The sequence below is a fragment of the Diadema setosum genome, chromosome 3, assembly GCF_964275005.1.
Source record: "Diadema setosum chromosome 3, eeDiaSeto1, whole genome shotgun sequence".
In the NCBI taxonomy this organism is placed as follows: Eukaryota; Metazoa; Echinodermata; class Echinoidea; order Diadematoida; family Diadematidae; genus Diadema; species Diadema setosum.
Genome location: NC_092687.1, coordinates 17,931,333 through 18,179,685, shown reverse-complemented (window position 1 = coordinate 18,179,685; position 248,353 = coordinate 17,931,333). Strand labels below are relative to the sequence as shown.

At 38.0% G+C, this 248,353-nt stretch overlaps 2 protein-coding genes across 2 annotated transcripts; one reads left to right on the top strand and one right to left on the bottom strand.

Annotated features, from left to right (window-relative positions):
* The first annotated feature begins 5,726 nt into the window (after window positions 1–5,726).
* Window positions 5,727–195,348, top strand: LOC140246659 (uncharacterized). Its single transcript, XM_072325997.1, has 14 exons — window positions 5,727–5,790; window positions 21,225–21,487; window positions 55,616–56,834; window positions 60,092–64,450; window positions 67,023–67,097; window positions 115,925–116,205; window positions 143,941–144,065; window positions 147,801–147,931; window positions 186,325–186,370; window positions 187,106–187,791; window positions 189,379–189,695; window positions 190,723–190,807; window positions 192,989–193,203; window positions 194,331–195,348. The coding sequence occupies exons 1-14, from the start codon at window positions 5,727–5,729 to the stop codon at window positions 194,391–194,393; spliced, it is 7,929 nt and encodes a 2,642-aa protein (XP_072182098.1). The 3' UTR covers window positions 194,394–195,348.
* A 6,741-nt stretch (window positions 195,349–202,089) lies between these two features.
* LOC140226234 (uncharacterized) lies at window positions 202,090–214,766 on the bottom strand. The gene is made up of 8 exons (XM_072306723.1): window positions 214,726–214,766; window positions 210,355–210,537; window positions 209,440–209,510; window positions 208,663–208,751; window positions 207,584–207,690; window positions 206,224–206,327; window positions 204,078–205,124; window positions 202,090–203,468 (listed from the first exon to the last, which is right to left on the bottom strand). The coding sequence occupies exons 2-8, from the start codon at window positions 210,403–210,405 to the stop codon at window positions 203,384–203,386; spliced, it is 1,554 nt and encodes a 517-aa protein (XP_072162824.1). The 5' UTR covers window positions 210,406–210,537; window positions 214,726–214,766; the 3' UTR covers window positions 202,090–203,383.
* Between the last annotated feature and the right edge of the window lie 33,587 nt (window positions 214,767–248,353).

The window sequence follows — 248,353 nt, the reverse complement described above, 5'->3', positions numbered from 1 at the left end:
GGGCAGGTGTCTGTGGGAAACTTATGTTCAAGCAAAATCAGTTCGTCCTCAATGGGTTAAGACATCAATTACTTTAGGAGCAGAAAGAAGGAAGTGCCATGTGTTATAAATTGAACCAATTCTTCTTCAGGGTGATTGTACTTAACTCCTTGTGTGCTTTGAGTGCTGATTAACCCATTTAAGACTAGTCCCGGGAATACTTGGAAAAGGTGTCTATGGGAAATGCGTGTAATTGTAGCAACAATTAGCCCATCCTCAATAGGTTAATACAAGTAGCTTTATTATACATTCAAGTTGTACAAGAAAATGCTCATATTTTTCTCTTTTCAAATTCAAGAAGAACAGTATACAGGAGAAGAATGTATAAATATGATAATACTGGTTGGTGGACATGTATATAATCAGTTTGATGAAACCCTTGGGGAGATATGTATACACACACTTGCTCACATATGTTTAGAGCACATACAGACATACAGTGTACACATACCTACACACCAGCATGTGTAATTGTCTAGGTGTAAAAGGGAGACAGGGATAGATAGAAGGAAGGAATTAGAAAGAAGAAAACAAGATAGAAGAGAGATGTCTAGCTGTCAAACATTCAAGTGCTTTCTCTCTCTCTCAGTGGTTTTCATTTGTAATCTACACCTGATGTGAACACAGTTTGAATGGGGTAGTGGGAGGAGGGGGAGGAGGAGGTGATAGATGGAAGGACCAGGCAAGGGGGGGGGGGGCAACATGGGGGAAGGAGGAAGGAGGGGGGGGGGGGAGAGGTGAGGGGAGATGAGGGTGGTATATACACTGTTAATACTTCTGACTGTGTGTGTCATCCAGTTGTACTTCCATTTCACGTAATCATGGAGGTTGCGGACAAAATCAGTGATAGGTTGTACAAGAACTGATCACATGGATATGACAGGATGAAGAAAAACATCAGCATCATGCTTGTTTGTGTTGTTTTTGTTATTGAGAAACAACTGTAAAGTTTTAGGCATGAAACTGTTTGCCGAGGGCAACCAAAACTCATTGTGGGGTGAGTAGTGTGAATAGGGTGAGTAGTGTGAATGGGGCGAGTAGTATGAATGGGGCAAGTAGTGTGAATGGGGCCCTTACTAAAATGACTCCTCTGTCATGTATATTTTTAGCTATAAGTGAGCATTTTACATCATATCAGGTTTGTAGATTTTATGATACTAACCACAATTTTCTAATGTTTCTTCTTTTACATGTCCCCTGGATATTTGTCTGGAATTTTCTTGTCAATACATCAACATAAAGGTAAGAATTGTTTTGTAGAAGAACAAAAAGATGGAAAGTAAAATGAAAAAGAATAAGATCAAAGTTGGAAAGATTGCTAGAGAACCAGTATATCCTGTAAATATGGGCATACACTATGTGTAAGTGTGCACATTTAGCAGCAGGAAAAATGAGTAGTTTCTGAATAGATCATGGATGATTTATGTATAATATTTATATTTATGGTGTGAATGTGTGTGCCCTGTATGAAACACATGTTTGCGTATATCCAAGCATGTGTTTTCTGTGTGAGTAATGTAATAAAACTAGAAAACAAACAAAGACAATGTGTTGTGATGATAGTGGAAGATATGTTGTTTAGGACAAGGCTTATACTTTACAAGTGAGAGTGAAATGAGACAGAAACAGAGGCTACGTATATCTGATGCAAGAGAGAGAATCATGTTTCAAAACTTGTTTTGAAAGGGTGTGAAACGGTGATTCTCGGGATGCCACGTTTATCTAAACATCATGTAACCATGATTCGAGAACTTTCACTGCGCAGCTGCTTGGTGCTGTTCGACCAGGGAAGTATAGGTCAACTGAGCCGCGCGCTCTTTTGTAAGCGATAGTGTGTATACTGGTAGTTGACCTTGGCAGGTTGAATTTCAGTCGGCAATGCGTATCTACGTGCAGAAAGGTGATCAAACATAGTTTAAATTGCCTTTGAATGGCATTGCAAATCAGTGTTTTTAAATGAGTTTGAAAGCTAGGTTGCATTCATATCTATCTTCCAAAAATGCCTCAAATGTGTTTAGGATCGTGATTCTGCCAAGGAGAATTTTTTGGATAAATGCACGAAGAGAGAGATGAATATGACTAGAATATTGCAAAGGTGTGACGACAGAGAGACAGAGACAGAGAGAGAGAGAAGAAGTAGATGAGTACAGGGAGTAAGTAGAAAAGCACTCAGAGAGTATAGACCTCTGCCAATCAGCTCCAATCCACCCATATACACATATAATGCTAAAAATGGCCCTATTTCTCTAAGATGAAGAATCCTTTTGAGTGTGTCTACCTTTACAGCTTCCTGCTGCACCTTGAGCATATGACAGGAATTGATACCTCAAATATGTGCAGCATGATTTCCCTCATTCGTGAACCTTATTTCCCGATGATGAAGAATCCTTCAAAATATGCATAAAAAAAAATCCTGGATCCAGATGGTGATGTGAATCTCTACCAAAATTTATTCACCTGTTCCATGAATCATCATCAACTTTTAGATATGTAAATTCATCCAAATCCGTTCTTAACTTTTTGAGCTATTTTGCAAACAGACAGACAGAAAGAGGGGCGCTGGAAGAATAATGTCTGAAGACAGGGGCAAGGGGGGGGGGGGGGATGAACGGAGGTAGTAATAAGGTCCGAAGACAAGGATGGGGTGGGGAGAGGTGGAGAGATGAACAAAGGTAGTAATAAGGTTCAATGAAGACGAGGAGAGACGTGGTAGGGGGTGATATCATACCATTGCCTTCTGATATATATCCCTCCATCTCTTTCTCCCTGACCTGACCAATCTGTCCTCCGGCAGCGGCAGTGGCTGGCCAGTATGCAGTCCTCTAGGCAGGCAGCAATTTTAAATTCATTTCGCCTTCATCAACATCAATCTGGCCTGTTTACATGACTAGCCCAAGAGCTAGTCTAGGGATACAGACAGTGCAAGGCCATTTTCATTGATTACATTTCCCCTTTTTCCTCAGACATAAAAGTATCTTCCTCCAATTTGCTTGTGTGCTGGAGTAGAGTTGTAATTTCTTTACAATTTGAAAAAAATTTTAACACTGTGTGTTTGTATGGAAAGGCACGTCCCCCCCTCCCCTTGAAAAGGACCTTCCTCCATTTGTAGTATGCCCTAAAAGTGAGATGTATTATCTGAACAATTTGAAAATACTTAACTGCGTGTGTTTGTGTGGAAGATGCATATTGAGGTCACAATACCAGTCACACAATGGCCAACACATTGTTTGCATACTGGACACCAAATGAATGCTGTGGATTGTTAGATATTTCTTTGTAAACCAGATGTGATTGTCCCTGAAATATAGATGCAGTGGAGGTATTAACATACTTTAACAAATTACTCGGTTATCTATTGAATTTGATTCATTTTGTGTGTTTGTGTTGGGAAGGGGATGGTAGAATGGGAACAGGGTCATTCTACATTGGAAGGCACTTATAATCAAATGATTGATCGTAGAGCCATTTCCCGTATATATTGTCCTGCTTCTGTGTTGTCCAGGAGCACTCCACCATTCACAAATTATAGCAAACAGGGAATGCTTATTTAGGGAATATATGAGGGTATGATTCATTATAATCATTTTTAATCTCGAGATTGCAACCCTCTATGATACAGGAGGAGATCTACATGTATCAATAGTCATAAAACATTTATCTGCTGCCCTCTTGCCCCATTTTAGAGATCTGCCTGATTTCAGTCATATTTGTGAGGTATTTAAAGGGACTGTACAGTACATGGTTGAGGTGGGGATTCAGGTTTTTAACATTCCTATGTGAGAAAATGAGAAACCTCTTATGAAATATGAAAGAGCATGTCATTTTAAGAAAGATTCAATGTTTATTTGATGTAAATTGGTTTTGAAATGGCTGAGATATCCAAAAAAGTGATAATAATAAAAGGCGACAGGCCACGCCTTTTATTAGGATCTCATTGTTTCACCTTGTTTTTGGATATCTCAGCCATTTCAAAACCGATTTTCATCAAATAAACTTTTGATACCCCTTAGAATTGCATGCTCTATGACATCTCTGAATATCTCGCAAAATGTTAAAAGCTAAATCCTCACCTTGACCAGAACTGTACAGTCCCTTTAATGTCATCAGTAACAAGATTATTTATCCATATTAGAAACCTGGTGCCTTTGTTATGCATTAAAGAGATGAATCAGTGAATGAAGTCACTCCTATTTGAAATGAAGATAAATGCTTCGAGGATGAGCTTATTTCAAAATTCACAAGAATAAAATACTCTGAAATATTATGCAGTGTACAATTCACTCATAGAATGCAAATGTCATGGCAAGAACTGAAATACATGTCATAAGAACAGGTGAATTGAATGCCTCCTTTATACTGAGTCCTCATGAATTGACTCCATAAATTTTAGTGCAATAGTAATCTGAGCCCTCTTTTTTTCCAGCTTGGTAATAATATTTGCATTTTGTTTGAAATAGAAATGTGTATTCGTATTCAAGTCCCAGCCTTGAAAAAGTGCCCTTTGGTATTTAACGTCACTTTATCCTCATCACTAAGTCTTTTGGGGGAAACTTCAAGCTGTTGATCCCTTGTGTAGTGTAGGAGAATCATACCCAAAGCTTGTGAAGGAACCCATTTTACTTCTTTCATAAAGAGCAGGGGGAAATCCAGATGAAGTGGTGAGAAACACACAATTAACCCATTCCATGTACTGAATTCTGAAATGCCCATAGACTTAATACGCAGGCTACAGGTTCCCGTACGGAATGGGTTAAAAAAACCTGCTGATATCTTATACTGAGCTGGTGGGGCCTGGAAGTCACAGTTACTTTATAGCCGACATTTTTTTTTTTCTACACTGGAAGATTTGGGGTATGCTAAGGAATTCATAATTATAATGATTGTAATGATGATGATTATGATGATGATGATGATGATGATAATGATAATGATAATGATGGTGGTGGTGATAATGATGATGATAATGATGGTGGTGATGATGATGATGAGTTTAAAGAAATGATAACAAATGCTAATAGGATACATGTATCATACTTGCTGGCGATAAGGCCACCTTGGTCTCCGTATAAGCCGCATCCCGACTCTGCCCACAAAAAAAAAGAAGAAAACTAAATGTGGGAGGATTTTATTCCAATCACAACTTTTGTCACCTTTGTGAATTTAGACTGTCACAGCAAACTTTATATGTATATTGTTCTTCCTGGTTTGCATTTTCCTATTTGTTTTTGTTACATTTGTATTATCAAATCTCAATGTTTTGGAGGTACAAACTGAATGACACAAGCTCTGTGTAATGATTTTGATGAACAATCTTGCACACTATTATTTTCTAGACTAATTGAATGTATGTTGGGCCACTTCAAAGGTTAGGAGCTGATTTTTTGTTCTTGTGTTGAAGTGTTTTTATGAACATTTCCCCCTGTTGGTCCTGTCCATTGATGTGAGAGGTGAGAACCTTTAACTGAAACGATTCCCTCGTTGGTAATCACATAGCGCTATCTGGCAGGTAGGTGATACAAACAATCCTTGGCATGGACAAGTATGACGGCCAGGGTGCTATTTTCGTCGCTGCTCTTTAGTTTCTTTTTTTTTTTTTTTTAGTCAGCCGACAATGAAGTGAGTCATTCGGGACTCATTATATGTGATACATTCTGCTCCGTCACACTGATTTTAAAGGTGACATCGGGATGCCAAAAATAGACTCCAGTGGAACCGCAGCGTTCAACCGAGGAGCTGGTAGTGATGATGCAGGTACGAAGATGACGCAAATTCTGTGCCACTCGGCCGTGTCATACGTGACAGGTTGAGGCGTGGTAGAGCTGTCTTTGATATTGCGGTCAGGCCATGACACACACACAAGAAAAGCTAATCCTAACCCCCCTGCCCCGTAAGGGAAGCTCCCCTGTCACCCTTGACCCCTACAAGTTTGACCATGGCTATTTCTGACAATGTCAAAGCACATGTTACTTGTAGAACCATTAGTTTCAGTACAAAAGGGGAGCATATTCTTGAGTGACCTGGGGTAAAAGTTTTTTATTTCTTTTTCAAAAACTCGAGAGATGTATTACTGTAAGATTTCATAAACAATGTTGGGAGATATAATTCACACATGTGAAATTTTATGTATAACATTTTAGAACTTTTTTTTTTTTTTTTTTTTTTTTTTTAGCCAGTCTTTGTGTTTCAAAGCAAACCTACTATACGGTGCATTCCGACATGCTTTGAAGAAGGATTTTTGGTAGCTTGTGTGATTCTTGTTTCCACCCCTGAAAACCCCCTGAAAAAAACACAGCACAAGATTTCACCTGTCAGATCAGCGTCTTGACTGGTGGAGTTTTGTGTCCTCCTTTGCAATGAGGCGAAGAGTGGTGAAAATTGGCTCGCAAATCACTCGTGTGCAAGGAAACTCAGTCCTAAGTGCTAAAGCATGTCCCCATCCCCCCAACACCTTTTCTTCTCACCCTCCCCCCCCCAAAAAAAATCCCTCAAATGAGTAAAAATGAAATCATATTGTTGCTAAAGCCTCATAGCATACCTCTACAAACATTCAAAGTTTGTGCAGAAACAGATCTGCATGCATGCTTTGCGTGAAAAATTAGTCATGTGTGTATTCTATGTAATGATAGTTACTTTTTGCAACTGTTGATCAAAATTGAGGGAATTCACTACAGTAGTTGTAAAATTTGGAGCAAGGTAACCTGAATGGAAAAGAAACGTGCTGCCAAAATAGAATTTCATATCCAAAGTATGATAAAGGCGGCCCATGATACTACAGAAAAAGCATTTACATAAAAGAAACTCATCCAGGCAAGTTATCATTCTAGTGGGGCTTTTATTGAGAAATATTCTGTTTGAAGTGAAATAATTGGTTTGAACTTGAAAGGGAGCCCAGCTCAAGTTTGTCCAAAAGGGAAATATGCATTCAATATGAAGGAACTGTTGAAATGTGCAACGTGGCGATCAGTCAATCAAAAGAAGAAAATTTAGTGTCCTTACCCCGATTTTCATTTTCGGAGCAGCGTACGTAGTACAGTTCAGAGAATCAATTGGCTTTGAGTCTATAGGGTTACTAGCTGTAAAGTGAGTACATTGCATGGCAGGTTCCAGCAACTGCTCAAAACTCCCTGAAAGTTGTTTTGATACCTTAATTCTGTTCTGGAAGTGAGTTGATAAATGCACTGTGAGTGTGCTGGCGAACGTACAATTAGGTCAGGTTTGGATGATTTATTGGAATGCTAATGAAAAAGTTGTAGCTGGATGTATAAAGTATTAATTGTTACATTTGAACTGGCATGCAGATAATAGAGGGATTCACACTGAGTGCAAATTAGTGTGATGCAAACCTTGAGATTTATAAAGATCCAAATCTCCTAATTTTTGCCTGTGTGGACATAAAAATCCAGCTAAATAACATGATCACCATTGCAATCCAAATCCCAAGAAATCTTGCATTTATTTTTATCACAGTGATTGAAGGAATAGCTGGATAATTCACATCATAGCGAGTATGTGAATGCTTAAGCAAAAACTCTTGAGATTTTTAATCCTGTCATTAAAAATACTTGTGATCGAACAGTGTACAAACACAATGGCAAGGGTCACTATTTTAGTAGGTTTCAGGAATACATAGTTTGGTTGAGAAATTGCCGCAATTTTCAACTGGCTAGATATTTTTCTCTGTCTGAACAGGTGCAAAAAATCATGGTATTTGGATCGTGATCATGGTCCCACTATTTTGTCTGTCTGAATGTGACTAATGACTGTTCCACTCATGTCTGCAAAATATAATGCACATCACAGTTGGATTCACTCCAGGAGAAGGCACAGACTCGAGGTCGAACAGTTGACAAAAAACAAAAGGGGGGACACATTTTCCCTCGACAAGATGATTTTACCCCCACTTTGCACATCTTCGCCCAGGTATCACGAGGCTCACAGGGCCGGGTTACGTGGAACTAATTATAGGCAATTTTAAGGGGTGTTTGAGGTAATTGGAACTGACAGGGTAGATGTGGGCTAAGGAATGATCAACCTTGCGGGGTTATAGAGCCATTTTATATTTAGCTTGAGTTCATACGAGGTAAGATTGTATGTGTATCAATGTTTATAGCACGCATAGAGGGAAAATTCTACCACAGAGGCCCGAATTCACGAAGGTGGTACAAATGAAACCATGGTTTAAACCATGGACAAAATCTATGGAGCGCCAAGTGTCGCATGGAATATTTCGTTACGAAATCAGTCATTTCGTCAATGAAATGATTATTTTGTAACGAAATGACAATGTTTGATAACTAAATGAACACTTCGTTCACGAAATGGTAATTTCGTTAACGAAACGGTCATTTTGTCGACGAAATGACCAATTTCGTAACGAAATATTCCGTGCGACACTTGGCACTCCACAGTTTTTGTCCATGGTTTAAACCATGGTTTCATTTGTACCACCTTCGTGAATTCGTTCCATAGAGGAAGAGTAGCATGGAATGAAAATTTGACGAAATGGGACGGATCATGCAGTGAAAGCCAGAGTGATTGCAATTATGAAAGAATTAGGAAAGTTACTATCATTTGGAATCTTTGTTATCATTTCATGTGATCCTAACCATGAACACCTTGAGTATTTTTCCTTGGGCATCGTTTGCTGGAAGAGACACCAGCATGACACATATATGGCCACGCTCTGGAGGTGGTCTTGCCTGCGACCGAGCCGCGGCCGAGCCCGGCCTTTTCTCAGTGTAAACGCAAACTGGGCCAAATGCGCGGCCAATTTTAGTCTGGCTGCCATACCCTCTGCCTGTACTATTTCGCTATTCAGGATATTAACCCCCTCAACGTCAAAAACAAGTATAGTTTAAGGTGGTTTTGTCCTGCAAACGATTTTTTTTCTTCGGCAAAGGCCTTTGCCCGAATGGCGACTTCGTCGCCACGGAATCCAGTTGGCAAAGAGTCTGAAAACCAGACTATACCAAATTGCGTTTGTTTACAAGCAGAGCGCCACTACGACAAAATATTGAAAGGTTTGAATCAAAAGCGCGGCCGAGCCCAGCAGTGTAAACGGACAAAATTGCAGGGCTCGGCCCCGCAATTGACGCTGGGCTCGGCCGTGGCTCGGCCCAGCCCCGCACTGTAAACGGGGTCTAAGGAACTCTCAGAATCGCGTTTCAAATGACGTTCCTAAACACCATACAAAATGCCATTCAAAAGGCACTTTGAAAGGTGATTTTCTCTCTCGAGTTAGATTAATGCAACCAGAATGAGATGCACGTAACACAAATCAATCCCCCTGATTGCTGTGTCACAACATTGACAGCCCAGTTCAACCTGTCATTACTGCCAAAAACCTACTTGCTCGCAAAGTCAATGGCTTTTAAAGTTGTGGGATGTTGCACGTAGGTCTCATTGTAAGTTTTAAGTTAGTGGTTGTGGCATATGATGCAGTAGTCTTAATGTAGAAGTTTGTAAGACCATGGTGTGTTTTTTTCAGTGATTTTTCAGTGTCACCTGGAAGTTGGAATAGTGTTGTTTATCCTCATTGACAAAGCTATCCGTGAACTTGCACGTAGCTCAAAAGTGCAGAAACCGGCCGGGAACATACGGTGGAAACATGTGTGCATGAATAACATGTGGACGTGTGCTAGAAATCATGAATCATCAGTACAGCATGATTCAACGTGCAACTTGATTTTTTTTCTTTAATTTGCTTCTCCTGTACCTTTTAAAGGGAAATTTACCCCTAAATTGATGTGTGGATTTTAATGAATGCGGATGTGTTCAGAAGTTAACATCAGTGAAGTATGGAGAAGATGATATCTTCAAAAGTTAGTGAAGAAAGTATAGAGAGAATTCAACACATTTTTGTTTTGCTGGTGGCATGATGAAAGAGCACTCAACCCATTAAAGGATGGACTGATTTTGCTACAACACGCATTTCCCATAGACGCCTGCCTGAGTATACTCGGGACTCGTCCTCAACGGGTTAAAGGACAAGTCCACCTTCATGGACATGTGGATTGAGTGAATGCAGCAATATTAGTAGAACATATCAGTGAAAGTTTGGGGAAAATCGGACAATTCGTTCAAAAGTTATGAATTTTTAAAGTATCTGCGTAGTCAGTGCTGGATGAGAAGACTGCTACACTGCATGATGTCATATGCGTACAACCATATATATAAAGAAAATAAAAAGAGAATTTCAACTTTACATTTTGAATAAAGTGCACATTTCTTCGACTTGTTACTGACACATGTTAAGGGTAATATTATTCCCCCTGCCTTCTGAAAGAGAGAAGTCAAGTGTTCTTTTGTTATGCGAGAAAAGTGAAAATATGTTGAATTTTCTTTATTCTTTCTTTATACTGTTGTACTCATGTGACATCACAAGCTATAGTAGTCTTCTCATCCAGCCTTGAGTGAGCAGAAACTTCAAAAATTCATAACTTTTGAACGGATTGTCCGATTTTCCTCAAACTCTCAATGATGAACTCTACTAATATTGCTGCATTCACTCAACCCACATGTCTATGAAGGTGAATTTGTCCTTTAAGGATGGACTGATTTTGCTACAACACGCATTTCCCATAGACACCTGCCCGAGTATACTCGGGACTCGTCCTCTACGGGTAACATACCTCTCTCAGAAGGTAGGGAGAATAATGTTATGCCTGTCATGTCAGAAAGTTAAATTTTCTTGAATTCTCTTTATATATTCTGTAAGTCATTGCTGTGCACTAATTTCACAAATTATTGTTTTATTATTCAGTGATGACACCACATGGTTTTATTCAAAATTTTAAAAATGCATAATTTACTGAACAGATTGTCAGATGTTGTTTCTGGTAGAAGACTTGATGTATACAGTGCGACTTGCCAAAACATAATCTTCTTTATCATGGGCATTCATTAGGCTTTCTAATCGTCAGAACATAAAACATATGTCAGACCTTGATCAGAATGTGCCTTCACAGCGTTGTGTCACACCCATCCCATGTTGTCCATGGCTGCCTGACATGTGATTGCCATGGCTGCCGGGAAGCTTAAAGGAATGGTATAGTACTGGTGGAGGTGAGGATTGGGCTTTTAACATTTTGCGAGGTATCAAGAAACCACTTATAAGATAGTACAGAGCATACCATTCTAAGAGGAATTCAAAGTTTATTTTATAAAAATTGGTTTTGGAATGGCTGAGACATCTAAAAACAAAGTAAAGCAAAGCAATCCTAACAAAAGATGGGTCCCACCTTTTATTAGGATTGCTCTATTTTGGATATTTTAGCCATTCCAAGACCAAATTTCATCAAATAAATGATGATTTCCTATTGGAATTATATGTTCTTTCATATCTTATGAGCATGAAAAAATAAGCATTGAACGAAGGCTAGGTAGTTGACTAGCTCAACTTGGGATTGCATCACTAACAAGATCAATGGGATAATTGTACCAGGAAATGAAGGTTACACAATGGTATGTAGTAATCCGTAGTTAATTGTCCCAATAGATACTTTCAATTAATCAGTGTTAGTGTATGTAGTCTACATATTCAGACCTTGATAGTATCTGACAAAGTATATCATTGTGCCTATTGTTGTTTTTGATATTAAGTCAAACTAATGAATGGCACTTTAACGGTTTAAAAAGCAGTGCTCGGAATTTCACAAAATTTGCATTCTGTTTCATTTTGGAAAGCCATCGTCCTGTTTGAGGAACTAATAGAAACATTTTATTGATTGTATTTGTCTCTCTACATAAATGAGTGCTATATAAATATGGAAAATGCATGTTGAATACCTTTGTGGCATATTTTACGAGGATTAGGTAGTCTGCGAGCCTCTGTTAAATGTTCTTTCGTTTTTCTCAATATCAATGTCAGTTTTGCATAAATGGAACCATGGTGTACATGACTAAAATATTTTGTGTTTTTGAAAGAGTCTCACAAGTGCCTACCAAGACAGGTGGAAAAGCAAAGATAGTTGAAGGATAGGATTAGATATAGAGCATTGCGCAAGAATGACATATTAAGACTAGAAAGTTGTAGAACCCCCTATTATATTTATATCTCTAGCTCTGACCAAAGAATCATGACAATAATCAACTTTTCTTTAATAGAACTTTGCTAAGTTATGGAACTAGATAATATGCTTTTTACTCAGATCAATTTAGATGTTCGTAATTATCTCAAGATGAAAGTGGAAAACAATGAAGATGACTGTGGGAACTATATCTAAAAGATTATGGGATGATATACTGGTGTATGTTGCATTTAGGAGTTTGTTTGTGAAGTAATAATATGATGATGATTCACTGCATTTGTATGATGCAGACTCTTCCAAGAGAGTTAGTAATTGAATATCTGGCAAAAAATGTGATTATATACCTGAGCAGCTATATGTGGCATTACAATGTATAAACCTATATCCCATTTCATTTATGTGCCCTTACTGCAATATGAAATGACAATGAGGTAGTTATGCAAACTGTCCAGACTTCTACTAATTTGGGTCACTGTTGGCTAATTGTTCTATTGTGGGTTGATGCTATTGACGTTGTCTGGTAGACTCACACATGGTTGGGTGAATGGTACAGCTCCATCTAATTGAATGTGAGGATGGGTGCCATTGATTCAGATACGAAGGGGATTAATGAGTCGGATTAGCTAATCAGCTGAGCTTTCATGACTGGTCTCTGATCAATACCTTTATATCACGCATGGTCTCTATGATCCAGGTATACAGTGATAAATTGAGGGACATTTTGAAACAGGAGGGGTACTAATAATCTATGCATTTTAGCAAAGGAAACTTTTGTTTTACCTTGCTTAAACCGTTGAGGACGAGTCCCGAGTATACTCCGGCATGTGTCTATGGGAAATGCGTGTTGTAGCAAAATCAGTCTGACCTCAAAGGCTTGATTTGTAAAGTGTGATGGACCATGAATGTGTGACCATTTAAACCAAGGCACATAGTTCATAGGATGGAATGGTTTTGGTTGATGTATGGCTTCTGGTAGTTTCCATCATTTTTTGGTGAGATAATTAGAAATCACATAAGAAATATGAAAGAGTGCTCACACAATTCTAAGAGGAACTCAAAGTTTACTTGATGAATATTGGTTTTGAAATGGCTGGCCTATCCAAAAACAAAGAGGTCCTTATAAAAGGTGGGACCTACCTTTTATAATCACAACTTTGTTTTTACTTTTTGTAAATATCTAATCCATTTCAAAACCAATTTTCATCAAATAAACTTTGATGAATTCCTCTTAAAATTGTATACTCTTTTAAAATTTCATATGTTGTTTCTCAGTATTTCACAAAAAAGCTAAATCCTGAATCCCCCATCTCAGTTAAAACTGATCTATCCCTTTAACAGTAGATAGTCAGAAATAAACCTTTTTGGTATATGGTACTAAAGAGGGCAAAATTCACTTAACTCTTACTGTGTTTCCTTTAGTAATTTGCACAGATATCAGAAGACTACTAGTAATTGTCAGTGATATGGAGATTACATAATCCCTCTACTTCCTATTGTATTACCATGGTTCCTGTTGGACTGATGCACAATGCTGCACCGAGTGGACTTGCTAACTTTACAACTAGGTCAAGTTTGGATGAAATTGGAAGTACTGATGAAAAAGGGTTGAAGTAAAAAGTAAAAAAACAAAACAAGACAAAAACAAGCATACAATTTTCAGTGCCTTGGCACGTAAAGGATTAAACTGTGGAACATAGAGTGCAGATTTCATGTTCTCTTGACCACATTCAATGTCATGGTCATTGCAGCCAGCAGATCGTTGTTTGTCTTCCTTTTGTGCTTATACGGGGCAACATTGTACAAACATAGATAGTTCCCTGTACGTATCCCCCCCCCCCCCCCCCACACACACACACACACACCTTGCTAGGGCTTTGACCCCCTTTAAGGAAATCTCTCATGGTCCATCCTAAATAACAGGAACCCAAGTTTTGCTTCCAGAAATGAATCCCTTTGCACACTTGTTGGGTAAACATTGTAACACATTAAAAGGTTAAAGGTCCAGTTTACCTTTGGGAGCAGTGATTTCAAAAATGTTCAAAATATCATATTTGATGCATATATGTAGGTCTGTTATATCACAAAACATCCTACCATATAACATTTTTGCAATAAAGCCTAAAATATAAGGAGATATCAGTTTTTTTCTCAATAAACTGTAACTGTAGACGGTTTAGTCCGGAAACATTTTTATTATAACTATTGCTCACATTTTGTGTATTTAACAACACTTAACATCCATTATACGGATTCAAATTTTTACAGTGGTTGTTTTCATCCCTAACTCACATTTTAGAACTATTTCAAAGCACTAATGCCGGGTTTTTATTTCATCTGCAAATGGTAAATTATGCCTTTAAAACGAGACTTGCCAACTTTCTCTGCTTCTACAAAGTTTTACAATGAAAATCCAGTGTTTCTTCAAGCTGTGACATATGAATGTGAAAGCCGCCCTTTATTTGGGAGGAGCCATCACCTATTGAGATGCATGCAACACAAAAATGTACCACCTGAGAAATTTTTGAAATATAATCCTTTCTTCCCCTTTCTTTATCACAGCATATCAAGTTCAAATTCCGGATAATTTATTTCACATTTCTTAAAAAAAAAAAACAACCCACCAAACAAATGAAAATATACAAATTCAAAACTGGTACAGAAGGAATCACTGAATAGGTGCAAAGGTAATAAACATAGTTGAAACAGATACTTGGTAGTAGAAAAAAAATAGACAGAATAATATCAGATGTGGGGGACAGTCAGTGGTCAAAGGCTGATCAATGGCTTATCCCAAGCACAAACTATGTCACTGTTCTTCTCGTGTACAATGTGTATGTTTCTTTCTTTTTATTTTCTCGTTCTCTCTCATACACTAAGAATCTGGCTGTGGTATATTTCTCTTCTGTACATAACACCTCTATCTCTATGTCCACTTCCAGTGGAATGTTCCCAATTTAAAGGTCCTGTTTACCTTTGGGAGCAGTGATTTAAAAAATGTTCATGATATCACATTTGATGCATCACTGTGCAGCTCTGTTGTATCACAAAACATCCTACCTTATAAAATTTTAGCAATAAAGCCTAAAATATAAGGAGATATCAGTATTTTTCTTATTAAACCATACGTGTAGACAGTTTAGTCTGGAAACATTTTTAAATGCTCACATTTTGTTTAGCAATACCTAACATTGATTATACTGATTAACATGTTTACATTGGTTGTTTCTATCCCTAACTCACATTTTAGAACTGTTTAAAGCACTAATACTATGGTTTTGTTTCCACTGCAAATGGTAAAGTATGCCTTTAATCAATCTCCATGCATCTCCTGATGAGATTTTGCATTTCTAACAGAAGTTGATCGCTGTACTCACCAAGTTTCCTGTAGTCAGTGGATAAAATGTTAAAGATACACTGACAGGCATATAGATTTATATGCCCATATACCATCAAGAGAAAGCTTATGAATGAAAAAAGAAAAGAAAAGAAAAGAAACCGGCAACACCCATCACTTGACAAACTGGTGTTACATGCACTTTCAATCGGCAAGTTTCACATTACTTGGGTAGTCTTTTGTTATGTTTTGTTTTGTTTTTGAAATAGGCTTTCTCTCATTCAGACAACATAGACATATAGATCACGATTTTAAGAGATAGAAGAAGATATGTGTCATAATGATAGATGCTGCCAAAGAAAGAGAAAGAGAGAGAGAGAGAGAGGGAGACAAAGCAGTAGATAAGGAGATGAAAAGAGATAGATACTTTAGCACTAAAAAGAGACTGACACATTTAGATAACATGGACTTATAGATCAAGATTTAAAGAGAAAGAAGGAGATATGTGTCATAATGATAGATACTGCCAAAGAAAGAGAGAGAGAGAGACAGAGAGAGAGAGAGAAGTAGATAAGGAGATGAAAGAAGGTAGATACTTTAGCACTGAAAAGAGAATGAGAGAGAGAGAGAGAGAAAGAGATAGGGTGAGAGATGGAGATAATACAATATAGAAAGAGAAAGCAGTAGGCAATAGATTTATGGCAAAGTTAACTGGAAAACAAAACAAAATATTCATCCAGAGAGAAGAGGGGCTGATAAAAGTATTGAAACAGAAAGTTTTCAGCGTGACTTACCATATCCTTTTATAGAATGGGTAGCGAGAATCCTGCAATCTGATTGGTCGAGAGCTATGTGTTCATTTTTACTGGCTGCACGCTGAGTCACAGTGGTAAACATGTTATCGCGCACTTAGCAAGAGTACGCGTACTTGTAACAAAGGTTCGCGCACTAAAGCAAGCGTTCGCGCACTCAGCTTGGCCATGCATCCAGTAAAAACTTATGCATGGCTGGCCATGCATCCAGTAAAAACGGTAAGTACGGGTATGCATGCCCTTTACGGAAAGCCAAAAGGAAATGCATCCAGTAATTTTGTCATCGGGTAACACGATAGAAAACTGGGTTTTTGACAAGAAAATTACCCATTCTATAAATCAAATGACGCACATGTCTTTTCGTGCGTCAGTCGGAATATAGTGTGCATGCAGTAACTATGGAATTTAGCCTAAACCCACTCGGCTTCGCCTTGTGGGTTAAGCATTCCATAGTTACCTTATGCACACAATTCCGACTGACGCACTCAGACCTGTGCGTCATTTGTATACTACCAACCCGTCGAGGACGGGCTGATTTTGCTATGATACGCATACAGTTGAACCTCTATTATCCGGCCTCCCTTTATCCGGATCTCTCTATTATACGGACGCAATATCGCCGAGATTTTTTTTTTTTTTGAATTATAATTACGGGAGGAAAGGGGGATTCCCAACTCCATGAGAACTCCTACACAAACACACATGAATTACATATACTTGATACATTTCTTAATAATTATTTAGGTAAATCATCCCAAGAATTTATAAAAGAAAATGATTTCATTCTTGCAAACACAAACCTCTATTTTGGGGTCTGTCACTGAGTGTAACAATGAAAAGGTTGCAGTATACACATTACTACATGTGGTACTACAATGGGCTACATCAGTACATGTGTATGTACAGTGTATATGTACATGTATAAAGCACATGTGTATGTACAGTATGTACATGTATAAAGCATACAGAGTCTCCCATATCCGGCCAAATCCCTTATGCGGATGAGCCCCGGTCCCGACTTGTCCGGATACGAGAGGTTCAACTGTAATTCCCATTGACCCCTGCCCGAGTATACTCGGGACTCATCCTCAGGGAGTTATGAACAGTAATTAGCCCTTTACTGTATTACTATTTTTTTTTAATTTATTTTTTGCATGGCATGCATGCTTGAGTACTGTCTTCACCAAGTGGCACGGGTATCTGGCAGCTAATTGTCGATGAATAGAGATTATCCAATCCTCCTAATCACTATTGCATCACCAAGGCCTACATGTTGGATGGAGACACACTGCTACACTTAACCCGTTGAGGACGAGTCCCGAATATACTCGGGCAGGTGTCTATGGGAAATGCATGTTGTAGCAAAATCAGTCCGTCCAACGGGTTAAGTGGACTTGCTGACTGTATACAAATAGGTCAAGTTTGAATGGATTACTGAATGTTGGTGAAAATGCTTTGCTAGTTGAAGTTCTTGAACACATAGGCCCGAATTCACGAAGGTGGTACAAATGAAACCATGGTTTAAACCATGGACAAAAACCATGGAGCGCCAAGTGTCGCACGGAATATTTCGTCGACAAAATGACCGTTTCGTTAACGAAACGAAATTATCATTTTGTGGGCGAAATGTTCATTTAGTTACAAAATGTCATTTCGTTACAAAAATTAATAATCATTTCATCGACGAAATGACTGATTTCGTAACGAAATATTCCATCCCTATGCGACACTAATTGGCGCTCCATGGTTTTTGTCCATGATTTAAACCATGGTTTCATTTGTACCACCTTCGTGAATTCGGGCCATAGAGAGTTAACCCTATCTGTGCCAATAAGTCAATCGTGCACAAATTTCACACACATACACCTAAGGACAAAAACTGAACGTGGTATGCAGAGAGTTAGGGAAGAAATACTCTTTGCACGGTACCAAAGTACCACACCCATGCCCAGAGCTACACGTACAGTATGTCCCCCCAAAAAATTACAATAGGATTTTTGCATTGATAACTTCCATTACATGAGTAAACTGTCTGAATGCTATTTCAGGGTCTAAAAAAAAAAGAAGAAACATCTTACCTATATTTTGCAGAAAACCTCATTTAATTTGGTTAAGTGGTCACAGAGAAATGTGAATCGTTGTGAAGCATGTCATGGATGTGATTCTTTCAAGTTTAGCACTTCTTATGCTCTGGGAACTGCATATTAATATGTGAACACAGTGGACAGAACTTGGAGGGAAGGGATTCCTGACATGCTCTACAAAAATTCTCAGTTCTCTTTTTGACCACTGAAGCAAAATCGGATGGGGTTTTCAGCAAGATGTGGGTAATAAGTTATAGTTTCACACCCTTAAATTGTATTTGGATTGATTCACTGTTCTTAAAGTTATCATTGCAGAGGGTCCCATTGTAACTTTTTTTTTTTTTGAAATATGGTATGGTAATGTACCAAGAGGAGTTTTGCCTACACTTTCAATTTTTTGTTGTTGGTATAATTATCTATCACAGGTATCCCTCTCATGGCTTGTCGTGTACACTGAATTACTGCTATGACTAGAAAGAGTCCAGAAGCTAACCTAGGTCCCATAGGGTGAAACGTGTGTGGTAGATTTTGACTGGTATCGTCACGAATTTGGGGAGCCCAATTGTTCGACTGTCCTTGGTTATTATACTCCAATCTTTAAGGAGGGATAACTGTGAACTGCAAACACCTTTTACTTGTTCCTTGAAGCCGGCCTGTCAGAAGGCAGACAGAATGTGTTCACAGAAGCATCTATCCATCATTGTTCGGATTATTTAGCAAACATCGCCACAGCAGCAATAGTGTGAGGACAACACTCTTTATAACAGTGAAGTCAGCTGTAGATGATATTTGACTTTTTTTTTTTTTTTTTTAAAGCACCCCGCTGGTTTATTAGGGATACGTTATTTTGTGTTTCAGTATACTCAGCGTGATGCGTGGTTGGTGTGTTTGCATGGATGTGTAAGGTTGTGTTAGCATGGATGTGTAAGTGCGTGTGTGCATGCTTGTGCAATTCTGTTTTTTTTATTCTTGTATGTATGTGTGTGTGTGTGTGTGTACGTGTGTATGTGTGTGTGTTTGTGTGTACAATTGTTGTCCTTTTTGTTTATGGACTTATGTGGGTGATATTATATATTTCCTTTTCTTCTTCTTCTTCTTCTTTCTTTTTTTCTATTCCTAACCTTAAGATTAAAAGTGCCATGAGCATCTTTTTGATAGACTGTTGTGATATAGAAGTTTTCACTATTATTATTATTATTATTATTATTTTGTTCCTGTGTAGGTATAATTATGTACATGTGTGGCTTTGGCTCAATATGTGAGTGCAATCGTGGTTTGCAATCGTGGTTTTTTTTTGTGTGTGTTCATTTGTTTGTGTAGGTGTGTAGGTAGTGTCGGGAGAATCATCTCCCCCCCCCCCCCCCCCCCCACAACAATTACCCTGGCTAAATACTGGTTAATGATGGGGTTAGAGTAAAGATTAGGGTTATGGTTAATACAGAGCACAGAATGCATACAATGTCTGAACACATAATAAGGCCGCAGTGAAGTTTATTGCAAACTATTCAAAAAAGGGAAAATTGTTTTTTTTTTTTTTATATTTGTGATTATATGAGACTAAGTCTTGTTCAAATGAAATCAGCAAGGGTGCAAAGTTTAATGCTCCAAATCTCTGACCTAGTATCTTTCCAAGCAAAACGCAAATAAAAAACAAAGAATAATACATATCCCACACCCATATACGTATGTATTGTGTTGATATTTCATGCACATTCTCTTCTGATTGAATTTATTTGACTCTGATAGAAAATATCAATGCTACCTGGGACACAACAATCAATGGGGCAAGTTTTGAAAGAGGGCTTCTTCTAAAGTGTTTTGATGATATTTGATTGCCGTCCCTAAAAGGGAGACTTTTCTTTGAAAAATTTTAAATGGAAAAAAAAAATACAAAAGGGAGAGAAAGAAGGAGGGATACAGAAAGATATAAAGAGGGAAATAGAGGGATAGAGAGAGAGAGAGAGAGAGAGATAAAGAGAGATATAAAAGAGAGGGAGAGATAGAGAAAGATATAAAGAGGGAAATAGAGGGATAGAGATAAAGAGAGATGTAAAAGAGAGGGAGAGATAGAGAAAGATATAAAGAGGGAAATAGAGGGATAGAGAGAGAGAGAGAGATAAAGAGAGATATAAAAGAGAGGGAGAGATAGATAAAGATATAAAGAGAGAAATAGAGGGACACAGAGAGATAGAGAGATAAAGAGAGATATACAAAAAGATGGAGAGGGAAGAGAGACGGGGAGAGGGAGGGGGAAAGGGAGAAGACAGCATGAAAGGGTAGAATTGGGGAGAATTTGTATTCTGTTAAGGTAGAATTGGGGAGAATTTGTATTCTGTTAAGGTAGAGAAGAACTAAAACATGAAAGCGAAGTAGATGGAGAATGTAAAGTTTGCTCACTCGTTTGTCATAAGGTTGCTCTTTGGTCCACACATGAATGAACTGTACACCACCAGTTTAGGACTTGTCTTATTGAATTCGTCATTGGTGTCACGGTTCCACCCACTTCAATCTAAATGCCATTACAAAGCAAATACCAGCCTTTACCCGTGTCAAACAAAATAGCCATGCTACTTGTTGAACTCTCCCATTTTTTTTTTTGTTGTTGAAAGAATCTTCGGCCCACTGGTTCGGGACAAAAGAGAAAACTCCATAGCTGGTGCTCGCTGAGGTTCAGCGTGTATTTGATTTCGTCTAGCTGCTCGATTAGTTCTTGGCTCACGTCTTTGCTCAAGAAGACTCATGAGCATTGTGCGTAGCAGGGGGAGTGGTGTCAGAACCGATTTGCAGAGTCTGTTAACGAGAAGGGGTCCAGAGTCACTTTGCTCCCAGAGGACCAGGGCTGTGGGGTACAGAGACCCCCCTTTGTCTAAATTGTGTGTTCTGTCGTAGTAATTGCACCTAGACATCTGCGCCGCTTGGGCATCAGGTGTTTCGTTCTTAGGAGTTCCCGCAGACTTTTATGTTGCTCGCCACGAACAACTGGAACACGACATTCCAGAGCCCCACCGGCTGCTAGACAAGGCAGCTGTGTCACCTGTAGCTGGTAGGAGCAGTTCGTCGAGGTGCAGTGACGGTAGAAGTGAATCACTGTGCGCTTCAAAGCTCGTCGCTCGCAGAAAGTCTGAACAAGACGCCCTGCAGACAGCTGAAGAGTACATCACGGGAAATGTTGTCTTCACTCAAGAACATGTCCCCTCCAAGAGATGGTGCTCAGTGTATTCCCATCTAATGAGGAGGAAATGAAGTTAGAACGAAGCCAGACTTTGTTCGCTACTAATTAGAGGCATTAATAGCTCATACCTGTTGGCTGATCCATGCTCGCAAGTTCACCCTCATTAGAAGCAGTGACATCATCGTATTGACTGTTTCTCCATTTGCTACCTTGCCGACCTGGTGATGGTGTTGACAACCTGTTCTGTTCTCACTGTTGTGACTGGATATAGGTTAGACACCTTAATAAAACTGAACAGACAGGGGAAATAGAACGTTCCAGAAAATAAATAAGGGCACTGTCTTGTTTAGTTTCTCTTGATGCTCTCATTGAAGAGACAGACATACTTTTGCCAGGTACCTTCGACATCAGACTGAGACCTTTTCGTCAAAGGATGAAACTCATGTCTGGATGAAAGATGATAGGTGCATAGAATTGCCTACTTCTGAGACTATGCAAGGCTGAAGTGTCTTTTTCTTTCCGCATGTGGTCCTGTGGAATCATTGACTGTCCAGTACCTCAAGTCAGAATCCCCTTTTGCATAGAGACCAAGAAAGAGGATCCAAGCTCCCAGATCCCTAGCAGTGGTGACAGCGTGTAATCCTACACATCAGATCAGCAAATCTCCATGGAAATCTGTGAATAGGGACCTTTCAGATTCCCCAATTGTTTGCCCAGTGTACTCTTCGTAGAACTCTTTTGTTTCCAAAGAGGATTACTTGACGTGTGACTTACCAGGGTCTAGAGACTGCTGAATGAAAGAAACTATTCTGAGAACACTTGCACCATTTTTTCAACCTGACCTTCATAGTCCGTGTAGGGACATCTTTTGGACAACTCCTTTCTTCGTTATCCTGGTTTTATCTCTCTAGTGAATTTTTGAATAGAAACATTGCCTTCTCAAGAACCTTTACATGTCCCCAGGAGTTCTTATCACACCAGATTTTGTTGCCTAGGCAGGTGGACAATTGCCGGAATAATTAACTGGTCAGACCGCTTGATTCTTCAAGAGAAACGTGCCCTCCGCTATTCAAAGTTTATCCTACGCTGTGAAGAGCATTTGCCCATAAGTGGTACAGTGAGATCAGTTTGTGGTTCCTGGAAAGACATACCATTTTTGCATGTATTTCATGTTTTTATTCAGCACCAAGAATCTTACCCACTTGATGTTTTAAGTGCTTGAAGTTCTTTTCTTTATGTTTTAGTGGAGACAAAAAGGAGAAATACGATACCCTTTGCGATCACGGCAGTTGAAAATTGAAAGCAAACTGAAGAGCTCCCAGAAGTGTTTTCAACCGCAGTGGGTTGTGTTTGTGAATATCTGGAGAACACTCATTACAATCTCGGGTTAATACTTGGAATAAATTCAAAAGCATCCTGGTCGTCATGGCAACCTCTCCGTCTGGTGTGCTTTCCTCCGTAAGTGGTGTAAGTATTTGAATGATGTCATTTACTATTTGTGAGTAACTTGCCAGGCCTTTTCTGGCTTAGTGACTTTTATGCCGAGATGATCATCATGATCAGTGGGCCATTTACACTACTCAGGAGAAATCAAGACATTACAAAATGTGCAACTTTTGTAATGTTGTTGTAACACTCATTCTGGTAAAGAATGTAAAGCTGCTAGGGAACTGTTCCCTATGTTACTTGTGTACTTGTGACAATGTCAGGAAAAAGGAAACTGCAGGTTGCTGTGTGATTTTTCCCCATCTTCATGTGAACTGTCCTTGATGTTTTTTTGTATGGCAATGTAGATTCGTGGGTACAACAACTTGTATGCCGAGGATGTGCTGGATAGGATTTGAACCCAAGACTTCTTGTGTAAGAGCCCAGGGCCATGATCCACTGAACCATTGTGTGTATCCACTGTTTAGTGGTCATTGACATTAAAGGGAACCCAAACCCAAAGAGCAATGTGGATTGAGTGGAAGCAGCAACATTTTAGTAGAACACATCAGTGAAAGTTTGAGGAAAATCGGACAATCGATGCAAAAGTTATGCATTTTTAAAGTTTTGGTGTTGGAACTGCTGGATGAGGAGACTACTAGAGGTTATGACATAAACTGTATGTGTGGACAAGACAACAGTATAAGGAAAATATAAAGAAAATGTCAAAAAAATTAACTTTTCTAGTACAATGGAAGAGCACTTAACTAACTGCCTTCAGAAAGCAGAGGGAATAATTACTGAAGACTGACATATATGTCAGTATCAAGTTGATGGAATGTATAATTTTCATGGAAAATTTTTCATTTTTTTTTTGAATAAAAGTTTTAAACTGTTATGATTGGCTTGCAGTTTAGAAATGTTGTGTGAGCATAACTATTGCATATGAAGAAAACCATATCTGTGCATGTTGTCAGGTCTACTTTTCAATGCTCGAGGATGTTTCACCCTGAAAATCTCAAAAAGTTGACTCTGTTTTGTTTAAAAGGATATACCACTATGTCATGAAAAGGGCAAGTGCTATTATCACTTCTTCAGAAATACAGGCACCCTTCCTTTGTTAGTTTTCACAGCAGGCATTCATGTTTGGGGTGTGGGATCTTCTATCTTATTCCTTGTCACTTTTTTCCTTCCTATGTAGTGTAATTTACACCATAGAATTTCTGGCATGTTCACAGAATGTGAAATGTACCGTCTGATATCCTGGGGCGTTGTGTCCAACCCTCATGTGAATGTTGCATAGACATTTTCGAGCATTCTCACAGTAGAGTATTACTGTAGGAGCAAGTTTCGTGTAGATTTAGTTTTGTTTTGGTGAATTTCATGTCTTGTTGTTTTACTGTATGAGCTGAAATTTTCGCGGTGGTTTTATTTTCGCGAATTTCGCGAATCGCCTTTGAACCGCGAAAATAACAACACGCGAAAATAACAACGTGCGAACAGATAAGCACAGTTAGACCTCGCAACCGCGAAATTAACAACACGTGAAAATGTTCTCCTAGTAGCAATTAGCGAAAATATCTGTACGCGAAAATTTCAGCTCGTACAGTATTCAAATATACTATGCTGTTATGGGAGATGTTAACTGTAACATTGGATTATATTGTGCATCTACTTTTTAGTTTTCTCCATGTATCTCAGACAAAATAAAGGTATATGAAATGATAATTTTCATGGCATGGTTTTGTGGGCATAGGTGAAGGAAGGGAGTAATGAAAATATCATCCTCTTCAAAATCTTATTTCTCTTGCCTTTGAAGGGGCCCTGAAATCCAAATGCATGTTGATTTGTGTTGATTTATGGTACCCTCAACATCACTTTTGCGGTGAAACGAATATCTAGAAACATTCCATATATTTTTAACGATTTTTTTTCTTCTATTTTTCTTCAGATTACTTGGGAATGCCCACAAAAAATCCTTCCAAACCAATATTCTTGAGATGAGCTCATCCGTCAATCATTGCTAAAGTACTGAAATGTTTAACAAAAGACATTGGAATGCACCTTCCTCTCGACTCAGCATAACTTGCATGTTTCTGTGATATTAATTTGACTAACAAAAGACATTACAAAAGATATTACATTTGAGAATGTTTAGCGACAGACAGAAAGGCTATGCCTTATATATAGAAGCCTTGTCCCCGTGCAATTTCATTTTATAGAATATCAAAATATTAAAATATTGTTGATTTAGAATCATTACTGCTGGAAGGAGTACACATTTGGTGTGACACGTAAACGGAATGAGGGAGATCTTCCATTGACCTTTGACCTGTGACCGACGCAATCTCCAGATGCAGCATGTTACAGAGGAAGTCTATGTTCATGGCACACCAAAAAACAGTTCAAATCCACAATGTCACACTCGCTGCCACAGTGAACTTGTGAGGGCTGCGTTAATGGCATTACCAGGTATCCTATCGTTTGTCTCTGGTGAAATCTTGAAAAGAGATTAAGCGCACACACTCCGTCTTCTGTGAGAATAGCCTGATGATATTTTGCTTGGAACAGGAACCATTAGGACTGACTCTGATCTTTATCAGATTTTATCAGATTGGCATGAAATAGTGAGCAAAAGAGATAAATAGATAGAAAGAGAAAGAGAGAGATAGAGAGAGAGGGAGAGAGAGAGAAAGATAGAGATGGAGATAGAGATTATAAGATAGAGAAAGAGAAAGAGACAGACAGAGGTGGAAATAGATAGAGAAAGGAAGAACAAAAAAAATGGAAATAACGAGAGGAAGAGGAGGAAGAAATTACAAATAGATAAATTGTATTAAAAAGAGAGAAAAAGGGGATATATATATATATATATATATATATATATATATATATGGAGATAGATATAAATAAAGATAGATGACAAGAGAGTGAAAGAAATGGATTGATATATATAAAGAGGGGGAATAAAAGCAGATAAAAGAAAATTAAATATGTATAGAGAGAGAAAGGGAAGAAAATTAAAAAAAGCTCCCCCATTGATGATTAGGATGCACCCTCAGGTAAAATTCTGGGGGTATATAATGTAAACGCTGGCAAATTGTCTTAAAGAGACTGAAAAAATAAAAACACATTTTGAAGTGAAGAATCCATCTCGAATGAGCAAAATCCATTTGTGTCACTGTGACCCATATGTAAGGTTGGGACGATGTTGACTTTTGAGGTCAACGCACTGTCGGCAGACCCTTCGGAAGGCGCTGCAAGTCGGGACAATTGCACGGAAGTTATCAGAGAGGTCCTCAAAGCAAAGAAATCATGCGCTCCATTTCTTTTGCCTGCGGAATCAAGATTTGAGTGATCTGGAACTAGAGTGAATTCATTCACAGATGATTTAAAGGGAAAGTCCACCCTAGTATTGTATTGCTTGGTATGGAAGCAAATAGAGAAACATCTTTGCCTACTTTGAAATAAGTGTGTTCATTCATATGTATTCCCATTTCCTTTGATGCTTAACCCGTTAAAGGCTAGTCCTGAGTATACTCAGGCAGGTGTCCATGGGAAATGTGTGTTGTTGCAATTAATCAGCCCACCCTTGATGGGTTAAAGGAAAAGTCCATCCTGATGCTATAATATGAAAGTTGTAAGGATGAGTCCCGAGAATACTCGGGCAGGTGTCTATGGGAAATGTGTGTTATAGCAAAATCAGCGTGTCCTCAGCGGGTTAAATTATAGAGAGTAAGCTAAGTTTGCACCTCTAAATATTTCTGCTGCTGAGGAGCTCTCCATCTGTTTCATAAACAAAATTTCACCAATTTTCATTTCCTCAAATATTTGTGCATGGCCAGATATTATCTGCAGAGGAGAGCACACAGAAATGTATTAATTACTCTAACCAGGGTCTGCAGAAAATGTTAGCGACAAATCAGTGCTGAGTTGCGACCCATTACAGTGAAAATGTGATAAAGATAGGGCCATATATTTTCTGAAACTGAAGTGTTTATGTTGAGCTTTTCCAGATTCTAAACCAAGTTGCTGCGTACATCATTTATCTGTTCTTGTTTTTTTTCTAGAATCCTACCTTGTAAAAGTAAGAAATCTGGTCACCATGAAAACACAATTTTGAGTTAAAGAGCATATATGGTTAAGTATGAGACAACTGCCACTCAACTGTACAAATCCTGGGCCATGTCTTATAAAACTTGTGATAGAAATCAATCAATCACAAATCTCTTGAAAGCTGCAATCAGTTGCAACCTGTGATTGATTGATTGCAGTTCTCCGTCTTAATTTCAATCATAACTTTTTTATAAGATGGATTTGCATTCAATCGTAACGTTGTGATTGATTTTAATCAATCCCAAGTCTTTATAAGAGGGGGCCCTGGTGTCCACTTTGTTTTGGTGAATATCTTTTGATTTAGGTTATGTACTGAATGCATTAATTAATGCATTAAGATGGATTATATCATGCGGAAAAGAAACATTTTGTGGAAGAGGGTCACTGTCTAAGGGGTTGCTCCAGAGGTTATCGACATGGAATCCAGCGACCCATTGACTCTTTCTTAATTAGTCATTGTCTGCCGTCATTGGCATGTCTGCCAGCTGAGCAGGAAAGATGAGAAGTAGGCCGAAGAGCGCCCCCGATCCACTTGAAAAATGCTTTTGATACTGACCATTCTATAAGACACTTGATGTGCTTGTGACCTAGCCTTGTTTCCAGGCACACACACAAAAAAATGAAGAAAAGAAAAAGAAGAGAAAGTTATCACTTCAGCTATTGATACTGCTGGTAGTATGTCAATTATGAAGATGATGATGAAGATGATGATTGTAACAGTAATGATAATAATGATTATTATAGATGCAATGATATTGATTATCATGTGACTAGTGTCGTGTGTGTGTGTGTTTTGTGTGTATTGAAATTATTTGGTAATGGCCATTATCGATTCTTGAAAAATTATAACCTTAGCTACTAATACCATACTACGAATGTTACTACTACTACTAATACTACTACTACCATTACTACTGCTACTATTACTACTACTACTACTACTACTACTACTACTACTACTACTAATAATAACAATACTACCACTATGACCATTATGAAAACTTTCCCCCAATTTTGGACACAAGCCTTCCGAGCAACAACGTGTGTGCACGTTCAGGTCACCGGGTCACGTTGTTTACTCATCTCACGCTTGAACGGAGATAGCAAAGAGACGGGGCGTTTCCATTATCAAAATAGGGGTTCGCTGCATTGCATGGAGGCATTTCATGAAGCATAATTTCTGACACACTGTTACAAGCTACAGAAATCCTTGCATCTGACTGCCTGAGAGAAAATTTGTCTGACAGCTTTGTCGGACAAAAATGCTTCCTGAAATGCCTCAGGATTACATAGACAGCCACAGCTCCAGTATGAAAGCAGGGACTCCCCACCTCCCTGATGGAAGCCAGTATACATACAGTACTGTAATTAACCATACGCAACTTTGTACCTGTGGGACTCATTGCAACGAACCGATCGTTCATTGTTTGGCTGCCTAAGGACCTCATTCATTACCTCATTTTCTGGCTATGTAGACATTTTTTTCATGAAATTATGTACGCTTCCACCAATCTTCAAGCATACTTGATAATTTTAACCACCTTCATGGCCATTGTAATAAGTTTTTTTTCGGACAAAACAGGAGGATTCCTCTTTAAAATACCTTGGGAAAGATCACCGTTGTCACATTCGGGCTTCTCGCGTGAGTGACAATGGACTGTACGTACGTACGATACCACGTACATCCGGTCATCTCCCTTTGCGATGAATAGTATCGCCCATTACGTCATCGCTACATTTTCTACTTTTGAGACAGTTTTTCCAATTGATCAGTAGTTTTAGCCTAAGAAAGCAGCGGAGTTAAATAACCAATAGCAATGAGTTTTATATAGTCATGTAGATTACAGCCTGCTCTATCCAAAACACTTCGCCCCAAGTTGATACGATATGTGGTTCTGATTTGATTGATGTTGAAAACCAGCGAGTACGTACGAAATCGTGGAAATGTCTTCATTTTCCATAGACTTTTTACAAAAAGTGAACATGCTTAGCCAAATTAAAACTTGAAAAGCAGCGAAGATAAATACTCTCTGGAAAAAATCATAACATGAAAAGAAAGTAAATTTTGTCTTCTTTTCAAATCGCTTCGCCCCCTTCCGTGCCGTCAACAAGAAATATGACATATTTCAACATATAGCATCAAGATACGTTTTTTGATGCGAGAAATTACACGTTATAGTTAATCCGCGCGTGTGCGCACCGCTCGCGCAATCCTTATGTCCACGAAGTTTCACAATGACTACTACTATTATTATTATTACTACTACTACTACTACTACTACTAATAATAATAACAATACTACCACTTTGACTACTACTACTATTATTATTATTATTATTATTATTATTATTACTACTACTACTACTACTACTACTATACTACTACTACTATTACTACTTAGGCCTACTGATACATACTACTGCTGATGCTGCTGTTGCTGCAATAAAATTGAGAAAAGTTTTTGTAGCATTAGCAAAAAAAATATATATATATATTTCTGTCAATTGTATCATCACTAAAATTTTGAGCAATATCACACAGATAGCAAGAAAGAGATGACTATTTGGATTTTGGTTGGTGGTTTGACTTCCGTGTCACTTGGAAATAATTCCTCATTGGTTTTGGACAGGCGGTGTCACTGATTATCATTGATAGTTATCGAAAGGATGATGTTTGTTTTGACTCAACTCTGGATTCATCGAGGCTGTCATGCTTCTTAAATATCCTCTTTAAAGGCATAATTTACCATTTGCAGATGAAACAAAAACCCAGCATTAGTGCTTAAAAATAGTTCTAAAATGTGAGTTAGGGATAGAAACAACCACTGTAAAAATTTGAATCCCTATAATCGATGTTAAGTATTGTTAAATATGCAAAATGTCAACAATAGTTATAATAGAATTGTTTCCAGACTAAACCCTCTACAGTTATGGTTTATTGAGAAAAGTACTGATATCTCCTCATATTTTAGGCTTTATTACAAAAATTTTTATGGTAGGGTGTTTTGTGATACAACAGACCTACACATACGCATCAAATGTGATATCTTGAACATTTTCAAATCACTACTCCCAAAGATAAACTATACCTTGGAGGAGAGGAAGTCAGTATTTGCTAGGAAATGTGGACAAGATGTTAGGAAATCATAACAAAAAAAAAAAATTGAATATGTTTTCTTGTTCTTTGACTTATTAGTTTGTGTGGAAACCAAGGTGGCATTTTTTTCCCCTTCATCTCATGTTGGAACTGTCTAAGTAGGTAGTAGAAGCATTCAAGCTGTGAAAACTTTCTCTTTTTATTAGTGATGCTTTTAAGTTTGTATTGTTGCATGTAAAACAAACAAACCAACAAAGAAAGAAAGAAAGAAAGAAAGAAAGAAAGAAAGAAAGAAAGAAAGAAAGAAAGAAACAACTGCAGATTAACATTGCATCATTTACATCACATGATATGTTTTTTGTACAGTGTGTAATGCAAATTGTCTATCAAAAACTCAGGTGTGCCTTGGAAAGCTAAATTTGACGAAATCACTCTCTCTCGATCCAATGTGATGCATCCAAACCCGAAAGGGAAGCAGTGACCCTAAATGAGAATTATGTCTTCCAGAAGAGATTCATTGCCGAAATTAGGAAAAGAAGCAACAATTATGCCCAATACTAGTTGATGTACAAGTAATCTTCATACTAAATCATTGAATAGTTATTTTTTCCCAGGATCGCATATAAGTTTGTGAAGACTGCAAGGTTGTAGTGAACTTTGGCTCATTGGCAAGGGTAGTGCTTATTAATGGACATCCATGATGAATGCGGTTTTCCGAGCAAAGTCCTTAATGTCTTCCTTATTTTCATTGCCAACTAATATGACTTGTTACTGTCCTCACCCACTATTTCTGAATTGTGTGGGAGTAGTTTAAATGTCCAGACCTTATAATCTACATGCCTAGGTCCAATTTTATAAGAAATACAGAATGAACAAAACAAATTTCATGCATCATTTATCGTCTTTGAGTCCTTAAAGGTACAGTTTACCTTTGGGAGCAGTGATTTAAAAATGTTTGAGATGTCACATTTGATGCATATGTGTTGGTCAGTTGTGTCACAAAACATCCTACCATGTTAAAATTTTGCAATAAAGCCTAAAATATAAGGAGATATCACTGTTTTTCTCAATAAACCATAACTGTATATGGTTTAGTCTAGAAACATTTTTATTATAACTATTGTTCACATTTCGTATATTTACCAATACTTAACATTAATTATACTGATTCAAATTTCTACATTGGTTGTTTCTATCCCTAACTGACATTTCAGAACTATTTTGAAGCACTAAAGCTGGGTTTTTGTTTTATCTACAAAGGGTAAATTATGCCTTTAAGCATTGAATTCCAGGATGTCATAGAGCTAGTTTTCTATTGTTGCAAGATATGTTTCAGTTCATCATGCATAATTAGTGTGCTTCGTCACCATTTTCATGCACACATTGTAACATTTTTTTTGTACAGTCTATTTCATTGTAGACTAAATGATGCTGTGCACTATGTTGTATTGTGTTGAGGAAAACATAGACTTTCTATTGTCTAGATGATCAAGAGTGTTCCAGACTGTGTTTATTCAGTCATTGAAAACACTGTCATATTGGTTCATATACAAAATGAAAACAAAACAAAACAAAACAAAACAAAACCAAACCAAAAAGGAAAACAAAGAAAAAAATTTGCAAATCTCTTCTAACCTGTCTCAGGCATTGATGACCTATACAAATTTAAGGGGATCCTATAGTTTAGGTTGAGACCTAACTTCCCTTTTCTAACATTCTTAGGTGAAATAATGAAAAACTTGTTGTGAAATATGAAAGAGCATATAATTCTAAAAGGAAGTAAATGTTTGTTTGATAAAAATTGGTTTTGAAATGACTGAGATATCCAATACAGAGTGATGGTAATGAAAGGTTGGACCCACCTTTTATTACAATCGCTATGTTTTACTTTGTTTTTGGAAGTCTCAGCAATTCGAAAAAATACTTTTTATCAAATGAACCTTGAATCCCTCTTAGAATGGTATGCCCTATACTATTTCATATTAGTTTCTTGTTATCTCGCGAAAAGTTGAAAGCCCAATCCTCATCTCTACCAATGCTATACCATCCTTTTAAGATGATTCTGTGCTCACTTTATGTGTAAAAAAACAACAACAAACAAACATGTAATGCTTTCACCTGAGGCTTGGACAGATGCTGATCTATTTCACCTTGGCAAATAACTTGTTTGTATAGATGTTTAGAAATATGTCATATGCTTGTGTCATATATATATATATATTTTTTTTTTCTCATTAGTTTGAAAGCAGTGATGAATAACTCTTCTCCCAAACATGTTTGTCGAAAAAAAAAATGAGACAGTTGTGGTCTTGAGGTGTTCTACAAATGAGTTTTGCTGAATTTCTGAGGTCATGTTCTGAAATCTGACTGGTTGGACAGTCTGTGAAACATGGTAAAAAAGGTGGAACATATAAGCCTGACCTTAATCACTTCCTCATAGGTGCGTGCATATTGGTGCGTACTCATTCAAGTTTCCATGACTTTAAGTTGTATTTAAGGAAGGTGTCGCACTAGTAGAGGTTAAAATTCTTCAGCTAGAGAGCTTTGAATTCTTGGAATAGACTTTGATGCTGATACTGTTGAGGCAAGATCAGAAGCGTTTTAAATTCAATCCAGATTGCATAAACTGACCACCCTGTGTATACATCACATTGAACTCCTCAGGCTCGGGACTGGATCCTTCGAATGGCCCTCTGCAAGTCTGCAACTTACTGGGCGTTATCATAGCTAATTCAGGTAATTAAGGTAATATCCAGATTTGCTTGACTGGACTAGGGACTGTTTGTGATGCAGCTCTCTGTTGTTTTGTGGAACCTTGTCTGCAGTCAGCAGTCGTCCTGGCAACTCTTTGAGTGTCTGTATGTTCATTATCTTTGAACACAGTGAGAAAAGTGTAAATTTAGTGATATGATTCAAGATGAGTTTTGGTGTAGTGAAGTGTGATCTAAGACTATCTAAGACTATATTAGGCTATATAGAGACTGTGATGGTGAGAGAAGTGTTAACACACCTGTATTCTAGAGATACTGAAGATCGTACATTGTTGCAGCAGTCAGCAATCGTAATGGCAACTCACTGAGTGTCCTTATGTTCATTATCTCTGAATATGGTGAGAAAAGCGTCATTTCTGGGATGCCATCGCATGTCTTTGCCTCATGCGACATTTCCTGATATTGCATCCCGTGCTAATATACAGTGTAATGTGAATATGAATTCAATACTCCTTCTTCCGCAACCGTCATAGATACCTTTTTTCGACAGCAGAGAGAATGAGATGGCTTTGTCTGCGTGGGTGTTACAGAGCAGTGGGCAATATTAAAGGCATAATCTACCATTTGCAGAAGAAACAGAAACCCAGCATTAGTGCTTTAAAATAGTTCTAAAATGTGAGTTAGGGATAGAAATACCCAGCGTAAAAATTTGACTCCGTTTTGTTTAATTGATATTAAGTATTGTTAAATACACAAAATGTGAACAATAGTCATAATAACAATGTTTCCAGACTAAACCATCTATGGTTACAGTTTAATGAGAAAAATACTGATATCTCCTTATATTTTAGGCTTTATTGCAAAAATTTTATATGGTAGGATGTTTTGTGATACAACAGACCTACACATATGTATCACATGTGATTGAAAGTTTTTTAAATCACTGCTCCCAAAGGTAAACAAGACCTTTAATATCAATAAGTCTGACTATAAGTGGAATTTCAAGAGGGGAGGCTGAGTAATGCAACCGGTTTGGTTTCTCGTGCTGCTGAAAGAAAATATGAGAACACTTTTGGTAGCACAGCTCACACGCTCCTTTGTTACCACATTACGGGCTAAGTAACAGTCGACTTTCTTTTTATGGACTGGCAGAGAAGTTATCTGGTGCATTGCGATTAGGCCTACAGTAAAGTTTACTAAAGGAAATTGCTGTTTTTGTGAGTGCTTTTTGTAGCATTTGGTAAACGGGCACAATGTTTTTATGATAGGTATATCATTATCTACGTTCTTTTCTTCTTCTTTTTTGAAAGGTAAAGTGAAAAGAGTGGATGGTACATGGATTGTGTTGATATGGCTTCACACGCACATTCAGAAACCATTATCGGTGAACATCTGTCTTTGAATGTTGAAATGACAGTTACAGTTTACTTATAGGGTCATTCTTATTGCGACATTTAAAATCCTGATTAGTTATACCGCCGTTCACACTGCAGGTAACAATCACAAAGTTAGAAAGCGTTGTATCATGATGGTATTGGAACAAATCTTATTCACCTGAGATTAATATGTACTGTTTGAGGTAAATTGTGGAGCGGGAATGTACTTTTTCAACAAGCAAATTACGTCACTGGCGACCTGTCCTTGTGTGCAGTCACACAGGTGTCATGGAGTGTGACTGGCGGGCAGACTATCCCCGACTTGGCTGGGCTTAGCCTTGGTTTCAGACAGTACATGCTCATTGTCACGTATACCGCCACATACATTTCCGCCCCTTTCCTCTTTGTATTTTGTTTTCTGTTGTTTTCCGAACATTCAAAGGAAGACTTGTGTGAATGAACTGTGTTTCCTGTTCCTGCAAATAGTTTTGTTTCTTTTTGGTACTCCTCTTCCCCCCTGTATCCACCAAATTGGTTTTGGACCAATTTGTGTGGTTTGGATTAGTGACTTTTGTTGTTTGTAATATATCTCAAAGTGGACAAAAAGAGAATGCAGGGCTTGACACCACCTTTTTTTCCTCTATTGGCCAATTCGAGCCACTAAGATCATCAAATTGTAAACTTTTGTGGCCCAAAAAAATAAATGTAGTGACCTGAAATAAAGGGACGCATAACAATCTATTATGAAATTTAAGTACCCGATTGGGCCACTGTAAGATAGCTTTTGTGGAAATTTGGTGGACCGACATCAATATCTATAGTAACTCTGGGCCACTAGACCACTGCTGATGTCGGGCCCTGGAATGATAGAGGCAAAACAAGAATTGATCATTTAACCCCCTCTGTGCCGGTGAGTCAAATGTTCACAAATTTCACACATGTGCCTATGGACAGGGGATTAATGGAACACAGTGGGTTAACCCATTCAGGACTGACTGATTTTACTACAACACGCTTTTCTCATAGACACTTGCCCGAGTATACTTGGGACTCGTCCTCAACGGGTTAAAGGATCATGGACAGATGACACAGAGAAAGAGAAAGTTAGAGGGATGAATGTGTGGTTGTGTATGTGTGAGGAAGATGGAGGGGAGAGAGTAAGAGATTGTGAAAGTGAGAGATAGAGAAAGAGAAAAAAAAAAGAGAGAAAGAGATAGATGGAGGGACATAAAAGTAGATTAAGATATTGTATCATTGTAATTGAATATATATTATTTATATATATATATATGTATATATATATATCTATCTCAGAGATTCAGTTACCGCTTAGACTAATGTGGCAGATACAGTCAACCTTGCCAAAGTCCAATCTATTTGGACTGAAGAAATAACTTCGTCTTCGAGAAAATTTGACTTATTAAATCAGGAGTTGAAATATCAATAGAATATAACGAGAAGAGGCCTTCAAAATACTTTTGACTTACACGATAATTCAACTTACGCGAGGTTGATTTAAGCAGAGTTGACTGTAGTATTGAATCAAGGCTACTTCTGATTTCTTTGTTTCTTCTACAAATTTGACAGTGATATATCCCCTGCGTGCTTTCTTGTATTATCTCTCACAAAGTTTACACAATTTAGCAAACCTGAGACACTCCAGGTTTCAGCTTTGTAGTCCATTGTTTCTTGAAGTACAACATGTAGAAATGGTTTCTATACACATTTATGGCTTGGTTAATTGAAATTGTTTATACATTTATGGCTAGGTTCATTAAAATGGTTTCATATGCACATTTATGGCTAGGTTTGACATTGAATGTTGCTTTGGCTTTATACATTAATAATAATAAGCACAGATTTCATTTAGAAGCCTTTTTCATGATAGTTATTAATGTCTTGCACTTGTGGTTTGTTTTGACTCGTGAGCAGTGTCACCATAATTCATTAAGATGTCTTTATTCCATGGTGTTTCATCAGAATTTTTTTGTCTATTTGATCATTCCCCAGGTTTCTTAGAGATATTTCCTTACTTGCATCATAATGCAGGGTTTGACAGTGTTTTGTTTGTGTTGTTGTTGTTTTTTGTTGTGGCCCTTTTGGGCAAATAAAACAATTGAATTTGAAGTGTTGGTGACCCGAATAAGAAGTATAGTGGCACTACAAAGGGAAATATAGAAATCTGTTTTGAATCTTGGCTGCTCAGTTGGGCTACCAGAAGATTTATACTTTATGGAAGTTCTTGTGCCCAAAATAATTTTTAGTGGTCCTGGGCCACCGAGCCACCATTAATTTCCAGCCATGTGTAATGCCATAACTTGCAGCTTGCACTCTTTTGTTTCACATTATATACCATATATGGCATTATAAATGCACCATGCGGAGTCCACAGTATCAACACAACATGTTGTATTTCCTCATATTTTCAAGAGTGCAATGAGCTGTGTCATTATGTTCACTTTTGTCATGGTCTATGAAACAAAAATTGTGCTGGAAGAAAATTGTGAAAGTTGGTGATTTAAGTCTTATCTAGTTTGGAAATATATGGAAAATAACACTCCTGTGCATGGTAGTAGATAAGATATCTATTGTACCATACATTGTTTTGACAGTTTTCCTTATTGGTTTGTTCAGAGAGTCTTTGTATTGTTTTAACCACGCCTCTACTACCATATACTCTCTCTCCCTCTCTCTCTCCTTTTCTTTGTCTCTATCTCTTTCTCTATCCCCCTCTGTCCTTTCACTTTCTGTCGGGTTTTTAAAACAAATGCATCCACTTTTTCCTCATGTTGATTCTGCCGCAGTTGGTGCTTATCGCTCTTGTCGACTTCTCTTCCTCGGCTTCCTCTACAAGTAGTCCCAGGCATTCGTTCCTGCGTAGCTTCCTCACATTATACATTATATATCTGCCCCGTGTCGTACCCCGACCGGCTTCACTCTGACAAAATCTGTCTCTCAGGACAGTTGTGTCGCGTTGCTCCTTTCTCTCTCTCTTTCGTGAGCACTTTTGGAGTTCCTCTCTGGGATTCTGGTTCTGTCGCGACCTGTCTTTGATTCTATTGGATATTTTTCCTCTCAAGTCGCACTCTGACTCTTGTCCTTTGGAGACAGAAAGGTAGTTCATCTCTTTTCCAGTTGTGTAAGTGTTTTTAATCATTCTTTCCCGTTTCTTCCTACCTTCCTTATATCGGCTGCCCTGTTCTATGTTAGTAATATTTTATTGTAAATCCAAGCTGGATATCGTGTCTTATGTTTTGTTATATTTCATGCATTTTTTATTGAGAAATATGAAAATAAATTGAAATTGAATTCTATCAACCCTTTGAGTATCAAGGCATCATAATGCCATTGACTTTGTGTATAGTCTGGTTGCCTTGGTGATTACAGGGTTAGTCATCACTGTCATACACCTCATCCTTGATGGGGGACTGGTAGTTATTTTCTATGAGTTAATGAGAAATCTGTTATAAAATGTGAAAGAGGATGTAATTCCAAGAGAAATTCAACATTTATTTGATGAAAATTAATTTTGAAATGCCTGAGTTATCCAAAATACAACAAGCCTAGTAAATGGTGGGACCCACCTTTTATTACAATCGCTTTGTTTTCCTTTATTTTTGGATGTCTCAGCCATTCCAAAACCAAATTTTGTCATATAAACTTTGAATTCCTCTTAGAATGGTATTCTCCATACTATTTTATATGTGGTTTTTTTGTACCTTGCAAAAAGTTTAAAGCCCAATCCTCACCTCCACCAATACTATACTTTCTCTTTCACATTCATTCAGTAATCCGTCCAAACTTGACTGGGTTGTAAAAATTTAGCAAGCCCTTTCAGGCATAGCAAAGTACATGTATCTCAATCTGCGACAAAGGCTGGTGATACAAAAGGGATAAGGGGGATTAGATCATCTCTATTCATTGAGGATTAGCTTCCAGACATCCGTAGCAATTGGTGAAGAAAGCGCCCCAGCATGTGTGCCAATGGGCGAACAAAGCGCAGTGAGAGGTTTATAGGAACTTTTAGCAGGAAGTATGCCCCAGTTTACATATACCAGGTACACTTGAGCTGCCCGGAAATATCTTCTTCATGTGGTCATGGTACATTCCAAGTATGTCTGAACAGTTCCCCAGGGTGTAATGTGTGCATTGCATGAAATTGTTACAGATGAATAGATTTCACTGAGAAACCAAATGTGATATCATCAGCTATACAAATCGTTACCAATCCCCCCGCCCCCACTGCTGTGTTTCCGCAAATTGAGAGTTCATCTAACTTGTACATTTGATATCACCTGGATTGCATAAAATTATTGAAACAAAATTTAGGGAATGGCTTATTGACTGTTGTTTTGATTCATTTAGTATTTAACTCTTGTGCAAAAGCCTTGTCTGCTTTGTGGCCTAACCCTCAATTTGAAACCATTAGAACTATTGATGGCTGAATTGCTGACATTGCAACATTGCCAGTGCAAGGTTGGGTATGAAGCAAAAGATAATCAGCTTTTGATTGTTTAGACCATCAAATCCTTACTGAGCTTTATTTCCCAAATTTGCAAGGATATCTTGAAACTAACTGTCAATGAGTAGAGATTACCTACAAAAACTGTAATCTACACTAGTCACCATGGTCTTCCTGTTGGACTGTGGTATTGTTACACCTGAATAGACTGTGTGAAACTTGCAATAAGGTCAAGTTACTTGCCAAGGTTAAGGTGATTGTTATTGAAAAAAAAAATTGCAAGTGTGTAGTTAACCCGTTGAAGACGAGCTCCGAGTAACTCGGGCAGGTGTCTATGGGAGATGTGCACTAAAGAAAAATCAGCTCGTCCTCAATGGGTTAAATGTCCAGGCAAATACAAGGTTAAATATCTCTACTTCAAGATAATGTAGTCCCAACTAATAAAGGTTGATTGAATGGTTAAGATGTAATTAAATCAAACAGTGAAACAAGCGAGTTAAACCATCTTGCTATGTTTCCCAGTATATTACTGCATACTGTTACAGCTGCTTAAACATGGTGCTCCATTGTAAATGACCAGACACTGCAGACTTATTCTGAAAGGTCAATAGAGCTGAATGTTTTGCATAGGGTGTCAGTTGAATATAACTGTACCTTGCTGCTAGAGAGTGTCTGCAACAAATGTTTGCAATTTAGGTCTAGATGATTGTAATTTCTGGGACTTTTAAGACGTTTAGGCCTATTCCAAGGGTTTGGTTTGTCTGGCACAGGAGGTTTCATGTTAAAAGACAGAAGTATCACCCTTACTGAAAGTATCACTGAATTAGAATGGATGATGATTAATGATTTACAGATATGGTTAGGAAGATTTATAGAAGTGAAAGCTCAAGTTAATGTGAGCTGTAATGGAAGGAACATGATATGTACAGGAAAAGAAGTGAATGTTATTCATTTGTCATTTTTTTATTTTGCCCTTTCAGTTTCTATGGAAATGATGTGAGACCATTCTTTAGTCTTCTTTATAGAGGCTAGTGTACACAGGGGATATCATATGTGCTTTGATAGGACTTGTATAACATCGGGAAACAAGGAAATGAAATCCGAACACATGAGGCTATTCTTGATGTAAGAAATCGAGCTCTTCTGTATTTTCTAGAGTGAAACAGAAAGCGGTGTATGGAAAGCCACTTATGTAAACATATATTAATTACATAATTGAAAAGATGGTACATTCCTACTGTAATAGAACTGCTTAAGCACAAACCACACAGTATTGAGGGAAGTACATCCTTCTCAATGGAAAAAAAAAAAAAGAATATTAGTAAGCCATAATACAGTACCTCTCAATGAAAAATACTTGGTGTTGCAGGGGCAGTCTGGGATAGAATACCCCAGTTACTAAAAAATTGGACTGCATTATTTGCACTGCAAATGTTGGCTAACTTTATCATCACCAATGGTGCTGTGTTTCCATACAACCACAATGGCATTTGAAGATAGTGATCCTTGGAAAGGTTAATGTAGAGCTATCCATACATTGAGATTAGCAGGGTCTGAACAATGATCTAGTACAGTTCCTGATTTTTTTTTCTTTTTGTTCTTGTCTTTGCTGTCCATTTAATGCTCCTCCAAAAAGGAAATATCTCTTTTGTGTGATATCAAAATTATTTTTAGAAAGGATATGGTTCTCAGTCTCAAAGTATTATTTGTAGATATTAAAGGGGATGGCTAGTAACTGATCAGTGGGAATCAGTGGGAATGCTGGGGATGATTGTTCCAATTCTTGTGGGATTCATTTAAGAGTACATTATGTATCTATTGTTATGTGAAAATCATTTGCTTCAGAATAGTCTCATATTCAAGTAATGTGCAGTTGAATGTTTCCAGGTTAGCATGCCTGTACAGTGATGGGACGATCTTTAACAGGCCGTTAACAATTACTATCCATCCCCTTTAACCTGTTGAGGACGGGCAGATTTTTCTATAACATGCATCCTATAGACGCCTGCCTGAGTATACTCGGGACTAGTCTTTAAAGGTAGGGAATCCCATTTGCATGCCTCAAATGAAGAGTTGTATAAATACAGTGGTATGTTGAAGAGAGTATCATTTTAGAAACTCCCATAAAGTATTGAAATTGGAAGGTAACATTTAGTACATTTTTATTGACCGTTAGATTTTGAAATGAATTTTTTTCGGGGCTCACCGTAAATTCCAGTACATTACTAGGCTACCTTTGCAGACCCATGCACTGCATGTGTGTCCATCATGTATATTTTGTGAAGAAAGTTCATCAAAACTTACAAACATTTCTATATACATTCTTGCCACACACTCTATATGTTATTACATCAGCTCTTATACTTTTAGATTTGTGTTTATAGATAAAAAATCCGGAAGACTTCAACAAAAAGGCTTAAGTGTGGCTGACACACAGAACTATTGAGTAGTTGAGTTTTGTGCATTATTCAACTTCTAGATAACTGTTGACTTCCAAATTTCTCAGCAGTGGCCTAAACAAGTCCCCTGAGGTTCATATTTAATGTTTTGCTGCATTTTGGGAGGTCTGTAAAAGGTATCCCCTACCTTTAAACCATAGACCATATCGGAGGACATACTTTATGATGTAGTCAGCTTATGTTTCTAATGATAAACTTACCGTACATCATCAAAACTGTAAATTTCAATAATTGACATTGAGAGAAGGATTTAAGTCTTTCTGCGAATTCATGAGACGTTTACTTTGATTTTGCATAATGGAAAGCATAATCATTTCATCAGTTCTGAATTTTGTGTCACCTCATTCCTGTGAATGGGTCAGAATAAAAGTTTCTTCCACACATTGCTTCTCATACTCCATGTTACAAATGGTTTGAAAGTGAAAGTAGTGAAACAAGATATGGCATTTACATCTTTGATAGAGTGGCTGGTCATGAAGTGCCATCTTTGTCATTGAACTGCTCATGTGTCGTTGAGACTATTACTGTATTTGTCATATACATTGATAGTTAAAGGACAAGTTCACCTTCATATACACGTGGATTGAGTGAATGCAGCAATATTAGTAGAACACATCAGTGAGAGTTTGAGGAAAATCGGACAATCCGTTGAAAAGTTATGAATTTTTGAAGTGTCTGCTCAGTCACTGCTGGATGAGAAGACTACTACAGCTGATGATGTCACATGCGTACAACAGTATAAGGAAAATATAAAGAGATTTTCACAAAATGTTACTTTTTGAAAAAAAACAGTGCAAATTTCCTCGACTTGTCACTGACATATGTTAAGGGTAATATTATTCCCCCTGCCTTCTGAAAGAGGGAAGTCAAGCATTCTCTTATTATGCGAGAAAAGTGAAAATATGTTGAATTTCCTTTGTAATTTCTTTATATCATTGTACGCATGTGACATCATCAGCTGTAGTAGTCTTCTCATCCAGCAGTGACTGAGCAGAAACTTCAAAAATTCATAACTTTTAAACGGATTGTCCTATTTTCCTGAAACTCTCACTGATGTGTTCTACTAATATTGCTGCATTCACTCAATCCACATGTCTATGAAGGTGAACCTGTCCTTAAACATTTTTTTGACAATTTTGCAAACTGCGGTGCTTAAATTGGCAATCATCATGACCAGCAATCAATGGTGAAATGGATATTATTCACTTATTTTCAGGAAAGCTCACATCCATTCACACAGTAGATGGGCCAAGACTTGGGCCTCTAAACTGTATCACTAAGTGCCTTATATGTACCTGTATTGTACATGTATGCAAGCATATCACATTCATGCTGGATACTGTATATGCCATATATGTAGCAAGTCTATTTTTTCATTTTTTCATTTTTATTTATTTATTTATTTTTTTTTTTGCGAATCAGGACTTCCTGACAATTTTGCGAGTGGTTAAATTCACAATTGTGGAGTACAGTTCTGAACGGATAAATGTATGTGTGCATATCACATTCATATCGAGATCAGAGTTAATATTTTCACTTATTTTTAAATTTCTAAATAGCACCTGACTTGCAAATTTTATGAAAATAAAACCTCACAAAATATTTGTCATATGCAGTATTGCATGTTTTTATTTTCTATTTTTTTATTTTAATTTTTTAATTTGCAAATAGCACCAAACTTGCAAAACAAATGACATTTTCAGTTAGCACATCCAGTATGGGGTAAAAGTACAACATCTTGAAACTTGTTCTTGTAAACACGAGTCAGTTTTGAGGGCGAACATCTCCATTTGTATTTCAATCAATTGTAAATAGGTGAGCAGAAACCCGTTTTTTCCCTCCACTGTCAATATCTTTGTGTTGCTACATAGAAACGGAGGAATTTGTTACCCGAGAAATAATTTGGTTAGCCACTCAGAACAAACAATCTGGAAGCAGGAATGAGGAGCCAACAAGTTTGCTTGGCATAAAAATAATCCTCTTGAAGAAGTTCAGAGGTTCAGTAGAAATGTCATTTGGCAATGCAATGAAGTGGTGATTTAGACTTTCAATACTGGGGCTTAACCTTGTGTGTGTCCAGACTCTTACTTGGATTACTTACTTGGATGTACGAACGTGAAGCAAGGCTTATTTGCTCCTCCACAGGTATCACTCTTCCTATGACATGGGTGGTATTTTTAGGGAATCCCTCTTTCAGTATTTCTTGAGGATAGTTTTGAACCGATTAACGCTTGGTCTGTCTGGTGATTAGTTCCAGTTGTTGAAACTTCAAACAGAGAAAGACTTAATCACGTTGCATAGATTAAGATGTAGCTTTCCTCTTTGTCATACTAGCTGTACCTTCAGGTTCTGGAGCTGCCTACCAAGTGGGAACATTTATCTACATTTCATAGATCAAGGTGCTCTTAGCTGTAACTTGCAATGCTCTTTATCAGCATTCAGATAATTCTTCTAAATTTGAATTAATTGTGACCTGGCCGGCCAACCTGAGACATAAAAAGATGCTTTAGCTCAAAAGGACTGTGCAAATAATGACATGGTATTTAGGTAGGGGTTAGGGGGATTAGCTAATCTCTATTCATCTGCAATTACTGGTCTCCAGGCTTCTGTGCCACTCAGTGAAGAAGGCACATCAGCAGATGTTCCAATCTGCAAAAGAAGCACAGCAAGGGTAGAGAAAACTGTGTTTACCAGTTCCTCTCATCCAGAGTGCTTGTGGGAATTGTCAAATTTTTTTTTTGGTCAAAAGGAATATGATAAAAAGGTACCGCTCTTTTGACATTAACAATGCTGCTACTTGTACAATTGTGGAATGTTTGAAGGGTGGGTAAATTCTTCATATTGAGGAACTCGGATCCTTCAAATTATTTGCTGATGGTGGTAGCTTCTCTTTGTGAAGTGGAGGTGTTGACATTGCTCTGTCTTCACAAGATTTTTTTTATTGTCAAAATATCCAATGCCACTGCATTCCTTCACTCACAATGCAATTACAATTAGTGGAGTGAATCCATTCTGAGACTGCAATGTATATATTTCTTTCAAACTATTGCACATCTACTTTTCTGCTCTCTGCCCCTCTAACAATTGTACAGTAACATTTGCTTTTTTTGTATGTTTGTTTTTATTGTTCCACATTCCACATCAAAGTAAACTAGACTCGGAATTTGTCAAGACTGACAAATTAGGTGATCCGATTTTTTTTTTTTTAATCAATGATTCGAGTTTTCACCTAAGATTAGGGACATTGGTCGTGTGATGTTTGGATTCTCATTTTGAAAAGGGAGTCAGACCTGCCATATTGGGTACCGAATTCCGTATACACTATCAAAGATGCAGAATGAAGTATATTTGACCTTTGACCCCACTTTGCACCCCCAAGATGGCATCTGAGCAAAAAGTGGTTATTTTGTGAAATGATTCTTGTAACATGGTCTTTGCGTGTGCAACATATGGGAAAGATAAGACATGTATTCACCAAGATACAGGATGAAACATTTATGACCTTTGACCCTAATTTACATACCCAAGATGGTGTCTGATCAAGTAGTTGTTATTTCATGAAATAATGTACGTAACATTAACTAAACATGTGCAAAATATGGGGTTGATAGGGGCTATTTTTCTTGAGTTATTGCAAAGAAAATTGGAAAAAGAAAGAAATATGAAAATACATCGAAGATAATCTTTAATTTCAACCACTTTTTTGGACGTGATCCCGACATTATATAAAAAAACAAAGGGGACACGTACGATAGCGCAAAGTCTCAGCTACAACATATTAAAATCTGGGAGAAATTCACCGAAGGATAAGTGAGCTAGTGCTCGATAAAGACAATCATGTCAATTTTCACATCTAGAAAAATTCCCTCCCATAGAGATAACACGTCATAACGAAGATAAAGAAAGAAGTACATAATATTATGACCTTTGACCCCGATCTGCACAGACAAGATGGCATCTGAGGAAAAAGTGGTTATTTTGTGAAATGATCCTTGTAACACGGTCTTTACGTGTGCAAAATATGGGGAAGATAGAACATGTATTCACCAAGATACAGGATGAAACATTTATGACCTTTGACCCTAATTTACATACCCAAGATGGCGTCTGATGAAGTAGTTGTTATTTTATGAAATAATGTACGTGACATGAACTAAACATGTGCAAAATATGGTGGTGATAGAGTATGTTTTTCTTGAGTTATTGCAAAGAAAGTTGGAAAAAGAAAGAAATATGAAAATATATCGAAGATAGGCTTTGATTTCAACCAAGTTTTTGGACGTGATCCCGATACCGTATGAAAAAATGAAGGGCACAGAGACGATAGCCCAAAGTCTCAGCTACAACATATTAAAATCTTAGAGAAATTCACCGAAGCATAGGTGAGCTAGTGCTCGAAAAAGAAAGTCATGTCAATTTTCATTTCCAGAAAAACTGCACTCCCATTAAGATAACACGTAAACTGGTCAAATTTGACAAGATTACTTTCAATCCAATATTACGAGGTGATGCCGTCATCTAATCAAAATGTTGTTATTATATTAATGAAAGAGCATTAAGTAAGCTGCAACATACTGAAATCTGGGTGAAAATTGGCCAAGGATAAGTGAGATACGCTCGAGTGAACTTGTAATTTGATGACGTCATTTTGAAAATTTGCTCTTTTTATTTTATTAAGAAATTTGATATCTTTTAATCATTTTTCCAGCATCGCCAACCCATGAAATGACATGTACAACTCATCAGCTTTCAGAATATGTAAAGAAAATAGGGGGTCACCGTCCATCCTGACGAGTAAAATCGGATTTAAAATTGGCGGTTTTTTGGCATTGTTGCACTGTATATCGCCATTGACGCGCGCGCGGAATTTCAACTTTGACGGGCCCGTATGACGTCATATTGAGTCGGATTGACTTGAAACTTGGTAGACATATTCCCTGACATTTCAGGCAGGCGATAAGTGTAAAAAAACGGGAAATTTCTATTGCATATGAGCTGTGCGTGCGTATATGCGCGTGCGCGTACGCGTCCGTAAAATTTTTTTAATTTTTCAAAAAATGCTCTAAATGGTCTGAAACGTGTGCAAAAACAATTTGAGCTCGATCTGAGCATACAAATATTTCAACGCGCGCGTACGCGCGCGTTTTAAAATGAATATGAATTCTGAGAATACGAGTAGAATCCGCTTGACTTAAAATATATGTCACGTAAATTTCATTGAAGAATTCTATTCTATCAATGAGATATGCATGAAAATGTGTTTTCATATAATGACGTCATAGTGACGTCACGGTCGACTGATCACTATGATTTTACTTGCGCTGTCGTCTTTGGGACACGATACATATATGGTATAAGTTTGAAATTGATAGGAAGAGGACTTTCTGAGCTAATCGATGCACAACTTTTGGGGAGAAAGAAGAAGAAAAAGAAGAAGAAGAAGAAAGAATCCGTACAAAAACAGAAGGTGATCCGAGAGGATACTCGGATCACCTAATAAACCATGCACATGACAAGAAATTGAACGAGTGAATTGTGGAATACAACAAACATGGTTAAAGAGAATTTAGATGCGAAATATGAGGAATTTGCGTAAAAGAATGTGGGTATGCCACTATATGATATGATGAGAGCCACTTTAGCTGTAATATAGCACAAAGTGTTCTATCTTTACCTAACCCTCTGAAGCTCAGTCAGCTGACAATGTAGAAGTCAGATTATCATCCATTCGAAACATATAAATTCTTCATTAGTTGATACCTTTTTTTGTTCATACATGATTGTCTGTTTAGGATGGTATTTTTTTTTTGGTTTTGTTGTTGTTGTTGTTTTTTTAAAGAGGTACATTAGAAAAATAGCCAGTGCATCTGTTGGGTGCTTTTAGATAAAAATGAGAAATAAAAGGCAATGAAAATTGCACGAGTATTGCGATATTCAAGGAAAAGCTATCATAAAATCCAGCCAGACAATTTGTACATTGGACCAGAATTAGGGAAGTAGTTGTAGGAGTAGCTCCATGTTTAGTAGGCTTGCTAAGGGCGAAAAAAGGGGTGATCGCTGCATTTTGTAGTACAAATGTCCTATTTGGCACACATGTTCCTCGGTACAAATGGATTTTTTCCATCTAAAGAGACGATCTGTATCTATGCAAATAAGCCTTAATTTGCATAAGTTATGCAAAAATACATATAAAAATTGTTAAAAAATATATGTGCATCCTGCAGAAATACCTAATTTGGTAGAAGTATTCTATAGAGTATGTGGAAACAATTCCTGCAAAAATTGATTTCATACCTATGTAAATAAACATAAGATTTGCATAATTATGCGATTTATTCAACTTGATTCGTAGCAATGAAACCCCCCTTAAATCTCTTCCTAGATAGATATAACCCTTTAGAAACACTCTATGAAACAAAATGAGAAAAGAATTTGAATAATTGAACCATCATTACCAGCTAATTTACATAATTACTAAAGAAAGTAAAGTTAAAACATTTAGTTTTTCTTACAGTATAAAAATATTTTATGATATAAACTACCAAAGTATTATGAATATCCTTTAGTCAAAAGGAAATGATTTGTAATGTCAAAACATTCTCGTTTGTAGTATCAAAACACTATTTCTCTATGCAAATACCACCTAATTAGCATATTGTGCATATTAATACCCGAATGTACCTGAAGTCAATGGTCAAGGTCGACTTGTTTCAGTTTACGTGATAACTCAAGACGGGATAAAGCAAATTTCACCAAACTTGGTCCAAAGATGACGTATGATGGGGCAATTAATTAAGCAGTTTTTAAGTAAAATCGGCAAGAAGTCAAAGGTCAAAAAGTTCAAGTTCAATGCTAAAATTTCATTATTTCCCCCATATCTATGCAATGGCTGAAGGTATTTTCTTGAAACTTAGTGACTGCATACATGTACTATGTATTATATATATATATACACATACCAAAATAAGATTCTTCAGAGTTTCAGGTCAAGAGGTCAAAGGTCAAAGGTCAGGTGAAAATGTTAAAATTTCACTTTTGTCTCTGTATCTCGCAAATGGTTCAAGGTGTCTTCATGAAACTTGGTACTGGCAGGGATTTTCTAGGGAATTTAGAGGTCATTTGTCAAGGGTCAAAGATCAAGGTCAATTGAGCCCTCAAAATTTCACTATTTCCCTGATATTTTTGTGATGCTTGTAGGATTTTTCTTGAAACTTAATATATGTGACCCTGCACCTCAAAACAAACAAAAAGTCGCCAGACATGAATTTTTAGTTAAGAGCATATTCTGAAAGAGCAGACTTTAAGCTTTAAAATGATGTATAACTCAAATCAATTGGACTCTCCTAACCTATCTAAATATTGGAAAGAAAGCACAAACTCAGGAAAAGTGTGAACTGAGAAAAGAGGCTCTGAAGTACAGTGTCTATTCAAGCGCTTAATCTTTACCAAACCGTGCTGGCTGTGCGATGAATGGGACAAAAACAGGAAGTAAACCACCAGAGTAACAACAATGAAGGGATTATCAGATTAAACTGAAATTAAGCATGCCTCATTAACACATTCTGTTCATAATTAATGTCAACTTTCAAAGCAGTAGCACTATCCTTTCAAAAGTTATTAGAGTTGAAAGTGAAGAGTGTGGACAAGGTTTTTCAGAAATGAAAAAGGGATTCTAAAGACACACCTAATCACACTATTCGACCAAAAATGTTCGAGATAAACTGCTAAAAAACACACTTTCCTGCCCGTTTTATGATACCAAATTTTAGCATAATGTCAAAGAAGACCCGCTCTTTCAGAAAATATGAAAAAGTCAAGTTCGGCTGGGTTGACCCATTTCACTTATTTTCAGTCCTCACGCAAAATCAGTGTGTGCGACTTTATGTTCTTTTTGAGGTGCACGGTCACATATATATGTATTACCTAATGGAGATTCTCTGGGAAATTTCCTGCCAAAAGGTCAAAACTCTGATGAAAGTGCTATATTTCACTTTTTCTTCCATATCTTGAATGTGAATCAAGGTATCATGAAACTTAGTACATTATTTGTGCTTGTTCTTTCCTGACAGTGATACCCTTGTTAATTATCAAAAAAATGTTAAGCCCTCCCCTCTCAAGTGTTTTTGTTTCCTCTTGATAAGCAGGAAAGGACATGGAATTCAGTGACATGGTATAGTCATCACCGTCATTGCATTTAATGTATGAAAGTTGATTTTGATGTATACACATGTGTAACCTCTGACATTCTTACCTTTTACACTTTTACCTGTGTATTTTTTTATTCAACCTTTGACATCTATACACAAAATCAGTTAATATAACTATGTTTTTTTTTTTTTTTTTGGAAAAAGCTTCAAGATCATGTAGGTCATAATCATCTATACAGGTATTAGCTGGTATGTGGTGGAATATAACATTCTTTGGACCGCCAGGGAGTTACATTACCCAAGGAAAAACGATCTCAACCAGGGAGAATATGATATTTACGATCCTCGTAAACAATATGTGACGATCTATTGACAAATCACATCCTAATTGTGAACACCATCTAATATACACTTTAATGGCTATGAACATATTATTTCTGCTTTGATTTATTGTTGAAATTTACTGATTTTCAGTCAGAGACTAAGATTATTGTTCCCATGACAATTTTTGCATAAATTATTGCCTTATCAAATGTTATTGTGTATAAATTTCCTAGCATAGTTTCCATGCCATAGCAGCTCATAGTATACTGAGGGAACGGTTTGTGTGGTTTTTTTTTTTCCAGAAACATACTTTGTTTCTAAACTCAAGCTTCTAAGTTCTTAATGTGTGCAGATACCCTTAATCCACATAATCCACAGAATTTACGCAAGTTTATAATCAGTTTGATATAAAAAGCCCCTTATTCGCTTGGGTACCTACAAACACAATGAAAATCAGAATATACACTTTCACTTTTGTAGTGATTTTTTGTAATGATTTCTAACCATGACCTCAGTTGTGTACTCTTTGCAAGGGAAAAACAATCCTTTTGTAAGCAATATTGTTCCGATTTGCATCTGTTCCTATGTAGACCCAACTTTTAAATTTGCATAATCATATTTAAAGAGTGTCACTATCAATTGCTATTTTTCCCACCCTGCAAAGCATTTATGCAATGAGGGAAAATTGATAGTAAAAATCATTTCAAAGATCAATATGTTTGGAAATTTCACGTCTTGTATACTTATTAATATAATTCATGCATAAAATACCTAAGTTGATTAAATAATATGGAAACAACTTTAAGCTACTGAAAAGTGTTGTTGTGAGAATATTGTCTTATTCTATTAGCTTTTTGGATGTTAAGTTCAAAGCGACTTAAGACATTGTCACATAATTGCTTTTTGTTAGTTCTCATTATCTACGTGTAGATTTTGATATGCATATTATGCAAATAACAGGTTGTTTGCATAGAGACAGTTTGTCTCTTTAGATGAATCACTTGGTTTTGACCCAAGGAACATCCATCCCAGGTTCAAACTTTGTTCTACAAGATCCAGTGCTTAATAGATTAGAAATTCTTTCAAAAATGCAGATTTTTGCACAATAACTTGCATAATTATGCAAATTGTATGTTTATTTAAATAGGTATGAAATCAATTTTTGCAGGAATGTTTCCACTTACTCTATAGAATACTTTTACCAAATTAGGTACTTCTGCTGGATGCACATGTATTTTTAAATAATTTTTATATGTATTTCTGCATAAATTATGCAAATTAAGGCTTATTTGCATGGATACAGATTGTCTCTTTAGATGAAAATTTTTCATTTGCCCTAGGGAACATCTGTGCCAAGTAGGATATTTGTACTAAAAAATGCAGCGTTTACTCCCTTAGCAAGTCTACTAGTTAGGATCATGTTGATGGTGGCCTACTACTGTAATTTGTGAGCATGTGTGGATATGCTATTGTTTGGTGTGTGTGTATGTGTGTGTGTGTGTGTGTGTATGTGTGTGTGTGTGTGTGTGTGTGTGTGTGTGTGTGTGTGTGATTCTTTTTTCCCATTATGAACTTTTTTTTACTTGGTGTGTGTATTTGGTTTTTTTTTAGTGCAGGATGAAAGACCAGGAAATGATATATACTGTGCTGAAATGTCAAATAACTGCTTGGTGCATGTGTGTGCGTTTCTTTTTTGCCATTATTAATTTTTTTTTTTATGTGTGTGTATTCAGTGCAGCATGAAAGAGCAAAAAGGATGACTACCGGACGGAAATGTCACCTTTAACTACTCCAAACAGGATTATACCAGATTTCTCTTTTGATGGAATAATGCCAAAAAAAAGAGAAAAAAAAAAATAAGAAGCACCTGCATTGTATAAAGAAAAGCATTGTCATAGTAGAGGCATTCATTTATGAAGAACTTACCTGGTATTTCAGTCATCTGTATAGCTATTTATCCGTATTGACTCTTACACCGAGGGTAAATTTCCTGCAAACACGATCATCTTCTTATCATTAGATTTTAAAACAACTCTGTATGTCACTGCATATCTTTTGGTGGAGAAAAATTTGATGGAAATGGTTGCATCTCTTAAAGGGGATGGCTAGTAACTGATCAGTGGGAATCAGTGGGAATGGTGGGGGATGATTGTTCCAATCCTTTTGGGATTCATTCAAGAGTACATTATATGTCTATTGCTGTTTGAAAATGATTTGCTTCAGAATGGTCTCATATTCAAGTAATGTGCAGTCTAATGTTTCCAGGTTAGCATGCCTGTACAGTGATGGGACAATTGATTTTTAGCAAATACTATTTGAATTTCTCTTAGAATTGTATGTGTACTCTCTAATTTTTCACTGATAAATTGTTTGAACCAATAATATTGAAGAGCATTAAAATCTGAAATTTCCTTCTCAATCAAAACTTCTCAATCAAAACTATAGCATACCTTTAATCATCTATGCTGCATTGCAATTTTAAGTATCAACAACAAATAATTGGGCATTAAGGTCTTTTATCATGAAAGTCAAATGTAGAGATAATAACTGCCAGTAGTGACTTTGCGTGAGACATTACAATGAAGCGATATGGAATCTTTCTTGCATTTTGTCATAAATTTGATAATCAGAGGGCAGACATTCAACGTACAGACGTAAAAGCAAGGCCTCAGGGGAAATACAAGACATAATGAAAAGATAAAGCTCAAGAAGCAAACACACTTATGAACAAAACTGATCATGAGTGAAACGTGTAGTCTTAGGCCTATCACTGGGATGATGTCCCCGTCTTGCATTCTCACCTTTGTTTATGTCCACATTGATTTCCCCAAATTGATCAATATTTAATTCTTCCTTCTCTTTGTCCCCCCCCCCCCACCCCCTCCCCTTTCTGACTGGTCTATAACCTACCATTTTATTAGCATTCCGATGTGCAGCAGTGATTGATGTGGAGCTGACTGGCATGGACACAATGCCGTTTCGAAAACTATAAAAAGAGATATCACGCACAACAGGGAAGAATAGTAGCCCGGGAGGATGTAGTAATTGGTTTTGGCTTTCGTGGTAGAGGAAGTAGTTTCTGAAAATCCACCTGTTACGCTCTCTTCTATCCATCTCTCTTTCTCTCTGTGCCAAGTTTACAATCCGTTATTCCAAAAGTTTGTTTCGAAGGTTTGTTAATCCAAAAATGAACTAAAAAAATGAAATAAGGTTCCTTATTGCAAAGGATCGTTATCCTGAAAGTCTGTTATTCCAAAAATTAGATAATATTCATAGTACCGAATGTTTGTTAATCCAAACATGAAATAAGGTTTGTTATTCCAAAGGTTCATTTTCCTTTAGATGAAATAAGGTTTGCAATTCAAACAGTTTGCTTGTACTCACCTTCTTTCCATTGTGGGGTTAATGAACCTTATCTCAGCTTTGGACCGACAAGCCTTCGGAATAATGGAATCTTATTTCTTTTTCAGATTTATGAACCTTTGGAGTAACGAAGCTTATTTGATTTTTGGCTAAACGAACCTTCAGAATAACAGACATTATTTCACTTTGGGATAAATGAATCTTCGGAATAATTTCTCAGTTTAATAAGCCAGTTAGCTCATGGGCACATGGGTACAAATGACCTTTCTTCTTTCTCAGTTGATTAGGCACTCCACTAGTTTCAAGCGACAGAAGGCATGAGCTTGTCCAACGTAACAATTTATGGAATTCATCAGTCTTGTTCAAACAAAGGATGAACTTGCATAGACCAGGTGACCAGAATGATCCTTCCATTGGCATTTTGGAAAGCATCCATTTCATTATTTTGCATTGAATGTATTAACAATCTTTTTCTATTGATATTGTCAGACACCGCTTTTGCTGTCAGGTGGATGTGCTGGCAAGCACCACTTATAGGGATCACTTGAATAATCATTACATTACAGATGCTTATCTCAGTGAATTTAAAAACCACCATGCTCTGCTGGTACAGATGACCTTTTTCTGCTCATGCTCAAAGTGGAACCCCGAACTGGCTTATTGAATGACAGCAAAGCCAGCTTGAACATGGCACAAAATTGTCCTACTTAAATGATTGAAAAGTGATAAATCTGGCAATGACCTTGGTGTGAGTAACAGAATTGTGAGCATGAGTCCCGACAGTTCCAGGTAGAAGCATGATCAGCATGGGCACACGCGGGGTAATTCCTGATTGACTGGTGGAACATTGTAGGAATGATAGTTCTCGGGGGGGGGGGGGGGGGTGGGGGGGCGGTGAAGAGTGGGGAATAGGATGAAATGTTACACTGTGGGGGCATTATTTGTGAATTCTTGTAGTAGGATATTAGTGATCACAGCTAGCTTTGATTTTTACAATATTTGATTTGAAAGATTGTGCAGAAGTGTATTATTGTTACTATTTTTTTTTTAAGTTTTAGTGTGTGATACGAAAATAACCAGTGATGTGTGACTGTAAAGCATTTACCTGTCTTACTGAATCTAGACCACTGGATTTTGAGTAAGAGGGAGAATGAGAAAGAGAGAGAATGTGTAAGTATGAGTAGAGATTTTGAATTCATTTTAAGGGTGTGAAAGTTTTTTCTATTTTTCTGTGAGTATGTTGATCGAAAATGACCATTTCACAAAGTTGTACTATATGTATATTAACCATTTCGCTTATGTAACTGTTTAATATCGAGTTCAGAGAAAACAAGAGATAGAGGGAGAGAGAATTTAGGAAATCTTTTTGAACACATGTTTAAAGCAGGAAGTTAAGATAAGCTAGATAAAGATATAATGGTATTTGATGATATATCTGTATCTCCTTTAGGTATCTTTCTGCATGTCCTGATAATGATATGTTTCAATAGCCATCGGTAGTTCAGCAAGCATATGTGAGTTGAACAGACATGTGGAACTGTCTTCATATGCATCCAAAATTTTTAACCACATCAATTTCGTTAAGGTATTTATGGGAGAATAAATTGATTTACCACGCTGAAGCTGGTTTCTGGTGGTTTTGCTAACACAGATGATGATAAAACTGTCCCAGGCATCACAATTTGTCCATGTTGTAAAGGAAATGAAAGATATGGGGTAAAAATGGACTTTCATGCTCATACAGACTAATTCTCAGAGTAAGATGGCATTAAAACAAGTGTACAAAGGCTGTTTGTGCACATGATTAGTATATCTTGTCTCTCTGTTTCTGACAAGGACTCCCAGAAACCATGAACATCTCTTAACCCATTGAGGATGAGTCCCAAGTATATTTGGGCAAGTGTCTATGGGAAATGCATGTTGTAGCAAAATCAGGCCATCCTCAATGGGTTAATGTCCTGAGGAGAAGTGTTGTTGTCTATTATTACAAGCTTCCCCTAATGAGGAGTTAGCGTCACCCCTGAGGCGTGTGTGATGCATATGTGTAACTCCCTTATTGCTCTATGGAATCTTTCCGACTGTGATTGATGGAAGAAGGCACCTTGATAAAGATTTGGGTTGCCTTGTCCTACACATTGCAATGTATCTAATAATACTTGCCAATACAACTGGCAATTTATCTATAGAGGATGTCAATATAAATACTTTTTAAAACAAAATATTGGTTCTGAAGGAGTCAAGTTATTATCCATAAATCTTTAAAATGATACATCAGAGCATGTCTGAAGCGGTCACTCCATGTTGCAATTGCACCCACATAGTCCACTCCCTGTTGGACTCTGAATCCCTGTAGATTCTGATGAAGATCCACCTGTTCATCAGTACAAATCAGTCTTGACAAGAATTATCAGTAGTAGAATGCAGAGACACTTCTGTTTGTGAAGATCAGGTTTTGCCTAAATATGCATACATGTATGTATTTATTTGATAGAGTGTGCACTTTGAAACGTAATGAGATTGTCATATTCTACTTGGATGATGTTTAGGTCACACCATCTTTTTTCCTCTCCTCTTACACACTCCTCATTTGCTCGTAGTGTTGTAGGCGCCTACTTTTACAAAGGGATGCTTACACTGAAATGCCTTTGTTTCTCTTTCTTTGTAGATTTTCAAGGAATACTTGATGATGGATGGTGATATAGCAAGAGAGTCAAGCGGGAATGATGATTTTGACATCATTGGCGATGATGCAGAGTGTTCCACATCTGGCGAAGGAGGGATAGTGGTTTCAGTCGAGACGAGTGTGGTTGTCACAAACGGAGATGACCCATCCGTCTCCAAGCAACCGGTCGAGGAAGAGTTCTCGATATCAGCGGTAAAAGAGGACCATGCGAGTCCACCTCAAAGCCTGGGAGATGGAGACCATGAAGAAGAAGACCTCATAGAACACAGCAGGGTTGGAAATGGGGACGAAGGAGAAGACAAACCAAAAGCATCTGCGGAGGACCTGATGAACGAGTTTGGTATCTCCCTGGATAGTGGCGAGCAGAACCAACCGGATGAGGAGGAGTCCAAGGAAGGTGGGGTGGCTGGAGAAGTTGTTGAGGAGGATCACGTAGCAGTCACCACCACCAAAGTGGAGGAAGCTAGTGTCAATCTTGACTTCCTTGGAAAGGAAGAGGAAGAAAAGGAAGCAGCACCTGAATCAAAGGATGCTGAGGAGGCAGTAGAGGCTGCAGGGGAGGATGAAGTCAAAGAGTCCACAGAAGTGGAAACCAGTGACGATCCCCAAGACACTGCTGAAGACACTCAGGAAGAACCGCCTAAAGACATTCCAGAAGATGCACCCAAAGATGTTGTGGAAGATGTGCCCAAAGATGATGTGGAAGATGCACCCAAAGATGTTGTGGAAGATGCGCCCAAAAATGAGGTGGAAGATGCGCCCAAAGATGATGTGGAAGATGCGCCCAAAGATGATGTGGAAGATGCACCCAGAGATGTTGGGGAAGATCTGTCCGAAGATGTTGTGGAAGAGCCACCCAAAGATGTTCTGGAAGAGTCACCCAAAGACATTCCAGAAGACACCCCCAAAGACATTCCTGAACAGATTATCACTGATGCTACCGAGGATGCTCCCAAGGAGGTTCCTTCACCCGAGGAGGACGGGCAGCAGGACTCGGCCGTGGACGTGACACTTGACACCTCACAGGATCAGGACACCAGCCTGGATATCTCGCAGGACCTTAGCCTGGATGTGTCACTGGACAAACCCCAGGATGTGAGCGAAGAGCTCGAGGTTCCTGCAGCTGAGGAGAAGGTGGAGGAACAGGCACCTGCAGAGCAAAGTCTGAATGAATCAGGAGAGGTACCAACCAGTGATAAAGGTATGTGTCATTTCAGTCTCTTTGTTTTGTCTGTATGATCCAATTATTGAGTGTTTGAGATCTCTCCACATACAGCAGTGTGTGCTTTGTGAATGTGTCTTCAGGTGAGGTGTATGAAGTGTTTGTCTGGTTGCGTGCCTTACTTGGTATTTTGGTGGTTCGTTTTATGATTTTGGCCCAAACCCCATACAGGGATATCAATTCATGGCAAACAGCTGTAATTGCAGATACCATGGCAACATTCGAAATCTTTTGCTCCTAGCCGTGGTAATTGCAGTATCAAAGATTTGCAGTCTTTATGTGTATGGGTAACTTGTAACAGGGGATAATAGCTCATCCCCCTACTGAAAAAATGAACAATGCCAAATCTCAGAGCGATCTTCTGGTTGAATGAACAAATCTGGTTGAATGGACAAATACATTATATTTGCATTTGATTTTAAATATTCAGGTATTCTTCTGTACTTGTGCATGCATAATGTGCACCAATAAAAGGCCAGAATGATGAAATGAACAGCAACCTGTCTGTGGGCACAAATTGAGTGACAAAATCCTTTATGAAATGTTAATGATGTGAATGAACTGTAAGCTGGAATGAGCTGTAATATGTTTGCATGAGGTTGTACTTTTGTGTTGTGTATATATACAGCAATATCTTGATATAAGCAATAAAGAAATTGGAGATACAAAAATTTTATGAATATCATGTGATAGCCTGGTTAACTAACATATTCAAATTTACATGAATGCAAAGTTTTCTGAGAACTTGTACGTATGAACCATTCAATTTACAAGCTCATTTTTGAAGCACACCTGTACTCAGAAAACTGTTTGCTAGCAGAACACTCTAATAAATAAGTTTCAACTTTGCACCTTTTGTGCGCACTGGGATCACCTTTATGGGTGTAACTTTGCACCTTTCGAACCAGTTTAGGTGACACTGGTTGAGGTGTAGTGTTACACCTGTAAAGATGCTCCTGGTGTGACACTGGTGAAAGTGCAAAGTTGAACCCATTTTTCATAAGAGTGTAGTTGCAATGTCTTGTATGCCTCTTGCAAGCTTTTTCTATTGTGAGCTACAACCTCCAAAGGCATGGTGTGCAGTAGAATTTGAATATCATTGTTAACCAGTCTATTACATCTCTACAGTTTGTGGTTAGAGAACTGCACTTGTTACTACAATTGCACTGACAGGTACAGCTGTAGTAGTCTACTGACATAATCGCTTTTTCTGTGTGCAGTGCTGTATGCTTAAAATGTATTTAAATGTTGTCTTTGTCATTTTTAGTTCTGTGAGTTCAGTGTTCAAATGTCTCCTCTATGTCTTCTAACTGTTCCCTTCCAAATGTCTGCACCTGCACATTCAAACTACTTTGCAGGGGCTAGATGGCCTCACATCAAATCAGAAGTCTTGTAATCCTATAAAATACTGAGCTGATGAAACCTAGTCTAATTTCAAGGCTGGTAGTGCCTTATATAAAACCTTGCATATTCTTTTGTACTTCAATATCTATGAATGTCGTATAAGTGACACCCTTTTTTATCGGTTCAAGTGAAGACAGGTATATGTTTGAGTATTATACAACAATTAACCAAGGTTGAGGTAAGCAGCATATGCTTGTAAAAGAAAGAAATGCTCAAATGACAAAAGTTTCCAAGTTCTATTTCATATATGATTTGTTGTAGCCCTTTCAGAAAAAAGGAAAGTGAATATAGCATAGAGATCTATTGAGTAGTGAACAACAATCTACATTTGTGTTGATGTATATCACATTAACCTAGTGCAAAGGTACACAGTGCCTTTGAATTAAGCACATTCATGAATCCTCTTGTTTCGATATAAGGTGTAATTCCTAATAGTTTCAAAACATTACAAACAATTCCTATACACAGTGGGTGAACAAGCACAAGCTGAATTGGTGTCTTGTATTTTCTGTGCGGGAACACCCAAAGAAAATTAAGATGTTACAATAAATTGGGTCATTTTCTGTAGGTCGAAGATGCAGTAGCCTCTGCTTGAATGGGCAATAGGTAAATTGACCAGTGACTTTTGTAACAAAATATTTCCTGGGAGCATTCCTCATTTCCAGTGAGGTTTGTCGGTGAATGAATTTTTACTCATACTCCACCTGCAGAATCTCCATGGCTGAGTAATTCTTAAAGAGTTCTTTCACACAAGTTGAATGGGAGGTTAGTGTGCTTTTCAAATGGACCCCATAGAGCAATTACCAATAACCTGTCCTGATACTGTGCTATTTGTGCTTAGCATTTGCACCAACTGCTGTTGTCAGGTTCCTCAACATACTGCCTTTCCAGCAATGCTGACAAAAATATGGAGAAACCATAAAAGACGAATTGGTTAGTGTGAAGCATGGACCTACAACGAAGTTTCTGCTTAGAGACACTATGTGAAATGGATGTTACAGTATTGGTGGAGATGAGAATTGGGATTGTAAGTTTTTGTAGGATACCAAGAAAACACTTATGAAATAGTACAGAGCATACCATTTTAAGAGGAAATCAAAGTTTATTTGATGAAAATCGGGTTTGGAATGACTGAAACATCCAAAAACAAAGTAAAACAAAGCGATCGTAATGAAATGTGGGTCCCACACTATATTAGAATTGCTCTGTTTTGGATATCTCAGCCATTTCAAAACCAATTTTCATCAAATTAACATTGAATTCCTCATGGAATTTAATGCTCTTTCATATTTCATAAGAGGTTTCTCATTATCTCACCAAAAAATGTTAGAAACCTGAAATTAGGTCTCAACCAAAACTATACGATCCCTTTAAGAGTAAGATATGTGGAAAATCATGCATTCTTAGGCTATGGGTTAATAACATTTCAAAGACTTCTGATATGGATGTGGGGTCATCTATTGCCTCACCATTCTTTGCCACCTAACATTCTGAGAAATAGTTTCCTTTCCCTTTTCTTGCAAAGGGCGCCATGTTGATATTTGATTCACATTTATTTCTTTTTTTTGCAAGGTTTGATTTAACTTAGTGGAAAGTGAACAGCTTACTAACTTTGCTTTGTGTTCTGTCTTGCTGGTATTTTGGTTTTTCTAGAATAGCACTAGTAGTTCATACTCACTTTCTTTTCCTTGAGAAGGCACAGCATGTGTAAAATAGAATCATTATTGTTGTTTGTATTTTGAAGTAGAGTTCTCACTGAACGAGGGGTTTTTCCATAATTTGGGAAGGGATTAGTTTGCTAGTTATGAGTTAACATGGCATTATTGTTGCAGCGGAAACTAAGGAGCAGGATAGCCAGGATTCTCAACTGGCTGTGGAGGAAAAGGAGATGGAGAAAGAGGTTGTGGAGGGAGATGTTGCTCCAGATGTGAGTGAGGAACCTGCTGGTGAGGTGGAGGGTAAGGAGAAAGAAGATGTGGAGGATGAAAACCAAAAGGAGAGTGGGGAACCAGAGAGTGAGGCTGCTGCAGGTGATGTGGAAAAAGAAGGGGAAGGGGAGGTGATGGACGAACAGTCGACAGAAGAAATTCCCCCTGAGGAACAGGCAACAGAGCCAGCTGCAGATGAGTCCAAGGATGATGTCAAGGAAGAAGTCACACCAGAGGAAGCTGAACCTGGAGAGGAAAAGGAGAGCAAGACTGAGGACGAGCAGCAAAGTGATGCTCAGGAGGAGACAAAAGAGACTGAAGGAGATGGTAGTGGTGGGGATGAAAGTGTTAAAGAGGGGGAGAAGGAAGAGGTACCTTCTCCCCTCGTGGAAGGAGAGGGTGATCAAAAAGAGGATGAAGAGAAAGAAGCAGAAGCTACACCAGATGCTGCAGAAGACAGTGAAGTAAAAGAAGCACAAGTCGACCCAGAGGAGCCAGCTGACAGCACAGATGCTGTTGAAGTTGAAGAAGAGGTCAAAGGTGTGGAAGCACAGGAGGAGAGTGAATGCTTAGAAGCTGAAGGAAAAATCACAGAGGAGTCAGAAGGGACAAAAGCTGGCAAGGAGAATGTAGAAGAAGATAAGGCTGATGAAATGAAAGCTGAGGAAGAGGACCAAGCTGCGGAAGCAGTCAGCATTGAAAAAACACAAGTTGAAGAACAACAGGTTGAAGGTGAGGAAAAATTAGACAAAGTCAGCGAAGAACCAGTGCAAGATGAAGACAAACCTGAAAATGAAGCAGGAGATAGTCAGCCAGAAGAGCATCCACAAGAGTTGGAATCTGCAGACACAGCAGGAGATGCAGATGAAGAAAAGAAGGAAACTCCTTTGGAGTCAGTGGTCCAACCAACAGAGCAGGAAGATGCCCAACGAGTTGATGCAGATGAAAAGGAAGCTGAGGAGGAACAGGTCATGGCTGAGGACACGGGAGATGCTGCAGAGGAGAAGACAGAAGAGAGCACCCAGAAGGAAGCAGCTCAGCAGGAAATGGAGACAGATGAAGCAGCTCCAGCTGATGAGAAACCAGAAGACCAAGACGATCAAACAAATGAACAAAATGAAGAAACTGCTGATGAATATGATGACAGATCAAAGAGATTATCTGCTGCTGACCTGGTAGAAGAATTCGGCCTCACTTTAGATGATGAAGGTGAAGTTGATGTGAGTGATTCCAATGTTGCTGGTGGTGATCCAGTCGTGGAAGAAACAGTAGTGCCAACAAAACTCAAATCAGAGCATGCTTCTATCAAACTTGATTTTCTTGCAGAAGCAGATCAAAAAGACGCGGTAGAAGAAAATGCAAAAGAAGATGAGACATGTGATGTAGTTGATGGCATAAATCCCAAACAAGACAGCCCAGATGATGACATTTCAGTCGCTGCAAATGTCGAAAAGACAGTAGCTAGTGAAGTTGTGCCTAAAGATGCTCCAGGAGAGGTTGAAGAGTCAGTTGATGAAGATGATGATTCAAAAGCAGAGCAGCTTTCAAACCAAGACATGGTTACAACTATTGTGGAAGAAAAAGCAGCAGATGGTGAAGAATTGTCACAAGACATCCCATCTGAACAAGCAGAAGAGGTATGTAAAGATGAACCAACAGGTGACAAAGTGCAGGAGGAACCCAAAGAGGAATCTGTTGAAGTAAAAGAGGAAAACGAGGAGTTGTCAAAAGACAGTCCATCAGAAAGTGTAGAAGCAGCACAAGAAAATGATAAGGACACAAATGCAGATGAACCATCAAGCCAGGAAGTGGTCGAAGATGTAACAGAAGATTCCACAGAAAAAGTATCAGTTGAAACAGAAGAAGTGCCAGAGACCCCCAAAATTGAGGTCGAAGAAGTCATTGAGGAATCCACAGAAGTAGCTACAGAAAGTGAGCCATCCAAAGACAGCTCAATAGAAGAAGCAGCAATAGACACAACTGAGGCGGAAGAACCAGTCAACCAGGAAGTGATAGAAGATGTCAAAGAAGAAGCAACAGAAGATGTATCAGTATCAGCTGAAACAGAAGAAGCACCAGAGGAGAGCCCCAAAATTGAAGTCGAAGAAGTTATTGAGGAGTCCACAGAAGTGGTTACAGAAAGTGAGCCATCCAAAGACAGTCCCCAAGAAGAAGCAGCAGTAGACACAACTGAAGCGGAAGAACCAATCAGCCAGGAAGTGGTGGGAGATGTCAAAGAAGAAGCAACAGAAGAAGTAATGGTTGAAACAGTAGAAGCATCAGAGGAGAGCCCCAAAATTGAGGTTGAAGAAGTTGTTGAGGAATCCACAGAAGTACCTACAGAAAGTGAGCCATGCAAAGAGAGTTCAATAGAAGAAGCAGCAGTAGACACTGGAACTGAGGCAGAAGAACCAATCATCCAGGAAGTGGTGGGAGATGTCAAAGAAGAAGCAACAGAAGAAGTAATGGTTGAAACAGTAGAAGCATCAGAGGAGAGCCCCAAAATTGAGGTTGAAGAAGTTGTTGAGGAATCCACAGAAGTACCTATAGAAAGTGAGCCATGCAAAGAGAGTTCAATAGAAGAAGCAGCAGTAGACACTGGAACTGAGGCAGAAGAACCAGCCAGCCAAGAAGTGGTGGAAGATGTCAAAGAACAAGCAACAGAAGAAGTAGCAGTTGGAACAGAAGAAGCGCCAGAGGAGAGCCCCAAAATTGAGGTTGAAGAAGTCGTTGAGGAATCCACAGAAGTGGTTACAGAAAGTGAGCCACCCAAAGACAGTCCGATAGAAGAAGCAGCAATAGATACAACTGAGGCAGAAGAGCCAGCAAGCCAGGAAGTGGTTGAAGATGTCAAAGAAGAAGCAACAGCAGAAGAAGCAGTTGAAACAGAAGAAGTGCCAGAGGAGAGCCCCAAAATTGAAACTGAAGAAGTTATTGAGGAATCCACAGAAGTGGTTACAGAAAGTGAGCCACCCAAAGACAGTCCAATAGAAGAAGCAGCAGTAGACACTGGAACTGAGGCAGAAGAACCAATCATCCAGGAAGTGGTGGGAGATGTCAAAGAAGAAGCAACAGAAGAAGTAATGGTTGAAACAGTAGAAGCATCAGAGGAGAGCCCCAAAATTGAGGTTGAAGAAGTTGTTGAGGAATCCACAGAAGTACCTACAGAAAGTGAGCCATGCAAAGAGAGTTCAATAGAAGAAGCAGCAGTAGACACTGGAACTGAGGCAGAAGAACCAGCCAGCCAAGAAGTGGTGGAAGATGTCAAAGAACAAGCAACAGAAGAAGTAGCAGTTGGAACAGAAGAAGCGCCAGAGGAGAGCCCCAAAATTGAGGTTGAAGAAGTCGTTGAGGAATCCACAGAAGTGGTTACAGAAAGTGAGCCATCCAAAGACAGCTTGATAGAAGAAGCAGCAATTGACACAACTGAGGCGGAAGAACCAATCAGCCAGGAAGTGGTTGAAGATGTCAAAGAAGAAGCAACAGCAGAAGAAGCAGTTGAAACAGAAGAAGTGCCAGAGGAGAGCCCCAAAATTGAAATTGAAGAAGTTATTGAGGAATCCACAGAAGTGGTTACAGAAAGTGAGCCACCCAAAGACAGTCCGATAGAAGAAGCAGCAATAGATACAACTGAGGCAGAAGAGCCAGCAAGCCAGGAAGTGGTGGGAGATGTCAAAGAAGAAGCAACAGAAGAAGTAATGGTTGAAACAGTAGAAGCATCAGAGGAGAGCCCCAAAATTGAGGTTGAAGAAGTTGTTGAGGAATCCGCAGAAGTGGCTACAGAAAGTGCACCATCTAAAGACAGTCCAGCAGAAGAGGACCAGGCAGAGACTGAAGAACCCAAAGATGTTGAAGACACTCAATATGTCAAGGAAGATGTTTCAGCCGAGGAAGCATCACCAGTTCGGGAGGAAACCAGGGAACCCAAAGAAGATGTGATAGAAGAAGTAAAGGGGCAAAGAGAAGAGGTAGCCATGGTTGCCCCTGCTGCAGAGGTTGCTGAAGTTGTGGAAGGAACTGAAGATAAACCAAAGGTGGAAGAATCGCCAGTCCAGGAGGAGCCTTCAGCAGAACCGCTTAGGAAAGATGAAGCCTTGGCTGATAATGTTTTCAGTGCAGAAGTGACAAATGGAGTGCACATGAATGGGCATGACAAATTGCCCTTGATGAATGGACACCATGAACCTTCCAATGAGAGTGCAACGCCCACCACTAATGGAGTGGACACACACATGGATGATACATCAGCACATGAGGAATCAGGTGAGTGTGGGGTTAATGTCTAAGGAACAGACAAGGAATTGACAAATGAAATATATAAACACAAAGGCAATGTAGATTGGTATTCATTCTCAAAAAGAGTTTCCTATTTCTTGACAAATGTGTATGTTCTCAAAGGAAGCACATAGATGTGAAAATGAATTTGGCATGTTGTCAAACTGCTAAGAAGGAAGGAGGAGAAAGTCATTTGTAGGCAATGAATATAGTTGGTATTTTTTGAGGTTGGATGAGAGAGGGGTAGTTTAGAAACTTCAGTGTTGCTCTGAAAAAAAAAAACCCCTGCTTTCTATCGCTGTCTGCTTCCAGTCTTGTCTTGATCCATGTTCCCTGCATCCCTCAGTCTTGAATGCTTTTGTGTGTTTAGAAGTCTGTTAGTGAAAGTACACGTAATGATCAGACACCAGTATTGCCTTGCTTGAAGTGTCATTAGAATTCCGTACATGATCCATGTCACATTAATAAGAGTAGTGTAATGAGTGTAGACGATGCATTTGCATTGTAGAAAGCATTGAGTCGTAGAAGGGACCACCAGTCAGAAGTGTGTTTTACACAAAGAGTAAAATGTCGTTGCCTCTCTACTCCCTCCCCCAAACAACACACCAAAACCACTCAAAAGTAAAGCAGATCCAGAACCTACTTTCAGCATTGATACAGTGGTGGAGAGAGACCTCAGTATTTCATACAACCAATGATTTTAAAATGCAAGTAATGTGCAGTCAAGAATATATTCCGACTGATCATTGCTGGATTCAAAGAAAGGATGAGATGGAATTTCCTTAATGCAGAAAAGCAAAGTGGCACACAACAGACACTTGTAAAGGATTTGGTTAACTGCAAACACCAATGTCAGGAGAGCACTCATACTGTACATGAATACTGCTAAAAGGAAAATAAACATTTCTGATATCAGTAGCCATGGCAACTGCCATGTTCTGAAATATGGCAGGAGTTCACTGCCCCACCATCATTTGTATCTGAGGGGAAAATTGGTGTCCTTGATGTCTTTTGCTACACAAAGACATGACATGCTAAGGACTCATGTAAGGCGGAACAGCACCACCAACAATAACACAAAGAATCTGCACTTGTAACACCCGTGTCCTTTTCATCTCTGGGGGATTTGGAGTATAGGGGAGAGAGAGATAGTCAACTTTGGCAAGAATATCGTGATTGTTTGGTGGTCCCTTGTCTCCTGAATGTGCCTGCTGTAGCTTAGAAACAGTTCCGTCGCTGATGTGCATCCAGGATGCAACATGTAACATCCACCAAATAGGTCTAGACCATGTTACCGTGGCAACAGGGCATGTAGGGAGGAGGAGTGGTGAGACTGGAACCACCTTGGAGAGTTCCTGATCCCAGAGGCCCGGTCCTCCAACCCCCTTCCTCCTCTACCCCCCTTCCCCCATTCCCCATTGTTTTAAGTAACCTAGCTCCATCCTGCTTCTTAACATGGCACTACTGGGGTGATACAGCTTTTCTTTCCAGCAGTTTCATACAAAGTTTGTTTGTTTGTTTGTTTGTTTGTTTGTTTTTTTAAGTCAACATGTTTTGTAGGAAAGAGCAGAGTAAACAAAAGTGGTAGCTGTTTATGTCCTGGCCATTTTTTGTCTTTTACAACATTTTGTAATTTAGTTAATTGTTCTTACTTCAGTGATAAATTTGGCAAACTATTGATTGTTTGAAACTTTAGAGGCAATCAAAGATTTTCAAGAAGAACAACTCTAATCTCTGCAGATTATTTAGATACAAGTCCCATGATTAGTAGGTTTTTCATGATTTGGTTTGCAGCACAGTTTTCAAGTGAAATCAATGATTCTGTTTAAAGTGGAAGTTGGAAATGGTGATTATTTATGTTGATGAAGGGCAATTTGCAAGTTTAAAAGTGTCATGAAAATGAAAGAAAGAGGCCTTAATGCCCAAAGGATGCACAAAGCTGAATTATTTGTTCCCTTGTTGGAGAATTAGTGAATGCTGAGCAGGTGGAATAGGTTAGATGGATATTACCCACCTTTGCAATGTGACTCATTAACCACGAGAGCGTGATGATGCTCGATCAAGATGCAAGATATACTCTTACCCCCTACCCCGCCCCGCCCCTGCCCTTCCCCTCCCAGGTACGTGACAGGTATCCATGTGACATGATGGCATGTACGCACACACGCTCCTTTATTCCTTCCTCCTAGCATCCCAAGTGGGTTCAGTCTCACCGATCTCCCATCCAAGTTTGCCACAAATCATCAGGTGAATCATGCCCTCCGTGTTTGAGATAATGACCCTATCTATGTCTCCAAGGTGCTGTTCAGTACACCTCATATTATCTTTCGTGAATTATGTATGTTAGAAGTAGAGAGTAGAGTTGGTGTAGTGTGCTGTGCTTGTAGATCAAATATCATGAACTAACCGAGTGGTCTGATCTCTAACATTTGCTTTGTGTTTTGTTCTACTCCCCTGTGCCATAACACTGTGCCTCCTCTTCCGCCTTCGCGTGTGGTGGTGCATACTGCGTCCTCTTTTATTACCTTTTTTTTTGCCACCGCCGCTGCCACTGCTGCAGGGCCACCGGTCTTGAGTCCGACGAGTCCGAAGCCCATTCTGGCTCGGCTCCGGTCGTGGGAACAGATGGCAAAAGGTAGCAAGACCATTACCCATCGTGCCATTTACTCCCCCTGAATGCATACCCATGCCTCACCGTGCATGGGCTCTAACTGGCATCCCGCTTAACAACAAACACCATCCTTATAAATGAGCATGCTCAGTGCAAAGCTAATGCATCTGCTGTAGAAAAAAAAAAAGCAACAACTGCAAAATTAAACTAAAAACTAACTTGTAGTCAGCTGCAGTAGCAAAGCATGCTAACGTCTAATCCAGATATATAGCAAATAACTCCAGTACTCCACTCTCAATTATCAATTTGTATCTTTATTGTTTTTCCTCATCCTATTGGCTGAGCTTCTGTGAAGATTTGAAACATGAATCTAACAGCAGTAGCAATAAATGGACATTGTACATTTGTATGTTGATGCAGACTGTTTTTATGCACAAGTGAGTTGTGTCCTGGAGCTCACCTCAAAGAAAATCTCTTCTCTCGGTATAAGTTGACCTTTGACCCTTTCAAAGTAAAGTGAAGTCAGACAGAACAGTGAAAGGTTTCATCAAAATCAGACAGAAAGTAGGAAAGTTGTGATGTTGTGACAATCAACAGATTAACCCCCCAACATACCCACAGTAAAATTGATTACGATTAAAATTAAAATTGATTAAAATTATGCAAATTAGACAAGGGTATGATGTCATCATCTCCCACAGATTTAAACTTAAAAAAAGATATTACCACTCCATTGACTGCTCAAAAGTTTTCATTCAGAAAAAAAAACCCAAACTCCAAAATATCAGTAACCAGATCATAATGCCCTCTTGGAAATGAATTCCTCAATATTACAGTAACTGTATGAATTCCTCAATATTACAGTAACTGTACATTCTTTATGGAAGTCAGCCTCACTTTAAATGGCCATCACAACTTTTATCCCAGGCTTCAATATCATACCAGGCATCCAAGATATTCATTTTCCAGGTACCAAAAGAAAAAGTATCAAATAGTAATTAAGGTTTCACACAGGAAGTTGAGGGTGGAGTAAAAAATGTAAAAAGAAAAAGGAAAAGAAAAAGAAAAAGAAAATGCAAAAGAACACCAAACAAAGCAGTAAGTTTTGCTTTCGGCAGTAGTAAATCAATAACATTTTTTTCTCGCTCTCACATTTTTCGCTTGATAGGCTGCCAGTAGCATTTTCACTTCAGTTTCTTGCCTGCGTAGTTGAGCAGTACACACAGACAGACCGAAAGACTTTCACATGCCTTCTTTGCTGTGTGACCCTCAAGTGTGAAGTAGAAGAGCGCCCTCTATGGTCTCCCTGAGAAAGGATCAGTATTGTTATGAGGGCAGTCCATGTGTCACAAGGATATTCGCTATTGGGGCAACAAAATTAAACCTCGAATCTCAATCAAAAATGTCAAATGTTCATGAGCAAATCTGTCTAGACTCTTTCTTTTTCAATTCTTTGGATTGTGCCATTAGTTGACTTCATGGATATGTGTGAAGCAGCTTGAAATAAAGATGTTATGTATAAGAGTCCAAGATCTGGACTACAGTGACAGTACTTAACAGTTTAAAGTGATTAATCTATGAACACCTTGTTCTACGCATTCACTGAGCACTGTGTCTGTCACAAGCTCCTTGCACCACTTCATCAGAAAGGAAGAAAAGTTGTGGTGCCATGCAGTGGCAACACTCAAAAGAACAGTTGTGTTAGCCCCACATGCTCGTTTTCATGTCATCACTTTTTACCATTCCCATCCATAAGCAATTACACTTTTGATGCAGTTTTGTCAGTAAATTTACTGCATTAGAGTGCCATATGGATAGGAATTACCATTTTTCAGTCCTTTGTAACAAAATATAGGTGGCTTCTGTGGAGGCGAAGTTTCTCAGCCGAAATTCTGTCTTGAAATCACGAACAAAGGGAATGCTGCCTACAGTAATACAAATATTTAACAAATCTCAAAAGTCCACTGCCAGTAAGATTTGGCAGTTTCCCACAATTTTGAAAGATGAAGCACCTGCTTCCAGAATTCAAATACGATTCATTTAAGGAGAAGAAACTTCTCAGCCAACGATACCTCGGCAATGATCCATGCATGTAGCTTATTTGAAAAAACAAAAACAAAACAAAAGGCCAGTCCTTGACTGTGATACATTGTTTTTTACATGCATGTACCCAAGTGTATTTATTGTGATAGCATGTGTACCAAATATTAAACCTCTTTAGCCGAAGAAGCAAAAAGGCACCGATTGCTTGCTGCACTAATGCCCTTCTAGCTCCACAAAACTTAAGATTATTTGTTTGTGGAGAGAGCATCTATCCTGCACTTATGCCTGTGTGTAGCCAACTCTAAGTAAATGTACCTTTCTATGATATGCATGTTGCACTTTGTATTGTACTATATATTCATGTACAAAGACTGTTTACTAATTTTTATGTATACAGTATATACTGACAACTATTGATACCTCAAAAGGCATGAAAAGAAGCATGCAAACATTGTTTTGATGAACTATTTATCTTCTTTTTTTTTCATTTTTTTTGACACATGATAAAAGTGAATCTCCTTTCAAAGTTTTTCTTGGACAATTTTCTGCAATTTTTTAGCTTTCACCTTACTCAGTAAAATTATTTGCTTTATGGCCAAAAAAGTAAAAACAAAAATGAAAACAAAATCATAAACAAGCAAAAACTACTAAAATACCAACAAAAAGTAATGCATGTATGATGTATATGCCAGAATTGTGTCATTGATTAGAAAATTCTCACATTGTAAAAGTGTTTCCAATTCAATCACTGCACAAGAAGTATTGCTCAAACAATTAACATTCACATATCGTTCTTTTATATTTTTAGAGAGATTTGACATCATAAATGTTGTTATGCTCATATTCAAAATTGTAAATCATATAAGAAAGACTGACATTGGCCAATTAAAAGAAAATACTGTAAAAGTAGAAATTTTTCACCGTTTGGAAATTTTCATGACCAAGAGCTAGCGCGAAAATAAAAGCACACAAATATTTTTGCTTGTTATATGAAGTGTTACGTAATATCTTACTTCCATGGAAGTAAAAACAAGCAAAATTTGTCTTGCTGGGCAGAGCGTGAAACATTTCTTGTGCAAAAACTATCCACTTTTGCAGTACCAGTATTGTGTGGGAATATTTGTCACATTTCCATTTACATTGCTGTTGTAATTATTGAGCACCAGATACTTTGCTCCTTAACTCTTTATGTGCCACGTTCGCACGTCCGACTCAGTCGAAGGCGTGCCAACTTTGCATATTCTGCTCAACAAACAAAGCCGCCAAAACCGATCGATAAATCGCTAATCCCGCGGTACAATCAAAGCGTTTCTCGCGCTTTTGTTCCTCTCACATACGGCTTGCATTCTTTGTGGTGAATGACTATCAAGCGGTGTTCCCAACTAGATTTTGCATGTGCACTTTAAGTTTCTGTCACTATTTTATGTGCAACAGTCATTCCTTTACAGTAATGTAGCAACTGGTAATTCAAAAGAAAAATTGAAAATAGAATTGTTATACATTGTATATGGAAGCAAAGTTTGGCATTCCTCTTTAACTTTGCTCACTATTATGTCCAGCTTAACAGAAATTTGTAGAAGTTATACAGATTGGAAAAACAGAATTCTTTCTCTAAGCATGACTATCTTCGTGTCTCAAAATAACGTGGCACATAAAGAGTTAACCATCGCTGTAAGTGCAAAGATCCATAAAACAGGTACATAGTCCTCTTAATGCAGACATTGCAATGTGAAATTGAAATGCATTATTCTGAATGGCATAATGTACATGTTATTAGCCTTGAGCAATGGCTAATCAGAAAGAGAAATTGAGAAGAGAAAGAGAAAGAGAAATTTGCATCAAACAGCTGTTCATGTTTTGCCCTACTAAGTGGAGCGTGCCTGTGGGCTCCTTCTATATAACTGTTATCTCTTGACAGTTTGACTGAAAGAAAGAGAGAAAATTTTCTGAAGTGCTGCGCTTTGCATCAGTTTGTTGTGAGGACATATCATGCAAGCAGTAATTGTCATGAAAAATAGCCAAAGAATTCACATTTGAAACCTTTGCTCCGTGCAAGGAGTGCGGCATGTGTCTGTGTGTATGTATGTAAGTTGCTGTCTGTGTGTATGTATGTGGCTGTGTGCATATACGTGTTTCAATGTGTATGTAATGACAATATTGCTTCAGTTTGTGACCATCAGTGGCATTTGGCAAACATTCACAGGTGATTAGTGATCTGAAACATTCCAAACTTTTGTTCAGATGGCTTACACGTGTGTTTGTGCACTTTTTTTTTGAATAGTAATCTGCTGAAAGTATTCTCCCCCCCATCTTTGTTACATCATCTCCATTTTTTCCCCCATGGATAATCATTTTGGTTGTTGTTGTTCTTTGCTCTCTAATGATTTCATCAGTGTTTTTTACAGCTTATGAAGTGGACTTGCTCCATGACGGTTAATATGTGTGCTTGTCTGTGTGTGTGTGTGTGTATCAGGAAAATACGCACAGGTAGCTGTATCAGACATGCCCTGTTCTGCATCTGCGTCTGCATAGAGAAACCTGTCATCCATGCAACATGTTTTGCTTGAAAGCTTTGATTGAAAAAGCAGCCCATGAAATTGAACTCTGTTCATGTATCATTTACCCTGATTGATTTGTTCTTTGTCCCTAGTTTTTTGTTTGTTTTTGTTTTCAATGTTTTGTGGTGATTATTAGGAGGGAGAGAGAGATCATGAGGGGAATTAGTCTTGGTAACTCAGACTTTGTGCTTGATAAAGGTGATACATAGAGGTTGTTTTCACATGTGCCACGAGTGCATGTGAACAGTGATTTTAGTGACGCATTACTAGAATCATAATTCAAATGGCGCATTTTAGCCGTGTGCATTGAAACTAGAATCGCAGAGGGTGATTTGAATCATAATTTAAATCCCAATTTAAAATGAAGGTCTGGTGGTTTCTACAGGGACAATTCTCCAGAATTACAAAACGAAATAGTCGTGTACAGGGGGGTGTTTCATCAACGTTTGTCAGCGCTGACAAGTTGTCATCGCTGACAATTTCAGCAAAATCCTTGGTTTTGATTGGCTGAGATTCCCTGGTCACTGACTGTTACTATGGTGATTGTCAGCGATGACAACTTGTCAGCGCTGACAAACGTTGATGAAACAACCCCCTGATTGACCTTCAGATCATATTCTAGGGGGCGGAGCTTACGGTGACCTTTCAACCACTTCTGCAGGAAAACCGTGCTCCTTACTGCTCAAGAGGGACTGAGGGGAACCTGTGATGTGCTTTTGATTTTCTCATCAGTGATAGTTACGAGGTTTTAGCTCCAGAAGGCTATGGGATGGTGAGGCCTTTGTCTTCTCATTACATTCATCAGATTTGTCAAATTTATGACCTTTCTTCGCCTGACTGGTAACCAACCACCTGTCAAAGTTTTATTTTTCCCTCTCTGAAATATGGAGGACACCCATCTGCCAAAACCTTCAGGCCCAATGCCCCCTGAATGACCAAGTTCACCTTCTGTAATAGCTGATTAGATTCAATGTATCCTTAAAGGCATTGTTTAATAATGTTTGATTCCTGTATGACAACATAAACAGAAATAGCTAAATGGTCCAATATCTCTTATACTATGTAAATATACAGCAAAAACAACAATAGCAGCAGCACAAGCAACAACAAAAACAAGGACAAAAACAAGAACAACAGTGATTACAGCAACAATAATAACAACAAAAAGAACATCAACAACAAAACGCCTGCAGTTGAAATTGTCCTAAAGAGCTTCTATACTGCTATTGACCCCATACACTGCAGTTCAACTCTGTGGGGTTTCTATTCCTCTACATTGCTTCAGCCATCTCATACCCATCTTGATGGAATATTTCAAACAGTGATACCATATTTGTTTGGATTTCCCACCTCCCATCACTAAAACCCCAATTAGTGTCACATAGGAGCTTCTCCTCCCCTTCAGAGGGTGTTCATTTTACTGGAGGGTGCAAATAGATGCAGTGAGCGAACAAGCCAGCAGGCAAGCAAGCAAACAAACAAACAAACAGACAAACAAACAGACAGACAAAAACTGAATCATGCCCTTGACCTGTAAAGCAGCTCAGAGCCAGCTATAAAAAAGTCTTTTATTAGGACAAGGATATTTCTTGTGTTCAGGTCAGCAAAACATTCACAGCTGACTGAGAACAAATATGATATTTCTTCATCCACAGTGAACCCCTGAAGAGGAATAAGGTCTGTCTCAGTGTGTTTCACCTCCAATAGAGTTGATAGTCTAGATTTCAGGCTCTGGGCATTTATTTATGTGCTTGTGTCATACTTTGCTGTGTTGTGTGTATGGTTCAATACATCACTATGCTTTCTAGACTGACATGCCAAACATGAAGAATGCATGTATTATGTTCATTTTAATACAAAGATGTAAACTCTATCGATTCCAAGTTCTTCTTGGAAAATTGGACACCAAGAGCTTCTTTGGAGGGATAATACATGTATAGACTCTGTGCTAGTTTTCATTATACAATGTGTTATATAGTATATATCAATAATGATATCAAATTGTTCTGTGAATTCATTTTTTCTTTTTCTTTTTTTAAGAAAGGAGTAAGGGGAAATGTTGACCGCACCGCTGAAGAAATTAAAAGAGATATACTGCAGCAAGTTCCAGTGATTTTTTTTTTTAATTTTTTTTTTTAATACTGGTAATTTGATTTGTCGTAATATTGATTTGATAACTAGAATGTAAACATTATAATGTAGAGAAGGGAGTCTTTGCCCGGTCCTTACATTTGGATCAAATTATGAACGGAACTTTAGTCACAACTATTACAACATCCCCATCTGCCTTGCAGTGTATGAGGAAGGGTTGTTACCTGTCACACCCATGTTCATTTTGAGATATTTTCCCTCTGAACTTCTCTGGAGAAATACTCAATTATTTGTTTCAAAAAACTTTATCATTCGAAGTCCATGACATATTTTTCAAAGTTAGATTTTTTTTTTTCATCTTCGTTCACTTTCAATTATGAATCCCTCACATTATGTGCAGGCTGGATTTAGTGTATTACAAGGTTTTAAAGGTTTTCACTGATATTTTTTCCTATTCTCAAATGATATTTAATTCTGCTGATGATTTCCAATTTCAACATCTTTGTCTCAAATATTCTTGCTCACAAAAGCAAAGAAATATTTGTGGCAGTACTGTGCTTGATATTTTGTTTTAAAGGGCAAGTTCACCTTCATTAACATAAGGATTGAGAGAATGTAGCAATATTAGTAGAACACATCATTGAAAGTTTGAGGAAAATCGGACAATCCGTTCAAAAGTTATGAATTTTTGAAGTTTTTGTGCAGTCACCGCTGGATGAGAAGACTACTGCAGTGTATTATGTCACATGCGTATAACAATATAAGGAAAATATAAAGAGAATTTCACAAAATTTCATTTTTTGAAAAAAGTACACATTCCCTTGACTCGTTGCTGATGTATGTTATGAGTAATATTATTCCAATTGCCTTTAGAAAGAGGCAAGTCAAGTGCTCTTTTATTATGCTAAAAAAGTGAAAATATGTTGAATTTTCTTAACATTTTCTTTATACTGTTGTACTCATATGACATCACGATCCTTAGTAGTCTCCTCATCCAGCGGTTCCAACACAGAATTTTTAAAAATTCATAACTTTTGCATCGATTGTCCAATTTTCCTCAAACTTTCACTGACGTGTTCTACTAATATTGCTGCATTCTCTCAATCCTTATGTTTATGAAGGTGAACTTGTCCTTTAAAATGATTACCAAAAGCAGTATATTTTCCAGTGTATTTTTGGCTTTGATTTTTTGTTTCTTAGTAATTTTTGTTTTTGTTGTACTTGTGGCTTCCGCGTAAGATATTCGCAGTCTTTAATTACTCCCAATTAGTTCTGTATTGGCAGTCTGCTCGCTAATGATGGATATGATGTCGGGACCAGATTATAAGTAGCAGACTGCCAAAGAACCTTGCGTCTGGTTAGGTCGTCAGTGAAAATTAATTTGTTGGCTCCCCACCCGATTCTCATGGTAACCCCACCCCTCCCCACTCATCATTCCCACCCCCTCCCCCCACTGGTAAATTTGGAACCTGCTAGTGATTAACCCGTTGAGGACGAGTCCCAAGTATACTCAGGCAGGTGTCTATGGGAAATGCATGTTGTAGCAAAATCAGTCCGTCCTCAATGGGTAAGTGATCTTCCTACCTTGGCTTAACTCTTTACATGCTTTGAGTGCTAATTGGCTATGAAAACCCCATAGCATTGTACACACTGTACAAAGTTCCTGGCACAGAATGAGTTAAAGGGAAACTTCAAACCATCACCAAGTTGACTCTATCAAGAAGAAATGAAGTCACATACACAGACTGGTAATTTTTTTGTCCCAGCTGGACAGTCACCATTATGATGTTTATTGATTGCAAAATTAGCCATTTCATTTTCAGAACCAATTCTTGTCAAATAAAATTTGTACTCCTCCTTGATTTGTATACTCTTTAATATTCATAAGAGGTTTTTCATAGCCTCACAAAGTAGTTGGAAAACTGAAGCCTCCTCTCAACCAAAACTATGCCATCCCTTTAAGCTCTAGGCTGGTGGAGTTGAGTGGCTGGACCTCCCTTGGAAAATGATGAGTCTTATCCACTATAACTCATATCTTGGGCAGGCATATTTGGATGCATAAAGGCATTACAAAAGATTTAGCTTAATACCGTACGAGGTACAATTGTAACATGTGTAGATTACTCTCTTTTTTGTGTGTGTGTGTATGGTGTGCTACATCAGGGAATTCCACTCCTATGAACTGGAACTACAGAGTAATTTCATCCTGTCAATCCGCATACTCTGCCTTATTTTCACCTAGCTACTTTGCTCCTGCTTTTAATCTTTGTAATGCATATTCATCCATTTTTGCTGAAAAAGAAAACAAAATACAAACAAAGAAAAGAAAACAAATTAACAAAAAAACAGAAGAAAACCAACCAAACAAACATACAGGTTATAAGCAGGAATAACATCTGTAATGTGTTTGCATCAGTGATAATGCAGATGCTGGCTGGTAGCTGAATTGACGTATTACACACAGAACTACAAACCCCAGACTCAACTTTGCTGTGAAGGGATAGACTGATTGCTGCCCTCTTGTGGTGAAATTCTAGACAGTGTTTCACGCTTTGGGGTTCAAGACTTGTACAAAAGCATGTGTTCTCGGTGAATAGTTTGGAATGACTTATGAAATGTCTGTGACTTTATATGAAAGATAAATGTGAAAGCCCCTCTCTGGATAATAAGAATGATTGAAAGTTGCAATCTACAAATGTATATTACACCAAACCCAATCGATAAAAAGCTCAAGCCACACTCAATAATGGAAGGATAAAAATAAGGTAGAGAAACAGAAAAAGTACAATATTAAGTTTTCATCTCTTTTATTTAAAATGAGTACTTACCTTAATAGTTGCAAACTTAGAGAAAAAAAAAAGTCTCAAAGGCATGCTTACTCCATAAGTCTCATTTAGAAACATTTTGTTCCATGACAAAAATAGCTTTGACCCGAGTCCAAATAAATGTGAACATTGTGGTAGCTTTTTATAAAAGGCTCTTTAACATGAAATCCAGTCATCAGCCCCTGTCTGGCACATAAATGTTTGGAAAGTTTTTCACCCATTTTGCCCCCTCTTTGATCCAGGTGTCTGAGTTAGTACCTACCAATCTTGAGATTAATAATGACAGCAGGGCCCTCTGGAAGAGCAGTGCTGACATTGCTAAGGCTACCCTGGATTGATTAAACCCCATTCTGAATTTGGAGGAGAGAATCTGAGTTTTTACCATTCCTGGCACTTGTTTCAGTAGGAGATTCCTAGATTTTTCTTGATAACTACACACTTCTACTCTTCTATTGGAAGTGCTCTTTCTTTCCTACTTTTTGAGCCAAATCAACCTTATTTTTCAGTTTAGAGAGATAGCTTAAATTGTGCAACTTCCTGGAAGTTGGTTGAGAAATGCATATATAGAATATTCTTATGGTTTAACCTTCATAGTAAAACTTTTTAATTTTGCTAGCAAAAGATACCAAATTCTGGAATTGTCCTTGATTTGCTTCTTCATTAACCCTTTCAGTGTCAGGGACAGTGTGTACTATGCTATGGGGTTTTCTGTGTCAATCAGTACTCAAAGCACACAAAGGGATAATTAGATTTGCAGTAAGATGAGAAAGTGTAGGTTTTCTTGTGGCTGTTTCCGCAAAAAGTTTATTTCTAAGGTCATCCTGGTAAACTGTTGGTTTGCACACACTGAGTTTTCTACAAAATTTTCAAAAGTAATTTTTTTAAAAACAAAATCAATAATTTGTACACTATAACCCTTTCCCATTTGAAGTCATTGTTGTGAGATTATTCTGATAGGAAAACAAATCATAATTGGATTCTTTTTCATCTCATATATCAAAACAAAAAGAAGAAAATTTGTTTACATATTGAAGCACCTTGCTAACACTTGGAGATATATATATATCAGGGATCTCGCCAGCGTATATCACCCTTGTCGGTGCCGACAAGCGTGCGGTTTGAAGAAACAATTGCCGACAAGGGTAAAACTTGCCGACAAGGGTAACACCACGCGTGAACTTGCCGACAAGGGTAACACCACGCGTGAACTGCTTGCTTGACGAGCTAAGTTCTGACCAATTTCTCGCCTTTTTCAGTCTTTATTATCTGGCTAGAAAAGAAACTAGATGTTGAAAGGAGCAGCAGTTTACAAGCGCTAAAAGTTATCACGCACCGATCACAACAACTCGGCTCAACCAGGGAGGTGAGTCTCACCTCCCTGGCTCAACATAGCGACGTACTAGCTAGCTGCACATACACGTACACACGACCACCATGTCACACACTTGCTCACTCACAATGCGCTCTGATTCGGGATCCACACACACACAATAGTCCTGCACCACCCAGCCGGCCACGCAGTGGCCTGCTAGTGTGTACGACGGTATTGTGAGAGGGAGAGAGAGGACGGAAAGAGAGGGTTGGAGGCCGAGGGAGGCTGAGGAAGGCTGACACGTGCTCGCTTGTTGTCACGCTTGTTGTCGGGTTACGCAAAAACAAACGATGTGAAATGCATGCCCCCCTCCGTCAAAGGTTGTATTTTTTTTTTTTTTTTTGCTGCTTTAGTTTGTTTGTTCGTTTGTCTGCCTGTCTGACTCTCTATTCGCAAAATAAGTCACAATTTGGGAACAGATTAGGATGAAAATTTCAGGAACAGTTGGTTGGTAAAATGGCGCAAGGAACAGATGATTAAATTTTGATAGCGAGCAGGATTTATAATACCACCGGAATTCACCGCCAGGATCAAGGATTTTTAGACTTTGTTTCGTATATTTGAAAGGATTTGTATCAATTCTTTAGGAAGCTGGCCATCGGCAATGACGCAAAATTAGATGCGTTCAAAGCATTGCCGCAGAGAGAAAATGAACTCCATCTTTCGTTTAAAAAAGAAAAAAGAACGTGCGATGGAGTAAGCAAATGCAAATTGTTATTTTGGTTTTGGTAGTTTCCGCGGGTTATTTTTATTTATTTTAATTAAAAAAAGCCATGCGTTCCATTTGAGCCTTTTCACTTTCCATGGATTTGTAAACGTCATTCGTGAATATTCCATTTTCCTTCTCCGGGCCGAAATTTATGGTAATTCTGTCATGATAGTCTTTCAAGTTCAACGTACGTAATGCTCCACGTGCTTCTGGCTTGGTGGGTTACGGGGCCTTCATGGGCAGAACATAAATGGATAATCATTCATCAAGTTCCCAGTTGGTTTACATGCTATGTACACGCTGTTTACGACCACTGTTCAAGCAAGGTGGCAGTACACGCGGCATTCCTTTATCTGACACCTGGCTTTCGTGGAAATTTCGTGGAAATTTCCACAAGCCATGATATCAAGTTTCCCCACTGCTTGTGGTCGTGTTTGTTTTTTTTTTTTTATTATTATTCTTCATTACGAACATAAATTTGTTTAACTTGAAAAGTGTAGATAATTTGCTCCGAGCACGTGTTTCTTTCTTCTTCTTTTTTTTTTTTTTTCCATTGCAGCGTCGGTAATATTTTGTTTTGTTCATCGTCCGTGCATGGCAGGGGTTCATGGGAGGAGAACGATAGGAATGACTGGGGAGAAAATAAACTGAAGAAGGAAGCATCTTTTGAGCAAGCTGTCTTTGTTTTTCTCTACACCAGCATCAGTTAATATCACCACCAAGGTTCATTTTTTTTTTTTCGTTACTCCGACAGATTAACGATAAAATAATGCTAGATTCTTTATTCTGAAGGTTCGTTAATCCAAAAATGATTAAGAAAAAATGTCTGTTCATTTCACAACGAAATAAGTTTTGTTATTTCGAACGTTCTGCCAGTGAAATTTCTGAATAAAACAGCGTGTTTTCGTACTCTAAGGGTACGAAACGAACATTTCTGTCTGTTACTCCGACAGAAATAGTAATGATAAAATGATAAATTGTAGATTCTTTCTTCTGAAGGTTTTCTAACCGAAAATTAAATAAAGAAAAATGTCCGTAAATTTCAAAACGAAATCAGTGCGTCATTTCGAACGTTTTGCCAGTGAAATTTCGGAATAAAACGACTGCCCAAAAACAGTTGCAGTTTTCTTACTCTGGGGGTTCGTTACTCCGACAGATTAATGATAAAATAATGCTAGATTCTTTATTCTGAAGGTTCGTTAATCCAAAAATGATTAAGAAAAAATGTCCGTTCATTTCACAACGAAATCAGTTTTGTTATTTTGAACGTTCTGCCAGTGAAATTTCAGAATAAAACGACGGCACAAAACAGCGTGTTTTCGTACTCTAAGGGTCTGTTACTCCGACAGAAATAGTGATGATAAAATAATAAATTGTAGATTCTTTATTCTGAAGGTTTGTTAACCGAAAATTAAAGAAAGAAAAATGTCCGTAAATTTCAAAACGAAATCAGTGTGTCATTTCGAACGTTGCCTTGAAATTTCGGAATAAACAGTTGCAGTTTTCTTACTCTGGGGGTTCGTTACGCCGACAGATTAATGATAAAATAAGATTCTTTATTCTAAAGGTTCGTTAATCCAAAAATGATTAAGAAAAAATGTCCGTTCATTTCACAACGAAATCAGTTGCGTTATTTCGAACGTTTCTGCCTGTTAAATTTCGGAATAAAACGACGGCCCCAAAACGGTTACAGTTTCCTTTTACTCTGAAGGTTCGTTACTCCAAAGAATAATGATGATAAAATGCTTTAGATTCTTAGTTCTGAACGATCGTTAGTCGGAAAACGATAAAGAAGAAATGTTCGTTTATTTCCAAACGAAATCAGTTATGTTATTTCGAACGTTCTCCCAGTATAATTTCGGAATAAAACGACGGCCCCAAAACGGTTACAGTTTTCGTACTCTGAGGGTTCGTTACTCCGAAAGAATAATGGTAAAATAACACTCCACATTCTTAATTCTGAATGATCGTTAATCGAAAAATGATAAAGGAGAAATATTCGTTTATATCCAAACGAAATCAGTTAGTTATTTCGAACGTTCTGCCAGTATAATTTCGGAATACAACAACGGCCCCAACTGAACGATGTTTTCTTACTCTGAAGGTTTGTTATTCCGAAACAATAACGATGATAGATGATAGATTCCTTTCTGAAGGTTCGTTGATCGGAAAATAATAAAGAAAAAAATGTTTGTTCATCTTCGAACGAAATCAGTTTTGTTTATTTTGAACATTCATCTATAGTACAGTACCGACCTTTGGTGTTGTTGTTGTTTCCGATTACAAACCTTCGAAGTACTCGATAATGAATCGTTTCATTTTATGATTAAACAAACCTTCGGAATAATGACCATCATTACATGTATGATTTGTATGATGTCTCTTTGATGTCACGGCCAAATTGGCAAACTACCGCAGTATACCCAGAAAGGAAAGTGCAACGATGTCCCGAAAGTTCTCGATCGCTTCTCGCGCATCTGCATGCAGTAGGCCTACCACGTGGTCGAGCCTGTCAGACGGCGAGAAAGCAAAAACACACGGCGCGTACCGCGTGTTGTTGCGATGCAGAGACGGCTAATCATTGTAACAGTGAAACAGGAAAGGCCTAAAAGAAATCGGAACCTTCACCATCGGCACCTACTTCTCTTTCATTTATTATTTAGGAACTGCCGCCAACAAAAGGTATGGAGTTTCTGCATTGTTTCTGTGAGAATATGCCCCTCACAACGTTCATTATATCTCCGTGAAAATGTCGCATTTAGCGGTATTTTAGCGGCGATTTATACGTGTTGTATTGAGCATTAGCGAAGGCTTCCGCGCTTCGCGAGGGAGGGGGAACCCCCCTCCCGTACCCACCCCCAGAAAAACGCGTACAACTGCCGACAAGCGTGAAGAAATTCCTGGCGAGAACCCTGTATATATATATATATGTATATATATATATATATATATATATATATGTATATATATATGTATATATAAAGCCCACACAACTTTTAATAGTGCTTTGAAATAGTTTTAGAATGTGAGTCAGGGATAAAAGTAACTAACATGAAAATGTTAATCAGTGTAATCAATGTTAAGTTTTGTTAGATATACAAAATGTGAATAAAAGTTTAACAAAAAATCTGTGTCTAGAGTAAACCTTTGCTGTGATAGTTTATTGAGAAAATTAGTGATATCTCCATATATTTGTGACTTCATGCAAAATTTTGGTACATTAGGGTGAATTGCGATACAACTAAACTATACATATGCAACGTTTGTTTTATCACTGCTCCCAATATCAAATTGCGGCTTTAAGTGAGAATCTTGAAGAATGCACAAACTGTTTTACCCATGATGTTCCTCTGTAGGGCTACATGGTTGTTAAAGAAACAAGTAATTGGTACCTTGTAATGCCTCGATGAAAACAATGGCAGGGCCCCTTGGGTGAGCATGGCTAACACTAGTGAGATACCCTGGATAAATGAAATCATTTCATTATGAGGTAATATCATGAAGAGTATTGTGTCATGCTCAGGGTAACCTTCTTGCTATCAGGGCCAGTGTCAGGGATTGAAAACTCATGCAGTTTTAAGAAAACTCACAAAATTAGGGAGAAGGTTGTCTATAGCAATCTTACCAACTTGCCGAGGAAACTTTGCTCAAAAATTTAGAAATCAGACTGCAAAGTTTCTCCCTTCCCTTTGAAACTTAACAAAATGTTTTGTGATGAGATTGAGAATACATCACATAGCAGAAAAATTACGAAGTTGCACACACAAATGGCTTGATCCTCAATCAAGCATACAGCTCTGGATTTGCATTTATTACTCTCAAGAATAAGTGTGTACATTATGCATGCACTGTACATACACATAGCCGCGTGGTTTGTTGCAGAAGTGGATAAGTATACAGAGACAAGCATTGAAGCATGACTTGAAAACATGGTCTGGAGCTATCCAACTGCTCAGAAGACCCTGAACTAAGCAAATCCTCCACTGGATGAAGTTTAGTGTAGAAAAGAATATTCAGTGTTTAGTTTAATGTACTTTTGTAGTACAGTTACTTCAAAAGAGTAGACCTTGCAATAAGCAGCTTAAATATACATGTAGCTATAATGGGAGAACCATTCTCGACTAGCACTTGTGCTAACTTTTGGTTCCCCCTCTAACAACATTATCTTCTGTTTTTCTATTTTTTTTTTCAGAACCTTTGTCTATGCGTATTTCTACATTACATACTTATTCATACTCTTTGCCTTTTCAGTGATGAATGTATCACAACGAAACTAAATCTATTATACCACATGTATTCTGATGTAAGATAAATATAAGTATGTAAAATATATGCTTGCATAGCTGTAAGAAAAGTGTAAAATCATTGTATTCTCATAAAAATTTTTCATGTTATTGTATCTTACCCTATGGAATTTCATGTTATCATGTTATCATATTCACATGTATGTTGTTAATAAACTCAACTCAACTCAACTCATCCCAACATCTTTGTTTGGACCATAATTGGCCCCATGCGACAAGAGAAACATGGGTCTAGTTTGCTTCAGATAGGCAAATCTTTCATGATTACTTGCAAAATGCATGTACTACATAAACAGTTTACAGACGGGTTTCATTTTGGTCATAATAATAATAATAATAAAAGGACATTTATATTGCGCAGCTAACTATAAAAATATGAAGAGTTTGTTCGCAAAAACCGATAAGTCCATATTTGCCAAATGGAGATATTTGCGATTAAAGGTCAAGAAAAATAAAGAGAATAATAAGAAAGTTTTTGCTTCTTTTGACCATAGCTTCAGAAATGTACCTTTATTATTATGTAGTGACCAATATATCATTGAAAAGGTATTATTTTGTACTTTATGTCAGAGACCGTACTTCAAAATCTCTAAAAATGGACTTATCGGTTTTTGCGAACAAACTCTTCATATACTCTACTGCGCATTACAAAATGACTTGCATGTGACACAGGTATAGCTAGCTCTTGAGTTTTATTGTCTGTTTACGACAGTCAGTGCGGAACAGTGTGTGTACACTGATTGTTCTTCTGTGTTCAGTTGAATGACCTTGGTTTATTTAGCATGGAGTTCACTGGAGCCTGTCAAACTCTACTGAGGCTCCTGCATTCATATGCAAATTTTCTTTTTATGGATTGATACTTGGTTCTTCGGCATTTACATTGGTATAGGAAGAGGAAACATACAGTGTAGATCTCTACGTGTTGATACTCTGTGCAGTTGTCTTGTCTAATTCCATGATAAGAGTATTATTTTATGTCTGTGACTCTGTTCCAGTCTAGGGATTGGAATGTATACAGTAGGCCCTACAAAATTGTGATACTCGCAAGCTTATTCTACTTTATTTTTCTTCTTTTAGCTTCAGGTATTTTCTGAATATCTTTGTTTCCTTTCTTAGCTCACTGAAGACTTATAGTTCCATACTATGAGAAATGCAAATTGGTCCTCAATGAGTGAATAGGCCTACTTCTTTATGGATACTTTATTCTTTCCCTTTTATGTGTGTGTGTGTGTGTGTTTTCAAATTCATTCCTAGTATCTAATATTTTTTCTGACTTTTTGTAAATTTCTCTTTTTTCTTCTCATGCCAATCTTTCTTTCCTTCCCACTTCTTGTTTTATGATTCATTTCTCTTTATGTAGAGTGTATGAAGGCCTATATATAGCAGTTGTGCTATAGACAATGTGCTGTAAAGCACTGTGAAACAGCTATGAAATAGATGAGTGCTTTGTGAATGTAATTATTGTATTGTAATATATGTGACTTTCCTTCTCCTAACATGTGCTGTTCTTGTATCCTCCTGGTGTTTTCTTTTTCCCCTTTTTCTTTCTTTAATCAATATTCCTTGAAAATTCCTCCTTTGTTCGTAGAATTTATGACCCTTTATCTGCTCATCTTAGGGTACCGTACCCATCTATTTTGTCATGAGTGGCCTCTTCTTTAACCCCCTTTATACCCCTTCATCCAAGTTACCCCACTTGGGCACTAAACTGCTCATCCCCACAATTTGGCTCAATAGCATCTCTTGTACCATAAGATAAGCTTTCTACAACAAGACAGTTGAGGTTGCCTTCAAAAGCACTAATGTACATCAGAAAAACACACCAGTTCATGCTTCAGTATAGATAAGTGGATCAAAGGGGACAAAACATATACCTTTCCCAAGATTACTTGCAGGGATTGTACTATGACTTGTATTGGAGAAACTTAGAAGCTATTCAATGTCAGATTGAAAGAACACAAAAAGAGCAATTAGACTGCACTGCCTCAGCCTTTGATCTGTTGCTGGACATGCCTCTGACACTGGCCATCACATTTGGTGGGACGAAGCCAACACAATTGACTTCCGAATCCCACTTTTTGGCCCAGGAAGGTCAAAAGAAGCGATCTGAATCAGAAAGGCCAACCCTGCTCATGAATAGGGACACTGGATTTGCATTGTCACCTTTCTATGCTCCATTGATCCCAAAGCATCACCAGACAGGCAGCAAAGCTGTGACAAGAATCATTCAACCTATCCAAAGAAAGTCCACTGTGGTTGATGAAAGCTGGCCAGAGAATGACTATAGATGAAGCTCTCTTATTTTTTTGTTTTTGCAGGGCTGCACACTAACCCATTCTTCCACTTGTCCTACCTGTCTGTCAAACCTAGGTACCCAGTTTTTCAAATTTTTACTAGTCTATTCCTGAAAAAACTTTTCTGGTCCTGCAGTGATTTTTACTAGTCAGGGACCATCAGACCTGTGCCAGTGTGCAGTGTTGGTTATATCTTTCCCCAACCAACTGAAATTTTCTGGATCATCCCTATACTGACTGTCCCGGCTGTATGTGCCAAACAAGATTTTACATGTGCAATTTTCTTGTGCTAGATCGTATGCAAGTAAGAACTGGTTCTCCGTGAATGTCAAATATGGATCCAAACGAGTTTGTAGATGATATTCTATTGCATGTGAAAATCCCCTATTCGACATAAGGGAGCCATGACTACCTCCCCCCTTCCACTGTACCCTAAGCTTGATCTCCCCTGAATACAGAAATAGCACACCTCCCTTTTACCAGGGAGGTGGGAAGAGAACTCTTTCCACCTCCCTGCTTTTACCCCTGATCCTGTGCCTACTTCCTAAACATGCTGACCCTTTTTGACAACTAGGAAGTCCTTCTATCCCCCCTTCTTGTTGCCAGTAATACCCTAAATGCTCCCCTCCTTTACATAATACTTCCTTTCCATATACCCTTCTGAATGCTATGACTGAATGTTGTTATCCCCTTTTGATTTTCCGCGGCTGTCAATAACAGCTCTGCCTCTCCAGTACTAGTATCTTTCTTACCTAACTCGGAGTTTGCACGTGAATTTTTACTTAACCCAATGAGGATGAGCTAAGTTTGTTATTTTGTTTCCCATAGACACCTGCCAAAGTATACTGGGAATAGTCTTCAGTGGGTTTTAAGGAACCCATCAAGTCCATGGAAACATGTGACATTAATTTGATGGTATAGTTTGATATGATTTTCGCCATCCAGTGGTTCTATGTTTTTAAAACTTTGGTAGAATGTCATTCTCTTGAACAATAATTTGTTCATTGTAATTTTCCATTGTGCATTCTCAGTTTGCTAAATCCACAAACTGACCTACAAAAAAGCAATACAATAAAGTTTTGTAAAGACAAGTTCTTCTTTTGTGGGGAGTCATGAATATAACCAATTCCATGTAATCATTCCTTCAATTCTTCTTTTCTTCCAAATGCACACACCCACACACAATTATAACTTGAACCTTGAGTACAAACAACATTCAGACATGGGGAACAATGCAAAGGGGATTGACAGGGTGTTCAGACGCAAAAATAAAAAAAAATTATACTAGAACGGTATAGCTATACCAAAACGGTATAGCGATTTTTAATGAATTTACACGTCTGAACGCTGACTAACGAAACAACGTATAGTCGTGTCCATTGTGCATCTGAACGTTTGATGACAATAGAACGGTATAACTGGGCGGGGCTTAATGGGAACGAGCATGAAGGGTGACCTTGTACCTGTCACTCATGACCATAACAGCATGCGTCGTGAGAAACTGCACATCTATATGACGTTTTTCCAGAATGGGCGAAATTTAGTGTCTGAACGGTCTGTCGGCTGTACAATGATTCTGAACACGTCGTCTCTTTATCGAGTTTTGGTATAAACTGGCTTGCGTCTGAACAGGGGGATAGTTAGAGACGAATACCAAGGGACATACACACTGTAGAATTCAGGCTAGCAGATGGAGATGTCCTTGCATGTGTGTTTGCTGTGTACACAGAATTGCCAAACTTTAATTATAGTTGTCCCAATGTCTGACTTCCCCTACCCGTGCACATGTAATATCAGCAGATTATGCTGTCCTGATTCTTTTGAGAGTCATGCTGTGATCTCTATATGCCTCGTAGTAGGCAATATTAGATTTTTGACATTTCATACACAGAACACAAGCAGATCTGGTGAAATAGTGTAGTAAGATATTTCTAAGAGTGTTTCTGTGAGTTCCAAAAAATAGTGATGATGTTTATATAGATAAAAGATAATAATAGTATCAATAATAGCAATAGCAATGTAAATAGTGATAGCAATAATGGTAATGAAAATGATGATAGTAAAGATAATAGAGAGAAAAGTGATCATGATAACGATATTGTTATTAGCATTGTTGCACGATAATTTGAATAAATCAAAGTATCATGAGCTAAGTAATTCTACCCTTATAGTGTCATTTTACGTGACATTCCTATCAGATATTTTCACAGATTTATGTGTAATGTTATCTACTTAAAATTTCCAACAATTAAAAAGAAAAATTCTTTTCTTTCTACTATCAAATCAGCTGTCTGGCCTTGAAGTGCAGTTCTTAATGAATATACACACATAGGCCTTCCTAAACGTCTTCTGCATATAAGGGCCCTAATTGTACCCCTTTGACTTTCCTGTTAGTTTCTACTTCCAAAATGCTCCCTTCTTTTCCCCTACTTATGGCCCTACCGTACCGTGACCCCTCTTCCTCCCCCACCCCCTTCCTACCTGGATCAGCCTTTCAATGTCCCTATACGGAAGTATTGATCAGAGGTTTGACTAGAATGTGCCCATAATAGGCTAAGCATTTAATCATTACACCTTGTTTAAGCAGCACTTTGGTCTGTCACCCATTCTCAGCTGTTCCGCGGGGATGGCGAAGCCATTGAAAAGCATTGTGAAAGGACACCGAGAAACTAGTGATCCCAGTCTTGTCCTAAGAGTTATACAAAGGGGGAGTTTCCAATTCAATGCACAGACATTTCATGACTCTCTGTACCCCTCCCCCCTCTCATGCTTGTTGGTAGTCTTTAAAAATAGACTCAGCTCAATAAATTCAATCTGAATGTCATATTCTACTCTATGTCATCTCAATAATATGATGCATAGTGTCCCCAATTCTGCAGGAGGCTGCATGAAATCTTCAATATCTCGTCATGTCTGAACATAAGAATATCAGAGTTTTTCTGACTTTGGAATTATTTTCTCCTGAGATGCATATTAACCTGTAGAGGACGAGTCCTGAGTATACTTAGGCAGGTGTCTATTGGAAATGCATGTTGCAGTGAAATCAAACCGTCCTCAACGGGTTAAATATCAGCTTCTATCTGATTCGCTCTTTGGACCATTCTTAATTTGGATGTGTTAAAGGGACTGTACAGTACTGGTTGAGGTGGGGATTCATGTTTTGAACATTCCTAAGTGAGATAATGAGAAACGTTTTATGAATTAATATGAAAGAGCATGTAATTTCAAGAAGGATTTAACAGTAGGTATTCCTTAAATCACAGAGAATTAAAAAAAAATTGTCCTTTTGGTTTACATCTTCTTCCTAGTGTTTACTAAGCTACTGTACTTAATGATAAAAGGTAAACAGTGGTTCACATGACTCGTACAAACACTTATGATTAATGAGTTTGCTTTTTTTTTTTTTTTTTTTGGATATTTCAATGATTGCTATGTTTGGGGCTGAATGCTTAGGCTCAAGGAACCACTTAAGTATGATTTCTAACCCCAGCCTAGTGGCTCTGCGGTTTTGTCATTTTTGTGTAAAACATAAAGGGATGGTATTGTTTTGGTTGAGACCTAACTTCAGGTTTTTAACAGTTTGAGGTGAGATAATGAGAAACCTCCTATGAAGTATGAAATATCATGTAATTCCAAGAGGCATTCAGCTTTTCTTTGATGAAAATTGGTTTTGAAATGGCTATATCCAAAACAGAGTAATCCTAATAAAAGGTTGGACCCAGCTTTTATAACAATTGCTTTATTTTAATTTGTTTTTGGATGTCTCAGCCATTCCAAAACCGATTTTCATTAAAGTGAAGTTTGAACTTGTCCTAGAATGATGTGCTCTGCACTATGTCTTAATTGGTTTCTTGGTATATTGCAAAAAGTTAAAGCCCAATCCTCACCTCCACCAATACTGTACCCATCCCTTTAAACGTCTGTTGTTATCCACCAAGTGCTTGAGAATATAGCGACTCAGAGACAGACCTAGTCTGTCGGTCCACATACTTATCTGCTGTGTAAATGTCTTGTGTGCCTATGCTTTTAATGTCAATAATTACTCATCATTTTTTTTTTCTGATACTCAACTTCACCATGTTTGCTGGTTTAGAGAAGAATAGAGTGACTGCTACTGTGACTTTGGGTCTGAATGTTCAGACTAGCTGGAGCACAGTTCTCTGTGTATTGTGAAATCAGACCCAGGCGATCGTGTGTATGCCATGGTTTGGTGTTTGTATGCCTTTTTGTGCCTCGGTGAATGAGTACAAGGGCTTCTCTAGCCTCGGCCGAACGCTACATTAGTCCAGCACAATTCCCGGTCACAAAGTGTTCGTACAAACTGCAGGGATTTTGGCTGTGTCAGATACTTGAAGGCAGAACAGAATAAGGAGAAGAGAAACATTGTACAGCAAATTGTTCACCTGTCCAGATCAAATTCCCCCAAGAGTCTCTCTCTTACCAAAGACTACAACCAGGGGGGCGGGGATATCACCCACCCACAGGGGGCGAGGTTTCACCCCTGTCAAGATTCCGTGCGCCGGTGCATTCGTTCTTCTGGCAGTCCTACAAGTGCTACCCCCTTTTCTTTGATCGGGGGCAGGTTAGGTACTGGATTTCATTCAACAAGTGGTGTTTCACGGCATACATGTGTGTTGTGTGTATGTGTGCAACAACCTGTTCTTTCGTCACTGGTAGGCATTCATTAAATGTGCAGCTTCTTCTTCCGACTTGGCTTGGAAGCGTGAAAAGCGGAAGTGAGCATCCTCGTCGAGTGATACTCACATGCAGGTGACTGAAGCATCCCAGTGTATCATTGTGCATTGAGGAAACTTGTGACTGTGTGGAGACAGTGATTTTATTGTGCCCACTATGCATGTGTTCACCATCTTTGAATTGACACCATAGACCTTCCTTCTGTGCAACTTGGGAGTATAGAAAGAGGACACTCTCTGCGCCGGTGCAATAAATTTTCAAAAATTTGACGACAGTGCGCTTTGTTTATTCTATCCAGTGGGCATTGCATCGCCTCTCCGGCCATAAATCATTACAGCAGCCCCAGCAGAAGTCTGAACTTGATCAGAAAACACTGGTGAGGTACCTTTCGTTACTGTCAGAGTTACTTCTCGGCTGTGATCTGGATCACAGTGATTTCTGTTGGAAGCTGCCTTTACCGGAAGTTCAAACTCATGTGAACGAACCCTCTGTACAACTCATCAGCAAGAAATATTCGTGGAGACTGCAACAAACTCAGTGACAAATCCAGGTTATAATATAGTGGAGCACATTAGTTTTCAGCAAAAGAACCCTTTTGGTATAAAAGGATTATGTCTGTAGATACAGTAATTGCTTGATCATATAGCATTTGGTGCCAAAGTCTAAACTTTGAATTGTTAGTATTCAGACTCTTCTGTCTGTGAGTGCAATACTATCTACAATAGTGTATGAACTAGACCTCCAGAGTAGGACATTGTGGTTGTCTTTTCATAGACATTCAGTGTACAGCTCATCTTGCGTCGGTCACTGCTTAGAGGTCGTCTTTGGTGGATGTGAATGTCTTGTGGTATCGATTCAAATTCCAACTCCCGTTCATCATTCCCTTTGTTCCTGCAAAACGGTTTACTCATCTCTTGACAGTCACAGTGGCAAAATTATCGTCTGGAGAATAGTCACCCCGCAATATTCCAGCCCTGATTTACTCTCATCTATACGGAGCAGGAGCAGAGAACTTTTTGAGATTGGTTGGTGGACTCCAGTGGTGGATATCCCCTCCTACTTCTGATCCCAATCTGGACTACAAGTTGTTTCATTGCAACCCCCTATGAGAGCTAAATGCTCATCTCCGACCTATTTGCACCGGAACGTGAGGAACAAACAAGATAACGGGATCAACGTGTAACGCTAATAGCATACTTGGCTGCCGAGTCACCTCATTTGGCAGGTTGTCACTGCTGAATAGACACCCAACACACACACGCACACATACTCACTCATAACCACAAAAAAAAAGAAAAAAAAAAGGGGGAGGTGATTCCTTGACTGTACGTCAATTCGTTCTTCCTACGCGAATCCGACGAGCCACTGACACCTGCTCCGACGGATAGCTGCACAGAGCATTTGTGGGTGTCACTGATCGGTTTGGTTTGATTTTTGGATTATACTCGCTGTGTGAGGGATTTATAATCGACCATGGCCACCATGCAAACATATAGAAGAGGTAAGAACTCTGATATTGGTTTGATTTTTATTTCTTGGACATGTACAATGTGTCAAGTCTTATGTTGTTGCTGTTTTGCGAGCTCAAATTATCGACCGTGCCAGATTTCCTCATTTGGATTTACATGGAGATTAAACTCGGGATTAAACTGTTTGTATTATACAGGAATATTTGCAAGTTGCAACCTCTTGTCATTACTATAATAGGCAATGTGTCTTTTTCTTTGAGTACAGTCATTTTTTGTTTTTATTTCTTTGTACTTCTCAGTATTACCGCACAAAATTGATTTTACCCAGGCTACACATCCATATGCGCAAAAAGCTCTAATTGTGTTCCACACATTTTCCAGATATTGAAAAGTTTGATTGCAAAATGAAGTATCTCCATTCTTGGCAAATTCAGGTATTTGCTCTTAAACCTTCTAAAAGCAAAGAAAATGAAATGAAAGATGACAAAGAAAATGAAAAGAAAGCATTTGATAATTTTTAATCATAACTTCAAAAATATTTCTTGATATGCAAAAAGTGAAGCATCATTTTATAGGATTTATTTTGCTCTATCTGGCGATGGACTTACTTTTGAATTTCTGAAATGGCGCCTATCCTGTTTTATGTTCAAGCTCGTCAATGCCTGCATATTCTGCAATGCTGACCAAATGACAAACCCTTTGAGAACGCTGAATACACGAGTACGCTGATACATTGTACGGTGGCCTGTACTTTTTGAAAGAAGAAGAAGGAGATAAATGATTGCAAAAGAGAAATTCATGCAGTCTACGTAAAAGCAGACAGCACTGTGTACCAACTGGTGAAGTCCACTACTCAGGTTGTGCCAATTTCTCTAAACTCTTAAAAAAAGGGTGTGTTACTCAGACACTGCCAAATATAGCTCTAGAAAATGTCCCGTTGGCCAAGATTTTGTCCCCGATCGTGACTACGTAGATTTTTGATAAGGGTAAGGTTTGACAATGATGTCACGGTTTGGAGTTTTGTGCTGTGGAGTATGAGTAGAACAGGTGCTTTCATTTTGCAGCTGTCATCCATGGGTGTGTACGTTCTCTTCAGGTTTCTCAAATTTCTCTGTTTTGAGCAGAGTCTACAGTCTGCTATTTTCTACACAGGTATCACTGTATGACCCCGTTTACAGTGCGGGGCTCGGCCGCGGCCAAGCCGCGGCCGAGCCCGCCTTCATTTCAGTGTAAACACGGAAAAGGCCAAATGCGGGGCCAAAATTGGCTGCACATTTGGCCACGCTCTGGAGGTGGTCTCGGCCTTTTCTCAGTGTAAACGCAAACTGGGCCAAATGCGCGGCCAATTTTAGTCTGGCTTCCAAACCCTCTGCCCGTACTATTTCGCTATTCAGGATTTTAACCCCCTCAACGTCAAAAACTAGTATAGTTTAAGGAGGTTTTGTCCTGCAAAGGATTTTTCCTTCAGCAAAGGCCTTTGCCCGAACTGCGACTTTGTCGCCACTGAATCCAGTTGGCAAAGGGTCTGAAAACCAGACTATACCAAATTGCGTTTGTTTACAAGCAGAGCGCCACTACGACAAAATGTTGAAAGGTATGAATAAAAAGCGCTGCGGAGCCCGGCAGTGTAAATGGACAAAATTTCGGGGCTCGGCCCCGCAATTGAGGCTGGGCTCGGCCCCGGTTTGGCCGCGGCTCGGCCCAGCCCTGCACTGTAAAAGGGTCTATGTACGTCTCCCCAAGGCATTCAACCTGTTGAGGACGAGTCCCGAGTATACTCGGGCAAGTGTCTGTGGGAAATGCGTGTTCCAGCAAAATCAGCCTGTCCTCTACGGGTTAAGAACACAGGACTATACTTTTCAACTTTTCCAATCTCTGTTCAATTATTTCATATAGCAGAAAATCGTATTTGATTTGAATTGAAAAAGGAATAACTTTACCTTTGCTTGTGTTTTATTATCTTTGACAACGACGTGTAAGCAGCCCCAATACATTTTAAAATCATTTTACTTCATTTTGACTTGCATGCACTCATTTTGTGACCTGCTTAGCCAGTGCTTTAGCAGTCTTAAGATGTTTGAGTTGGTATGCTGCTCATACAAAGTGACGATAATTAATTGGCATTGATTTTGAATCATTTCCCACTGTATCTATTTGTGAAGCTGGTCACCTGATCACACAGGCGAGACCGATCATTTTTCTTTTCAATCGTTTTGTTTTTCAGCCCCACAGCCAATCAGTCAATGTCAGAACCAGTACGAGTCTTGTCAGCGTTATTAGATTACGCATGCGCTCAAAGATTTATTTAATATCGTCGTACCCGGCAGGACATGGGAATCATATTTTCCCCGTGAATGTCACTCACTGACAATGCGCATGACTTCTTCTGTCCGAGCTGAGATTCATTAAGACCAGTTAGTCTTTTTCCTGTTTTCGCCGGATTTGCAGACACCATAGCGCTGTACTCTAGCTTGCCGGCAATGGGTAATCAAAAATTTCCGGGCCCCTCATGGTTTCAAGTGTACAATTATTGTTTTCCTCCCTGCCATATTCCATTTGGTTATCTTTCTTCTTCTTTTTTTTTTCAGTTTTTTTTTTGTTGAGATTTTGATTCTGTAAAGGAGATAGTCAAAAAGAAAATACCCTAAAAGGGTTGTTGACTTTCACCTTAGTTCCATATATTGATATATGGTTATGTGTAATATCTGAAGAAAACATTATGGTCAAAATGTTGTTTGACTTAAATACACAATCAAATAATCACCTAATTTTTTTTATTTCTATTTGTGAACTATAATTTTGATAAAGATACCATGACTCTTTAGAGTTATTCTGCAACAAAGGTAACCACCACGAGTACCTCCTAAATAGATCATGAAATATTAATGCTGACCAGCATACAAAAGAAATTGTGACTTTACAATAGTTCAGGTAGTCAGTAGAAAAAAGGGAACAATTCATGAGAGAGTTAAAGATAAAAGAGATTATCATTCTTCAAAACTGAATTCACTGGGTGACTAGAATGAGAGGCATACCAGCAACCTGGTGCCATGTGGAATGCTTTGAAAAACAAATCAGTTGTGCATGCACCAGCAGAGTTCTAATGTGATACCAGCATAAATATCAATATGTGGGCATGTGGTGATTTTATACAATCAGATACAATGGAAGGTGATTTTATATTAAAATGCACTTTGTATCATTATGACTGCACTGTAACACAATAACCTAAAACATACAACCAATTTTATGAATCATATCCAGATGAATTAAGTACAGTTGAACCTCTATTATCCGGCCTCCCTTTATCCGGATCTCTCTATTATCCGGACGCAATCTCGCCGTGATTTTTTTTATCTTTTTAAAATAATTACGGGAGGAAACACACATGAATTACATATACTTGATACATTTCTTAATAATTATTTAGGTAAATCATCCCAAGAATTTATAAAGGAAAATGATTTCCGCTTGCAAACACGAACCTCTACTTTGGGGTCTGTTACTGAGTGTAACAATGAAAAGGTCGCAGTATACACATTACTACATGTGGTACTACAATGCGCTACATCAGTACATGTGTATGTGTATGTACCATAGAGCTCTATTATACGGTATGTACATGTATAAAGCATTGAGTCTCCCATATCCGGCCAAATCCCTTATCCGGATGAGCCCCGGTCCCGACTTGTCCGGATACGAGAGGTTCAACTGTAATGCATTTTCAATTCAGATCACTGAAAGAACAATTAAAATCAAAATGTCATACCTTATCATATTAATAATAATGACAGCATCAAGGGGGATTTCTGAATTCTTTCCATTACACCTGTGATAGTTCCCACATTCTTACCTTGTTAAAAGTATTGGTGGACCATATTCCATGAATAACATGATAATAGTGATTATCATTACTTTTCCATTCATTGAGATTGTAATAATGAGGATAGCAAAAATGATCATATTAATGACATAATCATAAGGATAATAATAAGTATTCTACAATGACTTACATTGGAATCATTGTAAGGAGGGTAGTGCATATTATGATTGAAGTGATGACATGTGACCTATTACTGGGTATAACCTCATAAATATCAATACTGGTCTTGCAGAAATCTCTTACATTCAGTACGTACCTTTGTTCTCTTTCCTTTGTTTTTTTTTCCCTCTCATATCTCTCTTCAATCATTCAAGTGACTTACCTCATTACTAAATATGGTCCCTGACAACTCATCAGTCACCCACTTTGCTACAGTGTACATAAACTCTGAATATATTGTATGCAGAGGTAATGTTAACTGCAGACTTTGAGCATGTATTTGATTAGCTTTAAAGGTCTCTCCCTTTAGAACTGTTGCTATATTTTTGATAGAATCAGTTTTGGGGGATTTTTTTCCCCCCGTCTTTATCTTGTGTTCTTGAGTGGTTTTATTATACTGTAAATATTAACTTCAGTGTCATTTTGAGTCACGTACACCAGCGGTAATGTTAACTGCAGACTTTGAGCATGTATTTGATTAGCTTTAAAGGTCTCTCCCTTTAGAACTGTTGCTATATTTTTGATAGAATCAGTTTTGGGGGATTTTTTTCCCCCCGTCTTTATCTTGTGTTCTTGAGTGGTTTTATTATACTGTAAATATTAACTTCAGTGTCATTTTGAGTCACGTACACCAGCGTGAAATGAAAATGATATGAATAATATGACTTATTTCAGGTTGGGATCTTACACATTGAATTTGTAAAAGACAGCTTTTGATATATTTATAAATGCAGCTCTGTGCAAGTTTCATACTAATTTCAGCATGGGATCTTACACACTGAACTTGTAAAAGACATCTTTCATTATATTTATAAATGCAGCTCCGTTCAAGTTTCATACTCATTTCAGGTTAGGATCTTACACACTGAATTTGTAAAAGACAGCTTTTGATAAATTTATAAATGCAGCTCTGTGCGAGTTTCATACTAATTTCAGGTTAGGATCTTACACACTGAATTTGTAAAAGACAGCTTTTGATATAAGTAGTTGTGTGCAAGTTTCATACTAATTTCCGGTTAGGATCTTACACACTGAATTTGTATGTGCAAGTTTCAATTTCTCTTTTTGATCTCTTTGGTGCAAAAGATCAGAAACAGCAGAGGGTTGAAAGTAAAAGAGTCAGCTAACACTTTTTTTTTCTTGTCAATTGAGTCTCTTATGAATTGATAATATATTGTGAGTCAATATCTGTTTCTATGGAATGAAAGAAAAAAAGTACATATTAACACCACCTACCAACCACCCTGTGAGAAAGGGAGCTGGGAAATAATTTCTTTTGGGAAGATTTCCCCGAGCTTATGTAGAATTTGAAAACTGTTTTTATACCGAGGTCATGAATGGTCACGTCTCAGTGTTTTGTGATTTTTTTTTCCCCTCATGCTATAATCCCTTCTGCGGTCAATATAATGTTCCGGGTTATGTAACGATAGCAAACAATTCCTTTTTGCTTTGTAATGGTTACTCTGCCTAGTTTTACAGGCTTGTTTGCTTCACACTGGCCTTATTCTATTAAAAGTTCTGGTAACCTTTACACTGGCTTCCAGTCCAAAGTCGAATTATACAAAATACAATTTAGTGGAGAAATCATTTTGATTTCTGTTGATTAATGATCAACTTATTATAGTGTTTCAAATGGAAAGCTGTTTTTCATATGAGATGGATTAAATAATTTTTTGAATTGATTTGGCATTGGATGGAATGATGTCTGAAAGAGATTACTATGGAAAAAAATTGCATATTAGCGCAATCTCATCTGTAAAAAATCCACATGGGTGTACCAAACACCCAAGGTTAAACATTGTTTTTGCCTCGTATGCTGAGCTTTTTAGAAACTCATTATCTCTCGGAGTATTAGTCATAATTTTGGACTTGATTCAAGCGCACATTATAATCTATAAAGCTATGTTCATCGGGCTTAAATAGCCTTGGATAAAGGCTTAGGCTACTTTATGCCAAATTGCAGAGCTGTACTGTATGCATGACTTCTTTTGATCCAACACAAATGGGGTGGGCCTGCCATTCCCAAGGATTTTGCCAGTGCTGGAGATGAAGTAGTAATACTCAGGGCCTTGAATGGAGGCCAACAAGGTAGCATGGAGTCAAAACAAGAAATGACAACAACAAATCTTCAGACCGATTTCAGGAAAGTGGTCTCCTTATCTGGGTGGGGTACAATGTATGTTCAGAAACCTAGCTGCTGTTCTGTATTTGCACCTATCTATGTACATGTAGGATCTGATGTATCAGGTTATGATCTTTCTATAGGTAAATGGTTAGTTGTGAGTGTTGATATTGTTATTATTGTTATTATTATTATTATTATTATTATTATTATTATTATTGTTATTATAATCATCATTATTATTATGATGATGATTATTATTATTAAAATTATTATAGTCATTATTATCTGTATCATTATTTTTATAATTATTATAATCATTATCATTATTATTATTATTATCATTATTATTATTAATAATAATAAAATTATTATTATTATCATTATCAATTTATCATCATTGTTCTTATTGATAATAAATGATAGGATTATTACTTTTTGCTTCAAAATATCAATATATATATATTTTTTTTTTTCACGGAGCATCGATATATATTTCTTTTTTTGATATATAATTTGCAGAAGTCTTGAGCATTTATTAGTCATTCATATCTGTTGCAGTCACATCACAGCCATGAAAGGAATGACTGAGTATGGCTATGTGTGTCAGAGATGGAAAGAAGGACAGAGTTAGATACTGAATACGCGGAATATTTTACGAGGTTTTTATTTTTGCGAATTTCGCGAGTCGTCTGCTGTTCGCGAAATTAAAAACACGCGAAAATATTGACTCTGATCCTGATATAAATGTGACGTACGTGTGCACATTTCTCCGTTCAGTACGGGACTCCACGATTGCGGATTTAACCACTCGCGAAATCGTCGGGAAGTCTCGATTCGCGAAAATTTAGACTCGCGAAATATATGGCGTATACAGTAGATATAGATAGATATATAGATAGGAAGAAAGAGAGAGACTTATGATGTAGGGCATGAGGTACACTCACCCTTTTCCCTCTCCCTGTAATGTAATTGATTAATATCCTCATACACAATCATTAATCTAATTGTGTGTGGACTGAAGCAATTAAATGCCGAGAGAAAGAGACAGAGAGTGAGGGAGGGAGTGAATCTACATTCACGCAGAGGTATTAATGTTGTTTTCATCACACACGTGGCGATGCAAAAACGTATGTTTATTTCTCGCCGTTCGCATACGCTGCGCATGACAAATTACGGTGAGAGTTTAATGTTTCATGTATCGTAATCACTGAAGTCCTCGGTTTGTATCGTCAGCAAGAAAGAAAGAATGAAAGAAAGAAAGAAGATGAAACAAAAGCAACAAAAGTTTGGAACCACCAGCGGGCAGTAGCCAGTCATCAGGAAATTGAAATTTAGGATGTCAGTCAGGATTTTATTATTTTTTTTTAAAATGAGTCCTTCGTAAGGAAGATTGTCATCCTGTGATAGTCAATTGTAGACAAGTTGCCGTTCATGATGCTCGAAACTCTGTGAACTCAGCTGCGTCATATTGACTGAACCACTTTACTCTAAAGAGATTGTATAGTTAGGGTTAAGATGTGGATTAAGATTTTAATTTTTTTTTAATGAAATAATTAGAAACCACCTATATGAAATATTAAAGAGCATACAATTTTAAGAGGAATTAAAAATTCATTTGATCAAAATTGGTTTTGAAATGCCCGAGATGTCCAAAAACACAGAGGCCCTTATGAAAGGTGGGTCCCACCTTTGATTAGAAATACTTTGTTTTACTTCGCTTTTTGGTATCTCAGCCATTTCAAGACCGATTTTCATCGAATAAACTTTAATTCCTTTGAGAATATTGATGCTTTTTAATATTTCATATAAGTGGTTTCTAATTATCTCACAAAAAATTGGAACCTGAATAACCATCTCAACCAAAACTATACCATCTTTTTAAAATATATATATCACATATATATATATATATATATTTTTTTTTTTTGGGGGGGGGGAGAAGGGGGCTGGAAGTAGGGCTATTGGTTAGTGATGGGGTGAGAAAAAGGTCAGACAGTAAGAGGAAACTCATGTTAACCTCAAAATTCCAATGTGTGGCTGAAGTCCGCACACCTCTCAATCACCAAAAGCTGCATTCACACACACCTGATAGATCAACATTTAAAAAAAAAAAAAAATCCATTTTTGCAAAGTGATACAATAACTGTTAGCTTGTGTGATACACATCACAATGCAAAATCAATCCAGCTAGAGCTCCATTGGAACTGTTTTGATAATTTGTCCTCCGCGATGTATGTGTGTGTGTGTGAATAGCACATGAAGAGAAAAATCAGTTTTTAATCCAACAATTCAACTCGCTACACTGAATATGCGCGCTAAAGTGTTAGGGGTCATAATCCGGTCAATGTTTAAGCATGCACTGTCTGAAGACATTAATTGCTTCATTTTCAGTGGAGTGATTTTGTTTTTGCCATGTGTGAATGATGGCAGATTAACCCATTGAGGACGAGTCCCAAGTATACTCTGGCAGGTGTCTATGGGAAATGTGTGTCGTAGCAAAATCAAACCGTCCTCAACGGGTTAAGGCAATTTTCGTATTGCGATGCAAAAACCTGATAACTCCCGTGTGTGAATGCGGCTAGTGTGTGGTTGCAGTCATCAACCATCCTGATCGCCAGTGTTGGACAGCTCAGAGCGTGAACCACCCACGCTTCCCCTTTGGGTTAATTGGATTATATTTTGAAGTAAACCGGTGAGTTACGACCATGGGACTCACAAGAAGACACCCCACCCCAACCTCCCTTCTTCAACTAAGTTCCCACCCCCCCCCCCCCCGAAGAAATGTAGGGTGCATATGTATGCAAAGTGTGTTTATATGCATGCATATAGCGGCAGACATTACACCTAGAATACTGCAAAATATAGGATGATGTCATCATTCAAGGTCATCCAAATTATTTAAAAAAAAGATTAGTGAGGAAATTCGATACTTTTTCAAAATATTGAAATTGTTACTTTGTGTCTAACTTTAAAAATCTTTAACTGGTTTGAAGTTTAAAACTGTTATTGTCTTTTTTGATATTAGGATTTATCTATTCATTTATGTACACATTAATTATTACAGCCACAACTGGCTGTAGAAGCTGTATTGCTTCAAGTTTTCCATCAAAATATTGTCATGTCATTGTGTATCAATAACAATATGATATACGGTAGGATGATGTTTTGTGAACATTTAACTGGAAGTTAATGAGATGAAAAAATAACTTCAGTAGAGTGGGGGGGGGGGGGAGAGGATGAAGGGGGCTCTTTCACTGTTAACAGAAGCAATGTCCTTTTGGATCATACCTGACAAGTTGTTGCAGGCTGATTAGAATAATGTATTAAAGGCAGTACAATTTTAGCTCCCAGTTTGCTGATGAGTCTATGCATTGAGGCTATTCTTCACAGTAGAGAAGGAAGTGTGTTTATAAATGTTTGTTGTCTAACCAAGACTCTACTTGGCTACTGTAATGGAGGAATTCCTGTACTTTCTCAACCAGGAGTTTGATGTGAATTGTTGCCAGATACAGGTGCATAAGGCCTTCTGTGTGTAGAGTGCATCATTAGGTCATCAAATAAGGGGCTGGATCTCAAGACTAGAAGCCTTCCAGGGGTAATGAGGGGATTTCCCCTTGTCTAAATATAGGTTCCTCCTAGGAGAGTTGGTCTGCATCAAGCCATGATTCCATCAATTGAAGCTAATGCTGCTGAGAAGCTAAAAATCCTGCTTGCCGGAACTGTCAGGATAAACATTGAGCTATTTCGGCCATCGCAGGATATTCTGTGCATGAAGCAGGGATCTTGAGCATGGCTGGAGTGTGATTTAGGGTGTAGGCAGGCCCAAACCCGAGGTATGATCCTGTGTGTTGGATACATCCTTTGCACCTAATTTGGGTAATCCAAAACGGGTGCCGTGTGACCCAATTTAGCGTCTTTTGGTACAAATGTCTACCTCACACCGTATGTATCAAAGGACCCATACATGAACTCAGGGGCAGCATATACTTTTAAAACAACCTTAGCAGGTCCGTGCCCCAAAAATGTAATCATGATTTTGCTATATCTTGTAAACAAAAGTTGCAAGTATTCATGTTGAAAGCATGTGAACAGTTTTAAGGAAATGCAATCTATGTATTACTGTAGTTTTTTCACTATATGTCTCAAGTGTCTTGAAGCTCAGCAGGTTTATTGAGTTCAGTGTTGAAAATCAGAATTGGATGAAAATCTTTCAAAAGTTTATCCATCATGATTTAGTAGGCCCACAAACCTACGTCAAAGCTTGAACCATGCAGTGCATCAAAGTATTTGTCGTTAGTGCTTGTTTCTTTGCTTAAGATATTACTCATCCACATTGTTCATGATATTTAATTATGGAACAGTTGGCTGTCGACCCTGCAAACAAGTGTTCCCCATTTAAGTCAAAATGTTACGTCACTAGGGCCATAAATGGACTTCAACACACACCCCTCACAACTAATACAATGATATCGGAGTATCAAAAAGGGGATTCTGCCTGATCAGAACAGGAAGCTGCCTATTTTGTCAGATAGGGTGTTTTTTTTTTTATAATTTTAATCTTTAGGGAAAAAAAATCTGAATAGTTGAGTGTCAATTTTTCAGGGAGTCAGGTTGCTGATGTCACATGAAACCTGAAATATCTATGAGCCAGGGATGGGCTTGGAAAGTTAACCCATTCCATACTCAATTCTAAAATGCCCATAGACTTAATACGCAGGGCACCAGGTTCCTGTACGGAACAGGTTAAAGGTGCAGTTTACCATTGGGAGCAGTGATTTTAAAAATGTTCGAGTTATTACAGTTGATGTATAGGTCAGTTGTATCACAAAATATCCTACCATATAAAAATTTGCGATAAAACCTAAAATATAAGGAGATATCACTTATTTTCTCAATAAACCATAACTGTAGATGGTTTAGTCTAGAGACAATTTTGTTATAACTATTGTTCACATTTTGTATATTAAACAGTACATGACATTGATTATCATGATGAAGATTTTTACATTGGTTCTTTGTATCCCTACCTCACATTTTAGAACAATTTTAAGCGCTATTAAGGCTGGGTTTTTGTTTCATCTGCAAATGGGAAATAATGCCTTTAACAGATAAGGTGTAACAGGCAGCTGTGTGGGTGGAAAGCAATAGATCATAGAGATCCTCTATAGTAATATTAGTATAATGATGTTACAATCTTTTGTTAAGCTGGGGTTGGAACCAGGTGCATGCGTAAATACTATGGCCATTGCTTCAAACTAGTTTCCATGGCAATGACTAGCTATGACATCACACTTTTAGTACTCTATGGCCCGAATTCACGAAGGTGGTACAAATGAAACCATGGTTTAAACCATGGACAAAAACCATGGAGTGCCAAGTGTTGCACTGAATATTTTGTTACGAAATTTGTCATTTCGTCGACAAAATGACCTTTCGTTGACGAAATTATTTCGTGGACGAAATGTTCATTTAGTTACAAAATAATCATTTCATCGACGAAATGACTGATTTCGTTACGAAATATTCCATGCGACACTTCGCACTCCATGGTTTTTGTGCATGGTTTAAACCATGGTTTCATTTGTACCACCTTCGTGAATTCAGGCCTATATGTTACTGATGATAGCACATGATATGCACACAATGCTATTAAAAGGGATATGCTAACAATGTTCAAGTGAAAAATCCATTCTGCATCTATCGATATGTGATAATATGAAAAGCAACAGACTGAAACTTTCTTCAAAATAGATAACCACAGTTTGGGAATGATGTATATGTAGGATTTGTAAAAGTTATAGGGAATGAAACACTTTTACAAAGATGGTGACATGGAGTACAGTCATTTATACACTCAAAGTTATTTTTTGGTTATTTGTGTGCCATTTTGTGCGCACTGCACAGAACAAATTATTGCAAGGATTCCAAATCTATTTATCATAAAGATAACAAAACCTGCCCTCTTATTTGTTTTTCTTATAAGGATAAAACTCAAGAGGGCAGGTTTTGTTGTTGTTCTTTGTGCTGGGATGTGTTGTGAATCATACTGATTAGGGAATTTATGTGTGTGTGTGTGTGTGTGTGTGTGTGTGTGTGTGTTTCCACACACAAGACCTGCCCGCTTGGCATTTTGTTTGGAAAATACCAACTTGTTTAAGAACCTTTTTTTTTGGGGGGGGGGGAGGGGCGGTGTGCAAATGGGCCTAATGAGTAAAAAAAGATAGAAGAAGAAAGTGACTGAAAAGGATTAATGAATGAATAGGTTGATATACTCAAGCCAGACAGAGATAAGGGTTTAATTGGCAGAATTAGAACTTATAAATCCGCTGAATAGTAGGGCGGTAAACCGATCTGGTGTGAGTACAAGTCACACGATATAGCTGTCATGGGTACCCATGTGCTCTTTTGGTGAACTTCTGCACAAGCGTTCGTATGAAGACGATGCAATTTTGGAAGACGGCAAGTGATTTTAGAGACAGAGATTACCGCAATCAGAATGATGCAAAGTGCCTGTCAGGTTTGCTTTAGTCTTAGCCTTGTTTCAATGCTCAGGAGTTTTTGCTTTATAATACAGACCTGGGCCCTGTTTTATGAAGAGTTAAAATTGATTATATAGTTGATTTCAACTGTAAGTCTATGGCAGTCTGTGTGATAAGGAAATTTAAAATCGATTTTATCTTTTGATAAAACGGGGCCCTGGTAGCCGTAGGAGGGAAGGTTGCCCTCCATGGTTGAATCAATCTTTATTCACAGCCTGCCACCGGGATATGTAAAAAAACAAACATGACTAGTGCACATTTGCTTGAATAGAATTGCCTATCAGCCAATTATAATGTGCATCGAAGCATACGCTCATCAGTAATATGTTTGACTTCAGTTTAGATTCTTTGGCTATTTGAGTACTTGTGTACATAGAAATCAGTAATGAAGCTGTACACAATTTATTAAGGGGAATCCCGAATTTATCGGAGTGGAGTCGGCCTTTTCTTTGCCTGGTATGCCCACACAGCTGGGTCTTCAAAAGAGCTTTCACAATTAGCCCTACAGCGCTTTGTTTGCATCATTTACTGAAAAGAACAACAGAATGTGTCTCTAATGGAAAAAGGGAAGTATTGAAAGAAAAATCTGAATTTAGAAGAAGAAGGTGTTAACTCTATCACCATTCATGTAGAAAATGAATTAGAATTAATGTCCTTCTCCTTCTACTGGTTCTTAGCTTACAGTATGACCTGCAAGTCATGTAAATTGCTACAATCTCACAGGTTGTGCGCCAGATTTTTTTTTTTTTTTTTTTTTTTTTTTGGGGGGGGGTCATCTTCCATTCTTCCTTTCCACAAGCTTCAAAAGAAAACACTCACCAATGATGGTTTCCACGAAAGGAAACAAATTATCCCCTCTCTAGGGTTTTAGTCCATATTTGGTAAAACCCCCCAGAGGGAGCAATGCACATTAGTGTTTCCTTGAGAGGAGGCTAGACGCATGGACCAGCTGATTGTCGGGGCACAAGCGTCAAAGTCTGCTGAGCGGGGTGACTCAGCCGCATCAATTTCCTGACGTTGCTCTCGGAGACCGTCTCCGAGATGAATGTTGGCTGGCTTTTTATTGTCCGCTCCAAGATGCATCTCAAGAGGCAACTGAGGCAAGAATGGGAGAGGGGTATGGGATAGAGGAGGGAGAGGGAGAGGTAGAGGAGGAGGGCAGGAGGATGGAGGTTGAAGGGGGAGGTTGTAGGGGAGGCTGATTGGTAGGAGTGGTAGGAGGGGGGTAAAGTTGATAAAGAGACTTGGACGGATACTTTACTTAACTCTGGTAGTACCGCTTGCAATTTGTTGATAAAGCAACATCAGTGGCATTTTTGAGATGATGGGCCTGGGAGGGTTACTGTTACCCCTGGAAACCATTGCCCATGGAAACCAGTCTCCAAGATTTGTATATCAGGTGGGATTATTGTCAACTTCATGATAGAGTTGCAGAGGCAGCTCAAGGGAGTTTGGGGGATTGGAACCAAGGGGGGGGGGGGTAGGATGATGGGGGAATTTTATGTTTAAGTAATGAATGGATAAAGTAAATGAAGAAACATAGAAGGTGATATCACTCCTAAACCAAGTTCCCAAGATTGTTTTTGCATTTTTTAGTTGTTTTGTTTTGTTTTGTTTTAGCTGGGGTTATTGCTTGCCGCGAGATGTATTGGTGTGCAGGATTGTTGGTGATGGGTAGCTGGAGAGGGGAAGATGGTTTGAAGGGGGGGGGGCTTTAAAATGGAAGGGTAGAATTGAGGAGGAGGATAAGAGAAGAGAAAAGATGTGAAGTGGGTACAGTCAGTGGAAGACCAGGGAAGTGCATATTGTCTGTTATTGCTCCTGGAAGTGGTATAAACCAAGAAGATTTTGAGTTTGGTGTATTGTTTGCTCTGAAACATACTGCAGCTGCAGATTGTTAACCCGTTGAGGACGGGCTGATTTTGCTGTAGCACGCATTTGCCATAGACACCTGCCCGAGTATTCTCGGGGGACTCGTCCTCAAAGGGTTAATGGGTAGAAGGACAGGGAGGGATGGATGGGGAAGAGGGGATGTTGAGGGGGATGGAGTGTGCAGATGAAGGAGGGATGACTGGGTTTAAGTTAATTGAGAGACGTGATGGCAAATGTTACCTGACATTTCTCCTGACGATTTATCAAAGACGATTGTTAGCAGGGATTATTGCTTTGCTTCAAGATATATTGCTGAAGCTTCTCAGGAGCAGATGGGAGAAGGGAGAGGGACCGAGTATCACAGAAAGATGTAATTGCTTTTATTTCAAGTTTTCTAGCACACTGGGGTCAACATATTGACTTCTGGGAAGAAACGGCAGCATGGAAAGACATGGAAAGCAAAGGGATGATTTGTAACTCAGCAGAGAATGAAGGAATAGACAAGGTATAATGGAACACTCTTTTCAAACAGAGCAAACAAATTACAGGTGGTTGTTGCAATGTAACTTAACTCATCCCGTGCTAGGTTCTAAAATCCTCATACACTTAGCGCAGGTTCATCTAATTCCTGGACAGAATGGGTTATGGGATGGTGCAGCAGGTGGGTCATGGAATGAGTTCTATGACAAGAGAAAAAGAAAAGAAATATTTCAAGCATTCTGCATGCTTCATATAAGTACAGTGCACCCCCATTTTAATGAACATTGTTATAACGAAATTTCAGTACAACGAAATAGAAATTCAGGTCTAGATGTTATTGCTTAGTCATCTTCATATTCTTTATTTGTTCAGGTGTAATGAAAGTGCGATATAACAAAAGAAAACTGCCGGTCCTGTGGACGTTGGTATAATGGGAGTAGCCTGTATCTGTGTCTACTGCATTTGAAACAAAATATCACTGACAGATACCTTGTCTTTGTGATTGAGAATGCTGTAATTTAGGGTCTAAATTCTACAAGACTAGGTTGCCAAGTGTCGGGTTATGGGTTTGTGAATCACCGCACTTTGAGTCGTGGTTTGCCGCGATATGGCTCTCTTGAAACAATAAATGTCAGCACATTCGAGATGCACCTTGTCCCCTCTGCGTGCTCCGAGCTTTGCAGACTTCGATGGTATCGGAGCCCCGCGAGCCAGCTTGGTCCCCTCCCCCCCGTATAAACTCTTTGACTCATGGACAATACGCACCCTTGCGCACCATGAGCACTCCATGCTTAAATTCATTGCTGGTCGCGTGCACAATAATCGCAGCCATACATCTTGATATGCCGGTTGTTGAGTGCTGCGACGCCACCAACCCCCCCCCCCCCCCAATCCCACGAAACTCGCATGAGTCAATGACAATGTGCGCTGTTGGATAATACACTCTTGGTGCTTATTCATCATCTGTGCGTTCATGATTTACGCACACCATTTATCTCTGTCGCCATCTGGCGTGGAAACAGAAATGAAGACGCTGACTGCTTTTTCCCTCATTTTGAAAGACGTTAAGACATACAATGCGAGCTTTGTAAATCATATTCCCGATACCTCTAGGTCCGATATCGAGGCAGTTTCACCAGAGAATAAAATGCTGTGCATGTTGTTGTCTTCATTCCTATATCATCATCACAGACGTTATAGTGATTGGGATGAGGAATAGGAATGTTTTCAGAATTTTTGGCAAGTCACAACAAACAAGGATGATGACGTGGCAGCTTCATCATAAGAATGCATGAGTTGGGGCTCAAGGGAGCAGAACAAAAGAAGAAAGCATGCAGGGATTCTACACAGGTGAACTTGTTAGGCAAGTGGTACTGAGATGACATTCTGAAATATATGTGAGGCTCCTATGCCATCATCCTTGTTCAGTGTAAGTTGTTTTGGATTTTTGAGAGTATCAGGGCAATTCCCTGCCCCCCCTCCCCCGGCAAAATACTGGTTAGTGATAAGGTTAGAGTAAAGATTAGGATTAGGGTTATGTTTAGGGTTAGAGTTTGGGTTTGGTTAGGTTCAGGATTAGGATTAGGATTAGGGTTAGGGTCAGGGGAAGGGTCTGGAGTAATTGCCCAGGGGGTAATTGCCTTAGACCCATAGTAGGGCCCTCCATGACATGAAACTATGAAAATTGTCTGGACTTTCCCTTTAAGGAAAATGCACACTTGCCTATAGTTCCTCTCATTCTGCAGGAGGGCTCCCGGATAGTCAAGTGTCTCTACTCGTCCTATTAACAGAAAGGCTCCCTGATTGAGGAACATTCTTTTGCCTAGTAAAGTGCATGCGTAGCTGATGTATATCTCTGTGATTACCGAATGGAACCTCCTCAATTTTGAGTCATTAATGTTGGAAGCCTTAGGGATTCTGGAAGCCTTGGGGATTCTGGGGATGAGGGGGTGGGGGGTTGGGTTAAATTTTAGGAGGAACACTGACTTGAAATGTTAGGCCCGTTCACACACAAGGGAAAAAGTGAGATTTAAAAATTGATTTTCTTATCGCGATCAAGATTTTGAAATTTTTTCCTGTGTGGACAGAAAAATTTCACTAATTTTCGCGATCCTAATCGCGATCCAACTCGCACTATTAGTGCGATTTTTCAGAATAATCGCGATTATTTTGCCAAGCGTCGTGTGTGTGAGCGCGATCGAGATTCGGAAATTGGTATTTTTAATCCCATAGTTCGTAGCGCGTGAACGTCAACATTATTGGGAACGCAGGGTCAGTCTTCGGTCATGCAAGTTTCGCGCATGCGCAATTTGGCCACTGATCGTTTTTTCCTTGCTGCGAAGTGCGATTTTTCCTTGTGTATGAACGGTCGAAAAAAAAAAATCGAAATTTGGATCGCGATTGTAATTTCAATTTTCATTGTGTGTGCACGGGCCTATTATCTTTCTCTCTCTTCTTTCTTGAACCTTTCTTGAAAAAGCTGGATGCTTTGTGATGGAATGCTCTCTTTGCCAACTGGCACAAATATCTGGAAACCAATTGTCTTTGAATAGAGATTACCTAATACCTGCTGTGTCAATACGGCCTTCCTGTTGGACCCGTATAAGGCACAGTGCTGCACCTGAGTGGACTTTTCCAATCTACAACTAAGTCAAGTTTGGATGGCTTACTGAATGCTGATGATTAAGTTAAGTGCCTTGCCACATAAAGGCCCGAATTCACAAAGGTGGTACAAATGAAACCATGGTTTAAACCATGGACAAAAACCATGGAACGCCAAGTGTCGCATGGAATATTTCGTTACGAAATCAGTCATTTCGTTGATGAAATGATTATTTTGTAACGAAATGACAACATTTTGTAGCTAAATGAACATTTCGTCCACGAAATTATAATTTCATTAACGAAATGGTCATTTTGTCGACGAAATGACCAATTTCGTAACGAAATATTCCGTGCGACACTTGGCGCTCCATGGTTTTTGTCCATGGTTTAAACCATGGTTTCATTTGTACCACCTTCGTGAATTCGGGCCAAAGGGTTACTCAAGACTCTTTCAATGAGGTGGTCTAGGTTGGTTTGGGTGGGTGAGGGATTGAGGAGAGGGGGAGGGGGGAGGGGGAAGGGGGAGGGGATGGGTAGGATTAAAACTTCAAACTTTGAAGTTAACAGGAAGCAGGTCACCAAAGGGAGAAAAAGTAATCTGTTGCCGATGTTAATTTTCTTCTTGATTTATTGACCCGAACACATGCCGCGATTGTTCACATCCTGGTAATGTGCGAACTGTAGTAGACGGGGGAGAGAGTCGTTTTGGGGCCCGGCTGCGAGTGCCGCCGGAGGGGAAGGGAAAGAGTTCACAGCGGCTATAAATACGAACTCGTTGGAGCCGAGGGTCCACTCGCAGGACTGTTCAGAGAACGATTATCGCCAACATTCGTGTCATTTGCGCGTGAGTCAGACATATGTGGTTGCCTGTGTTGAGGGTGTGGGGGAAGTAGTCTCAATCCCAGAGGTGTGAAAAACTGCGGGGGAACATTTCACCTTCTATCTTGCCTTCATTGCGTGGGCTATACCTCTCCAGAGAAAAATCATTAAAGAGCCTGGAAAAGAGTCTATCTTAGTAATGGATTGACCTGTGGCCATCCAGTCATAAAGCTGTTGTCATCCTCTGGAGACTACAACAGCGACCTTCTTGCATGACTCCAACAAAGTCTTGTGCATTTATGTTGGCAATTGTCTCTGTCATTCTCATTCAACAAGACACTATTTGCTTCCTAATTATGCTTTTATTTTCAACCAACAGTATCATATTGATGTTCAGATTTTTAACCCGTTGAGGACGTATCTCGGGCAAGTGTCTACCGGTATAGGAAATGCGTGTTGTAGCAAAATCAGTCCATCCTCAATGTGTTAATAGCTTGTTTATCTCTGATGTCAGGCATTTCAAGGTAGCAACAAGGCTGTGAGAGCCAGACCAAAGTTTATTGTAGTCATACAATTTGGCTGCTCACAGGTTCTGAGAACTACCAAAATTCACTTTGAAATCTTCTTTTTGTGTATGTGGTAGGTTTCATTATTTGATGTAAATACACGCTTGCTGCAGTTTGGTGAAGACATTTTTTACGATGTAAGACTTCAAAAGAGAAAGAAAGATTAAAAAAAAACCCTGAGTGAATGGGGGAGTGAGCCTAATAATGAGCAATTTTGAGAGGTTCGTGCCAGATTGAATCAAAATGAATTTTCACCACCAGATCTGTGACGCTCTAAACCTCATATGAGCGTCACTGCTGTTGGAAGAATTTGGATTCATGACGGAGTTGATTAACTTTGACTTTCTCTCTCTCCCTCTCTCTCTCCTCTTTCTTTTTCTTTCTCTCTACTTCGACAGTTTTTTTTTTCTCTTTTCAGCTTGATGACCCTTAATATTTCTGTAGAAATTTGAATCTTCACAGGATATTGATACTGTGAAACCAGAAATATTCTTGAATTGGAGTTAACAGCCTTTTTTGTGGCATGAAACTTTCACAAATTCCCACTGGCATTCAGTGCATTGCGTAGAAAGACAAATCTTGGCTCCTCACAAAATTTGCAAAAACTTTCATGCACATAATAATTTCTGGTTTGACAATATGCTAGAACAAAAGGCTACTTATTCACATCATTTTTTTTTTAATTGAGTAGAGAAAAAAAAAACACACTGAAAAAAAGGGGGGATGATAGGGAAGAATATGTGTAGGATACATTGACGCACAGGAAACGCAAAGAGAAGGAGTGAAAATAGATTGAAATGCATCATTCCGTGGCTTGGCAATTCTAGGACTTTGTGGCTGGCTGTGTTCCACGTTGACAGGAAGATGACAGTGTTTCATTCAAAGTCTAGCCAGATTGATTTTTTTTTCTCTTTTTTTTTTCCTCATGTGTGTGTAAGAACTTTCAGACCTATCAAAGATCTTGATTATTTCTGACTTCTGTACAAGGATTTTTGATTTGTGAATGCTAAATTACAGCTATTTATCAATACTATGTAAAAAAACCCACCAAACAAACTATTCATTCATACATTTAAAGGGTGTGTACAGTTCTGGTTGAGGTGAGGATTTAGCTTTTAACTTTTTGCAAGATATTCAGAAACCACTCTATGAGATGTCAAAGAGCATGCAATTTCAAGGGGCATCAAAAGTTTATTTGATGAAAATCAGTTTTGAAATGACTGAGATATCCAAAAACAAGGTAAAACAAAGAGATCCTAATAAAAGGCGTGGCCTGTCGCCTTTTATTATTATCACATTTTTGGAAATTTCAGCCATTTGAAAACCAATTTTTATCAAATAAACGTTGAATCCTTCTTAAAATTACATGCTCTTTCATATTTCATAAGAGGTTTCTCATTATCTCACTTACGAATGTTCAAAACATGAATCCCCACCTCAACCAGTACTGAACAACATGAAAGCCTTCTCAAGATTTGCTTGACATAGCCACAGTTGATGTCATGCGATGACTTTATTCTGGAGCAACTGGTTAATAGCAGTGCTGCTCCTTGCTGGTTCAAGAAACGAACTTCCATTGAACCGCTGAAGACGAGTCCCGAGTATACTTGGGCAGGTGTCTATGGGAAATGCGTGTTGTAGCAAAATCAGCGTTAAATACAACGCAACAATGTTTTCATATCTTGGAAATCATACCTCAGGAAGCTGGAACTCTATCTCCCTGGTTATACCAAACTTATTTGCCCCTCTGCACTTTAATATAAAGATGATTTAAGTTCTGTGTGAAAAGCTCTGTGCAGCTGGAGTGCATGGATAGTTGAAAACTTCATCCCTGTTAAATTCATCTATCTTGATTGCCCAAAATTTCTTTTCCTCCCCCCCCCCCCTTTTTTTGGCAAAGCAGACAAGAAAATACCTCCTTTTGAAGTCCTGTGGGGAAAAAGGAAACACACGTTGAGTGATAAACTTGGCACTGAACGGTCTGGCGTAGTAATGAGTATCCTGAATGAGTTCATGGTTGAATGATATGGGCTAGTGATGAAAAGTCCTGCGTGTTTGGCTGGGTAGACTTTGTTCCAGGATTACTACACCATTCAGTCAATACCTGTTGGAGGTAGAATGGGACATACTGCCCTCTATTGTGAGAAGCTATGCAGTTTGCTATATCCAGTAGTGGTTACTCCCCTCAGACAAAGCAGACCACTGGATTTGTGTGTGTCTCTACGCTTTGTTATGGTTGGATATCCCTCACTGTTTAGTTGGTAGTGATATAATGTTTATCAGCTTTTCTTCCCAATATTACCCCAAAATATCCCTTTTTGTTTGTTTGTAGTTGTCAAAATCAAACATTCTTGTTAGACTTGCAACATTACAGTGCCAACAATGAGAAATGCTACCAGTTTGTTCGGTATTGTTGTAGTCACTGTTAGTTGTTTCTGTTGCAAGTCTTTTGATTGGTAGTGGGATTGGAATTTAACACATTGCTAACTGCAACCTGATGCAAACTGCACAGCTGAAAGGGCTACTGCATTTGGATTAAAAAGAAAAGAAAAAATCTATTAAAAACTATGGTGTAGATGCTCTTGGTAACAGTCATTCTGAAAACCCTTTCCCACTTTGCTTACACAATCAAACCTGTCTTAGCGGTTGCTTGCTGTATACAGCTACTTAAAAAAAAAAAAAATGATGATGATGATGATGATGATGATGATGATAATAATAATAATAAAAAATCCCCCAACCCCTGAGAGAAAAGCCATGTTAAAGATCCTGTTCCTAATGGCCACCTGTCTATAATGACCACTTGTTTTTTTCTCCCTTGGGTGGCAGATATAGTCAGGTTTGTCTGTATTTTCTCACTTTTATCAGGGACTGGTTGCAACCAAACTGTTGTGTTTGCTTGCCCAAGGCAAATACTTTACAGCAAGAAATGTTGGCGGCATGAAATTTTCGCAAATTGAAGCCAATGGCCTTTTTGGTGGCATGAAATTTTCGCGAATTGCCATTGGCATTCAATGCATACACTGTAGACACTAACCGTCCTGAAGTTTAAAAGCATGCAAACTCTCCTGGTTTCACAGTGTTTTTTTTTTTCTTTTTTTTTTGGTTATTTTGTTATTTGCTTGTTTGTTGATTTGTGTGCATTTTCTTTTTTTTTTTTGTTTTGCTGTTGGGCTACTAGCTGTTGGGCTTCTACTAGCCCATGGAGCAGACAATCTTGTGTGCAAGGCAAGAAAGAGAAGAGGGGCAGAATGTGACTTTGTTGAAAATAATGAATGTTTGTTGCAAAGAATAGAAATAGAAAACATTTCAATGAGTATGATACTTGCATTTTATGTAATTCTTTTGTTGTTGTTATCTCTGTTTTTCACCGTCCTTCCTGAGGACAGATGATATGTCGTCCAGCCATTTTTTTTTAAAATTCATTTTGGCCATTTCGGTATGTGGCCAAAATATATCTCAGCGCATGATGTAACAGTTGCACATTTATAACAGTTGTATATTTATAACAGATGTACATTTATAACAGATGTACACTCAAATTTATGAAAGTTGTACATGTATAACAGTTGTACATTTATAACAGTTGCACATTTATAACAGCGTTATTTATAACAGTTGCACATTTATAACAGTGTTATATCTAATAACCATGCATGTGTTGTGTTGCTTGTCTATTTATCTAAAAAAAAGAAAATATCTTGATTGATAACATACAAGTATTGAAGTAGTAATTGCACATGTGTGTGTGAGTTTATGTGTGTGTGTGTGTGTATATATACCTGCTTATTTTATGTGGTGATACTGATGAAGTGAAAACGCGTATTTGCGAGGAGGGCATTTCAATGTACTTTTAATGTTGTTACTTCAAATGGGATTTGTTGTTGCGTGAGTTGTATTGTTGCTGCCATACAGGTAATGATGATTGTTGTAAGCTGCAGTGTGTTGTTGTCTTCTGTTGCTGGAGGTAGTTGTTGTTATTCTCATGTTTAGATAACACTCGTCCACAAAAAATCACCTATGGTATATACTATATCTACTTCATTAACTGATGGTACATTCTTCACATGTTCTAATTCCTTTTCCTCCACAGATAAAGAATGAATGCATGTGCTGTCCAACGTGTGTTATGTAGCTATGGATGTTTATATAATTACATAAAATATAAAAAAAAACTTGTCAGTGCTAACAATGTGCATACTCTCTAAAAAAAAATGAGTGAATACAAAAAAAGAGTGAATTTAGAGTGAAATTGGAGTGAATTTTGAATGAAAATGTTCATTTTCACTCATTTTAGAGTGACCTCAGAGATCATTCCAAAATCTTTGTCACTCCAAAATGAGTGAAAATGAACATTTTTACTCAAAATTCACTCAAATTTCACTCTAAATTCACTCTTTTTTGTATTCACTCCTTTAAGAGTGAATATTTTCACTCGATTTTGTTCAGAGAGCACATACTCTGTGATAAATTATTCTTGAAGATGTAAAGAGCATTGTAATCACTTGCTCATTTTCTGTTTTCTTTCATCCAGCATTGTTTGTTAAAGGACAATTGATACTGCGGCAATATATTTTTATTCATTTCATCAGAACTCCATCAAGCCATTGCTGATCAAACAACAATGCATATTGTGTATTTTTATCAAAACATCAACAGTGCATTCCAGTATAAATGCATTCATATTGTTGAACAAATGCTTTTACAGTTTTTTTTTTTGTTTGTTTTAGAAATGACAAATATGTCATAGACTCTTGATTAATTACAATGCATGCTGTTTTTTTTTTTTTTTTTTTTACTAGCAATATATAGTTTAGTGTGCGGAGTCATTCCAGTTACTCCCTTGTTTAGCTTTATGTTTATGATTAGAGTTCATTCAGGCAATGAAAACAGAAGAAGTAAAATCATATTCAAACTCAAAATGAGAAAGATCTTGAGAATGTAAGGTTTCATGTTTCCGTATTCAAAAATGTGCTTTGTGGTTAGGAATTTGATTAAAAATTACTCTGTGGTAGGAAACAACAACAACCCTGTAATATGTGAAAAAAAAAAAACACATCTAGGGACACAGAACTGTCTAAACATGTATGGTATTAATTTTTGGAGTTAATCTGCATCTTTGGTCTGCTCACTATCCATAAACACATCTGACATATCTTGCAGAAGGTCTTCAAATTTTTTACAAAAATCCAGACCACTTAATTGTCATTTATATTCACCTTTTGCATATTTATCTTTTCGTGGGACAGTCATCACAGCTATGTTAGGAATTGTTCACTGCATAACCTTTATAAAAAATAAACAGTTTTAATAGAATACCTTTTCTTTTTTGTAGTATTGTCTTTATCAACATTTCTGAAATAATCCATGACGTAGTTGTTACCATAGAAACGACAAATCAATAGTCGATTCTAAATATTCTCCTCACATTTTTCCCTCTGCAGCAGAAAATGAGGGTTACCGCCCCGGCCTCACGAGGACCAGGTCCAGCCGTCTGGACTCTTCCAAGTTTTCCAAATTCGAGACCTCTTCCAATGCCTCCGCCCAGTCGTCCGACAGTGAGGGCTCCTCCACGGCCTCCAAGCGGCACACCTATACGGGCCGCCTCAACATGTCGCGCTTCTCGCAGTTCGAGCAGAGCTCCTCTGACAGCATAGATAACGCAGCCAAGCCGATCAAGCGCAACTCGGCGACGCGCTCCAAGAGTCTCAAGTTTGGCTCAGCGGTGAGTTTCTGAAAAATGCATCCCCCCCCCCCCCCCGAAAAAAAAGAAAACAAAATTGACAACAGGTTCATTCATAATGTTAGTGAAATATCACAGCAAAGGAAACAGAAAATTGCAATGATACATGAACAGTGTGATTATGCTCTTTAACAGTCACTGTGACAAAAAGCCATGTAAGATATTGCTAGAAATTTATCATGAACCAGAATGTGAGTGTTTTTGTTGTTATTGTGTTATTGTTACTATGTGTGAAGTTTTTTTTTTTTTTCCATTTCATAATTGACAATTGGCAAAAACTCCTGATATTTCTCTTGCGCCATACAATCAAGAGTTTTCTTTGCCTTGTGAATGGAAAAGGTCTAACAATGTATTTTTTTAAAGGTGTGGTATTTGTAAGAAAAATATGTTATAGGCCCTATAGGTGTATTTCATTTATATTCTCAATGAATAGTATGCCTATGAGTAGTTTATCTATTGTAATGATCCACCTTGTGAAGTTGGGAAACATTCATGAAATTGATTTGATGGAAACAAGTCAGAAATGGTCATCAAAGCCCCTAGTTTTTGTTTTCTGTAACTGTCTTTGTTTGGGAGGAGAACCTAAGGGCCCACTGCACTCTTTGTAAAATTGTTGTTACTCTGTTGCACTGTTCAGCTGGAAAAATAGTTTCTTGAATTGCAGGGAAGTACATGTATACTTTCTTTGCACAATCCAGTTGACTTTTACTGATGGGAGAGTGAAACATTCTCATAGACTTTTTTTGTGTGTGTGCATGTGTCAGGTCTGAAAAGCAAGACTACTTCTATCTCCCGAACCACATGTAGTCTACCATGGAAGACCTCTTTGTGTCTTGTTGCAACAAGCGGTGTTCTGAACTGTACTCTTGGTAATGCCATGATGTAGAAGCTGTGGATTATGGGGAAAAATTGAATAATCCTTTTAAAAGTTCAGAATTTTTGTAGTTTCTGTATTCTGATCACTGGATAAAAAGGAAATAACCATTTTTTATGTCATAGTGGCACAATTTATGATCATTAAAAAAGAACATAAAGAGAATTCAAATTATTTTCATTTTTCCAGCATAATGAAAGAACACTTGGCTTATCTCATTAAGGAGGCAGGAAGAATAATATCACCCCAAACAGATTATGTTTAATAAAAATAAATTGAAAAGGAATGTGTAATATTCTCAATCAAAAAAAATAATTTTCTGGAATCCCGATTTGCATGATTCACAATATAGTGCCTGCATGAGTAGAAACTGATGGCACTAAATGTGACCGCCAGCAAAATGTATCCAACTGCCAAACTGCAAATTGCAAATGACTGTCCAGTCAGCAGAACCTAAACTATCTGGGATTGGTTAGAAAATCACCCTTTTGCATGGTAAGGAAATGAAATCCCTGTGATTATTTCTTGGGATTTAACTAGTTATCATTTTTTTTAGGCATTAATCAAGGACAATGGAAATGTTTCAGCCAAGCCATGTCCTGATAATCAGGTTGTGGTGCTGTTTAGGCAGTTAAATTTACACATAAAAAAGATTAACACTAAATTTAGTTGCACTTGAGTCACATTCCCTGTTAAAAGAGCTGTATAATTTCCTTAGAATTTCGCCTGTCCTTCATAGATTCTTGAGAAATCACTCCCCAAACTGGCGCTGTGATTGTTTGTGTAAAAACACTTCATTACCATGTCAAATCTCTGTTCATGATAGTGTAGGCCTGATTAAAACGCAGTTTCAAAACAGATCTGACGCAAGGTTTATTTTTGTATACCCACAGGGGGCTGGCCTCCCCCCTCCTTTATCTCATTAATGGAATAATCCGGTGATATGATTGGCAGATGGTAGAGATTAGTCTCCTTTTCACATTCCCTAAAATAAAACAGTTTCTATTCTCAGACGATGAGATACATTCATTGGTTACCTAGTCAACGGATGGATTAGTTGCAAAGAGGAGTTGGAAAGTTTAGACAACCATTGTGGTTATTATGAGGAAATCGTTGATAATTGGGTCCGGGAAATCATGACATATTAATTTACAGAAGGAAATTAGACTGGAAATGTAGCCTAGAGTTGAGGAAGTAGGAAATAGTGAAAGTTGAATGGGTTCACAATGGACATGAGTGTGTTCTGTCTGTGTGTGTCCCTAATTTATGAGTGTGTGTGTTCTGTGTGTTAATGTGTGTGTGTGTATTGGTAACCAGTGATTGGGCATAGGGTTACAGCCATCTCCTGGTAGTGAGTGCTCACACACACTTTACAGTTTATACGAAATTTATGCAGGGTGCATGCTAGTCTAGTGTTTCAGAGCAGTTTGTTGTTCTACATATTGAAAGGTCAAGAAAGATTAGTTCGTAGGAAGCAGTCTGCAGCACATGTAACTTATTCCCTGTTCTCGTAACAGTGGGTGTTTTCTGACAATGGCTAGATAACACAGGGTGCTGTTTTGATGGATACTTACTGTACGGAGCAGGAAGCGAGCCGGGTATGTATCGCTTCCGGACTGACACTAGTAGACTACTCAACCCTGCCCCACTGTGTATGGTTACTCCAATGTGTGCTGTAAGCATTGCTCACTGGGTGCTGCAGCTATTTGTGCCTTGAAGCAGACGACAACTCAATCTCTCTATTCATACCGCAACCAGCAGGCTGCTACCACCGAAAAAGGGGCAGTCACATTTTTCCTTTCTCCTGGCGGACTCGCTCCCACATCGACTGACTAAAATTGTGCAGATATCCATCTCTCCCTTATAACGACCATGTCTGGAGACTGATATAGAAAGGACGTACGGACTACATACGGCACATGACCTAAGTGCATAGGCTCGCACATGCCTCTGACATCCCCCCCCCCTCCAAAAGTTCCACACGTGAAACTCATCATCAACGCAGCCAAACCCGGCCATCGTCTCTCACGATCGCTGTAGCCGCGACGACGTCGTCTCACACACACATGACCAGCCCGATGCTACTGACGTCTCAGCTACACACCCTCCCACGTGTTCTCGACCCGACCACGGCATAACGACTCACCCGCCAAATTTGACCCCCCCCCTTTTCAATTCCCAACTCTTGTTTTCTCACTAACAACGTTGACTCATTTATCCAAGCCCAATGCTGCTCTATAAGCACCACTGACCGCTAGACTACCTTCCCTCCCGGCTTGACAGTACTAGTAACTCGATACTGTGGCACAAACACCAACATCAGGCCCAGTTCCGACTTCTCTATAGACTCTATATTTCCATCTCGACGACTCCAGCGAAGCAGATCAAGATGTCCGCAGAGAGCGAGAAGAAGCCTCGATTTGTGAGTAGACGCTGGACGCCATCAGGGAGTACTAACTCTTTCGTATATTTCGGATTTTCCATACTTTCGTTCTTTGTTAGTTTGACGATTATCAATCGTTGGTCCGTTTGAACAGGAAACTGAGACTGGTAGTCTTATATGTTTGCTGTGAGCAAGAGAGAGAGAAAGTATAGATTATGTTGTGATATATCGTGTAAGGACATTTCCGCATCAATGAATCTGTGGAAGATAGTGAGAAGATGTAGTAATAGTGTAATCCTCAAGGGTGTAGGAGGCCTATTGTTTACTACCAGCAAAAAGATCCAGTGACCGTGTTTATATTCCAGGCATGTCACGTTGAACACGGAACCGACTCCCCCCGTATTGCTGTATCTGCTGTATAAGCTGGGTTTGGGATTGATCTGCGACAAATAATGGGTGAAGTGGAATAGATCGGAGAGCATGCACCCCGCTGGGCTTCCTGTAAGCTGTGTGTCAATCCTATTCCTACTCAACAGTGACTGCGGTTTCGGAATCAAGTCTGTCGTTACCATTTGGAACTTACTTGTGTACACATGCTGGCAAATGCAATTATCAGACTTGGTAGTCACAACTGTATACTGTATATGCCATATATTTTAAATAGCGAGTCTAGATTTTTGCTAATCGGGATTTCCCATGATTTCGCGAGTGCTTTAATTCGCGATCGTGGAGTACTGAACTGAACGGAGAAATGTATACATGTACGTCACATTCATATCGGGATCGGAGTCAATATTTTCGCGTGTCTTTAATTTCGCGAATGGAACCTGACTTCATGAAATTTGCAAAACTAGAAACCTCACGAAATATTTGGCATATAGGCCTACAGTATATCTTATGTTCAATCTTGAAGGAGATATTGTGTGACTTCAAAACAAGAAGAGCAGACAATAATTCTTGTATATTCTACTTTTTGTGCCCCTTTTTCTTGTTATCTTGTGATGTGACTTCTGACCTGGTTTTTGAGAAGTTTGTGATTTGATCATCTGTAGCATGTTTTATTGGCTTGGAAAATGTACCAGCAAATTGCAGATATATACCCCTCTTGCTATCTCTCCTTTAAAAAAAAAATAGAAAGCAACAATCAAGAACCAAAATTTCTTGTCTAAAAGAGATGTGCTCCAGTGTCATAGCACCATGTAGTTCAGCAACAGCAACAAAATTGTAGAGAGTTGAAATGAAATAGATACTACTCCCACCCCTTCCACCCTCCCCCCCCTTCCACCCTCCCCCCCCCCCCCTCCATAGGTGGGAGACAATACAGAAGAACCAACAGGGCATTATTCTGGGGGATAATCATTCTCTTCTGAGGCAGTTAATATGGCATTACTCTATGGAACATCAGTTTAGAGTACTTTTTCATCTTCTCTGTTTTTTTTTAGATCGCAGGACACCATAGCATCTCACTGCTCCATACAAAAAGGCACCAGGTGCTCTGAGCGCCCCTTTATCAGCAAAATGACCCTCTTCATTGTGCCAGTAAAATTATCCCCTTGAGCCACGATTCTCCCATTCTAAGGAGCTACTGTGTGAAAATGATAGCTTGGCAAGCCTGCCATCCGCCCTCGTCACTCCGAGAGGAGTATGATCGTATATGGTAGGATATTTTTGACAAGCAAGTTTTGTGTGTGTGATTTCAACCCCCCCCCCCCCCCCTTTGTGGAACATAAACAATGGAAAGCAATCATATTTTGTACTAGTAGTTGTTGATTGACGGTAGGGGCAGCTCATATTCGCTCATTGTTTTGTTGACGTAATGTGGTTGCTCAACAACATACAGTGAATCAACATCCAGGAAATGAAGGTTATAGATATATGCAGCCACATTATAGTCTCCCCTCTATATCTATGGCCCTTCATGCAATTTTTTTTTTGCTCAGCTGACTTGTCTTGTAGACAAGGGATCATTCCTTTCACTAGTCTCAATTCAGACTTTGACTGTGAGAAAATTTCTGCTGGCACACTGGCACAGAATATACTAAGAAAGTAATTCATTCAATTGAGTTGTAGGATGGATTTAAATGATAAAAGATGTATGGGGCACATTTCAATTTTAGTTAAGATGGGGGGGGGGGGGGGAGGTGGCATAGAAAAATAAATTTGCCAGGCAATTTCTTATTGATTTAATGTAAGCTCTGTACCAGTACATCGTAGGTAATTTGTGAGTATGACTGCGTGTGTGAGATAGATAGATAGATAGATAGATAGATAGATAGATAAAGAGAGGAAGAGAAAAAATACTGTTCAGAGCCTCGTGGAGAGACTACTGTGAAATTTTGCTACACGTGCCTTGAAAACCAAAATAACAACAACATTCATCTAGGACAGAGGCATTTATTCTCAGTGTGTGCATGTGCATGGAAGTGGCACATTGATTAAGGGTTTTCAGCTTGCTCGGGCTAGGCCGTTATCCACGGTTAATTACAGGCCTCTGCTTTATAAAGTCAGCGGCCTTTGTGACAGGATCCGAAAGTTGGTTCATTTAGTGTTAGCCTTTCTCAAAGGCATAATTCCATTTTTTTTGGTAATTCTTATTTTATCCCCTACACAATTGGATACTGACTGTGAGTACCTAAATGGTATTATGGTCACTGCTTGGAGGATGGAAAAAACCTTCCCTGAAGGAACCAAGGTCCTTTAGTACATTGTAGGAGGGATGGGTGGATCTAAAGTACGATGGCCCTTTTTCTGCTGGAGGATAGTCTTAGCTCAAGACTGATGCAACAGAAGGCAAGAGATGTGTTTGTGTTGAGAAGAAATTTATGCTAGGTATTTGCCATTGTGTGTTGGACTTCTAACTACCCAGACTTATATTTTACAAGAGTTGTTGTTACCATGGCAATGGTTAGATGAAAAACCAATCGGGACATTAATGCTACACATCTATGGTAAGAAGACCCTCATGGATTTGCCACACAAAATTAGTGTCTTTATGGGGAGCGTAGCTACATGCCTGACTGCAAACAACAGAAGCTTGGTCTTGTATTGGATAGTCCCATGTACTAATATCCAAGTTGGTATTGTGAAGACTTTTGTTTAGAAGCTACATTTGTAGCTTTCAGTAGGGATTATCTGCATTCTGTTTTTGTTTTGCAATCATTTTTTGTTGGATAGGCTTCTCTTGCTCTGACTAGTCTGTACAAAAAAAAAAAAAAAAAAAAAAAAAATGGATGGATAATCAACTCATGGCTACATTTCTGAAATGCCAAAAAAGTGCGATAGCAAACATGTTTAAGCCTGAAGCATATTTCTTTATAGCTGATAAATGCAGAGCAGTTTTGAAACACATTCTTAGCTTGGACCTGACCATACCAGCCACTGCCAACAATTCATCTCTGCTCCTCCATTTTCGGATTAACGAACCTCTAAGTATAGGGAATTTGTGCGTTTAACGACCCTTCGGAATAACGAACTTTCAGAATAGTGAACCTTCGGAATAACGAACAGCACCAGGTCAAACTGCCCAGTGGAACTTGCACAGTGACAAGGCCTCTTAATCAAACTGTGACAGAGTTGATAGCGCAACTACTTTAGAAATGCGATCCAAAAGGCATTTCCAAACAGGTTTGGATAGTGGGTATTGAAATGCGTTTCAAACATGGGAAAGTTGATATGCAGCCTATGTAGTATGAAACTCCTCAAGATGATTGCAAAGCTGTTTTCACTGTCAGAGCTAGAAAGGGAAGTAAAGTGTGGTTTTAACACAAGAGCAGGAAATTGGAGACTGCAATCAATTTATCGGCCTTTGTTTCCTTGTCGATGGATTAACTTCTTCCTGGAAGAAAGGGACACAGTCTCAGCTTTGCCTAATTCATATGAGGAAAAGGAAGGGGAGAAGATTGAGCAGAACCTGAAATTTTCTTAACATCACTTCCTAGTGGGAAGAAGATCTGCCCAAGGAGGGGTGTATTTTGATCGCCTTTTGAAGGAGAGGTTGATCAGATCTTGAAGATCCTTCAACCTCTTTAGGACTTGTTCGCAGATTGCCATGCTGCATAAGTGCCTCAATGTCTTGGCACTGATGTGTAGAAACTAAATGTCACTGAAGAAATTTTTTAAGAGCTGAAGGAGGGAAGGGGGAGGGGAATGGAAAGTTTGGAGTGCTTGTTAGTCAAGGAGACAGCACACTGTTGTTTAACCCGTTGAGGACGGACTGATTTTGCTACAACACACATTTCTTATAGACACCTGCCCGAGTATACTCGGGACTCGTCCTCAACGGGTTAACCAAGTCCTTAGCCTTGGGGAAAAGACACAACATTTATGATTTTGTTTACTGTAAGATAAAGAAATTGTGATGTATTTTATGTAGGGCCTAAGGGATAGTTAAATCCTAAGGTTATCTCATTGTTTTACACGGCCTTACTGAGAGAAGGACGTGGTTCCTGGATATGTTTGCTAGAAACTACCAACATAGGAATATGTAGGACTACAGGATCTAGCAATTTTGCACTTGAGTGGAATAAAATAACTCAATGTGCATAGGAAGAAGAGGGCAACATACACAGACAGATCTATACAGATTAATGCCTGTGGACCTTCAAAAAAAGAAGAAGAAATGAATCAATTTTACCAACACATATAGGAATATGTAGGACTACAGGATATAGCAATTTTGCACGTGAGTGGAATATTTTCTATTCAACTCAATGTGCATAAGAAGAAGTGGGCAACATACACAGACAGATCTATACAGATTAATGGCTGGGAAGCTTAAAAGGAAGAAATGAGTCTGAATCATGACCGTGAATTGTCTTTTCTTTGAAAGCCCCCGTTGTTCCTTGTGTCACGTTTATTATAACAGTGAAAGGAAGGCAAAATTTTTCATGATTTTGTTGTTGTTGTTGTAAATACTGGTTTATCAAAAAATACCTTCAAACCTGAGCTGGGATTTTATAGCATCTTTGTGCTTGTTATCTCAAGGTGCTGGTACCAACAATGATGGTGGCAGCTGGCCGCAAGCTTTTTTTTTATTGATCCTGTTGTGATCCCCCCCCCCACCATGTTGTTGGATGTAGGAACAACTGGCACTATGTTGGTATGCCAGTGTTGTGTTGTTGATACTATACCAGCTACTCAGCACGATGCTGGTCGATGCGTGAGCCAAGTCCCTCTATTTGTTAGTGCCCTATTTGAATGGAAGATCAGTGTTCCATGTAATTGTGCCCTACTTTATTTATGAGTGCTCCTAATTTGATAGATTAGCAAACACACACACGCACACATGCACAAATGATGTGCCCGGTACCCGTATAGAATTATCATCATTCATTCTTTGTGGGGGGGGGGGGGGGGGGGGAGAGGAGAAGGGTGAGACAATGCAGCTTTAAATCGAAGAGTGCACAGTTTTAGATTTACTGTTTATCATTGGGAGAAGTGATTTAATTTTTTGTTGTTGAGATATTACATTTGATGCATGTGTGTAGGTCAGTTGTATCACAAAACATCCTACCATCTAAAAAAAAAATTGTAATAAAGCCTGAAACATTTCTATTATAAATAACTGTTGTTCACATTTTGTATCTAGTTAACAGTACTTAACATTGATTATACTTATTCAAATATTTTAATACATTGGTTATTTCTATCTCTAAAACTCACATTTCAGAACTATTTTGAAGCACTAAAGCAAAGTTTTTGTTTCATCTGCAAATGGTAAAATAATGCCTTTGAATTTGTGACACTGATACAATGCAGTGTGTGCACAGTACAGTAGTTAAATGAGTAATTGATGGTGAGTGCACCTCCTACTGTGCATCTTGTGTGCTTCACCACTGATTAATGCACTGACCGTTTACCAGGGGTTCTATAATTCTCCCATTTCTGGTGAAAGATCTCCTACCGTGCCAAAAGACAATTTTGTTTTTACAAACCTCCCAACTCCAGCTTCATTTTTTTTTATCATTCATTTGTTTTTTCCATTTCCAACAAAAATGCAAATATTTCTCAGAAATTGAATGTGATACATAAATTACACCACAATACATAATAAAAGATATGTTTATAGAGTATTTTACGTGTGCAGAAATGCGGAAAATGGGGAGAAATGCAGGGTTGATGTTTCCCGCTTGAGCAATGTGTACTCCAGCTAAAAATGCATTTTCCATCCTTAGAATTTGGCTTGAAAAAACCCCCCAAAAGAACAACAGCAATATTAAATGTAAACAAACAACAAACAGGGATGTAAGTAGCCAACAGCACTGCAGTAGTATAATTGGGTGCATTCCAACACAGATTATGGTGACTATCTACCATGCGCTGTCATACTTTTCCCTCGTTTTGTGTGCTTTTGTTTGCACACAGTGTAACTTTGTATTAATTTTGTACAAGATATGTATACTTTCCAGTACTGTTGTATACTTAGGGTTGGTATCCCTGTTTTCCCTTCTTTGTACTGCATTGCTTAATGCTCTCGCAGCTCTTGCATTGGTTGCACACGTACTACGATAGTCTAGACTAGGCAGTGTGTGGGTTTCCCAAGGGTAAAACATGTTATACACTTCTGTCCATAGGTTGTCTACGAAAAGCTGCACTCTGAAAAAAAAAATGCAAGAAAAGAAGATGTACCAGGAAATAGCTTATCACTATCGCGGTTTTTCCGCCTAGCCTCCATGTGATCTGTATTCTGAGCTCCCGACTTAGTTTCAGCAGGCTGCTTATCACAACATTTTCATTGTCTCATATCCAGGATTTTTCTTGGAGATGATAATAACATTCCCCCGTGTCAAATACAGAACTCATCAAGTTTTTCTTCCTGTTAACCCATTGAGGACTAGTCTTGAGAATACTCAGGCACATTTCTATGGCAAATGAATGTTAAAACAAAATCAGGCCATCCTCAATTGGTGAAGAGCCATTGTCAGGGTGAATTTATGTGAAAATATTTGAGTGGGATTCAAAATTGTGAATATTGAATTTATGTGAAAATATTTGAGTGGGATTCAAAATCAAATCTTTGTTGTTTGGGACTGATTAATAAAATAAAATACAAGAAGAACAGATATTGCATAGTTCCATTCATTAGCCTCATTTAAAGACTCTCCCATTATTGCCCCTCTTAGCTGGAAGTTGGTACCAAATATTGATCATGGGTTTATTACCTGCAGTTGCTTTAGGAAGGAAATGTAAATTGTAGTCTAAATACCATTCTAATTATTCTACAATATTTGATGGAGGATGAGGTCGACTGCTTACGAAAATGTGTGTGAAATTATCATCGCATGAACATGACTGTGGCACCTCAGTGTTATGAAATTTGACACCCCCCTGTGGGCGATGGTGTCAGCCCTGTCTGAGAAGAGGGGCAGCTGGTGACACCCACTTGGACATCGGACATTCCATTCAAAGGGGGGGGGGTGACGAGTGAAGGCATGAATGGGTGGGTGAAGAGATATCCCTTGACTATATAAGAGCATATAGAAGAAGATTGAAAGATAAGCAATGAAGATTCTTCAGTTGTTAAAAAGTTTCAACCAATGACCTCAACAAACTATCAAAGAGACCAAGGACTCTTCCATTGATTTCAATGGGGGACCTTCAACCTGATAATGTGAAGGAAAAGAGAAGACGATATATGATGATGCATTTCCTGTTTACAGTAAAGAATATCGCAAGCAAATACCAGCATTTTTGTTGTTGTTCAAACACGCACTAACAACTAATACTAGTGACAAGTTTGTGATTTTTTTATTTTTTTTTTTAATAAAGTGGCAACATTATAAGTTTTTGTTTTGTTTTGGAAATATTGGATAGACACTAAAACTCAGTTGCAATTAGATCTGCTCTCTGGCAGACCCAGTGCATAGTTCAGTAACAAACTATATCAACCAGGCAGATTGTGCCATACAATTGAATGAAGAGCCCTTGACTAACAAAGAAATTGTAAGCAATGTTCACTTTGTAGTCTGTGTTGTAGTGCACATGGTTGCATCATACTCCGCGCGGCCCCTAGTGGGCGTAAAACTAAGGAAGGACACACGACAGGTGACACATCGTCGCTGGTTGCTCGTTTCCGAGATATCCGGAGGCATTGGCTGGTTACTGTCTGACAGTCATGTAGCGATTGCAGCGTGAGTGTCATATCTGTTCCATGGAAGAGATGATTCTTTGTTGGCGATGTCTTTTACTGCTTGAAGATCGCAGGGGAGACATTGATATTGAGATCTCCCCTTTCTGCACATGATGCTATAAAGAGGAATGCCGTTAGTCACAGAGTAGAATGCAGTCATTTGCAAAGAAGAATGCAGTCACTCACAAAGAGAAATGCATTCATTCACAAAGTAGAATGCAGTCATTCACAAAGAAGAATGCAGTCATTCACAAAGAATAATGCAGTCATTCACAAAGTAGAATGCAGTCATTCACAAAGAAGAATGCAGTCATTCACAAAGTAGAATGCAGTCATTCATAAAGAGGAATGCAGTCATACACAAACTAGAATGCAGTCATTCACAGAGAGGAATGTAGTCATTCTCAAAGTAAAATGAAGTCATTCACAAACTAGAATGCAGTCATTCACAATGAAGAATGGAGTCCTTCACAGAGAAGAATGCAGTCAATCACAAAGAGGAATGCAGTCATTCACAAAGTAGAATGCAGTCATTCACAAAGAGGAATGCAGTCATACACAAACTAGAATGCAGTCATTCACAAAGAGGAATGCAGTCATTCTCAAAGTAAAATGCAGTCATTCACAAACTAGAATACAGTCATTCACAATGAAGAATGCAGTCATTCACAAAGAGGAATGCAGTCATTCAAAAAGAAGAATGCAGTCATTCACAAAGAGGAATGCAATCATACACAAACTAGAATGTAGTCATTCACAAACAGGAATGCAGTCATTCTCAAAGTAAAATGCAGTCATTCACAAACTAGAATGCAGTCATTCACAATGAAGAGTGCAGTCATTCACAAAGTAGAATGCAGTCATTCACCAAGAAGAATGCAGTTTCTCATGCCATTGCAGCTAATGATGTGGTGTAGTATTCCAGTATGTAGATGCATACATTTGAACAAGAAGATCTTATGAAGTGTACAGGAATTTATAATGTGTAGCAAACAAGCATTCTCCCTGCGGTTTGGCATAATGAATGTGAGGTCTTTGATAAACCTTGGCACTGTAATCAGCAGTTCCTGAATAATTTTTTTTTCTCCAGATATTTGAGTATAAAATTGCCATTTTCATCAAGCATCAAGCCATTACACCAGGTAAAATACTAGCAGTTTACAAACTTAATACCCCCCCCCCAAAAAAAAAAAATGCTCCTTAAAGTTGATTCTCAAGAACGAGAACTATCAATATGGCTTGAAGCGACATGTTTTCAGTTTCTGAAATGTATTATGTTATTACGAACTTCCCATGTAGAAGAATATGCAATGTTGATTGCGACATACATTCTTCAAAGCCCCAAATCTGGATAACATACTTGGAAACAGTGTTTTGAGGGTTAATGTAGGATAGTAAGGGTGATTAGATGGCCTTAATATATTATTTCCTGCTTGTAACACACGCCCACAGACTTGCACACTAGCTGGATAGCTCTCTGATGAGGAGTTATCATCATACGATCCTGTGGTAATGCTAAGCATCAATGGGGTTATCTAGTGCACATGATTTAAGTCAATGATCATGATCTGTTTTAGACTCCTTAAAGGGCACCATCAGGCAAGGACATTGTTTTTTACTTACTATGTAACAGGTACAATGCTGTACCACAACTGATTTCATCTCAACAAATTTGAATTGGCTCCGTGCACAATATGATAACATGATTATGGGTAATCTTTTGTCAGGTTTACGCTCTGCTATAATTCATGATTATGTGCAATCATGCCATGTATACACAGCGATATATGGGTGGCCCCCGCATTCACCCAATCCGTCCCTACCACTGTGCATGCATACAATATATGTGATAATAAAGCTTGTCTATACATACTGCACATACTTATGGCCCTTTCTTTGTAACACTTTTTGTAACATCATACTGTTTGAAATTTCAGGTATGTGACAGGCAAGTGATCACAATAACCAACTAAATAACCCTTGTATGAGTGATGAATTTAACATTTCTAAAAAAATAAAACCAAAGTGATATATTAAGGTCCATGATCAGTAGTTTATGGAAGTGTATTGATTTCAAACCTTGGTTTGGCATTCTGACTTTGAACTATGTTCATCACTGCTTCAAACCACAAGGTTCCATACTGCTCACAGTCCCACACATTGTATTTGATGTCTCTTTGTCTTTAAACTGCCACAATTGCCCATCAGTCATTCACAGAAGCAACAATTTACATCTTCTGTCATGCCTGTCTTGTAGAAGATTTATAGATTCTGACTAAAATATAGTGTGTGGTTTGATGTCTCTGTCTGAAGGGTAACAGAGGCATCATCATTATTTGTTTTCTTGAATCCAAACCTGGAGAGTAAAAGGCAAATACAGATGGGAACATAACAGATGTCGGCATGGGGAAGAAGAGATGGGGCCACTCCACCGAGAATGGTAGAAGATGCGACAGAATAGGCAGGATGCAGAGATTTGCACTCCCCCTCTCATCCCTCCAGCATTCAGGAGGAGGAATTCCTGCGGAATTACGTGATGCGTCAGACATTTTGAATAGGTTGAATGGACACTCTCTTCCAGGAATTTGATGGAGGATGACGAGGATGATGGGGGGGGGGGGGGTGGGGAGAAGGGGGAGGGAGATGGTGGTAGGAACAGACAGCGAGAGATCAGTGAAAGATTGAAATATAGTGAGATATCAAGTATTAATATTAAAGAGATATACAGGAGGAGGGGGAAAATGAAAGGGGGAACTTAAGGGGGGGGGGAGGGGAGAACTGAAGAGGGAGGGCAGAAGGGTGTGGGAGATAGTGGTAGGAACAAACAGTGAGAGATCTTAGTGAAAGATGGAAATAGAGATATATTTTAGTGAGATATCAAGTATTAACATTGAAGAGATATACAGGAGGAGGGGGAGAACTGAAGGGGGGGGGGGTGGTTGTATGAGATGGTGGTAGGAACAAACAGTGAGAGATCTTATTGAGAGATGGAAATACATGTATTGTAGTGAGTTATCAAGTATTACAGATATATACATTAAAGAGGTATACATTGTACGTATATAAAAGAAGTCAACATATATATGGAGAGATAGAAATAGATTGAGAAAGACAGATGTACAGATTAAGATAGATACATACTGAAAGAGATGCAATTTTGATGGATCTAAACAGAGGGGTGCAGAAAGTTGGTCATGAGTGGAGAGAAGTGGCAAGATATTGAGAAAGAAAGTAACATATAGATAGAAAATAGAAGATAAAGGGAGATAGAGAAAGATATATAGGGAGACTGAGACTGACTTAAATAGAGCTAGATAGGAAGAAACATGTACAGGGAAAGATGGAAGAGAGAGAGAGGCAGAAGAAGGGTCAAATGGACGAAAAAGAGATATAGATATAGATATAGATATAGATATAGATAGAAAGAAAGAGATAGATAGATAGAGAGCGAAATGGAGAGAGGTAGAGTAATTGAATAGACAGAGGTAGATAGAGAGGAATGAGAAGAAGCAAAGACACGTAAGAGAAAAAGAGGGGGAGATGAAAGGAAACAGTGAAAGAGATAAATGGAGATGAAAGGAGTTTAGTGAGAGAAGGAGAGAGAGAGATAAAGATATATGAATGATTGGATTAGAGAAACAGCGAGAGACTGAGATTTGAAGAGAGATGTTTTCACATGATGACAAATAATGGGATTGCCTCAGTGACATCAGCTTAGTGGAAGAGAAGCTGATTATATCGTCTCCTCATCCACGAGAGCATCAAATTGGTTTAAATGGCATTTTCTAAATTTGCCGACTCCTATTAAGCCGTTCAAGTCTGGCCCCGAGCGTTATATAGCTTGGATCCATGGAAACTTCATCGTGGAGCAGAATGAGATGAGTTTCAGTAGGTTAAAGAGCCTGCTAATGGATGTTTGTGTGGTTTCAGTGCATCTATGTTAGAATAACGCATGGATTTTAAGGACTGGAGTATTTCTTTGAACATAATGCATACTATAAATATTCATGATCCTTTTGTACCATCGAGAAGCAGAACCCAACTTGTGAGTGGAATATGACACCAGGAATTGAGGTGGCTGAGTCAATGTCTAGACACTGGCTAATATTTATAACAATTGGCCAACAACATTTTCATATATTTATCCTCTGTAGCTCTCCATTAATAGACCATTTCTGTGATGCATTCAAATTCTGTATGTGCATTGTTCACAAAAAGTTGCCGGAAGCTTGCTTTGCCTGGCAACAGCTGATGAATGCTATTATAAAGTAATTTCTACATAAGAAATTTAATTGGAGGGAGCAGATGAATGAAATGGTTCATTGCAAGATCGAAGAAAAGGAAGCCCTTGAATTTTAAAACATTAGAATAACAGTCTGTTATATCTATACACAATCACAACCAAAAGTTGCAGTAGTTTGGAATTATTTCAGTTATCCCCAATACTCAATTAACTTAACTGCATTTTTGAGACACAGTTTTCTCTTGCAATCTGACTTGCAAAACTTGCGAAAATAAAAACCTTGCGAAATGTATGGCATTACAGGTATGTGGTTGCTACAACTATTACTGTTAAGTGATAACATATGAATCAACGATACCGTAACTTTGATATAATTATTAGGTCTGAGTTTGATGAAATTTCAGTCATTTGGTTTGGTTTGGTTTGTCTGACTTGACTCTCTATAATAAGAGCTTGTGAACTTGAACATGCTGATACAAGCCATCCATTGAGGAGCAGATACGCTGTAGAAGATGATTGTTGCATAAAAATGTGATGGCATCTCGAGAGTGCTGGGAAACTATTAGGGTCAAGTTGTGGTGTATTGTGCTCCAGGTTGACCCTGGAGGGAGGTCCACAAAAACATTGGGCTCTGTGCTGCCAAGTGAATTTAGCAAGGAAGATTCTTGAGATAGCTTTAACCTTGCTTTCACACGCTTGGAGAGTGCTTGATTTGAATGCTGAATTACAAACGCGATTGCAATCATGATTTGAATGATCATTTGTTCATATTACTAAAAGGTTGAATAAGTTGAAAGGTAATAAGCTCAAATCCCAAAACATGATTGGAGGTTAGTTATGTTCACACGGTCATTTTGAAGCTTAATTCTGGTGAAACATGATTGGAAAACACCTCCGGACTGTCATTTGAATCAGGATTGGAATTACAGTTCAAATCACCCTCCACGATTCCAGTTTGCATTCAAACTCAAAAATGCATAATTTGAAACATCATTTTAGTGATGCATTATTACATTCAAATTAAGCACTCTTCGTACGTGTGAAAGCTAGGTTAGATTCTTGAGATAGCTTTAGAGTGAAGAAGAGTAGGAAGGGGTGTGTCCTCTAGTAGATTTCAAAGCCCAGGCTTTTATAGAAATCATATTTAATAATTGTCATCGATGCTGTATCTTTGCTCCATCGAGTCTTGACTCTTCAAGGCAGGGAACGATGGTTTCCTCTACAATTTGGAATCTGGGAAACCAGCTCTGCGTTGAATAGGGAGACAAGTTCTTTTAACATATGACACACATACACACATACACACACACACACATGCGAACCATCCATCCAGACTGGATTGATTTTGCAGATCTATCAAGTTGCTTGTATAAGTATGGTTTTATTCTAGGTCTGGATATAGAGTGATATTGATGCCCTTTTCTTTCTGATGATTTAAAAGTGAAAGCTAAGCCTTTATATGCATGTTTCTGTGTCACATACACTCACTCTCTCCCTCTCTTTCTTAATAGTTCCCTTTAAGTGAAGTGGACCTTTAATTGAGCTGGGAATTAGGGAGCAATTTTCGTTATCCTGATTAGAGCTGTAATGTTCAATGTCACCTCTGGCCTTTTAGGAATTGGGTTGGCGATTATTATTGTAGGGGATGTGTGTGTTATATGAGTATGTCTGTGTCATACAATGTGGATATACAGTACAAGGTTCTTATTTGTGTATGGGCATGGGTTTGGGTTTGTTAATGTGTGTGTATGTGTGTGTGTGTGTGTGTGTGTGTGTGTGTGTGTTGTTGTTGTTGTTTTGATTTGTAAGGCATGTGTAAGTGACACTAGTAGACTGCATGCGACACATGAATTATTTCTTTCCTTGTTAATACTCTAGATCAACCTGATGAGCAAGTAGATCAAAGGGAATGGTACAACAAGAATGGTGATGATTATACCTTCTTTGTGAACATGCTTCTTGAATGCATACTAAATGGTATGCATTGAATTTTTCATTGCTGCTGGAATTCTTGGAAATATAGATTTTGAGCTGGATGGTGATTTCAGAGGCTGTTCTCTTTGTCTGAAGGTCAAAGTGGAGGGAATGGAATCAGGGCAGGGGCATGGTGGGGTTGGGAATGACTTCAGTGTGGTGTATTGTAGGGTTGACAATGGCATTAAACCACCATTTACCTCTCAGCCTCCACTTGTATTGAGATATTGTATGTCTACGATAGTCTAACAATTCAGACAGGATTTTTCCTCTCCTGATGTGGTCTCTACCAATTTGAAAAAAAAAGTTTTCTTTTTCTCTTCACTTTATACAGGTTCTTCAAAAACAAAACAAATCAATGCTGATTGAGGTTTTAAGGAAACTAATTTGTTGAAGGGGAATTTTTGGAGCAGATAGATGTTAGTCTGAAATGAAAGAGTAAAATTTCAAAAGTACAATTCAGTAAAACTTTGATTTGAATTGGATAAAGGTCAGGGAAGTTTTGAGAGTGTGAAGCTTTCACTAATTCCCCAAAAGAGTTTTTTTTTTTTTTTTTTTAAAAGCAGTCAAAAAGTAAAATGTATTCAAATAAGTGAGTTGATGATGTCATCACCTCACAACTTGCCATAGAAGTTTGTAGAGAAATCTTGAGATAGCCATTCTGTTATTGTTTTCATTTTTGTTGTTATTCTTGTTGTTGTTCAAAAGCAATAATGCCTCCGTCTCAAATCTTAATTAATATCTGAGTGGTCATTAGTATGAAGTTATTTAGCCAGGAATAACATTTTCCTTCACACTTCTTACTATAAAAAATGATAATAACAAAATGTACATAATTAGCAGAAATTCACTCTCATTGTGACTGTTACAATTTACTCTCTCGTTGTGACTGTTACAATTTACTCTCTCTTTTCAGATTACTTTGTAAGTGGTCTGGGATTCCCTGTTAAGCAATTAAGAAGCCAGACATTGAGAGACTAACACGAGCCTATTACTTACTTTTTTTCGGTGGGACTGAAACAGGCCACCTTTAATGGTGACCTGCATCACCTCAGCAGATGTGAAGGGTGTTGATCCGCTTACAGAGAAGCAGTGGCTTAACCCACATGACACTGCTGTCTCAAAATACCGTTGATACTGTGTGCAGACATTTTAGGCATGGTAGTGACGGAGTTAAAAAAAGTTGTACTGTACATGGCAAGGTATTTTTGGCGAGAGAGTTTTTCTCACGGAGGCGAGTTCGGGTCCCCCTCTCAGACAACAAAAATAGCTGACCTGGGCCTGCCTGACTCGACAATCTATTCAGGTTGGGAGTATGGCCCACATTGTGGGTGTTTCCTGGGCATGCCCCTCACAGGCAAAGCACTGTGGGAAGAATGGACAGCAACGGTAAATGCCACCACACTCATCACAGAGGTGAACAAAATATCTGACTTATTCATTTAGCAGAGTATGTTATTTGCAGCGTGTATCCATAATGAAATGCCATGAGCGAATGTAACATGATGTTTAAAGGCAGGTTTTAGTACTTTCGATTTGTGCCCATGAAAATCATAGAGGGTAGTCTCTGATCATGTTCTTTAACCTGTTGACGACTGACTGATTTTGTTATTACACACATTTCCCGTAGGCACAGTTCTGCCCAAGTATTTTCACGACCTGTCTTCAGTGGGTTAATAGCCTCTTGTGATGTGGCTATAATGCAATTAGCAGAGCTCACAAGTCGAAGCATTAGTGCTTGATGTTCAAAAGTGGAACTATTCTTTTCTGCACAGAGTTAAGTATTTCTTAACATGATGCTTGTGTACCTTTGCATAGAGAGAAAATGGCAGGGCATAGAATAAATCAAGGCAGTCTCCTGAATGTGGCACAGTTTTGTGGTTGTTGTTCTAATCTTTCTCAAGAGAAACTTTGCACCACACAAATAGTAACATGGACGGTAAAGGCAGAACATTAGCAATTTTTTGACCCATTAAAATCCTTGACAAATTCTGCTGCAGAAATGGGCAAAAGCAAAATTCAAGCAAAATTCTAGCTCAAACAACCGTAACCTCTCAAAAATGACCATGGTTGTAGTCGCTTGTAAAGCAAACTGCAGTTGTTCACACAAGTATGCAAAATACCAATGTTGATGATGTCATTGCTTTGGTCCTGAACTTATCCATTATCTCTCTCTCTCTTTTTTTTTTTTTCTCTCTCTTTCTCTATTTTGCATCACGTAGAACTGATTAGCTTCAGTGCCATTGAATGTGTGCGATCTAGTTTCCATCACACTCTGCCCTTTGGTTAACTCTATCGTTTCCAATAGTGATCTGTTCGTATGCAATATCTATGGGATTGTTTGATGGTGGTCTGTCTTTGGGTTAAGTATGGAGTCCCCTCAAATTGTAATTCACCCCTCGGGGGAGTGAGTAATGACTGTTTTGCAAATGATTAACTTCATTTGGAATAGTTGCGTTGCCCGCTGTGGCTTTTTGGTACATTTGTTTGCCTGTTTTTTTCCTCCAGTAATTACGATGGTGACAAATATTTCAGTCATTGGTCCTGCATTCTTTGCCGTTTATTCCACCCCCAACTGGATTAAGATTTATCAACTGATATCTAATCTATCGTAATCTGATCTACAGTAATCAATACAACTGTAAATACACACGTGTGGATCATGCGCAAAGTTGCTGTAGTATATTCTGCATTTTGGATTTGGTTGTGCATTTTTTCTCTGGCTCCAGTCACTGATTTGAATGCAGAATTAAGGTTCATCACAATCGTTACCATCTGTCAGGCTGCATGCATCTTACTTTAATTTCAAATTTGTCTTCTTATCATTTTGTTTCCTCCACTACTGATCAACTATGTACAGAAAAAGAAGCTTTCTTTGAAGAGACTCAACTTTATATACAGAAACTTTTTCACCCTGAATAATGTTTCATCATACACCATCAATCCATAGACTGTGCCTCTCAGTCATTGATTTCCTCGTTGGAAGAATCTAATTGAAAGAGCTCCTTAAAGGTAGAGGATACCTTTTACAGACCCCCCAAAATGCAGCAAAACATTAAATATGAACCTCAGGGGACTTGTTTAGGCCACTGCTGAGAAATTTGGAAGTCAACAGTTATCTACAATTTGAATAATGCACAAAACTCAACTACTCAGTAGTTCTGTGTGTCAGCCACACTTAAGCCTTTTTGTTGCAGTCTTCTGTATTTTTTTATCTATAACACAAATCTAAAAGTATAAGAGCTGATGTAATATTTAACATATAGAGTGTGTGGCAAGAGTGTATATAGAAATGTTTGTAAGTTTTGATGAACTTTCTTCACAAAATATACATGATGGACACACATGCAGTGCATGGGTCTGCAAAGGTAGCCTAGTAATGTACTGGAATTTACGGTGAGCCCCGAAAAAAATTCAATTCAAAATCTAACGGTCAATAAGAATGTACTAAATGTTACCTTCCACTTTCAATACTTTATGGGAGTTTCTAAAATGATACTCTCTTCAACATACCACTGTATTTATACAACTCTTCATTTAAGGCATGCAAATGGGATTCCCTACCTTTAAACCCATTTTTTATGTAACTGGTGCAAATTATATAATGCCGCTTGGGCGACAAGCCCTCGTATCTGAAATTTTGGTGAAAATGACGTTTCTTGGATTAATGGTCAGATAATCAGTTTTAAGAGTGATTGTCCTGTCACAGTCCTAACTGTCTTACCCCCCAAAATGCAGCCACCACGGCATGTCAAAGGAGAGGTTCTCCCATTTGATATAGGGCTTTGGCTGCCATGTTTTTGTTTTGTTTTTTGCTCTCCTGAACGTTTGATATTTTGTAGACAGGAGGTCTTGTCACCCCAGCGACGATAAATAGGTTCTTGTCCCATTGAAAGTATAGGTCCTGTGTCTGGAAAGTGCACATTTGAGCAGGTGTGAACAGTCTTGGTAATGCCCTGATAATATGACAGGTCAATGCAGAATCTGTATTTAATAGAGTATAAAATCATAATGGTTCTTCACTAATGTTAATCAGATCATGAATGCAAATTAGAAAGCCCAATCACAGTGCTAACTGCAAGTGTATGGTGAGCACCAGTAATATTAGAATACACATCATGCTACAATGCATAATTTCATAATGTCTTAAAAATGCACCTGTCAATGATACAATTTGTCAAAAATGGCTATACCGGGGGAACCCCTTCCCCCCTCTACCCCATCATTCCCTCCAGCCCCAGGGCAGGAGGGCATTGCTAAATCTAGCACACAGGAACTGCAATAAGACTGTTGGCAAATTTGAGGGGAAATACTTGATTTCCTATTCCCCCTTCCTCCTGGGGGCGCACACGGGTCCAGGTATCCCCCCCCGCCTCCCCCCATGAGGAGTGTTCAGGAGGTGTCAGTGATGACTTCATCATGTGAAGGGGAGAGGGACCCCAGCTGGTCAGTTTCTGGACACTGGCTAGCCTTTTGTCAAGGCCCTCTCGCTGTAATGGGCGAGCGAAGCGAGCCCAGCCGAGCGCGCCAGGGCCTTTTGAGATCTGCTTCACACATTATTATTCATGACACGTGAACCCTTCTGAATACTCATTTTAATGGCTTCCGGTCAACCAATGGAATGGCGCGCTCCCCGCATCCTCAGCCTTGGTGGTCATGCCTGTTCGCATGCATCACTGACCACCCGAGGAGGTCTGCCACGGAACTCTACACACTCTGTGTGTAGAGTTCTGTGAGAGTGTGTAGAGTTCTGTGAGGTCTGCGGCAGCGGCGTGCATTCGCTCTATTCAAATCGGGTTCGAGCAGACAGACACGCTGATTGGACCCCGACTTTTGCTCCCGAAATCGGGGAGCAAAAGTCGGTAATTCAAAGGGCTAACAAAAGGATGCGAAGCAGATCTCAAAAGGCCCTCGCGCAACCCCTCTCAGCTGGGCTCTCTTCACCATACAGCGAGAGGGCCTTGACAAAAGGCTAGGCTAACAGCTGTGTCTGGTCGGGGGTGTGTGGAAGGTTACAGCCCCCTGAGGAAGGGGGACAATTTTTGCTGACTTTCTTGCCCAGCATTCTGCTCTACTTTTACTCCAGTGTGATTAGAAACTTGTTATCACAAATTGATGTCAATGTACATGCATTACACTTTCAATTTCAATTTTGTATCCAATATGTTATCACATAGCTGGGATAGACGGTTGAATGTGTCCCCTAATGCAGGGTTTATGGTCATTATAGCAAAATTAATCAAACAATTTAGCAGTCATAAAATAAAACTTGTGGAGCCTTGTCTTGGAAGAATGTCTTTATTAGTTAGTTTGAAAGCAGAATGGGATATGAATATTTGAATAGCATCCAGAGATTTACGTGAAGCTAGGACGGGTGTAAATATTCTTTTAGTGGTACAATTGTATGTTTTAAGTGAAAACTTGCCTGGTGTTCATGAATTGAATATGAAATTTTGCAGTGAAAGTGACAAACTTCTCTGTATTTTACAAATATTGTCATCAACAGAATGTTATAGCAGGGCTGGTGGAATGGGGGTGGGGGGGGGGGGATGAGGGTGGTGGCCATGGATATAGGGCAATTGTGTGGGATACTTACAACTTTGAGGTGTCATATTTCTCATTATTTTGTTGTTTTGGAACATATCTTGCATTCTGATAGCTATGAAATGACAATGCAAAACAAGGATCATATCTATAGTTTAAACATAATCTCACGTTGAATCAAAATAACCTTTGCTACCACACAGAAAGCAAAAAGTATCATATCTATACGTTATACAAGACCTTGATCTAGTTTTGACTGTCAGTAGATTTAATGTTGTCAATTAGTGTGACATATATATCTGAATTGAGAGATCTGTGGCTGAAATGAATTTGATTTCTCTCCTGTCAGTTTTAGACCAGACTCCGTGGAATGAATATTAATGTATTTTGGATAGTAAGTCCAAAGGGATTCTTAAATCTCTGATCGGGGATTCAAGGCTACAATATGAATAATGAATTGAGTGTGAAGCGATGGCCTTTTTGTGAGCATGAGTGTTTTATGCAAGATTCAGCAATTGGTTTTTACACCACGGTGTTATTTGCAGCTCAGACCTGACGGGTACAAGAGTTGCTGAACATTGTATTTTGACGGAGCAATCCCGGATATTTTTAGCCTCTCTTTCCATCCGCTTTGCTGTCATCGACTGTCGCATTTTAGCGGCCGGTCTTTGACGTGTGTCGACGTATGGGCCGCCGGTTTGCTGTGGCAACACACGAGTGTATGAAAACAATGAAACAGTAGGGAAGAGGAAAAGGATGTTACTGAACTGGGAAAGAGATGTGGTACTGGGAAAAACTACTCCAGTAGTGACGTCCATCTTAAAGGGATCGTATTGTCGTTAAAAACCAGAAACGTTTGCGTGCATTTTTAATTTCGCCAATTTTTCAAGAGCCAGGATTTGCAAAATTTAAATGCATGTGACAGCTCTTGTCAAACTGTAGGCATTGAATGCCAGTGGATACTCGTGAAAATTGCTTGCCGCGAAAAAGAACGTTGCCTCCAATTTACAAAAATTTCATGCGAGGAGAATATCTTGCATGACAGTATAATTATAATGGCAGTGAGATGTTGTGGATATGTGGACTTATGTTAGAGGCGCTTGATGAGCACCTGCATGTACTGTTGAGTTTTAGGAGGCTCTGTTTAACTACATTGTGTGCTTTGACTCGAGTTTTAGCACCACAATTAGGAATCGTCAATTCTTTCTGTCCTTCTTTCTCCCTTAACCGGTTGAGGACAAGTCCCGAGCATACTCGGGCAGGGGTCTATGGGAAATGCGTGTTGTAGCAAAATCAGTCCGTCATCAACGGGTTAAGATCAGTGATTGACGAGTTTGATGTTGTCGAAACTTTCACCATAGCAGTGGCAGTTAGCAAAAATGTTTATAATTTTTCAGGGGTAGTAGTAGGAGTGGGTGCTGCCTTCTTCCTGATCATGGCCTTGCTACTCCACTCCTGTTGCTAGAGACCAGGATCTCATTTCGGCTTGTTTACAGAAACACGGCGGAGGGGAAAAAGGTGTCAGTCTGATGCCCTGACATGCTGGTAGGGAGAGAGAACCAGGTCTACCAGGAAACACCCGTCATGGTCCCTGGCGATGAGATGGTCTAGCCTCTTTCGAAAGCCCTCGCACTGTCGTTAGCGGTGATAGTCGCAAGCTGAAGTCGAGCACGTCAGCGCGAGGGTCTTTTGGAACATGATATGAGAATGTGACCACTATTCTATATAATTTGCTGGAAGAAAGCTGAACTGGCTCACCACTCCTGCAAAATGACCAAGTCACTTCATGACAGTGTTAGTCATTTTGACCAATGAAATTGGTACTATATTGGTCCATTGACCATCATTAGGAGTACAATTAACTCTGCATTAGTCAAATCCAGAGGTACTGGGGAAAATTCCTTGACTTTACATGAATTTCACCGAAGTACACTGGAATTTTATCAAAGCCATTTGCTGAAGAATTTTTCTTAATTGAGCCAAAATATCTTAGTCTGAAACATGTTGACTTGTCCGATGTCATCTTATGCAAGATTGACCATATGTATGCACACGCTTCTTCAAAAAGAGCTCTGTTCACTGCTGGAGATTTTTGCTTATCAATCAGACATTGTGAATTTTGTAATTCAAACGTGTGTATTATAGAGAAATGTGGACCTAACTGTGAAGACACTCTTGCTCTACCTTGTCTCTCATGTATCATGGATACACTTTGTTGCACGAGATGACCCGCTGCTCGCTTCTCTTGCAATTACCACAGCGAGAGGGTCTTTGACTAAGACTACAAACCCTTCACGGTGACAGGACTGTACGAGGAAACATCCTCCATAGGCCCTTGTGGTAGTGATGTCCGGGAGAACCAATTCACATATTTGAAATAATAACTTTGAAATAATAATGTCAATCTTTAGCTAAATTGCTCATAGAGCCATTCGCAGACTATGCAACGATGCATGTATTGTTTGTTCATCAAAAATCAGTTTTTCTGCAGTATTCTTATGAAAACAGATCTTGTTGAGCATTTTAGTCAAGTTTCTGGGCAAGAAAAGGTTTATCAAAGTATTTCAAGATTTGATCATCTCATCATCTTTGAAATATTGACAATAATGATAATGATAACATAAGTAATGATAATGATTTAACTGAACAATAGAACTAATAATGATTATATTATCATTACTATTATCATTGACCCACTGATGAAGATGAACTGTTTTTCCTATTACAGAGTACACACATTTTCCATTAACCCCAGTATGAGAATATTCTGGACTAGTTTTCAACAGTTTCATACTAGGATATGCCAGAAACTCTGCCTTCTTTTGGATCAGAATGCAATCTTTACTCATCTTCTTTAATTTTGTTTTGTATGTTTTATTGGAAGTATCCCTGTGAAGTGTTGTCACAAAACTGAATGCTATGCCAAGGGTAGAGGGCGATGATGAAGCCAAATGTGTAATGTTATATCTCAGTACAGCTCTTGAGTTCATGCACTTTGAGGGGCTATTAGGTGTCAGCCCATCCCAACAAGCCCATCCCCATCCAGACTCTTCAAAACTCTTGTTAGGCCCGTTCACACTTACAGTGAAACATTGCGATGTTTTGTGGTGTATTTCACAATATGAAAGCTTATACACGGTGAAATACCGTGGTGCTGTGGGTGGTAACTCAAACTTCGTGCGAAATGTGCATGGGAGCTTTGAGTTTGCATTGTGTCACAAAATACCACCCACCACACTGCGGTTTATTTCTCACGCAACCTAAAACACTTCCTGTCTTTTCCCCCATAGGAGATAGGCGTATCAATGTATGTGCAGTGCTAATCTTGTAGAGGTTTTCTTTTGGGCCGGAAATACCGTGGTATTTTGTGCATGAAAAAAAAAGTACGAACTGAAATGGTGCTGCGATTATTTCTGCTGTATTTCGCCAATGAGAAGAGTGTCAAGAAATTGCTGTAGTATCTAATGCCATGATTATTCCAATGTGAACGCATGTCTAGACTTCTAACAGGATCCATAGAGTTCTAAAAGGAAATGCAGACTTTTGATAGGATCCATATCTGGTTCCTGTGGGGAAAGGGTTAAATGCATGGACGCATAGGTTTCTACAGGGATAGGAATGACAATCACCGGAATAGACATTTTTGTGAATGCAGTTTATACTAAACCTGTGTTGGCACCATTGGAGGTAAAGGCAATGATGAAATATTTGGACAAGCGAAACATGACCCCTGATTGACCGGATTGTTGGAGTTCGGAACGAGCTCGCTTTCCCGATACAATTACAAGTTTCTCAAGTGCAGTCTACAAGCACCAATGCAAACGAAAACTCTCTTGTTTTACGAGTTCTGAGAGAGACTGGTTTCTGTAGTCCTGACGCAAGTGCTATCACAATGAAAGGATCTGTATCAAACCCATCAGTATTTTTGTTCACAAGCCCTTCCTTGTACTCCGCAAGGCACGGTGTCTTTTACTGACCGTGGGAAAGGTACATTTATTGCACATTCCAAGAAGGAAGATGATGACAAAGTCATGTAATAAGTTGCGCGAGGTTCCTGCTTCATTTAACCCATTTTAATAGGACGGTTTGATTTTGCTGCGACACGCGTTTCCCATAGATGCTTACCCGAGTATACTCAGAACTCATCCTCAACGGGTTTAGAATAAGCATACTTTTCCTTTCCCTTTCTGTTTGAAGAAGATGGAAAGGAAAATTGTGTTCTTGATAATTTGTTATCCTACATTTCTTTTTCTTTTTTTGTGGTCTTTCCTTTCAAAATCGATGAGGAAGGAGTCTAGCAGGGTGTAATTATCCTGTAAAACAAAAAGTACCCTCTGGTTCAAAACTTGCTTTATATCATTTTTAATCACAGTTATTGAATACTAATACTTCGTAGAGTGAACAAACTTACTCACTCCCAAGGGTCTGTTTGTTCAGAGTTGATACTTTTCAAAATATTTATGATTAGATAATGAAGTTATTAGCATGCAGTGTTACAGTTGATTGTCATTCTAAATCTTTTATTTCACTTTTCTGCTTCCCGTTTTTTTTTCTTTTTGCTGTGTCTGCAGGCCGTCACGTCTGAGCTCTGCCATGTCTGCCAGAAGCGTGTTTATCCTATGGAGAAAATCACCGCAGACGCCATCATCTACCACAAAACCTGCTTCCGATGCGCAGAGTGTAAGAAGTGCCTCAGGTGAGCGAAAAATGGGTGGTTCGCGACGATGCAGTCCTTTATGATGGTTTATTGTCACTTGTTCTACTATCAGATGGTCTACTTCCCAGTTTGTCTAACACCACTACGGCTATTCAAAAATCACTTGGTCTACCATCAGCTTTGTCTAATGCCCTTTTGGTTTACTTCTCACTTGGTCTAATGCCCGGTTTGGCTACTTATTGTTTTGTCTAATGACTAGATGGTCTAATTGTAGTTTTGTCTCCTTGGACTTTTTCCCATTTTGTCTAATGAGCTGTTGGTATTAGATGAAGTGGGCATAGCCCATCTGGAAGTAGACCAACTGGTAATGAGACTAAGTGGCAACTGGACTAAATGGTCATTAGACGAACTGGTTGTAGACGAAACAGGATTAGAACATGTGAGTTAAGACTAAATGGTTAATATTAGACAAAGTGGGAGTAGACCAAGTGATAGATGACCCTCGCGTTCTTTCATTATTTCGAGCTAAACTTACATCCAAATAAAGTACAATTGCAGTGTATACAAACGGGTGGTCCGTGAGGGGTTTCAGCATGTCGCTGCAACATGCTCAAATTCGTGTGCAACATCCTCAAGAATTTGCAACATGCTCCAAGTATGAAATGTATTCATACTTGTGAAAAATGTGCTCAACTTGAGAAGCATCAAACAACCTGGTCCTAAGGACATACGTGAGACGGAGCATTGAATGTAAGCAGCGAAAAGTGAAATCAGCTGCAGAAAATTGTGCAGTATATGCTCATGATGTGTGCTCCGTGCACATACAGTTAACAACAAAATTATTCACACCCCCGAGAAATTATCAGTTTTGAGCAGATTTCTTACAAATAAAGGATGGAGTGACGGTGATTGGGTGTTAACTATTTACTCTTATTTGTCCTCTATAAATTGACATGAATTCCAGTTTCACATCATTTGCATAACAATAGAAATGTTGAGATATAACATCCAATCACCATCGCTCAATCCTTCACTTGTAAGAAATCTGCTCAAAACTAAAAATTTCCCAGGGGTATGAATAATTTTGTTGTTTACTGTACAAATTCCGCTCTATTCCCACATTCAGAGCTTGCAACATGCTCAACTTAAAGTTGTGGACCACCAAAGATGCTGCAGATTAACATTTTTGGATCTGAATTTTTATCATAATAAAACTTTGTTGTATGGGAATGCACTGTATTGTATTTTATGTGCGGATGGTCATTTCACTACATCCAGACAGCACAACAATCCTTTGTAAAGATTATGGAAGGGCAAATGCATTGATAAGAAATTCTTAGGGTATGGAAGAAAACAGGGTAGGACATTGCAACATGTTCAGATTTAATTCAAATTTTTGTAAGCAAATAAGAAGTTAAATACAAAAAAGTGCAAAAAAAAAATGAGGATGGCAAGCAGTTGTAAAGTTAATAGTGTGTAGAGGAGTCTCTGCAAGCCTTGTTATTATCAGCTGTTCTGCAGTATAGTATGTTTCACGTTATTGAACAGGGGAGTTGGAAAGGTTATGGGGCATAGGAGGAACATGTGCAAAGCTTTACATTACAAGTGAGTAATTTTAAAGAGGAGTTCTGTTAGAATGTGTTTTCAGACCTATTTCCTGTTAGTCTGCCTCTTTATGTCAAAACAGGATAAAAGTCCAGGGTGGTTGAATAAAAAACAAAATAGAAGATACTCTTGAAGCAGCAACTGGGTGACAGCAGGAACAATTTTCCTATTCTCAGCGAAGTAGCCTATATCATGTATAGTTTTTTATTTATTTATTTATTTCTTTATTTCTTTATTTTTTTTTTTTTTGGGGGGGGGGTGATGTTAAAAGGGCTTGTTAGAAACATCAGGACAAGCAGTGGGCTGATTTTCTAGACTACACTGATCACAGCTGGCTGTACAGCCCTTCTCACCTTCTTTGAAATAGAAGTGTCGCTTTGGATCTATTTTGAGGCTGATTGTGTCACTGAGCAAAGCCTGGCGTTGTGGTTATAAGCTCTTCATTTCTAATTAGCTTCTTCTTTTTTTTTGCCGTGCTACGAGGACTGTCTGCCCAACCAAATGAAAATGAATGGTTCCTTTAAAACATACGGTAAAAAAGGTAACAAATGACCGTTACCACAAAGTGTGGGGAGCATTATGGTCTGGCAGAGTCATTGGACACCCAGTGCTTTATGCTCTATCAGTGCCATTTTTGACCATCTGTTTGTGATGGATTGAGTTAATTATGTATCTCTTGAAAGAGATGGTGGTGTGATGGAAAAAAAAAATGGAGACAGTTTTAGAAACAGAAGAGAGAGAAAATTGGGCGCACTGTCAAATCCTCATTGTACAAGTGTACATGTCTTTTATAGCTCTCTGTTAACATCTGTAGACACTTACTAAGCGACTCCAAAGAAGTCTCGAATAGAACATGATGATTTTTTACCCCATTCTACCCAAAACAGAGAAAACTTGCTTCAATTTGCCAAAACTTCAATTATGTATCCTCCAGTAATCATTGTGATCTATACCATGTTTTATCGTTGCAGAAATGGATGTTCAAACCTAGCACACTTTGATTTTTGTGAATACTTATTTGATATGTGGTTTGCTGCAAGATAATTTGGAATGATTTGAAGAATGCATTACAACGCGTCACAATGTAGTAATGATCATTATAGCACCTTTTGAATTGAACAACATAAGAAACTATATTTTTTTCAGAATGGTATGATTTAGTGCAACTGAAATTCAATCTGTATCATGGTGGTTACAAATGTGCCACCTACAATTTGTTCATGAAAAGTAATTTGCATAATAATATGTGGAATATATTGATATGTTTTGTTAATGAAATGAGCTAACTTTATGTATATTGTTGTTTTCCTTTTTTTCTCTTTGTTTTGTCTTTCCATCCTGCCCTATATCTCCTCTTTCTATACTTCAAATCTTGTCTGAAACTTTTGAATATCTGTCCCAGTATACTTCTCTTCTTCTTCTCTCTTTCATTAATCCTCTCTCTGTTCTATCACATGTTCATGTCTGTTAACACTGTCTTTCTTCTTCTTCTTCTTTTTTTTTGTTGTTGTTGTTGACAATTTCTATTCCCTGGTACCTGTGGCATATTATAACATTTCTGAAACTTGTGTCACTCCCTCTCTGTTATCTCTCACCATCTCTGTATTTCTGTCTATCCTTCCACTCTTCTCTATCAAAAACAATAACATTTTTCTATCTTTTCATATATTTCTACCATACTATATACTCCAATCTTTTCTCTCTTATCCTTTCTTAATATCTTGTTTCTTTTTATGTTTATGTATTCTTACCCTTCATATATTTTTACTCTCTTCACATGTCTTCTCTCCTTTTTATATTTCATACATATCCTCTTCTTTCATATATATCTTATGGTTATCTTTCTCTCTCTCCATGTTTTATATGTTTCTCTCTCTCTCTCTCTTCGTATGTTTCTCTTTCCCTTTATATATTTCATATGTTTCTCTTTCTTTTCATATGTTTCACTTTCTGTTAATATGTTTCTCTTTCTCTCATGTGTAATTTGTTTCTCTTTCTGTTTATATGTTTCTCTTTCTCTTCCTCTTCATATCTTTCATATGTATGTCTCTCTCTCTTTCTGTCTATCCCTTTTGCCATCTCTTCATTGACTTCCTATGAGTGCTCCTCCTCTTTTTCATTTTCCATCTCTTCCTCCGTATTTTTCCTATACCCTCTTGCTCTGTGCAGCCTGGGCAAGTATGCAGCTTGCAAGGGCAACGTCTTCTGCCTCCCCCACTTCAAGCAGAATTTCAAGCTGAAGGGCAACTACGACTTCACAAACAACCCGGCGACGCCGAGGCAGACGAACGGAGTTTCAGGTATACGTTCGACTAACGTCACCGTCACCTCCAAGAAATACTGACTTTCAGCTTCCAAAACGTCCTCTCTGCAAATATATATATATTTACTCTCTCTATATCATTAACATATCCGTGACCATCATATTTTATCTGCCGCTGTATCATCCTTCATAATCCACCTTCGCCCACAAGTGATGCCCTCGGTTTGCATAACACTGCATGCCATTGAGAAGACTTATTTATTTATGTGTCATTCGACACCGCTCATGTTTGTTTGTTTGTTTGTTTGTTTTTTGATCACAAACTGACTGCCTTCAGCACCTAGTCAGGGCCTTGCCAAATGTATTCAAATGCTCCAAACTCCATGCTGTTGTTGGGTGTGGCCCTGCATGGTTGTTCGTCATACTGTTTCGGTTTTGTCTCATTACAGAGTGATTCTTTTTTGAATCGGGTGAAGTGGTGCATGCTCAGTCATCCTCCTCAAATTCTTCCCTAACTTGCGCAATATTTCCTTTAGATACTGCAGGGTGTTTTGAGTAAGATCTCAATAAGCCTTTGAGTGATAACTCAGTGATAGTTTTTCAAACTTTTGAGGGTTTGTAATGAATGGGTAAAGAAGACAATATCTACTATCCACCTAAGTTTTGAATGAGGAATGCCAGACCTTCCAGGGGGCGGGGCAGAATCTACCAGTCACACCCCCCTTTGAGAGTGGGGATTTCCACAGAGCTGAGATGCCTTTTTGGAAGCAGCCCAACTCGGGAGCAGCATCACGCCTTGCTCTTGCATACTCACTTTTAACTCCAGCGAAGAATGCACATGTCACGCAACCAAATTCCTATCTGCAAACTTCAAAGCGAGCAGAATAACTCTTGACCATCCACAAAATCAACTAACAGTACGCTCACAGGTTCACAGCATCTTCAAGTAAAGTACCATTGCTATATATGCTGTATGGAAACTAGTGTCTCCCTTACACACCAGAGTAGGATGAAGACTGGTAATTAACCCCCATCTGTGCCAGGGACTTTGGACAGTGTGTACAATGCTATGGGGATTTCTGTGACAATCGGCACTCAATAGTACACAAAGGTTTAGAGCAAATTGACTGGCTAGGCATTGCACCTCTGTAACAACAAGCTTAGATGCAAAATCTGTTTTGAAAAATAGAAAATAGCTCCTCTTGTTATTTATCTATTGAAATGTTTTTCTTTTTATTTTCTTTTATTTATTTTTATCTTTTTTCTGCATGTTGGTTTATACATTGGTCAGCAACAATTGAGGGTTTGGTGAATGTGGCTCGAATTTTTTCTTCTCACTTTTAGCTATCTTATCACAATCGATTTCGATGATGTTGGGAATGGGTTTTTATCTTTTTGAATGAATAGTGTTAGAAAATCAATGGTAATTGTATGCCATCGACGTGTGTCTGTTCTTTTGCTTTGAACTTTGCATGTCATGAGTGTATGTGTGTGTTAGTTTGTCTTATCTTTCACCAGCTTTAGATACCTCCCGCTTGATATATCAAATATCCTCTTTTTTGTAGGAAGTATCAATAAGGGCAATTTTATCATAAAGAAATGGGAGATTCTTCCATTTCTACTGTTCTTCATCCTGCCTCAAGTATGTGCCAGCATCCATAATAGTGCTAATAATGTTTACATTTTTACATTTTTTTTTTTAAAGGTGAGGTGTATATGATATATACCAGCAGTTAACTGTACCCCTAATTGCTCTATGGAAGTGCTAGGGTTTGGTTGCCAGCCCTTGGGTCCATTTTATGAAGTCATTACATAAAAGTTTTAACATCAATCTAAAAATGGCCAAAGTCGCTCATATGTAGCTATGAGAGACTTTAAGAGAGAAGTAAAATCATTCTGTTTCATGAAGTCTCTCATAAGTTTGTTGTAGGAGTGAAAAGTCACTAGTAAGACTTTCATAAAATGCACCCCAGGTTGGGAAATTGCTCTGGACACTTTGCAAGTTTGTGTGGGAACACTGTGGCCCCAGTCACATCAGTGATATGCTTTTTTATCTGCACAATTTCAATTTGTTGTTGTTGTAAGGAATGAAAGTGGCATTAGATGTATTTAGATAGATGTAGATTTCTTTAAAGTTTTCTTTTGTGTGTGCGTGTTTTGTGCTTTTCTTTCAATCAAATAGTGTCAATTTGTTGTTACTTTTTTAAAAATTTTTGATACTATATTCAAATACTTTAGAGTACACACGTCTGATCCATCTTTCTTAATAGATTGTATTTGGTTTGTTTATTTGTGTAGTCAGGGTTTGATCTTATTATTTCTTTACATCATATGTTGTTACTGTGTTTCTCTTTTAGTCTTGTCTTTGTTTTGCTTTTAAAATCTGCACTGTGTGTGTGTTTTCTCTGGTTTGATAGAGACATTTGATATGGGTTTCCCAAGTGTGTAGCAGAGTGTGCATGTGTATGTGTATTGTCAGAGAAAGTGTAAGATAGTTGGCTAGTTTACCCCACCCTGATCATCCACAGACTTTTGTCTCTTTGACGTGGCATTGTTTTTCCTTTGTTATTTGGAGGAGGCACAGCTTTCGTATTTTGGTTTCTCCAGCAAAGTGTAGAGTGAGCACGGGAAAGTATGCATGCGCAGTGTAGTGAACATTAGTTTAACTCCCTGGCGATTCTGATGCTCAGCCACACGGCTGATGAAACATGTTTGTTTGTTTGTTTGTTTGTCTGTCTGTGTTTTGCTTTCTTCCAATGTTGGTTCCTAAACAAATTCCAGTGGGAGTGTAGAGGGGGAGAGTATGGCATTGACCAATGGGATCCATGTTTGTTAGATTGCATTTTAGGTCTTGAGTGGATGCATTGTGGGAAGGGAAGTAGTTGGATAGTCTTAATTAAGACTTGGACTGTGTTTTTTTTTTCTTCACATCCCTGAACCTGTTCTGTCTGTTGTGAGCCATGTCCGCAAAACTCCTCACAGTTTTGCTAGAGTCGTCCACACCCATGCATGCCTGAATATTTTCGTTCGCCATTCTATTAAGACTCGATCCTCACACACACACAGACACAGACACACACACAACGGCAGCACCTAAACTCGTCGCATCTGAGTCATTCGCAAGCATAGAGGACCATTCATTGTTCACACACTAACCTTCTATAAATCGATTTAAGATACTGAATAATTCTACAGAGGGTAGAAGTTTGATGTAAGGAGGGGTAAGCTTATTGTGGGAAAAGAAACTAGCTTGGTCTGTACTTTGTTGATACCTGTTCAATCTGACATAACATTTATCTTTTACCTAGTCCTAAGTATGCAAAGAGAATTTTATTTTCACCAGAAGACTTTTTTTTTTGGAGCATTTCAATTCAAGTAGTAGGCTAAGAACAATGTTGTTTATTACTACTTCCAGCAATAAGTAAACATCTCATTGAGAAACAAAACCACATACACACAGAAATCTAATTGCTTTCTTTGAGAAGAAATCAGTTGGGGAAAAATTAGGTAATGAGTGTGAAATAAAGGTGTTTTATTGTGCACAGCATCGGTAAACTTCCATTCTAGTAGCTCCATCGACCCATTCATTTACCAGAGGTTAAACATATGTTTGTAAGATACTGTAACTACACAGCATTTTGGTATAATTTCACTCAGTTTAACAACCTATTGCCCATCTTCAAATTACAGGCATATATAATATTAAGGCATGATATTCACACTCATGCAGATCAATTAATACATATTTGTCATATACTATACACATCTGCATAACTTTGTTTTATTAAATCTATGGTATTCTTTTTATATTTCTTCAACTGATGATAATTTTGATTAATATGTTAGCAGAATTAAAGATAAATTTGTAGCATGTATGAAGGGATAGACTTGATAGAATCTTAGTTATATATCATCGATATAGATGTTAAAATTCAATTCAATTCAGTTCAAAGTAACATCTATGTAATGTTCCAAGTTTCAACACAAAAGTATTGAATTCCTCTATTTGTCTATTTCAAACTTAAAATTGCAAGTTTAAATAGTAAAAAAGTTTTATGGTAACTTCAATGAATGATTCAAGACTGCCTGCCAGGAGGGTTGGTTTTGAGGTTGTAGAATTGGAATTTGATTGAAAATAGCTGTTCTCAAATTAATCACATTTACGCCTTTATTGCCTTTCAGATTTAATGGTGCTGTGCTGGTGTTAATTTAACCGTAGAAGGAAAAGAAATTATTCAAAGTCTCGATAACTAAATCACTGGAATAATCCCCAAATTGTTTTGTTTTCTCTCCAGACCAGTAAACCAAAGCGGACAGAAATTGGACAGAATTTCTAATGAAAAGTCCGAGACGGGCGCAAACGAATCGATTATGACCTACCGGGCGGCATAGACTAAAGATGATGCGTAGTCTGAAAGAGAGTTGATCGAAAACTTTTCTTTTCTTTTTTTGTGATATGAAGAGGAGAATGGAAGGAGGGGGTGATGCCGTGTCATTTGCAGATGGTTGGTGGGCTAATCAGAGAGCCTTTTTGTATAATTGCTACATTATTATGGTACGAGTAAGAGTAGTACGTAAGTTTTTTTCTTCAGAATACTCTAAGGTAAGCGGGGTGGGGGAAGATAAATAGTGCAGTATGTGTGTGTGTGAGGAGATAGGAGTTGTAGAGTTATATGTATGTAAGCGATGGAGAGAGAGAGGAAGGAGGAGTATTATACAATTTTCATATCTGAGATATAATATTTTGCCCAGATGTTTTTTCTTTTTAATGGATATGATAATCATGAAGATTAAGTGAGTGTGTAAAGGGAGAGACTTTAAACAATGTCATTCTTCTTTTTCCAGTATTACAACTTGATTTAAAAGTTGATACACGCATTTTGCCGCACAGCTCTATATGCAATATTTGCCAGTGGAAATATATATATATTTTTTTTCCCGTTGTGTATCAGTTTATAGAGGGGTTTAGGCAGCAATTGGGTGCAGGCATGTCATCCAGTAAAGCCAGGAGAATTATGATTGTTGTGTCTAAAGCCGAGTACAATGCAAGTTCTTTCCTTTCCTTACCAAAAAAAAAAATGAATTTGAGAGAGAGAGTGTTGTTGGTCTATCGATAAGAATGAAGTGTGAGGAGGGAAGGAAAGTGTAGACCAAAGTTTTCTCTCTGAAATGTGCATCTGTTATCTCTTCTTCCAAAACTTTGTTATACTCTTGAACAGTGGCATGCATCTCTTGTACACTCTGTTCCTGTACTGATATGTGTCTGTGTGTGTGGGTGTGTGTTTTTTTCCCAGTGTGTGCCAATTAGAACATTACACCATGAAAAGAAAAATCTTAAGTTTGTAGTGAAAGACTTGTGGGGTTTTTGTTCTCTCTTTCATTTTAAAAACACAACACCAACACCAAAGAATCTTTGTGTTTCAAAGGACTGCAACCACATACATGTAACTCTATCTTGCCCTGCATCGGTGTTATGATTGTAATACGTATGCCCTATGTTAACACCTGAAGTGTACAGGCCAGTGTAGTGTTGACAATCTCAAGTCTATGTATAACACCAGGTCTTCTGTGTGTGAGGGTATGCTTCATTCAAATGAAAGCACACCTTTTCTCTCTTTTTTTTTTTAATATTCAAAAGACATACTATTATGAGTCAGGGTATTACAAGAACGATGAGGCTTCCGAAATCCACCAAAGCTGTGCTCTGTGTATCATTTTTCCACAATTGTTAACATTTTTTTTTTGAGGCCCAAGTGTTACTAAGCAGTTCGAGCTGACTGTACCCTTCCTTGAGGTCTTGACAAGCCAGTGTGCTATTATCAACCCACTTGACGCCGACATATCAAAAGAACCATCGACTTTGCCTACAAAGGAATCTGTGTGGGAATGAGGGAGTTAAGGTTGGTCTAAGTCAGGTTTAACTTCTAGATATGACAAGGGGGCCTTGTTCTCACTCCCCGCCCTCAAGGTAGCCTCACATATTACAAGTCTGTGAAGTACTCGTCTGTGAAGTACTTGTCTGTATCTGAGCAGGGAGGTGACCTCCCTGGTCTGAGGGAACCTTGTTCTTATGGTTTGGCTTACATAGATACCTCACCCATCTCCCTCTTCCTGTAGTTTTTGGTTAATAAAGAGACCAACATGGTCTGGCTGTTTTGCTATAAATGAAAATGATATGCAAATGTGCAGGGGTTTGTTTCTATTTTACATGTTTTCTTGAACAAGAATGCTCATAGAAGATATACTCCACATGTGCTTCAACTTGAGAGAGTTATATAGTTTACCATTTATAGAAGGGTACGCATGCAATACATCCCTATCATATTGCTACGATAACACAAAGGCAACTTGTCTGTGTGCAGCAGTTACCGGTAATAGACTGAAGAAATATAGCGTATAAAGGAGATACACTCCAACAAGACCAGGGTACTGTTATTATTTGTACATGTTAAGTGTTTAAGATATTTTTCATTGAAACTTCCCATACATATGTATTATAGAAATTTTACAAAACTTCTAGAATTTGCTGCAAGTATCTTTTACAGTATGTAGAGGCTTCCAATAGGCTTTTTTTGTCTTTTATATTTTTCATTACATCTTGTGTATTGAGCGTATGAAATTTCTAAGTTATTTGAGCAAGCGATGTTCTTAACTGTATGGAAAACTGGACAACACAGTGGGAAAATTCCAACTTTTTCCTATTTTCTACTTCCTACTCAATATAGCAGCCATTACTATGTATTGTGTGTAAAATCCTGCAACTATTTCAATTAATATTTTTTGTTCTTTTGTAGCAACAAGCATCCAGTAAAATGTTCTTTAATTTTACTCACACTAAAAGTGCTAACTTGTTTTCCCTCTTTTACTGGTGTAGCATTTCCCCCCTTGTGCTTTAGACAATTTTTTTTTTAATGAGTGTTTAAGAAGGATCTAATTTCTGACACACAAGGTTAAACTAATTATTGCTCAAGTTTGAAATCTAAACCAAAAGATGTGATCATCGTTTTGTGCAATGAATGGAAATAAAGAGTGAAGATCAGAAATGATTTTACCATGACTAGTGCTATGTGAACAACCTAGTCTGAGGGGAAAACAAAGTTGGTTGCCCAGATACTGGGAAGTAAATAGAGATCCGTGTGAGATGTTATTGGAGTTATGCTCTAACATTGACGTATGAATTTTTCAACACCGACGTGATTGATAGTCAGTGGGACTAAGGAGAGTGCTCCTGCCAGAATGAACTTGCATATTTAGCTTGCCATTTTGTATACTGGAAACTATATTGTAAATGTGTGATTGCTCAAAGCGAGTAACAGTTGTCAAAGCCAAGTGTGCTGTGCACAAGCATTATCAGAAGCAAGATGGCCGACCTTAGCCAATTAATCTAAACTTGCTCCCTCTCAAATTTTATGATCACTGTGATTGAATATAAAGTCTTGCCTTTCCTCATTTCTAACACATGCTCTCTGTCCCCTCAATATCTAGAACTTGTTGAATAAGCAGGATTTCGAACAATGAAGTGCGCAGTGGTGATTACATTTATGCAAGAAAAACACAAGAAAGACAGATTTTGAAGTCAAAGAAGCATTTGTCTGTCCTTTGATTTCTCTTTAGAACTCCTTCACCAAAAATTTAAACCTCTCACTTCCAATGCCTAAAAAAGAATACCATCAGCAGAGCATACAAATTCCTTGCCTTTGGTTGTTTAGAGAGTTAGACTGAAATCCCTCAAATGATTTCAGGGTGGCTTCGAAATGAAAGTGAAACAGAAGTGTGCAAGTCTCTGCACGGAAGCGAAAAGTGGAAAAAAACTGGCCGAGTTCAGTATTTCACAGAGATTTTTCTCTCGCTTGTGGAGTGACCATTCTTTTCTCTCCCACATACATTTTGCCTTGCCTGCTAGCTCTTCCTTCTGGGTACAGGGACATCTTGGCAATAAACTCTGTAATGCATTGCCTTCATCAATCACAGTGATCATTTTTCACGCATTTTTATTTTTCGTACTTGAGTCCTTTATGCATTTGTAATAAGTCTTTGTGAGGAAAATTTTAAGGTAATCCTTTCTTACTGTGAAATTGAATGTGACAAATATTTCGTTTTTTGGGTGGGTCGATTTGACTACATCTTTTTTGAGTGTAGCACGCAAACTGTATATCTGGGCCCATGTTGTGTCAAATTATCAATTTTTTTAAAATGGATTTTCAAACAAATATTTCATTTGGCATTTGTATGTGTAGAGTAAGCCATTTTTTAAACTTAAGATAAGAAATAATTATCGAACAACTTTGTGGCGGGAAGGACATTGCAGTAGCCAGTAAAAAATGGTACATATATTCTATTTGTATGACTTCATTTTCATGTACATTATTGTAATCTTTACATCACAAGGGTTTATGTTACAAAATAAAGATTAAAAGAATGAATTTCAGTTTTTCATCATGTCTGTCTGCTCTTGTCTGTCTGTCTGTTCATCTGTCTGTCTGCCTGCTTGTCTGTCACCAAGCTTTCAAACAACCTCTGCTGGCTCTATCTTCTTCTGGGGGGTTCAGATCTTAAAGTAAGCATTTCTCTGGACAAGCCATATTGGCATACTAATACCTATACCATACAATGAAGCTCCAAAGAGGTTTTCAGTTATTAACAGATATATTTACTCTTTCCAAACTTGCTTGCTGGCACTCTTTAGTAATAATATATGGGGCTGTGATTCTGTAACTTGTCTTTTTTTTGTTGCTGTTGTAGTTTTGGTTATTTAATATGAAATCAAAAGAAACCAGATGAAAGAAACCAGATCTGCTTTGCAGTAATTGCATCGGTAAGAAAGTTGTCGCGACTTCTTGATTTTACAGATCAGCACAACTGAAACAGAATATCGAGAATTTGTAGAAAGCATTAACACGCCCCTCATAAAAAAACAAAACAAAACCTAATGCAATGCAGATTTGATGTGTGTACGATTTGTATGGTGATACGTACATGTACAAGACTAGGTATAGATACATATTTTTTTTTTTTCCTTCTGTAGAATGTATGTTCAAAGTTCATGGTGTTTTCAATGGGAGGTTTGCCTGTATGATTGAAATTGTACACATGGTATGTGCAGTCTTCTCTCGTGTGATCGTGCAGAGAAAGAAAATTTATTGTTTAGTTCATTTATTTACTTCTTTTAGCTGACTTCCCCTTTCAAGGTATACCTGCTGTTCTAACAAATACTTAAATATAAGAGCTTTCTTTTTCATTTTCATAACCCAAGTGACAGAAAAAATTCTGCTAAATTTACAGCTGCCAGAAAAAAAAAAAATGTATTAATTTTTTATTTCTCATTTCTTATTTTTGTTGGTCATTTTTTGTGTGCTTCTTGTAAATTCATGTCCCGTTTCTGAAATAATGGAACTATGCTGAAGCAAGAATGGCAGTGCAAAACATGAACTAAATAGGAAAGTGATGGCACAGGTTGGAGAATGCTGAGATGAGTTGAGAGGCAGGAGGCGGGGAATGTTTTGGGTGTGGCCAAAACCAAAAGGAGTGATGCGGTTGTTGGTGGAAGAAAAAGATGCTGGGGATTGGAGGGAGATATCAGGTGAGAGTGAATGTAAAGAACGGCTGGAGAGGATGTTTTGTGGATGCGGTGAAAGAAGACCGGAGGACAACGAGTGAAGAAAGGAAGGTGGATAGGGTGATGATGGAGAATATCGTCGCCATGGTTACCTCTTCCTTGGAGTTCATCAGAGAGAAAGTAAAAGTAGTGTGGTGGTCTCTTAGTACGAAAAACACTCACAAAATATAAACTTATTCTTCTTGTGGAAATTCAGCGTTTCTTTGTATCTCATTTAATCTTACCTCCAGTATTCAAAAGTTTCATTTTTAACAGAAAGCTTAATTCTGCCAAAAAGCATGTGGTGGTAAGATTTCTGTGCTACTTTGTAGTTCATTCTGTCTTTAAAAGCTCATATGTTACAAAATTTCAGTGTAACAGAATACTTCTACTTTACCCAAATAGTGTTTGTACTAAGAGTCCACTGATATGGTAGAAAGTTGTATTAGTATTTAGTAGTAAGTCGTTCTATAAGATGCTACAATAATGCATTCAACAGGACTTCCACTCAACAACACAACACAAAGATACAATAAATTCATTCCCCTCCTTCAGCTTGTCACCTGTTGATACTTCATGATACATTGTACCTGGTGAAGAAATTACATAAACATACTTTGCAAAAAAAAAAAGAGGATTCATGTTCAGTTTCAATTCGTCTTTATGTATGGTTGGCCATAAGAGTGAGAATATTTGCAAGGGAGTGTTTTGGGGGCTAGGATGTTCACATTATTTGACAGCTAGATGAAGGAACAACCTTTCGTGAAGGATTCATTTTCTTCCTATGGTACAGAAACAATCAAATATACCAGCATGTTCCCTCGTATTTACCTCTTTCTTTTTTCCCCCTTTCTAAAGGCTATAAAAAGAAAAACAAACAAACAAAGTCTCCTTCAGTAAGAATTACTTTTACCATACCATTATAACGTGAAAAAATTAATAATTTTCTTTGTTGTTGTTGTTGTTGTCGGTGATAGATTGATGATTTGAACTATTTGCTCAGTTTCGATTCGTTGTGGCAGACAATGAGCACACTGACCCCACTTTTTTATTGGCTGAACTGTCTATCAAATTAGGATGTGTAATCATAATGATTTGACTGACTGACTACTCTTGACAATTTTTAAAATCTAGTGTCCCTTTAATTAAGATGTTCACACTGCTCTGCATTTGTTTTATTCTACTTCAAATCAGTTCATTGAAGTGGAAGAAAAAAAAATGAGAGGTGGATATATAATCACTGTAAAGAGAATATGATGAACATGCCACAAGACTTATAATCAATATGAAAATATATACTCACAGTGGTGATATATTTTCAAATGAGATACACACATACAGAAATAGTTTGACAGCCACAGAAGAGGGAAAGTGAAAGAGAAAGAAAATGGGATATACGATGGTAGATGATTATAAATGAGTGATTAAGGTGTGGTGTGCTAAAGAAAGGAAGAAAAGAAAGTTGTGGAAGAGAGAGAAGTTTGCCTTTGAGCTTGGAGTAAATTTTTCTGATAGCATTAGAGACATATCAGAGCCTCCAGTATATTTCAGTAAAAGCATTTGAAAGAATGAGGGGAAAAACTCTGCACGTCTTTAATAAAAAAAGAAAAGAAAAAAGAAACATTCTTTTTTTTGCACTTGCTACCAACAATTTATTTATTTTTTATTTCTTACAATCCAATAGGAATATATATCATTCATAGAAAACAAATAAAAAAAAAAAAAAAAAACCCTCATGTGAGATGTGGCTAGTCCCATGTATGGATATCCACGTATGATTTTATTGTCAACACTGAATATTTTGCATATTGTGTAATTGAACAGCCAGAGCTAAACTGAAAACTGAAAGATAGCATCTTCAAATTTTGTTACTATAATTATGCTTGGGGCTTTGATACTCGTTGTAATCAAAAGGAGCCATTACAAAGCAGTTACCGTAGACCTTTAGATTGTGATAGTATGTTCTGGTATGAAGCAAAGAGACACACACGGAAAAAAAAAAAGAGGAAAATAACCTCAAGTTTATCGTCATTCTTCAACATCTTACACTCCGCAAGCATTGCTCGAGAAGCTGCACCTGCAAGTGTTTCAGTATATTAAGAGTTGCCGAAAATCCGTTTGTGTTTTGGAACACTCGCGTCAAAAGGAAAGAGGAAGTTCAGACGACCAAGGATGAAGAACTGGGGGAGATGCTCCTGAAGTGCAGCATCATCCGAGCATCTTACAGCGTCGCCATGGTAACACATTTTCTCTTCCGCATCTTGGGCCTGAGATGTGCACCCATTTGGAGAGTTCATTCTGGAATGAACCTGATCACTTTCTTGTTTTCATTTGTGCATTTTGGTTTGAAGTGATAGTTGTTCACCCATGGTTGGTATTCAGTTCATGGTTTTGATGTGGATATTCTTTGATTTTGATAAGAAGTATATAAGATAGGAATCAGGGTGTCGTTCCTTATACGAAAGTAATAGCGGTCATTTAGAAGATGGGGAAGCAGTGGAATAGTATGCAAGTCTCACAACTTGCTAATGAATGACATACTTGAATACTCTGTGTGTGTGTGTGTGTGTGTCTGTCTGTCTATCTATTCATGCCTCTATCTGTCCATCTGTCTGTTTCTCTGTATTTCTGTTCACAACTGACAGGGTGAAATAATACTTAGTAGCAGCCATGTAAAGCTCGCAAGACTAAAAAGACACACAAAAGCACAAGACTGGCTGTGCCACTCTGGTTCAAGTTTAACCCCTTATAGCCCATGGGATCTTGCCTGGTCCCTCAATAGAGTTTAGCAAGATTTCAGGATTTGGCACAGAATGGGGTAAGGTGAACTTTGCAGAGTAAGATTTGGATCTGACTCAAAAAATACCTGAAACATTCACATCCTGTTGCCCCATATATCCGCATTCAAGTGTGGTAGTTTTGTTCTCTGGCAACTCGTTATAGTGTAAGAATCATGACTGGTATTGGGTCTTTACAATGATATACATTTCTGTATTGAAATAAAGATTTAAGTATATTATTTGAAAATTATCTAATGCTGTTCAACTATGTTTGGAAAGGAAATTTTAATTCATCTATTTGATTTTTTTTTTTTTAACCATCATAAAGTACTACATGGCTTCTGAACAGAATTTCACTAGAAGATCTAAACTTCACACATGGCAAGTGCTTTTCTTGTTACCATAATCATGAGCAAAAACTCTGTACTTTCTCAACATTTTTTTTCTTGTTTCATTCTGTTTTCATAGCAGAGTTCATTGTGTGTTTGGATTGCAGTTTCAAAACAAAATGTCTTTTTTCTCCTTTTTTGAATACCCACAATTTGGTTTTCACCCATCATAGTTTGGCTCATTCCTTGCCCTCTGATTGGCTGATGTGGGATCCAATCCATGTCCAGGGTTACACATTCATTGACAGAGGGTTAAGAGGCTACAATATTCCTTATCCCTTCTAAAATGTTAACTTCTGCCCACTGGAAGAAACAGAATACATTCTCCATAGGAACTGTAGATGACTATTTATCAAGACTTACATTTCTCTTGCCAAGTCTATAGAAGTATGTTTTTGTGGGTTCTTTGGATTAAGTCCCCCACTGCATTCACTCCTGTGTTACTTGCTAATTACACTGCAGCAGGGTCTGGTTTTCCAGACTACCCACTTACTTTCTAGTCTCATTCCCAGCAGGTCAACGTAAAATGTATCCTCAGCATCCTGTAAGCCAAAGTGTGTGTGTGTGCTGCTTGGCTCTGATATCAGATTAATGCCTCTACTGCCAAAGCGTGCCAGAAATATGATTTTATTGTTTAATATCTTGCCTTTTAGTGTTGTCTTAATTCAGACACAATTAATCATTGTTTGGCTTCGCTTTTTGACTCTTATTGCTAACAATAGTCATAAGCATGGTCGGTAGATTTAAGTCTCTGATTCATTAGCTGGTCCCGTGCATTGTTTTAGTGACTCAGTCAATTCTTGCCTCTATACTAGATGATGTCATCGGCGACCTTTGCACTCATTGTTTGTGTTTTGTTGTCTTTGTTGTATGGCCATTTTCATCATTTTGCTGTGATAGTCAAGGTTGAGGCAAGAACGCTTGAAGAATTTTGCTTGAAATTGAACAGGTGCCACTTTGCAATTTTCACATGAACAAAAAAGGATGAGTTTTTTTTTTTGACCAAATTACCAGAATCTGTACCTAATTCATATATTTAGATTGTACTGATAGTAAGCAACATACATATTGAAGAAAAGTGTTTCGTTACATGTTTTTTTATTCAAAAGTTGTATAGATACAAACATCTTTCTGTTGATCATTCACAAACGGTTGTGCTGAATGCACGCCACAGCATTGAAGTTACAACATTCTTCCTCTCAACTTTGTTTCCTACCTGGAAGAAGGTCACTGTTACAACTGATATACGTCAACTTTGACCTTTTGTGAACATCTGATAATCGTTTACAGGACAGAAGAGCAGAAATACAAATAGACATCAGACAAAACTCATCAAACAAATAATCCCCCCATGCATGCACATACTAGTGGTAGCAGTTTGCAAATAGTGTGAAATAGTGTGCAGAATAATTATTGTGTGTGTGTCGAGTCTGAATCATGCAGACTAGCCTGCTTCTCATTATCGCCAGGGATAAAAAGTCTGTCACACAAGACTATCAGTCAAACTCTTATTAAGAAGGAATGTATAAAGGGGAATTCACTTGGACAGGGATGTGGTGGTATGAATAAGAAAGCCAATTTGGGGGGAACTATGCCAGCTATGTGTGAGTTCATGGGTACATCAAATGAGGTCACATTGCCTTTGGAGGCCACACTACTTTATTCTGAAAGCCTGAATGTATGGTGTTGTTAAATTATCCATCAAGTAGCAATAAAAATAATTACCTTCCATGTTATTATGCATGGTTTCATAATTGTAGATTCTGCTTTATAGGTACACTGTATAACTGACTGATAGTTAATTAAGCAATACAACAGTAATGGTATTTTCTTTCACACATAGGAACTTTGCTGAAAGAAGGAGGGAGAGTTAAGGTGAAGTGAACACATTTATAGGGTCTCTTTCTTTGAACTTTTGACAAGTGAAGGTTATAGTGATTGCCCTTTTCCTTGTGTAAATAGTCACATTGGTATATTTGACTATGTAGGGACATTCATTCTAACTATTTGACTGTAATTTCACATTATCAAGAATTTACTTTGAAAAAGAAAAAATGGGTGTCTTATACTAATAGCCAGGTTTGATATAATTCCAAATATGAAGCTTACATGTTTGTTTTTGTTGTTGTTGTTATTATTATTATTATTATTGTTTTTTTGTGTGAGTGGGGGGGGGGGGGTAATATTCCGATTTGCTTGGAATAAATTCAGATAGTTTATTTACAATGTAGGCCACTGTCCATGAAATTGAACACGTTTGTGGCATTTGACAGCACCAAACAGTTATCAGCTACCATAGTGTCAAACTATCTGCTCACAGTTTATTGGTTGCCCCCCTTGCTACCACCTTTGAGACTACTATTAAGCAGAAAATGGCCAAAAAAAAAAGAAGAAGACATGATTTGAGAGTGGGGGAGGGATGAATATTTGAACAGGTAGTCCCTAATGAAAAATCATGACATTTGGAAAAAAATGGATATTTCAGTAGAAGTTGCTCAGCAAACAACTGTATCAAATGCTAGTCAAAATCATTACCAGAATGATTCCAGATCAGGGTCCTGGAAAATCAAGATTTTTCTTGTCAAGGGACTTTAGCCCCACAACCCATGCCCACACCCTACAAACATTGAGTTAGTTGGTCAGGCTGCTATATCTGTTGTGTAGGCCTACTATAGTCAAACACCACAGCTTGTTATTAACCATGCAGTTGGATGTATCACTAATGTCGGCAAAAATATGTTATATTTTGTAAGTGCTGCAATATCACATTTTTTTTTTATTGCAGTGTAAATGGGAAAAAACAAACATCAACTTTTTTTTTCTTCTTTGGGGGGGGGGGGGGGGAGTTGTACAGACATAATTCTCAATACTTCCTTATGAGAATAGGCATATAACAACATGCCAGTACAACTAATTCCAGGTGTAGGATGGGAAACGTATGGCCTGATCTGACCAACCCACATCGCATGCCTAACTGATGTTGGATGGTAATTGATTAGTCTCAATCGAAAGCTAATTAAAATGCCGCAAGTGGGCATGGTTTGGCCTGCATGATATATAAACCAAATCAATTCAGGCCACTCTAGTCTTCCTCTACTTGTAGTTAGGTGACGTACTTTCATTTGATCAGCAACACAAGAGATGCACAAGAAGTAATGCTGGCTAACTTCAGCTTTAAAGTGCCATTCCACTCCATACTCCAAGGAAGTTATGAAATTTTGAAGGTGTGGCCAATCAAACAGAAATTGGCAACTCTGTGATGTAGCATGTGAGCTCACCGTCCATTTGCCCTGTGCATCATATTCCATAAAATCTCTCTTTTTATTTCATTATTTATGACAGATAGTATGTATATAATATTTCATTTTCCCCATGCAGGGGTTGTTTGAAAAAGAAATATTTACTATTCAAAGTATTTACAATTTTTCACGGATGCATGTACAATTTGAAATTTATGTGATAGAAAAATGGAAGTTGCTTATTTTACAGTACAGAGCAAATGGGGGGGGGGGGGGCTCATTTGTGATAGCAAAAAAAAAAAAAGCCAATTTGTGCTTGATTTATCTTAACTCAAAAATGAAACTTTCTTAGTTTTGGTCAGGATTTGCTGAAACTCACTTTCCATCCTCTCATTATTTCTGTTTCCATATACAGAAAAAATTAATGTTCATAGTTGACTTCCCCTTTCAGTATTGAATGTGGAATTTTTCTTTAGCCCCTACAGGCCAACCACCTAAAAATGACATTGACTTCATGTTAAGATACTGACTAGATTGACGCCACTGAGATATGTGTTCAGGATGATAAAATGTTATGAGAGGATATTATCATGTCATGGCTAAATTTTTTTTCAACTGGTGAATGATCCACCCACCCTACACTTATGATTATATGTATGGGAAAGAAAGAAAAAACAACAACACATAATTTAAATCGTAGCATGTATATGCGGGAGACTATATTTCAATAACAAAATATATACCAGCAAATTTCAGATGTGAACTTGCTCCAGCATGTCGGCAGTTTGACCATGAAAATTTGTGCATTAGAATTGTTTTCTTTTATGTTCGTCTTGTTCTTCCTCTTGCTATGCCACTCTTGCACTCGTAGCAAATAGTGATTCCTTTCCCTTCAATTTCATTGCCAGAATAAGTTTCTCATTGTTTGCCATTGCTATTTCAAAGGCATAATTTACCATTTGCAGATGAAAGCATTAGTGCTTTAAAATAGTTCTTAAATGTGAGTTAGGGATAGAAACAACCACTGTCAAAATTTGAATCCGTATAATCGATGTTAAGTGTTGTTAAATACACAAAATGTGAACAATAGTTATAATAAAAATGTTTCCAGACTAAGCCGTATACAGTTACGGTTTACTGAGAGAAACCCTGATATCTCCTTATATTTTAGGTTTTATTGCAAATATTTCATATGGTAGGATGTTTTGTGATACAACAGACCTACACATGTGCCTCAAATGTGATATCTTGAACATTTTTGAAATCACTGCTCCCAAAGGTAAACTGGACCTTCAACATTTTAGCTGGACTCTAAAGCAAACTGCCATAACATTTGAGGTATTTTAACACTCAGTTCCAAAACATAGTTCTGAGTAAAGATAAAATGCAGAGTTCTGTCTTCCAGTAAGAGTTATGACAGATTCCTCGGTATTAAATCATTGGTCAGTGTGTATTTTTGTTGCTACTACTACTAATTCAAGGGCATGTATTAGCTTCAGCCTATGCCATCTCTGGTTTCATAAACCAAGTTGCACCTCCAAACCAGTGTATCTGTATGACTTTGGCTGTCATTTTGTATGCAGAAAATATAACTTCAGACAGAATTTCATAGCTTTAAAAAAGTGTGAAATGCATCGGGTTTACAAAATTAGATGGATGATCAACAGAAACTTTGCATTTTTTCCCATCATATCAAAATTTATATATTACATTTATCAATTCTTGTGCATGTGATAATGATGTCGGCTATATTTAGTATTTCAAAATATTCACAGAACACTAATTTTCTTAAAACATTTGACATCATCAAGGGGGTGGATCATCATATTTGAATTTTCTTTGGCATTGAAAATTGACAAAATATGTCTCTTGTCATTATTAGAGGGTTTACCTTGTCATTGGTGCTACATTTTTAGTTTTTAGTTTTTAAAAGTATAGTCCTTTCCCCTTTAAAAAAATCCCAGTCATTAAAAACATGCCCTCGCTGTTCGATCCACTAAAAATAAAATTAGCATTCGTGGCCATGTCTCGGGTCAAAGAGACGGAATGTTTCTGTGCAGGAGGGGATTACATCCGTGATATAATCCATATTCGCGTCTGGTTGGCACTTAATCCTATTACACGCATGCTGCCCCCACTGTTCGGTATCCAGCTTACATTGTCTGGGATGTACACATTGCTCTCAGTGTGGAAAGTACATTGCATTGTGCTCATGAGGCCTTAGTATTTTGTAGAGGAAAAAAAAAGTAAGGACATAAAATATGAAAATAAAAATTGGACTACAAATGTGGAATTTGATACCAGATTAAGAGGGCTACAAGAGAATTTCAACAATAAATTTTATTTTGTGAGCTTGTTATGTTAGATAAGTTTTCCATAATGCCTGCTCCATACCCAAGAGAAGGCTTGTCTCTTTGCAGGGAGTCTACAACTGTTTTACCTCAACACTTCTTTTCTTTAATTAAGCTAGGGGATGTCTTTTGCTCCATCTGGTAGGGTATTGGAAGAAAACTTTGGAAAGAGGAGCTAGGTTGCTGCAATAATTTCCACCACAGCAATGTCAGAACCCTGAGCAAATAATCTGAAGATTTTTTTTTTATCCCATCATTGAAAACGCACAAGACAACAATGCTCCAGATTCAAGGGCAATGATCATTGTTTTTTTTTTTTTTTTTGGTGGATTTCAGGCATGTGCAATTTGGTTGACAAATTATCACAATTGGCAATCAGTGGGATGTTACTGTCTATTTGAATGGGTTCAAAAAAATTTGAGATTTTGATCACCATTGACATGCTGCTATTTTGTGAATGATGCCACTGATGAGGGTGAAATTATGATTCTTTTTGCATCAAAATTAGCTTGGGACTCAGCGGGTTAAGGAGTCTGCTCCTTGATTAGTGTTGTGTCTGGCTGGTAGACACAATGTGCTAATCTGATTACTCTTTGGGGAGCGAGGAGGAGGAGGGGGGTAATGATTCAGTGCCCATATGTCTTCTGTGGTGATAATAGCAATAAGCCCCCGTTTCCTTGCTTTTGGGGCTTTGTGACTCTTTTGAGCGCAAAGAGGGAGCGACTGCAATGGGCGTGTGCCTCAGTCGCGCCTCCTTCATTGCAGTAGCCCCCAGTATCTGGCCTCTGGGAAGCTAATCTACAGACCATGACTTTCATTTCGAAACACCAATTATTTATTACTGAGCAGTTATTCATCTTTTATGCCCCGACACCTCTAACTGCTAAGACGGGGAGTTTGTCCACTGAGTGCGAGGGAATGGAAAGGAGGAAGAGAAGGGAGAGAACAAGTACATTTTTGGGAAAGACAAAGAACTGTACTTTTAATAATTGACACTCATGTTTAAATGCCATGAATGCCTCTCACCCATCAGTGATATCTACAATAGTCCCTGCTGGCTAGCTCTCATCCGAGTTGAAAACTACTTCCAATTTGTGTCACCCAGAACACAGAGCATAAAATTATGACTTCATTTGTAAGATTTATTAATCGAGACAATCCAGTATCTACAAGAAGACAACTTGGATAATTACTCATTTGAACAAAGTCTGCTTTTCAGAATGTTAATCAGTAGACAAAGATTAATTCAGCATTTAACCCCTTCAGGAACACTTTTGTGAATTTACTTAAAGGAGTTTGTTCAGTAATAGATGCTACGTTTTCATTAGAGAGTTAAGTGATGACAAAGCAGTGAATTATCCAAGTTTGGCAAAGTCAGTCTTTAATATAAAAATCCATATTTCCTCCATAGATATTAGATGGCACATGATGGTATGAGAGCAATGTTAGACCAGACTCCCTGTGGGTTTAAGAGAGTGAAACTGGAAGCATTCATGGAATTTTGGTTGGACTCTGTCCCTACCATATAGGAGACTTGTTGGAATGCTGTGCCAAGGATGCCGTGGTAGTAAGAAGGTTAAACAGCAAAATCACACTCCATATTAACCCGTATCCTAGGTTTTTTTCTCTGTGCTGATTCGCACTCAAAGCATGGCAAAGGGTTAATAGGTACACTTTTGCTAATTAGTATGAAATCACTCAGAGGGGTAGAGGCCACTGTTGGTATCAGACCAGAGATGAGAAAGTTTTGCATGTTGTCACATCATTTCAATATAAACGAAAAGATGAAATGATAGATATAGGAATGAAAGAAGAGATGAGTGATAGAAAAATAGATATATATGAACAGAGAGAGAGAAAAAAAGTGAGATATATATGAAGAGTTTGTTTGCCAAAACCGATAAGTCCATATTTTCCAAATGGAGATATTTGCGATTAAAGATCAAGAAAAATAAAGAGAATAATAGGAAAAATTTTGCTTCTTTTGACCATAACTTAAAAAATATACCTTTATATGTAGTGACCAATATATCATTTAAAAGGTATTATTTTGTACTTTATGACAAAGATCGTACTTCAAAATCTTCAAAAATGGACTTATACCCTTTCAGGTAATCGCGGTTCAATTATCCGCATCCAAATAATGCGGATGAAGTAGTCAAAATCGCGTTCATATATCCCATGAAGTGCGCACTACTTTTACGAGCACCCGTTCATATAATGGTGTGAAGGACGGAGTTATTTGTCATGGTTACGGCGCACGCCTCTATAATGACGTAATGTTTCCGGTGAATATCCTCACGTGTATGCACACCTCTCGCGCGCTCAAGCTCAGCAATCAGCGGTTGTGCGGGAAATCGAGTGACCTTTGACCGAACTGTGGAATGTTAGTGCGGATAAGTCGTAAAACGCGTTCATGTATTCTCGATCTACTCTTCATGCCGCAATTATGCGCATAATAGCAGCATCAAAATAATGCGCACTTTTCTACTCCTCTCCCGTTCATGTAATCAAAATTTTACGACTTAGTGCTCCTATTATCCGCATCCACGATTACCTGAAAGGGGTATTATTGGTTTTTGCAAACAAACCCTTCATATATACATATATATAAAGAGAGAGAAAGGGACAGATAAATATATACAGAGATAAGGCAGGGATATTATAGGAATATATAGTGCATGATATGTCTTAAGATGTACACTTATTGCGAGAGTATTGTGAGAGCTCTAGGTTTCCGACAGCAACAAAGGGGAAGAGAAGGGTTGCTTGTACAGGGTAGGGCACCGAGTTCACAAAGTCTGCGATTTCGATCACGGTTGCGCGATGACGCCGACAGCTGTGACCTAACGAGAATTCCAGCGATATGCAAATGAGGTGTTTTCTCCCTCTCCTTGTGGCCGGTAATATTTGTTTGTACCGTCTGGATGCTTCTCTAACTCGTAGAGGTGAAGGTGGTGGTGGTATACAGTAGTAGCTCTACATCAATATCTAGAAATATTATTGCATACCAACTCCTCTCTCTATACCCTTATCATTTTTTTTTTTCGAAATCATTGTTGCTTCCAATCTTCAGTCATTTCAGCAAATTTGGTTCGGAAGAATTGCGAGAGTTTTTTTTTTTTTTTCTCTCTCTCTCTCCTGGTAGTATTATCGTATTTTTCAGGTCTATCTGTGCCTTGCTCTGTTGTGATTCCAAGGTATTTTTTTCCCCAATCACCAGTGCTGACTAGGTTAATGGTGATCTCCACCTCCCCCCATCCCTAACCACTCCTGTCAACTCCATTTCTGTTCCATAATACCACTTTTCCCCCCTTTTTCCTCACCTGGTGCTTTTTCCTTCCACCATAGTTTTTTTTCCCCTCTGTCTGTAGGTTTGACATTTCTCATTCAGATGTTGACCTACTTCATGCTAGCTTCCACTTTGCTCCTCAGAGTCTCCTCTTGTTGTCGTAAAACTTTGCATCTTTTTCATCGTCCAACCCTGGAGGATGCCAAAGGCATGCATTATCATTCCCTTCTCTGCCTCTTTCTCTGTCTTTTCATCCCTCTTTACCCCCCCCCTTCTCGTTCCTCCTTCCCCCCTCCCCTCTTCCCCTTTTCTGTTTTCCTTCTACTCTACTCTCTCTATAGTGAAACACGAAGACACCGTATGCAATCATTAAGTTGACCCCATTTCATATTATATCTGTGATACCTGATGGCTAAGTCAGTTTCCATAGTAACTGGAATGTTGACTGTTGGTAGTGGTGGTAAGGCAAAATGCAATGATGGTGATGTTAGTGGGGTGATGGTGTCATCATTGGTGATTGATGTTGGTGGCAATGATGATGATGATGATAACAGGTGTGAATATAATGGTGGTTATGGTGACGATGATGATGATGATGATTGTGATGATGGTGGGGGTGATGTTAATTGTGATGATGGTGATGGTCATGGTCATGTTGGTGGTGGTGATGGTATTGGTGATGACGATGGTGATGTTGGTGGTGATGGTGATGGTGGTGATGTTGGTGCTGTTACTAGTGGTGGTGATAGTGATGATGATTGTGATGTTGGTGGTGGTCATGGTAATGGTGATGATGATGATGATGTTGGTGGTGGTCATGGTAATGGTGATGATGATGATGATGATGATGGTGATGTTGGTGGTGGTAATGGTGTCAGTGATGATGCTGCTGATGGTTGTTGTGATGATGATTCATTGATATGTTGATAATCATGAAGACCCCAATCATAATAGCGGTGATGATGGTTGCCAACTATCAAAAGTGACAACTGTGAAACGATTGTCATGTTTTTAGGAGTGAGGTTAGTCAAGAAATAAAATAATAGACAAACCGTGGCACAAAGGATTTGTGTGGGGGGGGGGGGAGGTGGTGGGAAGGAGTTCCCATGGTGATTAGGGGCTGTCTCAACTTTGATTTCCAAAGCAGATTCAATCACTGGTATGGTATTTCGGAAGATTTCTCACTTTCTTTGGTCCCCCCCCCCCTTTAATGTTCACAGAACACGGAAGTAAATAACACCAGTCCTGAAAGTCAGCAATGTTTTTTGTTTTTTGTTTTTTTTAAACCCTTCTTTAAATCCAGGCATTTGAAAAATCCTGTCTTCTCTCCTTGATGTGTTCCAGTTTTCATTTCAATTCATGAAGGAAGTCATGTGCTCTGGGAGGGAAACATTCTCTGGCAATATCATCATGAGCTCTGCTAGTCTCGGTTCCAGACTTCTGCCCATTATTCTCAGCAATACCATTTCGGAGTATGGCGAGACACCTGTCAGCAATTCGTTCCGATTCCTTCTCTGCTTTTTCCAGAGTGATGAAGCCAAAGAACAAGTGACGGATATGTTTTGCATGTTTCGGAGACAATGTGATGGGATATTCACAAGTCATACACTACAGTGATAATGTCATATTTGTGTCAGTATGTGTGACACCATTATATCACCTGGGTTTATCTTCGGTAGTCTACACATGGCCCTGAGAATATAGTTATGGGAATATGCATACTTGATGAGCTGGAACCGAATCTTGATTAGGTTTCTATGGAAATGGTCGTTCATCACCTCAACTACATATGCACCTACCATGAACTGTGAGTGTTCGAGGTGGGTATATCCATTGGGCGAGTCTCCTTTGGAAGGATCCGGTCTAATGTGGTTGCCAAAGATTCTTGGCAAAGTGGACTTTTGATCGTCCTTGGGAGCTACAGTAAGAATACACCCCATAGTGACCGTGGTAGGAGTGCAGCAATATCATGTTATAGAAGCGGTGGGAAGGGGGTGTGGGGGGGGGGGGGGGGGGAGAAAGATGGACATACACACCATCACTGACTTATAAAACATAGAGACAGGTGAAGCATGCCACTTGCTATACATGCCATCAGACAGACAGACAGACACGTATGTACTTACATGCACAGACAATTTAAACACATACAAACAGCCATTCACACATGTATCCACATCATGATACATTTACGCAAACATTCAGCATAAGAGGCAGTTACAGAGCTGAGGCATATCTTTTCTCACACATGCAAACTCACAAAATACACACACATATATACACACAAACAGACAGATACAGTTGTACAGACGATTAAAAGACACACTGACGCCCCCAGACAATGCATACCCCAAGACATACCTGGCATACATGGACACACATATTATACACTTACACATGCACACAACACACAGAACCACGTGCATGCAAACACACAAACACATGTGACACAGACAAAGCAGCCTCTGAGGCACAGACAGACAGACAGACGAACATGCTTACATACAGACACAATGCTCGTAGCAACAAAGCCAGGTTCAGAGGGACAAAGAGTGCCCCCTTAGACATTAATCCTCTCCCTCCTGACAAGCCCCACTCCTCCCCCCTTATTACCCCCCTCTTGTCCCCCTCCGGTGATCTCCCCATTTCCTCAGAACATAGACCAGACCCCCACAAGTAGGAAGATGCAGCTGTTATCATCAAGGGGGGGGGGGGGGGGGGGGGGAGGGAGGGGTGGGGGGACAATAAATCCCACTGTGGCTCATTGTGAAGTTCATATGCCTTCCTTGCTCCCAGCCACGTTATTGGTATATCTCTGAGCTCATTCGCGGAGGGAAAGCATCCATCCCCAATTCTAGTGGCAATTTGGGAAGTCATTTCAGCCGGGACAATCTCCCTCCCATCCTCCCCTCTTCACCTCCGACTCTCCCTCCCCCTCTCTCCCTTTGGCCTTCCCTCTCCCCCTCCCCGCCTCCCATCTACCACGGAGCTCAGAAAGCTGTAGTAATACACACCAGACACACTTGAGAGCGACTCATCCCCTGTTCCCCTCTCTCCCACACTGCCGTGACATGAACTCATAGTGCAGCCGGTGTGTGAGCGTGGTCGGTGTATTGTCGAGCCAGCAGCTCCGGAATAAGGATTTTGTGGCTCTCTCTCCCTCACGCGCATGTTGGAGAGTGTGTCTTACGTCTCGACTTGTATCAGAAAGACAACAACCACTTTTTTTCTCTCGCTCCTCTTCTTGCTCTCCGACTGACAAGTGGAAGCCCTGAAGAGAGAGAGGGGGAGAGACGGAGAAAAAAGAGACACATGTCTAGAGTTTTTTCTCCATCTACTGCATCTAGCCGATGAGGACAATAGAACATCAGACCACGCCCTGTTTTTCTTAAGCTGCATCTTTTCTTGCAGTGGACTTCCAAGAAGACATTTGCACAGTTTGCTTCTGTGCTGGATCCGAGACATATAGCAGTTGGGAAGTCTGGCGTGATTTTTCGACAGGGTTCCGTCCGTCGAGTTTTGTTCACCCGGTAAGAGAGCATTCCTGTTGCAACGGTAATTCCTGTAGTGTCTCTCTCTCCATATTTTATCAAGGGGTTACCTGGCTGGGTTTACCAGAGAGGTGAGTACTGGGTCTATATATGTGATGAATAATGCTCCGCGCGCTTGTTGAGGCGGTTGGACTGTGGGGGGTGGTAGAGGGGGAGCGAGTCCTGTGGTTCTTTAGCCTTTGGCCGGATTCAAGCGTGGCTATGTTTAGTGATTCTTGTCATTTGGAGTTGGAGTATTGATTGACCCGAATGAGTTGATGGAGAGGGCACATTGTTTTTTCTGAGATTGGGCGTGTGGAAGCGTGAGAATGGATGGGCTTTGCTTTGACATCTGAGCTTTCATTCATGGTACAGGTCACCACTGTGTTATAACATTTAATTCTCTGTTTGTCTGCATTAATACTAATGTATACCTTGTTGGTGCTTGCTATATTTGGTATGTTTATTTTGTTGTTTTATTCAATGTTCCTTCTTTCATCTCCTCCTTCATTCTCCCACTATCTGTCTATCTTTCTAATTTCCCTTCCTATCTCTTCTCTCTATCCGTCTCTCTATTTATATGATAGGTAAAAAGAGAGACAGATAGAAAGAGAAACAGAGAGACAGATATAAGAGAGGAAAAAAGGAAGGAGAAAGAGTATCTTTCTTTTCGAGTTCCTATTTCTCTTCTAAACACTATAATATACGCCTTTCTCTCCCTGTCTATTCCTGTGCCTATATTTTATCTACTTCTTCCTATCATAGTCTGTCTTTCTTTCCACAGTCACTACCACTGCATTTGCTTCTCTGTCTGATTTTGTCTCTTACACTTTCACCTGCTTTCACTTCCCTGCAACACAGCTAGACTTATATAAACATTGTAATATATACAAATGTATCTGAATACCTGAATATATTGTTCATATAAATGCCCGAATATATTGAATATACTATATATCGTACAAGTATATATTTGATGAATATGTTTGTTACTTTTTAGCTTCCTTGTAGAGTTTATAGTGCTTTATAATGCACAATGTACAGAATGATGTAGGCCTACATAGGCTCATACTCTCATATACATCCTTGGTAATAATACCTTATCACTTTCCAACTGCCTGAACTTGGGTTCGTAGTTCACCTCGCACTCATAAATCAAAGAATATACTTGAGGGTAGCAGCACTTTCGTTTGATGGTTCTTGAGAAAGCATGAGATAGAGGGGCACATTGTTTGCTGCTGTTGCTGGGGGGGGGGGGGGGGGAGGATGGTAGAAAGGGGACCCGTTTGACTCTTGAATTGTGTGTATAAATCATGGCTTATGATGGACACACATAGAAATAAGGCTACACCTTTTTTTGGGGGGGGGGGGCTGTTAGAACCAGTAGATTTACTCCCTTTTTTCAGACTTCTAGCTTCATCGATTATGACTTCAATATTCTTCTCCAAAGGCAGTGGACTTTGTGGATTATTTGATTCGAGAATGGCATGCTTAGAATGATATGGAAGTGAGAGATAATTGCTCTCGTATGCTTTGAATTTCTGCACGTAATTGATGGTGGTGAGTTTAACCCTTTTGTTCCAATAAGTCAATGTGCACAGATTTCCCACACATGTTATAGCAAAATCAGCCCCTCCTCAATGGGTTAACAGGCTATTGCTCTATTGCCTGCCCAACAGTGAGTTTTAATTGCCTTGGGCAACCAAGCAATACGTTTTCTTGCACCCTCCAAGAATTCTAGAAAGTATTTGTATTATAGTTTCGATTCCAACAAGTTAATGCTGCGAGCGCTACATTCGGATTTTAACCCTCTGTGAGTTTTGAGTGCCTGTTGGTTCAGAAAACCCCATAGCATTGTACACACTCTCCAAAGTCCCTGGCATAGATTGGGTTTCAGTGATCGGCCATTCAGAAAATGGAGATATAGCCACTCCCTGTTCAAGTAGATTTGTGTATGCAATGTCATGCAAAACATGTTGCGGTTTTGCTGTGAGCTTCACCTACCTGTGATATCCAACCTACTAAGTACAAACTGTGACTCTAATGCTAATACAGTATTCTTAACCCTTTTCCCACTACCGTGGTGACATGCCATTGACTTTGCACTCAGGCAGAATAGCATCGGTACTGGTAGAGTTAAGTCGGAGCAGCCTCTTTGAAAATTTGGTTCTGTTTTGGTTGGCAATCTGGTAAAGATGTTGATCAAACTGCCCTGGGAGCTACTCATGGTTCGCTTTCCAGTGGATCACATGACACAAGCATTTCCTTTTCCTCAACAGAGTATATGTGCCAAATGTTAAGAGACAAAAAAAAAAAATCCAATTTTAAAACTCCTTATGTGCCATGGTGTAAACCCCCTGTGTGCCACATTATTCTGAGACAGCAACATAGTCATACTTTGGGAAAATATTCTGTTTTTTCAAATTTATGTCAATTTTTAACATTTTGTTACCTTCGACATGTAAATGAGTAAAGTTGTAGAGAAAGTGTCAAGCTTTGCTTTGATGTAAATTGTATGACAAAGCTATGATTATTTTTCTTTCAAATGACCAGTAGCTACAGCTGTACATTGTTGTAGAGGCTTCACTTTTGCACACACAAAAAAAGTGACAGAAAGTTAGAATTTACTCGCAAAATCCAGTGGGAACACCACATGATATTCAATCACCGCATAAAATGCGAACTACATATGACAGAAATGGAACATCGAGAAACGCTTTCATTGTACTGTGGCATTTGGCGATTTATTGATCGGTTTGGGCGGGCTTGTGCATTTGAGCAGAATACATGCGAACTTGGCACGCCGTCGACTGAGGCGGGCGTGCGATCGTGGCACATGAAGAGTTAATAGGACGACATTCCTCAATATTCAACTACTTGTGGTCTAGGTTATGATATATTAGAACTTTGTTCTCGAATAAATTTTTACATGTTCATGGAAACATAGAATTGCATAAGGATCGTAATTTTTTATATTTGAATATCGCTAGATATAGTCCAGAGGCCAAATTGGCAATCATGCATTCACTTGACTTTTTATAAACAGATCTACGTTCGTGTATTATGATAATATATCCTCAATACAGATAGATGTTACGATGTATCTGAGTAACATGATGGCATGTGTGAGAGTGTGAATATTTTCCATCACGCTGTCTAGTTTTGATTTTCGGCGCAATTTGATCTGTTTTGAGTTATGTTGACTTTGAGGCAATGGAAATAAAATCCATTTTCCGGTTCCAGGCACTTGGGTGAAAATGAAAGCAATTGGCCACAAACTTATAAGCTGGAAGATGCTTTTGGAATGATGTGCTCTTTATTACACACACACACACACACACACACACACACACACACACACACACACAAAATCTGTTAAAAAGGGAATAAGAGTAGTGCCAATCTTTGTTTGCTTTGGTTTTTGTGAACGCACAGGATAAGGTATTTTTGTGTGAATTAGTGTTCATTATTGTAGTTTTAACATAATTAGTAACATCCTCAACTCCGAGAATTCATTTATAGTTTGAGTTTCTATTTTTGTCTTTGCATATATTCAAAGAGTCTTGCCAAGCCACAATAGGGTTGAATTATGCTTTTAAGGATGTTACAACCATTCAAAGATTAAAGGGGAAGGCTAGTAACTGATCAGTGGGAATCAGTGGAAATGCTGGGAGATGATTGCTCCAATCCTTATGGGATTCATTCAAGAGTTCATTGTATATCTATTGTTGTGTGAAAATGATTTGCTTCAGAACGGTCTCATATTCAAGTAATGTGCAGATTAATGCTCCGTCACTGACCAGGGACGCTAACCTGGAAGCATTAAACTGCACATTTCTTGAACATGAGACCATTCTGAAGCAAATCATTTTCACACAACAATAGATATACAATGAACTCTTGAATGAATCCCATAAGGATTGGAACAATCATCTCCCAGCATTTCCACTGATTCCCACTGATCAGTTACTAGCCTTCCCCTTTAAAGGAAACATCTGTGGTTTGTTTGCTGAATGGTGTATTGGCTAGAGCTGGCGCAGATTTGTGGACACTAGTCATGAGTGAATGGAGATTACGTAATCCCCCTAATCTCTGTGGGTATTCCATGCTTTTCCTCTTGGACTGAAGCTCATTCTTGGGCATGAGTAGGGGTGCATTTGAGCGCTCTCCTAAAGTGAACCGTAACGTACCGTACCTGCGCCAGAGGAGCGCTTGAACGTTCCTAAAGTGTACCGTACCGAACTGAACCGAGCCAAAAGTGGACCACTTCCTGATGTGCTCCAAAACCGTACCAAAAGCGTACTAAAAGTTCACTGTAAAGCATGAGCGTATCATGGGCATACGTCACAATGCAAAAACATCATTCTCTTTGTTCGGGACAGGTGTAAGTAGTTCAAGTGCCAGGTGAATGACATTCTTGCCACAAAAATGTGTGACCTTTCCTGAAAAGAACTAGTGACATACGCTTTCTCAACAGATCATTCGAACGCTTCAAATATGGCACAGTTCGTTACGATACGCATCGGTTCAGTTCGCTTTAGAGTGCTCGAACGCACCCAGAGTTTGCTAACTTGACATGAGGAGGTCAAGTTTGGAGTAATTACCTGCATGCCAATGCAAAAAGAAAATCTTGGCAAGTTGAAGCTTAGTGCCTGGGTACATAAAGAGTTAAGTAACACCTTTAAACATTCTGAATGTCTCGGATTGCTCCTGGGGTGTCTGAAAGGAAAGCAGAGACCCCGTTGCTAGGCAACCAGAGATGACTGGGATATCAGGGGGTGTTGCTGAAGATCACATCTCATTGGGGGACAGATGTCGGGGCGGGGCAAGGGGGTAGGGACTGGAAGACTGGTAAAGAGGCGAAGTGACAGATGGAAAGAGAATGATGAAGAAAGGATGAGAGATAATAATTGATGTATGTGCATTTATGTGCAGGAGGTGTAGAGATGCACCTACATGGCTTGATGCAGGTTGCAGAGGAGGAGGAAGAGGAGAGGAAGACTAGGGTGAGAATGAAAGAATAGCAGATAAAAAAGAAGATGGGGAGGGGTAGAAGAGAGGAGACAAAGAGGATGTAGGGAAGAATAAGGATGAGAAACACATAGAAGGAAAAAGGGATATGCTTGTTTGAAAAAAAGGGGATGTTAATGAGGTAAGTGATAGAAAGCCAGAAGGAGGAGAAAGAGATGAAGATGCAAACAAATTAGATGATATATGAGAGGCAGGAGTGCCCTGCAGCCATCATATTTTGATCAAGTTCAAGAGTCAGGCTACCAATTAGTAACAGGAGGGACGACTTCCAACCCATCCCCACCATTAGAACCATTAACTCCCTCCCCCCTCCCCATTAAAATAGTGGGTCTCTCTCATCCTCATGGCAAAAGGAGAGGCCGGCCTGAAATTTAGACTAAGCCCTGAGGTGATGATGGGGTAATGGATCTTGTGAGGAGGAGGAAGAGGAGGATGAGAGGTGTGCTGGATGCTGACAGGGAAGTCAGGGTGGTGGTGCTGGTGGTAGTGGTGTTGGTGGTAGGAGATGGAGAGGAGGAGAAGGTGGTGGTGGTGGTGATGGTGATACCAGTGAGAGAGTGTTTAAGGAGCTGATGACAGGTTGGAAGACTGGTAGAATGATGATTGATGTGTCAAGTTTGTTGATCTTAAGTGTAGTCTTGTGGTGCAGACCCTTTTAAAGGGGGTCTGTCTTGTCATTGAACTTGAAGCCATACTGTGGGATGAATACAGACAGTTGAAAATCAAACTTTATGTAAAAATGTAAAAAGTCATGCTAGTCTTGATATGCTGTGAAGACATTTTCGAAAAGGTGACTGTAAACTGTACTTCAGTGCTCTTGGAATTGCAGTTTCCTTGTCTGAACCAGCACACAGAAAATTTTCTGTAGTTGCTGTTTTTTTTTCTTTTCTGTAGAATGTTTAGATCAACTTTGTCCTGACAGATGGGTTTAATAATGTCTGTGGTTCATCTTGCCATGAAATATCTAATAGAATTCCCTTATAAGCAAATAAGTATTGATGATGATTTTTGTGTGTATTTTCTTAATGGTTTGTGTTTGCAGGGAAAATGTCATTTGTGCGGAAGTTCCGAACCAATCTGAAAACATTATAAGGCTTGCATTTTGATATGCGAGTGTGATAACACTTCAAGGGTTTCTCGTAGATCTTTTCAGGAGCTGTTCCCGTGGGTTGATAGAGCATCATAGGTTTAGCTTTAGAAGCAATTTAGTTGGCACGGAAACAGTTGCGATATATCCGTTTAAGGATATTGATGACGCGGGTTTGAACATGTAAAGTGAAGGTCTTTGCTTTACACCAATATCTTGCAAAGAATTTTTTTTTAATTTATTTTTTTTTAAAGGAATATTGCAGAAGTGATGCAAGTCACCTAGCAGCAGTTGCCATGACTGCGAGAATAGCCAGAGGATGTTATTGTTCAAGTGTCTGAACGCAGTGGAAGGTCTGTCTGCTGCGAGGCAGTTTTCCGTCCAACAAAGTGGCACTCTTTGAGAGTGATGCAGTTGTCATGGTAACAGTCGCCATCTCTGTGAGGACAAAGAGGATTGGAGTGCTTGCATGCGGTAGAAGGTTCTCTTCATCCCTCTTCCCTTCCCTCCCCAACTTGGGTTGGTTTTTCTTAAAGACATGATCAAATAAAGGTTGTGCAAGATGACACATCAGTTAGTGCCAGAAGACCAAAGCATATTAATATTTTTCCCAGGGTCCTTTAACCCTTGTTTACCAGTTTCATCCAGCAGTGCAATAATCGTTCATTGTTATGGCTTCTTTCGAGTTTTTTTTTTCTTTTTATTTTGGCTTCCACTTAACTTCTGCTAGAATACATGCATGCACTGAAGGATTGCATTAACCTTGGTCGGGGGACAACAGAAACCTTGCTGGCATTTCAAATGCAAATCTAAAAGCCAGCCAACTTCAGAAACTGCAAAATACAATCTGTCATAAAGAGGAATATACATTAATGCCTAACCATGCACATGATGCAATATTTTCTGTGGACATGGTAAATGTGATGAGTGTCAGTGAGCTCTGTAAATTGTTGGATAAGGAAGGAAATGCATTATTAGTTGTGTTTGCAGCATATATCTTGTTGGTTCTGTGTTCCCTTGTGTGAGTGAAGAGTCTTGTATTTTTCATATTACAGAGATTAACCCGTTGAGGACGAGTCCTGAGTATACTCGGGCAGGTGTCTATGGGAAATGCGTGTTGTAGCAAAATCAGTCCATCCAAAATGGGTTAATGTCCCTGTAGATCTGTTTTAGATGTGCACCAGCAAGTGGTCACAGAATTTAGTGTGAAATAAGCAAAATCTAGTTTGATATCCTTCAAGTTTGATAGTTGGAAATTGGTGCTGACCCTTTGATTTCCTTTTCATGGAGTGCAACAGTTTAGGGCATGGTTTAGAAGTATAAATATTGTGATAATTTAATGAAATGTATTATATTAGTACAATATAGGGTCTACTTGGTAGACTATTGAATCTGGGCACAATGCAAACAAGGAAAAGATGATGATATAATAATAGCACTGTATGTGACACATTTGATGACAAACGCGTGCAAGTCATGTTTCCCAGCAATTTTTGTAAGGTTTAAAACTTGTGTTGTATTGGACTGCAGATGCTGTTAAAGCATTTGCTTTTATTTTTTTCATGTTTTGTAGCTGCAACAACTTCTCATTTCCCCTGCTATGGTTATAGAAAGTTTGAGAACATGAAAATGTGTTGTTTTTAGTTTCCATTTAAAGCTGTTTCTCTTAAGTGCTGAAGTTGTAATAGCCTTAGCTCTTTTGTGTGCAATGAGTGCCAATTGACACAGAAAACCCCATAGCATTGTACACACTGTTCAAAGTTCCTGGTACAGAAAGGGTTAAGAGAGTAGATGGTTTGACTGCCAGAGGGAATGGGTTAGCAACAAAGTCAAGTTGAAGGTATTAGCCCACATTTGTAAACCTGCAGCAATTGGTCTCATAGTTAGCATGGAGTTTGGGTATGATTGCAGTAATACCTGTGCAAAATTTCGTTCCAATTAGTCCATTACTTTCATAAAAATAAATGAAAATGCACCGTATGCATGCGTATAAAAACGCTCGCTAGCTTCGGTCCACGCACGTACTACATGCATGCGATACATGTGTAAGTTAATGTACGTAGCTAGCCCGCGCTCGTAATTCGATTTTGGGTCGGGTAGACCCGGTTTGAAAATTGATTTTAAAACGATGATTTTCTCTCTTTTATCGAATGGTATAGACAAAGAGCAACAGGTGACGTATGTTACTGTTATAACTTGTACTTGAAGTCATATTGGACCTGTTTAATGCAGTTTTGATTTTCGTGGGTTTGCAAATGTGGGCTAGTACCTTTATAGGTACAGTTTTGGTTGTGGTCCTAATAAAAGATGGGCCCCACGTTTTATTAGGACCAATTTTGTCTATGGATACCTTGGTCATTTCAAAAGATACTTTCATCAAATAAACTTTGAATTTCTCTTAGAATTGTATGATCTTTCATATCTTATGAATGATTTGATGAATATTGATTTTGGTTGAGATATCCTAAAATAAAATGATCCTAATAAATAGCTGGTCCCTTCTTTTATTCGGACCACAACCAAAACTATACCATCCCTTTTAACATTGCAGAGAATTACACTTCACAGGATGGATGTGTGAAGCTTCTCTTACATGATCAGAGTATTCCTCAGACTTTGTTAACCCCATCATTCTTATGAGCAATGGCATCAGATGCTACAGTAATATGAAAGATTTTGAGACAATGGCCGTGAATGGGTTAACAGCAAAGTATGAAGTACAATGAACTGGCCACTCCTCTAGCAATGGCATGCAATGATTGAGCACAACCATGAAAGATTTATTTTTTCTTGGTCCCTGACCCCTACTCATCAAATTGTCGTGGTATGTCGACTGATAAAGAGGAGATACACTGTAGTTAGCTATTCTGAGTGTACTCGTGATATGGTTTGACTTTTGCTCCCGATGAATATTTGGAATTGTCTTGTGTGGAAGCCACAGTGTTTCATTCAGTGCAGTGTATTGGGAGTCGGTCACCGGCAGATTATGGAGCAGCGGGAAGTCCTCCGTGATGAAAGGATGAGGAGCAAGACACGCCCCCCTCCATGATGAGAGGATGAGGGGGGGGGGGGACACGCCCCCCTGTGATGATGATGATGAGAGGATGGGGGGGGGGGGACACACCCCCTCTGTGATGAGAGGATGGGGGGGGGGACACGCCCCCCTGTGATGATGATGATGAGAGGATGGGGGGGGGGGGGTACATGCCCCCTCTGTGATGAGAGGATGGGGGGGGGGGGGGCTAGGACACACACCCCTGTGATGAGAGGGAGGGGCATGTAGAAGGATGATAGTAGGATGGATAGGCTGGTTAGAGTAATGTAATCAAATTTGTTCATTTTTACTTCCCATTCCTTTGAACCAGCAGCATGCTTGTTGCGTGGTGCATCTTTTTTTTTTTTTTTTTTTTTTTTTATGAAATGCATTCCAATACCACAGACTCCACAGTTTGCATTTGTATGAGTTGTTGCAATGTTAGGCATGCCATGTGAAGGGCTCTGTGGTTGTTAGAGAATGACCTTTTCTAAGGAGTGCATAAAGTTTCAGCATGTTAAGAAAACTGTTTCATTGGGGAGATATGGAGAAAATTACGTAGTATAAATTGTATTTTCTGGATTATTGCCATGGACTTTGATACCAACAAGTCTTCATTTTACCCTCAAGGTGCCGAGTGTGTACAATGTTGTGGGATTTTTCAGTGCCAGTCAGTGTTCAAAGCATGCAAAGGGTTAATATCCATTCTCACCCAAATTTTGTGGGAAGAAAAGAAATATTTCACATCAACTAACTCTAGGAGTTGCAGTGACTCAGAGCTATGGCATTTTTGTTTATAAGGACAAGAGTTTTATAGGTCCTTCTCCGGTAACAACCCGAGTGATTTTATATCCATCCTGTGTGGTATTAACGTAAAATGGTTTTTCCGGTAACCATGTTATACTGGTACACACCTGCTCCTGAAATGTTCATGAATGCAAGCCTTTTCTTCTGCAAAGTGATAAGGTGTTGGCTCTCTCCCTCCCTCCCTCCCTTTCTCTTTCCCTCTGTACGTCTGTCTCATTTGCATATAATACTGGTGCCATTTGCATATTATGTAAGCTCTTTGATTCCGGAGCAGGCTGAGCCGCGGCTGCCAGACGCACAACAGAACTCTCAACGTAGATTTGTATTACGCCTATTAATTTGCACCACACCAAAAAAAAAAAAAAAAACGTGGTTGACATTTTCCATTTGTGTCTGTATTTAACCCATTGACTATGACCTGGTTTTGCTATAACACGTTTCCCATAGACACATGCCGGAGTTTAACGAGTGAACTCGGGGACTATGTCTTCAACGGGTTAAGTGTTATGCAAAAATGTCTGGAGGTGATATCTCCGATGGACGACGATTATGCAGTGTCATTGAGATGTGGGGGGGGGGATCAATGGGTGACAATTTGTATCTTTCCAGACAGACAGACAGACAGACAGACAAACAGACAGTCAGAGAGAAGAAGAAAAGCAGAGAAATTTCCATGGAAACGAAGCAATTTCATTTTGTGGCATTAGAGTATGGTAGTGTGAATGATATATTGCTACAATACTGTGTGAAATTGATTTGCTGTTTTCAAATAGTTCACAGTGGTTGTCTGCATAACATGAATGTGTGTTTAGGGAGAGTTGAAATGTTTCAACAAAAAACTATATCTCACTTGCATAATATTTATGCAAAGAGGTAGATAAGAGGTAGATGAGAGAGAGAGAGAGAGAGATAGAGGGAGAGAGAGAAGGAGAGAAAAGCAGAAATTTCCAACGATACAAGGCAATATAATTTTGCGGCATTGTGATATGGGATGTTGAGCATATATATTGCAACAATGCTGTGTGAAATTAAAGTGCCTTTATCCAATAATTTATAGTGATTGTTTGTATAACAGTGATATATCTTTGGGAACCATAATAACATTTCAAATATGAAATAGATTTAACTTAATAGATTTAACTTAATAGATTTAACAATATCTAGAGAAAAGGTAGGTACTGGTAGATTAGGAATTTTTAGTTTTACAGGACAAGGACAGAATTTCTCATGAAGTATTTTTTTTTTCTTTTTAGTAGAGCTTCATTTTTTTTTTTAATGGTGATGAGTGTAATTCTGAATGAGGGCTCAGCTGTAAAGTAACCCTGAGTGATTTCATAGCTAGGCTTGGTTGAAAAGGTGACTTGGCATGTGTCATCAGAGGGCTGGTGGCCTTGCTTTTTTTTTTTGGAAGTCAAATATGTCTGCTCCCTCTTTTTCTTCGAGACTATTTGTGTGAATATATTATATAAGAATTTTGCTTGATGACCAGGACCGTTACATTGAGACAATTAAGTTACAGATAATTATTTCAAAGAAAATTACAGACACGAAATGAAATTCTCTTGCACTCGATGTTCATCAGTGGCAGCTTCATTTAATTTTGTATGGTGATGAGTGTAATTCTAAATGAGGACTCAGCTGTGGAGTAACCCTGAGTTGATTTTATAGCCAGGCTAGGTGGAAAAGGTGACTGGGTGTGTGTCATCAGTTCGACGAATGGCCTTGCGTTTTTTTTTTCCTATTTCTTTTTCTACTTGTAGTGAAAGCCTCTATCTGCTCCCCCCTCCATCCTTTCTTTATATCGTCTACTTTTTCATCTCTGTACACATTTCTATGTCTCTCTCCTCTCCCTCCCTCTCTCCTTCTCCCTCCCTCTCTCTCCCCATCACTACTACCCCCTCTGTCAATCTCGTACTCCCTCGTACAAGTAGTTGTCCCATCTATAGGCTTTTGCCAAGGCCCTCTCACTGTATGACGATGAGTGAATGGGGGCGAACGAAGCGAGCTCAGCTGAGTTGGGCAGCGTGAGGGCCTTTTGACATCAGATGTGCATCCTTATGTTAGTTCTTTGGATTTCAGACTTTTGCTCTGCGAATATTAGGGAGCAGAAATTGAACAATCTGCGTATTTGGATACGGCGAATGCATACCACAGACCTCAACTAGTGGTGAATGATGCATACAAACAGGCCAATCTACACTAACATGGAGGATAAGGGGAGCACGCTATTCCATTTGGCCGACCGGAACCTGTTTATATGACTATTCGGTAGGGTTCGCATGTCATGAATAGTAATGTGTGAAGCAGATCTCAGAAGGCCCTCGCCCTGACCCGCTCAGCTGGGGTTACTTCAGTCGCCTGTTATAGCCATCATACAGTGAGAAGGCCTTGACAAAAGGCTATCCCATCTATGAATTGCTCCACATCAGTCTACCAGCATCCACCTCTCCTCAGCTCTCACTTTCTTCTCCCTACCTCCCCCCCCCCCCCTCCTCCTCCTCTCTCTCTCTCTCTCTGTCCAAGGACCCGCTCTGACTCATATTGGTTATTTTGGGGTCATGTGATCACCATAAATGTGACAAATGATGTTCGGGGGCCTCACAGGATTCCTCTTCCCTCACCGCTGTGGCCACTTTCGATGCGCGTGCATGCTGCACTTTGCATGAGAATGATAACCCCCTCCAGACCCCCATTATGACCACGCAATTGCCACCATAGATGAAAGCATCATTACGTATTGATTGGGAGAGACAAACTTTAACCTTCTGATGTGTATGATGATGTGTTGCTCACACCCTTGCTGTGCCATTTTAATCAATGTTTCATTACCGTTGTTGTTTCACTACTATTTGTCCTGCTGTATATAAGGAGAATGAATTATAACACCGTGAATGAAAAACGAGATGTTATAGATGTTACTTTTGAGAAGTGCCCAGGGAAATTAATGTTGATCTTCCTATGTCACCACATGTCTTAAATGAGAACTAGTAATGACCTGTCGAGGTACAATTATGTATCATATTCCGTTCTTATAGACCATAACCATTTGAGAATTGCGACACTGGTATCACATGTCAAATTGTTTCTTCTTCTTGTTGTATGAAAGTTAATCACAGAAAGAGGACAGTAATCTGACTGATGTAAAGTGCTGACAGAACCTCATTCCAGGCTGTCCTTCCTGTCATCTTTTCCAACATTCGGGAAGAAAAAAAAAAGCTACTTTATTGTATTTTCAATTTTCCACAGTTAGTTTAATGATCATCACTCTTTACGCTTGTTTTGTTCTCTTCTACAGACCTTGAAGACATCACAACCACAGACTCAATAAACATAGACAGAGGGTAAGTGGAATGCTTGGGTGCACTGAGTAAACCTAATACCATCAAGAACTGCTACGAACACCGTGCGAACGATTTTTAGACAATTTCGTAAGATTTTCTTACCAAGGCCGTACGAAACAAGTGTCTGTAGACCGTTTGTAGACCGTTTTAGAGTGTAACTTCGTACAAAACCCTCTCTTAGTAAGGCGTTTGTACGAACTCCAAAATTCGTATGAATGCATCGTTCGTACGAACCTTTGTGACCATTAGCTTAACTTTGACACTGCTTTTACCCTACTTGGGTTTGCTTTACATATTAAGCCATTGTCAGAAGACAGACTTGAAGAGTGACTGTGGCATTGTAGTTAACCCATTGAGGACGAGTCCCGAGAATATCTGGGCAGGTGTCTATGGGAAATATGTGTTATAGCAAAATCAGTCCATCCTCAAAGGGTTGAGATTAGTTAGGATGCTTGTGATACACAGAAATTACCCGGTAAGCTTTATTTCTAGACGTGACTATGACGAGTGAGTGTTGGTAGACCTGCCCTTCACGTTATCAAAAAGAGAATATGGTGGAACCTTGTTGGATCTAACAAATCGAATCGTCTTATCTATAATCCTAATGTGATAAACCTGATGTAATAAGGTAATTGTCATGGTTTTTAGGTCTTTGTTATTGCAATGTTTCTCTCTTTCTCTTTTCAATTCAAAGTGATAAGACAATTTAAAAGGATCTTTGTCAATGCGTTGTAGGATGGAAGGAAATCACTTGGATGAATCGGCCACACTCATCGAGGCTCCGGTCTCCGCATCTCAAAACCAGTCGGAGGAGAGTGCCCCGCCCAGTGTCATCCGCTCCTCAGATCAGCCGGAGGAAGCCATGCAGATGGAAGGGGGCTCCAGCTCCGTCAAGTCCCGCTTCGAGAAGGGCGAGATCTCCAACGCTGCCCCCGAAAACGAGAGGGGGGTCTCGGAAAGCACACCCGTAAGACGGGAGGACGTGGTGAGGTCGAGCGAGTCTGCGTCCGAGGTGAAAGTCTCGTCGGGCGGCATCGGCAAATTCAAGAACATGTTCGAGAAGGGCGGGGTCACAAATCTTGAGACGCAGCCGAAGAAGGACCCGGTGAGTGTGGGATCACTGAGCGACTTCGAGAGCACCAACCAGGGAAGTCACGTCGCCGAGAGCACGCCCGTGGTGCGGCCGGACGTCATCCGGAGCAGCGACAACTTTGAGGACCCCGGCATCCAGAAGGGCTACTCCAAGTCGCTGAAGAGCCGCTTCGAGACGGAGAGGATATCGAACATCGAGGAGAAGCCACGGGAGAAGATCGAGATTGCATCGCCGGAGGAGAGGAGGGTCTACCAGCCACCAGAAAGGACCGCCCGCCCCGACGTGGTCAATGCACAGAGTCAGCCTGAGGACCCAGGCATCAAATTGGGTAGAAATGCTATTTAATTCTTTTTTTTTATTTTTAATTCAAATGAATTTATTGGGAATGTTCTGCATCAAATATATATTACTAATGAAATGCAGTCATTTCTTTTTGTTAACAAGACAATAGAACATACAGTGTGTACATCTGAATATAAAACTGAGATATATACGTGTACAGATTAAAGAAAAGAATAAGATAACACGTCAATTTGGAACCAATCGGGATAAAGTGAATCAAATGATCAGACTGACTTATGGTACATTTATTGAGAGTTTAAACGAAGACTGTCATCAAATAAGCATATAGCTTGAAGATACGACAGCCTTGAAAGAGAAGGAAAAAAAAAAAGAAAATGGGCAAAACATACATTTTGTATACTTATCGAAAAGAAAAGAAAAAGCAAGAAAAAAATACAGTAACATTCTGGCATCACATTGCAATAACAAAAATTGTAAAAACACTATATATACAGAGGGTGAGGTGAGTGAGGTGAGTGTATTTAAAGATGATTAAGACATTGACCTGCCACAGTGAACACTCTGTCATTGCCTATTTTCAAATATTGGTTTTTATATGTTTTGCCTGTTTTCCTTCACCTACTCAGACTGCTCTGCTTTTGTGTTTAATCTGTAATGTCTATCATGTCCTACTTTCTTGTCCTCTTTTGCAATGGTTCTAATATTCCAAAATCCCTTTTCATGTACATACGCGTTATTCATCACAAATGTCAAGAACTTGATTATTACGTGATATCTTATTAGTGCCTGGGAGTCAGAGGCATGTCAAATTGCATTTCCACACTGTTCTCAATTTAACTTTAGTACAATGAATGAAATAAGAAAATATTGGTAGAATTTTCTTGACAATATGATAGGAAGATAAGAAATTTGTGAAATTGGTGGTGCTGGTTGTTACCACTCATGCAAATTTTCTAGGCTGATAATGTCGTCACTGCACAGCATTCCCATTGACTGAAGTACGGGAACATTACAAATTGTTTTTTGATACAAACTGCACAAAGTTTATGGCGAAACGTCCTCTTGGTTCTGAACCTGAAAGTGTGTAATATTTACTAATATTTATGAATGAAAAGTACTGAAATGTACAAAGCCAATTTTGATACCAGAGCTACCATGTCTCCCTGATTCTACAAGAGGCTTACTGAAAACTTCACCATTTCTTCATGTCTTGGTAAGAGAATACAAAAATCTCCCCAATTCGGGAATTACAAAAATTGTATATCGACCCGTTGAGATGCAGGTATGGTTGTAGCATGGAAGCACATCGGTGATAGCTCTTTGGAATCACCCTGACATTGAGATGTGCTAGTGTTGGCAACCCTGTGATAAATTGAGTCACCTTTCCACCACCTCCTCCTCCTTTTAATCAAAAGGTCAAGGGAGGTCACTTCAAGTTTCTTCAAGAAGGGGAATTATTATTTGCCCAATGAGCTACAAGCACCACACTGGCATCTTCTCAAATTGCTCTTTAGATTTACTCTGATGTGGAGATACACTACAGTATGGTAATGTTTGCTGCCCTATGACATTCAAATTGACACACCTTTTCTTCTGCCCCTTTAATCAAAAGGTCAAGCGAGGTCACTGAGGAGTCTCTTTGAAAAGGGGAACGTCAGCAATGTGGAGGAGCGGCCCCGCCCGGTCCTCGAGAGGACACCACGCTCGTTGGAGGAGTTCAGCATGAAGGACGAGGGGGCTGAGAGCACCCCCATCCAGAAGGCGGACGTGGTCAGCTCGTCCAGCCGCGTGGATGAACCGATGAGGTCGGCGGAGAGCACGAGGTCACTGAAGAACCGCTGGGAGACAGGTCAGGTCGAGCGCGTCCCCGAGCAACCAAAACCGCAACTGGAAAGAACGCCGGGATCCCTAGACAACTACAGCATGACTGTGAGTTTTTGGACTTTATCATCGATGGGGTGACAAGACCTCATATCTCAAATTTTTATGAAAGTCATTTTTTTCAATTAGTCGTGAGGTTATCAGTTAAAGTGATGTCCTGTCCAAATCCCAAGTTGTCTTACCCCCAAAACAAAGTCACCACAGCATGTCAAAGAAAAGGTGATCCCATTTATATAGTGCTTTAAATAGCCTGCCATGTCTTTTTTGCTCTCATGAACATTGACATTTTGTAGATACGAGGTTTTGTCACCCCAACAACATTATGCTGTCCTCATCACAATATGTGCCTTTATGTCTTTCTCAGATTTTGTAAATCTTGTTTTTAGTATCTGATTAATTCAAGTGAGATGTTGTGTTTGTATACACGTACTTGACTTGCCACTGAGTCTTAGATCACATGAATGGACTTAAACACAGATTTTGAGTGTCTCTGTTGGACTGCAACCTACTTGTAGAAGTTTAGTTGCTATGGTAACATAATGCAACGTAATGTAGAACAATGTTTAGAACAAAATGCATGCACACTATGACAATAAGATCACATATCTTTAACCTGTTGAGGACGAGTCCCAAGTATATTCGGGCAAGTGTCTATGGGGAATGCATGTTGTAGCAAAATCAAACCATCCTCAATGGGTTAACAATTATGCATATCAATGTATCATAAAAAATATGAAAATATGGATTAAGGTTTTGAATTGAAAATCTTTGTGATAAAGAGCACTTGATGAAGCCTAGGGGTTAAAGGTCAAAATTATTCTCTCTGTCCAGATTCTATTCCAACTGATATTTATGGAAAGCTGATTCTCATATCTGAATTCCTGTACACTTAGATACAAAGTTGTCACTGTGGGCCTATCCCACATTATGCATTACGATGATGATGTATTCAAGATTTTGTAGATTTTTAATTTGCCCTAATAATGTGAAAACTGGAAAAACAATTACGTATGTAAACATTTATAATTAGTTTTGAGACTTACAGTTTCCATTACACTCATTTCTCTGTTTTAAGATGGTTGTGTCTGAAAACCAGCCGGTCGACCGCACAGACATCGTCAAATCATCTGCCACAGGAGACGATTATCTAGCATCAAAAGGTATGTTCACATTACCTCAAGTGTCCCGACATGTAGCAATGGTTTCTGACTGTAGCCCAGCATTCGAAGACTGAACATTTTTGTGACTTGCTACTTTCTCTCCGTATTACAGTTTTAAATTTTCATTGTTAGTTATCATTCTGAAGGTCTTTTATTCTTTTTTTTTCCCCCAACCCTTTTTTCTTTGTTCACATGTGATTGTTAGTTTTGGTTGCAATTTAAAAAAAGCTTTTCATTTCTAAGATTGTGTGAGATTCTTAAATTGGCAAAACATTTTTAGAACGTCAAATTTCTTGTTTCTTCATCAAATTGGCAAAATTTGATAAATGTCTTAATCTTAATTTGTACAGACATCATGCATTGAACCTATTCCATCTTTTATCGTACTCAACAATAACTTGGGGCAGCAATGACATCCAAGAGATCATAGATATAGAAGGATTGTATGAAGATACGTGTGCCCACCCAGCTCAAAACCCACAAAAAGTTGCAAATTTGGATTCTCTGTAATGGAGCAAAATATCTCATTTGGTATGACCAATTCAAATTTTTAAAGTTTGTCTTACCTGGGAAAGTAATCTTTTCTCTACCTACATTGCACTGTCAAAGTTTTGGCAGCTTGAAACAAAACCAAAATGAATTATTTACATTTTTTCCAAAGACGCTTAACTAAAAGACAGGAAAGTGTGCGCTAATCCTGTACAAAACAAATGGACAGCGCGTGGTCCTCAAGCGTATTATGCACGTCAACTGAGATGCGCTGTCTTTGAAGTTAATGGACAGCGCGCGGTCCTCAAATGTATAACGCACATCACCTGAGACGCACTGTCTTTGAAGTTGTTGTTGCTGTTTATCAAGTGTCGTTGATTGTTTTTCGATCATGTTGTTGCCAAAATTTTATCTCCACAAAATAATCCTTGTTACTTTAAAATCGTGTTATTCAAAATAATCCCCTTAATCGAAAAAAAGCTACGACTATAATTTTTGAATCTTTTTAAGACAATAAAAATACCACTACCAGTGGAAATGATTGATGTTTGTAGGTGTACTGAGTTTGTACTTCTCTCTCTTTTGTATCGTCATGTAGGGTAGCCATTTTGTGTCCATTTTTATCGCGCGCCCTCGTATCTTGTTATCTCTACTATCTTTGATTTTTTTTCTGGATCATTTTTTTCTTCTTTTTTTTTAAAGGGAAGGTAAACCCCAAAAGCAATGTGGATTGAGTGAAAGCAGCAACATTAGTAGAACACATCAGTGAAAGTTTGAGGAAAATCGGACAATCGATGCAAAAGTTATGAATTTTTAAAGTTTTGGTGTTGGAACCGCTGGGTGAGGAGACTACTAGAGGATATGACGTATGAGTGGACAACAATACAAAGAAAATATAAAGGAAATTCAACAAAAATTCACTTTTCTAGAATTATGAAAGAGCAATGGACCAACCTCTTTCAGAAAGCAGGGGGAATAATTGCTACCCCTAACATATGTCAATATCAAGTTGATGGAATTTGTAATTTTCATGAAAAATGGATTTTTGTAGAATTTTCTTTATATTTTCTTGGTATTGTTGTCCACTCAAACGTCATAACCTCTAGTAGTCTCCTCGTCCAGCGGTTCCAACACCAAAACTTTAAAAATTCATAACTTTTGCATCGATTGTCCGATTTTCTTCAAACTTTAACTGATGTGTTCTACTAATGTTGCTGCTGTCACTCAATCCACATTGCTCTTGGGGTTTACCTTCCCTTTAATAAAGAGAAAGAGAGAGAGAGAGAGAGAGAGAGAGAGAGGGAGAAAGAGATGTTGCTGCTTCACAGGGGAATACAACATGTCTTCATTACTCTTGCACCTCCTCCTGAGTGACTCAAATCTTTAAATCCTCTTTTATCTCCTTTCTATGAAACTGCACCTCCTAACTCTCTCACATTTCAATCACTTTTTGAATAGATTAGGATGGTCCTATTTTAACAATTTACACATCATTTTTACAGTTTAGAGCTATACTCTTTTAAACTATCTGGGTATGTAAAAAAAAAAAAATGAAGAAAATTCACTTTGGCCTTTGTGTGAGTTTTGAGCTGGGCAGTCACAAATGACAATAACATCACATGAAGCAAGGTGTGTTTCAAGTAGAGATCTAAAAGGTGTGAGACATTTTTTTGTCGTTTAAACCCGAAACAGGCAGTGCTGGCTCCCTGAAGGCCAAGTGGGAGTCGGGAGAGGTTCACAACGTGGACTCCAGCCCCAAGAAGACGGAGAGCACCCCCAAGAAGCTGTCCGATCTCTACCACGAGGAGGAGCACACGAACGGGATCCTGGACCAAGAAAACGAAGTCCTAGAGCAGGAGAATGGACTGCAGGATGAAGGGGAGGAGGAGGAGGAGGAGGAGGCTGGGGTTAGTCTTTGTTCCTTCAGACCCTGTTAACTCTTTCAAGTGCAGGAATTCTCCCCGTCACATTGGATGTGAATGTGAACTTTTTGTCGCTTGTGTTTGGGTCCGTATGCTGGCCATACGCTTCAAGCAAAAGAATTAGGTGGTTTTTATGCACCCATGCGCAAGTGGGTCACATGTTCAATGTTTTTGTGTGCATTTTACGGTAATGCAGAGTTACCGTGCAAGCAGGCATGCTCAGGACATCATGCAGTAATCACATCTAATGTTCTCCTTTTTTATCATGACCATAACATTGTCCCTTTCCAGGAGAAATCTGTACATTTTGAGAGCTTACAATTGAGATTCTTTTTTACCAACACATGGCAATTGCTTAGAAAATCTGCAAAACGGGGTATTTTTCGAAATGGGAAACTGTTTATGAAATGGGGGGGGGGTGTTGGGGTGGGTGGTAAGGAGTGTATTTTGGGTGCTGCACTTTCAGACAGCACATTAAAATTCAAATACATAGTTCACAGAAGGGCTCAACTATTGATCTTCCATCATTTGGAATTTCCTTGCAATTCATTGACATGGTCTACCAAGAAACTTGATACCATGCAGGTGCAATTTGCCAAGATAATGAGTTGTTAGGGAGTATTTTTAGATCAAAAGTGTAAAATAATTTTGACTGTAGTACACGACTTTCATTCCAGAAGAGCCCTCCCCATTCAGCCCTGTTGGAAGATAGAATGTTACGTGACGATCGATTGTGCCCTTGCCTTTGTATTTTCCAACAAGCTGCATGCGATTCACTCTAGCGCAGAAGATTGATGGATATTTTTGTTGCCTGATATGTTGATTATTGATTAACGATTATGAAAAATTACATAGTATCCACCATTAGGTAAGCTTGTGGACTTCCGGTGAGCCTTCTTGATTAATATTTCGCATGTATGTGTTCACCAAGCCAAAATCATGTTATTTCAGCATTATTTCAGTCATTTCTTATGCGTATGTTTACATTTTGAAGCAATGATAGACAGCATAGATGAGGACTATGTTTTGGCTGTAAGTTTTGAAATGTAACCTGGTTGTGTCTTTCTCTTCTTTTATGAAGCCTTCTCTATTTTTGTTTTGTAATCTTGCAGGATGCCTCGTGGGAGATCAAAGCTGCGAGGGCAGCAGCCATGGCGGAGAGTGAAGACGAGTGACCAATCAGAAGAAAGGATGCATTTGAATTGTCCAATCAGCACGTTGAGAGCTCAGCATAATGTATTAATGTAACTTTTTTTATGCAGAACAAAAACAAAAAAAAGTTTATGAACAGTGCTACACTTTGTGTATATTTCATATTGATATTTTTGTGATGGAAATGTTTATCATTATTAGAATCACTCACCTGCATACCCATTGTAGATACCCCTCGTAGAAAATTAATGTCAAAATGAAATTTTGGCAATAAAAGATTTGCGCCTAACTGTAGATGACCTCAGAGTCGACTTGCATTAATGGTCTTTCACGATGACAGTCACAGGAGTTCCGATGTAATTTTGTAAAGTTTTGTACACCTTATCAATGTCGATAATGCGGTTTACTTGTACGTTGTATGATGTTCTGCAGTCAGTAACAAAAAAAAAAAAATTCATGTTAGCATGTGGTCTTCCGTTTGATATTACCCCAAAGGCGAACGTTTTGAGTCCAAGAGAACAAATCCGTGTGTAGCATAGGAAGGTATGATATCTCCTCTCGGTGTCATTTTCTGTGTGTGTTCACAATCAATATAAGAACCAGTGTAATGTTCAGCTGTAAATTCAGATTCATATCTTGAGTAAATGATGCAGTATAGGTGACTCCTACCATAGCGAAGTCTTCTAGACCAGCAGTTTCTTTCATCATATGAAACTTTCCTATAACTGAGGGGAATTTTGCTCCATAGAATAGAATGATAATGATTTTGGGACCAGAATTTTTACTCACTTGTTACAAAAAATTTCAGTATGGCATTGTTCATTGTAAGGGGAGCGCCCATTTTGTAGACTATGAATTCATTCTTCTGCTACCTATGTCAGCCAACACTCAAAAGTAGTGTGGGAGTAAGGTGATCCGATGATGATTGATGGAGCAATTTCTCAACTAACAATCCACAACGAAACATCTGCCAGGAGTCACGCCTCTTCTTGGGTGCAGATCTCATGTCTTTGTGTGACATGGATGCCTCTCAATCTTGCTTAGTCAAACTTTGAGGAATAACATCGGCACTCGCTTAGCAACCGGCCTTTCAGAGATAAATTATTGAATGCTTGTGGAAAACTTTCAAAAAGGGGAAAACTGGTGTATGGTGTGTCATGGACAGGCAGTCGCCAAATTGCGTTCCAAGTGAAATTGATGTCCACAGCATCTTCGGCCCTTCACACGTCGGGTTAGACTCATAGTGTGAGGATTCAGGCTTGCCTGATGTAGCAATCAGGGGCCTTTGGTGACCCATATTGCGAGAGAAAACCAGGTCTCCCTTTAATATCCAAGTAGACCTTTCTCTTATAAGGTCCCTGTGACTTGCAGTATCAATCTCCTGTTTATCATGTTGTTGTGATACTCTATGCATTTTCTTTACTGTCTGACTCTGGAAAATGTAGTTTATGTTTAGTGTGTATGTAGATAGCTGTAAGTGTATTATGTTTTAAGATAATATATCCCCGATTGTGTAGATGTATTTTAATACTTGTTTTTTTTTTTTCTCTCTCTGATTTGTTTTGTAAGTTGATATGCAGAATTATATATTTCTTTATAGTATGATTACAAGATTTAAAGTAATATTCAGCCTTTTTTATATAAGAGTTTTCAGTTGTACAAAGTGAACTTGTTTTGCTGGAAGTGTCTGTAATATGTTCCTTCACTCAAATTCCAAGCCTTCTACATATCTATCTATCTATCTATCTATCTATCTATCCATCCATATATCTATCTTTCTTTCTTTCTCTCTCTTTCTATCCCTTTATTACTGTCTGGATAAGTGGATGTTTTTAATCATATTTATGTACAATGTATTTAAGAGTTGATAATGTAGCCAAGGGCTGGTTTATAGAGAGATGGTGTTTGTGGGTGAAGGAAATATCTATGAAATTAAAGTTGTCCCAGGAAGTATTTTGCTATTGTGAAAACTTACCATTCTACAATGATGGCTCAGTGAAAAACAAATGATGTTAAATTTGAAGAAGTTTATGTCTGTATCATAAAAAATAGATATGTAAGAAGTATGTCATGAAATGCATTTGTGGGACAAAGTGTCATCCAATTTTGCTGTGAGGGTAATATTCAACTACTACTGTTTATAATCAATTGAATAATCAATAATGCATTACCCCATATAGTCACATTGGTGTTAGCCGCTTTCAGAGGGTGAATTTTGCAGGATTTTGTTATTTGCTCGTGGTAGATGCACTTCATCGTATACCACGAGGAAAGTTCAATGTACTGCACAATTAATCACCTGGGTTTCAACATTTTTCTTTCAGAAGAAAACGTTAGCAACAAGAAAATAATTTTCAAATTTAAATTCTGGCCATTTAAATGCTCCCGGACTTTACAAAAGAAAGCCAGGGATACATTAAATATGAAATGTAACACTGCAGTGTTACAGTTTAACCTCCTTTATAGATTAAGGTCGGATGTAGTGAGGTGTGTGATATATGGTGTGCCAGTCTTTGCGGGTCCCATTCTTTTGTATTTGTTTTTGTCGTTGATATAACAAGGGATACTGAGGAAATTACCAGATAATTATGAGAACATTGCAGTGGTTTCAAGCAGCTTATTATTTAGAGGTTCCCCTGTTTTAAAAATGCAAAACTCCCTAGGCACCATCAAAGCATTTAAGCCACCATTGTTATATGATATGACACTATGTAGATGTTTCCAATCTCATTTCTCTCTCTGATATATCTTAACCCTTTGTATGCCTGGAGTACTCACTGGTACAGACAACTCAATAGCAGTAAAACACACTGTCCTATTCAGTCCCCGGCACAGAAGGTGTTAATGCTCACTGAAGACACTTTAAGAAATTGTAATTGCTGTTGTGATAATTATGTACCGTCAAATTGTACCTTCTGTTCACTTTTATTGTATGTATTTTTCCCCACTTTCAAACAGTCTTTGTTTCTGTGTATAGCTTGGGAAATGAGAGCACATCTTGATTCTCATGGGGTTAATGGCTTTTCGAATGTTTCATGGAGTTTTATATTTGTAGGACAATTTTGAATAGTTGCTAAGGCATGGAGTAGAGATTTTCCCGTTTCCTTATCTTACACTATGCAGAACATTGATGTATCAATTACAGTTAGAGATGACATTTTGCAAATTGTACAATACATGAAATTAATAATTCATTTTGTTTTTCTTCTTAATGGAATAATCTACAGTTTGGATATAAAAATTGCATTTATGACAGAAATTAAATTTATCTATTCGGGGGAGGAATCTGTTTGTTTTTAGCATGTTACTTGTCATAGATTGTACTAGATTATGTTTTTGGAGCTATCTTGTAATTTTGTTTAAAATTGATTAATAGAGCCTTTTTTTTTATCACAGTCAATCCAATGTTTGGTGTTTTCACCCCCAAAGTACACACATGTAACAACTCTGCAGGATTTGTCAGAATCCAGTTACAGGCCAGAATGGGTATGAATCAGCTGTAGGGAAGCACACTGGATCTGCACGCATCAAGAATTGTGTATCGCAATAATGCAGCAAGAAGTTTTAGGCACTCTGAGACAAGAAGCGCAACGTGTTGTGTTGAATAACCCTATGTGTGCTTTGAATATCAGTTGGCACACAAAATGCCACAGCATTGTATACACTATTCAAGAGTCTGTGGAACAGGAAGAGTTACGTTGTCAAGTGTGCTGGGGCTAACTAACACCTCTTGTTCTGCAAAGAAATGATACTGTTTACATCTACAACTACTAGATATGGTGAATGCATTCAAGATGCAATTTGTACACAATGAGAAATCTTTGTTCATCAGGTGTCTGTCATACACGTTGCGTGTTTGACTATTGTGTACGATTTCCTTGGCAATGCATTTGATGTTGCTCCGTAAGGCTCTGTGGTATACTAGACAAGGATCTGGTAACTTTGCAACAAGAGGGTTGCTGGATCAAATCCCACCTGGCACTTACAAGTCGACGGATGGGCAAATTGACCCCTGCTGTCTGTCGTGGTTGCCAAAGGGTGTAGCTTGGCACCTGGCGATGATGCTCAGGTCGTAGATGATGGCAGTTCCCTCAAAAGGAGCTGGAGTGCCAATACTAGACAGGGGCTATTCTGCCTTTAAAGGAGACCACATACACTTGCTGTAATCGGTGTCTGAATCTTCTCTCGGTGCCAATCTTTCAAAGTGACAAATACAGTAAGCTAGAAGTATATTATGAAGGTGTGAAAATCATTCCAAAAGGCTTGAATTATGGTGAAATGTCTGTAAAAGTTGTATAGCATCATTAGTCATCATTTAGCCATCCTTGCATCCAATTAGTTTGTTCAGTTCAGTGCTCTTTCTCCACAGGTACATGTAGTCTAATTGTTACCCAACACTGTTTTTTCCCCATTCACTTGTACACAACATATCCCATCTTCCTGTTTTATTTTCCTCCCCTAAAATGGTCATTTTACTTCGGATTTTTTTTTGTCCCTTATCTATATTAGCCCCCTCCCCTTTTCCTTTTTTCACTCTCTTCCTATCACCTGCTTATATACTTTATCTATCTCTCTATCTACCTACGTGTATCTGTCTATCCATCCATCTTTCTGTCTATCTAGATCTATCTGTCTGTCTATCTATCTATCTATCTATCTATCTGTCAGTCTATCTATCTATCTATCTATCTATCTGTCTGTCTATCTATCTATGTACAACTGTATCTGTCAGTCTATCTATCTATCTATCTATCTATCTATCTATCTATCCATCTCTCACTGACCCTAGTTCTCCTTCTCATGGTCTTTCACTGTCTCTCTTCTCTTCACTATCTGTCAATCAAAATGTGTGTGACTCATTCACTTTTCATGCCAGTCTGTTGTTAAAAAACCCAAACTAACACAATGAAACAGCGGTAAACATACTGAATGCACTAATTCCTTTTTACCATTATGGACTTCTCCCAGAACTTACACATTTTCAGAGAAGTTTGCTAACATAGGTTGTTGTATATAATGTTCTTTTTCAGGCACTACAATTATGCACTTCCATCGTTTCGATCATTACATCCACAATGCAGTAGTTGTACTCTAATGATACGCATTTCATGTTTTGTGGGGATTTTTTTTTCTCATTCTCTCTCCTCGTCTTTTTAATTCTTTGTATTATTTTAGCCAGTACTACAAAGAAAGAGATAAAATATTTGCTTGTGGAGATTACAATGTATGTCACTTCTGTTGGTGTTGTTACTATTATCTGTCATGGATTCAATGTATTTTCATACATTTTTTTTTTTTTTTTTGCAAAACCAAATTGATATCTGCAATTAAATAAGATGTAATGTCTGTGTATCAAAAATATAAAATGTATTTGTTTTTATGAGCATGATGGTTCACATTAAAGTAAAAAGAGGCGCTTTCTTCTAAACATCACAATTCTTATCTCTGTGCCGTTTTCACTTTTGTTTATGTCTGCATGCATTCAGTTTGCTGACTGTGAGAGTATGGGTGCATTCGAGCACTCAAAAGTGGACCAAAGCGAACCAAACCAAAGTGTACTGAACCGTAGTGCCAGATTTGGATTGTTTGTGTGCTCTTTGGCGGAGAAAGCATACGTCTTATATTCATATATAATATATATATATATATATAAATATATATATATATGAAGGGTTTGTTTGCAAAAACCGATAAGTCCATATTTGAAGATTTTGAAGTACGATCTCTGTCATAAAGTACAAAATAATACCTTTTAAATGATATACAAACTGTATTGGTCACTACATATAAAGGTATATTTTTGAAGTTATGGTCAAAAGAAGCAAACATTTTCTTATTATTCTCTTTATTTTTCTTGACCTTTAATCGCAAATATCTCCATTTGGCAAATATGGACTTATCGGTTTTTGCAAACAAACTCTTCATAAATATATATCTATATCTATATATATATATCTATATATATATATACATACATATACAGTGTATATGTATATGTATACATATAATACATATACACATATATATGTATATATATATATATATATATATATATATAGATAGATAGATATAAATATAGATATATATATGTTATATATGTGTGTGTGGCCCTGAATCACAAAATCGACATATAGTTGCCAGACATGGATTTTTAGTTTAGAGCAGTTTAATTTGAATGGACTCTCCTAACCTATCTATAGTATATTAGAAAGAAAGCACACACTGCAGAAAGGTGTGAACTGAGAAAAGAGGGTCTGAAGTACAGAGTCTATTCATGCTCTTAATCTTTACCAAGACACGCTAGCTGTACAATAAGTGGAACAAACAACAGGATGTAAACCACTGGAGCAAAACAATGAACGGATTATCAAATTAGGCTGAAATTGAACCTACTTTATCGACACATTCTGTCCATGATTAAGGGCAACTTTCAAAGCAGCAGCATCACCCTTTCTAAAGTTATTAGAGTTGAAGAGTGTGTACATGGTTTTTAAGAAATAAAAAAGGGAATCTATAAGACACATCTAATCATGCTATTAAAAAAAAAGAGTTCAAGAAAAACTGCTGAAAACACAATTTCCCGTTTGTTTTACGATCCCAAACTTTAGCATAACGTAGGAGACTTGGACCCCGTTTACAGTGCGAGGCTCGGCCACGGCTCGGCCACGGCTCGGCCGCGGCCGTGCCCAGCCCCGCTTCAGTGTAAACGCACAAAAGGCCAAATGCGAGGCCAAAATTGGCCTCGCTCTGGAGGTGGTCTCAGCCGCGGCTGAGCCTCCAAGGATGTGCGCTATGCCGCGGCCGAGCCCGGCCCCGCACTGTAAACGGGGTCTTGCTCTTTCAGAAAATATTAAAAAACTCAAGATTGGCTAGGTTCACCTATTTCAGCTATTTTGACTCCTCACATTAATCAGTGCGTGTGACTTTTTGTTGGTTTTGTGACGCATGGTCATACACATATCTGCACAATGTACACGCACATGTAAAGTAATTAGTACCCCACGCGTTGGTCAAATAATATCAATAGTAGGACAGAAAAAAGGGGAAGTAATCCTCTGCAAATTTATCATGCTGCAGTTCAATACACACAGTTTATTTTCAATGCACAAATTTTTGGGGCTCGCTTACCTTTTGTGATTTTGAAGACAGACGGACAGCACAATAGCAATTATCACAATACATTTACAGCTGTAGGCGTTACCAAGGATGTGCGCTATATATGTGAGGGATCCTAGCATGTAATGCGCATCCTGGTGGGAGTGTTATAAAATGAAGAGTTTGTTCGCAAAAACCGATAAGTCCACATTTGCTAAATGGAGATATTTGCGATTAAAGGTCAAGAAAAATAAAGAGAATGAGAAAATTTTTCCTTCTTTTGACCATAACTTCAAAAATGTACCTTTATATGTAGTGACCAATATATCATTTCAAAGGTATTATTCTGTACTTTATGACAGAGACCGTACTTCAAAATCTTAAAAAATGGACTTATCGGTTTTTGTGAACAAACTCTTCAAATACATGCAGTGTAGTGTGTATCTATATTTATCTATTTCTCTCTCTCTCTCTGGTATAATAACGATATGTAAAATACATATAACTATATACATACATATCATATTACATATATATATATATATATATATAAACATATTGAGATTTCACGTATTGGATCCATGAAGAAATGAAGAAACAACCTGGTAATGCATTATTGTCCAATAAAGCATGAGTTTATTCAACTCAAATTTTTGGCATCCTACGCCTTCTTCAGGAGTCTTGACAAGACTCTATTTCTTTTTCTTCTTCTTCTTCTTTTTTTTTTTTGGGGGGGGGGGGTGTGCATTTTCATTTTGTGAATTATTAAAAATTATTATAAAAAATTGAAATAAGATGCATGTAAAAGTTCTTGTCTACACTATATGTATTGAATTGCAGTGGTAATTCCCCCAAATTAAGTGTTGCATAAAAGGCTGTCAGCTCCAATTCGTGAAAATTTCATGCTGCAAAAATTTCTTGCTTTAGAGTCCCGTAAAACAATATTTTCATGGCATTACATTACTATGAATTGAAGCCGACGGCCTTTTTTGCAGCATGAAATTTTTGCAAGTTGCCTCTAACATTTAATGCCTATAATGCAGACAAGAACTTTCATGTGCCTTTCAATTTCGCGAATTTTGGCTCTTGCGAAATTCGCGAAATTAAAATGCACACGAGCATTCCTCGTTTTACAGTAATTACATTTAACCAAGCTGATATCATGTCATACTTTTAATGATTTTTCTTCTAGATATATTCGAGTTATCTTTGGTACAACAAAGTGGTGGTTCTAAGGGTGGTGCAATCTATTTGCTGGTGGGAAGCTAAAACTACACAGTAAAGCCTGCCCTCTACTGGTGGCTACAAAAACATTCCATTCCCCGGCACAACTTTTCGTACCGCATACAGCTGACCACAAGACAAACATCGAGTTGCTTCGCTCAGACACTTTATTATCTCATTTTGCTCAAAGACTGCAGATTAGAATAACCCTTTTCTCAGTCAAATGAATACTGTAAAAGCTCCTCTCTTTTTTCACCGCTTTTGCAAATCACTGTCGGGCTGAGAAGTTAGCGCAATGCAAAAATATCACCACCTGATCTGAATAGCATTGAATTTGCAGAGTGAATGGGCAGGTTAGTAGTGCACATACAATAGCCTCAATGTAAAATCACAACAAAACATGTTACAAAAATGTCCGTGACATCCTCATTCGCAAATATATCTGTGTGCGAAAATAACTGCTTTTACAGGACCGGTACATTCCATGGATTGATGGTTGAATTTTTGCACATGATTGTTACTATGATCACAACTAGAAACAATCAATGTACATCCAAGTCTGAGTACTGTCAATTCCCAAAAATTCTACTTCTGTTTTCATTTCTCCATCAGTGACAATCCTTGTGTGCCACTGTACTGCATGACTTTTAGACAAGAAGTCCTTCATTTGAAGGCAGCATGTCTTCAACAATCACTATGTTGGTGGCTCCTCGTCCGAGTCGAACTCTACATCCTGACCTTTGACCCACTGACCCCCACGATCCTGCACCCAGCCAGCACTGAGAGAGAAGAAGAAATCATAACCATTCACATTTCTCTGTGACCACTTAACCAAGCTGAATGGGGTTTTCTGCAAAGTATAGGCAAAATGTTGTATTTTTAGACCCTGAAATAGCATTCAGACAGTGTAAAGGCATAATTTACCATTTGCAGAAGAAACAACAAAAACCCAGCAATAGTGCATTAAAATAGTTGTAAAATGTGAGTTAGAGAAACATCCACTGCAAAATAAAAATTTGAATCCATATAATCGATGTAAAGTATTGTTAAATACGTTTGTACACAAAATGTGAACAATAGTTATAATAAAAAATGTATCCAGACTAAACCGTCTGCAGTTACAGTTTAATGCGAAAAATACTTTTATCTCCCTACATTTTAGGCTTTATTGCAAAAAAAAACAAATTATGTGGGAGGATGTTTTGTGATACAACAGACCTACTCATATGCATCAAATGTGATATCTTGAACATTTTTAAATCACTGCTCACAAAGGTAAATGGGACCTTTAATCATATTGGAAGTTATCAATGCAAAAATCCAATTGTATTTTTTTGGACACTGTATAGCAATTTCTCTACTCAATTTCAGAAAGCAAACAACCTCACCTTGTCAGCTCCAGATATCTTTCAATCTCTTTCTGTCTCTCCGCTGTCCTCTTTGGGGGATTCTGACTTTTCTTCTTCTCCTTCTTCTCCTTTGTCCCTTTCTCTTTTCTTCCTCGGTCACTGCTGCTGCACTCCATCGACCTCACAGCTGATTGGATGGACGGCTCTGCCTGCGTATGCAATCGAGAGTCCTTCCCATGGTTCCTCACTCCACCCGAAAGCTTGAAACTGATCACGTTGCCGGCTTTGTGGACGGGAGAAGGTCCCTCCCTCAAATCAGGGCTATGATTTTGAGATGGATGCAGTCTTCTAGATATCTCTTCAGTTTTTGCATTTGTCACCCCAACATCATCAACCTTCAGCTTGAAACTGATAACGTTGCTGGTTTTGTGGACGGAAGAAGTTCCCTCCTTCAAATCCTCAGAAATATGATTTGGAGATTGATGCAGCCGTCTACTAGATATCTCTTCAGTTTTTGCATTTAAATTTGTTACTCTAACATCGCCTACCCTCATTGCCCCTTGCTTCTGATCCTTGGTAAATGTTTCCACAGGGTTGCCAGTGGCAAGGACAGTTTCGCTGATGACATTTACATCCAATTGTTTGGCATTGGGCAGTAGGATTTCTCCTCCAAGATATTCACTGATAAATTGTCTTTGGGGAGCACTAACCTCTTTCACAGGGGAACTGTTGCCGCAATAGCCCAAGCTCCATTCCTCAGTGAGCGAAGATGAGGTGGACACTCTACTGTGATCCATAGTCTTCTCTCCAGGCCTGCTGGAGCTGGACAAACCTGAGCTGCTACTCCCCCTCTTTGACTTTGGAATATAAGGCTTGATTTCAAATGTGGATACTCCTGTATCGGGAGACTGTTTGAGGGGTGTGGGCCTGACGTGAGTCTCTTTTTTCAGGTGGGAACTTGCTTCACTCTGATTGGAGGAATTCAAATTTGGCTGCATCTGATTGGCCCGTCTCTGACTCAAGCTCTTCAGCTGCATCTGCTGGACCCTGTGGAAGAAGGGCTTGGCATTTGACCCGGTCGTTGACCTGGAAAGACACACATAAGACAGAAACATTGTCACCATGGCTATGTCATGTGTGTACGCACGTTCACGTGTTGTATCTATGAAAACAGACACACAGGTACATGTATTACAAGACAGACTTTAATGTGTATTTTTAATCCTATAAAGGTCATGATAATTCTAATATAGCACCATCCTTTAGAAAGGTACAAAGAGCTGTGTACAGCCATTTTTAACCACTGGATCATGATCACTTGTGCAGCTGCTGGCTGCTGGGGGGGGGGGGGGGGGGCGGAATCCGCCCTAGTTTCGCGCTATAATTCTGTAACGCGAGAAGGCTCGACTTTCTTCGTCTAAGTCTCGCGCAACTTTTGAGACCGAATTTGCAACGTCCACGCATACTTTTTCGAAGCCATGCCCATTTTTGTAACAGCATGTCGCCCAAAAATGGGCAAAATTTGTGATTTTGTAGACATTTCCTATAGAAAACAGTGCTCTGTCATGAAAGTCATAAAAACCTTATTATTTTTACAATTAATCACTTTCACTCATCAATTTTATGCCATTTATGGTAGAAATGTGGTCACTGACAATTTCCAAAAAAAAATGTTGCAAAACAAAGAAATATATAAGAAATTCTGAAAACAATAAAATACATAAGAATTGAAATGAGTTTTGGAAGTTTTTGTGATGTACAATTGTTGAATATGCTAAAACAGATTTACAGATCAAAAATTAGACTCACAATGCTTTTAATAAGGCTAAAATATGATCTTGAGCTTAATTTGCATAATTAATGAACTAAAATTAGAAATTGATTGTTTCGAAAAATTTCATGACGCAGTCTTGTAGATTAAGACGTGGGTGTCACGCATGCCAATTTCGTTGCGATCGCAAAACCGATGGCCGATATCTGCGGGGGGGGGGGGGGGGGGGGGGGGGGGGCAGAATCCACCCCCTCCGGTTTTAGCATAGCCAAAAAAGCCCGGTCTGATTAGGGTTAAACAGGTCTACCAAACTTCAGAAAAGGGCACTATGACTCTGTACAGACAGCTATCTTGCTTGCTTGGAGACAAATCTCATTCCAGCTTGAGAGAAACCCCCTGTATGAATGGACTCACCCATCTCTCCTGCCTTTGTGGCATGGATTGTATGGAGCCTCCTTCAGCAGGGCTCGCTTCTTGGCCTCTTCCACTTTCTGCAACAGGGGTGCTGGTTCATTAGTCTGGAACAAAACCAATCACATATTAAATTCCACTGCATAAAATGACAGAAGACATGCAAGAAGACATTGGTTTAATATATATTCTTTGAAAGAACACTAATGTCTCATATCAATTGTGATGTAACATATTTATATTCCTTCAAAGAAAATGAAGGAAAAAAAGCAAACATCTTTTTACAATGCTTGTGTTATCTACTCACAAGCACATTATAGCCACTTTGCGAGTGGCCCGTATGCTGTGTGTTACATAGGACTTCACCATTATGGGGTCCCCACAGACACCTGTGCCAAAAATTTGATTCCCCCTTTAAAGTAACTCATGCATGAAACCGAGTCCTCATGTACGATTCTCCCTTAACAGGAAAAAATCCAGTCCAAATATAAGTTAATCTGATAAGAATGCGTAAATTCATTACAAGCTCAACTGTAAAATTTTAATCAAAATCGGCGAAAAATAAGGAAGTTATGACATTTTGAAGTTTTGCGAATTTTTCAGGAAACAGTTCTTGAACGGTCAATATGAATATGCAAATGCAAAGCGAGTATGTCATCCCCTCACAACTTGCCACATAGTTTGCATATAATATTGTGATATTTTCAGTTTTTCATTCAAACGCAATTGTCCCCTAGGCTTAAATCCTGGTTAAACTGATCACTATTCTGAAGTTATTCAATCAGGAATAAATGCATGTTTCAGATTTCACTGACAGAAATATTGATTCTTTTTTTGATTTTCTTTTGTACATTCAAGATCAATGGACAATTGTGAGGTTATGACATGGTTAGCTCACTCATTTGCATATTCACATCCACTGTACAAGAACTATTTTGCAGAAATTAGCAAAACTTCAAAATGTCATAAGTTCCTTATTTTTCAGCCGATTGTATGCTTTAAAAAAAAAAAATATTTCATGGAAGTCATTTCTAATCGTTTTGCATAAAAGTTAAGACCAAGGGGGCATCTCATGAAGCCCTTGGTCCAACATATTTGCCAGTCAAATTGGCCCTCAGCCAATCAGATGCAAGAATTTCAGTAGCTTATAACAGTTTGTCAGAAAATATATCTTCCAAAACGCTTCATAAAATGCCCCCAGAATCTTCACGAATCGAAAGCAGGGGAAATTCAAACTCAAGCTGGAAAGCTGGCGATACAATTTTGTGTGGCAAATCGGAGTGTGTTCTTCAATGTTCTTTCTGGATGTGGTTCTCGCTAAGAATGTTCCTCACATTTGAAGAGACTTACATCCGCTCCTCACCTCATTGCTCCTCCCTGGCAATCCCTCGCTCCTCAGCTCCGCCTCCGCTTGTCTCCGCTGCACCAACATGGCTAGCTCCCGCTTCTTGCGAAAGTGATTTTCTGTGGCTGGACATGCAAATACGATAGAATGGATTAGTGCACATTTTTCCTTCCTCTTGGTAACCGAGTCTAGACAGTCGAGCAAAAAGCAAGAAGTTACACAAATTTGTCCCTTGAGATGACTAACACGAATTACATATTATTATTAAGTACAGTGTACAATCAAATTGTCTAATTTCACACAAATCCTCTGCATTTGATTTAAAATATCTGAGAACAGACAGTAATAATCAGTTAGCAAAGAGTTATGGATACATCAGCCATAAAAAGAAAAAGTAATGAAATCCTTGTCTTGGGTTTTCTTATTGCAAATGATGGACAAATGACAACATATTTAATTTTCTCAATCAGTTGCAATGAAAAACACATAACCTCCTGCATAGTACGCTACACAGCAAGAGTGAATGAATACAATCCGTCATGCAATAATTAAATCACATTTTTTTTTTTACTTAGTTTTTTCATTGCCAAAATCAGGCTGTGGCTCCCACAGCATTGCCACTTTATTGCCAGCATTATTACTTCACAGCATGTAACTATTTTTTTTTCCCAATTTGGACCCTCAAAGTGATAATCTCTTGCATTAATTTTTAATATACACAATAGAGTTTTCGGATCCATTCAGGAAAATGGCTTGTTCACTGAGCGATTCAGAATAGAAAGGTATGACAGTCAATGTAACCCTCTCTCTCCATATCTTTATGTGTACAGATGTGATTCATACCTCTCATTCCTACCAGTTTCCAAATAATACGCAGCTATATGCTGTAAGGTGGTTCAAGAACAATTACCCCTTCCCCTTCTCCTAATCCCGACTCTAATCCATATTCAACTCTAACCCTAATCTTTACTCTACCCCTTTCACTATTAAACAAGTATTTAGCTGGGATGGGGGGGGGGGGGGGGAGGGTTGTCTCATAATTGTCCTCATATGGCTGTAATGTGTATGTGGGGTCAGGGGTCAAAGTTCATACTCACCATGCTGGTGTTTCTTGCCGGAGCGATGGACGGTCAGCATGTCCACTGTGTCAAAAACAGGTCTGTAGTGGCACACTGTGCAGGCGTATCTACCAAGCATCAGAAAGGTGCAAATGTAGAAAAATCAAATAAGTATTCAGGCAAAACTCTGTCTGATGTTTTCTGCAATTTAGTTTGCACAAGTGTACAATACAAAGACTAAGTAGGAATACAATACATCCACTTGCATACTTCACACTGAATGGGTTAATTTGTGTCATGAGAGCCAGACTTACCAGATAAACATGGATTTTCAGTGACCCATTTGTTGAATAATTATCATACCACTAACAACAATAACATGACAATAATCAGTCACAATGAAATAATGAAAATATAGATGGAAAAGCAACTGTGTTTGCACTTAGGTCCTCAATATTTAGCTTTAAAATCATTTAATTTAATCTACAACTTCATTTCCATTTATTTCCCCAAGATATTTGCATCAAAGCAACTCACTGCATCATAAATCTATATAAACTACATAATATTATAATTATGAATAATTTTCCCAATACAAGAGATAATATCCCTTATCTTCTTCTTCGTTAATCATGCAAATTAACATAAGGATGCAAGTGCCGTAATCTCTAGCCACACTAAGACCAAGCAATAAAGATGATTATTAAAGAAAGTGTGCTCGCACATGTATGGCCCAAGACAATGCTATTTTCTGACCCATCAATTAGTAATGAGCACAGAGATAAATCTTTCTTTTTTCTTGCACCATGTTCTTACCTTCCATTGCTCATCAATATTGCCTCATCATCTGGAATATCATTGGCTAGAAGCTCTGCAACTCTCCTTTTCTGCATTGGCGAAAAAACAACAAGACTCCTTCTAAAAAGAGCACAAGACCAACAAAAGGGGGGGGGGAGGAGGAAATAATGGACTTGAAGTCTTCACCTTGACTTTCAGACATCCACGACAATTAAAGGACTATAAACTGGCAACTAAAAATTAAAACATAGTCCAAGGCTGTCCTTTCTTCAACGTCGAAATTTCTACACCATAAAAGTAGACAACTTTTGGTGACAACACTAAAATATCACACGGTGGTCCCAAACTTAATATTTCGGCATGTTGCAAGCTCTGACTGGTAACAATATTGCAAAATCCGTATGAGAGTGGAGCACACATCATAAGCATGCAAGTGCAGTGCGTAAAATTTTGCAGCTTTTTTTTTCTTTGTGCTGCATTTATTCACTGTTCTGTCTCATGTTTTGTGCATCAACTGTCACAGAATCAGTTTGATGTTTCTCAAGTTGTACACACATTTTTCAAATGTTTGAGAATGTTATTTTGAGCATATTGCAAATTCGTAAGGATGTTGCATTGCACGTTACTGGCTTTTGCAGATGTCGCACAAGAATTTTGGCAAGTTGCAGCGACATGCTCGAATCCCAAATGGCCCACCCTGCATCACAATAACCTCTCTCAACCCAAATTCCAATTCTCTCTGATCAGATACACTTGTACTTGCAACCACTTGGTTTTCTGAAGCAGGTGGTCACAAACATGTAAAACACTGTGCCAAAGTTTTACCCGTTGAAGACAAGTCCTGGGTATACTCGGGGGAGTGTCTATAGGAAATGCGTGTTGTAGCAAAATCAGCCCATCCTCAATGGATTAACAACCCGTAGGCCTAATTACCTTCAGGAGGTTGAGCTGGCTTCCATCATTCCCGTCACGCTTGAACGACATCTTGGTGCTTACACCAACCTCATCATAGCCACTGGTGAGACAGTGATCTTTAGGAACCCATGTCCATCAAGGGTGGTGGGCTCTGTTCCTCTCTGGCAGCTATACACACAAGCTTTACAGCAATCTGCAGGACTTTGGTGAGGATGAAACGGAAAAGAGGTATGCACTTGTCACAACACACTTGTTTACTTTAAAAAAAAAAAAAAACCTGGTATAGAAAATATGCAAATGCACTTCATTTAAACTTTACGGCATTAACAACTTGCAAAGACTACAGTACAGTAAATGTGATCTCAAGTCAAGACGCAAGAGCTATGCAATGATCATGATGATGCTAGGACTTAAAATGTGGGTGTCACACATCTATAGCATGGTGCTCTTTTTCTTCTGAAACAGCATCTTTTGCTGCAGTTGGCAACTGTCTATACAGTCAGAATTGCCTCTAGAATTGGAGTATTGTCACTGACATAAATCTTGTAATTTGCCAATTCCATAATCCTACTAATACAAACTCATTCACAATATTACGAAGTTAAATTTAGCGCTCGAACAGCATACTAGTACTTTAGTCAATAAACAAAGGTGTAACGATATAGTGATTATTTGGAGCATTTGGCTTGCCATAGATGTTCGTGCGGTCATTTTTCAAACGAAGGCAGCGATGAATTGGGGAGCGCTGCAAAGAAGTGGAGGAAACAGCCAGAAAATAGGAGGAAACAGTGGAAGAGGTGAGTCAAAATTTTTACTGATCAATCCTGTATATATTTTTTCCAGATTGGTTTGAAAACCAAGCTGGAAAAAATGATAATAAAAATAATAATAACCATTTTTATGCACGGGGAATTGGGTCGAAGTTGCGTTAACCAGAACGGTTGAAACCGTCGCAATAGCGTATGTAGTGTGTACATATCAATGGTGTCTGTCTAAGAAGCAAAAAACTGACCCAGCAAATGCCATTAAATAAATGAGAAGTTTTTTGCGGAAGTACTTGTCCGGTCAAAGAACATCTTATCCGGTCAATGGATTTGAAATTTGTGCGCATGCGCTGGCCATCAATTCAGTATAGCTCTCCCAGATTCCTCTCGACTGAGTCACATTTCATCAATTCGAACAGAAAGGGACTATTGGCAGAACCAATCGTTGCACGTTACCTGTTGTCAACACTTCAACTTCACCTGTAAATCTTCAAATTGAAGAAATTTTTCGATTTTAACTCTTAATGTGCCATGGTCGCCAAACGGCAACCTTAGTCCTGATGTGCCATGGTCGCCGATCGGCGACTAAGAAGAGCGAGAAAAGCATTGATCATTTAAGTTCTTGTGGTGCCGTAATGTGTTACACCAAGAAACTGCCAATGTTACGTACTGGTAGCTGATTAGCATAGCCATCGTTTCCACTAAAAATATGAGCATCCTTTCATTGGAAAATTTTGAGTAAATACATGATTTTTCAGCTAGATATATTTTTTTTTGCGTCGGGAAAATCCGCAGCGAGCGCACCCCCTGCGAGATGTGTATGGATCAAAGGGCTCATTGGTAAACCACGCGTGTGTATGCTATTGAATCTGTGTGTATTGTCTATGCGGTTCCACTCGCATTGTTCCGCTTGGACGCTGTCCTGCGGGAAGCTGCTTTGATTTTGTCCCTCAAAGAGGGTCAGCTTAGGTTTGTTGGTCAAGTCTTTCATCCTTTTGTTTTGGTGAACTTCACTAATCGTCCCCATGCTAGCCTATGTAATTGCACACGGACAAAGGCCTGCTGATTTCAATGGAGTACCCCTGCCCGCGGTCGGGTTAGACAAAAGGAGGATTAGTAGGTTCTTCCTTCTCAAGTGGACAAAAGACACTCTTGAAGGGCCCGGGACAATTACTTTAGTTTCAAATACAGGATCTGGGACTAAAGGACTCAGATTTGGGAATGTATTACTGAATCAGAAAGAGAAATTGCTAAGACAAAATTAACTGCTAGTATCTTTAAAATCATACAATTCTAGAAGGCAATTTTTTTACCATTTGAAAGAGGAGATGTTGCTCTGAAACTTTCTCACAGAGTCAAAGGAGCGTTCTATTGAAGAAAAAACATGACTGACTCTTTTTTTCCATACTACACAAAAATTTACAATAATTTTTTGATGTATCAATTATTTCTGCAATATTTCAGGTTCAGATAGATATTATGGCAAACTGACTACATGACACGAAAGAACAAAAATTTCTTGATACATGTTGTGTAGAACTTGATTCAAAACAGTCAATAGTTTCAGAGATATGGCGGTTTTCAATGTCAATGTCAGTCCAGTTTCGAAACGTTCTGACGTTAGGTAAAAACCTCTGGCACATTAGGGGTTTTGGGCCTGGCACAGTCATTAAGAGTTAAAGGCATAATTTACCATTTGCAGATGAAAGCATTAGTGCTTTAAAATAGTTCTAAAACGTGAGTTAGGGATAGAAACAACCACTGTCAAAATTTGAATCCGTATAATCGATGTTAAAGGGTGTGTACAGTTCTGGCCGAGGTGAGGATTTAGCTTTTAACGTTTTGCGAGATATTCAGAAACCACTCTATGAGATGTCAAAGAGCATGCAGTTCTAAGGGGTATCAAAAGTTTATTCGATGAAAATCGGTTTTGAAATGGCCGAGATATCCAAAAACAATGTGAAACAAAGAGATCCTAATAAAGTTGTGGCATGTCGCCTTTTATTATTAGCACTCTTTTGGATATCTCAGCCATTTGAAAACCAATTTTCATCAAATAAACGTTGAATCCTTCTTAAAATTACATGCTCTTTCATATTTCGTAAGAGGCTTTTCATTATCTCACTTAGGAATGTTCAAAACATGAATCTCCACCTCAACCAGTACTGTACAGTCCCTTTAAGTGTTGTTAAATACACAAAATGTGAACAATAGTTATAATAAAAATGTTTCAAGACTAAACCGTATACAGTTACGGTTTACTGAGAAAAACCCTGATATCTACTTAGGTTTTATTGCAAATATTTAATATGGTAGGATGTTTTATGATATAACAGACCTACACATATGCATCAAATGTGATATCTTGAACATTTTTGAAATCACTGCTCCCAAAGGTAAACTGGACCTTTAAAGGACAAGTTCACCTTCATAGACATGTGGATTGAGTGAATGCAGCAATATTAGTAGAACACATCAGTGAAAATTTGGGGAAAATCGGACAATCCGTTCAAAAGTTATGAATTTTTAAAGTATCTGCGTAGACACTGCTGGATGAGACGACTACTACAGTGCATGATGTCATATGCGTACAACCATATAAAGAAAATAAAAAGAGAATTTCACAAAATTTGACTTTTTGAACAAAGTGCACATTTCTCTGACTTGTTACTGACATATATTAAGGGTAATATTATTTCCCCTGCCTTCTGAAAGAGAGGAGTCAAGTGTTCTTTTGTTATGCGAGAAAAGTGAAAATATGTTGAATTTTCTTCATTCTTTCTTTGTACTGTTGTACTCATGTCACATCACAAGCTATAGTAGTCTTCTCATCCAGCTTTGAGTACAAGCAAAAACTTCAAAAATTCATAACTTTTGAACCGATTGTCCGATTTTCCTCAAACTCTCAATGATGTGCTCTACTGGCTATCCTGGGTTTCAGGGGTCTAAATTATTTTGGGCTGCTAACTTCAGCACAGGCATAGATACGGACTATGGAAAGCCAAAATGGTTTCACCATAACCCAAACCCTAACCCTACAATCTGTAACCATAACCCTAACCCTAAAACCCTATAACCCTAACCCTAATCCTATTTGGCTTTCCATAGTCCGTATCTTTGCCTGTGCTGAAGTTAGAAGCCCAAAATAATTTAGACCCCTAAAACCCAGGATAGCCCCGCGATACTACCCCGTCATGATTTTAATGCTACAATGCACAGCCCCATTATTACGCTACGTGATGGGGTTGGTCGCAGTTCATGAGATATTCATCATTCATATCATAGTTGGCAGCCATGCTTTAATTTACTTGCACAATGAGCACCTGTTGGCTGTAGGAAGAGCACATAGATTCTAGCACAAATTGCATCCACTGTCAGAAACAAACACCACACCACAATGTACAAACTCTCACAGCAGACACGAGATTCAATGGATGGTGCCACAGGAACACGGGTGCGAACACAATACCTGTATGGACGGTCAAAAAAGCCCAATAATCATAATTAACATTGAGATCAAAAGTCACCAGAGACTCTATTCCATTCATACCTGAGGGAGAAACATTTCCAGCCACGCGACATGACCAAAGAATAAACACAAACTGCACAAAATACACAAACTTACCATGCTTATTAGTTCGGAGAGGTCACCTTTCCCCATTCAGCACACGGGGAATGTATGATAAATAACGTAAATGGCGCTGCTGCAGCAGTGCTAGCATTGCTTCCTTGTAAGCGGTCATTCGTTATAAGCGACTTCGTTATAACAGGTAACCTGTATTATTCTTATCAATGAATCTAAGCTATACAAGCCTTAATCTTCATTTTTTTTTTTACATTATGCACCTCCCTTGTCCAAAAAAAAAAAAAAAAAAAAAAAGGATAACTTAAATGATAAGTCAGGTCTATGCGCGATTCTACATAGTCTACACTACAGCATGTTGATGGCGGCCATCTTGAAAAATGGCCGCCATTTCATTTCAAGACATCAAAACATAGTAATATCCTGAAACTAACCTCAGATTTGAATGCTCAATCCCTAAAAACATCCAATGCCCATTTTTGATGTACTGGGGGGTTAAAAGAAAGTAAATAGCATTTTCAAGATGGCCGCGCGCCGGCGGCCATTTTGGATTTCCGCGTATATCTCAAATTGCTCAATCCTGACAGAGCTCCAGCATGTGGATTGTTAAAAGAGAAGGTCTTAACAGTCAATATCAGTTAAAAAAAAAAAAAAAAAAAAAAAAAAACTATAACATTCCAATGCAACCTTACCCCCCATGGTTGCCGGATTATTTTCTTAATTTCTGCAAAACAGTATGGTGGATAATTATGCAAATGATGAAAATTCAATGCTTCTGTCATTGAAATCTGAAACATAACGTTGTTCCTGGTTGAAATAAATTCAGAATAGTGATCAGTTAGATATACGAGAATTTGAGCCTCGGACTTACACCAATATTGCGTTTGAATGAAACATTGGAAATTCTTTTATTCATTTTATGTAAAAACTATGGTAATTCGTGAGGAAATGACATGCTCGATCACTTTGCCATTTGCGTATTTATATGGACTATTCAAGAATGTTTCCCCGCAGAATAGAGAAACTTCAAAATGTCATAGCTTCTTTATTTTTTATCCAATTTCAATCAAATTTATAGGCCTACCGTTGAATTCGTAATATTTTACTCTTTACTTATCAGACTAAATCATATTTGTAGGCCTATTGGATTTCCCCTTGAAGGGACTCTTTTCACGGAGCACGCGAACGATTTGTGAAGGATGCGAATGACAAAATCAACCATTTGGAAGTTTTTTTTTTTTTTCTCCGAATGTGTTCCGACAGTGGGCCGAAAACCATTATTGCACAGTTTGTGCGAAGTCCTCACGATGAAGGCCTACGTGCGAATGTCGTCGTGTACCATTGCTGGAAGGGGTGCTGTTCGTTTTTCCAAAGGTTCGTTATTCCGAAGGGTCGTTAATCCGAAACACACAAATTCCCTATACCTAGAGGTTCGTTAATCCGAAAATGAAAAAGGTTTCGTTAATCCGAACATTTGTGGCGTTATTCTGAAGGTGCGTTATTCCGAAGATTCTTTAATCCGAAAATGAAATTCGAAACAGTGAACTTTCGGAAAAGCGAATCTTCGGACTTTAAGAGCCTTCGGAATAACGAACCTTCGGAATAATGAGCTGTAACCGGTGGAAGTACAGGGAGTTAGGTGACTTAGGCAACATGAAGAAGAACGGAAATGCGAACCACGCAGATTTTACAATAATCATTGGAGAAATAGACACACTTTCACATATCAAGTCTTTACATCTTTAAAGCAAACGCAATTTGTATTCTGATAGCAATTATTTCAGATGTCAATATTCGGTTAGTACATGTGAGACCAACAAGATGCACTGTAGGGCCCTATGCCAATCTGCTTTTAATGTTCATGAAATTATCATTTCTATCATTCTTACCGTATCTTTATCTAGAGTCGACGTGGGAAGATGTGGATTCTCCCTACAATAAACGGACAATCGACGATTAAAGGAAGTCTGTAAACAGCCTCATATCACATGACTTTATTCGTAGTACATTAGCCAGCACCTTTTTTTTTTCAATTCAATTCAATAAAGGTTTATTGACAATAAAAAAGAACATGCAGCTCATTAGCTGAAATTGTTCATTTTACAATTAAAACAGAAATACAACATTGTACAAAATAAATATATATATTTGTGAAATTGGCTATCGATATGAATATGAATGATGATGATACGCTTTACTTGAAAATAACTACCTTAATTTTGGGTGTTTTAGCATTAAATACTCTCACAAGTAAACGAACATCTTGCCTTTAAGATAAAATCGTGTCATCATTGCCATACATGGCTCCTGGAAAATAAAATATTGAAATTCTAACAATAGAGGGAGCCCCCTTTATCTAACTTAAAAAAAAACCCCAAAACTCTTGACTTGTAATTGGACACTACACGTACATGTTTTGTATCTAGGTTTGACATTATTTTATTTCCCATTGTGAGTCACCACGGTCGTATGATTACCACCACGTTCACTTTATATAGATACAATACTTCCTTAGAGAGCAGATACCCATGTCCACACGATTATTATCAGAACATCATTCTTTCCTCAAGTATTTCACCTGGCGAAAATATTTTATTCGCCAGGCACAGCTATACTAAATCTGTGTGTGTGTGTGTGTGTGTGTGTGTGTGTGTGTGTGTGTGTGCGCCCTCGCACCCGTGTATATAAAGTACTAGTGTACAAGTGAAGTTCAATGTGTATCAGGCTGGTGGATAGTGTCCACCTCTATGATGGTTTTCGTGTATGGTATAAGGCTGAGGTGTCTGTTGTGGGTGTATGACAACGATAAAACATAAGGAATGCATAATTACGGCGATTGACTTGACATACGCTGAAAGCGCTATCACAGACATACAGACAAGACAATAGTGTTAGAATTTCACTTCATTCATCCATTTTCCATAATATGGAAAAATCCTTCGACATTATCGAAGGAATACACAATTTTTATAAAGTAAAGATAACTAGACTGTTGAATAAACAATAGGAAGGCATACTGGGTTTGAATAGGTTCCTACAATAAAGTAAATACAAATACGCAGGACGTGTATGAAATAATATCAAACAACCATTGTGATCAGTTGCTGCAGCAGCTGCTGCACGTTTGCATGCAATAATCATATTAGTAACATACAGGTTACTTCAGATCTGCAGAGCTACCAAGTCTCACGCATTTTGCGTGAGACCAAGCATTTAGGTGCCACCTCACGATCTCACGCATGGCACCCATTTTTCTCACGCGTCAGGCGAAGCCTGGAACTTGGGCCTATAATAATGACCATATATAGCTAAAAAGATTAAAGGGGAAGGCTAGTAACTGATCAGTGGGAATCAGTGGAAATGCTGGGAGATGATTGTTTCAATCCTTGTAGGAGTCATTCAAGAGTTCATTGTATATCTATTGTTGTGTGAAAATGATTTGCTTCAGAACGGTCTCATATTCAAGTAATGTGCAGATTAATGCTCCGTCACTGACCAGGGACGCTAACCTGGAAGCATTAAACTGCACATTACTTGAATATGAGACCATTCTGAAGCAAATCATTTTCACACAACAATGATATACAATGAACTCTTGAATGAATCCCATAAGGATTGGAACTATCATCTCCCAGCATTTCCACTGATTCCCACTGATCAGTTACTAGCCATCCCCTTTAAAGTGATAGTTGCAAATGAAGGTATATTTCTCTTTTGTCTTATAGTCACTAAGTATGCACCTGATCGCACCATTAAGAGCTAAAAATTGAAAAAGCTCCCTACCATGGGACTCGGGCCACAGGGGGAAAAAACCCACCCACAACCTCGCTCGCGCGCATATTCGCATGCTGAGATGCCGAGTCTTGAAAATCTCACTCATAATTTTTTTGTTGAACTTGGCTTCCCTGGATCTGATCAGTTTTATTTCTGCATCCCATTGTCAACATGGTCAATACGATAACACACAAATTCACAAAGTGTCAGCAATATTGATATAGAATTTAAATAACGAAATTTTTATAACGAAAATTATTTACACTAAGTACAATTCAGGTCTTGAATTATCATTCACAATATTCTTTTGTGCTTTACCATTCGGCAGCAACGTAATTTCGAGATAACGAAATAGAACTGTCGGTATTGTATAGCTGAGGACCTCGCTATACGAGTGGCCCTTTTATGGATGAAAAATACGTCGAAAGAATAGAAATGGAGTTATGTCATGTTGACTGTACACTACAAAATATACTAATTTAGAGTAAAGTTTACAGAATAATTGGAAAACTAGGGGATTATATATTTATAAGCATAGCAGTATAGTAATGCGGGAGAAGATAACGGTTTTCTTCTGCTTCAGCAAAAAGTCCTGAGTATTGATGAAAGGCTAGACAATTTCAGGCGGAAATACCAAGGGTTAGTTGTAAAAGAAATTCAGAGGAAATTATTATGTAGCAATTTTTCACCCATAGCACGTTTCATTTGTGTTAAATTTGATAAATCTAACGTACCTGACAATTCAATTCAATTCGTTTAGAACTTGTGTAAGACTTAACTTGCTGGGTCTGGAACATTGATTCCGTTATATTAAATAGAGATCTGGGGTGCACTGCACTTGACAAAGGAAATGACGTCATAATTGCCCTTGCAGGATGGATCTCTGTTGTTCTGCCCTGTACGTATACTAGTAACGTGTGCCAATTGTCCTTGAATCAACAAAGGTTCTTTGTTTTCTGTACATGATTGATCAAGTGTCCGGTTTAGTCCGGTCTGCAGCAGCACACAGCTCTTGAAAAAAGAGAATGCTGTTTCGCCTGGCACGATAGCGTGCACGAATTGTCTATGAATCATCAAAGGTTCATTGTTTTCTGTACATGATTGGCCAAGTGTTGATGAAAACAATCAGATAATGAGTTTGCTGTTAAAGTGTGGGTGTTTTCATGACTTCACAGGAATGTTGGTAGATAGGTTGAAAATTAAAGATCAGGGTAACTTCATACAAAATCCTGTCAACAATACCATGGCTCACGAAAAAGAATTAAGAAGAAATATTCAAATTCTAACGTTAGAGGGAGGACGAGTCCCGAGTATACTCGGGCAAGCGTCTACGGGAAATGCGTGTCGTAGCAAAATCAGCCCGTCCTCAACGGGTTAAGCAGAGCAGACGATGATTTGCAACATAGTGAATGATTTGGGAGGCAATGTTACTTCCCCCTCCCCCTAATGGTAAGGACCTTTTGCAGTTGAACTGGAAATGTGACTTTCGGTTGTGGGATAGGCATGTTTTGTTTGTTCGATTATTCTGGTGGGATGGGGTTTCTTTACCCTGTTGGTATAGGCTGCAAGGGTGAGGAAAGCTTGTAAGGCCCGAGCATGACGCGTGAGACTTTGTAGTAGTATACCAAGCCTTGTCTGTACTGGAATTTCATGTTATGTATAGTGAAATTATTTATTTGTACATATTTTTCAAAGATTTTATGAGACATTGGTACATTACAGGACAAGTGGATTGAATGAATGTAGAATATCAGTAGAACACATAAGTAGTACGCATGAAAGTTTGAGAAAATTCGAATACTCTGTTCAAACTTCACGAATCTTTAAATTTTCTGTGCAGTCACTGTTGGAGGAGAAGACTATCATAGTGTGTGATGTCTCGTGCACACTGCATAAGAACAATACAAAGAGAAAAAATAACTATATATGTACGTGTATATATATATCCCTAGTTGGCACCTTAGGGAGACATATTGGGGAGAAGTGTCTTCATTAGGGAGACAACTGGTCATTAAGGAGACAATTTTCGTGTCTCCATTGCGTAAACTGCCATTGAACATGTAATAATAAATTTGCATATAAAACAAATGGAAATGTCTTCCAAATGACCCATCTAGGAGTATATATATATATATATATATATATATATATATATATATAATATGGAAAAACAAGTACACATTCAATCGACCTGTTAATGATATGCAAAGCGTAATTTCTTCTGCCTTTTGGAAGGGCAAGTCATATGTAATCTTTTATTAAGCCAAAAGTGAAAATAAGATGATGTTTTTAAAATATATATTTCTTCATATCGTTTTACACAATTACTGTCACATCACAAATTGTAGTAGTCCTCTCATCCAGTATAATGATGGCACTGAAACTTTAAGAGAATTTAGAAAAAAAATGATAATCAGGTACCCAATACTTGTTTATGGTCTCACTCATAGAACATTGCGTTATAGAAATTTTGTTGGATTCAGCATGCCAGAATTTCGGTTCACGTTCAATGATAAGATGCCTCTTGAATTCTCAATGTACCATAATACCACTAGATTATCATGTAAGACTTAAATGTTCGTATTTGCACAAATTGTCACAAGTCATATGTCAACTGACAATCACCCCCGCGCAGCACAAATGAAGAACGGAAAACAATGGTTAAGGCAAACAAAATAACAATGATTAATTTAAAATTATGACACTTAATTATCCTTTGTTCTAATGTTTATTCTACCTTGATTCTGATATTACTCTATGGAAAAATAAATAACAAGAATTGAAAGTCAATACACGGACTAGCTACCAGATGTAGGCGGCCATTGTTTTCCAACAACCACACTGCACAATGTACGATGCACGTGACTGACAATGCATGATCATTGAAATGTTTACCAAAGAATGAAGGACAAGAAACAACGACCAATGTACAAAGAGAATGTCGAAATCACAACAACATGCTTGCTTGCTTGCCTGAACAACCGAACAACTGAACAAACAAGGGACAGCCTCTGATCGAAGAAAAGGTCTGAGCGTTCTCTTTTTTTTTTACCCGACATTTTGAAGGAAAACTATACCGCTTATAATAGGTATCATTTTTACAAGCACTGATTGATTTCTGCTCGCACATAATAAGGTTGTGATCCCGAAGGTTTATCAAAAAATGTCGTTAAAAACATATCTTAATACACCCAAAAACATAATTTAGTCTTGAGCGTGTGGACGAAATAGTGTGCCAACGTACGAATTCCATGCAGGCGTTTGAGTAGACAGAACGCCACTAAGGTAAATTAGTGTGCTCTTCATTGAAATATCAACTTGTAAATATTACAAAGATCAGAGAATTTATATCAAAATAAATTATCTTTTATAAGATTACAATTTTGACACTGTGTTAGACATTATCCGTCTTCCTCAATCAATACACTTATTAGCGTTTTAATAGACAGTACTTCTCCTCGATGTCATAACTGTCCGATCAAATCCGTTTTTCTATACATCCGTTTTTGTATAAATCGCCGTATAGAAAAACGCCCCCATTTTCTATACATTTTTTTCTACACTGTCAATGACATACAATATTGAATTATTGCTGATGTCTAGAACAATCAGTCGCTCAATTCTGAAATGATTTTGAGAGGCGCTTCAAAATCTCGTCTTGAATTATTAACTGTTTACAGTGCAACTTAAGTGCTATAATATTGGTACATCAATCATAGAAGTGTTTTTTTGTGTGTGTGTGTCTTCTTTAAATTTACAGGATACGCTAATGAAAGAAGAATAATTGCCTTACAAGAGTTACGAGGTTGCGTGATACGTCACACGATTTTATTGTCTCCTTCATTTCCTAACGTTTGATCGAAATGATAACTACGGAAGCTCTAAAGTGCCATTCGACTTGGAGACTTGGCGAGATAATCTATCTTGTCAAGTCAACATAATAGCTCTATCATGTCGACTTATCAACTTTATAAGTTGACATGGAGACAAAAATTATCATGTCAAGTCGACATCTAAAAAGTTACATGTCGTCATGGTGAGATAAGGTATCTTGCCAAGTCGACATTGAAAAAAGTTACATGTCGTCAAAGTGACATAATGTATCTTGCCAAGTCGACATCTAAAAATGTCGTCATGTCGTCATGGTGAGATAAGGTATCTTGCCAAGTCAACATCGAAAAAAGTTACATGTCGTCATGGTGACATAATGTATCTTACCAAGTCGACATCTAAAAAGTTACATGTCGTCATGCCTACATAACGTATCTTGCCAAGTCGACATCTGAAAAGTTACATGTCATCATGGCGACATAACCTACAGCGGAAATTTTCAACGCAGTCCCACAATAGCTGTGTATAGTGATTATGTATATAATATGTATATACTAGGTGTAAAAAAAAACACATTTGACACTTTTGTTTGTTAATAACTCAACAGTTATAACTCGTATTGGACTGAGGTTTTCAAAGTGTAAAACTGAAGGATGTCAAATTTATTTGGAATAACTTTTGTAAAGTTTGCTTCTTTAATATTCTTGAAATAATGTTCTGAATATTTAATTAGATTTTCACTTTTTGAAAAATCAAGGCCAACCAAAAATCTGTGTGAGTCAGTAACTAATTCAGAGCACAACAATGGCCATTGTGCACTGCAGGCAAAATTCCAGAGCACCTCTTTTAGCGCAGTCATGAATCATTAATGACACTGGATACCAAAAGGTTGGCAGAAAATGACTGGTGTAACACACAGTGGCAATTGTTGTGTTCTGAATTAATCACAGAAACACACAGATTTTGTGGTCTCATTTTTCAAAACGTGTAATCCTAATTAAATATTCCGAGCATTATTTTAAGAATATTAATGAAGTAAATTTCACAAAACTTATTCCAAATAAACATGACATCTTTTACAATTTGAAAACCTCAGCTGGATACAAGTTAACACTTTTGAGTTTTCTTTTTTTGACAAGTAGTACATCATAAATCTATAGTAAACATCTATAGACTTTATGTTGTATAAGCATGAATACAAAATCAATATACACAGTTAGCTATGTGTGGGACAGCAATGAAAATTGTTTGCTGAAGGTATACCAACTTTGATAGGGGCTAGAAAACAAACAAAAAATAATACACCTCCAGTTTTTGTCGAGCCCACTGGAGGTGAGGGGTGACTAAGGGATCGTCTGCGGCGTCTGTCCGTCCGTCCGTCCGTAACGCTACCAAAACTTGAATAACTGTACTCAGGCTTCAATTTCAGTCAAACTTACACATTTTACCAAACAGAAAAGTCACCAAGGTCGAAGGCTACAGACAGGGGTCAACCAACTTTTAAGGGCCAATGTCAAATTTTTTAGGGCGCGTTTCGATGATGACTCAGAACTTTTGATCTACATGTCTGCTTGCAACCAAACTTAGGTGGTAGATGTCTCTTGGGGAGTTAAAGGTCACCACAATATGAAAGGTCGCAGACAGGGGTCAACAAACTTTAAGGGGCCAATGTCAAGATTTTTAGGGCGCGTTTCGATTATGGTTCATAACTTTCGATCTACTTGTATGCTTGCAACCAAACTTAGGTGGTAGATGTCTCTTGGGGAGTTGAAAGTCACCACAAGGTCAAACGAACTTTCAGGGGCCAATGTCAAGTTCTTTAGGGCTTGTTTTGATTATAGCTCATTTCCAAAGCAAGTCGCTATTATGGTTCATATACACTTTGCCTTGATTCCACTTTTTATAACAATCAAAATTAGATTTCTAAAAATGTGTTGTAGTACGTTTGTGGGCGAGACACATTTCGGCACTTGCCTTGTTTAATATTTTGTAGAAATAATGTCGGGATCCATATACTTAAAAATTGGCTCAAGTTTGCACGATCTTCAAGGTCAAATTCAAGGTCAAAACAAAGGACAAAAGGTCATTACTCGTTAAATTGCCTCTACGTCAAAAATAACACATTTTTCTAAAAGTTCCTTCTATTCCCTTTCCAATGATAAAAATTCAGATCTTTTCCCAGTTTTGTGCCATAGGTCTCATATTTTCCCACATAGGGGCAAGATACCTTATCACCATGATGACATGAAACTTTTTAGATGTCGACTTGGCAAGATACATTATATTACCATGACGACATGTAATTTTTTCGATGTTGACTTGGCAAGATACCTTATCTCACCATGACGACATGTAACTTTTTAGATGTCAACTTGGCAAGATACATTATGTCACCATGATGACATGTAACTTTTTAGATGTCGACTTGGCAAGATACATTATCACACCATGACGACATGTAACTTTTTAGATGTCGACTAGGCAAGATACCTTATCTTACCACGACGACATGTAACTTTTTAGATGTGACTTGGCAAGATATGTTATGTTGCCATGACGACATTTAAATTTTCAGAAATCGACTTGACTTGATAATTTTTGTCTCCATGTCAACTTGTAAAGTTGATAAGTCGACATGATAGAGCTATTATGTTGACTTGACAAGATGAATTATCTCGGCAAGTCTCCAAGTCGAAGGGCACTTTAAAGCTTCCGTAGATAACAGCTTCAAGTGGTAAGAAATGATTTCACCCTTTAAAGGGACTGTACAGTACTGGTTGATGTGGGGATTCATGTTTATAACATTCCTAAGTGAGATAATGAAAAATCTCTTATGGAATATGAAAGAGCATGTAATTTTAAGACGGATTCAACGTTTATTTGATGAAAATTGTTTTTCAAATAGATGAGATGTATAAAGAAATGATAATAATAAAAGGCGACAAGCCACGCCTTTTATTAGGATCTCTTTGCTTCACCTTTTTTTTTGTTGATATCTCATCCATTTCAAAACCGATTTTCATCAAAATACCCCTTACAATTGCATGCTCTTTGACATCTCATAGAGTGGTTTCTGAATATCTCGCAACGCGTTAAAAGCTAAATCCTCACCTCAACCAGAACTGTACACACCTTTTAACCTTTTTTTTTTTCCTCGCGCAAGATCGATCGACGTCAGGCTCGCTGTAACTACCAACCTTACAACATTTATATAGTAACCTTTTCTTTTTGTTTTTGTTTTTTGTTTTCTTTTCTTTGTCTTTTCTCTTTCTTTTTTATATTCTCGACGTTTATATTTCCCCAATTCACTGATTGTCATTCCTTTCAATTGTAAATACCAAGTAAGAATTCATCTCAGATCAGCATCTGGGAATCTACACCCTACAAGCAATGGTTTTATGTAGATTCGTCATATTTCACATGTTTAATTGTCTTAATGCTATATTTGACAATTCACCCATGCATTTTTTGTTATGTTCATGGTTTATTTCTTAAACGTGGAATATGGAACAATAAAAACAAACAAACAAAACAAACCTTTATCACTTGCTTGAATCTTATGTTTTCATTAGTGTCGATTGGCAGGAACAAGATGCAAACTTCTACTCTGTCTTTGTTCTGGCCAGATTTTGATTTCTTTGGCTCGTGTGTCGTCGGGAAGTGAAAAGATAATTCTGACAAAAGTGTGACTTTGGATAAAAGGAATTGGTCCCTACTGAGATTTTGCACTCCTTGTATTCAGAGCTGTTTTAAGGCACATAATTGATTTTTCGTTCTTAAAGGGAAGGTATTATTGGTTGAGATGAGGATTTAGATTTTATTATTTTTTTTGCGAGATTCTTAAAGACCATTTATGAAATGCCAAAGAGGAGACGTTCTATGAGGAATTCAACTTTTGTTTAATGAAAATAGGTTTTGAAATGACTGAAATATCCCAAACAGAGTAAAACAAAGCAATCCTAATGAAACGTTGGTCCCACCTTTTTTATTGGGATCACTCTGTTTTGGATATCTAAGTCATTTCAAAACCATTTTTCATGAAATAGACTTTGAATTCCTCATTCTTTCGGCTTTCGGCTAAAATCAGTCTGTCATCAGAATAAAAACCCACTAAGTATTTATTTCACGTTTTCAGGGATACTTTATGCGGCCTTCGGTCTCTTGAAAATTGATAATAATAGAACTGCAGTGCCTTTTGTAACTGCAAGGTCGCTAGCAAACCGTATTGTAAATTACTTTATCTTTCTTTATGAACCTTCTGATAATTTGTAGTCATATCAGTGTATTTCCAGTTAAGAGCAATGTATAGTGCCTATCTCAAAATACATCTTTACCAATGGAAATCGCATTTATTTATTTTTTTCATTTACTATTGCGAGTCATTTCCCTGTGTAAGTAAAAGAGTGTTATGACCCCAAAGTAGCCATTCTCTATTAGCAAAAAAAAAAAAAAAATCAAAGTGAAAAACAACATAAAACAAAAGATATTTGATAGCTAATAGTTTGTTAGTGCGTCGCACTTAAATATCAAAGCAAATAAATGGTCATAGTTTGAATCGAATAATAATAATGTCAAGATAAATTGATGTAACAATTATCATTATCATCATTTTAGTACCACACCACCATCATCTGGGGCCCGTTGCATAAAACTCCAACGGGATTTTTTTCCGGTTGAAATCACAAAATTCCGGTTGGAAGCTTCCAACCAGAGTTTTTATGCAACGGATTTTACATTCTTAGATTAGCAACCTTAAAAAAAATTCAGGTTGGGCAAATCCCAACCTGAATTTTCTAAGGTTGCTAAAAAGTTTTATGCAACGGGACCCTGGTAGCTTAAAAAATTGACACTCAATCCACAGTGACAAGGATCGATTAGATACTATAGAACATGATAGCGATTAGCAAAAACTTTGATCAAAGATTTGAGAATGATGGTAAAAGAATGAGAGAGTTATGACTTTCAACTTGAAAAAAGCTCAAAGATTCACGATTACTGACTGGAAGAGATCGCACGACAGTTTGAGATCACCGCGCACGGAACGTTGTTTGTCGGTGGGCACTCTCTAGAGATTTGTGAACCCGTGTTTGCCTTTTGATTCACGCACAAGCAGTTTCGTTTCGTCCCTCAACTTTGATAGTGCTTCTCCATTATCTGTCAATTTTCGGAGGCGGAGAAACGAAGACGTCAGAAACAATACCAATGGTATGGTTCACACAAATAGCATGGTTCAATGATTCAAACGCAGCCGAGAATTCGTCTCCTATAAAGACGTTGTTACATGAGCCTCAGAAGTCACTGATTGTCCTCTGAGGACGATGTGCGACCTCATTTTACGTTCGTCATGACAACTCCACCACCTCACTGAGATTGGGCTGCAAAGAAAATTACAACCTCTTTGGGAACAAAAGCATTGCCTCCACAGTCTTCCAAATTCCTCGCAGCACAGTGATCAAGCGCTTGTCCTTGAAAAGGTAATATTTTTTCCTTTGTAGGTATTAGAATCTTTAATTGAAATAGACTGATTCTTCACGAAGATATGAATCAACAAATCAGTGATTGTATGAATGGGGGTAAATGTGAATTCGTTTGCATGTGTGTTTGACATTGGATAATGATTGGGAGTGTTATGGTTTCGGTTGCGGTCGTTAAGTTTATTGAAAATAATAGCGGCCATTCTTGTTTAGCGCCGTATCCACAGAAGTGCGCAAATTTTAGTTGTTCTTTTCATATTCATTTCAATGATCGCTTTATATAATCTAAAAAGACTGAAATACTTGCAAGTTTGGGACTTGCAACATCTATACCTCATGGCAATGTGTGCAGTTGCAAATGAGAGAGACAATAATATTAATTGCCCGGATACGGCCAGGAATTCATCTCCAAGCGCGGCAAGCTGAAGGGTCAGAGGATGTCAATCGTAGAGGATCTGCCAGCACGGAACTAGAAACTCCTCAGTGAGGTAAGGGCAAATGAAAAGGTCGAGCAGGCATGGAGCAGAGACGGTCTTATCTAAATTACGTGCTACTGAAAGGAACAAACAATCAAACAAGACTGGTCCACAATACAAAAGACATCAAAGAGATGCGACTTTTAACATTCACGATATAACTTTCAAGTCTCGACCATCTTATCTCCTGGTGGAGCTTTAACTTTATCTTCTGCATACTTAAAGACTTTTGAATTCTTTCTGACTCTTTGATGTGATTTTTCTGTTTTATTACATTTTGTACGTGATTTTTTTTCCCTGTATCTCAGTAGTGCTTTGGGTGAGTCCTAACGTGTGCATTTTTTGTGATGTTTCTGTGTGTGTATATTTCATTTTCATCCATGCTTTCCAAAAAAATTGCAGAATTAAGACATGAACTTGTCCAACTACAGTGATCACCATTTTTTTGATTATAATGAATTCCATCGACGCTGTGTATTTGACATATGATTATGTTTGCATTCAAAATAAGTAATACATTTTAAAACATATATCCAGATATTGACTTCTTAGAAATATCCAATTCATACAGATGTTATACTCCGTGTGAATTCAATCTGAGTTTGATGACAGATCTGGTCTAAGCTTTAAAACATTTCAACTCCCGAAGTTTGCAGAAAAAACTTTGATACTATTCATGATTTTTATATCATCACTAAAACATTCTTTTTCTGTTATAGCAATTTCTGAAATTTGGAAGTTGATACTCCTATAATCCCGTAGAAATTACAAGGATATACTTCCATAAATTCTAAAAGGTACTATGGGAGAGGGGGTGGGTATTTTGGACAGTATCAAATTTAAGACCAGAACTGATATCCTCTAAACTGGATAAAGAGAAGGGTTGTTGTGAATATCTTTTTGTTCATTTTGAGGGCAGTAATAACAACTCCATTGAAGGTGTGATAAATAGAAAAAACCAGGATGAAACATGGATCGATTTTTTTTTTCTTTTTTACATTAGACCTCTTTGTACTATTTCAAATGAACGCAGAAATATATATATCTTAGGTGATTTTTAATACACATTTAAAGGGAACTTGTTTAGATCAAGAAGCCCAATGTTTTATAAATCTCAACTCCTCCTATGGTTTGATCCCTTTAATTGATACTCCTACTCGTATAAAACGGAATAGTGAAACACTTATTAATAATTTTGCACCAATGTTGTTAAGTTCTGAGTTGGATTGTGGCAGTTTTTATGCGGATATTACTGATCATTTACCAATTTTTGTGTCTGCAAATACGACTATATTAAAACATGAGAAAAGATCTAAGGAGAAAATTAATCGTAAAATATCAGATGAAGGTTTAACAAAGGTGAAATACGAACTTAGTAATACATGTATAGATTGGTCTTCTGTATACTCAACTCCTAATGCAAATGAAGCTTATAATATATTTCTGTTTTTGTTAATTTCAGTGGTAGATAGAAATTTGCCCTTGAAGAAAAAGAGTAGAGTAAGGAAACTATGGATTACCCCAAAACTGTTAAGATATATAAAGCAAAAAAAAATAATAAAATGGAAAAGATAGTTTTGAATGATAAAACTGCAATAAATGAAAGGAAATAATTTTATAAAATGTATAGAAATAAAGTAAATAGTTTAAGTCATGCTAAAAAAAAATATATCGTAAATGAGTGTTACAAAATAGAAATGATGTCAAAGTTATTTGGTCAATGATAAAAGATATTTTGAAAAAATCTAAGAAAGACTTATCTGATTATTTTGTAAGTGATAATAAGGAAGTAAATAATGCTCAGATAATTGCGAATGAATTTAATATTCATTTTGAAAATTGTAAAACTGCATTCGATTCATTGTCTGAAAATATGACATGTATTTGCACATTTGATACTTACCTCACAGATCATTTTTGGAAGTCATTTTATTTTTAACCCATAGATGAATGTAAGCTGAGAGAAATTTATAAATCATTGAAAAATAGTTTTTCATTTGATGTTCATTATTGAAATGTATACATAATGAACCCTTTTTAGAAACCTTTACTTTATATATTTAATTTATCTTTACAAACTGGTACAGTTCCCCAAAAACTGGATATTGCGAAGATAGTACCTGTGCATAAGACAGGAGAATATGGCACGCCATTCGCCCAATACTTCCGAAAAACTATGTTTATCGCCGATAAACACTGTTTATCGAAAAACACGTTATTCGGAGAAACTATGTTTTTCGATCGATGAAATAAGTTTTTCGAGCGATAAACATAGTTTATCGCGAAAAAACTATGGTTTTTCGGAAAGAAAAATGTTTATCGGCCGATAAACACAGTTTTTCGAGCGATAAACATAGTTTATCCGAATAAAGTATTTTTCGATAAACAGTATTTATCGATAAACACTGTTTATCGGCGGCTCGATAAACATAGTTTATCAGAAAAGCAATGTTTATCGGCCGATTATACACAGTTTTTCGAGCGATCAACATATTTTATCCGAAAAACAATGTTTATCACTCGATAAACATAGTTTTCCATCATAAACTATGTTTATCGCTGATAAACAATGTTTTCGGCACATAAACATAGTTTATCGCTCGAAAAACTGTGTTTATCGGTCGATAAACGTTTTTCTGAAAAACTATGTTTATCGAGTGATAAACAGAGTTTTTCTGGAAAAAACTTTGTTCATCGGGTGATAAACTTTAATAGTTTATCGAACGAAAAACATTGTTTATCGCCGATAAACAGTGTTTTTCGGCGATAAACATAGTTTTCCGGAATTGGGCAAATGGCGTGCCATAGGAGAATCTCATTTATTTGATATTTATCGACCTATATCAATATTACCATGTTTTTCGAAAATGATATAAAATGTATATATATTCGGGCTTTTTATTTATTTTTTTCCATTTAATAACATCCTTTGTAATAATCAGTATGGTTTTAAAAGAAACCATGGCACTGGCCATGCTTTGATAAAACTCCAAGATACAGTTGTTTAAGCTTTGAATATGAATTATTTTACATTTGGATTTTTAAAAATTTTTTCAAAGCCTTTTGATATTGTAAATCATAAAATATTATTGTATAATTTACATTATTATGGTATTCGTGGGACCCCTTTTAAATGGTTCTCAAATTATTCAACTAACCGTTTTCAATACACAATTTTTAGAAATCGTTCTTCACCTTTAATTGCAATCAATTATGGTGTCCCTCAAGGTTCTATTTTAGTTCCTTTGTTGTTTTTGATATATATTAATGATATAATCAATTCTTGTTTAAATTTTGATTCTATATTATACGCAGATAGCATTACTGTATTTTACACCCCACCTGGAATTGAAAATTTCAAGGATGATATTGAGTTTGAGTTAGAAAAAGTTAGTGAATGGTTTAAAAGTAATAAGTTGATTGTTAATTTTGACAATACTAGTTTTGTTGTATTGTATACAAAGACTGGAGAGTGATTATTGTAAAACACTCGATGTGCCTTTATAAGTACTCATACATATAACTGAGAGAACTTATTTTATACAAGGCCTCAAGGCTTTCCTCTAGTTCTCTTTTTCATTTCAAAGAACTGTTTGATATGGCAAAATAATCTACATAAACACTAATTTTGTTTGTCTGCATTATGTCCTTGATCTCATTTTGATTGATTTTTTTTGTTTTGGTTCTTTGTAACACTGATCTTTTATTGGAATGAATAAACGATAGAACGAAACGAACGAACGAAATTCCTAGCATGCGTCAATGGCGATTTACAGTGCAAATGTAAAGGCAGCTGCATATTTTCAATCCGTTTTTTTTTTTTTTTTACGTTTCCAGATTTCAGTATGTTGTATCTTGTTAAATTGTCTGTTGAATATATGGTAACGTTTTCCGATTTGATAGAAATCTTCATGACCTTTCTTTTTAGTTTGCGAAATGCCAGTTAACTCTTTGCTTGCCACAGAAATTCCCTGCCCATAGGTTTGTACGCGAAATATGTGCAAATCTTACTCATCGGCACAGGAAGGGTTAACGTGACTTTATTCACTGAGCAGCAGCTCACTTGTCCTTGGCTAGATTTCTCTCAGATTTTAATAGGACCCTTTGGGCTTTCAGTTTGTGGCCACTGATTGCTATTAAAAGTGCATGTCGCAGTCAACGTCCGAAATGTGGATGACTTTGAAACTCAACCTTCAATTTACTTAGATTTTGTGCGATACACATCTTCTATTGGCAATGCCTGTAGATTTTGGTCAACAAGATGACGAGTATGAATCCCTGTGTTCTGATAAACATCTCACATATTACGTGGCTAATCGTTCCCAATCACGAATGAAACAGATGACCCTAATTTGTCAGCGTTGACAAATATCTGTCGTCTAGTTTCATTCTGTATTTGAACAGACACAGACAGCTTTTACATGGTACTGAACAGAAACGTAGATAATGCAAGATTGAGAAATATAAGAAAAAGAAATAAAAAACCTCTTCAGGCATGCCCAAAATGGCCGCATTCACTAGTTTTCTCTTAATTTTTCAACTAGGTCACCCCTACACATTTTTTTATGCCTAGATATATTTTGAGACAGAATAAGAATCCAATAAAATTCTTCTTTAGAGAAAAAAAAAAAAACGTGTAAGTACAAGTGAAATTCATGCGCTGTTCCCGAAATCAAAAGCGGTGCCCCATTACGACCATTTCTGTGTTTGTTTGTTTGTGTGTGTTTTTTTTTTCATCACTCTGCAAGTAGGCTACCCAACAAAGCATCTAAATATATTTGGAGCTTAGGGACCTTGATAGAATGCAGAATATGTATTCACACTATATCATAGAGTGAAATTGATGCCCTGTCTGAGAGTACTTAAAGCTCCTGCTCATTTGTATCATTGGTTTATATCAAGTTTAAAAGTAAAATTCTAACAATTGTTTGAATTTTGTATACATATGATTTTACAGGCATATTGTTACATAGTCATTGTCTTTAATATAGACATGGTTGATAGAGGTACATCTGATTGTATGTATCGTGATTCTCTTCGCAATCACTTTATGGTTCTTTTTCTCGTACATATATAACAAGTTACTATTTAGATGATATTTGCTGTATATAAGTACACATTTTGGTACCCCTGGCAGACTGCCAAATACTGTTGTAGGTTTTTTTTTTCCCCATTAATTCTTCCCGCATATTCCAGACAATTTTTTCTAGTTCTGTATACGGTGACTCTAGTTTCAAGTAAATAATTTAGACGCTGCACTCTTTATCACATACACTCAAGATGAATGCACACGCACGCACGCTCAGCGCACATGCACACACAGACACCTGCACTTGCACTCAGACCTCTTCCCACGACCCTTCAGTTTCTACTCATACCCCCACACCGACAATGATCCCTCATGGTATGATCTTTGATGATCAAAGATTGAATGACTCCGAAAGTGGTTATTACACAACTGACGAGTTTAATGCACTGACAAAACAAAATAAATTTCAATCATTTTTAGATTTGTTTAGTCTTCTTGACATCAATGCCAGAAGTTTAAATAAGAATTTTGATTCTATAGAATCATTTCTTTCCTCCTTACAAAATTTTCAATTTAGTATAATTGGCATATCAGAAACTTGGCTTAATACTAATTCACCACCAATATCTAATTTAGAGCATTATCGAATGTATCGTTCTGATCGTTACTTAGGTAAGGGAGGTGGGGTTGCTTTCTACATTAAAAATAACATTGATATAAAAGTCAGGCATGACTTACATATCGAGGGTACGGAAAATATTTTTGTTGAAATTTTGAACAGTAAAGCAAAAAATATAACAATAGGTAATATATATAGGTCCCCAAGAAATAACATTGTTTTTTTAGAAAGTTTTGATCAAATTTTGAGTATTTTTTCTTAAGAAAAGAAAGACACTTTTATAATGGGAGATTTTAATATTAATCTTTTGAATAATTCTGATTATCATACAATGCAGTTGTTAAGTTTATTGGCAACTTATTTATTTCAACCACATATCAGCAACCCAACAGGAATTTCTAGTATATCAAAAACTGTTATTGATAACATATTTTCAAATGTAATAAACACAGAATTTACAAATGATATATTTTATTATGATATATCCGATCATTCACCTGTTTTTACCATCAACAATATTTTTTTTTTTTGCAAACAAAACAATATTTTGATAATAAAAAATCTCAAATGTATTATACGGAAACAGAAAGTAACATGAATTCTTTGATATTTGATTTAGCGCAGGAAGAATGGGGCGTTGTATTTGATGAAAGCAATGCTGATACTGCTTATGAAAAATTTATCAGCAGATTATTGTATTATTATCACAAAAATATTCCTTTGGTTAATTAACGGAAACCTTTAAAGAAAAATAGACAACCCTGGATTACCAAAGGTATTATGCGGTCTATATCGACCCGTAATAAGTTATATAAGCAAACAATAAAGAATAAAAATGATAATATTTTATTTATGAAATACCGGAAATATAGAAATCATTTAACATCAGTGATAAGATTGTCCCGAAAATTGTATTATTCAACTAATATAGAAAAAAATAAGGATAATCTTTTTTTCATTGAGGAAAACTGTCACTGCTCTTATGGGAAAGACGGTAAAAGAAACTACCAACTCTATCATCATTGACAATGAGGAAATTACTGATTTTACCACAATTGCCAATCCATTTAATGATTATTTTATAAATATTGGTCCTAGTTTATTATCTAATATGAATTCATGTAATACACATTTTACTGATTATTTACCCAATCCTTGTGAAAGTTCATTATTTCTCACGCCTACTATAATGATCATGAAATAATCAATGTTGTCCAGAATCTGAAAACATCTAAATCGAGTGGGCATGATGGTCTTAGTGTTCATTTATTGAAACAAATAATTTTTTACATTGCAAGCCCCCTAACCCACGTATTTAATATGTCTTTTTCAACAGGCATTTTTCCGAACTCATTCAAACTTGCAAAAGATATTCCTATTTATAAAGAAGATGACTTTAAATTAATGAGCAATTATGGACCAATTTCATTATTACCAAATATATCCAAAGTTCTTGAAAAAATTGTGTATAAAAGGTTACATCAGTTTTTACAAACCAATAATTTATTGATACCCAATCAATTTGTATTTAGAAGTGGATATTCTACTGGTTATGCAATCGTTCTATTGTGTGATAAAATAAATGAAGCTTTTGCTGATAAGAAGTATGTTATAGGTATATACATCGATTTGTCGAAAGTATTCGACACCATCGACCATGAAGTATTGATACATAAACTTAATACGTATGGAGTACGAGGTCACGCTCTTCTCTGGTTTATAAATTATTTGCAAAACCGTCAACAGTATGTTAGTTTTCAGTCTTATAAATCACAGAAACTTGATATTAAATGTGGGGTACCTCAAGGCTCCATTTTAGGGCCTCTGTTGTTTAACATCTATGTAAATGATATTATAAGTTCTTCTCCATCTTTGAATTTTATACTTTTTGCTGATGACACATCCATTATTACATCAGATTATGATATAGGGACCCTTGTTAATCGTTTGAACACTGAATTATTGAACATATTGAATTGGTTTAAATCAAACAAGTTATCTTTGAATGTTAACAAGACAAATTTTGTTCATTTTAGAAAACCCTACTCGCAGGATCTTAATGTCAACATATCAATTGATGGGTTTTCTCTTTGCGAGAAACAGGTTATTAATTTTTTTTTTGGCATTACAATCGATTCTCATTTGAAATGGAACGAACATATATCCTGTCTACAAAGGACCCTATCAAGAAATATTGACGTACTCTGGAAGTTGAAAGATCTCTTATCAGAACGATCCCTGATTATTTTATATAATTCTTTAATTTTGCCTCATATATTGTATTCAAATATTGTATGGGAAAATTGTAGTATTACTAAACTGAATTCATTGTATTTACTCCAAAAGCGTGCTATTCGCATTATTACTAATTCCACATATTTAGCTCATACAGATCCTTTATTTCATCGTTTGCATACTTTGAAGCTTCAGGACATCCACATTTTACAAACAGGTATATTTATGTACAAGTATGCAACAAATCAACTTCCCTCTTTATTTCATAATATTTTTCACTTAAATTCGAATATACACACATATCCAACTCGCCCTTCGACAGATTTTCACCTTGTAAACCCCAAAACTGTTTTAGCTCAGAAATCAATTAGACATTACGGTCCCGATGTCTGAAATAACCTACCTCATCAATTAAAGCAGTGTACTTCACTTTTTTCCTTTAAAGCTCATTTTAAAAAGTATTTGTGACCCGCTACAACAAAATGATCCTAAAGTCGGGCGCGGTCGATTATTTGAAAATTGCATGACACAATTCCCTAATCTTTCTGCTTTAAATTGATATATAACACATCTTATAAAAATAATCGGCTGCAGAGATATCGATGTTTAAATGAGAGCGTGTCGAGACGTCTGGGAAATCACTGTTTCGAGAAAAGCGCCCTAAAAGTTCTCCTTGCGAAGCAGTCACGATCAAGGGACACGCAAGTCAGTATTCACCTCCGGACAATAGAAGGTAATCCCTAGCAACCCCCGAAATGCTCATTCAAACACAGCGTCTCCTCACCGACCAATCAGTGACCAGGATGCATAGCGCACCCCGCTAGCACGCACCAGTCGACTGGGCAGTGTGCGAGCTTCACGCTTCGGTTAGCGGCAAGCAGCAAACTGACCAATGAGATCACTCTGGTTGTTGTTAGGGGCGGAGCCTACGTGTGGCGCTCAATCCAAATGTTCGAACCCGTTTCTGCTTCGTTGAAACGGCAAAAAAACATGGCTCAGAAAAACGCTATTTTTTGGTCTTTCCTTTAATCATTTTCCTTCAAAAATTCGACAGTTGATAGAAGACATGTCAGACTCTAATAATATGTCAAATTCAGAAAATCTTAAGTTTTGACCAATTTTGATGCTCTGACTTCTAACTCGATTTTCACGGCTTCGACCGTGCGCGACTTTAGGACCATTTTGTTGTAGCGGGTCACATTTATTATTGAAATATGTTTCCAGTTAGTAGTCTTTGATCAATGTATTTTTTTTTTTCTTTTTTTCTTAAGTCTCAGTCAGCCCTGATCCATGCAAAGTGTTTTTTCCCGATTTTTTTCATTCCCTCCCGTTCCTTTCTTTGATAATGATATTGCATGCATTCAGTAAAGCGTATACCTTACCCCCAAAATAGGCATGCTACAGCCTTTATTCTCTCTTGCACTGTCACCTACACACACAACGCACTGTCACTCGCACACACCTACACTTTTATTGTCTACCATACCATGCAGTAGTCAATGGTGCTGCGTGCTGTTTTTTTTTTGTTTTAAAGCGCCAAGTCACTATTTTCCTTTTTTTTTTGTAGCAAAATGTGTTTCGTGTATAAAGATTAAGAGTTTTATGAGTACATAAATAATTGGTGTTGTATTATATTGGTATCACATATTCAGATAGGGCCTCATCCACGTCAAGTTCTGCTTATGATGACGGTCCCTTGTATTAGTTTCTCCTTTGTTAATAGATACAGTATGCCTTAATATGTTATTTTGATTCGTATGTCACTTCAGACTGATGTTGTTACGCAAATGATATTGTTTTTTTGTATTGATTTGTATCTATCTGTATCATTTTGTTTTCAATTGCAATTGTATTGGGAGAAAGAAAATGCAGAAATAAACCAACCAACCAAACAAACAAACAAGTAGAGTAAAACCACTCCAGCCTTTACGAAAATCCGAATTAGGGAGTACAACTACCCGTTTCGGTCAGTCGGTACACTGCAAAAAGTCCGGTGTTAAATAGTGAACACCGAGCTGGTGTTAAATTTTCGGTGCTCATTTATGGTGTTAAATTAACACCTACGGGTGTCATTTCCAAATTTTAAACTTTTTTTTTTGAAGAGTTTCGTAGTAACTGCACTTCTTGTTGATTTTTAATTTAAACAAGATGATCAAGAATTTTACATTAAAATACTAGATTTTTGAAAAAATGTGAAAATAAATTTACACCAAAGTAACACCAGCTGGTGTGGTCCCTTATTGAAGCTGGACGGGTGTTAAACCATTGATATTAACACCAGCAAATATCAAATCAACACCATGTGGTGTCATTTTTGAATTAACACCAGTACAGTGTCAAAATAACACCAGGTGCAGTGTCAAATAACACCACGAAGTGTCAGGTAAACACTTTTCAACACCGTCACAGTGCATTTTTAACACCTGTGGGTGTGGTCCTTTATTGAACTTTGATCGGTGTTAGATTTAACACCCATGGTGTTAAATCTAACACCGATGTTTTTACAGTGTATCTGTACGGTTTACCTAGTTAAAAAGAATGTACACGTAGAAGATAAAGATTAAACGAAAACTTTATAGACATTTAAAATGTGTATCGGAGTTATCTACTTGCAAAGTGGAATCTAAGAAAACAAGAAATGGTGGCCATTTTGGAGGCCATTTTGAATTTTGAGAATAGCTCTAGTGATTTTATTGGTATTCGTGTCTTTCATAACCTCTGAATAACTATTGTATGGAGTTACTTATGTTGCACAATAATATTTAGACATTTAAGTGAGTATTCGGTCATCCTAGTTGCAAAGTTACGAAATAAAACCGAAAATGGTGGCCATGTTATATTTCTGAAAGAGCCCAGGCAGTTTTTCATTGGTACTTGTAGGATTCAAAATCTCTGCATAATTTTGTGTTGTATTTGGTTCCTCTTGTTCCAGAATATATGTGACCCTACACCACAAAACCCACAAAAATTGCCAGACATGGATTTTTAGTTAACGACAGATTCTGAACGAGCAGACTCTATGCTTTAAAATGATGCATAACTCAATTCAAATGTACTCTCCTAGCCCATCTAAATATTGAAAAAAAACACACATGCTGTGGAAAAGTGTTTACTGAGAAAACAAGCTGTAAAGTATGATTATGGTCTATTCAAGCTCTTGATCTTATTATACCACGCCGTGCTAGCAGTACAATGGATGGGACAAAAAACAGGATATGAAACTCTGCAGCATTAAAAAAAATGAAGAGATTATTAGATTAAGCTTAAATTAATCATGCTCTATTAACACACTCTACCCATGACTGGTACCAATCTTCAAAGCGGTAGTATTGTCCTTTCAAAAGTTATTAGAGTTGAAAGTGAAGAGTGTGTAAAGGAGACACACCTAATCGCACTATTCTACCCAAAAAAAAGTGTTCCCGAAAAACTGCACAATTTCCCATTCATTTTATGATCCCAAACTTTATCAAGATAAGGAATGAAGGTTTGCTCTTTCAGAAGAAAATATAATGAAAAACTCAAGATTTACTAAGTCATTGTAAGTTGACCCAGCTCACCTATTTTGAGTCCTGACACCAAATCAGTGTGTGCGAGTTTTTGTTGGTTTTGTGATGCACGGTCACATAAATATCTAGGTATCTAAAGTGAGTATCAGCAATACCTTCTTCCAAAGTTTTCGTGTACTAATTCGGAAACGCCTGGAGACGGTTTATGAGGACTTTTAATAGGTTGTACTAAACACATTCCTGGACCTATCCTGAAAAAAAAAAAGAACTTGTGAACAAAAAAAAAAAAAAAAATTCCAGGCTATTTTTTTTTTTGTAAAAATAAAACCATCATCGACATAACCATAACTATATATATATATATATATATATATATATATATATATATATATATATATACATACATATATATATATATATATATATATATGTTTACGGCTTTTTTTTTTTTTTTGCTCATTTCACTCCTAGTGCATACGTTTTTTCTGCATATTCAGTAATGTCACCGCATTTTTTTGACATTGATGTCAAACATCTTAGATCTATGTCAGTCATATTGTGAATTTTCTTTTTTTTTTCATTATCTACGCCAGCCTCTTAACAAAGTAAAATCATTAACACTGGTAGGGCAGCAAATTGTCATTAACAGAGAGAGAGAGAGAGAGAGAGAGAGAAAGGGAGTGAAAAAGGGGGAGGGAGAGAGAGGAGAGAGATGGAGAATAAGAAACAAGTAAGATAGATTAACCTCAACATTGCATTTCATTAGACAGGTTAGAGGCTAACAGATACAAACAGAGTAATAATTACGCGCTAAAACGTCCATCACTATCATGGGTAAAGTAGGCCGTGCGTTCGGAAACGGACAAATCCAAGAGCATTTACTGTGTGTATTATCTTTCGCATTTTTTTCCTTTTTTGGGCATGTGCTGCAGAGATTCTGAAAATGTCATTCTAAAGACAGTTAGCTTTCTAAGTGTTGACTTCATCATCTAGACATCTATTCACTATTATGTTATTCGTAAAACAGTTAGTTTCCTAAGTGTTGACTTGACCATCTTTCTAAGAATCAAGGCATCATTGACTGTCATATATAGCACCGGTTGATGCAGGCTCCAGATGAACGTATTGGTCCTCACCATCCTCACACAAGATAGAGAAAAAGTTAACTCGATGATGGAGAGAACTGGAAGAATACTTGGTATCATCTTTCTTCTCTTCGTAGTAAGTGGCGTCCACTCAATCTCAGAAGTAAGTATCTCTGTTAACTTAAATCTGGTGCCAAACACTAAACATAACTTGCCTGAATTTTTTTTTTTCATTAGCATTTAGTAAAATTGTTTCATAATGAGTGATTTTGATATATATTTATTAAAACAAAATAGCATGTCACGACATTTTTGGGAAACATTTTTATCTGCGTCTTTCTCGCCCTTAATATCTAAATCCACACGTATAGCCAATGAATCCGCTTCCCTTGTTGATAATGTTTTTGTAATATTCGTCCTCCTCCCGATTCCCTTATATACAATATTCTAAGATACCACAGATCATTTCCCATCTCGACTAGTTTCCCTTTAAATGATACAGTTAATAATAAATACAGCCGTTTATCAATTAAAACGAAGACTCACACGCGAAAGTATAGCCAGTCCGGGTGCTAGTTTAGACACGACAGACTGCTCCTGTATTTTTGATACAAATGTTAATTTGTCCTTTGAATATTTCATGAAGATTTTTATTCAACATTTGGACACTCATATTCCAAAACGCAGAGAAAAACCATCTAACTACAAAACATACCCAGGCTCCCATGTATCTCTAAATCACTCTTGCGTTCAATAAACAGAATGAATAATTGATAAAATTCAAAATGAAACGTGCAGGAGCAATCAAAAATTAAATGGAGGAGTTATGAAAATAAACTGACGAAAATTATATGCCTTGAAAAGAAAAAGATATATACTAAGTAGTTACAATTTTACATCCATGATATGCAAAAGACATTGAAAGTTTTAAAGCAAGCAATGAATATATCACAATTATAAATAAAATATTGCTAAGACTGGATTTGATGATGAAACTATTGAGGATTTTCATCAAATTGTGAATATCGTAAATAATCATTTTTCTTCATTTGGGGAAAATTTTGCAAGTAATATTCCTCCCTCAACAAAACATTTTTCCGAATTTGTACGTCCACCAAATTCTAGCTCAAAGTTTCTTAGTCCAACATATAACCAAGAGATAATCAACATTGTTTCTGATTTTAGTTCCAAAATGTGGTTGACACGATGACATCAGCAGTTTTCTTCTGAAGGGGGTATTATCGTCAATATTGTGGATCCTTTATCTCACATATTCAATTTATCCCTTTTTAACGGCATTGTCCCCGAAAGTATGAAAATAGCAAAAGTCATCCCTTTGTTTAGAAAAAAAGGTGACAAATTAGATGTTAATAATTACCGACCGATATCTTTGTTATATACATTGCCCAAAATTCTTGAAAAGATATTTATAAAAGAACCATTTCTAAAACTTATTTTCAACTTCCCAGTTTGGATTCAGGGAAAGCATAGCACTCCACATGCATTATTGAGTTTTATAGAAAAAGTGGCACATGCTATCGACAAATCATCTCATCTGACAGGATTGTTCCTGGGCTTCTCCAAGGCATTCGACACCATTAATCATGATATATTACTTAATAAATTACATTATTACGGAGTGCATGGGAAGGCCTTGGAGTGGTTCAGGAGCTACCTCATGAACAGGAAGCAATATGTCTCTTTAAATGGTTATAACTCACATATGCCAAACATCAAATGTGGGGTCCCACAGGGAAGTTTATTAGGACCGCTCTTGTTAATTGTCTATATAAATGATTTTAGTAGATTCAGATGTTTTTTCTTCTATTCTCTTTGCGGATGACTTAAATTTAGTTTTTCGCACAATAATCAACTAACTCTTGTAAATACAATAAATTCTGAATTAAAAAATGTCGCCCAATGGATAAAAGCAAATAAATCATCTCTCAATCTTGAAAACACAGAATATATACTTTTTAGCAACTCTAAAGGGGCTGTACCTGTTGATATTGTTTGTGATGGTACTGTACTGGAAAATGTTTCCCATGTTAAATTTCTTGGAATTGCAGTCGATAATATGATAAGCTTTCATAGAAATTTCATATTGATAGGATAATATGAAGACTTTTTCAGGAAACATTGGTATAATAGACATTGCCTCATTTAAATCATGGTATTCTCGCGTGGGGAAATACATATCAAGCAATCTTAGATAAATCACTTCTATTAGAAAAGAGGTCACTCCGTATCATATAATACTGCATTTTTGTCTCATAATGACCCGTTTCTTTTTTAACACAAAATATTGGAAATTAATGTTTTGTATTTGCTTAATCTAGGACAATTTATATAGGACCTATAATTATAATATATGATAAATCAAATATATTTGAAAAAAATGTTTAGAAGAAATCAATCTATTCGCAACTATCCCACAAGGCATCTTTCTGGACTTCTCCAAGGCCTTCGATGCAATTAATCATGAAATTTGATTTCACAAATTGTCTCATGGCATACGGGGGAAGGCCTTTCACGGAGTGGTTTAGGTTTCTGTTACCTGCAAAACCGAAAACGATATGTATCTCTGAACGAGAATAACTCAAGTCTCAAATCTATAAAATGTGGCGTTTCTCAGGGTAGTATATTAGGTCCTTTACTTTTTTATTGTTTATATCAATGATTTTGCAGATCACCTGACATACTCTCAGTTATACTTTTTGCTGATGATTCCCATCAAAACCCAGTTACTCTCGCAGACACCATGAACTCTGAATTGAAAAAAGTGAATCAGTGGATAAGAGCTAATAAATTATCACTCAATCTTCAGAAAACTAAGTAGTGTACATGCATTTTATTTCAATTCAATTCAATTCGATTCGATTCAATAGTTCATTTAGTTCCATCATCACAAAGAAAAGAAAAAGTTGACATGATCCAAAGTGATACTTTTTTTTGTCATTTCTCTTACACTCGTCTGATAAAGTATTTTTTCAATACAATATAAAGTATATTATACACGAATGATGTAAAAAAGAAACAATGCACTTTGTCATGGCAACAAAAATAGTAAATAATCACAATGATGGAAAACAGTGTTCCACTATAAAAAGCCACGCTTGTAAAACGTGGAACACTGGAACAAAACAACAACAGCACCAATTTGTTATACCAATAAGACATATTCATTTTAAAATCTTCTATATGCTATTGTACATTTTACTCATTGATATAATGATGTTGATACTATTAACAATACTTACTAGGATTTTAGGATGCAAACGTATGAACTATATAACATATCACATTTGTGGCACAGACACCATGGGGCCAGGTGTGCCAGGAAAATTGAACGGAAAGGAAGATATGCAATCGGAAAAAAAAAAACAACAAAAAAACATAACGACGACGACAACAACAATAACACAATACACAGAAATAACAGAATTTGAGGAAATGCACTCAGACAGATACTGGACAACGAAGAACGAGGAAAAAGGAGCAGGGAAGAATAGAGAAGGAAAAGGAGAGGGATGGAAAAGGTCTGTGGACACACTACAAAATCTCAAGGAAAAGTGAAACATGACGGGTTTTTTTTTTTTCATTGAACAGAATTAACTGGTATATTTAGAAAACAAATATTTTTTTTTTTGAGTTTATACTTAAATGTAATTAACTTCACAGATTCTTTTTTAGATCATTATCTAAGCTATTCCAAAATCTGGGTCCGGTATAAACAAATGTATTTTGTGTGTGTACAGTTCTAACTAAGGGAAGATGACATTCTTTAGATTGTCTCGTGGAATAATTATGTACGTGGCTATTACGGTGAAATAAAGAATACAATATTTTGGGTAGACGGTTCCAGTTGTAATTAAACATAAATTGACCAAGTTGAAACAAATACAACTCTTTTTTTTCCAGAATTTTGTGCTCAAGGAAAAGCTTGTCAGTATGTGCTCGGATATGACGGTTAAAAACGATTCTGAGCGCCATCTTTTGCAGAAGAAAAAGTTTATCTAACAATGTCGAATATGTATTCCCCCAGGCAAGAATTCCGTAATTCAAGTACGGCAATACCAAACTTGAATAAAGCGTAATCAAAGCCGAAGAAGGAAGATAATATTTCAATCTATTCATTATGCCTATGTTACGGGCAATTACTTTACAAATACTGTTTATGTGACACTTCCATGATAACTTATTATCAACACAAACACCTAAGAATTTGATAGACGAAACCTCTTCTAAGGGAGTAGTGTCAAATATAACATTTCCTGGTAATCTATCTAAAGAATTACTGAAAAACATATACTTTGTCTTCTCAATATTCAGTGACAATTTATTTGCATATATCCATTGTGAGACATTCTTCAATTCATAATTCACTGTACTAATTAAAGTATTAGGGTCAGGGTGGGAATAAAAAGATTGGAATCATCCGCGAATAATATGAAAGAGAGTTTATCTGAAGATCTATAAAAATCATTAATGTAAACTATAAATAACAGTCGGCCTAACAAACTTCCTTGCGGAACACCACATTCTATTTTCTTCATAGAAGAATCAAAACTGTTTACATGTACATATTGAAATCTGTCAAATAAATAACTCGTAAACCATTGCAAGGCTTTTCCGCGAATACCATAATGGGATAACTTAGAGAGAAGTATACCGTGATTAATCGTATCAAAAGCCTTTGAAAAGTCCAGGAAGATGCCTATTGTATGCGAAAATGTATCAAGTGCATGCGTAATCTTTTCCACAAAGGTAAGTAAAGCGTGGGTGGTGTTGTGATTTTCTGTGAATCCGAATTGAAAATTCGGAAATATATTACTCATATTGAAAATTTTTACAGTTGGAATATATACTATTCTTTCAAAAATTTTAGAAATTGAAGTTAATAACTATATTGGTCTGTAATTATTGACATCATTTTTCTCCCCTTTCTTATATATACAAAGTGTAGGTATAACTTTGGCAGTCTTCATTCCACTTGGTACAAGCCCAGTACTAAGTGATAAATTAATAATATATACTAAAGGATTATAGAAGAATTATATTTTTCAACAAATAATTATCGATTCCATCACAACCTGGGCTTTTCCCTTCTTTCAAATTATAAATAATATCAACTTTCTTCATTATACGTAGGGTCCAAAAATATAGTTTTAGGATTAGGTATATCTAATAAAATCATAAAACACTTTATTAGATGAAGGGATACTTTGTGATAAATTTTTCCCAATCGATGCAAAAAAAAAAAAAATCATCAAAAATTTCGGCCATACCAGCAGGTACATTGCTTGAGGTATTACCACATCGTACTTCTGAAATACTAGATACATCATTAGATGTATTCATAACATCTTTTATTGTTTTCCAAGTATTCTTAATATCATTTTTATATTTCATTATCTGGTTGACATACAATTTTCTCTTTCGTAAACGCAATAAATTAATAAGCGTGTTTTTATAACTCACATATTTTTGTCTATTTTTATCCGTAGGGTTACTCCTGTATTTATAAAAGAAATCATTTTTTCTATTAATCGATCTTAGAAGTGATTGGGTTATCCACGGGAGTCTTGGAGTTCTTTTGTAAGAACTTTTCCTTGTGCAAAACGGAATATGTTCATCAATTTTAGAAGTGATAGTTTTCAAAAAATAATCATAACACAAATCAAGATCGGTATTGTTGTATACAAAAAAAAAAAAAACCAATCAATATCTTTTAAACTATTTTGCAAATTAATAAGATTATTGGCCGTAATCTTACGACGTCTCTGATAATTATTTTGCCTCGGAGATAACTTAATTGGCACTTGTGTAAAGATTGGATAATGATCAGAGATGTGAGATAAAACAATACCAGACTCGGGAATTGGGAGAATATTACAAAAAATATTATCAATCAAAGTGGCAGATCGGTCAGTAACACGGGTCGGCTTAGAAATTAACGGTAATAAAGAAACAGACATTAAGGTTTCTACAAATTCTTGCGAAATATGTTGGGAGTTACATTTCATAAGATCAATATTAAAATCACCCATTAAATATGCATATTTATTTGTAAAGATAGAGTTCTGCATTAAATTTTGTATATACAACAAAAAATCATTCGGATTCGATCAAGGGGTCTGTAAACAACTCCAATCAATATGTTTTTCCAATTCGGGTTTACCATTTCAACAAAAAGAGATTCAACTACATCAGTCATGACATTCAATTCTTCGTGGATAGAATATTCAAATTTGTTGGAGATGTATAAAACCACGCCACCACCCATTCTTTCTTTTCTATTTCTGTACACGAAATCAAAGCCGGATATAGAAAACAAATGACTTATATTGGGAGTCAACCATGTTTCGGTCAGACCTATAACAGAACAGTTATTACCAGAGTTTTGTAAAAATAATCGCAACTTATCAAAATTTCTACTTATGCTTCTAAAACCTAGATCTGGAGATTGTAGTTATGTGGGAATGTACAGACCTGGAAGAAGAGAAAGAGAAACGCATATACACAAACATGAAACACATACAAGAAACACACACATGAAACATAGACATGAGACACATATCCATAGAAACATTAAGCACAGATTTTATTTTTGATGACACTCGATTAGAACGTGTATCCTACATAGACTTTCTTGGTATCACAGTGGATTATAAATTTTCGTGGAGGTCTCATATCATTAACATAAGTAAAATAATTTCACGTAATATTGGCATTATTAACAGACTTAGGTTTCAAATTCCATCGTCTTCTTTGCTACGTTTTATTTTTCTTTGATATTACCTTATACCTTATTCATACGTATATGCTTATGATAGAATTCCTGATTTACTTTATGTTATGTTTTGTTGGACGAAAAATGAGAATGAAATAAATGAATTGAATTGAACTGAAATCCATTTGCCATTTTTTAGAACTTTGCTGGCTCAGAATATCTTCATCCACTATCATATCCGGAGTGATTTTCCAATCATTCATGTATTTTTTTCTGTAACCGTTCACATTTAACATTCAGGAGTGAACATACACACAAGTCCCCCCCCCACACACACAGAACCACAGATACAGACACACACACACAAGCAATCCGAGTACACCCTGATACAAATAGACGTACCGTCTCGCATATGACAACATTTGGCTAATTTGATGAAAAATTAATGAAATTGTGTGAAAAAAACGAATTTGATCTTCACATTCTGCGATCCGTCAGCAGGAGGGGAGAATGTGAATGACAGTTGACGATTTTGAATGATATGTCTTTGAAAATGTTTGACGAAAAACGATTTACAATGACAATTGGCGAAATTGAAATTAGGATTTGCGTTCCACTTGCTTCTCGGGAAGAAAGTGAACAATAAATCTTTGAAATTGAATGACAAAAGTGCGAAAATGGATGGGAAAACCTATATTATGTGCAAACATAACATAAATGACCGTGCCACACAAACCAAGAAAAAGTTGCACCTCTTGATTTTAAGTGAGGACCTCAAAAAAGGTGAAAGAAGAAAGAAAGGTCAACGAAGTCAATCTTAAGTTTTTAATATATTTACTGAAAGAGCTATGCATTCTTCTTCTTCTACATCATGCCTAAGTTTTGGATCATATAATGAATGGAAAGTG

Coding starts and splice junctions, on each gene's coding strand:
- LOC140226234 (XM_072306723.1), bottom strand. CDS start 210,405: ATGTCGTTCAAGCGTGACGGGAATGATGGAAGCCAGCTCAACCTCCTG. Junction 209,511..210,354: donor GCCAGCTCAACCTCCTGAAG/GTAATTAGGCCT, acceptor TCGCCAATGCAG/AAAAGGAGAGTTGCAGAGCT. Junction 208,752..209,439: donor ATATTGATGAGCAATGGAAG/GTAAGAACATGG, acceptor GATGCTTGGTAG/ATACGCCTGCACAGTGTGCC.
- LOC140246659 (XM_072325997.1), top strand. CDS start 5,727: ATGCCAAAAATAGACTCCAGTGGAACCGCAGCGTTCAACCGAGGAGCT. Junction 116,206..143,940: donor GTCTCAAGTTTGGCTCAGCG/GTGAGTTTCTGA, acceptor CTGTGTCTGCAG/GCCGTCACGTCTGAGCTCTG. Junction 190,808..192,988: donor CGATTATCTAGCATCAAAAG/GTATGTTCACAT, acceptor AACCCGAAACAG/GCAGTGCTGGCTCCCTGAAG.